The 265972-nt window shown below is 39.7% G+C and overlaps 3 protein-coding genes and 1 long non-coding RNA gene across 10 annotated transcripts; all 4 read left to right on the top strand.

Moving 5' to 3' along the window:
* Nucleotides 1-6953: 6953 nt before the first annotated feature.
* LOC109145349 lies at nt 6954-22372 on the top strand. Of its 2 annotated transcripts, none has more exons than XR_005601490.1 (3): nt 6954-7120; nt 20790-20865; nt 21500-22372. It is a non-coding gene; the product is annotated as an uncharacterized LOC109145349 (long non-coding RNA). The 2 variants fall into 2 exon arrangements; XR_002046674.3 differs by having other exon boundaries at nt 20787-20865.
* Nucleotides 22373-38995: 16623 nt separating this feature from the next.
* On the top strand, nt 38996-228705 carry NCOA2 (nuclear receptor coactivator 2). Of its 6 annotated transcripts, XM_039570539.1 has the most exons (25): nt 38996-39179; nt 48720-48799; nt 107619-107863; nt 136692-136789; nt 151990-152091; nt 152989-153161; nt 175775-175878; nt 180683-180860; nt 182247-182432; nt 183285-183386; nt 183483-183623; nt 186959-187106; nt 189245-190514; nt 198999-199209; nt 202325-202534; nt 204296-204511; nt 205144-205273; nt 208237-208402; nt 210269-210547; nt 211314-211391; nt 211906-212140; nt 212984-213161; nt 215426-215624; nt 221466-221558; nt 224566-224900. In XM_039570539.1, the coding sequence occupies exons 5-25, from the start codon at nt 152009-152011 to the stop codon at nt 224575-224577; spliced, it is 4392 nt and encodes a 1463-aa protein (XP_039426473.1). In that variant the 5' UTR covers nt 38996-39179; nt 48720-48799; nt 107619-107863; nt 136692-136789; nt 151990-152008; the 3' UTR covers nt 224578-224900. The 6 variants fall into 6 exon arrangements, with proteins under 6 accessions (XP_039426473.1, XP_039426461.1, XP_039426464.1 ...); XM_039570527.1 differs by lacking the exon at nt 136692-136789 and having other exon boundaries at nt 38997-39179; nt 224566-228705; XM_039570530.1 differs by lacking the exon at nt 136692-136789 and having other exon boundaries at nt 38997-39138.
* LOC120411747 lies at nt 56855-89132 on the top strand. The gene is given in 6 exon segments (XM_039569646.1): nt 56855-57039; nt 69862-70009; nt 88636-88708; nt 88711-88746; nt 88749-89068; nt 89070-89132. Coding segments are annotated over 6 exon segments (825 nt in total).
* Nucleotides 228706-231429: 2724 nt separating the features above from the next.
* Nucleotides 231430-242616, top strand: PRDM14 (PR/SET domain 14). Its single transcript, XM_039569639.1, has 9 exons — nt 231430-231558; nt 235088-235241; nt 235737-236165; nt 236470-236526; nt 236596-236753; nt 236927-237197; nt 238745-238947; nt 240230-240331; nt 242389-242616. Exons 1-9 carry the CDS (start codon nt 231430-231432, stop codon nt 242614-242616), a joined length of 1731 nt encoding a protein of 576 aa, XP_039425573.1.
* Nucleotides 242617-265972: the final 23356 nt, after the last annotated feature.

Below are 265972 nucleotides of genomic sequence, written 5' to 3'. Positions count from 1 at the left end.
CACTTGATCTCTTTCTATGTGTCCTGTCACTTTTATTTTAGGTTTCTGCAAATACTTCAGTTTTATCCAGCTCAAGGATGGCAAGTCTGTGATGTGAGTGCCAGAAATGACAACTCCTTTTCCTTCTTTTTGTATTTGAAACTTTTTGCAGAATCAGAGCAGCTAAAGTGTAGTTTTATAATTGAATAGTGTTTCAGTATTCATTCTTTGTCTGTATTTATCATGGTTAACATTAAGGGTCAGGCATTGTCGTTCAGCACAACACAGTTGTTACTTCTTCATGCCACACACAAGAGTGTTAGGCAATTTGATATACTGACTTAAAAAAAAAAAAACTTTAGTTAGTCAGGTTCAGCAGAAATTTATATTCCTGGATGGTTTTGCTTTGCATGTTGCAGTTCACTTTCACTGCCTTTCTCATTTAGGAAACTGGGCACCCAAGATCTCTGAATCTCTAGACTGTAGTTTTGCTGTATACCACTTGAAAAATGATGGTCTAGAGCTTTGTGTCTCCTTATATTGGTTTTATATGTTGAAGACTATATCTTGCATTGTAATCAACAGATAAAAATTCAGCCCATGGTAATAAGAATGTTGTAACAGGGTAAGAATTTCAACTCTTGAACTCCAGACTAGAAAGCAAGCCAAAACTTAACTCATGTTCTCACGCAGGTGATTCCTCCTCTTTGTTTCTTGATTAATCATTATCTTTGTTTTGTTTATGTAGACTGTAAGTTCTTGTGGCAAGGGTTGTCTTTCGTGCGTGTGTGTGCGTGCGCGTGTGTGTACCCAGGACAATAAGGTCTGGAGCCCCAGTCTGTGGAAGCTGTAATAAGCAATCACCTTGTTATTGTTTTCCTGGATATCATAATAAAGAGTATCGAATTAAAACTGTGCTTGAATAGTCTGTTACAAAAATGGAGGCATTTAAATTGCTTCTGGCCTTGCTTACAGTCCAGCAGCATCAGGGAGATACTGCTCAGAGGTAAATACAGTGTTTTGTTTGGGGATATTCACGTGAACCAGGGAACACAGAGACAGGAAATCTGCTTAGGCTGAAGAGCAGTGGCTTGTAACTCGCGCTGGAGCTGGAACTCGCATGAAATTATCAGGAGCTCAGGACTGAGTTTCTCGCCTTCTGTCAGCTTGAGAAACTGCATTGGCCCTCCCTCTTGGGAAGGTGGGGCTTGTTTACTGTAATGTTTGTGCAGCATTTCATATCCTTTGAGTAGCACTTTCCAGCTTGAGAGAGTAACCACGAACTTGGAGAACACCAAGAGCTGTGCTGGGCAGTGCCGGATGTGGCCTGGGAACTTGCTGTTCCAGTGTCTCCTCTCTCTTCAGCTGAACAACTTTTAAAGCCTTTGTAGACTTCAGCTTCCCTGATACAGAAGAGCAAAATTTCATCCAATCTGAATCAAAGCCTGCACACTGCTCTGTTGGTGATCTAGGAAATGTTGTGGGATCCAAGAACTGTACCCGACTTAGAGAAAGCTAGACTGCGTTTAGGAAACTTTTACTGTGAATGTTACTTTCCATTAGGTTTCATTTGATGCATTGTAGGGGCATGTCTACAGATCCCATGAGCTCTGTATTCAGTTCAAGATACATCAGATTGCTGCTTTTGAAGAACTGTTGAACTACTTAAATAATTCTTAAAAACTTGCCTTTGTAGCTTTTAAATCCTCAAATTAATTGAAAGACAATGTTAAGTGAAGATTAGTCTTTCATGAAGACACATCTTGTTCTTGACTTCATTGTTAGACATCATAGCTTAAACTGTGGTTTAAAAAGAAATAGTGTTAGAAAATCTATGGAAAACACATAATTTCAAGAACCAGAGCTACCTTGCCACTGTCTATACCTGTCAGGTGACAGGAAATCTACTGTAGGTGGTGAGGACAGGTAGATATTGATGGGTACATGTCATCTAAGATGATTGTAACAACTCCTACCTTCTCTTTCCCCCACTGCACCTCTCAATATCATCATCTCACTCTGGAGCCAGTTTTAGAGTGATCCAGCAGGTACGGATGGGAAGTGGAGCAGATGCAGTCTTAGGAGTCAAATCATGTGATGAGTTTGGTATGTGGACAAAACAGCCACTAGAGGCCACCAAAGTCTGTGACAGCTGCGTTTGACTCTGGGTGACTGGTAGCCAGCAAGAACATCTCCAAAGGTTCACTTTTTTGCTACATTTTCAGCAACAATTACTTTTTGTCTTTTAAGAAGCATTTCTGCTGTAACTCAGAGCATCGAATTAAATTAGACCTATCTCCTTGTAGTTTTGACATAGTAATAAAACCCGTGTTTTATTCTGCAGGGCTTGGAAGGTCTCCTTATTTGGCAAGAATCTACTTCCTCACTTCTGGTTGAGAGAACAGGATGTAGATGTCCAGTATTAAAGCTTTTCTCTTAGCCCAAAAGTGCGACACCTTCAATCAAAAGCAGCGTTGAGAGTGCAAAGCAAGCCTCAGACTGCATCTGCTGTCTGAGATCAGTTTTGTAGGCAAGTACACTGTGTTGTGGCAGATGCTGCTTGCTTTGCTTAAGCCTTGGGGTGGGAGAAAATACAGAAAACCTGCTCTATTTCCACCAATTTTTCGTGCTCTCAGAATGAAGTTATTTGTTAGAAAGGCCTATGAAATTGTTTCCTGCACTGAAATTTCAGCTTTTATCTGCCAGTAGGAGAACCTTGTTTGGTGGGAACATTGCTTTAGGATATCTCCCTTTAGATGCTACAGGAGTTGTATGAAAACTCAGCCTACAGTAGTTAAAACAACTTCTCAGAAAATACAAGTTATAAGTTGCAGCCTACAGATTTTTTTTTTTTTTTACAATAATAAGGAATTGTTTTCTTCTATTAGCACATTCCCCCTTTTATATAGAAAAAAGGTGTTTTGGTGTGACATTGAAAAACAGTGTAGTCCGCTAATTTTTGTAGTTTTGTAGTTTAGGGTAATTTTACCCTAGTGTGCCCAGAAAATAAAAACCATCCTGCATTGGCTCTAGCTGCTCTGGGTCCTGGTAGGATTGCTTTTGCTGCCAGAAAGCAGTGCAGGGAAATCTATCTCTGGAAAAATAATAAGGAATATGGCTGTCCTTCAGGAATGTCCTGGGACTTTGGTGGAGTCTGGGCAAAATATTTCTGAACATGTGGATTTGGGTAGTCCTGGTAAGAGATGGCAAACTATCTGCATCATGTTATGAACTGTGAATGTGCTTTGTTTTGTAATTCATTAAACTGCTGGTGATGGGTTGAGTGCCTGACTGGCCTAATCACTGGCTTGGCATTGCCACACTGCCCTCTGAGATGGACAGCATGTGATGCATCAATTCGTGTGGCCCTACATCCATGGAAATGCAGTTGAAAACAGGCCCAAAGATCTGCAATGCTTACACTGAGAAGGTACAACATCAAGCACTCTCCTCCTGCTCTGGCTCTGGCTATGGAGATGAATGGCTGCACTAAGACCTGCAGGACTGCAGCAGGAGCCAGGAGCTGAGATTGCGCTGGAAGCAGTTGATTCCCTCAGGACTTGAATACATACCCCCAGTTCCCCACCACCAAGCCTGTCCTGCTTCAAGAGCTTCAGAGATTTGAATGGAAACCTTTTAATTTATAGTGATAAACACAGCTCAGCAGCATGGGGGACATTAGGAGCCTTTGAGTAGAGAATAGAGTATGCCCCACCCTGGAGAGAACGATGTAAATCATTCTAATTCTTGGCACTGGTATTTAAATTTTGTTCATAGCATGCCATAAAAAAAAACGTTCAGATGTTGTAAACTGTCTGTGTTGTCAAGAAAACTCTCAGAAGCTTTCTGGAAGAAAAGTATTTAGAAGGTGGAGGAAATGGTGTATTTTCTAGAGGCAACAGGAATAGTGCCATAGTTCTCTTGACACTGCTTCTGCTCTCTCACTCTCCCCTCTTCCCCGTCTCTGCCCCACAAGTCAATGAAATCATGAGAATGAGCTGCAGTGAAGGCCAGAGAAATTATGATTAACCCTGGAGGTTCCTCTTACAGGGAAGCCCAGCAGACTTCTCGTCTCCACAGCTGTAAGGCTTCTCTGCAAAGAGCTGCTTCCCTGGACAAACCCGGAAGACCACGTGCTGCAGTGTCTGGCACTCATGGCCCTTTAGGGAAGGGATGCAAAACTGTGAGAAGTGTCCTCCTGTTTCATCTCCCCAGTTCTGACAGTTATTACTTTACAGGCTTCTGAAGCATCTGGTGCATCAAAACTGTAGGGGTTGTTTTCTTTTAATTTTTTATAGCCAGCAATAGAAGTATTCTACATGCATTTGTATAATCCCTCTTGAACCCATTTAAATACTTGGCATCCACAACACTCAATAAGTTACACAATTTAACTATGCCTTGTTTGGAAAAAATATTTCCTGTGGCTTGTGCTTTAAACCTGATGATTTCCTTGTGTGAGTCTCAAGTAGTGAATAATCATTCCCTCTTCATCTCTCTCATTTTATGCTTGATTTTATAGACCTCTCTTTTTCAAGCCGGAGGGTTCCCTGTCTATTTAGTATTTTCTTGGGCAGAAATTGTTCTGTACATGTGATTATCTGTGCTATCTTTTATGTACCTTTTCTAGTTCACCTAAATGCTTAATTTTTTACCTTATATGTTATATTTATTGAGAAGTAGATCCTAACAGTTCATTCACTTCTAGATTTGAATTTTTTCTATCTTGAACCACTCTTTTCCAACACAATTTCACATCATGGAATGGTTTGGGCTGGAAGAGACCTTAAAGATCCAACCCCCATGCCATGGGCAGGGACACTCTCTACTAGACCAGGCTGCTCAGAGCCCCATCTAGCCTGCTCTTGAACACCTCCAGAGATGGGGCATCCACAGCTTCTCTGGGCAGTCTGTTCCAGTGCCTCACCACCCTCACAGTAAAGAATTCCTTTCTAATCTAAACCTACTCTCTTTCAGTTTGAATCCATCCCCCCTTGTCCTGTCACTACATGCTCTTGTTAAAAGTCCCTCTCCAGCTTTCTTACAGGCTTCCTTCAGGTACTGGAAGGCCCCAGTTATGTCACCCCTAAGCTATCTGTTTTCCAGGCTGAACAAGCCCAGTTGTCTCACCCTTTCCTCATCAGAGGTTCCCTCTAATCACCTTGGTGGCCTCCTCTGGACTAACTGCAACAGGTTTATGTCCTGTCTGTGCTGAGGACCTCAGAGCTGGATGTGGCACTGCAGCTGGGGTCTTGCCAGAGCAGAGGAGCAGAATCCCCTCCCTTTCCCTGCTGGCCACACTGCTTTGGATGCAGCCCAGGACATTTTTGTTTTTCTGGGCTGCAAGTGCACATTGCTGGGTCACGTTCAGCCTCTCATCCACGAGTGCCTCCAAGCCCTTGTCAGCAGGAGTCCTCTTGATGTGTATTGAGACCATCTGTTGCCCCGACCCAGGTGCAGCACTTTGCACTGGGTCTTGTTAAACCTCATGAGACTCCCATGGGCTCACTTCTCCAGCTTGTCCAGGTCCCTCTGGATGGCATCCAATCTTAGCTGCAGGTGTTTACATGTCAGTTGAGTTCCATAACTATATTCCTAGAATGCTGGGATATTAATTGATTGGTGATACAATAGTTCCTCACAAGGAAAATAAGCAGTAACTCGCCAACACAGAACTGAAAGACCTTATTTTGAATGCCACCCGGTCTTCCTCAGCCACGCTTACTCTCTAGTGGTCTGTTGGTTTTGTTTGTAGTGTAGTTCCTGTGCAGTGGTTGTTCTGTGTTATTGCTCTTGTTGTTGCTATCAAAACATTTTTCAGATGATTTGGGAAAATACTCTTTGACGGTACCATTTATATGCAAGCAAAACTGGCTGTAATACCTTAGTTCTACAATACTTCAATAGCAAGCATTAGATGTTTCAAAGGTCTGGGAACATGAGGTCTTGAAAGAAGGCAGCATAACCAATTAACCCCTTTTGGCAGGAGCACTGCTGGCACACCTTCATTGCTGGGAGTAGCTTGGACTTCTTTGGATATCAGCTAGTTCTTAAAGGGTCATAACCTATCTACAATACATCATTTTTAGAAACAAAAATCTTCAAGGCAGAGCTACCTTATTATGCTGGGTTGTTTTGTCCTTTTCCCATTTTGCTACTTGCTCATCTTTGTCCATGGCAATTTCATAAAATCCAAAGTTGTTTTCTTCTAGTGAGGAACTATTTTTGGGGGCCCAAGCTGTATGGTTTGATCACCGAAATGTCAGCTGGCTAATACTTCCAAGAGCAGATTTAGATCTGAGAGCAACGATCTCAGTCTTTTTATGAGCCTTGGAATAGTGATTTTAAACTTACTACCTGCTTCTCCTTAAATAGTAGATCATATTTAGCTCACATAGATACTAGGACACTGACTTAAGGATCTGTGACCTACAAATGTACTTTATCTGCTGTGCCTTGCAGTGGCTGCTCGATAGGAAAATGGCCTTTGGTTCTGTATGGCCAGATTCATGGGGAAGGTTGTCAAAAATCACCAATAATTTCAAAAGCAGATTTTCCTACTCAAGACATACTGTAATGAAAACAAGATGTTGTGCTGTAATGCTTTAGATTTTCCATATTTTCAAGTGGGAGTCCTTTGACCTGGATATCTGAATGACACTGTGAGTTAAAATAGCACATCTGCTCTAGAATAGCTAGTGGCCCCAGGACTTGCATCTAAATGTGATAAAAGATGATCTGCGTATCAGACAGGGCAAACTGGAGAATAAGTGTGTTCTAATGTTACAGCAGGAGAACCAGAGCTGATAGTCCAAAGGCTCTTGTGACTCCATGGAGTGTGAATTACAGTTCAATCACTGGATGTGTGCATTGGAAATGTTGCCTTAATGTGTTGTTAAAATTCATCTGAGCCTAGAAGATATGTTGGGGTTTTTTGGTTGTGTTTTTTTTTAAAAGATGAACTAAAAAGAAGAACTGAAGAAGGCTGAAATTTGAGAGGCATTCTAACAACCAAGACCTAGAGACTGTGTGGTGCCAGTGTTCAGATGAACTTGCAAGTGCCTACAACAAAAAGAAGAACTGTATTCTGGAAGTCACATGCCTTCGAGGGAGCTGCTAACTCCAACACTCAGGCTCTGAGGTACAGTATAGCCATTTATTCTACTCCAAAAATGTCCCCAGAGGACTAAAAACTTTTTCAAGGCTTTTTCCCCCTGTTCTGGCACATGGTCCCTTTTCTGTGCCTGCAGCTATGAGCAGCACTTGTATCTGGGCCTGTAATTTGGTGCAGTTTGGGACTTCCAAATTCTCCAGTGCCCCTACAGTTCTTGGCAGCAGCAGAGTTGCTAAGCGGCCAGAACTTTTGATCTCCATTCAGCCTGCAAATGAACATTTCATCCAACACCTCGATACCTGTGTTCCCCAGAACAATCAGCCTCTTGATTGCCTCCTCCCTCCTCCCTCCCTCCCAAACCAGAGCACAGTGGAGTAGCTCCACAATGGATGACTGTACTTCCAGCAGTGTCTGGAGGACTATAAATAGCCTTAAATAAATGCACGTAAGGATCCAGCGTATTGTCTGAATGATCTAAAATTAGATTGCTCTAATGTTTGTGCATCAGTCTTCCTATGCTGCAGGAAAATGAATTTCTTTCCAAAGTATTTAAGCTTGAATTATGGTTCCTTAAGGATGGGGAAGGGTGGGGAGGCTGCTTGAGGGGAAACTCCACTAGGGATCGGTCTAATTTTCCTGTAAGAGACTGGCCACAGTCACTACGGAGGGGAAAAATAGCAGCTGCAATTCCTGGAAAGCACAGACATATGTAGATGCAGTTTGTTCCCAAAATATCACCTTTATGCTCCCTTTATTTTTTGCTTTCAAGGACATTCACACCTTGAATGCAGCAAACATTTTGAAAGAGAAGTGGAGTGGAAAAGTCCCAGAGAGCATATTTCTTTTTTTGCCTGGGATTAAATGACATTGTGTGTCCTATGTTCAAGGTATTTTAATTCTTGATCTCCAGCCATTTTTTGCAACACATAACAGTAGCTATGTATTTTAGATAAATTTGAACGTTTCCTGATATCAGCTGGAAATACCTGAGTTAGCTGTTACTCCTTTGAATAAGCATATTTGCTCATACTGTATAATGGAATAATGCTTTCTTATTCAAATATCTTGCTATTGAGTTAAGAGAACACAAATTTCAACAATTTCAGTCTTCTATTCCCATCTTCGCTCTCCAGTGGTTTTGGATAGGAATTTATTGCACAATGATATTTCATATACACCTTATATTATACTTGGCTTTTTAAATTAATTGTGATTTGCTAGCAATGAAAGCATAGAAAATAACTCATTGTTCTCTTGATTAAATTGCAGCTTGACTGGAAGTAGTCCTGGGGTTTTTTGGTTTTTTTTTCTGTAGGGACCTGTTTTTGCAAGGTTATTGTGCTAAGCTGCATAAGAAGGGTCCACTGCATTGAGACTAAATGAGAGGCATACTCTGTTGTGCTATCAAGCTGGAAACCAGGGCAAGGGAGGGGGCTCTGAGGCATTAGGGTGCCTTGGTACAGCTCTGTTGAGCAGCATTAACAACACATCTCTTGTCTACTTACATGCAGTAAGGGACTCTGTCATTACACTGTAGGTTGGACTCAAATGCCATTCAGGTGTGAATTAACAAGTAAATTTATGAGGTCTGTGGACTCTCTGAATGCTATATAGGATTCTGCACAGCCTGAGAAGATATTTAAGGGTGTGTATTAGTCCTGTGAAGGGATCCAGTAGTTTCACATCTTCAATTTTCAAGCTACTCTGTGGGTTTAACTATTCGTTATCTAGATGGCAACAATTCAGTCAGTGTTTGCATATGAAAAACTCGATTCCTTACAGCCTCTTTTGTAAGGAGCTGTAGATTTCTCCGTATCAGATCCCGGCTTTCTTTGCTGTTTTTATCAGCTTTTTGAGGCAGATGATTTTATTTTTAGCCTTTTAACACAGACACAAGGTGAAATTGTCTGTTCAGAGTGAACTCTGGGCAAGGTGTATTATTGTACTCATACTTTTGCATGCGTGAACGCGTATGTGACTGTGCATTGAGATGCAAATCCAGGCAAATAATCCTTTCTTCCCTGAATTTTCAGGCAAAGATCTGCAGTGCCGCTAAATTAGCAATAGTAAGTTTTAACCACACGAGGGAGTGATGCTTATCTGCACTGGGAACGCTGCAGTCCCTAGCAAGGCTTAGCACCTATTTACAAGATTAAAAGTCTGTATTTTCCGTTCTTAGCGCTGTTCTTTTGGTTTTTCTATGTCTCTTGGTGAAGTGTGTGATAAAAAGATTGTAAGGATAAAGGAAAGGATAAAGCAGAACACATTTGATTATGAACCTCCAGCTACTTTCACCTGAAAATGGCAGAGTGGTTTTGAGCAGAGTGAATCCACCGAACCGTGGGTACATAATGCCGAGCCTACAGCCTGCCTGAGACTGCGCTTCTGCCAGAGGATTTCTCTACCAGAACTGAAAACTGCAGCCACATCTCCTGATTCTCCAGAGCTATGCTTTCCTCTCTGATTCCATTCTGCTCCCTTGGAGGCAGCAATTGGGAATATAATTTTATTTCATTTTAGTTCGTAATTTACCCAACAGCAAATGAGTTCAGAAAGCAAATTACTGTCTTGCTCCTGCAGGCTGCTGGTGCATTTTTTCCTTCATTTTTTTGGGGGGGTTCCCCCTTCCCTGCCCCCCCCAAAATATTCCAGGTAATCTATTTAAGAGTTTGTCCTGGACACCAGCCACTTTATTAGGTGATTCCTGAGCTGGGATACAAGCACTTGCAGAGGGGAAGCCAACAGGGCTAGGAAGGAGGTATGGCTACCTCCACCAGCTACAGGCTAACGAACCTGATTGCACCTGATTGTGCAAGAGCAGTCATAAAACAAGGCAAAATGGGAGCAGCAGATTGGAAGTGGCTGGTTGTTCTGGGAGCCTGTTGGAGACAAACAGCTTGAAAGCGAAAAAGTGAGAGCAGTGTGGAAAGGAGAGGTGAGGAGCAAGGAGGATTGACAGCTGGTCAGGGAAGTGCTATGGATGAGATGTCTTGTGCTGTTCAGCTTGAGGTGCCGGGGTGAGAACCTGGTAGGGAGGGCTGATGTCCTGTTCTCCTGCAGGCGAGGGAGTGGCTCTCTGGAGGAGAAGAGTTCTAAGGTTTAAGGGTGTAAGTCAGCCTGAGACTGGGAAGCAGCCTCAAGTCACTGCTACGAATTCTCAGACTTGTAGGTATTTGTTGGCTGCTGTGTGCATGCACACTGTGGATACAGATCTGGGTTAGAAGACTGTCTGCTGCCTCCTTACCTAGCCACTTAGTTAAAAAAATCTCAGTGGTCTGTCATTAGTTAGTGACATGGCTTAACAGAAGACTCTTACCATCAATATACACTCATCCCAGCTCCATCTGGAGTCCATGTGAGCTTTCTTGATTTACCAAAAATTATAAGGCTAAAATAAAGTTTAAAGGTGGGTTATAAATGAAAGGCACTGCCATTCTTCTGTTTTATTTTTCTTTATATGCCATTTTGCATTTTGTTTCCATGCAATAGACCTCGCTTGGTGGGTTTTTTTATGTATCTTCCTTTTCATGGAAGACTGGAGAGCTGGTCTGTAATGCACAGACATCACACTCCTAATGGCAGCCTTGTCACTGTTCATGGGTTCTCTTCTCTGGCAAAAATGAGAAATGACATGTATTTTGTGGTAGCATAGCTGCAGCAGCCCCTGCTAGCCTGGTGCAGCCTCTGGACACCCAGCAGTGCCCTTTTCTTCTGGAGAATTTTATGGCTTTTTTTGGAGGGGGCAAAGGGAAGGGCCATGGTCAACTTGGTCAGGGGGAGTTATTTTCTAGGTTCTTAAAAGTGCATGTAGTAGTGCTCCACACTCTTTCCAAGCTTTCACAGGGGTTGTCAAACAAAACCACGAGGGTCTGTTAGTTTAAAACCCATTTTTCAGACAATAGCAACATATCCAAATTTGTTTTTTCTGAGCTTGTTGCGTTAAGGCAGTTTTTTCCTGCTATGAGATGAACACAACTGAACTTTACATTGTGTCCATGCCTAGAATATGAAATGATGAGGAACAAATGCACCTCTGGCAATGCTCTCAGGGTAAATGAGGCTGTAGATGGTCGATTAGGCTGGGGGATTCAGTAGAAGTTTAAGTATTTGCATATGATGGAATTGGCGGTTGTTAAAGGGTTTTATTACAGGGTTTGATCTAAGCTATTATAAGAGTCTGAGCCTGGAAACAGAAAATCATCCTTCCCACCAACAAAGCTCCATGCATTTTTGACAGCCAACATGACCAAAAATGCTGGAACTTCCCTATGGGTGTATCCCAAAGAAGAAATTTTTGTAATACAACCAGAAATGTGCTTTAGATCAGAAAGACTGGGTAGTTTTGATCTGCTTTTCTTTACATAGAAAAACTTGGCCTTAGTCAGGAAACCCTTTGTATAAAAGCTAGTTTTTTATCTATTTCTAGCTGTTTGGATGATTGTTTTTCTCTGTCTCATTTTTCAAGGATGCTTGGACACTTAAGAGATAGATGGCTAATTCAGTAACAGATACATAGAAACATTTAGGTTGAGAAAAACTTTTAAGATTGAGTCCAACATTAACCCAACACGGCCAAGGCCACCACTAAACCATGTCCCTAACTGCCTCATCTATACCCCCAGGGATGGTGCCTCAACCACTTCCCTGGACAGCCTGTTCCACTGCTTGACAAGCCTCCAGGCAAAGAAATTTTTTGTGATATCCAATCTAAACCTCCCTTGGCACAACTTTGAGGCATGCTTAGTTCATTGCCATTCTCCCGTCTACAACTTATTTGTAGCAAACTAAATTACCATGGTAGTTTGTGTGCCTCAAAGATCTTTCTGAAAACACAGATTCCTTCCAGCACCACTGGACCTCGGGCACTTCGATATTGTTGCAGGTGTGATAGTGTGGCTTTCATTCTTGTAGCAAAGGCAGTGGTGAGGAGAAAAAGAGAATAGGGGCACATCTGCTGTTACAGTCATCTTGGCTGTATGAATATGCTAGTTTTAAGAAAGTTAGAGGCAAGCTAGATCTCTCCTGGCTTTTTTTTCCTCTATAAAATACCGGTTTTGATTCACAAACACACTGCTAGAACGCTCCTGACAGCATCACTTGGAGAACATGGAAAGGAGTAATGCTTAGAAATGTTTTAGCAAATCAAGAAATGTTATGTAGGGGGAAATACTTTCTAGTGGAATAATCAGGAAGACAGCCAGAAGAAATCAGTGCTGAGATACAAGTGCTGATGAATTTGGTGTGGAAAACAAAACATTTTAGGTTCAAAGTTTTGATCTTCCTGGAAAGCAAACACAAAAGAAAAAAATCACACAAACGAAAACCCAGCCAAACAAAAATACACCAACAAAACCAAACCAACCAAAATTTTAAAAAATAAAACAAAAACCACACCCCAAAACAAAAAAATAGTGGCTGATGGGCAAGAGAGAGTTAGTTTGAGTGCTCAAATGACATCCTGGTTCACTTCTGGGGATGCTGAAGAAATATTAGCATGATGAGAACAGTGCTTCCATGGGGGAAGGAGGGATCTTTCAAGTTTGGCTTTGCCACTCTCATGAATTTAAGTGCTTCTGTTGTGCTTGGACATCCTGTTTCCTCTTGCTTTACTGAGATGACACGATGAAGGAATAAAGCCATTTTTCAAAATATTTCTCATGCTCCTAAAACGTAGCTGTGAAGTGCACAACCTTATTCCTGTTTGCAGTGCAAGATTTCCGGTATCACGTGGTCAGTCATTACTAATGAAAGATCACAAAAGTGAAGACAGTAACAAACCAATATTCACCAAAAAGCTTAGCAAAACAAAGTCATTGCATTTATAATTACGCTTTTCATTCCGGAGCTGCTCTGGGAGTTTTAGTATCAGGAGGGTTATTTCACTGATGACTGAATCACAGCATTTCTGCTTGAGAGAGCAGTATCAGTTTGACAACTCAGAGCTTTATTGCTCAACAGCTTTGAGCAGGAAGAGGAGCCGATAGTCATCTCGGAGGAGTCTGAGGACAGCTTCCAAAGCTGGAGCCTGGCCAGGAGTCTGGGCTAGGCTGTCTTGCTGAGGAGGCTGTGCCAAAGTCTTTCCCTTCACCCACAGTCATCCAGCACTTCACATTTTGGTCTTGTTCTGTAAATTCTGTCTGTTTTTTAAAAAACACTCTTCTTGAAAACCTTATTTTAAAATACCAGCGATCTAAAAATAGGACTTGTAATGCAAAAGCGGAGAATTTTTTTCCTCAGCCACTAGGTACTTCTGGATAGGCTCATTTTAGACATGTTGTTCAAGTGTCAGCTGGATGCTTTAATGCTGTGACTATCCTATCTCATCTCCAGTTGCTGTTCAAAAACAGGATGAACAGAGTTGCTCTCTGTTGCTCTCTAGTCCCAGGCAAGCAAAAGCTTATAGAAATTGTATGAATGCTAGACAGTTTTGCTTGTTTTCTTCTTGTTCCAATCTTCCATGTTCCCACTTTGTACATTTACACCAACGGAAGAGCCATCATTAAACTTCATAATGCCCCCATTGGCTTGGAGATTACACCTCTTCCGTCCTTGAGGAACCTATAGTACCTCAAAATACAGCTAGCCCAGAGCAGATCTGGGAATTTAACAAAGACCTATGTTTTATCACTGCATCAAACTTACTTCTTTCCCTTGGTTTTCTTTTTACTTTTCTTCATTTCCCTACTGGGTCCCTGTTTGGAAGATCTTAGATTTGATGGGTTGTATTACCTAGGATTCCAAGTGAATCAGCACAACTCTACTGCTTCAGATGATTTGGGTTTGTGTTTTGTTGCTTGGGTTTTTTTTTCTGTTTCCCGGTTTTCTGAGGTTTCCCAGGTGTTTAGTGCTTTAAATGCTGAAGAGTTTATTCTCTACAGGGTAGAAAAGCTACAAAAATGTAGCAGCTAAGAAAAAGGTCTTCAAATTCCTATGCCTGTCCTTATGTTGCTGTATTCTTTCTGGGAACCAAATCTGGCTTTTTAAATTTCCACCTCTTTGCTGCATCCTTCATCTCTGAAGAGACACCCTACTTAAGTAACTTTCCACTTTTAGCAAAACAGCCCAGTTTCCTGTGCAGTGCATCAGCCTCACTGAAGAGGTGATGTTAATATAACAGTGTTACAATGGTAAAGCATTATTCTCCATCTCTCTCTCTCTTTTCAGAATCCTTTTAGTTTGTGTTTATATTGTGCTTATGTTCCAGATTATGTTAAGAACATTCATAAAAGTAGACTTATATGACCTTTCAAACTCTAGTAAACTGAAAAAAAACCCCATTCACTTTTATTACATCAAGGAAAATCCGTGTTAAGGGGGGTTTTCGATTTTGGTAGTGAGAAAGATGAGTGCTTTGCATCTGTTGAGTATCTAAGTGTCAGCAAGGTGATGGAAAGGCAGCTCTCCACTGCACTGTAACTGACTCAAAGAATGACCCAGGGATAAAATTATTTAACTCCAGGTTTTCACACCTGGCAAAGCATTGGTTGGTATCAGTGATGCGTATTGCTCCCAGCTGCAGACCAATGCTCTCTGATGCAGAACAATGATATGTTATGTCTTAAAGATACAGGAAACAGGACTCACAGGCCACAGATTTCTGAAACTCACAGAGGACTTTTGAATGCCTTGATTTTTATCACTCTTCTTGATGCCAGCTGCTTTTGAGATGCCTGTTTGTTGTACTCACCATCAGGCCATCTTCTTAAATGTTCCTTTTAGGATTTCAGCTTGGCTTCACAGAAAAATACACTCAAAAACATTAATGATTTTTTGAAATGTCTGAATCTTTGAAAAGCATTTGGAGCTTATTAGCTGAAAAGCATTACAAGCAACTCTGAAAGTATTAGGAAGCAATACTGTGTAACACACAGGGCAATTGGCTAGGCCAGGCTCTGGATGTGCCATTCACTTGGTATATGCTGTCAATCACTTTTCTTTGTGAAGAATATTTTTCCACCTTCAAAGTATATGAATTGTATTTGAGACCAGTAACAGAACCACCTAAAGGAATTTAGAGACTTTGGACTTGCAAATTCTTGTCCACAGTCCAGGGATGGTTAAGCGGCACGTGCATTATGAGTGGATCAGGTTGTCTTTATTGTGCTGAAGATGAAGGTGTCAGATTTGTTGCACACAGATAGATCCATTTAGTGATATGATTCTCTTACCTGAATGCAGCTCTATCCCCAGAAAATCAACTTGCCCTAACAGAAAAGCTCTGTCCCTTGTGCTTTTTCTGTGCCATGGTGAGGTTTTTTTGGTCACATACTATGAAGTCACATAGTAGTTAGTGTGTCTGGCAGCTGTATTGCAAATAATGGGGGCTCTCCAAATCAGTACTCAGGCTCTGTAATTCAAGTCCTTGCCTTAAGATGACACCACTTAGCTGAAGAGGCCCCATGGCCACGTGAGGACTGATTTTCACAACAGGAATCCTTACCTTAGGTTACTGAGAAGAGCCCTAGTTCTTTACAGTCTTTTGCCATGCTCCCTTTGCAAAACGGAAATTTTTGAGTTATATCTTATATATATATATTTATATATAATTTCAAATTTTACGTATTTTTATATATATAAATGTAAAAACCAGTCAAATAGCAAAGAAAAAGCAAAATGAAACATCAAAATATAGGACAAAAGCCTATGAAAGGATCTGCATGCAGCTCAAATATGTGTGTATAAATGTATATACACATGCACACACAGCTTTCTGGTTACATCCCAGTCACAGCTACAATGTATCCAGGGTGTTTAGGCTATTGGTTTCTCTGTGGTGCTTTTTGCATCATATACAAATAATACTGTTTGAAATAGATAGCTTTTTTAAATCAGGAAAGAACTTGTTCAGAATGGCACAGAGAATTTATTGGAAATCTGCCTCACTTAATTGTTTGTGAAGCAGGTTTTTTTTTGTTTCTTTCTGAAAACCACCTGTCAGCATAAGAGCAGCATTTTTATGTCTGTGATTGTTTTATGTCAGTGTTTGTGTACTATAGACTTACTGTCTTCTAGTAGAAGTTTTCTCATAAACAACAATTACATATATCTATATTTATATAAAATGCATTTCAATTTTATTTTCCTTTTAACAAAATATTCTGTATTTCATGAGGTTAGGGATTGTTTTTGCCAAGAGACTGGTTTTTGCCACTTGTAAAAGTCATTACCCTACTGGCTTCAGTCAAGATGGCCAAGTGCAACACACAGAATTGCTGTTCTGTGGAAATGTGTTTATTTTTCCAAGAGGTGATTGTGGCTCCCAAAATAGCTTCTGTATGACTGTGTAGTAAATTTTAGATTTGCCAGTCTTGGCACTGTCCTTTCAAACAATTTATTTCCTCCTCCATATTCTTTCAATGGTATCTTTAATGAGTATATGTCTCAAGCAGTCACAAGGGCAATTTGTGACCATCTCATTTCCTGGTAAACATGCAGCCTTCAGTGAAATAAGCTCTTCTGCATTTTAAGTTGCGTGCAAACTTTCACTTGCATTTATTAGCACTTCCTCAGATCAGCCAGTGGATATTATAGCAGAAAGTAAAAAAGAAGAGTTTTATTCAATTCTTGGGTGAGAAGAGTAAGAGGAAATAAAAGCATAATGTTTATTTGTACTTCTCTTTTAGTATTAATGTTGCTAAAGTGGGTAGTGCAAATCAATCTTGATTGCTTTTATTCTAATAAGACCCTTGAATATTTGTCATGGTTTAACCCCAGCTGGCAACTAAGTCCCACACAGCCGTTCACTCCCTCCCCTCGGTGGGACCAGGGAAAGAACCAGAAGGGTAAAAGTGAGAAAACTCAGGGGTTGAGACAAAGAAATTTAGTGGGTAAAGCAAAAGCAACACACACAAGCAAAGTAAAACAAAGACTTGATTCACCATTTCCCACAGGCAGGCAGGTGTTCAGCCATCCCCAGGAAAGCAGGGCTCCATCACCCATAATGGTGACTTGGGAAGACAAACAATATTACTCTGAATGTCCCCACCTTACTCCTTCTTCCTCCCTCTTTGTATACTGAGCATGATGCCATATGGTCTGGAATATCCCTTTGGTCAGTTGTGGTCAGCTGTGCCAGCTCTGTCCCCTCCCAACTCCTTGGCACCCCCAGCCAGCTGCTCGCTGGTGGGGTGGGGTAAGGAGCAGAAAAGGCCTTGACTCTGTACAGCCCTGATAAGCAACAGCTAAAACATCTCTGTGTTATCAACAGTTTCCAGCACAAATCCGAAACACAGCCCTATACCAGCTACTATGAGGAAAATGGATTCTATCGCAGCCAAAACCAGCACAATCTTTTCAGCCAAAAAGACACTGACAGGTATAGAAAATTGGTAGAAGTTTTATCTGAAAACCAGGGAGAAATTTCAAAGCATTCATCAGTGATTGGGGGAAAAAACATATTACAGGGATGTTACAACATGAAGAGAGCATCAGAAATGCAAAAAAGGCAGAAGAAAGGAAAAGAAACACAGGAAGGTCTATCTGAGGAGACCAGCAATTAGAGGGCTGCTCCTCCTTGCAATTTGATTAGCAAATCTTGTCAATGACAATGATTAAGGCTGTGACTCCTGACAAATTTATTAAAAATGCATTGTATGGTATTTTCACTTCCTGCAGAACAGTCTCATTAAGCATTTCTCTCCATGGGACCCTTGTGTGGGCTCTGTTGCTAAACTTCCACAAGTTACAACATCCTTCATGCCTCATGGGACAGCAGCCAAGGTGCCTTCTGAAGAGGATGTATCCCTTTTCCTGCCAGGGGATGGAAAGGGACAATGAAAAATAGATTAAAAGAAGCAGTGACTGTCTTTGGGAAGGGTGGCCGGTGGTCTGGGACCACATTGCTGAGAGGAATGGGAGATCACAGCTGTTTGGAGAGGGGATGGTCCTCAGCAGAGTCCCCTCCACAGCTCTATTCATCAAGGCTTTACCAAGGACAAATGTTTGGGGCTGGAGAGCAAAGGGCTGTGGGGCAGGGGGAACTTTCTGCTCGTGAGCTCTCAGCACTTTTCAGCTCTGTAGGGAAGATCTGAACTGCTTGGATATAACTGCTTGGGATGGGGCAAGTGTGGTGCTGTCTTCTGCAAGGTCTGATTTTAGAAACAAGCTTTATCTCACACTCATCTTTGTCAGAAATAAACTAACAGGCCTGTTCTTATTCTCAAAAAATTACTTCTGGTCCCAAATGATTATTTTCTTCATTTTGGGAAAGAGATTTACAACTGAAATACCACAAAAATTGAGTTGTTGCTTTACTGATAAGGTGATGTTTACATTTACTTGTGGACTGCCTCTGTAACACCAGCTAAAGACAGATAGCAAATCTTACAGTCTACCTAAACCCAAATACTTTCCACCTTTCTTTCTTTTCGGCTTTAATGCTGTGTTGTCCTATATACTGAGTTACGATAATCAGTAATAGAAAAATCCTTTAAAAAAATACTGAAGGCCTGACTTATTTTTATATCAATAAAGCTTCTGTAATTTCTCAGCTGTCTTGTAGCTTCAGAGAAAACTCAGAGTATCAGCAGAGTAAATGTAGTGTGGGAGGGGTTCAGCTGAAGCATAAATTAACTGTATTTCATTTCTCCTTAATAAAGAATTTCAGTTTTTCCACAGCTAACTGTATAATCAATTTGATCCCCTGCTGGCTTGCTAACTTGCTGTTGGCTTTGCTTCAATAATATCAAGCCTGTAATGAGGGAAATGGGAGGCTCTAATCACACAGAGGAGAAATAAGCAGCTGCAATTGAACGTGTAGTTTAACTGTGCAGAATTTTGTTGCGGCTTTTATTGCTGAAGAGCTCCAATACATTTCCCCCCATGTCCGCCTTGCTGTGAAGACTAAAAAGCAGTGTACTCCTCCAGACTCATTAATCATATTTCACTGATTGGGTGACACTAAATACTTAAATCCTATTCAGTTTTCGGCAGCCTTGAGCTTACTCCTTCATCTCTGTAAAGTTTTAGCTGAAAGCTGTACTTGTGTAGCCAGGGTGCATTGCAGCTCTGCTTTGCTGTATTAGTAATGTCACATAATTCGTTCCATTCTGCTGTGAAATTGTTAGTCAAAGTATGCTTTAATTGTAACATTATTGTGCCACAAGTCTGGGAGTGCTTATGAAGAAAAAAAAGAGGATAAATACGGTATAATAACTGCGGAGTTTGTTTTTCCTGCCTTCACCATGCCTAGAAATTATACCCTGTGTTATGGGTTTGTTCAGTTACTCACTTGCAATTCCACATTTTTTTTCCAACACTTTGGGTATACAAGGCACAAGTTAAACATACAAGATAAACAAAGATTATCTTTAGTCACAGTATCGCCAGACAAAAGACTCTTCTGAGCTAGCAGTCTCCACGCCTACATTTCTATTTCTGCTCTTCATTCTAAATGCTCTACTTCTCATTGCAGATAATCTGCCTGGCAGAACTCTGCAAAAAGGAAAGTCTTTGTGTCAAATTAAACATTTTTTCTGTTTGTCTGGGCTTTTTTTTGTCTTTTTTGGTTTTGTTTTTTTTTGTTTGGATTGGTTTTTGTTTGTGGGGGAATGACTTCTGCTTCATATTTGAATTTTTTTTTTCCTGTCAGTGCATGGGGGGGAATAACTAGTGAGAAGAAGTGGGGGTTAAAGTTCAGTTTTAGTTTTCTGCGTCATTTGATCTCATTTTGACTTGTGGCCATGTGATCAGGCAGAATTCAGTGCAAGGAGAGGCAGAGTGGGGGAGGCTGAGCCAGTGTCAGAAAAGCTTAGAACAGAAGTAAAGATTGTTAACTAATATTTGGTTTTGCTTACTTTTTGCCTACCCTCCCCCCCCCCCAATCATTAATATAAAATTCAACTTCATAAACAATTTCTTGTTACTTCATATCTTGTTTTGGAACCCCCTATATGCAGAGCCCTGATGAAAAAAGCCTTTTTTTATTGGACAAGCATCACAAGTCAATATTGCTGCAAAGTTATCTGCCTGTTTTCTGTGTCATTAGGAAGTCCTTGATGTCGTTCCAGAATATGTGCACCGTTTATGATGAAAATTTAAAAACCAAAGTGATGTAAATGTAATTAGGAAAACAATCTTGGTTTGATTTATAAACAGGATGATGCTTACCATTGATTCTGCCAATGCAGGGCATATAACAGTTCATGAAATGGCCCTCTTTCTGAGAGAAAAGAGATCAGAAGCCATCTGTCACCTTTTTTCCAGCTTTGAATGGCTGTCACACTGTGTGTACATGCAGGCAGGTATGTGAACACGTGGGTGCCTGCTCAGGTATCAGGAAGCTGACAGGAGCTGCGATGGCTCGTTGCCTTTGCACTCTTTCAGTCTCAGAGGAGCACGCTGTTGCCCACAGTTCCAGAGCTCTGTTTTTTCTACTCCTGTGCTTGGGCAGAACTCATTATATACAGCCCAAAACCAGAGCACAGAAGAAATCCTGTGGGTCACAGCCTGGCAGGGTGGAGTCCTGAAGATGCTGTTTGGGGCTGAGCAGCAGCTGGAGGTGCCATGCAGGAGGCAGTCTGGTTGCAAATCAGGGATGAGCCAAGTTCATGTGCTTATTTCAAACATCATGGAAGACCACCAGAGGAAGAGGCTTTGAGGAGTGAGGGATCCTAGATAGGTGATGTGAGCATTCTCTGATACTGTTTTGTATGCTGGCTGGACTGAGCAGTTCCCCTTTTATGTTGTTTTCTAGTAGGAACCCAAGATTTATGCAGCAGAGGAGGCTTTCCATCTTGGCTCAAAAGACAGCGTTACATTGCCTTTTAATTCTGGTGAGTCACCATTTTCAAATCTGAGTGCATAAAATTAAGGATGAGAAGCATGTTGTTTTGGTTTTAGCCCTTCAGAAAGGAAAAAAAAATATTAATGTAGTTTTACGGTTCTCCCTCTGCATAAGGAAGAGTGGTTGTTATTACAACATGACCACTCCAAAGTTTCAGAGAATAAAAGCAGCACTAAGGAAGAAGTGCACACAAACCCTACTGGGGCTATAGTAGCTGCTGTTGTATTTATTAGAAACTAGGCCAGAAATTGCCCATCCTCAAAACATTTGCCAGTAGCAGCCATTACCTGAATCACTGACGGAGAGAGAACAGCTGAAAAGTCTTGAAACAGAGTCAGGGGCAACACAATTTAAAGGAAGCTTTGGCAGGATGAGGGAGTACCAAAGTCTAATGGTGGTGGTGCTCTTTGCTAAACAGCAAAGTTTACTTTACACTTTGAATGATTGAATGATTGGAGTGTCAGTTTTCAGAATGACACATTATTAAAGTGTTGGTCAGAATTCTTGTGAAAAATGCAGATAATGAGCCCCTGGTCCTCATGATGAATATTGTTCATGAAATAATTTAAGAATTATTGAGAGCACATACATCTGAAAAGAAGCTGCTTGTCTTCTCCTTTCAGATCTTGACTCTTTTGTTGTGACTGATGGAGATGTAATTTGGCAGAAGGCCTTTGCAAAATGAAGCCTTTCTCCGTGGGACTAGCAGAGAGAATGACAACCCATTTCTAATTTGCCACCATTCTTCTGCAAGAGACTTTGAATGGTTTCTGGCTGGAATGAATTGACTCAATCAAAAAATATACCCATTGCCAACCCCCTCCTTCATTTCCCTACATCATGTTTTATCCAATGTTTCCAAACTTCACCTCTTGCAACATTTGTGAAGGGGAAATTTCAAAACCTCTTAAGAGTTTAATGTTCTCCTTGCAACCTTAAAGACCTTTTCTCTCTTTCTACCCTTCATTTCAGTTTGTTTCAATCTATGCCAGCGTGCTGCATGTCTTCTGGGAGCGGAAACTGAGCCAGATTTAGCTAGCAGGAGTGTCTTTCTCTGCTCTATTAGATGAGAAATGCCACAGTAGCAGCCTGAATTTTGCATCCTCTTTGTGCTACTGCATCACGTTGTGGAACTGCCTCCAAATCGCTGTCTAGTGTCACCTGCAGGGCTGCCTGGGCACACCCGCTTCCGCCGCTCTGCCTTCCCTTCACTGGCTTTGCCTGTGCTCTCCCTATAATAATTTTCAAAGCTTGTTATTGTATTTTCTTACACTGTTTTCATTGCTCTGGTTTTTGTTTTGGTTTGGTTTTTTATACTATCTCCATTCTCATTAATGCCATCAGACCCTCTCATTTCAGCATTATGTGATGTGATTAGCATGTTGTTTACAGCATGCTCTGCCATTGTACTAATGAAGCTGCTAAATGAGATGAAACCAATTTATAAACCTTTTAAGCTCATAGAAAGCTAAATAAACTCACATTCTCACTGTTTACCTTTCTGGTTTTTAAAGATGTCTTTAAATGGCTTTCAAGCCACATAAGTCAGCTTGAAGTCACTCTTTATGGAAGATTAACAAGACACATCACCAACCGTCACACAAACCTGTGAAACAGGCCCTGCTGTTATTTCATGAGGACAACCAGGTTGGGGATTACAGGTGTTACTTCCATTTTCAAAGTATTTTAAATAAAATTGTATCATCAATATTTTTAAGCAATTGATATTTCTTTCAGGTGTATTCAGATCCTTGCTGCACCTTGCTTGGAACAATCATTTTCTCTTCTGATCTGCTGCCTTGCAATAAAAATCAAAGCATTTGAGCATTTCCTTTATGAGGTTACTCATTACATGTCTGGAAAAGGTATGTAGAGAGATGAATGTTCTCCAGAATACTCTCTAGTAATTTCTGACTTTTAATTTAGAGAATAGGCACCCATATGGCTACGGGTCCAGACGATGGGCTGTAAAAGACACTTGATGCAAGGAAAAGGGAAAATGAAGATTTTGAGTAGACCCAAATATAGAGCCTTCTATACTTTCTTTCTGGTCTTAACTTCCTCCAGAACATACTCAAATACCTTTGAACGGTTGTATCTTACTTTTTCTGGACAACAGTCTTGATTGTCGTGGATATCCTGTACACAGGTATGTTAAAAAGTTTTACCTGCAGCTTTCTGGCTGAAAAATAAAGAGCATGGTAAGAGTAGTAATAAAAATACAACATGTAGCACTTTATAGTTTTATAATGCTCTACAGAAATTAAAGCACCACTGCATCCTCTGTTATTAGTATTAACTGCACCAACTTATCATGGTAATATGGTCAGAGAGGAATTCGTCAGCATCACAGCACTGTGGTTAGGTTGTCACACTGAAAGGTATTGCTCATTCCTGGCTTTTAGCTTGGTACTTTCCCAAAACATTCAATACATCTGATATGGGTTTGCTTGTTAGTGATGCACTGGGAGGTTGTTTCTTCATCTCATAAATAAGCTGGAATTTTTTTCTTCACAGTTTTCTCAGATAGGATGCTGCATTTTAGTTTTTCTTTTGAGGAGGTGTGACTTACATGTTAATATTCATTGCTGGACATTCCACTGTATTCTGCCTCTGTCCAATATTTTCACAGGAGTCAGTCAAAATATTCATCAAACTTTGTGCGGTTATCTATTTCCTGTAGGTTTTTTCAGGCCACAGCTTTAACAAATTGCTAGTTATTCTGTGTGCCCCAGTTTCTGAGAAAACATCAGAGGGGACCTGATTTTCAGAAAGCATTGAGGACAGTAGAATGGACCACATTAAAGTTTCAATGACCCTGAAATTACCAACTGTTAAATCTTGACCATCATTGCATTCATTTCCCCAGATTGTACCCTATATTTTGCATATCATCTAGTATTAGAACTAACAAGTGTTTTCTCCTGCTGTATATTTGCTGAAAAAATGTATCTAATTGAAGAAATTTCAATGAATGTATCATTTCTGTGCTATTCTGGATTTATAATAATTATTTTGATGGTGTTAAGGCTATGTAAATACCAAAGTTAAATCCCTCTCTCAATTGATTTTATCTTGTCTATTTATGGTATAATTTAGTATTTTTCACTTTCTTTTTATAGGTTGCTTGGAGCTGGCATTATGATGGTCCCACTACGTTTCACCTTACTTTTACTTATTCATACCAATTTTCAATATTTTTTTCTCAGGATATCAAACTACTTTCAGGAATTTCATAAAGATACCTTTCCCTCCTATCCTATATTCTCCTTTCTGCAGAGTGACAGAGGTTTTTTTCCTTTTGAAATTTAATGCAGCTATAATTCTTTCTTTGACTTTCATCCTCATCTTCTAATGAAATTAAACATTCATGTAACACAACTTGTGCTCAGTAAAAACCAAAGATCTGTTTTGTGTCTCAAGTTATAGTATTTCAGTGAAAGGCTTGGAGAACTGTTCTTCATTTCTTAACGGAACTCTAAGCGAAACCATGTTAAAAGAGGATTTGCTTTTTTTACTCTCCATTATTTTGTTCATTTTGAAAGATGATATCTCAGTTTTTCCATGTGAAGTTTCTAAGTTCATTCTCCAGCTAACCTAAGAAAAATATGTTGTTTACTTTAAAGGATTTCAAAGTCTGGACAAGCTAAGATAGGGAGACTCAAATCCATTTGCATGACAATATTATACTACGGGTTGTATATTCTTTTCTTCTACAGAAATGGGATTATGGCACGAACATACAGGATTTCTTATCCATATAATTTGATGGCAGGAAATATTAAAATAAACTATAAACTCAATTTGCAGCTTGTCTTAGGGAGGAAATTGGGATATTACTTGGTAAAATACAGATTGCAGACTAGCAACTAAAAAACATGGATTTGCAGAAATAGAACGATTACATAATGTTCTCTGTCATTTTCTTTCAGTGACATTGAATATAATTACCTTACCATTTATCTCAGTAAATGTTAGGTTCCCAAACAAAGCCACATAAACAGAAATTTTTGTATCCCTTAAAAAAAAACCCTGAAGAGACTTCAACTAACCATATTGATGAAGCTTCTACATCCTAATTCATGCAATCAAATTAACTAAGGAATTAAGTCCAAAGAAAACGGTTATTACCTTGTGGGAGATTCACTTCTACAAACAGAATTAGTATACTTTATCTAATTTTTTACAACAATGAGGGCCTAAGTTTTAAAGGTGTCGAAAATCTAATTAGTTCGTAAGTGAATTAATTGCGTACGGAAGGTGTTCTGTGGAGATACAAGGAAACTGCAAGGTAAGCTTTGCTGCTGTGAGCTCCATCTCTGTGCATCAGGCCCGTTGGCATCAGACATGTTTTCCTTATGCTCATTTTAGGCTTGTTCATGTATGAGAAACCAAAATGGGTGCCTGTTGATACTGACTCCTGAGGCTGCTCATCTCTGGTGTGCTGCTCTCTGGTACCCAATGCCGTGTGGCTTCTGATGAAATGCATTGCCTACAGCAGGCAAGGGGGGTTGTCCTTTGTTATCATTGGATAGGGACTTTTTTTTTTTCCCCAGACTCCCCTCAGCCATCAAACTGGTGTCCAGTTTTCAAGAAAAGAAGTTTCACAAAAAAAAAAGAAGAGCAACATTTTCTTTCTTTTTAAAAAGCAAGAAAAAAGTAAGCCTCAGAATGTTTATTATTTTTGTGTTGTTTCTTCACATAACTATTGCTTTGAATTGACAGTAGTGCAATTTTTTTCTTCCTGGTGCCTGTGAGGAACTGCTGAGGTTGAGTACTGGCATTGGAGAGCTGGGGAATCACATTACACTTGCCAGCACCTACTGAGGCAGGTGCCCCAAGCTCCAGCCACCCCTGGGATCATGTCCTTCTCCCCTCGTGGCCTCCCCTATGGCTATGCTTGGTCAGGATGGAAAAGAAAGCAGGTTCTCTGTTAAAAAGGGATGTGCAGATTTTTTTAACAGTCTTAGTGAAAGGGGAAATAAAGACCAAGAGAAGATATGATAGAGGTAAGGATCTATTTAAAGGAGTGCAGCTGGGACAAGAGTACCCCACTAGAAACTGTCCAGGTGACAATCCAAGAGGTGTATATTCATGCCTCAGTCCTGGCTTGGACTAAAAAGGGCCCCTTGGCCCAAATGTTAAATAATATCTCATTATTTTGGCTAAGAAGTGCAAAGTAGTTGTTTCGTTTTCCAAAAGTTGAATGCTTGTTGCTTTTTTCACAAATAAAACCATGCTGGGATTGCTAGTTTTTGTCAGCTTTGAGAGTTTGGCTTCCATAGTAGTTTGTTCAGAAGTTTCACAAGGACCTGAAGTAATTACAAGTACCTTCAGTGCCTAAAGTCTTGCCTGACGTACAATACCTGAACACCTATTGCATCTGGAGCCCCAAACACACAGGGGTTTGGATGTGACAGTAGGGCTTGGTTACTGGTGTATAAAACACAGCAATTGACTGTCAAATAATACAGCTGATCCGTGCTTTTTAATAGAGTGAAAAATCTAGTATATTTAGAGAATTTTAAGCCTTCAGTTTGGAGCTGATACACTGCAAGCTGTTTGGCTTCCACTGCCTCGCTCGTTGGAGCATTTCCTCCTTAAAACAGGCAGCATGGAGCAGTATCAATCGGAAGGGCTTGCAATACAGTGCGATGACTGCTGCTGGCTGGAAAAAAGCACAGGGTATAGCCAAAGGGAGGCGGTCTGTGGTCTGCTTCTAGCGCTGTACGACTCAGTTTGCTCTGTGTAAGCGACGTCAGCGCTGCAGATCCGCCCCATTTCACGGGGCAGGGAAAGGGTAACTCACGGCATTCGTAGGAAAAAGAGCTGACGCAGGGGTTTGATGCAGATTTCTACCTACCTGTGTGTGAACCAGTTACACAAGAACTACAAAGTGTTCTTGTCCTCTTTTTATTTTTTTCCAGTAAGTGGCAGTTGCAGACACTATGATTTGAGTTAGGGTGAGGTTCCTTTCTGCTTGCATTCAGAATAATACTTGCATTTACAAAACACAGTATAGGGTTGAACCTTCCCATTGTGCCTTTTGGCAGCTTTTTTTCAAGAAAATCAAGCTATGTTTCAGTGTAGATTCTGTCTTTATTGCAATCTGTACAGGATTTTCTCATGTGTTTCTATCTGGATTATAGGTTGGTAGGTAAGTCTTAGAGAAACATAAGAAGTTTGAGATTGCTGCAGGTAGAAAGAGATATTTCCATACCTTGACTATTTAGGTACTTTTTTTTTAAAATAAACGTTTCTACCTGCTCTGAAGTAGCAATTTATTCATGATTTGGTTATAGATTATGGGATATCTAAAATGTATGCACATTTCCTTGTTTAAGAAACAACTTGATTTTCTGTTTCACTTTAATTTGCATTTCATTTCCAGAATTTCTTACTCCCTTCACCAAACTGGCATGGTGCACAAAAAGAAGAGAAATTGTCTCTTGAAAGTGGTCTTGTTTATTAGAATTTTATCCTCTCAGAAATTCATGTTTTTATATTCTTTTAACTTCTATTACTTAATCTTTTTGCTTTGACTTCAGCATGTTTACTTACAATAGCTATGAATAATTACAGCTGGTGATTTTATAGATGTCATTTTATGTATATAATGTGTATATAGGTACATTTCTAAATATAATGCATTATATCAGAAGTGATACATATAGGTTTTAAAAGCAACATATTTGAATGGTGGTGTTCAGATGAAATTCCAGATGTTTAAGTACTCTGCTTCTACAAAATAAACAGCATTAATTAGAAATTACTCTTCTTCATTCCATTGTTTGGGGTTTGCCAGCTCACTTGATTTTCTTGTTTTGAGTTGTGTGAATTAGGAAGGCTTACTAAACAAAGGCAAGCCTACTACTTCCTGCTTATGGTCTCCCTTATCTCCATGATTATAATTTATGTTTTCTAGTTTTTGACGGAAGAGTGAGAAAATATTAGGAAAATAAGCTCACGCAATGAGTAAATTGCAATTTATTACTACATAGCTGGAGAGGCTATCTGATGTTTAAACAGAAATATAATACCTGGCTTCTCTAACCAATGTATTTTCTTACTCCTCTTAAATTTGCAGGTACTCACAAACAATGTGTCAGTGGAGGGGATGCTAAGTAAGACACTGTGGAACTGAACACATTTTAAAGTAATCAGTCAAATAGAATTCCTGAATAATATCACAAGCAATTCATCCATAGAAAGGACACATAATCAATTTAATAGGAAGGTGTAATATTTTACTCAGTTTTTATGGGTAGATTACAAACTAAAAATTGTGTGTAAGAAAGCCAGTATGGAAAACCAAACCATGTGTATGAAAAGATTTTATATTTAGGAATATCAACACATTCAAAATTATACACAAGTTATACACAATTATACATTGTTTTCCTTGAATAGAGCTTGTTGTACATGTCACAGTCCAGGGTTCTTCCTCTATGATTGTTGTTCAAAGAAAATGAAAGATTTCATCAAAGTAGTAGGGGATGAGATTTAAGTAATTTCAAAAAAAAGCCTTTTTTTTGCTTGCAGACATGCTTTGCCTCAAAATTATAATTATTTAATGCATAGTAAATTGTTGGATTTTTTCAAATTTGTATCATTTTAACAGAAAAAAAAGAAATACATGGATCTACAACAATGAGTATGAAAAACAGTATTAAAAAAATATGTCAGTAGCAAATAAATTCAACTAAATGCATGCTTGGAAGGCATATTGTATTGTGCATGATTTTGTCTTGCAAGAACCAGCTAAAACTAGGCCCACCAGCTTCAAACAAACACATTTCAGTTTCAGACTCCAAATAGCTTAAATAGCCTCCTGATTAGCAAGGTGCTCAGGCACGTAAGTAGTCTCTGTGAGTATCCCCAGCAAAGCTAAATATATTTGCCAAATCACTTACCTAAGGGTGTCTCCTGAATTTTTTGAATCGTTGAATTGTTTACCCTGCTCTAGTTTCTACCAAGTGACTCAACAACAGTTTAGCAGCTGCTGGAGTAAGACACCTCTCTATCATACCAAACCCTGTACTTGGCCAGTTTTTCATTGTTCCCTTTAACTCTAGTCTCTAGGTGGAGGGTGAGGATGGGACTTGTAGGTTGGGTTTTTCTTTTTTTGTTGATTTTTGGGTTTTTTTTCCCCAGTCCATCCATTCCTTATCTGGTATTTAGCTTGCAATGTTTGGCCAGGGAAAATCTTTTTGCAATAAACTTGTCCAGTCCTTAGCAAAATGGGATCGTGTTCAAGAGGTAATCGCTGCTATAGCAGAAGTGTAGTGCCCTGTGTTTAAACCTATAGTTATGTGACCCGTTTAGAAAAGTACATAGCTATGAACAGAATACCTAAGCAAATGTGACCATCTCAGTTTCATAGACATAAGCAGCATCTTTCTCCATCCTCAAAGGGTTTTTTTCTACGTATCAGAATGTTTGTCTTAAGACTATAATGAGGTGTTACTGAGCCTTTTCTGTAGTTCTCTGATGGTTCTCTTAAATTCCAAATCCTGATTTGTAGAAATACAGACAGCACTGAAAATAATGCATATGCCATTGTGTTTGAAAAATTCAGGCAGATCTACTCACAAGCACTAGCAGTGCTGTTTGTTTATTATGCTTTGATTTAGAGTCTTGATTTTGCCAAAACGTACTTTGTGCTCTAAATAGCTATGTTAGATTTCTTACTTTGATTTTTGTTTAAGTAATGGCTGGGCAAGGTCTTCATCTGAAGTGGTGTGTGTCTTTACATCAATGCAATGTATATAACAATGTATTAAACTGCATTTTAAAATTTGGGGAATCCTAAAGTTAGGATGGTAGATCTGATCTCTGAACAATAGTGAACAATGCCATATTGTTGGAGGGGTGGGGGAGGTGTAAAATAATTATTGGGATGTTGGAAGTGACGTACAGCTTTCATGGCAAGTCATAGCAATGGCAAAGTCATGCTTCCAACATCAGTAAGGTCTCAAACTAAGCAGCATGCTCAGTATCAAAAATGCATTCCTTTGTCTGTACCAACAGGAGAAAGCCCACAGCGGCTTGAGTGAGCAGGGACCGGCAAAATGAGCCCTGTAAGGAGAGCGGGAAGGAACTGGATTTGCTCAGGATAGCAACAGACTGAAAAGAAACATTGCTACAGCTCTGCTTAAGAATAGCAAAAAGAGAGGAGAACAGAATATCTCCATGTCTATGGTAGATTTGAGGAGAAGACAAAGGGCTAAACTGAAGCAAAAGAAACCATGTTTAAGCACTAGAAAAATTTACGGTAAGAAGTTTAAAGCAATGCAGTTGCCTGGGAGGCTGAGATGTCTTCATTACAAGTCATTAAGAACAGGTTAGACCGATCCATTAGGAGTGAGACAGGTGTTGATCATGCTGTCTTAAAGGAGGGGGATGGACACAGATGGCCTCTTGACCTCTTTCAGCCTCATGATCTTGTTGTTACATTTTTTTTTTCTGGATTCAGGGTATATATTTAACCAATCCGGCTGTATTTAAACTAAGAGGGAATGTGATAGTTTTCTATAAAGAAATTAAATTCCTCTTAATACTTTGGTACTCTCTGATGGACACCTTTCTCTCAGCTCGGTCTGCCCTTCATAGGACTTTTTTTTCTATTTGGTAAGCATATGGCTGCGACTCAGCAGAGGAGAACACAAAGGACAATTTGTTTTGGAAGCCTGCATCTCTCAGCAAGCACAGTATTTAAAAGATTCTCATCGAGTGTACTTGAATTGTCTAACGCAGGATCTTTCTTAAGTGTAAGCATCAAAACGAGAAGGGGAAAGCTTAGGCTGTAACTTGCCTTCTGAGAGGGACAGTGCAGACAGGACTGCAAGGGTGGGGGAGGAGGAATAACTTTACATCGCTTCTCTTCGAAACCTTAGGGCTACAGTGCCTCTTGCAAAACCACTTGTTGATTTAAAGAGTGCAAGCAGAGCTATTGACTGAGCCCATTACCTTCTCTGTCAGGCTGGACTCACCAGACAATGGTAAGGCTGAGTTAGTTAAGTTGTCTGTAAGTACACACATGATTACAAATTGTACTTTTCCAAACCATTCGGTACATTTGCATCATCTTTCAAGCACCTAGTCAAGCGTGTTTTGTCTTACTGCAAATATGAGCGCTAAGTTAGTGTATCCATTTCTGAGTCCCTTTCCTCTTCAATTTTTTTTTATGAAACAGCTTTACTGTCTTAAATTTTTACACATTGCCATAATTATTACAAATGTATTTGAGAACTTTAAAGTGGAATGGCTTGCAGTGGGACAGCACAAGAAAAACATAAAAATTTAATACAGTTGTAGCCTCTGTCCTCTCAAAAGCCTTGGCTTTTGCTAACTTTACTACTTCCTGATGAACCATATTTAATGGATAACAGGCATGTGTAGTAAACCCAAAACTTCTGTCTACAAGAAACGGAGATGTGAGAATGTACTAATGTATGACTATAACTTCAGAAATGTAAACTACCTTTTGCTGATACAGAGCTGTCTCCTTTAGTATGCAAGGAGGCTGGAGCAGAGACTCATTTCAGTGAGGTGACAGTTTTGATGACCAGTGATCATTTAAGTTCAGCGCTGTTTTTACCTTTTCTTCCTGATACAAGAAAGGAGAAAGAAACCCACAGAATTTCTTGTTGTATTGTGAGCAATGTGTCATCTCGGCCTACATATGGAGGTTCGCGTGGCAATAGTATCTCCTCCTAAAGCAGGGAAGGCAGTTTAAGGAGACCACCAGAGTCTGCAAATCCAAGGAGCTGTTTGGGGAAAGAGGACAGATGTCCAAAACTGATTAGGGAAATCTTCAACTGCTCTGGTCATTCTTCACTCTCTGGTTCAGTCTTCAAGAATGACTGTTCCCCATTCCTGATGCCTCTGGTGAGTCAGAGGAAACTGATGTCAAGGAGCTTTCAGAGGCCATGCCATTAGGGTGAAATGGAGGTAGTCTCAGTGAATGGAAAACCTCTGCCCTACTACATAGCATAAAAAGCTCAGGGACGAGATTTTTTTTTCCTAATACTTGTTAGATTAAAATAATTCCATACAAAAATTTGTTATTCTAGGGTTTAGGGTTGGAAGTCAAACAAAAAACATGAGCTTGGGAAGCTCTAATAAAAATATAATTGTTTTAATGATAAAAATTAATTTAAAAAAATAATAAGAAAATAGAGCAAAAAGCTGATTGTCTGAATTTACAGAAGTATAATTTAAAACTCTTAACTCTATCTTAAAATGAAGCCAGACTCCTTAAATTTACTTGATACCTTCTGGACTTTATTTACTTCAGTTAAAAGTTTCTAAGATCAAGGTTCTGTGCTATCTGTAAATCAAAAAGCTATCTGTGGCCTCCAGTTTGGAAAGTCATTTAACTGGTTCTGTGACTAAATCACTGTCATCCTTCCATCTTAATTTCATTTCTTTCATAATGGCATTAGGAACTGCAACAGAGGGAGGCAGATTTTAACTCTGCTGCATGAAATGTGTTGCTTGTACAGACATGCTTAGATTTTGCCATTTAAAATCATGCTTCACTACCACTCTGATTTTTTTTTTTCCTATCTTCTGGACTCTAATTACATGAGCTGGTAAATTTACATGTGTACATAACTCTAGATTTACATAGTAAATGGCCAATGGTGAGCAGAAGTTGGTCAGACTCAGGGTGTAATCAGCTTAATAGTAAATTTAGAAAGTACTTTCAACAAAGAAGATGTAGAGTCACTTAGGGTTGCACGCTCATGATTTAGGAGGAAAGTTTTCCAATGTATATGGTCAACAATGAGAAGTAATTGTTAAATATGAATTAGTAAGTCTGCCTTAGACTCAATTTTCAGAGCACATCCCGAAGAGAGCAGCACAAAGGGGGCTTGATAATGTGTACATCTCCACTTGATAATGGTGGGATGGCTTTTAATAATGCCCCTCCTCAGCAACACTCTTCAATATGAAAATCTTGCGAAGGTACAAAAATTTGTGTATTCAAGTGCAGGAAATCAAGGGAAAAAGACAGTGTTGCACAATTCTAAACAAAAGGTAAGTTAACATATTCAACAGTGTAATTACAAGGGGAAGGCAACACTGCTCTTTAAACAGCAAAACCATATGAAGCTCTTCCAGCTCTATTTCTTGTAAGTAGCTCAATTCTGCCCCTTAATGTGTATGCTTGAGGGTTGTTTACCTTTTTGGTTAAAGGCAGAGTACAGGAGTGAGCTGGACTTTTTTAATCCTCAGTAGGAGGGATGGCAATGTCTTTTTTAATGGACTGCATGAATATGCTGAATATGTCACAGCATAACTATTGTTGAACACAGGCTGCAGGATGAGAATATGGGAGAGACTGGGAATAAAAGACTAGCAAAAACAAAGATAAAAGAGAAAATAAGGGCATAAGGGGGAAAAAAAAGGTGGTTAAGGGAAAAACAATTGGAGAAGTTGGGAGAGCAGTGAGAAATAAAGTAGAATAGCATAAAGAATTTTTTTCCACAAAAATATCACAGAGCTACAGGATTCCTGAGACTGGAAAGGAGATCACCCGGTCCTGCTCAAGCAGGCCCATTTTCAGCAGGCTGTCCAGGAGTACCCAGCAGGCACTCCCCCTTCTCTCAGGGTTGGAATTTGGTGTCCCCAGCTCAGCAGTCCCTTCACAGTGTTCAAGAAGAGCTTTAGAGGCAGGTTTTGCTTGTCTGATCCAGCACTTCATGTGGTCACAGTTATTATACATAGCTGAAGGAAAGTGACAGAAGTGAGTGGGCTGGGTAAACCAAGGTGCACGTCCAGCAAGGTAAAAATGCAAGGGTTTGGTATGACATTACAGTATGAGACAAATAAATACACTTCTGGTACCATCATAGCAATTGTCCTTTAGCTCTACAGGTGTATTTCCCTCAGCTGAACATTATTTTGTCTTAGCATGAACTGTTCACCAAAGTAGCATGAGTAAAATGAATCTTTTATTCTAGTATAAAAATATTTGAACAAATACTGATTAAAATTCTAATTCTTATACATTTAGAACATTCTTCAAAACAAGTAAAATTTATCTTGACTGGTTTTTTTGTATTAGAAATGGATTGACCTTTTCAAGATTATTCAATTAAAAAAATATAGCAGATTCTTGAATTAATAACCCATACGCATACAACAAGGTGTTTGATTAACCACTTTTTTTAGTTAGGATTTTGTTACTTGAGGTGCAAAAAAGACCATATTAATGTCTGAAGCTTTTATTGGAAAAAAATCTTATTTTCTAACCACATAAGCACTATATGCCTGGGATACGCTCTTCACTGCAAACTCTTGATGAGGCTGCTGCAGCACTGTATCAAATCATGATAAAGCCAAAGTGTCCTCGAAGAACCTGAGCCAGATCCTAGATGCTTTAAAGGAAGCCATGTAAGTCAATGTGTTATTTTGAAAGGGCAGATGGTGGTAAAGGGCTAATGGAAGGGGGATAATCTGCAATAGTTTGGAGATGTGAAGGGAGGGCAGAGGGTCACCGTTGTTGGAGGAATTGTAGAGTGTATGTGTCATGTCGGGGGGGGGGGGGTGGTTCTGGTGGTGTAGTGAGCAAAGGTGGTAGTGACTGGGGGAAGGTGGAAAAAGGCAATTGTCATGTCCATCTTCTAGGAGGGAGATCCAAGGAACTACAGGCCAGCCAGCCTGACCTCAGTCTGTGGGAAGATTAAGTAGTAAATCCTCCTGAACACCATCTCCAGGTGTTTGAAAGACAAGAAGGTGCCTGGGGACAGGTAGCAAGGGTTTACAGAGGGCAAATTCTGCCTGACCAATGTGACTGGTTTTTATAATGAGATAAGTGCATCTGTGGAGAAGTGGAGAGCAGCTGATGTTGTTTACCTTGACTTTAACAAAGCTTTAGACACAATCAACCACAGATCTCCTTTAACCACACTGGAGAGGTATGAACTAGGTTAAGGAGAAGATAAGGTGGAACATTGACTAGACCATTGGGCTCAAGGACTGTGATCAGCAGCAGCAGGTCCAGCTTGTGGCCAGTGCACTTCAAGGGTGGATGCTGCCACTGTTACTGTGTAACACGGTCAGTCAGTGACTTCAGCGATGAGATGAAACACAGATCACGGCTACATGGGAAATAGCAGTCAGTGCCCTGGATAACCTCAGCACACTGGAGAAATGGGCTGGCAGGAACCTCATGAGTGGTGGCACAGCATCCTGCATCTGGTACAGAATAACCATTGCTTTATGAGCTGGAGGCTAAAAGGATAGGAAAGGATTTTCAAAAAGAAATTTGGGAGCAACAAGTAAGTCAGCAGTGACCTTGCAACAAAGAAGCCAACAGCATCCTGGGCTAAAGTAACAAAAGAATAGCCAGCAGGTTGAGAAAAGTGGTTATTCCCATCTATGGAGTACTTGTGCGATCCCATCTGGAAAACTGAGTGCAGTTTTGAGCTACCCAGTGTGTGAAAGTCACAGATATAAGAAAGAAAATCCAGAGGAGGGCCACCACAATCGTGAGGGTGCTGGAGCACATAATGTATGAGACCGAGAAGGTCAGGCCATTAGTCTGAAGAAGAGAAGGCTGGTGTAAATTTTAATGTTCTCTTCAGCTTCTTAATGGACAGATGCAGAGAAATGGAGCCTTCTAGCAAGTCCACGGTAAAATTTTTGTTGTGAGAGGCAACAGGCATTAGCTGGAACAGACCAATTAGACATCATGGGAAAAGAAAAACTCACAAATGTGTTCAAACTGTGGAATGGGTTGTTCAAAGAGGCTGTGGAGACAGTAAAAATCATCTGATAATGACCTTGGAAAACCTGGCATAACTTTAAAATTGGCCCTAATTGGAGCTGAGACTTCAACCAGAAGACATCAACAGGTCACCTGAATCCTGAAGAAGGTTAAGATAGTGCAGTAGTTTTACATGGTTTTAAATTTCATTTTGGTGTTTTTGTGGGTTTGAGTTAGGTATATACTGTGTCAACAAAAATCTTACTGGTTTCATAAAGACAGTATTTAAATCCAGTTGGGAAGGTTAATGAATAGGCGGGGATTCAATTCCCCATAAAGGCGGGCAAAGTGATTCTACAGAGTAAATGCAGCTGCTCATGAAAAAGGCTTTGTGGACCAACAGCTGCATTACATGTAGCCCTGATGTCAGCAGGTGCACATAAACCTTTTGCATATAAGCTGCAGGTAGAGCTTTATGAGACAGCAGCCATTCCTGAATGGCCTACCAAGTTCATAATCTACCAACAATTTGTTCATAACCTTTCACCTTTTGGAAAAATAACTTCATTTATTTGAAAACCAGTTAGAAACACACCTGCAAATGCTAGTTTTACTCACCCTGTGTACCAATTTTTTCAGAAATACGTTACATAGAAAAAGTAAGTAAGAAAAGAATATTGAAAATATATGACTGTACTGACAAGGAAAACATGGCTGCATTCAGATTTTGAATTTTTTCCTGTTAATTTAGGGAAGAAAAAAAAGTTATGAGAGGAAATTCAACCAAACTTCACTGAAAACTCAAAATAATAAAATACTTCTCTTGATGCTAAAGTTCTCATCAGGAAAGGTTTGTAGATCACGGTGAATAATCAAATGAATGCATAAAGTGATGTTATGAACGAAATAGCAAGCAGAAGAATGAAGGGGAGGAAGGTTAATACAGGAGGATGACAGGAAGCTTGTATTACTCTTGTTTAGAATGGATGAAGCTTTTGCTGAAAAACTAAGCCCAGCTCTAGTCAGCACAATGCAGCAATGGTGACACTGGAGAAGGTTCAGAGATGAGCTGTAATGCTGAACAAAATCTGCACTGAAGTGTGTTTATCAAATCTATTTCCCATCTGGAAGATGGTCCCTTCCCTTTAAAGAATAGCAGTTAGGAATAACGTAATTACTGGTCTTTGCATACAATGATACTTGTAGCCAGGGCTTTGGGTTTTGGCCTTAGATGACAAAATGTATTTGCTTATGAGTTAGAAGCTTGTAACAGATTTCAGTGGATCTGAGCATATGTGTGTAGTTAAATCTCCTCTCCCACACAGTTTGACTAGGAAACTTGGCCACATAGGAGCCAGGGCTTTTTGTCAATGTTGAGACCATAAACTCTGTGTTATATGGGCTGTCTCTTATACTCTTACTGCAGCAAGTTAAAAGATCTTCCTTGCTTTTCCCAGTGGATTAAGGTATTAGTTTAACAAAGATCTTTGGTTATGTTAAAGAAGGTGTGACATTAGAAAACAAAAAATCAAGCTTTCATAAATAAGAAATGCTGGAATTAAAATTATCTGTGCAATTCTAAATTGGACTGTCTATGGTCATAAAATTAAAGACATACTTCCCCCCCCCCCCCCCCCCCCCCCAGTGAACACCCATTTCACTTTGCATGGGAGAACGATTGAATCACAACCATGAAGTAAATGAGATTATTGCCTATCTGTTAGTTTACTTGCCACAGAGATTTGCACAGATATGACAAATGAGGTCAGAGGAAAAGCTCTATCTCTCCAGGACTCTTTACCCCATTTTTTTTTTTTTTGCTGGGTGGTTTCTTTTTCATTTTTTTCCCCTCCAAATATAAGCTACTCTTACTTGTTATGTTATTTCAAGGTAATATTCTGTTCTGTCTGTTCTACAGACAGAATTAACCCTCAATCATTTTTTTGCCTGCCTGTGTATGGGCAGGGTGGAAGAACTTCCTGAAGACTAAGTAATTTCTCTGCCAAATACAACTGATAGGGAGGGACATTCAGAAAGGTTGTCCTCTCCAGCTTCTGCAACCCAGTGCTGGAGCCTTGTCTTCAGTACAAAAGTACTCCAGCTAAAACAGTGGCATTTAATGTGTATTGGATCTCTGGTTACTTTCACATCAAAGCTCTAACTGAGCATAAAAAAAGACAATCCCTCTATCCCCATCTCTAATGGGACTAAATTTAAATGGATCTCTGATGGCCATCCCTCCCATTTCTGAGTTCTCTCACTAGCAGAATAAAATGTTGCAAGTCTTCAGCTACTTGATTGCAAAGACTGTTTTCTTTACCATGGGGGAGGAGAGTGGGAAAGAGATTTCCTTTAATTTGTTTGGAGAAACAATTGAACTATTTTTGCCCAATGCAAGAAAACAGCTTAAAAAAAATTAATTCAGACAAGTACGGGAAATTGTATGCAGCACAGTGGGGCAAAATGTAACCATCTGAAAAACAAGGATTATGATCAAAAAAATATTGGGCGAGCCTAATTGCAAGCAGAGTTAGCTATACCACCAGGAACGATATATAATCTGCAGATAGCTATCGAAAAACTTGAGGCTGCACAATAATCTGCAGATAGCTATCGAAAAACTCCAGGTTAGAAAATGTCAAAAATAACGACTGTTGCAGTGTGGAAAGTATAACTCACCATTATCGATATGTGTGAAAATGTAAATCTTTTCTTGTAAGATAGAATTTCTGCGTCATGGATTGCTTCTTGAACTAAAGGGCAATGTTTAACAATCGCCCTCCAGTTCTTAACAAATTTTAACTCATGTATCCACTCCTTCAATCTAGAGAAAGCCTGCATCTCAATCCTCTTGCTCCCATGAGTGAGATACAGCTGACACGATTTTCAGCATGCGTGTCTTTTTTTTTTCTATTTTTTTTTTTTTTTCCGGAGGCAAAGAAAGGAAATAAGACTGTATCCCCCCGCCTCGCTTCCCTGTTTTCGTGAATATGGGCCACTGAAAGCCGTAAAAGGGCTGACTGCTCCGGTCCCGCCTGGGAGCGGGGTTCCTCCGAGGACGGATAGCAAAGGGCCACAGCCAAAGTCTCTCCCTCCGAGGGCGAAGGACTTTGTTTTACCCTTCCCCTTTCTCCCCGGTTCGGGTGCCGAGGAGGAGGCTCCCGGGAGCGCTGCGCAGGGCTGCGAGCGGGGCGGCTGCCATTGTCCCTGCGGGCGGGGCGCGGAGCAGCCCCGCGCTCCGCCGAGCGGCAGCGGCGAGGGGCGGTGGCGGCCCCCGGACCGCGCCGCGCTGCCGCCCGCCCGGCCCGGCCTCCCCCCGCCCGCGGCCCGGCCGCTGCCGCCGTGCCCGGGGGCAGGGGGGAGTGACTTGTGCCTCCCCCTGCCTCCTCCCCGTCCAGCCCTCCTCTGGGTAGAAGGGGAGGAGGAGGAGGAGGAGGAGGGCGAGCGGTGGGAGGGTCTCCATTGAAATAAACAAGCAGGCAGTTATTAAAAAGGAACATGGCGGCCGCAGCCCCAGCTTCAGCTTCATCTTACAAAGCGAAGGTCAGCGCTGGCGGCAGCGGCGGGAGACGGCACTGACCCCGGTAACGGCTCCCGCACGGCCCCGGCGCGGCGGGGGGTGTGCCCGAGCCCCCGCGCCCGCCCGGCCGCTCCGTGTAGCGCCGGGGGGACGCCCGGGGCCGCGCCGGTGCGCGGAGGGGCGGCGTTGGCGGGCGGCACCGCGGCCGCGGCCAGGCGGCTTCCCCCGCGCCGGCGGCGGGGGGAGCGAGGCGGGGGCTGCGGCCCCTCCGTGGGGAGCCGAGGGACCGCGGGGCCGCCCCTTGCCGGGGCGTCGTGCTCGCACCCCCGCGCCCGGCGGTGGGGGGTGGGCGCGCGGGGTACTTCTCCGGGACGTCCCCCTGTTTCGGCGAGGGAGGGGGGGATAGGGCACCCCACCCTGCCGGGCCGAGGGGGGGCCGCTTGCCTGCTCCCAGGCCAGGCGGAGGTCGGGTGCCGCCTCTCCGCGCCCCTGGCTGGGGGGAAAGTGCGAGGAACCGGGAAGGCGAGTGCTGATCTGGGGGTCAGGGACTGCCCTGGCCGGGCCGGGGAGGATGGGGCAGCAGAGTGTGATTTTGAAGGGATTGTTCAGGACGTTCCCCCTCACCCCCACCACGCAGCAATAGCGAAACTTGAGGGAGGGTCTCTCCCCGATGACAAAAGGGGTGATCTGGGGAGCAGAGCGGCGCACGCCGCCACCTCTTCCCCGGCTGACAACGGCTCGGTGCGCAGCGGCGCGGGCCGCTCCGCACTCCGTCCGCGGGGCCGAGCCGGCCGCCCCCCTTTCTGCGCCGGGCAGGGACCGCGGCGCCCGGCGCCCTCTCCCCTTCCCCCTGCGCAGGGCGCCTCGCCGCCGCTCCGCGCCCTCAGGGGACGCGAGGGGAAGGAGGGGGCGAAGCGGGCAACTTCTCTAACTTTCTGCGCGGGGGCTGTGCCTGCCCGTGCGCGCCGCGCAGCGCCGGGCCGGGCCGAGCCGAGCCGCGGGGGCGGGCGGCGGGGCGTCGCAGCTGCGTGCGAGCACAGCCCGGGGCGCCCGGCCGCCGCCTCCCCGCGGCCCGGGGAGGGGTGGGGGCCCGGCCGCCGCAGTGCCGTGTGTCTGCGTGTGTGCGCGGGGCGGGGAGCGGCGGCAGGAGGAGGGGAGAGAGGAGAGCAGTCGGCCGGGCGTGGGGGCCGGGGTCCCTGGGCGGGTGCCGCTCCGCTCCCTCCCGCTTCCCCGCAGCGGGCGGCGGCTGCAGGCGGGGCGCTCCGCGGCGAGCGGAGCCCCACGCGTGAGGCGCGGGGGAGGGGTGCGGAGGTGCCCGCCGCCTCCGCGGAGGGCGGGTGCGCGGCCCCTCCCCGCCTCCGCGGGGGGCGGTGTGTGCGCCGCCGCGGGCACCGCGCGGCTCGGAGGCTGCGGGGTGAGGTGTAACCGGAGCCGTGTCCCTCGCCTCCCTCTCTGCCCCTCGCTCCTTTGCAGCCGCTTGGGCCTGAGCGTTTCCCCCAGCTCGGGGACCGCGCGCTGCTCTTGCCGGAGGGGGGCATTCAGGCCGTATAGTTTGCTGGAGACCTGCCTGAGAGCCTGGCAGAAAAAGGTGGGGGGGAGGGAAATTAAAAAAAAAGGCAAGGAGGTTGCCGGTAGTCACCGGGAAGTCGTGATATCTCTATATCATGATTTATAATTAGTTTGAGTAAACCTGTATACTTCAGTCTGAAGTGTGTGTATGTGGGACACTGTATAAATACACTTGTAATTTAGTAGGGAGAGTCTCCTTGTGAAAGGAGAACAGCCTGCTTGTTCGATAATAATCAATTGTATTTATATTTCTTTCTTTTTCTCAAGAGTAGTAAGAAGCAGGAGAATAGGCTTTAGAACTCAACCCATGATGTTTAAGTATAATTTGAGCTAAGCATATAGTGCCTGGCTATGGCAGTTACAGTAGAGCTCTATTGCCACTGTAAATATGTAAGCATTTAAGACTGCCAGTCTTTGTACTTAAAGCATTTTTTCCGTTGTTGTTCTGCCATTGTGGCTGAAGGCAGTCATTTGGATTTTATCCCTTTGGGTTTTTTATGTACTGAACTATAAAAACAGCTCTAGTCAGTTAATTTCCTGGCTTCTTATAACCCAGTGGCAGTGTTGGGCCACCTGGTGGGCTCATCTCATGGGGGAATCCTCTGGCAGTGCCCAGAGGGAGGGAGCTGCTGGTCCCCTGGGTTGGATGCTCTCTGAGAAATTACCATGTTGTACATAATTTTTAATGTCATACTGAAACTGTTACTCCCCAAAGCAGGGATCTTGTTTGCTTGCACACGGCTTAGTGTGAATGGAAACTGGTTGTTTTGTTGCACTTGGTGTAGGTACTGTGCCTCTGACGTTTTTCCAGAACATTTGTTTGTTTACATTAGCAGTGGTGTCACAAATAGGATATAGCAGGCTTGCACATATTTGCGCGTACAGACACGTATGCAAGCGCTTATGGACACTCATGCATTTGTATCCCTTATTTTGGCATTTGTGGTAACAGCTCTTTGGGGACCGGACATAGAAATTGGCTCTGTTGTGCCATGCAAGATAAGGAAAGTTGTAAATTGCCCCCAAATGGTTAATCCCTAAGTTTGAGAAGTGCTGTGAGAAGCTTAATGTTCATAGGAAGTCTTCGTTATCTACAGACTTGAAGAAAATACTTTGCATTGGACTCAACCTTCAAAATTATTGAGAACAACTTTAAGAAAAAAGGTTAATCTTTCTAACATCATGCAATATTTTGAAGAATCACATTATTTTTAATATGCTTTTATCTCAGTGGGTGTTATGCAATAAATGCATGTGAAACGTGCTGCAACCACCTCATCTTTTTAGCCACTGTACTCTTTTATTTCACATAAAACCTGAAGATTTCTCAACTTTGTATTTTCTCAGGCTTGTGGTCTTTACTAGGGGGAGAATCTGTGTGTGATGTGGTTCTTCAGTGTCTCTACAATGTCTGAAGGCACTTCTTTACTAAGTGTGTAAATTCCTCATTGTGTGTCCTGGTGGTGTCAGTGCTAAATTTGAAACTCAAGACATTTGGGGAAGGAATACATTATTGCCATCAAGAATGGTACTTTTGGAATCAGTTTACATTCTTAAACTGGAATTGCGTTATTTGAGAGAGAAAATAAAGGTTATTTCTGGTGGAAACATTAGAAAATACAAGGGTTTTATTCACATATAGTGTAGTGTATTGCATTAAACTGAGACTCTGAAGTAAAAATTAATTACTTAAGAATAATGTTTATGTTTTTATAATAATTTAGGGTGTAGCTTGCTCATTAGAAGGCTGAAAGGCTCTGTTGAAAGAGCCATGTAAACCGTCTGTGTTGGCATTCTCAACTTTTCCCTCCGTCCTCCAAAAAACCAGTAAGAGCTAGCCCATCTGCAGGGATCCCAGATTTGCAGCAGGAAGAACAAAGTCAGTGAGCGAGCCAGCTGCTGCTACAATGCCCACTGTCTTCTGCTCCTTGCCTTTGTTGCTGATGTCACTGTCTCATTGGCAAAATCTGGGCTTCTGCGCTCAGCTGGAGTTTCTCTAGCACCTGACACCAGAATTGCAGAGGCTTAAGAGGTCTAAGCCTTGAGGATGCTGTCAGTTCATTTGGAAGAAAAAGACGGACCAGAGACTGCTACCAAATTTAAATAGAAACGTAACTGTCTTTGTCTGCCGAGCACTAATAGATTGTGCATTGGAGAAAGGGAACACTGAATTAAAACTGTTCTTGCCATGTTCAGTTCTTTGTACATTTGCTGTGGCTGGCCTCCCTAAATAATGCAGTTTGCATGCAAGTAGGTATATGTAACAAATTCCACGCATTTCTTCGGTATTCTTATAGGCATTAAAATGCTCAATATTCATTTATGTCCATGTTTGGCTTTAGAGGTCAGAGGTTAAATGTGTTGTTACAGTATATACTCTGCTGTGTGACACAGCATTTTAAACTAAGAACAGAGTAACATTGATAATTACTTTGTAGAAGGCATATAACAGCATCCATTCATCCACCCATTTGCTGCTGTTAGTTAACTTAGTTACAGACGGCTACTCTGGCAGGATCCCCTATTTTTATTTTTAAATGAGGTGAAGTTCACTGCACTACTTTATTTTTGTTAGTTGTTAAAACATTCTTATACTTCTGGCAGCAGATAATGACAAATTCTTCAGTGTAGTGCTGGGAGCAAGGGAGGCGGAGAGGGAGAAACAGGGAGGGAGAGGAGGGGAAAAAACCCTCCTGAGCATATGGAGACATCCAGAAAAAGATGTGCATCGTCAGCTGTGATTCCATTGTGTGCTTGCAGACAGGATCTGAGCTCTTCTTCTCTTGGGAATTTAAACCTTACAGAAGTATTCTTTGGCTTTTACCCGCCAGGATAATGGAGCTTAGATAACATACATTTCATGTATTTATTATAGATAATATTTTGATAATATTTTATGATTTCAGGGAATAAAATACAGCTGCCAGGACTCCTGCTCTGTGTTGGAATAGCATTTTAAACAGTAATATGTATTGGTGAAGTGGTAACTTTGAGTAGTAAGAATAATTTGTAATATTACATCAGTGGTTATGTATTACGAAGGCATCTTACCAGTTCTACAGTTAGTAGTTTGTCAGCAGTATTTACATTATGCAAACACTCCCTATTTTAATGATTCAGTAGCTTAGCCTTTTCAAAACATACCAAGTAGAAATCTGACATGAAAAATGACAGGTTGTATGGTTTAATCAATTTAGGATACAGAATTAGAAAAAAAAACAAAGACAAAAAACGCAGGGAATTTTTAAACAGTTTTAAGACAAAGCCATTTTGTCAGTGTTATGAGTCTTCAGAAACAGCATTTATATGATGGAAAAATGAGTGGAAGAAATTAATTTTCTTTCATTCAGTCCTGCATTTACCTATTACCTAGAACAGCCTTTCCTCTCCTGAGCATCTGGAATACTTTTGCTGATTTTTTTACAATTATTTTGAGTTGATGAATAGTTTGAAAAATAGATCTTGAATGTGGTAGATTTGCTGCACTGCATTTTGTAACTGTTTATGATTTTTCAATCTTTTTCTGTGGAAATTGCACGTTATTCAAATTAAGGACTAATGGAAATTTTCTTTAAGAGTTTTATGGATATATAATGGAAACAATTCCTATGGAAAATGTATCGTCATTGGAGTGCTTGACATCTTGAAGTTTGAAATTAGTTCATTAATTTAAATGTCTGAAGCTATACCGCAACATATTAACAATATGCACTTTTTTTTCCCTCTGCAGCTGCATCATTATGCTATTCCAAGTCTTGCATTTCCTTAAATGGCTTCCATAACAATCTCCCATTAATACAGTTACTGACAGATATTATTTTTCGTTTGCTCTCATTTTAGCCGTTACAACTGATAGTAAATCTCACTTTTTCTGTGAGTGTGTGTTCCCATTACTTAGATATTCAGAAACTTCTTTGGAATGTGCATTTGCTTTTTGCAGCTAAGATGCAATGCCCTCAGTAAATCCTATTTACATTTTTCTCTTTGTTTTTAAACTTCAAGAAGTTATTTGCTGTTTGAAAAGGAAAACTTGTATTTTGCTGGAATAGTCCACTACTAATGGATTAATGAAAGGGCAGAGAGTATAGGAGACAAATTAATTAAAATATCTACTGAATGTGTTGATTTATGCATAAATCTTAGACAGTATGGGTCACGTGAGCTTCTATGAGGGGACATAGTGAGAACATATATCTGCTGCAGTGTTGACTGAGAGTTGCTATTTTGATGCTTTTTTAGTGAGCTATGTAAGACATATTGTTGCTCCTGGGTGGGATTTATAGTGGGCATATCACAATTGGCTGCTTTATTGGCTGCCTCAGTGGAGAAGCCTGGGATTGAAGAATGGGCATGGAAAGTGAAAGAACATTTTGCTTGTTAGGTCAGAATTATTATGGAATTTTACTCTTACTCTGCCTATGCTGTAATTCATCTGTGTGTGAACAGATTTAGTTTTTCATTGCTGTCGGTATTGATCTCTAATGAGCCTGGCTCATGGATTTTGAAGAAAATCACTCCAATTAAAAGCAATGCAGTTTGTCACCTATTTGTACCCCATGGATTATGTAGGAGATACTAAACTGCATTTAAAAAGAAAACTTCTTGAGAATAGAGGAAAGTCTGCCTATGAATAAATTTGATAGTATATACTGACACTTCTATCACACATATTTTTATGTGCTTAAAAATTCATCATATGCCTGTGTGATGGAATTAGAAATTAATAAACAAAAACCCCAAAAACCTAAAGCAACCCAAACCCCAAGAAAACCCAAGGTCATAGGTTTTATTACTTGTTCCTCTGAGAGTTCAGGTATCTATCGTCTGAGCTACAATGGAGATTGCTTTTCTTCATTCTGCTTACACCATGCTTTGAGTTCGCAAAGTAGCTTTTCAGTCCTTACTCTTTACTCTTCCAAAATTATTGTCAGGACTTGCTGACCAACTACTTACATATTCTGAGAAATACATGTCATTACTGTTAACTAATTCCACTTGCTGTCCTCACTCAGATTTATACCTTGGTCTCCAGATACATGAGCAATACATGATTTTGTGGAGGAAGATCGAGTGTATACAAATAAATAAATTATTTATTTTAACAGTTTTCAATTATATTCTCTAGGAGAAAAGCTTTGTATTTTTCCAAAATTAAAATTTACAGCTAAAAATGCATTATTTTCTTTAAATGTGTCCGGAAGAGTTGTTGCCGTTATCTTGGGTGCAAAAAAAAAATCAACTTGTTGATACTTTACAGGCTATAAAATGTAGCTCTAACAGCATAAAGGATTTTTATTTTAATTGCTTGCCAATTTTTGTTGGCATTTGCAGTGCAAACATACTTCTGCTTGTTTTGCTGGATTTTTTAAAGCGTTACTTTGAAACAAAGATACTGAATTTTTCATGAGGCCTCAAAATATTTTCTTGCTACAGTTCTGTGTGAAGCTAGTGATAACTGCACAATGGTGAGATCATTGGTGGCTCCTTTTCTTCTTAGTTTAAGAATGATGGAACATGAAGACTGGATGTAGATGAGAAAAGCCTCACTAAGCTCACCAAGTTCATGCTCACTAAGCTCGCATGCTGTGGATGATCTCTTCCAAGTATGTCTGAAAGTGACAGTTTTCACTCCCTTTTAGCTTAACTGTAGTTTGTAGTGTTGATGTTGTGTGTTTTTGTTCACAACAAAGTTTTTATGGACCAAGGAGGTAAACACATCTTAGGTACCTGGAATAGAGACCAGAAAAGGAAGAAGTGACTGTGTACGAATGGAAAATAAAGATGTAAAGTGCTCTATAGTCACAGGACAGACAGTGTATTATTCTGTTCCATGTCAATTGCTTTTAGTTGGGTTTTTTTGACCTTTAAAACAGTTTTCTTTTACTCTTTGTGGCATGGAGGATTGGATGGTGGTGTTGGAAAATGGCAGGTGTGGCTGTGGTGTATTCCATTTTTATATCATAGCTAATGTTGATAATTTGTGTATTGTTCGAGGCAGAGACCTGCTCTTCATGTGGGCCTTTGCACACCACTGTTAACAGAGTTAGGCCACTGTGAGACCTGGCTTCATGCAGGATTAGTTTCCCTTGAGTTCTGAGGGTCATCCCAGGAAGCTCCTGAGTCTTGTGGGATTGGGTGTAAATTTGCATAGGCATGGATAGTAGTTGGCTTGCTTTTACTTCAGCCTCCAGAATGGGCTTGAGAAGGGAAGGCAGAGGACTAACAGATAATTTTGTTGTCCATAACTTCGTGTTAATCACCTTTTTTCTCCACTGACAGCCTAGTTTAGTTAGAGAAATATATCTGAAATATACTAGATAATACTTATCTATTCAGGTACATGAGCCTGTCACTAGCTGCTGTATAACTGAAGAGTTTTATTTTGGAAGAAAGATCTTGTTAGTCATGTTTTTGTGTTGAAGGTAGTGCTTCTACTGTGAAGCTATAATGCATTGTCTTTATTTTCAGACAGTGTTATTGTTAAACATTTTATGAATAGAACAAATGAAAATCAGCAAAGCTTGTCCTTTCTGGTGGGGCCCTGTGGACACTACTGTAATGGTCAGGAGCCACATTACTTGTAGAGACTTCTTGAGCTGCCGTTTTGGAGGCCACAGAGACCAGGAGGTGGGATGCAAAAGTAGGGAAAAACAGCAGGAAAATAAAAGTAAGCAGCCACATTAGTTGTCAAGAAACAAAATGGTAGTAGAGTACTCATTCACCGGTGCACAGCAGGTAAAAGACAGGAGCTGAGTGGGAAATGCTTCTGTTTGCACAGGCAGTGTCATGTTTACTGCTCCTCAGTGGAAAAGGTCTCCCCACTGTGGGCTGGGGCTGCAGCCCCCATCTGCTGGTGAGACAGTGACTTCTCTTTGGTGTCTCCCTGAACTGCCAAAAGATCTAGTAGCTTACTTAAAATTTTATTCCAAGACAAGATAATTTTTTCTGTCAATGAGGATCCACTCAAAGCCCTGAGTCTGTGATCCACAGATCTTGTGTGCTGTTTGGACATTCCTGAGGAAATAATGTAGTCTTATCTTCTGTGTATATATTTTATATAAGAATACTTCTTTGTTACTAGTGCCCTTGAATAGTCTATTACTGCAGTGGTATCCTGTCTGTGACTGAAAGAACTTAGGCAGAGTTTGTTTGAAGAAGGTTTCTGTAGGATGGCAGAAATGACAAGGAATGAAGTTGATTCTAAATTCCGTTTCTCTTGAGGCATAATTAGTGTGTGCTTTTTTTTTTTGCTGATGACTATTGTAGTGTATCTTCCGTTTTATTTGTGTTCTCGTTTGCTTTATGTTCTGACTTTTTGTTTGTCAGAATAAGAAAGCAGAAAACTCTTCTTTGGTAATTTGCTTGGATACATTTGACATAAAGTGCTATTTGACCTTCAAACAGAAATGCAGGTATATTTATGTGGGCAGTGGCATGCTCCTCCTGCCTTGAAGAAATTATTTTGCTGTGCAATGTATGGCTTCTGTTCTATGGGACCCTTCACTGCTTTATGGGACTTAATACTAGTGAAAGGCTTTCTGTTCACTGTTGCTTGTCACTTGGGTCAGGAGTATTGTAAATGGGGGCTGAGAGAAGAAACATGCTTCTGTACATGCAACTTATAATAATGGTAGAAAGAACACCAGTTTCTCCTTTTTAGAGATTTGAAACTAGTGTGCTATCAAATCAAGCAGTCAACCAAAAAAGGAACCGACCGCTTTCAGAGTTCTCGCAGATTCTTTAGTGAAAATAGAGGCTGCATACTGTGTAACTTAATGTAAACATTTTAGTTGCTATCACTGTGAATTTGCAGTAGGCAGCAGGTAGAAAGGAAGTTGTGTGCCTGGAGTGATTGTGCAACTGGAAGGGGGTTGTAGTTATGTCTGGAAAAGCAGATAATGCTCTGCAAAGTTTCTGTTTCCCTCCTTGTGTTATGCTTAAAACAGCAATGTGCTAAACATCATATTTTTGTTTTTCTATGCCCATCTCCAAAAAAAAAAAAAGACTAATATTTTTCTCTCAAATTTGTTCCTAGCATGCTTGAGATGTATCTGAGTAGTGAGGCCCCCTGCACACACAGCCCCTAGAAATCATTGTCTGCATCACTGAGTCTTGGTGAGTTGTCTATATCCTATTGTATTTAATTGGATTGTGTTACAGTTTTATCTTCATTGGGGGTTTTGATGTGAGATGTCTTAAATTGATTGTGTGGATACAGCAGAACAAGCCTTGGTTTTAAGTGCTGAGTGGAAATACTAACATTTTAGAAACTTTGAAAAGTAATGCCGACTGCTTATGGAAGCAGAGGGTCCTTGCTTTGGTGCCAGGACCAAGAATGGGACTTAGTGCTGAGAAAGAATGTCACATGTTGATCCCTTCAGCCTTTCTCATTAGGTTTGTTTGATATTTTATACTGTAACTAAGGAATTGACATTTTTCAGATGTGCTGATTATGGTCTGTCTTATGGTGAAGGTTGAATATGAAATAATACAAGCTTTTCCATCCAACTCTGTGCACTAATAAATTACTTAAATAGAGGCTTGAAATTGGTATAATGACACTGATGACTTAAACTGCTTGTTGCTCAAGAATTAGTGTCTGATGACTCCATCAGGCAGTGCTGTGCCTGTTTAACTCTGCTCTCAAGAAGCGATAATACCACTGAGAATTAGAGAAAGAGACCCCTGCGGATTGTTTAAATGCAGACTAATAATAGTTTGGTAGTGCAGTGAAAGAAATAAATGCTGTAGAATACAAATGCTGTGGTTTTATTTTAGGTATGTTTGATATATCAGTATATTCACTCGGTATAAATCTTTTACAACAAATACGCATTTGAGATTTTATGTGAGAACCTTTTCAGTGTACTCACGAATAAATGTTGTCTTTTAACATGTAGAGTGACTTATTAAGGTCAGAAATATGTATTTTTGAGGCTTGTACGCTAAATATAGAGGTGGGAAATGAGCCTGCTGAAAGGGTTTTTAGTTGTTCGAGGGATGACTGTTTATAAAATGCCAACCAAATATGGATAAAATTATGTATGTCCACATCAAGTATCATTTCCTCTTTTGATAATTATGTTCAGTAGTTTTTGCAAGCTAACATTTTTCTTTAAACTTTCCTAATTTTCTAGTATCAGGGAATGTAAGCAGGTTAAGCAGTTTTCCAGTGCTTTTCTGTCTTTTCCCTTTTCAGCTCAGATAAAACACTTTGTAGTTCATTCTAGTCAATGAAGTTTATGATACTGGTTAATAATTTGTTTTGTTTTATATTAACTTGAAAATGCTTAGCTACGGAGATGTTATTACTATTTTACACTTATTACTTACACCATATTAATTATTATTTATTTACACTACTTATCTGGACTGCATAATCATAATGTGCTTGTGCAGGTCTTCTCAATAATGATCTGCTCTTGTAATCATTTAAGCAAATTGTTAAAAAAAGATGCAAAGACTCTAAAATATTGTTTTCCTAGTGAATAGCACTCAGAATGAGTTAGGTGTGTGTAATAAAGAGAAAAATGTCACTGCTGGGATTCTCTATAGAGAACACAAAATTTTATTGTCAAGTTGATCATATGTTTGTTTTCAGTTGTCTCAGTTCTAATTTTTGATTAAAAAAACTAACATATTAGAGAAATATTAAAATAAAAAGCAATTTGCATATAATTTCTTGTGGTTTTTTCCTAATTAATTTATGTGGAGAAAAAAAACCCAACATGTCTTTTCCTTAATGTTGCTACATTCTGCACCAAAACTATAGATTTGGTTGATACAGTGGTAGAAAATAATCTGGTAACTTTACAGATGCTGACCAAAACACAGTTGCTGTGTTTAGGAAGTTCAAAACCTTTAATAAGAGCAAGTATGACATGAATATTTGTATATGAAGTCTATGGTGATGAGAGTGAGGAATAAACCACTGTAAAAAATGGGTGTCATGAAAGAATTTGTAGGGCAGGGATGAAGTAAAGAAGTAGTTTTCACTCAAAATATCCTTTTGCTTTAAAGTGTGTGGTTATCTCTGTGTTCCTGTTATAGACAGTTCAGCAAAAGTAGGTTCCATAAGCAAAGGAATAGTTTAAAGTTTTGGTTTCATTGAATTCCTATTGATTTTCGAATGTCCAGGGTTTCAGTCCTATGGTTTGACATACTTGCATGTTCACCTTCTCTGTTGCAAGATCAAAGAGCTGTAGTTGTTTCTTTTAACCAGTATACCCATCTGAAATTATACTAGTGTTGGAAGGATGTATCAGGTGGAGATTCATTTAAGAAGTACTGGCCTTGGCTTCTGACTAGTGTTGCCTGTGGAATTACAGGTGTTGGGTTTGACCGTATGTTGTGAGACTGTATCACCACTGTGACTGAAATCGTGCACATTCAGCTTGTCTACCACTGTATCAAGTCTTTTGGAAAGTGAAACTACTGCTTAAAACTTATCTGGTCTATTTTTCATACTAGTTGAGGTAGTGGGAAGCAGCTGCTGTGTGCTAACAAAAAAAGGGATGCAGTTAAAATGGTGATAAGTTTAGACTTACAAAAACTCAAACAGCTAAAATATCTACTTTAATTCCTAGTCTAAAGTTACCAGTCAGAAAAAAATTTTTTTTTAAAATCTCCCTCTCCTTTTTTCTTCAAGTGATCTGCTTCGTAAGGAATATTTCTCAGCAAAAAGAACATAGAGAAATCTCAGTTTTCTGTCACTCTTGATCTGGAGAGTCTGTTTCCATCTAACTGTAGTGATTTCACTGGCGTTTGTGTTGTAGTTAGTGTCAAGTGTGATAGAAAATATCTGTGTGTCTATTCATTCTGACTTATAGTGCTCGTTGTTTACAGCTGTAGTAGGTATCGAAAATTTTGACAAATGTCTCATTTTTGACTGTGTTCTCCTAATAAATGTGCGTGTAAAGGGAATGCTGTCAGAAAATAAAGTGCAATACTGAAAATAAAACTGCCTTATATCGAAACAAGTTTTAAGAGCCTTGGGTATTAATTTAAGGATGCAAACGAGGAACTTACAGTAGATTCCAAGTATCAAAAATGAATAAGGCAGAGCTCACTTCTATGAGCTTGCAAAGCAGGGCTGGAATGGTGCTTACCTAGAACACTGGAGTCAGTTCAGAGCACCCTCATTCCCACAGAAGCTGTGTTTCTGAAATAGGTGAAATAAAATACAGGTATGTGTAATCCTTAATGAATCTGGTCTTCTCTGTGAGGGATACTTAATCTGCATTGAATTGGTTTGTGATAAATAAAGGGAGTGTGTTTCCATTGCTGGACCTCAAAATTGGAGAGTTGTGTTTTGCATGAAGTGTGGTAAGATTATTCTGTGTTCAGTCACTCTGTTCAGCAGCAACATAAGTTAACATGAATTGCCTATGAAGATGCTTGTAAAAGTGGATGCTTGATTATAGTGAATTTAATGTAATCAGCGTTAAAATGATACTCCTAATCTGAGAGTGAAGTTCTGTGTGGGTGGTACAATGAGAACTGAAGTATTAGGAAATGAGCATCTATTGAGATTTATACAATTGCACCCTAAAGGCTTTTTTCTCCTAAAATTGGAACTGGGAGCTTATGAAAAACATTATTTTGTGGAAAAGTTGAAATTTACACAAATGTAATATATTGCATTTCTTTCCTTTAAAATTTATGAAAATTTAGAGTACTGTAGAGAAATCTTATGCTTGCAACTAGGAGAACTAGATTTGTTAGTAATGAAAGTACTTTTAAAGTACTTTTGTAGTTTTGAGGCCACAGCGTTCAAATTCATTGTAAAGCTGGATTAAACTATTCACATATATGTAAAACTCATTAACTACTGTAAACGGATTTAAATGGAGTGCTCTGTCAGTGAACTTTTTACTGCATTGATGGAACCAAACTTAATATATATCCAGGACTGTTGAAAATGCTCATTCAATTGATTGAAGCTTCCCTTTTGTATGTAGTTATATCCTGGAAGATTATTTTGAACAGTGCAGTTTCAGTGAGATAAATAAAAAATATTTAGGAAATGGGATCGCTAATTTGATTTTATTCACTTCTTAAATATTGGTTTTGACTTTGTAATGGACCTTGCTAAGATTTTTCATTTCTTACCTTGATAGGAACCTTTTTATATGGACAAAGTTATACTGTATTAGCATTAGCAGAAGAAATAGCTGTCATTATCATCTGTGGAAAATCAATGTATATCTTATATATAGATTGATGACATTGTATCACTAGTATTGGAGCCTAGGAATTCTAGAGAGGTCAAGAGCAGGACAACTGAGCACTTGCATCATCAGAGAAGATGAGATACATTTACTTGGGCAGATTTTCCTCTGGGCCTGCCTTTAGTCTCTGAATTGGGAAGAGTGAAATATTTACACGGCTTGGCTCTTGACAGTAAATAGCATTAATTAAATACAGGGCTTGAAAATGACACTGGTATTTCAGATGAAGGCCAGTAGATTTTGCCTTGGCTTCCTGGAAATTGAATTCCAGTTGTCTGTTTATTTGACAGCATTATAGTACAATACTTTGAGGTTCATGGATAGTTCTGTACATTAAAGTGGGTGAATTTTTCTAATACCACCATGTGGGGATGTTAGGCTCAGAAGACTTATGTGCTATCATGGTAAGCAAATTTGTAGATGATTATAATATAAAGTGTTGTACAATGTGTTTCTCTCTGATTAATTTGCTTTAATATTAACTGAACTGGCAAGAAATTACAGGTTTTCTTTTTAAAACAAACTTTGGATGTTGAAAAACTCAGATGCAAGGTCCTAGATAAGTCACAGAAGTTCAGTATTAGGAAAATGATTTAGAAATATTGGTGAGTATTACAGTATCACTGTGCAGGGTTCTAACTATTCAAGTATGTTACAGAAACCTCCTTTAGTCATCTCACCACAGCCAGAAAAGGGTACTGACACTCCTGTGTACACAATATTTGCCAGTGTGTAAATGCATTGCTAAAACTCTGTTTGTAACTGTGGCCATGATACATGAAGAATATACTCTGTTCTCCTATTCCAACATCTGTTTTTATGGTCCACATTCTTCCCTTTTTTTCATTTTCAGTACTTTCCTTCCTTCAGTAATCCCAAATCAATAAACTACAGTGTTCTCTATACACCAAACTCTGTATCTTTCAAAATGACAGCAATAGGCAAACTAGGAATATTTAAAATTAGAACTGAGAAAAGAATTAGTTTTATAGTAGATATTGCAATTTGGTTCTTCCTTGAGGGAAGCTGTAGTAGTGTCAGGAGGAATTAAAACATTTCCATTCACGCTTTTTTAGCATGTTTTTCTTCACTTATATTTGAATGTTCTCACTTAAACTTTAAAACATTATCCTTGCAAGTAACACATAGAATTGAAGATCCCTTTTTGCCTTGGATTCCTTTGTCCTTCAATCTCTAGGTACCTATTTTACTGCTTTAAGAGATGAGATATCCCTTACATTTCTTTCTTCAGGTTATGAGCTTGAAACTAGTGTGTGGTGACACAGTTTAATAGTATTTTAAAATGGGATATAACCATCAACATTTCTCTAGAAGTAGGTGGCCAACACATATGAAATTTCACTTGGGTTAATTTTTATGGCCTTTCAGTTTTCAGTTGTGGTTTTTTGCTTGGCTTCTCTTCACAGATCCTGGTTAACTGTGTTTTAATTGCTTAGTCCTGCTGAACAGACTCATGTAAAACTTTTTCTGTCTGGAACTACACTACGTAACTTCCAGAAGATATCCTGTGGTGGAATTGGGTTTATGTGCTGATGGTACATGAAGCTTGATGCATGACTACTAATATTTGAAATTTTCTTTGTCCCGGACTGTGATTTTAGTCTTTCCTTCCTCGTGAGCTTACTCTTTTGTCAATATCCAAGTTCTAGGCTCTTGATTTGCTGTATTGGGTTTGCCTGGCCAAGCTTTGGTAGCGGGTGGATTCTTTGAGAAGCTGCCAGAAGCTTCCTCCTTGTCCAGCAGAGCCAACCCCTGGCATCTCCACAGATGTGCCACTGGTCAAGGCTGGGCCAATTAGAAAAAGTGGTAACAGCTCTGAGACAACATATTGAAGAAGAAGAAGAAAAAAGTTCCTGCACAGCTGTAACTGCAGCCAGAGAAGAGCGGGGTGGGAATATGTGAGAGGAATGAGTGTGCAGACACCAAGGTCAGTGCAGAAGGAGGGGGAGGAGGTGCTCCAGGCACCAGAGCTGACATTCCTCTGCAGCCTGTGGTGCAGACCATGGTGAGGCAGCTGTGTCCCTGCAGCCCATGCAGGGCCATGGGGATACAGAGATCCACCTGCAACCTGTGGAGGAGCCCCACACCAGAGCAGGTGGGTGCCTGAGAGGAGGCTGTGACCCCGTGGGAGGCCCATGCTGGAGCAGGGTCCTGGTAGGACTTGTGACCCTGTGGAGGACCCACAGGGGAAGAGGCTGTCTTTGAAGAACTGTACCCCATGGAAGAGTGACCCACACTGCAGCAGTTTTGGGAGAGCTGTTGCCCATGGGATGGACTCAGACTACAGCAGTTTGTAGAGAACTATTGCTCCAGAGATGGACTCACTTTGGACAAGTCCATGGAGAACTGTTTCCCATGTGAGGGACCCCATGTTGGAGCAGGGAAAGGACTCCTCTCCCCCAGTAGTGCAGAGACATCGAGTGATGAACTGACTATAACCCCCATTCTCTCTCTTCCTGCACTGATGGGGGAGAAGGTAGAGCTGGGAAAGAAAGAAGGGTGGGAGGAAGGTGTTTTTGAGGTTTTCTTTTACTTCTCATTATCCTTCTCTGATTTTGTTAGCAATAAATTTAGTTAATATCTCTGATTCTAACCTGTTTTGCCCATGATGGTGTTTGGTGAGTCAACCTTCCCAGTCCTTATCTCAACTCATGAACATGTTGTTATACATTCTTTCCCCTGTCCATCTGCAGAGAGGAGTAAGAGAGAGGTCTTTGGTGGGTGTCTGGCATCCAACCATGGTCAACCCTCTACATCAACATTGAAATATTTGAGGAACCAATACTGGCGAGTCAAACTGTATAACACTATTGTTGCCACACTTAAAACATACTCAGTATAAATCTACAGAAGGCAAAAAAACCCCAAACCCAAACTACCCCAAACTAAGCCATCTTATATGAGATATCACCTGCTATTCCACCACTGTCACACCCCAACCACACCACTATCACTACTGTACACCACAGGCTATATGCCACAACCTAAATGGTTAAATAGATTTGTTATATTAATTTTCAACTTTAGGAGCTTAGTGCCAAATATGCTGTGTATATAGCACATATGTTTCACAATAGTATGTATTTATTTTTGAATATAGGCATGGAACCATGCATATGGTGCTCTGGTCCTGTTTTAGGTACTGTGGGCACTTAAAGGGGAAAAAAACCCCTAACAGCCTGCTGCTGCTGAACTTGATTCCAGTAACAGTAGTTATCAAAGTTGCCTCCCACTTACTCGTCCTCGTATTTGCTTCATCACTCAGTTTCTGAGCTATTTCCTTCCGCCCCCAGCTTCCAGGAGAATTGTTTTGCGGTTTTCTGATACAATCTCATAAAGCTTTGGGATAGTCCCATGTTTTGGGTCAGGACAGCTTGATCCGTGGTTGTGAGACTCTTACTAGTGAGTTAGACTTACTCGTGTGTGTGTATTTTGAGGGGAAATTGCTTCCTGGAAATTTATTTTTGGCTAGCTTAAAGCTGTTAATGAGTCGGCTTGAATTTCATAAGTAGCTTCATTGAGGAAGGGGGGAAAAGTCCCTGCTAATCAGAAATGCTTTAATGGCTCTCAGGAAATTCTGAAATGAAAAGTTTTGGATTTCAAGGCTAGAGTCACAGCAAGACTGAACAGTCAGTAAGCCACAGGGAGCCACCTGTGTGGCTGTCGGTACAGCTCTGAGCGGGAGCTACTGCGGGGTGCAAGGAGAGGGCTCTTGCAGGGCCATCGTCTCAGTGGCACAGCCTGTGCCCCGGGTAGAGGGACAGCTGACAGGTCAGATGGCTTCCTGGCCTCTGGTCTCACTCCCTGGCTGCTGCTGGGCCCAGGGTGGCCCTGCCTCTCCCCATTGTGCCAAGCTGGGGACAGGCAGGTTGCCAGTGTTTTACAGCTGTGGCTGAGTGTGTCACCCACTTCACCCAGGATGACTGCAAGATATGTGCCTGCAAATGCACCAGCAGACCTGGACATCAGGGATACACCCATCTTTGCCAAGCAGGGAGAGGCTGGAGCGTGGGATAGCTGCATGCCTCTGCCTTCTTCTGAACACTGGGATGTGGGTGCACAAGATGGAGGAGGGAATCGCACTGCTCCTGATTCAGAGCAGGGGTTTGCTTTTGGGTCTCCTGCCTCTTAGGAGATGGCTGCTGTCTCTGGGCTGCTCAGTGTTTCTGGGCAGAGCATTGCTGCTTGTGGAATAGCTCTGCTTTTTTATTGTTGTGTAAATACTTTGTCAGAGAACTGATTTTCCTACACTGGAGGCGAGCATCCTATCTGTTTCATGTGTCCTACAGTAAAGGACAGTAGTTTCTTCTCTTGCCTACTTTTATAGATGTAATTTATTTATCTGCTACTCCTAAGGTTGTCTTCTCAAACAAGGTACTGCAAAGGAAGCTAAAGTATACATTCACAGATATATTTAGCAATTATATCCCCTTGTGGATGTTCTTAATGCTTTGAATAGCTTACCCTACTTCGACATGAAGTAAGCTATCTGAAACAAGGGCATTTTTTTCCTGGTGAATTGACTATTTGTGCAACTTGTAATAGCTTTAAAATATGTGTTTTTCCTGTTCAGTGGCTGAAATGAAAAATTCATTATAGGCACAGCTCTGCTCCTCGTATCAGATGTGTCATTGTCCATAATTAAATGGATCCATTTGACTACAAAGATGTAATACAAATTAAAGTTTCACATGGTTGCCACTGCTTGTGCCATCATTTTTCCCCAAGTCTATTGCTAAGGTCAGTGTGAGGTATTTTATCATGTAAAACTGATGAATTTTTGAAAACCTGAAAAGATCAAAATGAGACCTATTTAGATATCTCAGAGCAATTGAGAAGTAAAAATGTGAACTATATAGAAAGTGTCTGGCAATGGTAGAATTGAACTCTTAAAAATTTAAACCCTTTAGGGAATACTTTGTGTTATGGTGGGAAGGGCCATATGCTGTAACTTTCTTGCTGATGACATGATTTGAAGGCTGTTGTTACTGTTCTGATTTTGTAGAAATACTGCTGTTTAAGCATAGTGGTAACTTCTTCATAAATGAGTTGTACTCCATTCTGTTACACTCATGTAAATAATTTTTGCTCAAGTTGTATTGGGGAAGCTGAGAAAGGACGACTCTGAACCTGCCCTTAGAATTTCCTCGGGGGTGTAGGGACTTTTTAAGAGACAAGATTCTGAGAAGGGAAATAAGGTTTCGTGCAGAAAGTTTGAGCTAACTGGCAGTGCAGGAAAGATGAAAATGTAAAATCCAATATTGGGTTAAACCTGTTTCTGCTAATATTTCACTTGCATTAGCTGAATGTAAGGACAATATTGTGTTTTATTGGTTTTCAACTGATTTTGCTTACTACTGGCAGGGAAGGAAGTCAGTAAAAGGGAATTGGTATTTTCTTACACAGACAATGTCTTGAGGAGCAGAATAGATTCATATAACATGGTTTGCTGTGAGGGTGCGTATCTGAAACAGCATGAGAATTTTTATTTCTTATTTTAATAATTAAAACTGTGTGAGTTTTTGTGTGTGTTTTTTTATGTTGTAATTTGTACTGGTAGTATTATCAGTTTTTAGTTCTGTCTCATTGATTTGTTTAGGATACCAAGTGACATCAACCGCACTTATGCCATGCCAGTGATGGGTTCTGTGGCTTTTGCTGTGCTAAGCTTCTGCTGTTGTGTTGAACAGGCAGTTAAAAATATTTATTTAGGCTGGCTTAGGGTCAGCTACAAAAATTGAACATCCTGTTGCCTTAGACAACTTATTTTTTTGGTTTTTTATCAACAAATAATTTACTTAAGGTGTCAGGTATGTTTTGTAGAATTTGGGGACTTGCAATATTTGCCTTGCATGCGATTGAAATTTCCCTGTAATTGTACCCATGGGAATGAACTTACATGGGTAACAACTGGGATGGAGCTGGACCTCGTGCTAGAGAGCCAGAGGCTTATTCTTCAGTGCCAGGTTTGCCAGAAGTGTACTAAAAAAGTCACTTGAACTTACGTTCCTCATTTTCTTAGCTGTAAAATGGGGTCAACCCGTGTTATTTTCGCCATATGCAAAATTCAGATTAATTGGCATTTGTGGATTGTGTTGAGAAAATTAATATATTTATGTATTTAATTTCATAAAATGTAAATCAAATACCTGCTTCTCTCTACTGGTGTGAATTAATACTGAAATTGTAAAAAAATGCTAGAGAGAACTTGCCTATTAAAACATTGCAGCAGTGGCCTTTTGCTATTTTATTAAACAAGAATTAACCTAGATTGTTTTGAGTTAGCAGTATTTTTGTCTGCTTTTGTTATGAGATAAAACATCAAGTATTGACTTAACTTCACATTTCACGGGAGAAGAATTAAAAATTATCCATGTGAAGGGTGACTATGGAGTTACTCTTTGAAATTCTAATTTAACACTTCAGTAATGGGTCAAGCCTGCTCTGAATCCGTTGTGGGATTATTTGATTTGCTGTCTGGTTAACCTCAAGGAAAATGGGATGTCTTTAAATTACTAGAGGTGCTAGCTATCACCTTATAATGGAACCAAAAGGTAAAATTTGTTGTTTTAAGTTAGGATTGTGACCTGATAACTAAGGCGTTGTATGAATGGGGCTTATTTTTAAGCTCTAACTTAGGCTGAAATTGTAGGGTGGTGATTTGGGGGATTTTTGTTGTTTTGTTTTTGTTGTTTTGTGGTTTGGTTTTTTGGGTTTTTTTTTTGTTTTGTTTGTTGTTGTTGTTGTTGTTTTTTTTTTTTTACTTACCATCAGCTTTCTAATTGGAGATTAATATAATTGAGAGATAAGGGGGAAATGTCTTCTTTAACAGGGGGGAGTTGGGGTTAGGGTTTTACTATTTGTTCTGTTTTCAGTGTTATTTACACATGGTGAAGTTTTTATTTTTTGTTTCTTCTATTTGTATAAATGTTTTGTGCCCCAATAGGAAGAATCTGTATTTTTTTCATAATAAAATTGATTATGAAATTAAATTCATGTGACTGGAACTGAAGGGAGTTCTGCTTTTTATAAGTAAATAAAGAAGCAGCTTGTATGTTTTGCAAGTTTATGCATGTAAAGTTTATCCTGCCAAAACATTTAAAATTAATTTGCAGATTACTGAAATACAAGTACTCAACTGTTTTATGCTGTGTCATACATGAAGGGAGTATTTGGCAGTTATTTAGTAACTTGAACTTGGGGGAGTAAAAGAAGGGGTATTTCAGTTAAAAATGAATTCACTCTAACATTTTGTTTTTCACAATTTTATATTGGAAATTTGATGTATATTGCTGTTACATTTTTTTCAGCCACACTTCACCTTTAAAAGTCATATAACAAAACTACTCATATCTCAGCAGATTACTTATTTCTCTGTCTTACAAGTTAAATTGAATTTTTAAAAAACATCTATAGTTTGTGATGTCATGGGATAAAAATTAAGACAATGAAAAGCTTAGCATAATGCATCATTTTTAATGATGAGGAGTATTGAATGGAGACAAGCTGTGCAGTGTACATTGCATATACTGAGAAAATTCACAAGACTTTTTGACATCAGTTTTGACATGAGTCGTGGGCTCAGCTCCAGCACTGCTCTGAGTGTTGCCTGTCCTACAGAACTTTCCATTGCCAATCTGCCACACACCACGTGCCTGTATTTCACTTAAGATTTCTGATTTGAGTAACTGGGTCTATACATAGTTTGAATTGCATATTTAACAATTTACTTACTGTTGCTTCTGAGAATTTTTTGTTCCTTTTTTTATTAATTCAGCTATATTTATTATAGTGTAGTTTGATATAGATCAGTTTGAAATAAATTTTAAATTGCATTTCAATGTCTTGTATCATGTTTCTGAAGTTGGTAATTGATATGGAGATTCAAGTCTTGACCAAGTCTGAGGATTTGCAATTTTGGCAGGAAACACTAGGTAGAAGAGCATGGTCATCAGTTTTGTACACGTGTAGGGGAAGGCAATTTTTTAGGATATGAAAGTTACATATGTAACTAACATAGTGCAATAAGGATTCTGAAGAGAGAGAAAGGCACACATTTATTTTACAGTATTTCGATCAAAGGTTTGTTTACAAAAGGAAAAAAAAAGAGCTGTCTACTGCATTAAAATGGATGTAATGAAGTGCTAGTTGCAGCAGAAGCAAGCAGGGCTGGGCTTGCAAGCCTCTATCTGAAGAATTGCTAGCATGCACAAGCTGGGCTGCTTTTCCGCTTCAAGCTGGATAGCTTTCTGGTGATAGGAGAGGTCCTACAGCCACCCATTTGCTGGTTACTAAAAATAGTGGTGCTGGAGCAAGAAGAGTCCAGCAGCACAGCATCAGAAAACCTCTGCAACCCTCCAAACACTAAGATTTAACAAGTAAATGGTTAAAACACAACACACCATCTCTCTGAGGTAGGCAGAGTTGCAGGCCAGCTCATCTTGTGAGTCTGGCTTGGGCAGCATTCCTCAGAGGTCACTCATTTGAGCTTTTGGGGAAGAGGGTGGCTTTGAGAAGCAGAGGCAAAAAAGCTTTTGTTAGGGAGTGTTTGATTTGCTTCTCTTGTGTTTTCTAGGGGGGGAAATATTAACCAAAGTGTCTTGGGGGAGTATGGGCAGTCAGTCAATGGCCAGACAGAAACTTCAAACACGAAGTATTACTGTGAAATAGAAATCCATAGATTGGGGCTGCTATGAACAGTGAAGAAGAGTGATTTTATTATTGGTAGATGAAGTCCATCTTGATTTGCCTTTCCCTTAACTGTGAAGTGACCCTTCAGAAGGTGAAAGGGAGCTCAAACTCTGATTAGCTGAGATTTGGAGATTTCCTGAATATAAGGTTACATGTTTTGCCAAATGATATGGCCACAAATCATCAGGCTTTCTCTAAAATTCCAGCTTGGCTTAAAGAAGAAAAAAAGAACACCATGTAATAACATAATTTACACAGGCTGCTTCATGTGACAATGTTTTGTTTTTTCTAGCTACTGTTTTCTCTCCATTTTATTTTTTAATAGTAGATCTGCAGTTGAGGCTGTATTTCAGATGTGCCTCTTCTTCAGTATTTATGTACAAAACACCATTAAGAATAAAAGAAATGCAGATTTTTTTTTTCCAAGCTTGCTTATAGCATGCACAGAGAAATGATAAATATGTTCAAAATTCAAATGGAAAACTTTTTCAGTATTGTAGGTATTATTTGTCATGAAAGAACTAGTCACTCAGCAAACCATTTGTGTAGGTAATTCATAAGACATTTTCTCTTTGTGATCACAGCATTTTCTGCAGTGGCAACAACTGCTTTCACGTGAAAACAGTAGTAAGAACATGTATTGATGTATTTTTAATTTCGTTTAATGTAATTGAACACCTGGAAGTAGACAGGACCATAATCATGTGAGCAGCCAGGTTTCCACAGAATCTCAATTTGCAAATGGCTACTACAGTTATTTAGTGTCTAATCCTTGTTCATGATCCTCAACTTAGTGGCCTGTGCACATTCTTAGGGTTGGTTTGACATCTGGCCAATATTCCTAACTGCTTACTATTAAGTACTTAGCATGCTTGCTCTGTGTGAAATTAATATATGTTAAGATTCACAATGGTCTTGTGAGGTAGGGGTTGTACAGGAAAGTCAATGGCAGAAATTAGGATAAGAGACTAAACTGTGTGTTTTCTAGATATTAATGAGAAAATCAGTAGGGTGATGGCTAGCAGCAAATAAGATAGTTTAATTTGTAAGCATTGATAACAGCTCAGTCAACTGGGTTTCATTTGTAGAAGCACGCTATCACAGAGCGAGAAGTTGGTAGCTGAGTAGTATCTGTGCAAACAAGCTCCATCCTAGTGAACTTTTTGCCTTCCAGATCTGTGGAAGTGTTTGTATTAGCCGGGTCTTTAAATACAGAATAAATGAACAAGAAAAATAACCCTCTGGCAAAAACTAAGATGAACACTTCATAAGGTGTTTAAGAAAAACAATCTTGATTTCCCTCTCTCCCCTCTGCCTTCTCTGGCTTCACAGTCTGCTTTCTGCTCATGTCCAGCTAAGATAATATAGTAAATGTCTGAGCTCTCGCAAGTAAGGCTGTCACATTGATGTTTAACTGACTTTGAAACACTGCAGCTGTAAAGGGGAAATGAATTCTGTTCTCTGTCAAAGCCTGTAAAAGAGTGTTTGTTTTAGCAGCTACTGAAGATGGAAGTGTTTATTCTAGGACTGCATTGGTTGTCAAAGCTGGACATATTTTCCTGTATTAATAATATTTGGAATTTTTCATTCGTTATCATTTCCTGTTTGTTCTCGAAAGGAGTTTTGAGATGCTGATCACCGTCCCCATCTTTTCAGCTCTTTGGAATCTTTTCAGCATTTGAATGGAAATCACGGAATTCCGTTAGGATGGGGGTGTATTTGTGCACAGGCATGTGTGATTATGTATTATATAAAACTTCTAAAGCCTTTGCAAATGACTGATACTTTTTGATCCCAAAAGGCAATAGCTTTTTGTACAAGAGACAGAGGGGCAACTCTTTTAGTTTGTCAGGTGATGGAAGACTGTACCTGATATGCATGAAACGCAACTTATTACTCATCTTGTTGTTTTTTCAGATGACTTCTGTCACAGGCTTTTGCTCCTGATACATAGCGTTCTCTTGATATGAAAAGACTGACCAGAATCTGGATACTTACTGTTACTGAAACATATGTTATGCTGTGTAATTTATTTCAAAAGTAGCTTTTTGCATGCACTTACCAAATCCTAGTCATTCAACACAAACTAACTCCTTCTGAAGTGTTTCTGATGCATTGTTGCTATAGCGAGGGGGGAAGAAGATGAGGTAATGGAGTTGGAGTATTTTTGGTTTGTTTGGCTGTTTAAGATAGATCATCTAGAGCTGATACTTAATTAAGTATAAGGGTTTGAAACTGGAAACAATAACCATGTTAAGTAAGCCTGTCACGATCTTGGCATCATTAGAAGAGAGAGCAAGCAGTGAGGGAAGCTGGATTTGTGCTGGTGTTGCTTCCAATGGTATGTAACTTACTAATTACCTTTGCTGTGAAACGGTTGGTAAAAAGCCAAAATACTGCTTCCCTAGTTCCCTAGGATCCTTGTTTTGAGAGGATTATACTTCCTGGTGTTTTTACAAGAATTACATGGATGCCAGAATGTTTCCCAAGCTTCTGTTTGATGATTGGTACAATGTAACAGGGAGGGCTTACCAAAAATTACTGAGGAAGTGAGTAGGAGAGAGATAAAAAGGTGTGAGAATAAATGAATCCGATAGTTGTGTGTTTATGCATCTTCCCTACATTTGTCATTTTTAGTCTGGTTTCTGAAGGAAGTGAAACTCATGTGATCATGACTGAGATAAAACATGTTTATGTGTGTTTGTGGGATAATGTGTGTGTGTTTGCCCTTTTCTTCCACTGCCCCAAAGGAGCTGTATATACTGTATATATACTTCTACCGAGTATAAGAAATTACATCATTGGGTATATGACTGTCATCCTGTTAGTGAAAGAAGGACCTTACCTGTTGACAGCCCTCATGTGGCATCAGAAAATCATTATGGGAGAGCAAAATTATGGATGGCTGAGGGCCACAAAGTCAGTCAAGTGCATGTTTGTCAAACTGAATTTCCATGCTCCTTACTCTCTGCTTGTCAGCTGGGGATTGAAACACCTTTTCATGCAGCAGAGGGATTATGAGGTTTAAGACTTTTTATATTAAAAATTAGAAGATAAGTTATATGAAGACACTGTCTTATGTGCTTCAAAATCTGTTGGAAAAAACATGTGCAATATTAATATAGTCTTCTGAAATGTATATGGGTATTTAAAATTTACAACTCTCTTTCTTTTTAGAAAAGTGTGAAAAACTCCATACACTGAGAAATCCAGTTAAAATATGCAAATTATAGATACTTTCATTGTACAGAATTAAAGCTACTACTGATAGTTGTAGTCTTATTTTTCATCTATGAATTAGCCATAATGTCATGTTTCAACATACTTTTTTTTTTTCTTTCTCCTTCTTAAGTCTCTTGATTTTCAAGATAGAGGCAGAAAGAAAATGTACAGTGTTCTCTGGCAGTGGATCAGTACAGGCCTTCATTTGTCCTTTTTCACATCTAAAATAATGATTTTGACTGTCAGTGCTGCAAGTTGTTTGTTTCAGCCTCAGATAATCAATCTGATTAAATATCTTGGTGGTATTTTATATTATACAGAAAGCATTTGAAGTGGCAGTAATATTTCACTGAGCTGCTGCTCATGTGGAAAGCTTCATTTTCATAATCTTGGTGATAAAAAATACTTACTGAAAAGAGTTAGGTGTATGTATATATCTTTTGGCACAAGTGATTGTAGACTTACACTACTATGAGAACTTTTCTTACGTGCTTAATTGCTATCTGGAGGAGTGAAAGCAGTGAGATTTATTCACTTAGTCTATACTAGGTGTTACTCAGTAAAATGATTGAGAGAAAAAAGTTATTTGAATGGTAACATTGTATAGGCAAGTGTCACAAACTCAAGCTGTTACTGGCCAGTTTTATATTAGTCAGATTTCTGTGTGGTAGAAGATGCCCTTGGTCAGGTCTGATACCCCTGTTGAGGCCATCTGTACTTCGACCAGTTTTAGCCTTGGCATCATTATTTCTGAATTTCAGTGGCTGGAAGACTTTGCTTCAATTTACCTTGTAAAATGACACCTAATAAAATTTTCTTACTGGCGTTTTCCTTAGAAAAGCCCATCACTTGGCAGCTTCCACCGGGACTCGCCAAGTCCAGTGGCTGCTGCAGTGTCTTTGAAAGCCAAGAGTCGTAGTTTTATCCCTTAAGTCTCACTGGTCTTCCTTTCTGACTTGAAAGTAAGTTTCAGAAAGACTAAAACTTTTCTACTTCATAACATCAAGGTAGAAATTAACTTTACAAAATAAAAAAATCCCAACAACTAAACTAAATAAACTTAGTTTCTAGTGAAAACTTTCTTCATACACCTTCCTTAGCATTTAAGTAAAATGTCACCATGTGCCTGGTATGTTAATAAATGCAGACCTGATTTAGCTTCCTGATTGCAGCAGAAAAAAATTCAGGCATACTTTCGAAGGAATGGTTATTTAAAAGTAACGTGTTTTTGTTGCAACATGATTATATATTTAACAGGAAGCTAGGTTGGAGTCTTTGCGACTAACTCTTATTACTACTGTCCCTTTGGTTTCCAGGATGATGACTATAATGCTATATAAAATCTTCAGACAGGTAGCATCATCTTGGACAACTTTCTTTTTTGTCCCGTGGTATTACTCTCAATCATTATTTTATAAAGAAACAAATTAAGATCAAAACATATATCAATATAATATTTTCATTTTCCTTCCAACTTCTTGTTAGTCAGTATGGACTACAAGAAGATGGTAATAGGACCACATCCTGAGGTTTTAGTGCTTCATGTGCTCAAGTACAAAGTGTAACTGGAACTTGTGTTTGATGTAGAGGAAAAGCATTGGCTTTTTGAATCAGCAAGACATACCAAAATAACTAACTCTTTGGGATGAAATCAAGCAGGGAATTAGTGGGAGGAATTTTTTTTCCCTCTTGCATATGTTTTTAAAATACTTTTCTTATTGACAAAGGTAAGTATATATTGAATAGCAAGCATTCCTTGACCCCATGTCATTTGCTGCTTAGGAACAGTATTTACCTACAATAACTATAAAGGCTTGCATGAGTAATAACTCATGCAATAATTCAGAACTCCAGATAACTCTTTCAAAAAGCCGTGTGTGGAAAAGAAATGATTTGAGAAGAGTTTCATTTGAGATTCACAAGCATTAAGCATGAATATTTTTCTGTGGACCACCAGCCCTGTTCAATTACTTTGGTAGCAATGCAGATGCAAGTATTTTATGATTGTTCCTTAAAATACTGGGAATGCTGCTGTCAGTGTGCTTTTTACCATCGTATATTACCATGATTTGACAGCTGACAAAACAAGCATGTGAAGGCTGACATTTGTGCCAGATGTCTTTCATTATATATTTTTATAGGCTTAATTTTTCATGTGTGCACTTTAGATTGGCAACTTCAATATATTTTGCAGATGAAGCTTAATTGTTTTTCTTTTGTGCACATTTATATTTTAGTAGATTAAAATTTTACCACAAAATGTCCTTGTAATTTAAATTGCTGTGCAGAAAGTAAAAGCTAACTGAAAATATGACCGAAAAAGGTTCAACCATTCTTTAGACTTTAGAAAAAAGAACAGAAAGCACCTTATTCTGGTAGAGAAGCTTTTGACCACCTGAAGAGCTTAACACTCTATTTTTCTTTTTATCGCCTTTTAGTGGCCCTTGAGAAACTCATGTGATACTGCTTTAAGGAGCAGAGTCCTGTTATCCATAATTGAGTGTGTAATTTAAATTTTTTCAGTGACTTAGCTAGATTCTGTTAATATGTGTTATTTTATGGCAGTTTATGAATCCTTGACAAACAGGTAAAGTACCTTCTGACACCTCATTTCCTAATCTGTCCTTAGAAGGAACTAAATGGAATGGAGTCCTTTGATGGTCCCATAGCTCATGCTATACACTCACAGCAGCTCTCAGCCCCTTTTCACAAGAATATCTTAGGAAATGGCAGTGGAGGGTAAGAAACATGATTTAATGCTTTAACAAGTGTTAGAAGTTAAGTAGGGTAGAGTTAAGTCTGATTTTTATTTTCCTTTTCTCAAAAATGGCAAGACATCGGATAAATGCTTGTTACGTATGAGGATAAGATTATGGTGTTGGGAATATTTTCACAGACTATGTTGATGAAAGGGAGATTCTGAAATAAAGAATAGTCCCTACTGTGGCATTTTCCTGTGGTGACAGGAACTCAAGTTGTAAAATTGCCAACTTGCCCAAACCAGATTAGAGTTTTAAATACCTGTAGTAAGCACCAGGGCTGTTCAGTGGGTTGTCTCAAGGTGATCCTCAGTCTCACTCAAAGGTTCATCCTGAATCTCATTCTAACAGGACTCTCTTGAGAATGTTCTTGCAAAGGAAATGGTTTTGGTAAGTTAGTTCTTTGATGACCTCTGCCTGTTAGAAAATGAATGCTGCTAACCTGAAGTTGAGCTGTCTGTAGTTGCAGTAGTGACCCCTTTTTCTCACTACCTTGTGGTGGCAAGATAAGTGGAAGGGAACAGAAAATGGATGCCATTGCTTTTGCCCTAATGCATTTATGATCCTCTTCCAAATGAGATTTGATTCTGGAGATAACAACATGGTGGGAAAGAGACGTGGTTACAGCAATAAGATGGTGAGGTTATCTACTAAAGTCGGCTGAAGATGATGGAACAAAATTTCATGGGTATTTTTAAAACAATATATGTAATTGTTGACTGATTTATTTATTTCCTTTTACATAATGTCCCACCCACACTTGTTTTATTCCACTGTACTTTACAAGACTGTGGTTGCATCTAATGTTGCTGTAATCCTGTCCTTGCTTCTCTCAACTTCGCCCTTAAGAGCTTTCAAATAATGGCTTGAAATGTTAACACTTCTCTTTTTGAAAAATATTTTTCCTCAGCTTTCCAAATGAGCACTGCTTTGAATTGTACTTATGATACTTTTCATTTTTCTGCATTTAAGAAACCAAAATGGAGTGCTGTCATCTTTGTTTCCCTTTGGTAACAGAAACTGTAAAAATGAATAGGACCTAATTTGTGCCAGCAAAACTGGTGATGTTATCTGCATACATTTGAACACCATTCAGAGTTCTGGTTTTATAAAAATCTCCTCTCATCTCCCTTTCCTAAATGCAGAATTTTTGTGCATTTTAATCTAACACAGTCATGGAGATAAATGAGAATTTTGAACTGCAGAAAGGCTTTAAAAACTTAAGATACTTGTTTATTCTACCCAAGTGACAAATGTTTTTTGGCAAAGAGACTGTTATGGCGTGTTAGTTCCATTGTAAATATATTAATTTGTATATTTGACTACAGATACTATGATGGATATTTTTATAACCATACTTTAAGGACATGTATTATTCGAAGATATTACAATCTCAAAGTACATAAATTTCTAGTGCACTGTTTATATCAGTAATAACAAGGAAATTCTAAATTAAGACTGACACTTATTTTTCATGTGCAAGTGTATTCTAAGGTTTCTGTTTCTGAATCTCCTAAACAGAGAGCTGAAGCTGTGATTTCAATACGCATGAATTTCTGTGTTTGTTTTAGTATGCCATTGTTTCAACATAATTATGTGAATTAAGTGTTTATATCCTCTCCGTATATCTCAGGATTTAGTCAATAGAAGAAGTTAAAAGTCCAGCCTCTTGTGATTCCAATAATCAAGTAAATAAATAAATTGTCATAAACTCTGGCAGAAGTGGAGAGATTGGGCTATTGCATCTAGTGGTGTTCTACAAATTAAATGAGTGTTTAGTGGTCTCCCAAGTGTAATACACAAATGGATGTTACTGAAATATGCACTGTTATTATCAGACCAGAGATTTAAGAGAAAAAACCCTTAGAGTAACAATTCTACTTTTCACATAAATGCCTTTTATTTCTCTCCTCTACATGCTGTTTTCCTGTCCTTTTTCTATCTACTGGTGTTACATCACTTGCACACTTGGTTTTTAAAGGCTCTTGTGAAAGTATCTATTACTTCCAGCTGAGTAAGTACTCAGTTGCACCTCATAAGCTTTCCAAGTCACGTCTTACAACAGTGACAACCCTGTTAGGAAAACAACTGAGTTTTTAAAGCCCCGTTCTTGTTCTCATGCACCATGCTAGCGATGCTCAGAGCTGATTGCGGGCCTATCGATGAATGATGGTGCAGTAATTTCAATTATTCTATCCAGCGGTGATGTAGATGTTGATCGGTTTTCAGATACTAATCCTGTTCCTTAATATAGCAGTTGGCCACATGTGCGAGCTCGTCCTGTTAAGGAATGGCCTTCGGGGAAAATGAGTCCTGAAACATTTGGGCATGGAGTTTATGCATTTCCTAGGAACTGTAAAGTTGAAGAAGAAATGGCGGACAATTTCAAAGGCCGTGACAAAGTACCACTGGCCTATGTCACTTTGTCAAAGCAAATAAAACAGCCTTTGTAAGAAAGAGTGTAAGACTTATTTCCTCAATTGCACTTGATGAAATCAGTCTTACACTTTTAAACAAAATTCTTGGGCTATTCAAGTGCTGTCAGTAGTGGAAAAAAAAGTTGAAAGTGATATGCGAGACCGTTTTTCTTCTAGCGCAAATTTGACTGTTCAACCTTAATGTCAACAACTTTTGTCACCAGGAATGTAATATAACCAATAGCAGAGTAAAATCTCAGCCTAGCTGCTTAGGGATGATTCCTTTCCTGTTGTAAATTAGTGGGAATTCTTGTGAAGGAGGCCTTCCACATCAGGAGTGCTTTGAAGAGTATGAGTGCAGGCATCAGCTGCCTTTCATTTGCCTGTCTTAACTGCACATTATGGCCATCTTTGCTCTGAAAAGTAGTGCATAAATAATTACTTGTCATCCCACAAAAAGCCCAACAGAGTTGTGATAGGAAAGCCATCTTTGAATGGTCCATATACAAAAGGACAAGCAGTCTTTCTGTGCATTTAGTTGTATTTGAAATTACTTTTTGCTGGGCTTTTTCTTCGAGCTGTTATTCTTCAGCTCTGTAATTTCAGCAGACTGCCATACAAAAAGTTCAAATCCTCATGGTAAACTACTAGTAGTCTTAAGTCCATTTTTAAACATGTGTTTTCTGCTGAATTATGGGTGCTTGGTTTAGTTACCTATCTTTAGCCAAACTTTTTTGTCTGATAGGGTCAATTTCATGATCTGTGGGGAAAGTATGTTAAATTTAAGATCCAAGGGTGCTTGTGAAGGACATGTATGTGTGTGTGTGTTCAAATATAGCATTAAGAATAAATCATCTGGGTTTTTTTTCCTTTGACCTTTTAAAACTACAAAGATGTGTTTCAGTGGGTTTCATCAGCACTGTAATGTGTGGAAGCTTTGTACTTTTTTGTTCTGCCTTGTTCTTAGCTTGCTTTTCATTGCATCTTTCATTTACTTTGGATCCTATGAAATATGAGAGTCAGATTTCTAATGTACAACATGTTGGAACAGGTTTTACTGCATCTCTGTTCTTTCCATTTGTGTGTTTGGGTACACACAGGTTTGAGAATTATCTACCTTTGCTTGCTCATTAGAACATTTAATTTCTTTGCAGGGTTGAAAAGAAGATTTACTTCTGTAGATCAATACAAATTTACCTGTTTTGAGCTTAACTTGTAGTTGTTACATGTTTTTGTACTTTTGGTAGATATGACCAGCTTATTTTAAATAACCTGTTGGTCAGAAATCAACAATATTGAGAGGGAAAGACCTCAGCCAAAACAGGTATATATTCCAGCTGTTGGGGTGGCTAACATTTTCTGCTTACTGTCAGAAGCACTTCAGAACTATATTATTTGTTTTCACATAAAAACTGGATTCATGTCTTGCACTTGCTTAAAATTCCTTTCCTCCCTCCTCCCCCACCCTTTTTTTTCTTTAAATTACTATTATTTTTGTATGTGCTTGTAGAAAACCTTAATGAGACTTCTAGATTTGAGAGCCCAGGGTACTATTCAACTTGGCTGTAGAACTGTGGATTTTAAGTTTTATGTGATAATAAGAGTTTTCTTTAAATATAAATTCTTGATATGATAGTGTTTGTTTCTGATGGCATTTTGAGCACATCTGCTATCATGAGGATATGCTTGAGCTTTTTTTGAAGCATAGTTGAAAGAATGAATTGTGATGGCACCTCTGATATACATGCAAGGTCTTTCTAGGCCCAGTTATAGTAATTTGTGATTTTTGCGTTCTGAGGGACTGCAAGGAGAAATGTTCTTAAAATTTCTTTGTATAGCTATTCTCTCATGATATTTGTACATGGTGTTTCATAAAATTTCTCATTAGCTATTTTAAGATAAGCCAGAAGAAAAAAAATCTGATAGTAGTCTGTATTTAAAGTTTGCTTTGTGGAGTTAGTTGTTTGGAGTACTCTTATATGTTTTATATTGTTGTTTTACAGAAGCAAACCAAAATCATGCCATCTTTTTAATAAGACTCCTAATTTTGACAGTTGGAGCAGTTGCTGAGGTTGTTGAGGTTTCTAATACCTCTATCATGCTATCTGGCTTTATGTGACCATTTAGTTATTTTGGCTTAGTCTTTTATGTATTTTTATTTTTTTTACTGCCAAGGTTCCTAAAAATTGAGGCAGTAATAGTTTGTTCCTTGGTACACTTTTGTGCTTTACTGGGACATAGAGAACTCCTCAGGGAATTTTACAAAACTTCTGTAATTGTAATTGTGCATCAATTTGTTCATTTAAGAAACCAGGAAGATACATGTTTGTTTCTGCAGCAGCATAAACTGAAGGATTGCAGCAGCCAGTCCCATGCTTAGTGCTCCAGGTTGTGCTGCTTGTGCAAAGGTATTGATCTTTAGTGTGTTTAGCAATCTTTGCTGGTTGCCCCTTTGTACATTTCAGGATTTGTCAGATATGGGATATGTTGCCCTGGAAGAGGGCTCATTTGACAGGAGGTTTCATGTTCTCCCATTTGGGGCTTTTCCAAATATTATGAAGGACAATTTAAGTTTTGCAGGAATGTTCAGGCAGTAATCTCAGTCTTAAGTTTTAACATCTGTTGTATTAGTTGTTTAACATGTAAGAGGAACCTGAATGTTTCAAGCTGTTTATTTGAAATCCTAGTTCACAAGGACATTTGTTTCAAGAACTGAAATTTGTTTCATTTGTGTGACAAGGAATAAAAATTAACATGCTACCATAAATACTTGTTTACTAATACCATAAATTAATGGAAGCACAGTGTATATTTAGAATAATACTACTTGGAATAACACCTAGGGGAAAAAGAAAATCTGTATCTTTTTTTACAAAAAGTTATGAATTCTAAAACTGAGGAAGTGCTGACATGCCTTTTCACTGTATCATAGAGTAGGGAAACCTTGTTCCGTTTTTTTATTGAATTCTGTACAAATCCTGTGATTACTTGACTTACTGGATTATCTTTTAAACCTTTTTGGCTGCATGGAAGAGAGGCACTGATGTGGCACTTGCTGTGATTGTAGGAAACCCAGAAGATGATGCTTTGGAGTGGTCAAGTGGAACCTGCTGTGTGTTCTGTAGATAACAAAATTTGAAAGCACAGACCTTTAACTCCCCACTTATATCTGGTGTTTGTATGGTGCGTGTGTTACCTAGGGAAGTTGAGCTGGCAGAGGCAGAGTACACAGAGCAGCATTCCACAGAACTTGTGACTTTGTACCCAGAAAGTGTTTAGCAACCTGTAGAGGTTGTAACAGCAAACATTTTAACTAACTTTGAAAAAGTTGCTATTACAGGAAGAAAATAATAATTTAACCTTAAATAAACACTTTCTGAAACTTAAGGGGAAAAAAAGTTTTATTCTTTGTGGTTTTGTTTCTGGGTGGACTGTGAACACGTGCAAAGGTTTTGCCTCTTCTTTAGTGTGAGTTCATCATAATGGATGATTGGTAGGATGATTTTATACATTATAAACAGCAAAAAAAGTTAGCTTAATATGTAGCTGAGTTAGGAAGAAAAATCAGATTTTGACAGTACAATATAAATCTGACTAATCAGTAAAAAATACAGTCTGAAGCACATACATATTTACTGCATGTCTAAGGTGTGTGTCTTGGCAAAGTGCATTGGCTTTTTATCATGTGGACAAACTAAAAGGTAAATACAGCAGGTATCAGGAAGACTAAAAGCTCTGTTCTGGAGCAATATATTATTGCCAGGATGTAGTAGTTATGAGGCCATAGGAACTTTAATGGCAATAATGATAGTGAAATTGTTAGCAATTTGAAATGCCTTACGTCCATCTGGAGGTGGGCGAGACTGTTGGAGCACCTTCCTTTTCTCCCCTGATGGCTCTGTGAGTATCTTTGCAATCAGGTTGTCTTTAACCACTGGTAGGTTTTGAATGTTGAACACTAGTGGAACGTGTTGTATTTTGGGTATTTTTGTTGCACTGTTTCTGAAGATGAACAGACCCTTTAACATGGGTTTATTTGTCAGCCATGCATAAAATTATGGTCCACTACATGCTCCAGAGTATACATAGAGCCATGCACATTGAAATGAGCATTGTGTCTACCTGAAAGGCTGGTGGGCCAGCTTAGCACAAAGATATGTGTTATCATACCTATTTAGGTGGGCAGAAATTGCTCCTGTGCTCAGGCTCAAGCTAAGGGCTGGCTCAAGCTAAGGAATAACTTCCTGCTTGCTTCCTGTGCTTGTGTGTCATGTGAAGGTAAGTGAAAGATAGTCCAGTTCTGACAAATCTCTAACTCGTTGGTGTGGAGTTTTAGGGCTATTTAAGGAATAAAGTAATGTTTCTGATTTGTTTGCCAAGGATAGTAAATTCTGCTGTAGAATTTCAGTGAGTTGTTTAAACTATGAATTTAAATACTGAATAGAATGGTGTTTCCTAAGCTGCTAGTTAAACAAAACGTTGTCAGAGTGATGTTGAAAAAACCTCTTTTAATTGGCTTAGAAAGCTAATTAATGAGAGGGCCTTCAGGTCTTGAAAAACTCGCGAGAGCTTATATTTGCTTTTCAGATTTAAAAGGGGTTATATAATTGATTAGTATGAGCAGCCTATGCCTTTCAGACTATAAATAAGGAACACAGTTCCAAAGACACCAATTTGCCAAAATAGCTTGGATATATTTAAAAACATTATTAAATAATAACTAGTTTTTACTTAGGTACTGTTTCTATAGAACCTCTAATAGTTACTGAATAGGTATGAAAGAAAAGGTTAACTATTTGACTTCTTAAACATAATTTTTTTCTTTTTTTTTTAACTCAAACAGAGCCAGGATATTCCAGAATTTTTTAGCAATGGAACAGTTCTCCTCCTTCAATATATTCAAGACCACCATGCATTTCTAATGAAGACTTACAGGGAAAATGCCCTAAATAGAACCATGTGCCAACCATGGCCTTTTGGAACACTGTTTAGAAACTGCTGCTTTTGAATATTTATTTCTAAGCCTATAGTATAATTCTTTTGGCCACTGCATGAACATGCATTTTAGTAGTGTTAGTACTGTAAAAATTTTAACATTGACTCTCATTATTTTCTTCTTAGATAAATCTCCTACTATTATAACATTTTTCCAACTTTTTAGTGTTTGGTCTGCTGTACTGGAAGATGTGTCAGTTTTTACACTTGAGTAACTGTACATGTGGAATCACTTAAAAATGAGAATAAATACATTTCCACATATGGACTTTTCATGAGCCCTGATTTTCAAAGCAGCAATTAAATACCTTTTTTTTTTTTTTTTTTTTTTAAAGAAAACATTTACCTAACATACAAGAGAGTAACATGTACCTTATTAAATAGGGTTATCTCCTGAGCTGGAAATTAGGTGTGCTAATTTTTTTTTTCCTCGATTCAGCGCTTATGACATGTGAGCCAGCCCAGCTTTTGTAACTGATTACTATGGATGTATCAACTTGAAGATTATCAAAGTACAATTGCAGAACTGCAGACACTAACTTGAAAAGGTTAATATGGTTAAATTTATTCTTGGGTTCAGGCTGAAAAGGTGTAGAATGAAGTCTGCGTTGCTTATGTACTGAAAGCTTTCAGGTTTTGGTTCATAGTTTCTTACATGTGATTCACTGAGAAGATTAGAAATACTTGAAAATAGCAGCATTTTTTCAGTCAAACTGTAGTGCTATTTCTGTGACATTAGTAAACTTCTCGAATCTAGTGGCTTTTGGCTTTGATTTTTAAAGGCAATGTCTTGTTATGTAATTATTTCATTGTGTTCATGTTTGAGTTGAAACCTGGTATGCTGGGTATGTGCCCAGATTGCCCATGGTAGCTGTTCATGCAGGATACCAGATGTGCACAGCTGCCCAGGGCTGGTGCCTGTGCTTTGCCCTCCAACAAAGGTACAGCAGCATCAGCTGTGCCCTTGTCACATATAACTGTACTCTCCTCTTTACCTGAAGCTTTTAATGGGAAGTTCTAGTTAAGCTCTTTGTATTTTACCATGATGTAAGTCATTAATTGTTTGCTTTGATTTTTGTTTCTTGATAACAAGGTCTGTGTAAGATAGCCATTAGTAGGTGCTTGGCATGAGAATGTCCATATGTAAATTTTGCTCTACAGACTCCCCTTTTCTAGGCACCCATCTTGTGATCTGCCTCGGCTCTATGTCTTTCCTGTGCCAAGGAAGTGCTAGGCAGCTGAAGTGCTTGAGGTTGAGTGTGTGCTGGAGGGTCCTATCTGTGACTGCACCTGAGTTTTTTATTTCATTATCAGCAAAGCAGGCAGGTCCTGTCTTGTTGGTGGCCTAGGGGCAGCCCTAAAGAAGCAGGGTAGTTAAAACCAAAGTATTTGGTCTTCGAAATGCCTCTTATATCACAGTTATTCAGAGGGCCTGTTTTCTAGCATTCCACCCCTCCTCATTTCTAAACTCTCAATGGAGACTTTGTGGGAAGTCTGTGAGGCTTTCTGAGAAGTCTGAAATACCTCTCTAAATGGATTCTTAGTGGAAAAGTTCATGAAATGCTGGTGTGACTCTGAGGTGCTGTCTCAGTACCAGAGTCCTGCTTTAAATTTGCTTCTGCCACATGTTGCGGCTGCCAGAGCCAGCTCCAGGAGACAGGTGACCTGTTGACTAAAAGAAACTTCATGCCATGAAGAACTACTCTGACCCACTTCATCCAATCTGTCTGGGCTAGTGGTTATTCTTCTCTCTGAAGCAAGAAAGGCTGAAGAGGCCCAGGTGTGGCCCGGCATTATTTGCTGTCACAGAACTGGCTAGACAAGGGGATAAGAGAATTCATGAGGGTTTCTCTAAGCAGGCACACCTCCTATGTCAAAATTACATCAGTTCTGTGAGGTTGTTAAAGATTACATACCTGGAGGATTACATACCTTGGAGTCAGGTCTTCATCCTTCATCTTTGAGTGAGTCAAAGTATGACTGTTTCTGTGATGTTAATGTTGATATGCTGGTACTTCTTGGTAAAGATGTTTTCTTCTTCTAAGAATGCTTGGTGTCTGATACAGGTCTGAAATCTTCCACCAGTGTAGTTTACCCTCCATGTCTGTGTAGTCTGTAGTATTAAAAAAGTGCTACTTTTTCCCCCTTAGTGGATTTCTCCTTTACTTTGGTATCTCTTCAAGAAATTTCCTTGTTAAAGATTATTTACTCTGGGAAGTCTTTCTTTAAAAACTGTAAACATTTCTTTGAACACTTTAATCACACCACACAGAACCACTGAGCTCTAGCCTGTAGATCATGTGAATATAGAGTTGGGAAGTTTTTCTTGGAGACTCTGGTGACTGTGTTCAGCAAAGCATGTTTCTTTTCAGGTGTCTTTGAGGCACATACAATCCCAAAGTTGGATGAATCTTTCATAGTTCAAACTGTAGCAGGGCATGAATGGCCAAATAGCGTTTGATGGGCTCATCATAAATGAAAAACTTACTTAGACTTTGGTTGTTGCATTGTGGAGTCTTCATGCTTGGAGATACTCAAGGCCCATTTGGACCATGTCCTGTGCAGCTTGCTGTAGCTGACCCTGCTCTGAGCACTGGGTTGGACTAGATGATCTCCAGAGGTCCCTTCTAAACTCAGCCATTCTGTGTTTCAGTGTCACTGTGTCTCCGGTGTAATTTCTCCAATTTGGGGAGGGGGGTGGGATGGCAGGGGTAACTGCAACTCCGTGCAAGTTGAAGCAACGAGAAGAACATTTCAGACAGTACTGGCCTCTCTTTGAGATTATCTCTCTGATTGTGTAACACCTGCAGCCCTGAACCTTCCTGAAATAGGATCAGTTGAAACCTGCAGCTGTGGATGAGGGCTGCGTCTGATTCCCACAGTATACCTCTCTTACTTCATTCAGTGTGAACAGCTCTGTGTCTGTCCTATGAACAGAAAAGATAGGACAGAAGTTGATAGACATGGGGAAATTAAAAGCACGACAATTGTCAACTGATTTGTTTTTTATCCCCCCAGTCCCAGAACTAGGGGCATTAAATAAAATTTGCAATGGTCCTTAAAATGAGGTGAAGCTATGTATGTGCTTCCATTTGAGGCAGAGGCATGTAGTGTGCATCCTGCTCTGGTGGTACCCTCATTTGTGAACTCTCTTGCAGCATAAACCTTTGTTCTGGGCTTCTTCTCTGTTCTGAAGCAGGAAGGGAGGGGGAGAAAAAAAAGGGATTCAGAGTTCAAGGTTCCCTAGACCAAAGCTTTCATACTGAAAAAAAGTACTTGGCATCTTGAGGAAGAAAAACATTTTGCCAGAAGAAATTTTCCTATGGCAATGAATTTAGAATATGTGAATGAGCGTAACTTAGTCATCTGGAAGTTGGTATTCAGTGGGAGGGAGGGTCCTGCTCTACTTATATTTGGTTGCTGTACTCATTTGCCTTTCTCAGCATGTTGTTTTTCTTAACAGTAAAGAAGATAAAGTTAATGAAGGAATGATATTACATAGGTGAAAAACTTAATCATGATGCATTTGCATGACATAGTAGAATATCCAAAGCAGATGACTGATGACGGTCAAGCTACCATTTCCCATCTTTTAAAGTCTTGAGTGTGTAACCTAATTTACATTCTCAATAATATGTGCAGGAGTGTTCTGGAGTTTAATAAGTAGGAAGCAATAAGGTTTTAAGTTTCAGTTGTAGCACTGATGTCTTAAAGTTTTCAACTGAACTACAAAATTGTCTTCAGCTGATCTACAAAATTGTCTGCCGTCAGTCTTTGGTATGCTGGATGGTTCACTTTGGGTTTTAAGTGTTTGGATGGGCAAGAAAAATCCTGGTCATGACTGATCATGCTGTATTTTCCCTCATCCAAGACTTAGGAAAATTGCTCTCTTTGTTACCACCTTGTAGAGTATCAGCTCCTATAGCTGTGTACTAATTCTGGCTTTTTTAGAACCACTCTGTCATGGTTGGAGGTAAGGGATCTTCTGACCTGCATGGTGTCTTTTGGAGGGTAAATTGAGACGATGCAGGAGGAAAGAGTTTTCTGCTGACCATTTAAAATTATTCTGACATTTCCATTGCTGCTTTGGTGGTGAAATGAGCCCAGCTTTATAACAGCTGGTTATGACTATAGTATGCTGCCAAAAATTTGCAGGAATGCAAGAGAGGAGAAAAATTTGGACTTTAACAGCATATACATCATCCAAAAGTGAACAGAATTTCATGGGACAAAATGAAAACAGTTATGTAGCCCATGGGGATTTCCTCTACTGAATATCAAAGGTATACTGTAAACCACTGAGGTGTAGGCACTTCTGCTTGAAAAGCTTTCAAGATCCTTTATGATGAAAGTAGTTAGGCAGTTGAACTGTAAGGGTTGCTAACAAGTCTCATTAGAAAGTACATAGCAGTGTTATTTGAAATGTCCCATTGACCTCAATAGGTCTTTGTTTTATTTCTTTTTTTTCATTGTTGCTGTTTGACATTGAGACTGTGTTGAAAAGACACTGTGATTTGATGTTTTTGGGTATGCCTGGCATTTTCATCTCAGTGGCCTGGCTCACACTGGGCCAAATTCAACTTCAACAAACAAATGTCCTAAACTAGAAACTGCATTCTTTTAAAAGCAAATATTGAAATTACAGTTTTTGCGTATCATGGTTTCTGAATCTTTTAGGCATAATAAACTTTTTGGTTGCTAGATGTTTTCATTTTAGTATGTGTGTATTATGTACTTAACTGTTGGACAAAGAATTATGATGATCTGTACTAGAAGATTATAGTTTTTTCCAAATCTACAGAAATCACTACCATGCAAACAGCAGTCTTGAGAATAATAGGAAACCCTTGCAGAGTGTCATCAGCTTCTCTAGTAAACCTTTTAAGACAGAGGCTTTAATTCTGAATAGGGTCCTAAAGAAAGACCAAAAAACTCGCTTAAAAAAGGAAAAAGAGGGAGTTTAAGAATATCTGAGTTACCTGCTCCTGATTTTCATTAAACTTCACAGCTATCTGGAATATTCCTCTCTCTTTTTCAATATTTATGGGCACGTCAGTCCAAAAACTGCAACTGGCAGGCATGTTGGAATTTGAAATGTGTTGCTTCCCTAGCATGCTGAAAATCGAAAGTTTTATTCAAATTGTAAAAGGCAAATATATTTGATAACTTTCATTACAAAGTTAATTTGTTTGGTGCGTGTAGATTTAATCAGGATGCAACTGGAACTCTCTTAATCTCATCTAGCAAGTCCCTTTAGACTAATTGTAGCTTGACTTTTGGAGTGGCTGTTTAGAGATCTAAGAATCAAACAGTTAATGAAAAGCAAGCTGAAGATGAGTGCTGCTGAAATCTGAGGAGCTCCATAGTTTTCATTTAGAAATATATTAAAAACTTAAAATTAATCAGGATTCCAAAAATTATACTTCAGTTCTCCTTCAGATATTTTTTTCCTTTATATTTCTCTGACGTTAAATAAGCAGATACACAAATGATTGTAATTTATCTCAGCAACTAAAAAAGAAGCTTTTCAGAACAAAAGGCACCTGAAGGTTGCAGATTTTACTGATACAATCATTCATGTAATGCCACTGGTACACAAAATATGGAAGGAGTTGCAGATAAAGGAAAATAGAGTTCTTTGCCAGGAATACCACCTTCATTGCTCTTTTTTAGCTGAACCGCACACAGGGCTCCCCAGTCATGCTGTAGAACAGCAAGTGGTTTTATTCCACCAGCCTGGCCAATACAATCAACATTTATGTGAACAAATTACAGATAACTGCAACAAGATTATCTCTACTACTTAACCTGTGAACTCTAGAAGCTCAGTGCACACATGTAGTCAAGAAATCAATGGCAGTGGTACAGCCAGCCTGGGTACATAAGGAGAGGTGTTAGTTGTCTGAACGAAGTTGGAAACAGAGGTTTGTTCGAGGGAAGATGATTTGTGGGGTTGCTGGAAGACATTTCTTGAATACCCCAGCTTATGTACTCTGGTCAGGTGAAGCAGGAATGATATTCTTCAGCAGCTGTGTGTGGGTTCTCACTCCGCTCCACCAACTTCCACAGTTTTTTTCAAAAATACTGTAGTTTTTCTGTGTTTTACATGAGAAGCCTAAGGGACTTCTTTTTGTTTGTATTGATATGTTCCTCATCTGTGCATATTGTTCTCATTATGTACTTTATGAAAAAAGCAATTATAGGGATAAGCTAAAGTAAAAATATATGCAGTAGTATTGTTTTAGTAAAACATACTAAGATAGAAAAAGATGTAACAATAAGAGGCATAGTCACAGGGTCAGTATAGCGAGGTCTTGGCTCCCATTGCAGCTGGGGCATAGCAAAATTACATACAAGAATTTAAGGAATTAAAAGTCATAAGATTGCTAGGAATTATAAGACTCAACTGTGTCTGAGTATAGTAGAATATTTTAGTGCTTTATTAAAATCAACAGTTAAACACAACTTGCCGAAAAAGATAAGAACCAGAAAAGTCATAACTCCAACCTAATAATACAGATTTTTTTGAGCAGCAGCATGATAGTAAAATAACTCTTGAATCTCTGCTCTTAATAAGAATCCATTGCTGGAGTTGCGTAGCAAAGAGAACCTCCTTTGAGACTTTTATTTAGCAGCTAAATCTTATGAAATTATGCATTACTTGATAGATGAATCAAATCAAAACAAAAAGAAGTAGAGAATTAGAATAAGCAGACTAAACTGAAATCATGAATTGGAATAAGCAGACTAAACTGAACATTTTTGTGTTGAGTTGAGCACAGGTGCTGTATGTGTAGGACTGTGTGCTTACTAGTTCAGCTGTCTTGTTGAAGCTAAGGTTAATAGCTTAAAAGTTGATTAACTTGCCATACCAGTCTCACCATACTTTTGTTTTTCCCAAACTAGATGAAAGGTTTCTTTAAGTGTGGTTACTGTAGTACTGCATTCCTGATGGTGCTGGTAGCTAGTGACACTCTTTGTTGTAGAAGTCAGGAAATGTGGGTTGAGTCTCTGGTTTCTGTGTGGCTGGAGTACGAAAATATTCTGTTCTAAATGGCAAGGTCTTGCTGGAACAACTTGGTATGTATCATTGCTAATACAGACTATGTGTCTGTAGGTTTTGCTTTTCAGATGAATTCACTTGCTTGCTGTAATGCTAATTCACTTCCACCCATGCCAAAATAATGCTAAAACTAAAACTGTTTTTTTGCAGCGAGACATCTCTGTATTTCTTAGTGTGGTTGGTATGGGCATCTTGCTTTTTTTTTCCCCCAAACCCAAACATAGGGTCTAGTTGTTTAAATGGGCTGACATTTAACAAAAATTAATTTCTTTGCACTAATTAAAACAACCCTTGTGTCATGCAGCCCTGTATTTCCATTTGAATTTTTAATTTAAATATAAAGAAATTATTCATAAATGTTTACATAATAGAATGTTTGCATAAAGTGCATTTAATGTACACCAAGCTCAAATGTGTGAGACTTTCTTGCCTGTTTGGCTTGTTTATCTAAGTTCTCCATGGAGTGTGGGTGGGGCAGAATTGGCACTGGAGACTTGAAAAAGATTTTATGAATTTGCAATTAATGTAACTGAAATATTAGAACCCTTGTGAGAAATTTCATTTTGACTTGTGTTTATTGAAAAGTGAGATAACTTTACTGAAGTCATGTTGACACAACTTCCTAAATCAAATACATCTGTAGTATGCTGGATGTTAGTGAAAGGTCCTAAGGTTACTCGTTTCATGTCTGAAGGAAAAATTTGCTGTGGAAATACAGCCCCTAGTATCTCTTGAAGCTGCTGCTTGGGTTGAGAGCATCATTTAGTCTCCTTCCTAACCCCTAGTCTCTTTGCTAAGTATTGCAACCATTGAAATCTTTATTATGTACTGACATGTTATATCTAGCTACATTAAGGACCAGCTCCTCAAATATGATCATAAGGGGTATAGTTCATATCTGTGGAGACAAGTTTAATCTGGTGTAGAACATGATAGTTGTTTGCATGAGAGATGTTGTAGTTTAATTCCTGGCTCCCCATGTTCACTCTTAAGTAATTGTTATACACTTCAATGTTCTTAGCCATGTCCTTTGGTGCAGAAATGTAAATAGAAAGATCAAACCCTATAGGTCTTCAAGATTTTGTGAAGAGATTGGTGTCATTAAGGTGTGTGTACAGACTGTTCTGTGGTGCATCTCTTGTGTGTTCCTCATTACTTCACAAGAAAGTCATCTAGTTTTAGCATGCTGAACATATTGAGAAAGCATGGTGATTTTAGTTTCCTCGAAGACTGAAATATAAAGAGAATGTGCCAAGGAGTTAAGCAGTGACATGCCTTTGTAATGTGCTTATTCTTTCTGGCTCTCCTGGATGGAGATAAGGAATTGTCCTACAAAGAAGTGAGAAGAGACCAGAAATGAGTATTTTGTTGTCCACTTTTGGGATAAGTGCCAAAACTTTGTTTTCTGCAGGTTTACTAGGCAACTGTGAAGTCTGAGGAATTACACAGTGGTTCTAAAATGACTTTTCAAATAAACTTTTAATATGAAAAAGATCTGGAATTTCTTTAGTATTGCCCATACTCCCTGCCTTCCACACCCCCTGCCCCAATTCTGCAGAATGATGAAAAAACCCCTAGGTTTTATAGTTCTCCCTGTTACATTATCTGCAGAGGGAGTGAAACTCCCAGTACACTCACTCAAATTTTTTCTTCTATGAAATACAGAACATTTTGCATATAACAGTAGTATTTTAAAGAGTTAAGTACAGCTATGTGCTGTTATTATTTGGCAAGAATGCTACAAATGTTGAAAGAGTGAATTCATCACAGATAAGAACTGAAAAAAAGAGGATGAGTTAGGATAGGAGTTGGGTTTTTGGAAGTAGATTGGAAAATTAATATTCCAATAATTGTCCTCTAAAATGGCAAGATACCTATCCTTCTAGCCTGTATTTGTTTATTGAGGTTTTAAGACTTCTAGTTATGTTTCATAGGATCATTAGAGAGTGCTCTCTAACATAACTGAGATTCAGTAGAGTAATGCTTTCTTCATTTCACTGCCTTAGAAACAATTTTTTGCCTCTATTTTGAGTACTGTTTTGATTTCCCATCTGCTTGAAACAGTTGACTTGCAAAGGCTGCAAGCAGAGATTGGCCATAAAGATACAGCAAAATTAAAAATACAGCAGAATGCTTCCCTTGTTTTCAGTTGACTTAAAGCATTTTTTAGCTACAACCGCAGTAACTGTATGTTGAAGAGCAGGAGGCTGTGAGGATGGACTATTTCAGCTGCAGTCAGGGATGGAAAAGAAATACTGTTTCAGGATCTTGACTTTGTTTTTTGGAGGCTGGTGGTGGTGTATTTGTTTGTTTTTAACTTTGTAGACCAGTATATTAAAAACCAAACCAAAATACCAGTGCCCCCTTTGTCCCAACCCCAAAACTCTGCTAGGCTTCAGATTATAACTTGGAGTTAGAAATAGGTGCCTTCTGCTAGATGAAGAGCTGCATATATAATATCTCTTAAGTTTTCTAGAATGACATTAAATTGGTGAAGGAATGCTGAATATTGTACCTTTTAAAGGTTTTATTTTACACTTTTTTGCATTACTTTTTAATTTTGTTTTATTGTTTTGCTTCATGAATAAGAATCATGATGTTACAGCCAATGTTAGGAAATTTGTCTGTTTTCTAATACTATCAAATCTGGGCATTCATCAGGTTAGAGCCAAGGTTTCATGATTTGGCAAGGCAAGAAAGATTCAGCAGTAAGAAAAACTGAGTACATTGTCTTTGGGAAAGCATTCAGGTCTCTGATAAGACTGGAATTCTGCTGTTGGTTACATCATTCATGGGAAGCCACATGCATACAATTGGTATCTGGCTTTAACTTGCATAAGAGAAGGCTAGTCTGTAGAAATAGTTTTTGTTTTGTTTTGTTACAGTACTGCTGTGTCTTTTCTGTTTATTTTTTGTGCCACGTTGAAGTAAAATTACAGGAGAATTTTTATATATAATGATTTTTCTAAAATGTAGTTAAGAACTGTCAGGACATTGTTTTCTATAGTCCGTTGAAAATTCTCCTCCTATTAATCCATAATCTATTTGGACTGCTTGTTGGATGATGAAAAAACCCAGAAAACTATAAAAGTATGCATTTGTTAAACTTTGTGTAGTGTGGTCATTGCATTTAGTTCTGGATTTAAACTCTGAAAGGCGGTAGTGTGGGTTGAGGGAGACTGAAATCTACATTATTTTGCAAGAGTTAAGGGGAAATAATTGAATAATTGTTCTGTAATTTCATTAGGACTTTAGCATGACATTTTAAATATATTATCAGTGATTTGGATCATTTCACACTTGGAAAACTTTGCCCTTATAAAGGAGATGGATAGAAGATGAGTTTAAAATAGGAGGCTTGGCGCATGCTTAACATCTTTAGAGGGCTTTGAATGTGAGGATTGTTTCCAATAAGATAGTTCTAGAAAAACCACAGCATTTTAATCTGTTCAAAGTTTCAGGCAGCAAGATTTCCCAGTTGTGTGATAACCTCAAATAAAACTGCACAACTGCAAAAAGCTGGAGAAATTGTGCAGAAAATAATCTGGAATTATTCTACATAGCTTTTTTTTAAAAATAGAAATACTAAATGAGTAACTCCTCCTTGCATTCGTCTCTGAAGTAGTCTGTACACTGTGGGTGCTCTTATATCCTGTGGTTCTGGGAGTTTTGCACCTGAAGCTTTAGTAAGAGGAGAATACAGGTTTCTGCTTACGTGGCACCCACTGTGCCTCTGCCCATAACCATTTATCCGCATGTTGCTGAAATGTCCAAGGAATAATGAGCTGCCTTTTCTTCTCAGTTAGAATTAAAGTCTTGCTTAGTCTGGAGAAAGGGAACTCATGGTGGTGCAGTGTGAGAAGGTTGTTGTTTGTCACTTAAACCTCTGTTTTCTGTGCATAATCTTACCCTTTTACATGGATTGCCTCTTGCCATTATCTGTGGTAGCTGCACAGCATAGATGATCCCTCATAAAAAATTAGGCCGTGTTATAATGTATGCAGCGTGCTGTGGGTGCAGTACCATTCACCAGCACTGCATTTGTGCTGGCTCCACTACAGAATTGTCATCATCAGTTTAGAACCAAAGCCAGTTACATTACCTTATGCTAAAGGTTTCATCGTAGAGATGATATCATAATGTCATAGAAATAATAAAGCTAGACCTTTATAGTTTAATTGATTCTGGAAGATGGTAGCCTGTGTCCAGTTAAAGGCAAAGCTTATATTGGGTTTAACTGGCGTGTATTCACTTAGCCCAATGTGTCACCACTGTTTTTTGTTACAATAAACCTTTAATCTGTTTATATTATTGCACCTTATAGGCATTAATGCTTACAAGCCTAGTGGGATATTTGCTAGGTGGTTATGCTAATAAACATGCTAATAAATTTATCCACTCAATTGATATTAGTGTTCAGTCTTGTCTAGTCCAGTCTTTAAAGGTGTGTTCCTGATGGATTTACCTAACTCAGTCTAATTAACATTGCTGGTTGATGGAGTTAAAGCCTAGGGGAAGCTTAAGCATTAACTTGTGAGGTTTAGCACTTTTTGAAGAACAATTGCTTTGTTTTCAAGTTTTAGCAAGGGGTTAGGTCAAAACCAGTAGGAGATTAAATATCACTCTTAATTTCCAGGCAAAGTAGTGCCTTAGCTGCGTGCTTCCAGAATTTCAGGCTTTCTGTGATTCAGTGCAGCTTCTCTTCTATGTGTAGTACAACACAAGAGAGAAAAGGTGTTATTCTTTCCCTATATATCAGAGGTTGGGAAAGACCTCTGAGATCATACAGCCCAACCCCTGACTGACCACCTTGTCCTTAAGTGCCACACTAAGCTGTTTCTTGAGCACCTTCATGGATGGTGATCCCACCACCAATGTTTAACAACCCTTTCCGTGAAGAAATTCTTCTTGATGTCCAACCTACCAAGATATCCTTCTCTTTGAAAGGATTGAGTAATTATTGAAACCTTAGAAGTTCAATGTTTAAGCTTGTTTTTGCATTAAAAGCAATTATTATTATTATGGTGTCTGCCTGTCTCAGGGTTTCATCTCTTGTTAGTTTTGATTTATTAGCCCTTTTCAGTAAATATTGACAAATATCTCAGAGGGAGGAGGAATAAATATCTTAAAGACATTTATAACAGCAGAAATTTAAGTCAAGAGGAGAGACATTATTAGTGGCTGAACTGAGGAAGAAAAGTTGTGAGACCCAGAGGAGTTGGCAAAGGTTAGGGTGATTTCATCCATGTTTCAGGCATGGGAAGAGCTTTACAAAGCCAACCAACCACATGGCACAAATCTGTAGGAAAGTAAGCTTTGTTAGTTATAGCGCATGTTGAATGACTCTTAAGCAGTAACATTTTACCAATAGCTTTTTCTTAGGTAATCTGTGTTAAACAAGGTGGCCATGGAAGTCAGCAATTCATTGTGTGCATGTTAACTAATAATTTTAGTTTAGATTTCAAAGGTGCATTCAAGATACATTGCATTGTCATAAGTAAAATCAAAGCTTAGTCTTGAGATGATGGACTAGAGCTGATTAGGAAGAGTTAATTCAGAACAAGCTTGGAAATTTGTTTATTTGTTAATGTTACTTTGTGGATTCCTAAAAGCTATTCTGTAGGATGCTTGAAACACCTCTTATTTGGGTGTAGCCCTTTATATAAGTAGTTTAAATTTTTTTGCTAATAAAACTTTTCAAGTAACTTATGTCAGATCAGAGAGGTTTTCTTTCTGGATACAGTAGTGGAAAAAATTCTTAGATGCAATTGCAGAAAAAAGATGCTTCAGCTCTCTGGGAAACCTCGGTCTGGCATCACAGTTACAGATGGCATATGAAGCTAAATCTTTTATATCTGTTGTTTTACAGAGAGACTTGATGTCATTATTTTCTTTTTTTGGGAACACATGGAAGAGGTTTCTTTGAGTCTTTATACCAATTAGGTAATTGATTATATCTTATCACGCTTTGCAGTATATGAAAATCAACTTGTATATGTGCATAAGGGTTGCATAATAGCATCAGCAGGCTTGTCACTTTTCTGATGGATGTAAAAGTGCTTATCAAAGGGCATTTTTTAATGAGGAAATTGTTTGCTTTTTCCCATAAGACTTCTGTTTCATATTTGTAATGTTATCTATTTGTTTAGATAATTGAGACGTGGAATTTTCTTTGCCTGCAATTGTGTTGTTTTTCCTATTAAATCAGAAACTCATTTATTGTGTGATGGGATGAAGCCTTTTTGGCAAATCTCAGAACTGTCTGGTACCTGTTTCTGACCTTGTCACTACCTTGGAAAGGTTTTAATTTAAAGCATTTCTTAATGTCAGTCAGAAATGCAAACGTGGTAAACCAATGTTTACTGCTTTTAGTTACAATTTTTTGGTGGGGTCACAACAACCCCATGCAGCCCCACAGTCTTGGTGCAGAGTGGCTGGAAAGCTACCTGATGGAAAAGGACCTGCAGGTGCTGATTGACAGCAGCTGAACATGATCCAGCTGCACCCAGGTAGCCAAGAAGGCCAGTGGCATCCTAGCTTCTATCAGCAATAGTGTGGCCAGCAGGACCAGGACAGTGATCGTCCTACTGTACTTGGCACTGGTGAGGCCACACCTCAAATCCTGCATTCAGTTTTGGGCCCCTCACTACAAGAAAGACACTGAGGTGCTGGAGCAAGTCTGGAGAAGGGCAATGGAGCTGGTGAAGGGTCTGGAGCACAAATGTTATGACGAGCGACTGAGGGAGCTGGAGTTGTTCAGCCTGGAGAAAAGAAGGCTCAAGGGAGCCTCCTACACTCTCTACAACTACCAGAAAGGAGAGTGTAGTGAGATGGGGGTAGGTGTTTTTTCCCAGGTAACAAGGGACAGGACAAGAGGAAATGGCCTCGAGCTGTGCCAGGGGAGGTTTAGATTGGATATTAAGAAAATTTTCTTCACTGAAAGGGTTGTCAGGCATTCCAACAGGCCACCCAGGGAAGTAAGTGGGGGAATCACCATCCCTGGAAATGTGCAAAAAACATGTGGCTGTGGTGCTTGGGGACATAGTTTAGTGGTGAATACAGCAGTGTTAGGTTAACAGCTGGACTGGATGATCTTCAAGGTCTTTTCCAACTGTAATTATTCTATGATTCTGTAATTTTATGATTTTGTTAAAAGTTTTAATAGCATTGTTAAATATATAAAACATCTTAGAACTACTATAATAAAATATCTTAAAATGGGTCTTTTACTGCTTTGAGATCATAGCTTCATTTTTCGTTATTTCTTATTTCTGCTTAACTAATGAAAGGGATCCATATGGCAGCTGTTGTTTATATATTCAGGACTCAGATTATTGCATTGTCTTGCCTTGCTGCTTTTTTCACTTTATTAGTAAGGAAAATAAAGTTGATGTTTTGAGGGGTTTTTTTTAATGTTATGTGGGTCAGAGACAGATTATGATACTAACTTAATAATGCTCTTTTAATGAATGGCAGATCTTTGTGCACCTGAGAAATAATGATGGAAAAGACTTAGGTGGGTAAAAGGAGTCAGTAAGCAGAGATGCAGGGTGCCAGCCATTCTAATACAAAGCACCTTCCTTCCTAAGTGATGTCATCAGCAAACTAAGCCAGCCACTTTTTAAATGGAATTGTGATCGTGTTCTGCAGTGAGTGTTGACATAATTTAGGGATTTAATGTGTCTTTGAAAACAAAATAATTTAGGAGAACTTCAGTGTTGTTGGCCTTTAATTTGGGTGAAGTGATGAGGTTGTCGTGTCATGCGTGCTGGTATGCAGATGGTAATTCTGTAGCTGTGCTAATTTGAGTACAGCTGTGATTAACTTCTGCTGCAAAACACTTGTAGTCCCCAGTTTTTTGCCACTTTCTGCTTCTCATTTGAAGTAGATTTCTTTTTCTTCGTGGTTGGAATCTTCCCATTTCCATTCAGTTCACTTTCCATTCCAATGAAATGAAGATGGTGGTGAGGGAAGTAAACCTACTTCCCCAGCAGGGAGCTAGATGAAAATTAGCCAAGACAAGTTAAGGAGTCTCTTGGGAAATCATTGTGGACATTTTAGACTGCTGTTTCCAGTATATTGACATCTGATCAAGGTTATAAATATATACCAAAGAAAAAAAGTATGTATACATTGATTAGGTTTTTTAGAAAAGCATTCACTTTGTTAGGAAAGTGAACAATATATATTTCCCACTTCACATGCAGATTTATGGTAGGAAAACTGAATCAGACCTAAGCCTATTGAGGTCATCTGACTTAGATGTTAGAAATGGTGTCATTAATTAGCTGTGATTTTTCAGACAATCCTGTGGGAAATAATTCTAAATGTTTATGACGGAGTGCAAGATGAAGATCTGCTCAAGTCACACTGTAGATGAGAGTGGTTGACCCTCCCAAGAGATGAAGAAGGGGAGAACAGGAGAATACCATGGGACAGTACAAGCTGAGGAATACATACTAAGTTTCCCTCTGATAGTACCTTTATTTTGGGCATTCTAAATATGGAGATGGCAACGTCCTTATGGAAGATGTTGTGCACCATACTTTGAAAAAAAAGGCACTGCATCGCACTGTTTGAAATAAAAAGGATGATTGAACACACAACCAAAAAAAAATATGCTGAAAGTTTCAAGGCATGATCAAGTCTGAACGAGTTAGGGGTGGACAAACATACCTCCCTAAAGCTAGGTACACATAAATTTGTGTATATTGGTCTATTTTACACTACGGAAAGTGTGGAATACACAAATGATAAGCCACATGATTTGAAAAAGAATTGCTTAAAAAAACTTCTCAATAAGAAACCAACACTGCAGATAAAAACTGATTGAAAACTATGAATATTATGAAGACAACTAAGGCACTTGGGAATGATGTGAAACAAATCAAGGCAGGGCAGGGGGAGAAGCTGGATCTAAATCAGAAGCTTGTGATAGTAGAAAGTAACAAAAGAAAAAGCAAAGCAACCCAAGGGGAAAACTGTAGCTTTGCAATTAACAACACAGAAAATGAAAAGTGTATTTCTCTTTTTTTTTTTTTTAAAAAATTAACACTCACTATGTTTTGAGCTCTTGAGCTGATGATGAAACACTTGCCTTTCCTGTTCTGGCTCAGCAGGATATGAAACAGCAAAGTAGTTGAACATACTGGGTTAGTTGGTCAACTTCTGTCCGTAACTTCATGGGTTTATCTGCAGAGTTATCTGTACTGATAATGTAGATTTTTCTTTTTTATGGAGCAACCCCACACTCACACCTAAACTTGTCACTTGTGGAAAATTTAGATATACTGAGAAGAAGTTTAATATTGTTTGAGGCAGGATGTTGCTTATTCTAATCTTAACAGACTGACTCCAGCCTTAGATAAAGTCTTGTAAAGGCTGACCGAAATCTTGATTAACCAGGAATTAAAACACAGCAATATAATTAAAACTAACCAATATAGTTTATTTGACAAGATCATATCTGATTTTTTGGGGGGGAGGAACAATTAGTAGTTTTCATGTTATATGCTAAGATACAATATGTTTCAGAAACAGAGCTCAGATGTACTTTATGTGACAAAGTGGAGGTTGCTGTCTAGTCTCTCCTCCCCAGCAGTAGCTGTGCAAGGGCAGTACAATGTTCCCTTATGAATTTTAAAAAATATTCTTCGTTTGTTATTTTGATCCAGAGCCACTAAAAAAAACCCCAGAAAACTGAAACAGGAACAGACCTGGGACCAAGGAATAGGAATCAGGACTTTATTCTCCTCAAACAAGCTCCCTAACTCTAGTTAAAAACCAAAAATTCACTATCACTTTTTGCCCATGTTTCTTCCAATCATTCTGCTCAGTGAAATACATACACAGAGAGAGCAATAGATCACAATAAATCTTCTGGTTTGCTAGTTGTTCTCTGTAATGGGATCAGGTGTTTGATTGCTACACACATAAATAGTGTGAGTGTGCTTCAAAGGGAACTCAAAATGAAAAGTGTAAAATGTTATCATGTGAAACCCTGAGTTCTCCTGAATGATAAATGTTTAGCTTTTTGAATTAGTTTATTTTTTTTTTAGTTCACAGACGTCTTGAATTGGGGCTGTGAAATTTAAACATTGCATTTGTATTCAAACTCGTGCTAGTAGTTCATGAATGAGCAGTTCAGTAACAAATATGATGCCAAAAAAGCAGAGTTGCATTAGCAGTATGTTTTTAATGTATTTCACATTTAGTTGAGAAATTTTTCATCAAATGACCTTTTTTCCTCCAAAATGAGTACTTCATTCTTTCACACTTATTTTGCTTAAATTATAGAATTGGCTCCCCTATGCCCCCATCCCAAAATCTGATTGATTAATATTTCAATAACATTTTGGCTGTAGTCTTTTATAGATACATAAAACATAGAAACCTATTTTTATATAAGATACATAAATATGTAGAAACATGCATATATATACAAAAAATAAAATCTAATGCATAAAAAGCTGTGGCCTGTAAAGCTGACAACCCACATAAAAAGGGCAAAAAGTTGGAGAAGGTAATATTTAATACCAAACTGTTAGTATAATATATGCTGACAGATCTCAAGATGAATATGAAATCTGATTTTCTGTTGCTTCCATCTTCACCAAGTTTTCGTGGTAGGTGTCTGCCTAAAGCTGAAGTAGGCAAGGATTGCAGTCAAAAAATAGTTTCCTGACCGAGGCAACTGTAAAGAACTGAATTCTGCGCTGGGCTCTGCCACCAGCTTCCCATGTGATGCTTGCATGTCATTCAGCTTTTTTTGGAGGTTGGCACCAAGTATTCATCTTGATTGCATGTGCTTAGCTTTGGTCTGATTTGCAAAAATGCTGAGTGCTCAGTCTTCTCAAGGAGAAACTGTACTTTGAATCAGGAGATTACGTGGTTTGAATATTTAAATGAATGTATTTCCTAAGTACTGTGGAAAATAAAGGCCTAAGTTTCCGTAATAATCACCTCCGTTTAGATACTGCCTGTTGCTCATGTTGAAAGCATAATGCTGATCCTGAACACAAATGATACTGTAAGTGAAGCAGGTCAGCTTACTTGTGAACTTCATAGAAAGTCCCTTTATGAAAATAATACTCGATACTGGACATTTCTGAATACTGCACCAAGTGGTGCGTGCAGTCATGCAATGGGCAACGGAAGTAAGACAAAACATTGAATACAGTGAATACTGTGGTGAAGTGGGCAGCACAATTGGAATTTGTGTGGTTAGATGCATTATAATTCATCCATGTGAGGAAACTGATTTCCTCAGGCAAACTCAGTTAGGTCCTAACTCAAGAACTTGATTTTCTATTCCTGTGCTGTAGTTGTTTGGGGGTTTTTGGGGTACACTAACATGGAAAAGAAAGTGAGCGAGATCAGAGCCCCTACTGTCATGTGAAACCTGGTTTTGATGGGGAGAAGTGATTTTGTGAGTGGTTTTTTGTACTTTTTCCTCTTTCAGTTTTACAACTTAACTCTGTTGAACACTGAAAAGGTTTACATGGATGGAAAGGCAGCAGTAGTGCCTCTTCAAGACACAAAGGTAATAGCAGAAAGAAGTAGCCCAAGGATCACTTACTTCCACTTGGTGTCTGCAGATGGTTTTATGGCTTTAGTCTCCTGCAAATACTCAGCTGCACTCATGCCAAATAAACTACTATCTTGTAACTGGTTATAAATGCCAAGGAATAAAATCTGAAGAAAGCTAATTTATGGTTGGAACTCCAAATCTTCCCTTGTAAATATTACATGTCTCATTTCATTCCCCTTTCAGTTCATTGCCTTCAGCCTTTCATCAACTCTTTGAGGTGAGGGAACCCAAAATGCATTGCCTTAGATCATAGGAGTCATTTGGGTTGGGAAAGACCTCAAAAAGGATGGAGTCCAACCATTAACCTAAACACTGGCTAGAATGAAGGGTTCTGGAATGTGATTAGGACCTGTAGGTATATTGCAAATACAAGTAAGTGCACAACTTGCTGATACTCAAATGTGTATGTAATAGAGATGTTTATTCTGTCTCTGTGGATGATTAGTGGTACATGTGGTATGAGTGCTCATGCTCTTTCTGGAGGTTTTTCTTTTTTCGTTTTTTAATATTTTTTTTTAAAGTTGTGTACTTTGAAAGAAAGCCTAGAAGCTCATAAAAGAAATTCCTGCTTTGTAATGAAATGAACATTTGAAAATGGCCACTGTAGGAAAGATTCATACAGCATCACAGACCTTTTGGTTTAAAGCCGATGTAGCTCTTCCTTCCCTCTCTAATAAACAACCACAAACTTCATTAGCTGCAGTAATTGTGCAAAACCAGAAGTAAGTTATCAGATCATCTCAAGTTTACGGGGTGTATGTAGCAGAAAGGAAACCAGTCTGGAGCAAATAGTGCAGAATTTTTTTAGAGCTTTGCCATGTGAAGAGAAGCTTTGTTCTTCCAGAAATGCAGAGATACACATAGTAAATGAAAATGTATTGAATATCCAAATATTAAAATGAGTAAAGCATAAGTATTAACCAGTATCACTTGGGGTTGGGTCTTTGTGGTGTTTTTCTTCTGTTGGTGGGTTTAGGGGACAGGGAGTTGGCTGAAGGGGGGTTTTTGTGGGAGTTTATTACTTGAGAAACAGCTTAGCTGTCTGTGTTTTCCACTCTGAGATGTGGGGTGAGTGTACTTTCCTTGAAATAAAAAAAAATCAGTTTCTTCTAATGATATAAAAGTCCAAACTTAGAAAACTAAGGGAATATGAGGGAGTAAGCAATTAAGTAACCTTGAAAGACATGCCTGGAAAAGGTCCCATTCTTTCAATGGCTATTAATTACTGTCATATATGGAGATAAGGTAATATAATTTTAATATTTAAATTTTACTGTTCCATTGTCAAATTCTGCTATTTCATTGTCATAACATTTTGTTTGACAAATAATTTTGCTGAGGACTTCAGCAATGGATAATTAACTACAGCTGTGGCAGAACTATGCAAATTTTTGAATGCATTATTGCTAGTGACAGGTAAAAGTATTCCAGGTAAACAGAAGGGGACAGTTGATTTGAGGTTTATTGATAAGTAGATACTTCTCTCTGTGTATTGAAAGCATGTTTGCAAGCAGTTGTTTGCTTTGTAATTTTAGGTATTGTTACGGGATTTGATTCTAAATATATTAACGGGTCTCGCTGGAAAATACTGTTGTTACATTTCAGCAGTCAAACAGTATCAGTATTTCCAAAATATGCTATTAGATGTAATTGTTTTCTTTCTGGGTCTCAGCCTTTCCCTTGATAATGCTTATTGCTTGTGACCATGAACATCCCACTACATCTTTGGAGATGATTTATATAGATCTCTAGGTGTGTTTATGTCCATATTTTAAAACAGAAGTAGATAGACTTTCAAGTGTCTCTTTGGCATTAGTGCATATGCTTCTTGGGAAAACTCTGTGTCAAACCACCTGACCTAATGTGTCGATATGGGTGTTGTTAACTGAGCTCTGTACAGCCACATTCTCCTGTTGTGCACCTATTTCTATTGCCTTTCCTACTTCAGCTCTTCTAGTTCTGAGTGATTTTAGCACATCTCTGAGTAAGAACTCAAACCCAAATTGCCACTTTTCTAAGTGAGAGATTCTGAGCAAGTTTGGGGTTTTTTTCCCCTCTTATGATATGTTTTAAAGACTGGTTTTAGAAAATCCACGCTGCTTCAACTCAGTCAGAATATAACCTTTTTTTGGTCCAGGTCCATTGCCAACTTTAAAATTAAAATGAAAGTGAACATTTCTAGTAAGTTTAAATATTTTGTGGTTTTTTTAATGTTATATTTAAATACATATGTAATGACTGTTTAGTTTTGTCTCCCCTTTTTTCCTGTTCCAAGGAAGCTCATATGGTCAGGTATTTAAAAATAACTCTCTGAAAAAAACTCCTAGAGTCATGTTTACTCACATAAAGCCCCAGCTGAGATGGGCCTGATGTTAAGCCATGGAAAGTGTTGAGTTCTGCTGCTTCTGCCTCTCCAAGGCCAGGCCTGCGGTGCTGTGTTGGTGATGCTCCATGCTCATGCCCATCCTCTGGCTCATCACAAGTTTTCCTGTGACAGACACAATTACTTGACTTTCTTATCTTGTTTGTGATGCTGTAGCTTTGAAATAACTTCTCTTTCCAGCTGGTCGATAGCTCTGCAGCAACTGCCTTCCCTGTACCATCACCCATAGCCTTCGCTGCCAGATCCCTGACTGCTCCTTTCCTGAAGAAAAGTTTTTTCTTAAGATTTCTAGCACACATGGACTATATTACTGACACATTTGATACTTAGTATACCTAAGTCAGGGCTTTAGTGATGATATCAGTATACTTTCTCATCTTCTGGGCAGCGACTAGTACAGTTGCTGCTAATTGTTGTGAAGCTGAGGTGAGTGGAAGCCCTTGCAGGGAACTTTGTAGGGCAATATTTGGAGGTACTTAAGCAGGATTCTCTTTTGGGTTTAGTTATGTGGTGGACTTGTATTTTCATACAGATTTCCTTTGTTTTCCATGAATCTGTTCTGACTAATCCTTTGGCCTGTATTTCATTAAAAGTGTTGACTGCAGAATGATGGTTTTGGTAATAGATGAAACAAAACTTTTCCTTTTTTCCTTTGCATGTGCATGTACAAAATAAGAAGTACAGGATGACCTTTTTTATTTGGTAATTGAGAAAGTGCTTGACTTTGTTAGGAAAGCCATAGTATTAAGAATACCAGTCACTAGTCTTTTTAAAATTACTGCCAGTATGGTGTACCAGTTCTTGCTCCCATTTATCCTCTTATTCGCTCCCCTTCCCATCCCCCACTACTCCCTCCCTATTTTTAGAGGCAACACAAGGCCGTTTTGCTTCAAGTTAGGAACAAAGATTAGGATAGAGTTTTAATGTTTTGCAGCAGATTTCTAAAATGTTAAATGAGCCATGTTTGAGCATCGTACTCCTAAAACAGTTCTAAATTGTTTCTGTGTTGTATTCATGAATGCTGCATTTGTTTACTTCTAAAATTTTTACTCCTTACCCCAAAACCATCAGCAAATTATGGCTGAAGTTTGAATTGTGGCAAACCTGTGTGTGAGGAGCACAGATTCCCTTCTCTGTATCAGAAATGGTGCTTTGTAACATTCCCTGTGCTCTTGTGAAAATGAAACTTAAGTTCAGAGTCTCTATGCTCCTGTGATCTGCAGACTGCATACTGAAGAGAGGAGTATTAAAGAAGGCTGTTTATGTGGTGGTGATAAAAATCACACGTACTTTCCGGTGACCTAAAGACCCTGCAGATTTTATTAAACTTGGAAGAACATCACATGCATGTGTGCATGTTTATCTGTCATGATAAATACATGTAGCTTGCATGGAAAGGTGTTGTTAAGACTACTAATGTTCACATACGTGTCAGATGCAAGATTACAAACTGAGTATGGAATGAGGACATTAGACTTCTAGCATGTGTGAAGCATATTGCAGGTTTCACAAGAATTTCTTGGTTTAATGGTAAAATGATTATTTACAGTACTTAATAATGTGGGAAACATTTGTGATAGCTTGCAGTTCTTTTTACCTTAAAGAATGCAATAGATAAAAATGCATTGCCAAAAAAATGGGACAATTCGAGCAAATGCTGTCGGTATAGACAGATATACAGGAATCTTAGCATAGCCAAGAATATTTCTGTTGAATAAAATAACGAATTAGTTATTTTAGTTTCACAGTCTGAGATGAAAAAGTTTTACGAGTGCTTCTATTCATAAACTTCTGCTATAAAAAATGTAAGAATGTGATGTTGGGTGTGTTCACTGAAAATTGAAGTTTAATATTTTTCCCTGGATATGATACAGTGTGCACCTGAATCGATGTGAGAAGTAGTTTTTAACCAGGCAGCACATTTTATTCAGTTCATCAAAGCTATCTAGCCATTCTGGTAGTTAAAAGCAAGTCAATCATTCCACCCTCCTAGTTTTCTTCTATCTTGAAAACCCCATCCTCCTGAAAAAAAAGTTTGTTTTACTATCTCCATTTGCCATCAGACCGTTCAGCTTAAGGCCTTGCCCGGTCTGTCCCCATGACAAATTCTGGATACTCTGCAATCTCTAGTGAGGCGTTGAAACTGTCACTTAATCATAGGTGCATGCGGTGGGGCATGGAGCAATGAGCTAGTAAAATTTACATATTTATGCAGTTTGCTTATCCACCGTTGTAGGAGACCTCATTTTATATCTTTATGCAAAGCTCATCTGGAAAAAAAAAAAAAAGAAAAAAGAAATCTAAAAAGAATTTAATTTGGCACTGCCATTAGGGTTTTTTTTTTCCTTTCTGTGTTGAACTGTCAGTTCAGGTTTTTGCTTCCTTTTATAAAGGGTTGCACTAACACTTGCTGGAAGACACCAAAGTTTCATCTTTTGTGAAGCTGATACTGAGAACGGGTCATAAAGAATTATGGAATCTACACATGGCTGAATGGATCTGGGCTTTTATAAAGCAGGTTTGACACCCAGCCAGTTTTGGTCTCCACAGACCTAATAAATGAAAGAGATTTTTCCACTGCCCTGTCACAGCAAACAAAAACGCAGCTTATTGAATTGGCTGTTCACTGCCAGTTATGGGAAAAAAATTGTCATTTTCTTGCCCTGTATAATAAAAGCAGTACTAATTAGTAGAAAGCACCTAACCAATCTTACATGCTTTTCATCTAGTATTGGAAGCTTTTAAAAATTCTCTTTTTTATATGTACGATTGTGATAAGAATTTCTGAGAATTTCAAATGTTGTTAAATTTCAGCAATCAAATTGCGTATTTTCAGCCACCTCTTAAGCAGACAGGAGCTGTTACAAGAGTCTCTTTCAGAGTTGCACTGTTGGTTTGCAAACTTTTTGACATCTATAAAAGAAAACAGTCCTTTTCTTCTTTTTAAATTCAGAATAAACCTCTAATTGGTTTATAGGGCCTCGGACTCAAGCTGATGGTACTCCTGTCTGTCTGGGATGCAGAAGGAAGACATGAGGGAAAGAGGGTGCCCCTTGCATCTGGTTAGCAGGCCCAGCTCTGTAATTGCCTGGAGATGGAAGAACCATTTGATGGTGGCTGTTAACACCTTCCAGCATAATATCCCCAACTCCTTCTCTGCCCATCCTCCTAGTGCAGCTCAAAAAGTTGGCACTCTGAAAGACCTAGCTCATGAACAGGAGGAATATAGATGGGAATGAGGATTTGGGGTGTATGGGAAGTGGGGTGAAAGAGGAAGTGGAAGGAATGTGAGGCAGGAAGCCCTGGTGTTACCAAAGAATGGTTTACTAAACCTTTTGCAGTCTGTCAATAGAAATGGGAATCTGACTGTCCTGCTGTCATGCAAGAGGAGAAATAGAGTTAGGCATGCCATCTGGGCACTTTTTAAAGGAAAAAAATAGTTTGCATCTAAAGGTGGTTGGTTTGCATGCTCAGATGCCCTGTGCATGTGCAGTGGTTCCAGCCACCAATGTGGTGCAAGAGCTGGGAGTCTGCAGGGCCGTGGACAGGCGTGTGCACCAGTGTTTCCACATGTTCCCTGCTGAAATGGCTACTCAGAAAACTGGAAAATTCAGTTGTCTCATTTGCAGTCATTAAGATAGCAGCAAAACTGGCCTGCCTGGTTACAAACCAGTCAGGTAGCAATCATAGTAATGGCCCTTAGCTTCCCAAACAGGGGCTGAAGGGAGGAGTAGTGCTCATGTGATTCAAGCAGTGGATGAGGTGGGTCAATAGTCTGTGAAACAGAGGAGGAAGGAACGTGGCATGGGGGTGTTCAGGGTGCTCTGAATAGGTGCAGTGAGCGTGACCAATCATCGTAGCAAAGCGTGAAGCTCTCTTTACCTCCTTTAATTTAAGTGTAGTCAGAATTTGTTTGCACCCTACCTTGCATGAGAACATTACTTTGACTTGGTGAAAGCTGGGGACTGCAGTTGCACTGAGCTGTAGGTATAGCAGCTTTTCCACTTGATCCTATTTGCACTTAATGAACACCTGGAACAATTAAAATATTCTCTCTCTTTTGAGAGATGCAACTTATTGCATTTGTATTCAGCAGGAACAAAAGCAGTTTCCTTATTTCAGGGATATCTGCAAAAAAATCCTGGAACAAAAGAAGAAAATGACTCACCAAATTTAGTCGTAACAGTGGAACTGGTTTGATTTTTAAAAGAATTGAGTAGCATTTTTGGGGCAGTATTTTTAGAAATTAGAAATGATATATATGTGTTATGTATGTTTTATATTTTTATATGTAATGTGTGTATATCTACATAAATGCATATGCACAGTATAATTTTTAGTAAATTGAGTAGATTTCTCTCATTTAAAATTTGTATTTAAATGCTGTACATTTTTCTGTGACTCAGAAATTCATAGGAGTAATATATAATAACTTTCTGTTTCCATGTTGTAACTGTCACTGGAGGGAAGTATTAAAACCATTTCACATTTGGGGATATTGTGATAGAGAAGCTGTTCCTTTCCGTGGGTTTCATAGTGAGTTAATGGTGACTTGGCTTAAAGGGGCAAAAAAACCCCATGCTTGGCAAGAAATTAAAAAAAAAGTCAAGTCAGGCAGCACAATTTGAACCAAAATACTTAAGTTGTGTTGAGTTTTCTTCCCTCTTTGCTGAAAAAGTTACAAAAACTTCTGTAACTGCTGCACTGTTCAGTTCAAAGTGTGGTAAGTGTGAGGTGTCCCTGGTATCCAGCCACACTGGCTGAAGGTGAGAGAAGTGCCACTGAAATCATAGATTAGGAGTGGGGCAGATTAATGCACTGAGAGCTTTCTTCAGTTCTTGTGCAAGGACCCGGGACAGACAAACTTTACTGCAAAGTGCTTCCCTAATTTTTTGAGGATGTTTTCCCATTACTAAATTTTCTCACTGGCTACTGCTATAACTTTGTGAAATTTAGGCATTTATAATTCTGGTGTATGATACAGTTTTGCCAGATCAGCTATAGAACAGTTATTGAAGCTATCAACCATGCATTACAGGTTGGAAACCGCTGTTTGGAGTATTCAGAGATTCTTCAACCAGAGTAGGAAAGAGACAGGAGATGGCAATAGTCATCAGGTTTCAGAGGGCTAGTCTAGCTTAATCAAATGTACTCACCTGGCAGTGAACATGCCTGATTCCTAGTCTTTGGGCTAGCAAGAGTTAATCTGTGCACAGGGGAGAAGCATCAACAAGTGACTGAGAAGGTTTGGCATGGCAGGATAAACTGAGCAGCATAGGATGAATGCAAGGAAAGGGACAGGAGCAAGGAACTTTTTAATAGTTAGCTGTTAGGTTGGCTCAGTGCTCTGGTGTGACACCACACTCTGAGCATTTCTTTTGAGAATAATGTGATGGTGGTTGGGGTGTTTTCCATGAGAGGAACGATTTGTGGGTTCAAATAAGAGATCTCAAAAGGAGATTATTAAGTTTTACAAATGTAGCCCAGGCAGTAAAGGAGAAATCAGCATATTAAATCAGAGTTGTCAAGCACTGAGGCACCAAACTCACATTTCCTTACACAGTATCTGTTAGAAAATATTCTCTGCTCCTTCTCATCATGGATTTGAGGCTCAAAACCTACAATTTCTGTAGCTAAGCACACTGTTGGAATAGCAAGGTATTGTAAAAAAGGACATTTTATTCAAAGAATTTAATAAATTAGGTGCAAACAGTATAATAGAGTTTAACAGAGTTTAACGTTCATTATTTTGTTAAGGAGCCTATGCATAACATGGATTTTTATATGTTTAGGAGCAATAATATTTCTCAGTTCTCCTATTTTTTATTCTCTGTTCTGTGGAGAACTTCCTTCTGTCTCTGGAAAATGTATGAATTATATAATGTAGTTTTGAATTTCTGAAAATTACCTTGGTGAAAACTAAACCGTAGTTTTATAGTAGTCATAAAGCCCTGTAGCAAAAATGGGGTTTTGCTCACAAAAATAAATGGTCACAGTGTATTTCTGCTCCAAGCCACAGTAATAAGAGAGAGATACCTTTAAAAGGTATGCTTTGGTACAGTACCAAAGCGAAATGTGTGCCAGGAGTCACCTTCACTGAGATATATCCTAAGAGCCACCTCAGTGGCCAGAGAATACTACAGGTGTATGTGCATTTATTCTAAGGACGTTTTGTTAGCTTTCTATGCAAGATATCCTTGTATCTGTTCTGTTACTCAGTTTTGCTTTTGTAACTCTGATTTACTTAAAAATAAGTTAAATGACACATTAGTATATAACTTCTGATATTCACAAATCTGAGACTCAGGTGTATTGTTTTGAAAACAACAGACTGTAAGTAGATTTATTTTAGTAGATAGCATATGAATTACATACTACTATATACTTCCTTATATTTGCTTTGTAGCTATTTTGGCGCTGTTGTTCATAGACTAAGGAAAACAAATTCTCTTGTAGAGTATGTGAAGTGAGGTGAGCTTAAATGTTGGTCTCAAAGAAGTGCCTATGACATAACCAAGCTTTTAGTCAGTCAGAACAGTGCTTGAGGTGCTGGAAATTGCTGCAGATCCCAAGAAAAAGTCTGAGGGGGCATGAGCTGATGTCCACAAAGCTATGACACATTGACTCTCTTGGCATTTGATGTTTCCCTCAATAATGGCTAAAGTATGGAAAAGTCATTTGACCTTAAGAGTATTTGACTGAAACTGAAATACCTTGAACTCGCAGTAGTGCTAGGGCTGGGGTTAACAGTAGAGGGTTGGTGTTGTGGGTGCTTATTGTGCTTGACTTGGTTTCCAAGTGCGCCAGTTTAAAACCCAGTGGGAAAATTAAAGCTACTCAAGCTGCCCCCTTTTCCCTGCTCCGTTCTGATAGTGGAGGAAACACTAGGAGAGACTGTAAAATGGAATCACAATTTACTGAAAAATTGCAATAACCACAGCAATGTTAATAAAATAATGTAATAAAGTGAGTATTTTACCCACAGAAGGGTATTTACCACTGGACAAACCAAAACACTTCCTGAAGACAGTGCCCAGTGTGGTTTCCCAGACAAAGGCAGGATGGCGACTGGCCCCACGCTGAGCCATGTGGTGTATGGGAAAACAAAGGCAGTGTGTCAGGGATGCTCCCGGCCTAACTTCCCCCCCCCAGCTGGAAAACAGTGGAAAAACAAGAGAAAACCTGGTGGGATGTGATAGGGCCTTGAAACAGGTTAGGGGAGGCTTCCTCTTGGCCTGACTGTGGGAGTGGGACTGGAGCGCTCGGTGGTTGTGGCCACATCTGGGGCTCCAGCTGGAGCTCCAGCAGCTGCTGTGCTCACCATGGCTGTGGCTTGGGGTCCACACGGCTCCAGTGGGCTCCATTTTCTTTTTTCTTGGAGCAGCGTCTTGGGCTTGCTGGCACTGTCTTTCAGCACCAAACCAGAAATGCTGTGGTTCAGAGGAAAGGGGAAGGGACAAGTGGCAGAAAGGGACAAGGTCCACCAAGCTGGCCCCGAAAGCTGCACACACCCTCCCTGGAGCCTGGCAAAAGATGGCTTCTGCTTCCAGCCTCAGCTTCCTCGTACTGGAACCATGCCCCTGCCATGACATGGGTGGTGGTATGGAATTAAACAGTGTTAGAAACTCCAGCCCTTTTTTCTCTAACCATGGCACCAAAGGCAAGGGCTTTGTTTCATATGATAGTTGCACACAAAACTAGGGGATGCAGTGCCACAGTAGTTGGAAGCTATATGTGCTGATGTCAGTATCAGTAACTCACTTTTTTTTTTAATAATATGCCCCAAGTCAATAAAATCAATGGAATACAGGTAGAAGTTTATTATTCCGTTTTAATCTACTTTTCAGTGTGAAGGCAAGCTGTGAGCAGCTGTGTGCAATGTAACAGCGGAGCAGTAACCTTAATGTTGGGAATCTGTTAATTTGCATAAGAACCATAATGTTTTATACTGAAGTCATTGTGTCATGTTATTTGAACAGATTGAAATGAAAGAGTAAACTACACTATACATGTTGATCAATGCATGAAGTAGTTTCTGTGTTGGTGCTAGTATGTAGGATTTTATAGTTATATAGGAGTATGGAATTCTTTGAGATATTTCTTGAAATTAAAAAGGAGTCATGATTTGGGGATTTTTGATGATTGAAAGTTCTAGTATTGTAGGAAATTATGTTCCTTATGATGACTTAAAGAACAGCTTCCCTAACAGACTTAATAGCAGAATTTGTTTTATTCATATAGAGAAGAATCCCTCACCAAATGATGCCAGTGTTGTTGATCATAGCAAACACACTGTTTGCATTGTAATGTGGCTTTTGTGATAATGGTATTATCAATAAAAAGCTTTTGTGATAATGGTATTATCAATAAAAAGCTGTTGAAGGTTTTCAGGGAATATTGTATTTCAAAAATGCTGGAAACTACTTAAAAAATAGAAAAAATGGAAACAATGAATTTATGGTCTTGGATGAGTCTTTGCTATTAGGGAAGGTATTTGATACACTTCAGCCAGCTGTCTTTAGTCCTTGTAGGAATACACTGTTCTAGAAGCTTAGTCTTCAGATGTTAAGTTCACTGCACTGAGCCTCACCTTTTTCTTGACGTGTATAACCAAGTGTTTATATATTCACAAATCTTATATAAATACATGCAATCCTAGAGCCTTTTCAAGCATATCCATTATCAGTGTTTTATGATTTGTTTTACATTAAAGCTCTCCTACTTGAAGTAGTGTTTTAGCCCATAAGTATTGATTTTGATGACAAAATAATTAGGTTAGCTTATGTTAAACAAACACATAGCTTTTTTGGAGGTCTGCTGGATTTCAGATGAGTTTTTAGGAACACAATATAGTAGTCCATAGGAACAAAATCCATTGCAGTTGCTTACAGTTGAGAGACAACTACCAGTGGCTGATACTTCTAATCACTTGGGCAATGCTGTATGAATTGCGATGCTTTCCTTTTTCTTCACTGAAAAAAGTCCTTTGCTGACAGCAAATGTGTTACACTCTGCCAAATGAAATAGTGCATGAAATTCTGCTCTCATTTTTTAAGCAAGAAGTTTTGTTTAGTTTCCATGATTGTACATTGAAGTACTGAAGTTTCATTCAACCTAATTATATTTTTCATCTGAATTGTAACTAGTGGTCAGATAATTATTCAGTCTTTAAAAAAAATACATATAGCTAATATAAATGCTTGATAGCCCGTTTCATTGCTAAATTGAATTCAAAATATAATAAAATTATTTATCAGAAATTTTGGAAAATGGAAGTGAACTTTTAATGCTCTTTTTGTTTTACACACTGATGTTGAAGCTTCTCAGTTTATTTTCATAAGAATTAACATAATTGTTCTAGGAGTGTGCATGTAGGTGCCATACTTCTTTTGCCATAGTTGTTAAGAGTTAGGTGCATCAAATGTCTCTAGACTAAATATGATCTCATAGGAATGGCTAGTCATTCCTCAGAAATAATTATTTCTTATTGAAAAATAAATGTCATAATGCATTTAATCCATGTCATAATTAGCATATGTCTGTGAGCATGTGAATGTTTTTATCTTTTCCTGGTCTCCTCTTCTGGACCTTATTTGTACAGAATATTTACAAGAGCCATCGGGAAATTGTTGCCCTGTTTGCTCTTAAGAGCTCAGTATAAAAATCTGTAAATTGGACTTTGCTCTAGAAGAATGTTATCTGTTTTGAGAGGTTTTCCTTTTTCTTTTATATATATTCTTTCCTTTGTATGTTACTTGACAGCATGCTGCATTTGTTTATCATACTGAAATAAATAACTAAGTAGCTAAATAGAGAAAAGGAAAGAAGAAGTTTCCTGGAATTTCATTTAAGAAGACTATTCCCACTCCAGGCAGTGGCATTTAGCAATAGTATTGTGTGAAGTTATCCCTCCCCTTTGTAACTGATACAGGGCTGCTCCTAATTTACTGCAAATGTAAAGTAAAATGGATTTGCTTAAATTATCTCTATTAGCTGTGTGTGACCTTCATCAGGAATGAAGCTAACCCATTTTTACTTCAGGTCTTCATGGCCTAGAAGTATTTTTTGAGCAGGTTTAGCTTTTCAGGCAGTCATTGGTACCTCTAGGATGAAAGCATCCAAAGAAATGCCGGCTGGACTATGTGCCGTCTGATGATGCTGTTTGTACATTGCTTGTAGGCATGCAACAGAAGTGGTCAAGGCTTGCATGGCATGGGGTTCACTCCAGCATTGTCCACCCACAGCTTCTCCTCCTCAGTTTGACCACTCAGGTGTTAAGATTTGCACAGTTCTTGTTTCAGTGAGCTGAATGAGTTAAGCTGTTAAGGGCTGAAAGTGCCAGGAGCTGCAGTAAGGAAGGCTGCCTGGTGCTTCCCAGTATAGGATGCTCCTTGGAGTTTTTTATAACTTTACAAAATGTTACCCTTTGGGGCTGAGCAGTTGCCTCCAGCTTAATTTCTTTTTGCTGCCAAAATAATTTAGCTATCTGTGAGCATGTGTGGAAAAAGCTGTTTCTCATTGTAGATTTTAAAAAAACACACAAACAAACCACACAGAGAAACCTAATCTTTTTTTGGAAATGCTCGGTGTCACTCCCTTTGAAACAGAGACTAGGAGTTAGAGTGTGGGAAGCGCTAGTGATGGGCACTGGGGAAGAAGAGCAGATTTCGAGTCATGGCTTTGTCAGCACTGCAAAATTCTCAGATTGAAACAAACTGTAACTTTTTTAAGAAATGACAGATCTTGCGTGGTGTCTTGGACATGTGAGAGCTGTGTGGCCTGGAACAGGAGGGAGAGGCTGGATTTGTAGCCTGGTGCCTGAGAGCCAGAAGCAAACCCATGGGACAATGAGATGTGTGGGACCCTAGTGTGGTCCTGGCCCCAAAATGCCCTAGACTGTGAACAGGGGAGGCAGACCCGGCAGGAGAGTGAGAGTTAATATTAGGGAATGAAGGAAGAAGGGGGAGTCAAGGGGACGGTGTGGCACTGCTAGCCAAGCCTGGAAGTGACTGAGCTGGGAGAGATGAAAACCCTTGGGGAGCAGAGTAAGGAGACACTTGGCAGGGGTGCTGAAGGGAGGAATGAAGAAGGACCAGGGCTTGAATCAACATGGGCCAGAGGATATGGCTTGAGGAAAACAGGCAGAGAAGTTTGTCCTGGAAGGTCCAGAGATCTTGAATATTAAGTAAACAGTCTTTGATTTCAGTAGAAGCTCCTTGAGAATGTTTTCAATCATCACCTATGGCTAATTTCCATGCAGAGAATCATTTCACATTTGCAACCAATTTACTATTACTTTCCCACAAAAGCTGCACGATACATCTAAAGATTTCAACCCAACTGCTGTTTTTTGTAGGTGTCAGCTTGGTAATGTCTGATGTCTGAATTTCTTATTTCTAGAAGTGGTGAATGCAAACATTTTTCTTGTGTGGCAGTGTCCAAGTCAAGGATTGCCAAAACTGAGCTTATCTTTGCAAATCTCTTTTGTTAGGCCCCTTGTGAGGAAGCTCCTCAATTTAATTGTATTGAATCACATGCTGATGTGCTGGTATTTTCCCCACAGGACCCCTGCTCCGTTCCATGCACAGGATGGACTTGCTCTGGGAATGAATCTGGTTGATGCATTGGAGAAGACTGTTCTCTGGAGTACCCCTGCCTCACTTCCAGCAGAAGTCAGGACGTACGTGGTGGACGAGGCAGGGGATTGCAGAAGGCAGGAGCCATTCTGGTGCTCTGTGCAGCTGCATGCTGCCCTGGCGAGCGGGACTCCCTTCCTGGCTGTGCTGCAGACTTCCTAGGTGATGCTAGGTAAGTTGCTCAATCCTAGCTTTTCTCATGTCTTTGCTAACTTTCTGTCTTGCTTTCTTATGGATGACTTGAGATCTTTGGATCTTACTTGGAAAAGTAGGGACCACTGGTAACTGGGGGTGAGGCAGTGGGGACTGAGGTTTGAAAGTGCTATATAAAGCACAATGTAATGCTAAGTGCTGTGAAAAAATTAGGTCTGAGTTATGCCAAACTGGAGACAAAGTTGTCTTCAGAACTGGAGAATCATTTTGACCTTAAAGCTGTCACTGCTTTAGTTAGGAAGCTAGGAATAACACAGTTATTCTAAGTTAGGAGTAACAGAGTAAGGGTAGGACTAACCATTATGTTGATGGAGCACTCAGCTGCACCATTGAATTCACAAAGAAATCACTTGTTCTGTCTTCCAAAAAAAGTTTGAGTAGTGTGCAGTAAATCAGGTATTGGACCATGCTCCAAATGCCAAGAGTTAAACAGATTATTGTTTTGATTAGTGGTAATTTTGTAATTTTTTGAACGGTGCAGAGGTGCTGTGGAAATGGTATGACATAACTGCGACGTATACCATGCCACAAAAGCGAACAACGGCAACATTTAGGTTTTCTGAAACTTAGCTTCTGGTATTTCCTCCTTTGAGTGCTTGCATCTAGAGATTAGTTTTAGTGTAGACATTTGTATCATGCAGATGATTTGGGGTGCAAGAAGCACAGCATTTTTTGGTGATGTCAGCTCGGATAATATATGTGCATAAAATCAAAATTACATGTAAATTCATCATTCATTGCAGGCACATGACTCTTGTGCCTGGTTATTGTATCAGATACTAAGTAGACGGTGTTTGTAATGCTCACTATCAGAATGGCTTGGAGTCAGAATTTCATCTGCATTTCCCCAGGCATGGGATTTGTATTTTCCCAGTGTGATGTCCATAGCTAGCTACAATGCTGCTGTAATCAGTAGATAACAGAGAATTTTGGCCAAGGCATGGTTAAGCTAAATATTGTTTCAACTTAGCTAACCTAAATGCAAAATATCTAACATTAGATCAGATTTTATGAATTAACCAAGTCTTCAGTGCCTAGAAACATAGTGAGTGTGTTTGCCAGATAAGCTGTTACTCCCTATTGCAGGGAAGAGAGCAAGAGAGAGAGTAAAAAACTATGAAGCTTTTATAATGGCTTAATATTATATTAAATACACAGAATAAGAATGTACATTCCCCTTCCAGCCTGCTCACAGGGGATCTACTACATACAGCTCTGTGAAAGGCTGCACTAATGCTTTAGGTGTTGAGCAATATTTTTAAGTGCTGCTTTCTAAGAAAACATGAGGTATTTTTGTTTGACTACTGCTATGCAGTGTGCAAGTCTTTCTTTAAATCTTTGAAAATAAACAAAAAAAGGTGGTGGGGGCAGCAGGGAAGCAGTCTGCATTTTATGAGCAGAAGTTAAAAATGAAATTATTTGCTTTACCTAGAGCATTGAGAATTATGTTGCAATTAGACTGATGCAATAGCACACATTATGAAAGGATCGCACCATTCGCAGAGCCCACTGGAGGAAAGCACGGGACTGGAACAGCAGGGGTGTTGTGGGCCTGCAGGGCAGGCACTGGCACAGCTACACGGGGAGATTATCAGCTAATGTGAGAGAGGAACGCCAAGGAAAATAAAAACTCTGCCGTTCCTGCGTATCCCATAAAACAGGGGCGGGAGGGGAGAGGAGGAGGCTGACTTGTTTTCATCAATGCGCCTACTTTTATTTCAGTGTCACAGCTAATCCGGTGTGGAAAATGTTTTCTGTTATGTCAAAGAAAGAGGGAATGGAAATGGCAGCTAATTATGAGCTAATATACTTCGATTGCTGCTAATAAGAGTGGAATTTTACTCAGCTCACTCTATTTCTACAATAGAAAAGTAAAATTTCCCTGAGTCAGCTGAAACATCTGTTGAACAAATTGGTTCAATTTCATGAGTCTGTTGCTAATTCTGAAAAGTAGATGGTGTTTTATAAGATCAGTAGAGTCAGGATTAGAGCCCATATTCTTTACTTTTTTTACTATTATTAAAGTAGGTCATGTTGAAATGTTTTGTTTTTATGAATACAGTAATACTGTGGTTCATGTTTCTAGTATTTCAAGATTTGCCTTTGGTTTAATGAGTTTTCTTCACTGTTTTTAATCAATATTACTAATAGTCTTTAAAGTTGTGGGTTTCCAGCTTTGTATCAAGTTCTCGGTGGTGAAGTAGTTGAGCAGTTTTTAGAAAAAATCCTCTTCTAGTGCATTTCTATTTCTTTATTTCTGCATTTTTTTTCTAGTCTGTTTTACTTATGAAGTTTAAATATTAATAGTATTTTAGTTGCTCCTACTGCTGTTTTCTCATTTGGACTAATTCTTTGTAGCTTTGCAGTTGTGGGAAAAGTATCGTAGGTGACAAAGCAGTTTATGACTTCTATATGGTAGATGCCTAAGAATGTCATAGAGTCAACAAGCTGATGTAATATGAATAATAAGAGAAGAAAAAAGGGGAAAATTAAATACAGTTTTTCCAAGATTTTGCTCCCATGAGTCAGAAATGTTTTAATTTAATCTCATACACATACATGCGTCTTAAGCAGTTTAAATTCTCATGTACATCTCCTAACACTACCATCACTGAAAGGAAATCACAAATGTAATGCAGATCATGTTAATTTCTGTGTGCTTTACTGTTAAATATTATAAAATCAATGCAAGTTCTTCCTATGTACTACCTATAAATGGCTGTAAGACTTTGACATATTTGAAGGGGAAAGCTGGACTTTGAATTTAGACAGTGAATATATACTTTCTTTGTGGTACATATATTACAGGGAAAATACAAGACTGGCATTAAGCATGTGCATTCAATGTGATTGTAAGCTATGACATTTTCAACTTCGTGGTCAGCGTGTCTATTCAGAGTAGCTTAGTGTATGAGGGATATGAATGGAAGTTGATAATACCTTCTAATGTTGCCTAAAAAGTAAAGGAAATGATCTGTTTATTACAGCTGGTTTTTAAGCTTTAATATTTGTTAAGTATGTAGTGATTTGTTTGTCTTCTTTAAAGTAGAAGATAATGGTGGTATAAATAGGAGGGACAGCAGCATGGGATGTCATTGCTTTTGAGGGATTGCTGGGCTGAGGAGGAGTGGAGATATATAGTCAAGTTTTCTGAGTGTGCGTGTGAGGACTGGCAGTGCAAAAAGCTGCCCCACTGCTGCTAAGATGTTGCAAACTCCCCATGTGTCGGTTTTGTCCTTGGTGCAGCTCACTGAAGCTGCAGTTGATGTTCATGAAATGAAGTGAGGGGAAAGTTTTGTGGCTGAAATCCTGTGCCAAGTCTTTTTGAAGTTGTATGCAGCAGCTGTGCTGTAGCTAAAGAAAGGCTTTCTTTGCCTCAACATCTGCATGGTCTTTAACAGCAGAATTGTTCCATTATGATGTGTCATTTAGCTAATCTGGGTTGCCTTCATTAAGTCCTTTTTTTCTTTTCCTTATTAGAAATGCTCACATTACTTTGGGAAATAAGTTTGAAAAGATCTGGACTTGAGCACTTCTATGTAGAAACAGTAGGCTTCAGTCAAAACAAAAGTCAGAAGATGAGTGGAGACTCTGTAGTTCAGTGAGTCTCTTTAATCTGGGCAGCTCTAGATGGATACCATGAATTGGATTTTTGTGTCCTCTCTTGTTTGGAGGTTAGGGGCTGAACGTGGGGCCAGTGTTTGTGGAGATGCCACAAATGTGGCATCATGGCAGTTAGTGTTGGTGTAAGGGCTTCCAGAAGTGTGGCTTGCACCCTCTGTGCTGAGGTGTCACTCCCTCTCCCTTGTGCCAGCGCCGCTGCAGCCACAGCTCTGGGCTGAGCTGGCTCAGGGAGCCAAACCAGAGGTCAGCTCGCTGCATTTTTGGTTGAGTCACTTGGCTGGCTCTTGACATCTTCGAACTTCCGTTGGACAAATGTCTCCGCTGAAGATGGCCTGGAAGAGAGGAATGGCAGGACCAGCCTCTTGTAGCTGTAAGTTGCTTTCAAAACCATGCCTTGAATGAGAAGGCAACCAAGGGAAGTGTTTTCAAGAAATGCCTGAGCTTGACTGTGTACTGTCTTTACTTTTAAAGTTGAGAGAAATCAATCAATCAGGTGTAATTGAATTTGAAATTTTAGCTTTAGTGTTTCCTCTAGTTGAAGGTTTTTGCACTAGGACTTTTAAACTGAATTTTTATTTAATCTTCTTACAGTGTGAGTCTAAGAGGTCTGTAATTGTTCACTCTGTTAGCCCTGTGAAGCTGGTGAGTTCTTAAAGCTAAAGGGTGGGGTCTAATTGTCTGAAATAAGAGAATGTGGTCTTGGAGAGCAAAACAAAGGTGGTGGAAATGCTGCCCTTTCTCTTTGTTAAGGATTTTGGCTATCTTGGCTGTAAATATCTTGGATTTATAGGGATACCTGACTCTCAAGCAGTATGTCCTGAACTAAATCTGAAGGAATACGCTGTAAATTAAGTGGGGGGTGTGTGGGTTTTTGGTAAGAATTATCACATTTTATCATCAGGAATTACTGGATATCCATTTGCTTTCCAGTTGAACAGTAGGATCAGTCTTCCTTCTGTAATCTTGTAGGAAAATGACTGTACTGGAAAAGCAAGAGTGCTGATTTACGTAATTGTGCTCATTGCAGAAGTTTGGTTTGTGAGTTCCAATTAACATAAATAAGAAAAATGAGAGAAAAAGGAGAGGAAACATGCTCCTGCCTATTAGGGTTGTTAAATAATATTTGCAAAATTATCTTCTCCTCAAATTGTGATTTTCTTCAATTTATGCCAGTAAGGCCATGGTTACTCCCCACACTCAGTGTGTCCATAAAATTAAACATATACTTGCCACAATGAAGAATGCACACTACACTGTGTAAAATAATAATGCTGCTATTACAAATTACTTGAAGTACTGCATATTGAATGGAAAAAGTTAGGTCTCCCTGCATGTGTAGTTCAGAATGCAGCCTGCCTGCCAGGGGAGTGTGACGCACCTGCCTCCTCATCTGAGAGTGACCATGACCACTCACCAGGGACTGAGCACAATGTAGTGATAGCTGGGCATTTCAGTCTCACGCATGAAAAACATGTGTCTCCTAATGCCTAAAGAGTACAGCTAGGTTCTAGGAATAGATATGCTTGTCAGCAGTAGTCCAAAATATGCATTTTATCTACACATTTAAAGATAATTAGCAAAATGAGATCATAAAGTCAGTAAAACTGAGCACATTTAATACATTCTGGTTCCAGTGACGTTACTGTGAGGTAAGGGCAAGCAGACCATGGCTTGTTTCAAAAACAGGAAGTGCCTACGTTTATATAAAATTGCATAGTTTCAGCTGTCATAAATGTGGTTTCAATGCAGTTACAGGAGTAAAGCCCAAAGTAGTTATAACCAGCTTACTTCCTCTTCCAGTCAAAGTGCAAATAGCCATATAATTAACAATCTGTGGCTCATTTCTCTAGCTGGGTTAAGTATTCTGTTTCGCCTGTTCAGTCACTGTATAAACACAGAGGGAGCTTGACTTGGTTAAGAACATTTTGAAACACAAATATCCCCAGTCATAACCAGATCTGCAGATTCACAGAAGAGGGTCTTCAGTTGCCCCTTGAGCTTGGCAGCAGCAATGAGACCTGTGAGTGTGGCTGGCACCCTGCCAGGCTCCTTGGAGAAGAGTGAGTCTTGCCAAGTTGGCGTCTTGCCATGGTAAACTGCATGGGGCAGCAAAACCTGCTGCAGAGCTGGTAGACAGTTCTTCTCTTTAGGGACTTCCCTTCTTACATTCCATTACAAATTGGCTTTATTCAAAGTCTTTTATCATTAATTTTTTGAGGACTGATTGCTCAGCTTTTTTGGACAGCTTTTTTCTGAGTTAATTCACCCGTCCTGCCTTTGACTCTACTCATGCACTTAGTGTGACAGAAAAGCATGAGAACAAAAGGATAAGAAAGAGTTCCTCTTCTGTTCCTGTACACTCTTGGGTCGGTTTAAATATGCTTTAGGTTGCCTGGGGAGCCTTTGAGGAGAGCCCTAACTTTTCATCCAGGCAAGGCTTGTCGCACTCTGTCTCTGCTGATATCATGCACTTGAACAGAAAATACCTACTGAATATTCCCTATATACTCTGCTTGCTGGAAAGGGCCATTGAGGAGCCTTTCCAGGGAAAGTTTGCTCACCCAGGAGGTTTTCTGTAGGGAAGCACTGCAGGAAATGGAGCTGCAACACTGGCTGCATATGATGACTGAGAGTGAACCTTTTCTTCATGTGGTAGGTGGCACTGCATTTTGCAAAGCCCTGTGAGAAAACTTTAGGCAAAGCTCAACAAAGACTTCTCTGTTCTAAACATAATATAGAACATTTCCCTTCCCTTTCCTAGCTTTCTTCTTCAACTATCAGATGAATAGTGGAATATCATAAATTCATAGTGACCACCTTTTGTCTTTTTTCCTTTAAAGGACTATTTCATCCTGTCCCAAGGTTTTCATTTCATCAGGAATAGCTGGCAAACTCATTTTGTTGTCACTGGAACAACCAGAAAAGCTACATCAATGACCAGAACCTTGACTCATGCTTGAATGGAGTTTTGAAAAGCAGTCTTAACAGCCTCTGTGTAACAAACAAGATACGTACACCAGTGATTCCAAAGGGAACAGAAATCAGGACAGAGTTCTGCTTTGAGCTCCCTAGTGTTTTAGCTATGATGTAGCTGGACAGACAAGGGAAGACCAAAGAAAGTGAGAAATCCTTTGAATTTTGTAGAAAATCCATGGTTGTTACATATATTGAAGTGTTTCTTTCATTCCAAGTAAAATTTGGAACCTTTGAGGAAACAACAGGTTCATAACATTTTTAACTGTATAAAGGATTTATTTTCTATTCTTATCTTCCAATGGTGTTAAGAACATACAGCTGCCACTCTGAAGAGGATGGTTGCACAGCTTCTGTGTCTGTAGGTAATAATTTATCATAACATCAATATAACATTACCTTCAGTCATTCAGAAAAGCCTTATCTTAGGTGCTTGCCAGAGTTACTCATGTGTTTCTTTGCTTAGCGTGACATGGCCGTATTTTCCTTCATGGCTTAGTTCCTACCCAGGCACAGGCGATGAAATTGCGCTGTGTTTTATCACTGACTGAAGGGATTGGACCGAGCTGTGTTGTAAAAGAGGACAGTAGGGCCAGTCAGTTTGTTGCAATGAATGGATTGCTCTTATTCGTGGAGGAGTATCGTCCAAACAGTGGTCTCTGGGCCAAGACCAGCCTACAGGAAATTTCCATCTGCTCTGCTTTTTACCAAAGGAGATGGAGAGCAGCTTTGCTGCAGCAAATGCTGCCCAGCAACTGGACTGTGTTGGAGGCTTGCCACAATCCAGTTTAGAGGGCTGGCTCTGAGGGACTGGAGGAGTCTCCCTTCTCCTGTGGTTTGGCTTTCTTTCCATGATAACATCTTGATAATATTTCTAGGATGGCTACTTGTGGCATGTGCAGGCTGGCCAGGTTGGTGACTACCCCAGGGACTAGGAAGTGAAGTCTCTGAGAATTAGCTGGTGGGAGGTTCTGCATCCAGCCACTGAAACAGAATTGCCAACTCCTTGTAGTAAGTGACCTCTTTTAATAGAAAACCACATCCTTTAAAACACTTCATTAAAAATGCCCTTATCAATTACAAGCTCCTATACCATATAAAAAGCACCTTATTTGCATATGAAGTAATTCAAATTCAAACTTCTAATTGCCATTTGAGAAGTCAAATACTAATTTTTGAGTGGATTTTGATATTACTGTTTTATATTGCCTTCTAGGAGAACTGCAAGATTATTTTGAGACTGTAACTATTAAACTCGAAAAGAATATGGGAAGATGGAAAGCTCTGTATATATATAAAACAATAATAATATTAATAAAATGTATAAAGTTGTATGTGTACTCTTCATTGTCATGCAGTGGTAGTCTATCAAATTTTTATTATTCTGAGATAATAAGAATATCCATTACATGAGAGCATGGAATACCTTTTTAATCTGTGCAGATCACCTAAAGCAAGTGCTTCTAACAATTTTCTCCACACTTGGTTGTGTGTTTTTGTCATCATAATGGTTAAATACTAAATGAAGATTTAGATTTTTATATGATTTATAATTTTTTAAACTTTTGTATTTTTTCAGATTCATTGTTTTAAGAATTTTCACACGTAGGAAATCATTAGGCTCTTGTACTAATGAAAATGGTTCAGGTGAAAATGAAAAAGTAGAAAAATCATGTGCAAATTGGGTGGTATCTTTAAGATCTCAATTTACTATCATTCACTCAGCTGATGGTAGAAGAAACTTGTTGCTTTTGTGTATGTGTATTTATACAAATAATCTGGATCGCTTAATTCCAATACAGTCAAACGGAAATATATGCATTGTTGTAAGGAGTTACTGCAATTGGCCTGGTCTCTAATTGTATAGCAGAATTGTTGTTCTTAAGTAAAACTGAAAGAAAAAATTCTGCACCACAGATCCCTCATGATACTGCTCTGTGGACCTACATAAAATCCTGGTACTTGTAAATTCCCGAGCCTCATCAGGTTCCTGTAAAGTTTCTGGCTCCAGCATGAAAGATCTCTTTGCTGGGAGCAGATTGTTTCTCCTTAGCAGGAATGGGGCCCACATGATTCAACTAACCTCATTACCAAGATTGGTGTTGAACTCTCCAAATTACCCCAGTAATATAAAGAGTAATATAAATTCATGCTCAGTTGCAAACTTTCTAAAATCACTTTTTGCATTGTAGGAAAATTAGAAAAGATGTACAAACTTACATAAAAACACTTGAGTGGCTTTCTAGCACTTCCATGCTACTGGATCACATTGGGGTTCGAGTCAGGTTTCCCAAATTCTCAACTTCACTTCAGTCTTTTTATCTCCTGATGAGTTGTTGCTCCAGTTGTTTGAGCTCTGCTCTAGATCAGACTTTTCTGCCAAGGTGAAAAATTTCCCTGTGTTGAGACATGTTGTAGATACGTTTGGGTACCTTCAGCCTTCCCCTTTGTGTTCTTAAGAGTCAGTTCTGTTGCCTTTGTTTCTTCTTTTATACTGGGCTTTTTCCACTGTTCATTTTGCTGCTGATAGCTGAGTGGAGTAGGTTTCCTGTAAAAGCATCCATCTTGCTTTCCCCTGGGCGAAAGACTATTCACTTGTTCCTGGCCTGGATCATAGGTGTTATCAGTCCTGTTAACAGATGTCTGAATGCTGTGTATATATGTGCACACAGTTTATTTATTTTTTGGTATTTATGTATTGAATATGTATAATAAACATCTCGTTGTATAGAATTTTGTCTAATATCTAATAGCTAATGCCTGGCATATGCCAGCATGTTTCCGAGTTAGATAAACCTCTTTCATTCCTTTAAAATATTGATTCCTGTTTTACTTTGGTTTTTATTTATTTCTCTATGAGAAATGAAATGTTATCTGTAACTTTTTCTGTTTTCCAAACATCTCGTTGACTTAAACTGATCAGTTTATGGAAGTAATATAAGACTTCATGTATAGCATTCTAAAGAGATGTGCTTGCACATCTAAGGTCTTGATCTTTGCTGTAAGAGCTGCTAAGTCCTATGGTCTTTGCTGTACCAAAGAGCTGAGATGGCAGACTGGTGTTGCCTTAAAATCTACATCTTGATTTATTTATTTGGGGTAATTTTTATTCTGTCTCTTAGTAAATGATTTGACTTCATAACTATTAGCATTTTGTATGTGAACATATTTTATTACCTGCTTGGAAGTGGCTTAATGCTGTTATTTGATTGACTATTCTCTGGTTTGTATTACTTCACTGATCGCAGTGGCAAGGGCTGGTTTATGTTCTCTTGTTACATTTACAAAAGGTTTAGCAACTAAGAGTCAAATGTGAAATGGAGCAATGTAACTATTCATGCAAGTGCTGACTTGTGTTTATATTCTTGAAGACTGAACACACTTGTATAAATGCTAGATTAAAAATAATTTATAACATCACAAATCTATCACAATTCATAGATTACAGTAAAATACATATCTGTGGAAAAGTATCTATTTGTGTCTCCTATTACAAGTTAAATGGGCCTTTGTGTCTGTTTTTCTTTAAAAGCTGTCTAGCAAAATGTACAAGATGGATTTAACTATTGCGGTATTACTTTTAAGTGATCCGTTAGTATAGCCAGCTGTTTAGTTGGGTCCTTCTAAGTAAGCTTTCTGTGAAATAGTAAGGAAGTCAAATAGCCTCCTTTATTTTTAGCCTCTTTTCCTATAGAAACAAGGCTTATGAGGTCACACTGTGCACATGTGTAGATGCACACACATCCCTTCAACACCCCTCATTATCTTTTGAACCTATTGCTGATTTTGATCACGTTTTTTGGCACAGTGTTGATCTCGAAATTCAGATCCCACAAGTTTTGTGAAAATAAGTAGCTGAGTATAGGTGGAACCACCTAAAGGTGCCCTGACAGAGGGAAAGGTTGCAGCATGAAATAATCTTATTAGTTGTCTGGGAATCCTAGCGATGGGAAAAGAGAGGCTTTAAACAAATGTCCCAGCTGTGGGAAAAGCTTCCTTCAAAGCTTTCACCTTTCTAGACACCAAAGTCAACCAACCAGGAGGTATAAATCTGTGGGAGATGAGGCTTAATTAATTCTGTTGTTCATGGATCTACTTGTTCCCTTGATATTTAATAATAATAATATCAGTAGCATAAATGCTTCCATGCAGTATATTTTTGCATATTTAATCTTTAAGGTAAATATATAGGGATATTCTTTTGACAGTCCTATTTTTCAGAAACATTTTTCAATTTCACTGTGAACATTAATTTAAATGTTTACAGAGCTCCTTCTCTCTGTATTAGTGCAAATCGAGCAGTTCTTTCCCCTTACTTTTAAAATGACAGATATTGTGAATGCTTTCCAGCTCTGTTTTGCATGTGGTTCTGGATTGCAACTAGCCAGAAATGCTGGAGAATTCATGGCTCTATGATTGTGCTCCAAGGGAGTTAACCGGGAAGAACGAGGTCGGTACAGTACGCTTACTGAATATGGAAATAATAATAATTATAAAGCTAACCAACAAGAAGTGTATTCTTAATAAAATGTGTGGGTTTTTTCAGTGTAATCATATGACTCTATAATACAAAAATTGCTTTGAGAGTAGGTCAAAGATTACGCATAGCAGAGACTTGTGTGATTGGTTATGAGCAAGCGAAAATAGGGTAAACTTTTGACCCGGCAGCAGCAAATGGAACTGCGTAAAGCACCTACAGATGGCAGGATTTAACGTATAGTCGGTCTCTCGCCCTTTCACAGCAATTATGATCATATTACAGCAGGCACTGAGGGGAAGGCGCTCTGCAACTCTAATACAGCGTGTCTTTGAAACTTTTGAATATGCAGTTGCGTTTTGTTTTTGTAGAGCCATCAATTAGCTTAGCAAGAAGAATTCCACTTTTGTTGCTCGTGTTTGAGTCAACGAGTTCCTGACCAGCGTGCCAAGTCCATTTGGAACAAAAAAATCATTTGAACAGTCTGAATAATTTCAATAATTCAGACTGCAGTAGATTTATTGCTAAGCTTGAAAGACTCAGTGAAAGTTTTTATGCTGTTGTGCTGCTGATGTGGGCTTGAAGGGATGAGGAGAATGTGGTTCCAGGGAGAGGTCTGGGAAACAACACTTCCAACCAGCTCCTTGGATCCTTGTGTAGATTCATGCATCTTCCTGGTTGAGTTTTAAGTTTGCAAAATTTAAACTTCAAAAAGACCAATCAATATTATTTGACAGTACTATAGCATAATTTAGTGGCTTTAGGTTTTGTTATGCCTATGAAATACATGGCAAATTAGAAGAAGTGAAAGTGTTGTGAATTAGAAACCAATGATTGCCCATTTCCTGTAAATTTTGTCAGTTACAAAATCAGAAGCCCAGTTGCACTTCTGGCCCAGAGTGATAGTTCTGAAGTCATCTGAGCATATTTTGTGTAATTCACTGCCTTTCAGATGTTTGTGTGTTTTGTGTATGTACGTGTGCAGACTTCTCCCACAATTGTTTTTTTTATCACGCTTGCCGTATCGGCATTTGGGAAAAGAGCGACTTATAGAAGGCATGCTTCCTTCTAGTTACGATCCAGCCACTATCTCCTTTTCCGTCTCTCTGTGGTGCCTTCTGGCCTGTAATCTGATGCGAGTGCCAGATGTGGGGAGGTGGAGCAGAAGCAATCCAAGCTTTTTAGACCATTTCACGGAGGGGGTTATTTTATTATATTTGTGGTTCACAAAAATTTTCCTTTGGTTTTTTAGAATGACTTCTACGGAGAGGAGAAATTGCAAGCATATGGTAGTAAGCTAAATAAGATGCTGGAAAATGCTCTTTGGAGGAAGGGAGAATTTTCAAATACTGATAAAGCGTGGTTGGTTGGGTTTGCTTTTTTTTCTTTTAAATCATGCTGAAGCTTGCACTGTACATAGACTGCTGGGTGTAATTCCATTTCTTTTTGGAGATGAATTGTGTTCATTTTAGCCATGCCTGTACCTGCAGCAAAGAGCTGCTGCTGCAAGCTTTAAGGCACTTAAACGGCTCGATGACTGCTACTACATGAGTTTGATCTGGTCACACAAGATTTCGAAACTTTTCCGGTTGTTAAAATACAGTGAAATGAAAACTACTCTCCTCAAATGTCAAACAGCACACACTCTCGTAGATTAATTCCTTCAACAGTTTTATAACCCCCCTCACACACAAAAAAACCCACCACCAAAACAAACTTTAAGTCAGTTAAAAATCCCACTTTTATAGATGAGCAGCTTTCAGATCACCTGGTTTGAGTTGCACTCAAAATTTGCCTGGACCTGTTATGTCCCAGCTCTTCAGAGGGGGCTCATGGCCACAGTGCTGCCCTGTGCTTCCTGTGGAGCTTGGGCTGGGGATGTTACAGTGGCCTCTGCCAGAGATAGTGGGTTGGCAGGGTTACCCCACAGACCTCATTAAAATGTAATTGAGTAACCTTAATCTAAAGGTAGTAGCATAATTTTTCATTGGAGGTGGTTGTCTGTTGTGTTCATGACTTTAATGAATTGGGGCTTCTTTGCATGACAGCTGTTCCACCTGAAAATAGGGGCAGTTATTGTCAGCTCTCTGCCTCGTAAGTACCAACTTCATAGAGGTATTCTGAATTTGTTGTACTTGCGAAATGCAAAAACCAAAAACAACTCTATAGAAAAAGATTATTCTTAATATATGAAGTAGAAAGGGAAATTAATTAAAGAGGTGGGTTTCATACTTGGGAAAGAAAGTGATTTTCAGAATATTCTGAATTTTTTCTAGTTATATTCTTACTATTTTTGAAGTATAAAAAGGTATTGAAACATTATTACTGAAATGTTATGTTATTATTGAAACATTACTGAAATATTACGGGATTATTACCACAGTTTCACTGATTAAAATAGAAATCTAATTGAAGGATGTGCAATTTTCACAGCTATTATGTAAATAACTAGTTTTGTATTCCAGTACCTGAAATATCCTCAACAATTATAGTTACCTGATGAATACCCTGTGTGCTGCTTTAAAATGTAAAACATATTAACACATCAACCAAACTGGGGGGTATATTAAACCTGTAACACCGTGACCTGTGCTTTATAATGCCTGCATATTCTTCTTTTAATTCTGATCATTATTTCTTGCCACAGTGTAAGACAGCTGCTCATATTTCCTAATCATTTCTGGAAATAAAATAGTTAAAATTACTCTTGTAGTATTGCTCAAAGCTGAGTACGAAGGTTTCCATTATGAGTGCCACAAAAAGTTCCTATCTACCCTTTGGTAAGTAGGTGAAACGCCTGTGTGCAATAAGGGTAAGCTTAGTTTCCTTTTAGTGTTATCTAAATAACTAATTTAGTTTTCCTTTGTATGTGCTCTGAAAGAGTAACTGACAAAAGCTGTCATTTCTTAGACCACACCTTGCATACAGATTCGAGTAAAGTGGTGGGCTTTTTCTGCCTCCAGAAGACAACTTTCCACACCTGGTGGAATCTTTCCTTGTTGTCCTATATTGAGGTACTGCTCACCTGTGTCAGTACTTACCTGGTTTAACCCGGGCTTGAAATTAGTGTGGCAGGAGGGCATCATCACAGCTGTACCAGTAATATTTAGGTTTCTGCAAGTGAGCTATTGTCACAAGAGTATTTTGGATATTGAGATACATTATTTTTAAGTTGTCAATAAACCATTGTATAATCATTACAAATAAAGTAATACATAGAATATAGTTATAGTATGTAGTATAACAGCTATTTTCATGCTGCTCACCAAGCTAAGTGCTGGCTGTGTAATTGTAGGATAAAAGCAATAATTTGCCCATACTGATCTAGCTAAAAGAACATTTTTTCTTGATACATTTAAGTTGCTAGTGGAAGTGTAGACAAGGTTCAGGTTTAGATTTTTTTCCCACAAAAAGTATTAAAATCAAGGTGAAATATTTGTTACAAGAAAATGTTGAATTTGATTCTCTTCATTTGTAAATGAGTGAGGAACTCCGCAGATCTCCATTCCCGAGGTGTGTGATCTCCTGAGAGAAATTTTCTCTTTCCTCACCTAAGCTGTGAGGATCACTGGCTTTGCACAATGTCTGTGACATAACAAATACCTTCAAAATCAAAGAAATAACTAGACACATTCATTTTCCATAAGACATGGGAGTTAGGTCGATACATGCCTTCAGCAGAAGAGACGGAGACAGGAACATGACATTTGTGCCTCTGTTGGCTCAGGGAATGACTTTGACCTCCTGACAGTCAATCCTGAGGAGCAGTGGGATCACTGGTAGGGTGCAGATTAGTGAAAGCTGATTGGCACCAAGCACCAACCCTTCCCATGTTTGTAGACGTGACCACTTACAGCTAATAAGCTTATAATAATTTCTGCTTAAGCACAGGTGGTGAAAGTAGCAGTGAAAAAAAGGTAAGGAGCTTAAATATGGAGCAGGTATGGGGCAAACTGTGATGAAACACGTGCAGTGTGTGGTAATTGTCCCTCGCCTTTTGCGTGGAGGCTTGTGTTTATCCCAGTCCTCCATGCTGATACTCCTGTTTACAGTAGGGTAAGAGAATCAGAGAATCATTACTTATCTCTCCGTTACATCAAATATTTTTGCAGTTGGGCATGAACATCAAGACTTCTGAGGGTTTCTTGTAAATCTTGTGCAGGAAATTATTCATGAGGGGCACATTTCATTGTCTGTTTGAAGGACTCCATGTGCACAGAGGAATTGAAGATTGTATTTTGTTTGGTCTTCTGAATGGTTTTGTATTTTGAAAGCTTAAAAAATTCTCTTCTCTAGACCAGATTGCTTTTCTGATTGGAAAATAGCACGTGCCTTCCTGCCTACTTTGCATTTGTTACCTAAATGGAGTAAATTCAGCTTGGAGAGGCTTGGGAAGAAGAGAAGGATTTAAAATGATTCCTCTTTAATTAATCCCAGGAAAATTCTGGCAAATCTGTCTTTTCTTAGTGCTTGCTGTATGTCTTTAAACTCCATTTCATTCTGATTGCATAGACAAATCAGGATGGGTTTTTTCGTCCCCACAATGATAGTTAGATTTGCCAGTAACTAAGTTTTGGGGTTACCTCATTTTAGTACATACAGAATAAGGAGTGTGGGTTTTTTTTGTGATTTCTTTTTTCTTCTTAAAACCTAATTTTCTGTAAAGGAAACATTTCAATGGTGGTGTTAGTTAAATCTGGCTTTGAAGTGCTGACCTTTTATGAAATAATGTTTTGCTACCAATTGTTATAAGCCAGTGGTGATAACAGTGGTGATAATTTTTTCCCCCTGTAAAATATAAATCTTTGGTATGTTTAAACATAATGTTATTAGAACAGAGTAAGCTCCCTCTGTGGCAGATCATAGTACCTTCTTTCTTTGGGGAAAAAGAAACAAACACAAGCAAAACAAAGAAACAACCCAAGGCTTATTTCGTTGTTATCTTTCTTGGCTAACACATAGGGACCTTGGGTCCTACTACTACTGCTGCGCTCCAGAGGGCAGCTGAACAGATAATTTATGTATGTTATATGCTTCTAAGTTATGCATGTTATATGCTTCTAAGTTCTCTGCAGTCTGCGACAACATAAGAACTCCATCGTGAAAAGTAAAAAACATTCCGAGCTTACTTCAAGAAAGCATTTGCACACAATCTTTACAGTTAAGGCCATGAATGGAGCCATGTATTTAATGTTAGGTAAGGCAGTTCAGAGAATTGCAAGACTTAAGTATTTAATCCAAAGCATTACTGCTGTGGTGTTAACTAACAAACTGTCTTCCTAGTGCTACATTCTCACAAACGTTCTCATGTTTATGTATCAGTTTGGAGTTGTTTTCTGTACAAAGCTTTTTGCATATTTATTTTTTATTTTAAAGTATTTTTCAGATGTTAAAGTTAATTATTAACATAAAGGGAAACACCATTTTTTTAGCAGATGAAAATAAAAAAAGAGTATTTCCTAGAATAGTTAATATGGTTAGTTCTGGTTTACATACCTTAAATCCTGGTAGTGCATCTCCTGGGAAAGTTGCTGGAAATAGAATCAGTGTTTTCTAAAATGTATTATTTTCTACTGTTCATGTCTCTATACAGTTTTTGTAGCAGTATACTAGAACTGCTACTGCTTTCTTCAGGTTCATTCTGATATCTGATATGGTGTCCAAGACAATCTCATTGTGGAAGAAGACAACTTTTATTTCATCCCTCTTTAGCAGATCCTGACAGCTGTGGCTGTGAATCCAGTGCCCTTTCCAGAATGCTTGCATAAGATTATTCTGGAGAATTCCTGTGCTGTCCTGCTACCACATACCTAGAGTTAGTAATTTTTTCTCCTTTCTCACCCAGGAATATGTTTAGATTTTCTGTATTTTTACAGAGATATCATCCATCATGCTTTCTCACAGGTTTAATTGAAGTTTAAGGCAGTATCTGACCGTTCTCGTAGTGACACTGTAAATTGCAACCTGAACCAAAAAGGCAGAATGCCTGGTACTACCCACTTAAATACACCTGGCTTACTAGATGACCTTGAATAGGTAATTTTATGTCTCTGTTCATCCTGAGATCTATAAACTTCCGATAATAAAACATATATCCACCTTTGCAAAAGCTCTTTGAAATCAATGAGTAAAAGGTATCCCATAAGGTCAAAATATGAATTATTTATTGCTACATGACATGCACAGCATGCAGACTGTAAGGTTATAGATATCTTGTCTGTTCCTTTTTCCCCTGAGAATAAAAGTCATAACTTCAGAGCCCTACCAGAAAAAGAAGTATTCACTGTATGAAATCTAATTTTATGTGTATGACTGTGTGATAACATTGAAACTTTGGCTTCCCCAAGGAATTGGTTTCAGTGTTAATACCCATCTTCCTCTGAGAGGTGCAAATGTAGTTTTCAAAATAATAAACATTTTTGAAATAAAGAATGAATATGAGACGACTAGAAAGAATAGTCAGGGGTGAGGCAAAGATTGGGCTTTGAAGTAAGCAAATTAGAGTTTCATGGCATCAAAATTGTGGTAAAGTTACTGCAGGGTAAGAGATTGCTTGACTTCCAAGTGATTGCTAGTGCTTGTAGCCATTTGTTTTCTAATTGACATCCCAGCAGTGAGCTTTAAAAGAAACTGATTTTTCTTTTAGTATGTTTCCTAGGATTTGTTTTAGGTCCTACTTGTCATCAAAAGAGTTGTCTGCTTACAGTTTACATTATTTTTTTTATTAATTTAGGTATGTGTTATATGTGTGTGTATACAGAGCTTATCTTGAATATATGTATAGGTAGAGATATAAAGCCTACAGAAAGCAAGAATAGGCTTGTTGCAAGAACAGGCCTTTACACTTCAATGTGATCATTCTTAACTGTACTTGGAAATCAGTAGGCAGCTAGCACAGGTTTTGTAGAACTGCTGCGCATGTTCTTGGTGACATATGCTACTTTAATAATTTGGTTTCTTTGTAACAGTTTTGGCCTCTGAAAGAGTGTAAGGAATGGTCTTCAGAGGAGCACACTTTAATTACCTAGAAATGAGATCCGTGACATTAGCATAAATCTCAAGTGCTTGGCCTTTAATTCAAGTCCAAATATTAGGTCAAATTTGTATCCAGCTAAATCCAAAAGAGCTTTTAACTATTTGGGATAGGCACAGACTTTCTAGTGCTGACAATAGAGGCAAGAGGGTTCTTGCACAGGTTTTAAGACTCCTCTTGGGGATAACAGACTCCTGGATATGTTGGTTCTCTACTGCACTTTTGGATGAAGGGCAGTTTTACAGCTGAAGTCATGTCCGGTTGGAAGGATTGGGCAAATGTTACTAGAAATCAGATTGTGATGGTGAAGGGAAGCAGTGCTATTTCCAAGTAGGAGCTATTTCAGAAAATTGTTCAAAGAAAAATTGCTTCCACATATCAATACATTTCATTTAGAAGACTGTACTTTCAGACGTTAGTAAAGTGTCTGGTTAAAAGGAGCCATCTGCTTGGAAGTATTTCCCTTTATGTTACCTTCCATATTGGTTCTCTTCCATTACACTTCAGGCATTGTTTTGCATGTTCTTTGTGTTTATCTGATACTTTCATCTAGCCCTCCTCACAGCTGTAGAATCTGAGGTCTTGGCTAGTCTGATTTTTCTTATCTACCCACCACTCGGACTCTTAAGAATGCTGAGGTACTGCAGGCTATATATTTATAAAAGTAATTTAATATATGTAAATCAAGTAATTTACATATAGCACAGATATTTAGTGAGTGTGACGTATTAGAGGTTGCAGGGATACTGTGTCATGGAAGCTTCCTAAGAACCTATACCCTAAATGGGTACTTTGTCACTTCTTTCTCCTTATCCTTCTCAGTAATCTCTGTTGCGAATACAAACGATAGTGTCAATGTTACGTAGGGGATACCCAGCTCAGTATTTCCTTTGCTGTTTTTCCCCCTTGCATTACAAAATATTTAAAGTCATAAAATAATATTGAGACCACAGGATTTTTTTTAAAACCACACTTCAGTAGAGAAGAACAGCACTGCAGACAGGAGCTGTAGTCTTATATTACCTGGTTTTCTAGAGCTGAGGTATTTTAATTGACCCTGTTACTTAATTTCCAACACATCATTCATTGCTTGCACTGGGGGCTCTCCATTGTTGCTCCTCTCAAAAAGTGTTCTCACATGAGCCCCTCAGTGCCAACTGTATATGCATTTATGTGGTATTGTACAACCAGTGTATTCAGAATTGCATTAAATCCAAAGTCTCCAAGCAGCGGGTAGTTTAAGAAATTGCATCTCTCTTGGCTGATAGGAACTTAAATTTGCCTTTCTTTATTGGTTTCTCAGCATTGTTTGTAAAATTTATTTTACTGTAGATATCTTTTCCTCTTGATCTGGAACAGCTTACATTTCTGGATGGTCATCATTGTATGTTGCACCCCCTCCCATGTAAAATTTAAAAAGTGGAAAATTTGGAGTTTTTTTTCCAAAAGCCTCTCAAGAAAAAAAAATCCTTCAGCAGCCCCCTAATACCTTAACTTTCTTTGAGAAGTAACTGTCAGCAAGCAAATGCAGTATCAAACATGCTTATCAAGAGAATCACACCAGTTGGAGAACAAAGCTCCCTTTAGTGTTCATTCATGGCCTCAGTTCACTTAAATTACATTGTATCCACTCCTGTCAGGCTCTTTTCTGGGAGTAAAGTGATTGTCCCTGAACCTTGGCTCTGCTGAGTTAAGTTAGAAGCATTTTCAAAGATATGAGTGGTTATCAGAGTGTCTGTGTAGCTATTGCAAAACAATAGCATCCAAACCCTACAACTCCCATAGCATCATGGAATCACAAAATAGTTTTGGTTGGAAGTGACCTTACAGATCATCCTGTTCCAACTCCCTTGCATGGACAGGAATACCTTGCACTAGAACAGGTTGCTCAGAGCCCCATCCAGCCTGTCCTTGGACACGTCCAGGGATGGGGCACCCACAACTTCTCTGAGCAGCTTGTTCCAGCATCTTGCCACTCTCATAGTAAAGAATTTCTCCCAATATCTAATCTGAACTTACCCTCTTTCAGGTTAAAGCCATTCCTTCTTGTCCTGTCACTACATGCCCTTGTAAAGAGTCCCTCCCTCAGGGGCTCTTTAGGCACTGGAAGGTTAAGGTTTCCTGGAAACGTCTCTTCTCCAGACTGAATTCTCTTAGTCTATCTTTACAGGAGAGGTGCTCCAGCCCTCTGATCATCTTTGTGGCCCTGTTCTGGACTCAATCCATAAGGTCCATGTCCTTCCTATGTTGGAGGCCACAGAGCTGGATGCAGCACTCCAGGTGGAGTGTCATGAGAGCAGAGTAGAAGGGGAGAATCACCTCCCTTGACCTGCTGGTCACATATGCCATAAAGAGAAAATCAACCTTCCCATGTCCAGGACCCTACATGGCTTTATCATTCAAAACTAGCACTGCAGTGTCATCTGCAAATGAGTTGATACAAATGCACATCACAGAACAAAGTCACAAGATGGTCTTGAAATACTTTTCAGCAAGTAAAGCTGGATTGCCTTTGGACAACCGTAGTGGTCATACACTTGGAGTTTAAGGTGGCCCTATTGGGGCATCCTACTTCTCAGGTGGAGGTGCAGTTTGGAAGCAGAGCACATCAGTTCTCTCACAGTTGCTTTGACTGTCTGTTGTATTGTGGTTGAATTTCTGACTTTTGAAGGCAAAATATGACTTTATGTCCAGATTATTTCAAATCATCTCTGTCTTTGCCATACTGCTGTTAAAACTGCCAGCAAAATGTTTTCGTTGAGCCCTTTTTGTCTTGATATGTTACATGCCCTGCCTATTTTCTCTTTAGTTGTGGGGAAGAAATTGCACAGCAGAAAGGACAGTTAATTTCAGCTTGGCTGATTTCTTCTCAAAAGGATATTTGCTTCACAAGACAAATGGCTTAAACAATATTATATATCGTTACATTATTAACTTGAAGCTTAGAAAATGTAGGTTCTTAAGAACCTGGGACAGGCAATTTGTAAAAATCTAAATTACTCATAATTCTCATATTAAAGGTTATTTGCTAATGGTTTTAAGAAATAGTCCTGTGAACTGTCAAGTACTGCTTTGTCAAGATGAGTCATGACAGCCATGCGTTTGAAAGATAAAGATGGGAATCTCTTTGCCAAAAGGAAAGCAATGAAATATCCATGTATTCTTCCAAATTTGACTTTTCTCCTCATTAACTGACCTTGTATCTTCTTGTGCTTCAGTGCAACATGCTCAGATGCAGTCTTTAACAAAATTAAATGCACTGTCCATATTGTTGATATTTTCACTAAATACTTTGGACATTGCTTTTGTGGAAAATTTAAAGTGTGTAAGCAGGGTATGGATCACTAATTTTACATTGAGGGAAGACCTGTAAGGCCTGCTATTTGCAGCTGATAGCAGTTGTAATGTGTCTGCTATCTATTTTCAAAGATTGTGTTCGACTTTTTCATACTGATGTACAATATGACATAAATAAATATGTGTAGGAGTCCTCAGGATGGGACAGGATTTGCTATATATTCTAAGTATTTCTGATTAAAATGTTGGGCAGTATTCTGCTTCTCAGCTTTTCCCTTCAGTCTTACATATGAACCTACTTGCAGTTGATTTTAGGGAAAACCTAGTATAAAGTAAAGTTGTAAACAGATTTCTGTTTTGGAATTCAGTGTGTTGGACTTTTTAAGAGTTAGCAGTAGACCCAAGTTCTGACATGTTTCCTCTTATCATAGACTTAAATATTCAGCGCTAACCACACTGGGGGATAGTTGAGATTGTGTAGCATTCCTGCTCAGAATTAAGTCTCTGTAAGAATTGTCTTGTTTCTACTGCAAATATTTACCTGCAAACCTAAATTTTATTGGTTTTTTACATAAACGAAATGAGTATTGTCTTACATGCTCTAGAGGTGTAATTTGTTATTACTGACACTTACATCAAACCTGTGCTTTTGTCAGATAAGTGAGCAAGTCTGGTTTCTGTTGAACACATAACTGTCATGTTAAATAATCCTTAATACCCTCCATTCATTGCTGTTGAATTATCACATTGTGAGTTTTTTTCTCTTTTATTCTCACAAGTGGGATTTGAAGTTTCTGAATTTACACAATACTAAAGTTAAATGCCAATTTTGTCACATCTACCTCATTATAAAAAAGAGCACAGACCAATTGTCCTGAAGTTGGTATTTATTTCATAGCAGAGTATTTAATATTTTATTGTAAGTCAAATTAATTTCAACTGCTCCTGCTTTTCCTTTCACTTTTTGTTTTATGTGATAGGCTGTAGTCTCTGGCTTTTGGTTTTCTCATCAGTGTCAGCTCTTGCAGTTCTCAGGAGTACTTGTGCTTGGGCTCAGTTAAGTTACATGGTTCTGTCTAGTACTGATAGAAATTACCGCTTGAAAACTATTAATAGAAAACCTAACTTTCTTCAGTTTCTCTTCTGTACCTCATCTCATCCACTGATATTTTGGATGTTTAATAATACCAAAATCTGGAGCATGACCTTTCTTTACTGTGTACCACATCCTGAGTGGTTAAGACAAGAGGTCAGTCCTCAATGTTGGCTGTTCATCATCACTGTTCACCACTCAGCATCACTAAGTTCTGTTTCAGGTGCTTGTAAGATTTGATGAGAGTGGATGATGCAACATTAAATTAGCTTACCATGTATTCTCAAATTTGTAAAGAGCAGCTGTCCCTGTGTTCCAGTTTCTCCCACGTGACATTAGTTGTAACTAGCATCTCCTTTCTTCATTGAGGTCTCTTGGAAGGATCTGAAAGCCCAGAATTTCAGGATCTGCAAGATACAGTCTCTGTGTGTTTCCTCCTTGCTTCTTTTGGGAAGTAGCTTTTCAAATGCAAGGCAATGTCTGCAAGCAACTAGCAGCTAGAAGACCGCTGAACGTTGATGAGACATGAGATTTTTGCGACTTCCTGGGAAATGTTCGTATTCTCTTAAAAAAGAGATCTAGGTGCCAAGACCTGAGTATTCATCACCAGGTATGGCAGAATAATTTGCCGTATCGTGAACTAAAAGATAGAGGTCCCACTTGCATTAAACACAGCAACTTTCTGTTTCAAGCGAAACACAGGCAATGTATCAGATCTTGCTGAGTTCACACAGTGTTGCTGTTATGGTCAGCTGGAGTGTTACACTGATCTGCCCTGTGTGGTTATCAGAAACCTTGAAATTTCACTAAATTATTTCATCTTTAATCCTCTACCTTGATTGATTCATATGATGTCATTTAGAAATATTTTATTTATAGGTAAGACTACATGAAAGAAAACCTACCTTGTTTTTGGATTAATTAGTATGGATTTGTTTTGCTGTTAATAATAAACATTTTCTTTTCTGACTTTTATCTAGTTTAAACTTTTGTCTAATTCAAATCTCAGGCATTGAATCTTGCCAGCAGTCAGTCTGCAGATTTTGGGAACCTTTTACTGTTAAAAGTACTTACTGTTAGAAGTACTTCTGTTTTGAGATGAGGTAAAATAAAGAGTTTGAGCTGATTTTAAAAATATATTCACTGGAAGGCACATTCTGTAGAGCATAAAGTAATTTCTTTTTAAAAAATCCCAGACTCTTCATAACTTAGCTACATTCTGTTAAAAAAGCATTGGTAGATGTTATTACATTTATGTAACTTATTGTGTTAATGCAACATTTTTTTTCTATGCCGTAGTATTTCCATTCTGGTTCTGCTTTTCTCTGCTTGCTCAACTTCCTGTGCTGAGTTCCTCTCATGTAGCGTCAGCACGGATGGAGGCACCTAATGGTCTTGAACTCTTCTCTCTGTGGGTTGAGGCCCATTTCCAGCAGAGAGCACCTCTCTGTGTGTAACCCATAGAGAGCACTGGCAAGCACCCTGCTTCAGAGGCTCTGAGCGGGGGAGAGCACCCTTTTTTAGTTTGCAGTGGGAGAAAGAACTGAGCCAGGAGTTGACCATTTCCAGATTGCACTGAAAGAGCCCCTTTTTCTTCTCTGGTATCCCTTCTTAATTAAAGGCAAAGGAGTGAAGCAGTAGAGATTAAAAAAAAAAAAAAATCCTCATCAACCATTACTCAAAAATTTCAATTAACCATAGTCATCAAACTTGTCTTAAAAAAAAAGAACACAATTGTCAGTGGACATGCCCATACAGAACTTAATTGCTATATATGGCACACACCTCAGTATTGAATTCTCCAGTTAAATATTGCAGAAACTTGCACACGGAATGCTCTGAGTGGACGGCTGGGTGCATGTTTATGAAGTTATGAGAGCCTTGATGAGCTGTTTTCAAGAAGCATGGACATTTCATGCTACAAAGAGAAGTCAGCAGTAATATCTAAGAGGTTGAGAGAGCAGGGAGTGTCTTTTCATTGCCTCGTATGGACAGAAATCAAAAGATTCTTAACACTGTCGGTGCATGTACTGCTAATACAGAGACTGACTGTGAGCAATCCCAGATGCAACAAATTCCAGTGGAAGTACATTTGATACAATTCCTGTGCCCTTCAAGAGGAGATGCAAAGGTCAGGAAAACTAGATTTATCTACAGTATCCTATTTATTTTTCCTCAGCTAGTGAAAGGAAGAACCTTAGTTTTCAAGTAGTGGTGAATTAGGAGTTCCTAAACTGATAAAACATCAATGTCATTGATATGTAAGTCAACAGGTTTTCAGTTTTGACTTGAAAACCCAATGTTTTTTGTTAGTGTTCAGATGGAGGAGTTTAAAAAACACCCCTAATATTTGAAAACTGTATGTTTGCTTCTACATTTATTGAAATGTAACACATGCAAATCACTGCACTGTCTTTGTTCTTGATCTCAGCAATAATATCCTTATTCTGAATCTTAGCCGTCAGTCCTAATTGTTTTTGGTTGTTCTCTATGCTGGTGCAGTGTCCTTCCAGTCTTTCTCACAAGGAGTGAGACTTAATGCTGTGCAGTCAGCTTTCCCAAAAGTCAGTCGCCTCTAGCCTTGAATAAAGCCTAGTGAGTCAGCTTTGGAATCTTACAAACACAGTTTGAAATGTCTTGCTATTTTGCAAATGAGGGCTGTGACTATAGCTGTCAATTTGGGTACTCCTTTGGCTACTCCAAACTGAGAGGATTGAGGGGATTGTGAGGATGGAATTTCATCCTCCTGGGTATGGTGTACAGAGTGAGAGAAAGGACTAAAAGTTATGGTTTGGAATTAAAAAGACTGAAGTGATGTTTAGAGATGGCTTTACCAGTCCTTGCCTCAGGTGTGGGTGTGTTAGAAGGGCAAAGAACACCAGATTGTTGTGGTATGTCCTGTCTCTGCCTGATTCACTCTTTCTTAACAAAAAATAAAGGAAGAAAAAGAAAACATAAGCTTAAGAAAACTCTGAAATGCGTGCACTGAAAGCAGTGTTCTGTTTATCAGTTTTAATTACTTGATCATGCTAGAATGTAATTTGTCAACATTTTAGTGAAAGTGCATCTTCCCCATGTCTACTGCAAAGTCACCTGTGGCTGGGCAAAGAAAATGAAGTATTTATGAGATACATTTCTTAGAGAAAACTTAGGTGAACCCCTCTGCTGTGAACCTCTTCTGCTGTGTCTTATCCTAACATGAAAAAATCTCTAATGTGAGAGTTAGTTTTGAAGGTCACCTGCTCATCCCTAAATTAAATGTATGGTTCCTGTGAAACTATTTAAAAGGTAGCAACAACTCTGTCATGTCATTGGAAGCATGTATTCACTCCCTGATAAAGCCAAAGAGCCTTTCCTTCTTTGCTGTTGCATGTTCCCTTGCTCCCATTTAGAGCAGTGTTTTTCTGTCAGGAATATTTTTTAATTCATTTCTTCTTCCCCTTTTTGTCTAAAAACAGTGTACACTGCAGCGGGATATTCCCACTTCTCCATTAGCTTTCTCTGTATACTGTTCTTCACTAAGCAATCTTTTTAACAACATCTGTGTACTTTCACTCCTTTTTCAGCCTATTTTATTGCTACAGTGACTCTTTTCTGTTACCTCATTTTATTTACACATAACTCTTCCCTTAACACTGTGATTATTGTGTTTGTGCTCACCATATTGTTTTGACTTTTCTCATTTTATGATTCCTGTAAATATTACCAGTATAGTTCTAGCTATGGTATCTGACTGGAATGCTCCCATTTTTAATGTTTTCCTTAGATTTGTACTTCACAAGTGAAGTGGTTTTTGTGTGTGCATTCTTGTGAAAGCTCATTTTCCTTCTGGTGACTGTTAATATATTTTCTTGCATATCAGAGATGTTCTCCATAATCTTCAGGTTTTGTCCTATTTCTATCATTTTCCAATTTAACCAGTATGCTTGATGCATTTTCTTTAGCTAAGGAATTTGTATGGAAAATGCAAATAAGATAAAAGAAAGTTAAGATTGCAAAGCAGTTCCTGTTCTGTTGGGCTAAAAGTTGTACGTAGCTCCAAATAATGTTCATTTTGCTTACCCTATGCAGTGTAGTGCTTTGAGATGGAAGGATATACTGAGAAAGGACTGGGAAAAATAAGCTACCTCAATTTACTATGAATATGTTTTTCTGCTGAACATAGTCTCCTTATGGAACCAGATTATTTCTTCCTGGACTGAGGATCTTTCTCACAGATTCCTTCTATAGCATGGAAGCAGGAAGAGTAGAAAACAGGATTCATGCTGCTGCAGAAGGGGCCTCGTTCCCATTTAATTTTCAGCTCCTCTGCTGCAGAAAGGTTGGGCCTCAGCTCCTAGCACTGATCACAGCGTTGGAGCAGGTTTCCCCAGAGCCTTGGGCAGGGCTGCTTTCCTGAGAAGAGCTGTCCTTAGGGAGAGGGGTAAACAGAAAGGGTGGTGGCGTAGCATTGGCAAAGATGGTAGGTACAGGATAGCCACTATTTCTTTACAGTTTCCATTTTATTTTCCTGGAAGTACAACCACAGACTCAAACACTGTTTTCTAGTTTCTGGAAAAAACATAAGTTTATGATCGTCTTAAGGAGAATGAAGTGGCATAATGGGAAAAGATGGAAATAGAAGGAATCACAGAGTACACTGAGTTGGAAGGACCCACAAGGATCATTGAGTCCACCTCCTGGCCCTGCACAGCACCATCCCTAAGAGTCACACCATGTGCCTGACAGCATTGTCCAAACACTTCTTGAGCTCTGTCAGTCTCAGTGCTGTGACCACTTCCCTGGGGAGCCTGTGCCCACCACCCTCAGGGTGAAGAACCTTTTTTCTAATACCTACCCTAAAGTAAAAGGAGATAAGTCTTATTTCTTGATCATATAAGAAAAGAGCAGCTACAAAACTGCAAAAGTTGTTCTGTGGGCTTGACATTTATTTTGCAGTGCTTAATCCACAGCTTTCTTAAATAGTTTGCAAATCCTAACAATTGAATGTCTGGGTGAGGCTACGGTGGTCTGTGCCCAGCTTTACTGCCCAGTGCTGTCAGAAGTGGACAGAGCTTGGGAGAGTAAATTGGGTATCTTTATGCTGTGTGCCAAGGTAATAGGGAAATGGTGTGCTAATGTAGAAGAGGAAAGGCTTGTTCTTTCAGTCTGTGAACTATTTCAGTGAAGGCAGGACAGAGCACTATGGCTGTATGTGTACTTTGCCTTTTACAAGCAGGAAAACTTCTGAATGGTGAGGTGCAAACCCACCTGAGGCTTGGCATTCAGGAGGGAACTCTGAAGCTAAAGCTTAAGAAGGTTTCCCCACTGGACAATATATTTAAAAAATGCTTAAGATACTTGTCATGATACTGCGTTAAAGCAAGATAAATGATGTCACTTAAAAAAAATATATATAGAAGCACTGACACTGGAGTTTGTAGTGTGGGTCATTTGTTATTTGTGCTTTTTGCATTTGCAGGAGAGTTGGGTGCTGGGAGGAGTTGAACCATAGGTTGTTGCTGAGAGAAGAGTATTTATTGCAGCAGTGCTAAAATTACAGGCAAAAAATTAAAGTACTCTAGGGGAAGAAGAATAATTCTAGCATGCCAGATACTCAGTATTAAGCATGCTTAATATTCAGTTTAGTCTCATATGACATGTTTATGACCAGTGTGTGTGCCCCAACAAAGACCCTGCCTAAAAATGTATTCACTAATTAGTTTTGGTGCAAGAAGTAGAGAGAGCCCATATATTCCTCTTCCCCATCGACAGCACATTTTCTTTTTCAACAGAGGAAGATGCAAAATGATTTCAAGTGTGCCAGGTTTGGGTTTCTTCAGGAGTCGTACACTTAAAATCAGCAGAAGGGAGGGAGGGGAGTTTCTCTGTTATCATCAAGCTCTGCTAATGTAGCCCGGGTGCCACGTGACTGCAGAAAAGGCTATTATCTCAATGAAAAGGAAACTGCTTTTTAGAGCAGCAACAGAACAGAAGCAGGAGGAATTTTCGAGTACTCCACCATGCTGGATTGTCAAAGGGGGATCTCTCTGATCAGCAGTTAGGGAAGGATTAGCGTGGCCAGTTTGTCAGCTGTCATTAGAAGCAGATGACAGAGATGATAAGCTGCTGTGTGCGCACGTCCTCACTCAGCATGTGCTTTGGTTTACATCAAGACATAACACTGCTTTGGGATAATGGAGAGCTGATATTTTTAAGGCTGTAAATTTACTGGTAATCGTCTCCCTTTTTTTTTTTTTTTTTTTTTTTTTTCCTTTTTTTGTTTTTCCTCTCCCATTTTTAATAAAAAGCCAGTGTGATGGATGAGGGATTTATCTACATCTTGATCTGAAGATGCAGAAAAACTAATGAGATCTGCCTTCATCTGTAAAGGCTGGAAGACGACAAGGTGTGTTTCTGAAGTGCTGTGACTTCATTGTTAGTGCTTTCTCTTTGCATGTATTTGTGTTCCTGTGTGCATCGCAGGTGTCTGGATGTTGGGGGTGCAGGAGGGCAAGGGGGTGTTGGTTTGGGGGAGTGGGAGGAACAGCTAATTTCTGTTTGAGTAAGAGAGTTTAAAGATAATATTTCTAAATAACAATTGCAAAGAAATAATGTAAATTTGAGTCTGCAGTTTCTGTTGTTCCCCCCCCCTTCCCCGTTTTAATGGCTACAGGTGTACTTGTGGTTGCCTGTGACAGTTTTATGGGTTTATGAGGCTAAATATATCTTAGTGCACAGGAAATATTTTTGTAAGCAAGTTTTCTGGCATCCAGAATAATACACAAACCCATCTATATTTTCCCACTGTCAAGAGGAGGTGGAGCCTGAGAGTGTCTTTTTCATTGCAGTAATTACTATTCAATATTCAGTAATTTATATGCACATGAAAAAGTACAAAGTATGTCAGAGTGAGACATTTTTGCAAAAAAGCTTTCTCTTTCTGACCAAGGGTTTGAGTAGACAAAACACACTGAAACATTGGTAGTTGTTATATAACTTTCTCTATTCTCTGATCTTAATAGTTTTCTTTACAAGTACATGATCATATAAACAGAGTGACATTCAGTTAATCTTCAGACCTCGTATTTATCTCATGGTTATGCATGATGATGTCATTAAATATCTTGGCAGTATTTACCTTTCTTTTAACCTTGGGAGGACAGCATTTAATATTGCAGATTAATTAACTGATAATATCCCCCTCAAAAAGGTTACTGGTAGTTACTTGTAGTAAAATGAAGACAGTATGCTGTCTCCCCAGCCTGGGAAATTATTGAAGGCTTGTTGACTTTATTTTCCTCTCATACACAGCATTAAGCCCAGTGTTTCTCCTTAAATCACAGCAGTAATACTAATCCTGGACCACAAAAAAAGAAGATAAAATTAAGCGTTTGGATTTGTACAGGAGTGCTGGTTGTCATTGCTTTAGAAATTTGCCTCCAAAGTTAAGGGCTGGGTTGAGAGGATGCATATGATCAGTCATTACTGCAGTGCACTGGCAGTTTGCTAAAAGTGTGTTTTCCTAGATTCATATTGAAAAAGTGGTCGTGACTATCCTGCTTAGTAATCAGTTTAATAATTAACTAAATACATACAGGAAATGCCTTAGTTTATTTTCTTTTGGACTTTGAAAAACTCATGCTACTTTGAGATAGGAGGGAGAAAGGAAAATATTAATTGTTTTTTAAATTAACATAGTTTGTGTTTGAAGAGACTTTATTTCATACTGTGAGGGCAGAGCCAGAAACATAAACAAGTTTGCACTATTTATTTGCTTGTTCTCTTTTGTCTTGGTTTGATTATTTTAATTGCAGCATAGTAACATTTTGGTACAGAGGCCTGGGGCAGGCGGTGCCGTTGAGTAGAGGCTTGAGAGCCTGTCACGTTCACGGCACCAAATGTCGAAGCCACAAGAACAATGAAACTTCCTCTCTGCGTCTTGTGTTTTCTTCCTTTATTTCATTACAGAAGATCTAACAAGATAGTGGGGGCTGAGTAGTGCTTACTGATATGTTGGCACCTATGTTTTGTAGAAAAAGAAATTTTTGCTTCTTGTACAGTCATTTTTATTTCCCTGATGCCTTTTAGGATGTATTAAGGGGGGGAAATTTGAACAGAATCAACCTTTTGTGTAGACTATGTTCTTCAGGTGGCTCTGTGTTCTCACAAAACTCAAGTTGGGGTGTTTTCTTTCATGAGCAATTTCTTACAGAATTATTGTATCTAGCACATATAAAACTGTCTTTGACCAGAGTAATTTTGTTTGCCCACTTCACCAAATTATGTATGCTTCTGTAGTCAACAGGGTTACACTGGTAATGTTCAGAAAGGTGTTGCTCTCTTCCTTCCCCCTCCTGCATTTTGTTGTCTTCTCTGTAAGGGAAATTTCTTGTGCCAGGAAGGAGGGAAGGTATGACTGCAAAATATACCATATTGTAAGAAAAAACTCCTTCTTGGAAAGTGTGAACTACAGGTGTACTTTGAAATGTTTCTTTTTACTCCAGAGTTCTTAGAACGACTTTTAATAATAAACATCATTACGAAGTCAACTCTCTGGTTAGATTTTATAGTGAAATTTTATTTATTTATTTATTTAGGCTAGTCATAGAAAAGAATGAGGGGAGGTGTGAAAACATTTTTTCTCAGAATCCACTTTATTAAGTGGAATAAGTTTGTTAGCACATTACTATATAATAGCCCCGTAATTGTAATAAGAAAGCTGAGTTAAGGACTGAGGACTGGATCTACAAGCCAAGCTGTTAGAGCTGAGTAAATGAGAAAGGTGTTTGTAAGTTGATAATCACTGTACTTGGGAGGAAATCCCGCGGAGTCATCTTACTGCCTGCATTCCTCCTTAGCTTCTCTTACTGCTTACATTCATCTGCGGCAGGCCTAGAAGGATGCCTGAAGTGGACTAAAAATTATTATTAGCAGGTAAAGCTTTGGTCTCTGGAGGTGAGGCGTAAGATGTGAAAGCCTGTGTCTTTCAGAAGTGGGCTGCTCTCAGTACCCAGGAGTCTGACACTGATCCCTGTGTAGTTTCCCTGATAGCTGAAGGTGTACAGTGGGGCCTTTTGGGAGGGCTGTCTGGGTTGTGAGTATACAGAACATAAGGAACAGTGCAGGAATTGGGCGAAAATTGTAAATGAAGATTCAAACCAGAAGTTTATGATAAATGCATTTCATTTGCAATGTGTGTTGTACCTGTATCTCCTCTTTGCTGTTTCCATTTAATTTTCTCCTGTGCATGCTGTCCCTAAACAAACTTCATCAGGATGTACTGCTGTGATTTTCCATTCCTGATAGCATAGGCTGTTGTGATTGAGCAACCCAAGATTCTCATGAAGAAACTTCTGTTAGAACTGCATGGAATAAAATTATTTTTGGTCCTTTTCCTGAAGTTTTTCCAGGTGTTCAGTCCAAGTAGTTATAAATGTGTGTTATTTTTTGCTTTGAGGCAGTGTATTGCAGACTTCTGGTAGCTCCTTCTATGAATGTAGTGGGTGTTCCTCTCTTTAGTAATTATATTCCATTACAATCCAAAATTAAAAATACTTGGAATAGACATTCTTTCTTAGCACTTGTGAGTCTTCTTTATCATAAACTGTTTAATTATTAACAAGAAATAATTCCAGTTTATTTTTACAGAGAGAATAAAATGGTTCATTATTAGCATTCGGCTTTAATAGTAGAGTAATCTTGTTTTCTTTGGGCTGCAGGCTACAAGCATAGATTTTCAGGCCCATGGAGTGATTTATGACCTACAAAAGGGAGAAATAACAGTTTGACATCTTCTAGTAGACTAGGAGGAAAATCGAAGCTTCAGTAAAGTCAGTGATAAAATTCTGATTTATTTCAGTTGAGTCATAGCGTCCCCATAGAACTGTTCCATTTTTTTACAGTGTCATTTCTGCTTTGGGGAGCTTATAGAGAACTGTTGTAAAGCTTGTAGGGTGTTGCCTGTAAGCATTGTGGAGGCCAAAGGTATATATGGATTTAAGACGGAATTAGGCACCATTGAAGATAGGTTCAGAGGGAGGAGGAGGCACAGCAACACAGCAGCTAAGCTTGTACCACTGATTGTCAGAGACAGAAAGCAGATAGGGGGAAGGAACATTCTACAGCTGCCCTGTACCTTCTTCCAAGATATCTGCTATTAGCTTCCATGACAGATTAGTCACTAACTAACTGTTTCTTTTGTTTGATTTATATAGCCATTTCTATGAATGTTTTATTTGGTCACAGCCTGTATTCATATATATGTGCGTGTGTATGTACACATAGACACAAATGACTACAAAGCTGGTGTTCATCAGATTTTATTTCTTGGCAGTTGACTAAGTAAAGCAACAACATTTTTATGAGTTTAATGCTTCTAAGTGCTTTGAAATGGCAATCAAACTTTCATCTTCTTCTGTTATTTCTGGTTGAAGAATTTTACTTAAGCAAATAAAATGAAGACCAACATGAAATTTGAAGTTATTAGTAACTGTTACTCATGTTCACAGATAAGTTTTTGAACTCATGGATGTATCAAGAGCATCAAGTTAATCATACTTTGTAAGCCACTCGTGTGTGGCTCTGGCATAATTTGGTAGCTTTAACTTTTGTGCTTAGTAACAATGTGCTTAGTTAGCACTCGCAATGGTTTTGCCAAGAGTTTAGCCTCCATCTAACAGATACCTGTTTTAAGTAAAAACTGTAATTCTGCGTGTTGGGAGGAGATACAAGTGTAATCTTTCATGCATGTAGCTGTATTCTCTCAAAAAGCGTGTATTAAATTGGTTGCTCTTCCAACTTTATTAAGAAAAAAGCTTCTTCTACTTCCCAACTCTTACGCTGCTGCTCCAGTATAAATGGATGATACTGGCATGCATACCAGTATCAGCAGGAAGCACCTGCTGAGGGAATCTACCTGTTCCTACAAATACGGGATAGGAATAGAGGCCAAACTCCATCTGGTCTCTCCCATAACATCCGGAACCACATCCTTGCCACTAGGCAGGCACCCTCTGGGACCAGCAAACCATCATAGACTGAGGAGGACACTGAGTTTTCCAGGACAGACACTCCAAATGCATTTCAGAGACAAAGAGGATGGGAAAGCCGTACTGGGCACTGTAGTGAAAGGATAATTTGGGTATACAATTTAAACAAGTGGTGCAGCACTCGAAACTTCTTGGGGGCACAGAGGACATCAAAGTGAAGTCCAATTCACTTCATAGCCACCTGTTAAAGTTACTGTGACTGTGGCCTTTTGTGGAGCTGAGTACTACCCTTTGTTTAACTTGAATATAGGTATGTTTGACTTCAGACTACTGTTAACTCGCAACTTTTAGGAACAAAGCAGCTTGAATTCTTGATTCTTAATTTGAAAGTTTATTATTATACACTGTTAAATGAAATTCATGCTTATGAGAGCATCTCAGTATTATAGAAGGAAGTGTGGAGCATTGTACATATGTGTGCAGTGGGTTATTCTTCCACCATGATAGCAGTATCAAAATGTGTAGAAATATTATAGATAATGTTTAGGTACACTTTCTGCAACTCAAGAGTTTTAATTCAGTGCTTGGCATTCAAAAGAATGGCCTGAAGTTTCAGTATGCTTCCTACTAATGGGTGGTTGGGTAGAAAAGAAAAGTAAACCCTCTTGGTGCTGCAGGTATGTGGAAATTGAAAACATGAGTTTAATTTTTGATGAGGCGCCAGAGAAGACACATAGAGTTGGGCTTACTCTTACTGAAAGCAATAATCTTACTGAACCTTTTGTTGCACTTCAGTATCTACTCTGGGACTGAAGGAACATTATTTTGATGGCCAGGTTAGAGATGTGAAAGGTGGCATGCAACATAAGCATCTCTTGCTAAAGCTCTAGTCAAGCCTGGGTTGCACATCACATTGCACCTGAGTGTGCAGACATGCTAAGCTGGTCCTAGTGACCAGGAGGACCAACACCTCTCTAGCTGTGTGAAGTCATTGAAACTCAGATTGATAAATGACAGAACTCAAATTCAAATATGATAGGTTTAATATCTGTGTGTGTAGGTCCTGTAACTCTACATGTTACTTACTGTATACATCTTATGAGGAAACATGCTGTGTTTCTGTTTGGCTTGCCCTCTACTTTTTACTTTTTACCTATACAGAACCATGTTTCCTGAGCTTTTTATAAACAGAATATGTTTTATCTAATGTAAACAGACTGGTGTTGGACAGGCAGTTGAGTGAAATCCTAGTGTAGGCCACATTACAGAGATGTGTAAATGCCCCTGTTCACGTGATTGGTCGTATTTTTCTCATCGCTAAGATAGGTGTCTTGAAAATCACACCAAACTGTATAAGCTTTATGGTGTTGTAAGTAATGTATACGTATGTGTCAGTTATATTTATGAGATTAGAAAACATTCCTGGATTTGAGTTTTTCCACAGTGCCTTATGCTTGTGAGAGTTATTCCATTCTTTCCCTCTCTCTAGTCTGATTTTCTCCTTGCTCTTTGGTGGTTTCTGGGGAGGAAAGTTGCTGTGGGAATGTAAGTGGACAAAACAGTTTTGAAACTGAGATTGGCAGAGAAGATTCAGTAGGAGTTAAAATATGCTTAACTCACTGTTCCAGAAGTATCATCAACTGGAAATGAAAGCTGTTTAAATACAAAGTTTCCTATAATATTATCCTTTTCTGTGTTGTTAGATTTGCTTCATTTATCAGCTATGCTATTCACAGAGTTCTATTTTAAATCACAGTAGATATGAAATACTAGGCTTCAAAATCAGTCACATAAGTTATTAATAATTGTGAACTATAAGAGAAAAATCTAGATTAAATAAACAACTTATGTGGGAATTTGGACTCCTTTTCCAGTGAAAATGCTTGCAGGCTTAATATTTTTTGCAGCCATAGTGTAATACTTATTAAATTCATCATAGAAGGCTAAATGGATTTAAAATAACTTCTGTTTTGTTTTGTTTTTTTTAACTTAGCTACCTACCTAATACAAACGAAAGGATGTAAGAGTGACTGGCATATATACATGTATATGTACATTCTGGCAATGTATTTTGTTTTTTTAATTTGGTGTTTAAAGGGAAGCTTTAGTGATATTAACCTACATTTTTTTTGTCCTTGAGTATTAAGAAGCACAAACAGTTCTTAATAACTAGAGAAATAGAATCCCAGACCTGAAATTACAACACAGAGTCTTGAAGGTTTTTTTCGGTAGTACCACCTGCCTCCTCTTTGATGATGTTTTGATGAAAACAGATCTTTTCCTCTTTAAAAGTAGAGATTAAGCAATCCTGTTGTGTATTAAGAAAAAAAAAAAGGTACTTCCTTATTCTGATATTTTTTTGCTGTTGTTTTATTAGAGCCTGGTTTTTCTATTCCTGGCCATATTAGAGGTGCTGACGTAGCCTAATCCATAAGCAGCTGAGTGAGTGGCTCTGTTAAGAGCCTTAGCCTATGGGAATACAGAAGGTAGGAGCCATCCTACAGTGCTGGGGTCAGTCTGGAGAGGTTTTGGCAAAGTCTCAAGCAGAACTGGGGGTTTCTTAAACCTGTGGGTTTGAGTAGCTGAGAAAAACCTCTTTCTCCTTCAGGATGTAGGTGGATTTTACAGAAAGTCATATTAAATCCCAGTCTGTAACACTCAACATTAATGTTAGCCATTTATTTGATTGTTACAGCATGTGTTAAAGAGCTGCTGCTGCCCATTTGCAGCCTAATGTGTTTATTAGACGATCTTCCCAGTGGCATCTTGAAGTGTCTGTCAGGTAAAAAATTCATGAGCATTATTGGCTTTCAGGCTGCAAATGGAATATGTTGTCTTCTTACTGTCTAATACACCACACTAAAGCCATTACACAGGAGTAAGGGGAAAGATTGAGGAAGGAGCCTTCAGCTTAAAAATGTGAGTAGTAGGTGTTGGAGCCAGTTTTCAGTTCTTTTATTCATGGGCTCAATGGCATTTCCAAGTAAATCATGTTTCTTTCCCTAGTTATAGTTCGTGGAGTTGAAGAATAAAGTAGAGTTTAGTAAATATTGCCATAAATCTTGTTTTAACATTACCTGTAATAGACTGTCTTTAAAACAGAAAAAACAGAAAAGATAGAAAGGGCTACAGGTGCATGTCAGATTTTAGTACACATCCTTTAAAGGTGATTAGAGTCTTTCAGCTTGCTGCTATCACCTTCCTTGTAGACACTCTGTTTCCTAATTTTGCTGTCTACTGTGTGGCTGTTGTAGGGTGCAGAAGTTTTAGACAGTTTCATCTATAGTAAAAGTGGTAGTGCTGTTTTGAGAAAAAAAGCATACCCTTACATAAATTAGTTTATGTTTTTAATGCGAGATTACTATTGCCAACCAAGGTATTGGGCATCTTGTTTATTTTGACAGATTGGCATTGTTTTGTTTGGGGTTCCAGGTAGGACAGGTATACGTCAGGTATACTGTAAGTTGGTTGTTGAACATGTGGCTTGCTTACACCAGGGATTCAGGACGAGTGTTTAATATATCTCTAACTTTCTTTTCTGTCACACTTCTTAGTAGTGGATCTTTTGCTTCTATCTAATTTTACCAGACAATGCAATCTTTTTTTCCTTCTTCCTTTATTTCCCTTGATTTTCACCTCTTGTTTTTTTATTCATTTTCAAACCCTTATTCCTGTCTCACTGGATCTGTCGAAATACCTACGCCAAGCAAGTTTGTGTGCGAAAAGGCTGAGCCTCTCCAAATGCAGTGCAGCGCGTGGGGCGGGCAGGCTCAGCTCACTGCCTGGGACCCTGACAGGTGCTACAACAATGGATGTGTTGGGAGTCAAAGCAACCCTTCCTCCTGAACTGCTGTGGCTGACCAGGGAAAGGTCGGCCTTAGGCTCCAGTAACCCACCCCCCCTCTGATCTAGTATCTTATCCTGCCTCTGACAGCGATTTCCTTTGGAGGCCTGGGAAAGTGGCTAGCAAGCATTGCCTTCTTCAAAAGGGTTGAAGATTGCAGTATGTATCAATATTAAATATTTTCCAATTCTGAAATGAAGCCAGTGCAAAAAGAGTTCATAAGCAGGAAAAAATGTGAAGAATCAGAACTGGCATGTGACTTCCAGCTTTCCTCTGGTTTCTACCAGAATTATTGTTACACAGAGTATATTTGTAATTTTGAAACTGAGATAGAAAGCTTTCTAGTCATGGCAACTTCACAGGAAAAAAGGATGAATTATAATGGCTGTATGTTTGAGTAAACAATTAACCACAGAATTATAAGCTGTTTTTTTCTCAAATTAGCTGTTAGAAAAAATTTTTTTCAAATTAGCTGTTAGAGAAAAAAAATTCACTGACTTGCAGTATTTTTGGTCAGTAAACAGTATTTTTTCTGTTTGTTACTCAATAAAACACTGACTTCGGTAAATCTCTTTGATCTGTATCAGTTATATGTACAGTAGTTTCATGTGTTGGTGGGCTGGAAGGGTGGTAGTATAGTATTGCTACCTGATTGTCCACGATATGGTACTTTACCTTTTGTTTGCTACTTTTCAGGTTGAAATAGCAGCTTTGAAGGTGTAATCCTCATTTATTCTTTAACTGCATTTGTTAGGCTTATAATAAATCTGACAGTTTAACAGGCCTTGTTTGGAAGATGGCCTGCTCTGATAAGAGATAAAATGCACATTATCTTCTTCTACATTGACTCTGGATTAACTGAATTCACTGATGCTGAGGATCAGTGTTGGAAGGCTTACTCTGCATGCCATTTTCCTTCGTGGCATTTGAGGAGTTGAAGAGATGTAAAAATTCACACAAGTGATTTGTGCTAGATATTTTCCTGTCTCCTGCTTCATGGTGCCTCTGTTTTTTTTTCCCATTTGGAAGATGGATGTTTACTATTGCTTTATAATTAGGTGAAGTCTCTCTGTGTACTCCAACTTTAGCAGTTGCTGATAGAGGATGTAAAGGAGGATGTGCCGTTACGACAAGAGCAGAGACTATTGTTTTATTACTGATAACAACAAAAACAAACAAAAAAAAGAAAAGAGAATTTAGGCATATTTCAGGTTCTTTTGTTTCAGTCACCCAACATCTGGTAGAAACTGGTTAGGTGTCAATGAATTTAATTACTAATATGTACTATCCTAGAGCTTTTTAATTTAACTTTTCAGTGTTTGTGATTTACAATTAACAATTGGAATAATTAGCCAGGTTTTTTTTGCAAGTATTTTGGATGATTTGGCCCGTGGTAATGAAATGGAAACAGAAGGAAAATGTACTTCGGATCTTAAATATAAATAGGGAAAATGTGTTAAGTTACCTGGGATGCCTTGTTGGTATGGGTCATCAGTAGGAGAGTAAAATTAGATATTTTTAGTAATAATAATTCTGATTCTCTAATTATCTCCTTCCTTGTAGGAAAATGTTACAGTGAGTGTATTTATCTTTCCATTGCTCTATTGCTCATTTACACCCAGTGGAACTGAAGCTTGAGTAGCATCTTAGCCAGCATTAGAAGTTCAGCTCTTAGTTATTGTTGTAGTTTTGGTGTTTTGTTGGGGTCGGACACATGGAAAAAAACATAACATGTATTGAGTAGAAAAATCTGATACCACCACTGAAGGCAAAATACCAGTTCCACAGCGGGATGTTTGTTTTTTGGAGTGCAGTACAGCTCTCAAACAACTTACACAATGAAAAAGGGAGTGCCTGGTCTTGCATGACAAGTCATTCTGCAAGACATGCATTCAAGTTTAACTTTGTAAGACAATTTCTTTTAAAATAAAATTGATTTAGTTCAGTATCTGACATATCATGATGCTGGTTTTTTCTTTATCAAGCATGTATCTTTCTCTCCTCAAAGCAGTGATTACTGCTGGTTTTGTTTTTGCTAATTCACAATTTGGTTAATCCTTTTTCTATACCTTGCTAAATAACCCTTAACATTTTCTTGATTTTTGTATTTTTGTGTGGTAGAGCTGATAGTACATTTCCACTACTTGTAACACATTGAATGGATCAAATGCTTTAATTTCTTTATCTTTCTTCTTTCTGAAAATTCCTGAAGAGATGTATAAAAAAGATCAGGAGCAGGATGAATGCTGCTTTCTAATCTAAGGTAGTTCCCTCAAGGGGAAGTTTACTGGAGTAAAACTTCAAGTCTCTGACTTGTCATTCTACTCATAGTGTCTTTAGTTTTGAATTGTCATGTTTCCTGGAAAAATTCTGACTTCAAATGTGGGATTTCTGTTTTCTGATCTGAGAAGTTATATGAATGGTTCAGGAACCTGGGAATATCTAGAAGTGCTTTAAAAATTCTTAAATTATCTTGTCAAAATATTGAATGATATGAATTATCATTCAATATGTTATATGTGTTATGAATATTTGTGTAGTATAAAACTGTTGGTAATAATTAATAACCAAGACATTTTGATACAGATAAATTAATATGTATGAAGTTAAGGCAGAAGCCAAAAAGCATTATATGCAATTTAGCTGCTTCAACCCACAGATGTTTATTTCTGTGTCTAAAATTTATCTATCAATTCAATCAAAATTCGTGACATTTTCTATTTCTTGCTTGGAAATTTCCTAGGGTCCTGCTCCTTGGTACTATGTGTGCTCACAGGTACTTTCTTCAGAAAAATGGGGTTTTAGTTTCTTGCTTGAGCCACATTAATTTTGTGGAGGTACCTAAACCCTCTAGAGTTCTTCATCTAGTGCTATGCATTGGTCTTGATTGTGAATTAGCTCATGGAAAAATACGCGAAACAGCTGCTTTCTTTTTAAAAGACATGAGGAAGCTGGGAGAGTGCTCACCTCTTTGACTCGTTGGAGTCATTGCTGAGAAATGGGAGATGGAGCTTTGCTACCCTCCTCAGCCTGAGGGAGTTAAACCTCAATCTCTGTGTCTTCAGACAGTGTTTGAACTACTTACTCGTGAGTTTAGTGGTATAGACCACACACCTAAAGACTCCTTCTGCACTGCATGAGTTAATCAGCCTTGCCCTCTTTGCTTCATAAACATTCAGTTTTGGCAGGCAGATGGCCTAGCACCCAGGAGGCTGCCCTGCATGGTGGGAAATACAGGCCTGGGAGCCCTCTCTGAAGAGGAAACTGTATCTCCACCACCCAGTTTCTAGCTGTTTTAGTTGATAGCTTACAGAAGAGTCTATTCACACCTTCTAAAAGCTGATTCCTCCTCATTTCTCCTAACTAAGGAATGGATTTTGGTTTCTGAATTCCAAAAGAATACCAGAACTTTTAACTAATCCAGTTAGTCCCTAAATCCCTAGGGAGACAGGGTTTGGAAGCATATCCTTTTGATTTTAGTACTGTGTGCTAGATACAGATGAGTGACTTTCATTTTAGCCTTTGGGATTTTTTAGATTGCTTCAATATCATCTGTCCAGCTCTCCACTTTCCGAGACACCTAACTCTGGATTTTACATCCTGCTCTGGAGCACAGTCACATACAACACAAAGAAATGGCCTATAAAAATCTTTGAGGTATAGAACATGCTTTTTAATTAAGACAGAAGGGAGAACAGAAAGCAAACATGGTAGTAGGTGGTAGATTTCCAGAAATAAATTATGATGAGTGAAAAAGAAATGGGTAACTTATTCTAAGAATAAACTGATAATGCTGCTGAGAAAAAGATGTAATAGCCTGTAAGTGCAAACAAAATAAAATGTGTACATACATTATTTGTTTCGAACTGTTTGCTGTGTTTAATAAGGAGCAAGACAGTGCTAGTTTTGTAATTACGATACTGCTTTTGTTCCCCTTAATACAGAAGGATAAAGTTTAGAGTTTATTGTTGGAGACGATGTGTCCTTCAAAGGCTGATACTGTGGACCTAGTGGGATTTCCACAGAATAGCATCACTGTGAATGCAAGAATTGATTTATGCATTGGTGGAGCTACAGGTGAAACTTTGGCTCCCACAAAAATAAAACTTCCATTTGAAGTAGGTCTGAGAGAGTAGATGGGAAAGCTGTCAGTAACAGCTTCTGTATGCTTTCTTGAGGAGGAAGGGGTTTTGGAGGGTGGTGCCCACCCTAAATGCTTACCTTCTTACTTCTTGGGAGGCAAGGGGAGTGAGAAGATGACAGTTGAAAGTTTGACAGGTATTTGTGAATTGTTATGCTTTTCTCAAGAAAAATAGTTAGCTGACTTACATTTCTCAGGTTTTACTTAGGAAGCATAGGAAATGAAGGGATTCCCCAGCTTAATTGTTCTTCTGAACTTTAGGTCACCATCTGAGTCTGGATCAGAGATCAGATCTTGGGAATGCACAGCTTTCATCATGCTGATGATTTTTTTCTCACCTTGGTCAGTGAAAAGTTTAGTCACTGAAACAGAGCTGCAAGGCCAGTTCCAGCTTTCCACTGACAAAGACATGTTCTCTTTAAATATTGTCAGTTTCCTTAATAGTATCTTACACCTTCCTTGGAGCTCTTACTTGTGATACTTGTGATACTTGTGAAATTGTATATTTTCAAGGAAGTGCTTAGCTCCTAATCTATGAGTGTATATGCTACTCCTGTACTCGGATAAATTAGGATGTGTATGTCTGCTGGGACTGGAGAAGACAGACAGTTGTTAAGGAGCAGCCGGTGTCACAGACCACACTGGAGACTGCCGTAGGTGTCTCATGCTCTGCAACGAGGTTGGCACTGGTGTGGCTCTGCCATTGCCCTGATGAGGTCACTGGGAGCTCTGCAGCAAGTACAGCATGGTGGAGGCTGTGATGGTACATCTTCTCCTTGTGTCTGCTCCGCCACAGAACCACAGCCTTCTTGCTGTGCTTACAGTGGGTTCTTCTCAAAATAATAGCAGCATGGATATATATGTAGATATGCATATGCATGTATAGACTCAGTAGAGAAAAAGGTATTTTTCAAACACAATCTGATACCATTCATGTCAAAGACCAGATGGAAGCGATATGTACAGGCATGATACAGTCTTTCTCATGGAACTTTACCCATATCTAGAAAAAGGAGAAGGACTCCACTCTCTGTGCAGACTGGTTAAAAAAATACTGAGATCAGCTCAGCTGGTCAGAGCATGGAGTTATTCACACCAAGGTTGTGGGTTCGATCCTGGTATGGGCCATTCACTTAAGAGTTGGACTCAGTGATCCGTGTGGGTCCTTTCCACCTCAGAATGTTCTGTGAAAAAAATATTTTTGGTAAAATGAAATTATTTTTATTTTTTATTTCGGGAAATGTTAGGTGGCGGTCACTTATGAATCTGAGATGGCTCCAACTCATCATTTGCTTGCTCAGGTTTCAGTGAGTAGCCTTTCTCAGCATTAACTGCTTGGACCTTAGTCTTTGGGCTGTTTCTGCCAATATCTGCAATAGCTTCACTCAGTTGGCTCATTGGGAAAACTTTGATTTCCAGTGTGAACATCTGATTACCAACCCATAGGCTGGCTTCTAGATCTTAAAAAATACCAAAAAGAAAAAGGGAAGGGGACTTTAACCCCCAGCAGTTCCCTTACTAGGTTCAGTGCATGGCTGACCAGGCCAGCAGAGGGAAGGGAACTGGTGGAACAGAAATGAAGGGCTTGAAGGAGGTGGTGAACTCCCTTGTTTCCACTTTATGCCAAAGTGAAGTAGTCATACAATTACAGACTCCAGACCTTATTTTAGTAGGGTATGAATCACCTCCTGGATACACTCACCTCCTTCATGGCCCTCATTTCTGCTAATCCCAAACAATACAGGAGCTCTCTGAAATGTCTAGCAATACCTCTCTGCTATCATCCTCACAAAACTGGCAGCAAGTAGGCAGATGGTGAGCTGGGACTGCCCCATCTTGCATGAAGTTTTGATAATTTACATTATCTCCTTATGTCCTTCGGTGATTTCTGCCTCCAGAATATTGGTACTTGAGGAATATGTAATCTGGAGCAGGCAATTTTTGTGTTCAGGCTTCTACAGGGCGCAGGGAAACCAACAGCCAGGAGCAGGGCAGGATTTCCATAGGCTGTCTATTGCACAAATTATAAGCTTGTGTTGTTTTACTACGTTAGCTTGACAAGTTATTCTCCTTATGAGGTATATTATATGTACAAAATATTTATCAGTTCCTCAGTGATTTCTAGTGCTGACAAATGTTCTGTTTCTACAACTTTGTACATGTACTTTTGCAGGGATTATTTTCTGATTTTTAACTAAGGCTGCATGTGATACCTTTTCACGTAGCTGGGACACATGTTTTATTTTATGTATTTCAGTTCTGTTGTATTTTCCTTGTTGTGTGGCACTATGGCTTTTCCTTTGTCCTTCCTCATTCGATCTTGCAAATTTGCCGTGAAAATTCAGCAATCCAGGCACAAAATGTACTTATCTGTTCTTACATAACTGGTAACAATCAAAGAGATGATAACGCTTTACTTGCACACCACAAATCTTCTTCCGAAGGAGTTCTGTGTAGCATTTTGTGGGGTCATAAACACGGTGTTTGTATTGGTGCCTTTCAAACAAACTCTATTTCAAATGATAGATTTGCCAAGTAAAATCTGAGTTGAGCATGGAATGAGAAATTTGGAAAATGAACAGAGAACTCAAACTTTTCCATCATAACCCTTTCTTGCACTTTCTTCCTTTTAGTTGCTGATATGTGTTCAAGATGAGTGGAATGGGAGAAAATACCTCTGACCCATCCAGAGCAGAGTCAAGAAAGCGCAAGGATCCCGATCAGGTTGGACCCAGGTTAGACCATTTACTTCTGGAAATACTAAGAGAGAATGAGTTAAAAAAATGTTACATGTGCATCTGTTTTTCAGTTAGAAGATGACAAATAACATTCTTGCAAAGAGAAGTCAGTGCCAAACTACTTTATTACAGTAATTCTGTGTTGTTGAGGGTTTGGGATGGGGATGAGAACTATTCTCTTTTATTATTATTTGTTTGTTTATTTTGAATCCAGTGTTGTACCAAAATGCAGAATTTTGGTGACAATTTAGGAGAAATGTAAAAATCTTTTTTGGCTATTCACTGCAAAAAGTCTTCAGTCACTCATTTTGGCAATCTGACTTTTTTTTTTACCACCTCTGTTGTACATTATAATCTAGGTCTTGAAAAATAATTTCCAGCTTTACAGCAGTTATGTTACCAACACAAATACATTTTAAAGCATAACCACTCATTCATCATCTTTTCTTAAGACTGTCATAAATTCAAAAGGAGGCAGGGAGTATGGATTACTCAGTTTAACTATTTAAGCTGTTTTATTTTCTCATACACAATCACTATACAATACTCTTTGGATTCTCAATGCCATGTGGGAGGGATAGTTGTAAATATTCAAATCCCACCCCACCCCACCAAAATAATCTTGTGTTTTCAATTTCTAATCCCAAGCTTCTTCTGAAACAAAAACATGACTGCTGGGAAAAAAAAAATGTAATATCTTTTATAATGCTCCTTTCCTTGTTCCAGAGGAAACCTTTCTGCTTGAAAAACTTGTAAATTATATTTTGGTAGTGAGAGAGGGCAGTTCTCTGTTTTTGTTAAACTGCTGTCAAACCTTTTGAAATAATCTTTGAGCTGGCCAGAAGGCAAGTAAACTGACATTAAAGACAGCATTTTTATTAATTCCTCTTTCAGCCCTAAAAGAAGCACTGAGAAACGCAATCGTGAGCAAGAGAATAAATACATAGAAGAACTTGCAGAGCTGATTTTTGCTAATTTTAATGATATTGACAACTTTAACTTTAAACCTGACAAATGTGCAATCTTGAAAGAAACTGTGAAGCAAATTCGTCAGATAAAAGAACAAGGTAAGAAGACTAATGAATTGACTTGGAATATTTTGTGTTGATTGTTATTTTATTTTTGGCTAACCTGATAGTCTCTTCAACTTTTCTTTCACAAAATTCTCATGTTTTTCATTAATCAGTAATGAAAAATGCTGTAAAGTCATGTGAATAGAGTGTGGTAGGTATCATACTCAGTATTTTTAAAATAAGCTTCACTGAAAATTGCTTAGAGAGAGAGAAAATCGATCAGTGTGATGTGTGCATCTAATGGAACTGAAATTACTTGCGCTTTCAGAAAAGTTAAACTAGCAGATGGCTTTGGGAAAAAAACCACATACTCTTACATGGATGATGAATCCATGCAAAAGAGAAATAATCCAGGAGAGTGGGGTATGTAAGTGTTCTGCATACCCGTTTTGCTTTCTTTTGTTGGTATGAATAGATATTGTGGACTAAATTATCTGCGTCCTTTAAATGATGACATCATATCCTCAACTACAATAGATTTGAAACTATTCTAATCTCCAGATAGGGTCCTGTTATAAATGTAAACCACAGAACGTGACAGTTTTCTTCCTGTTCTTTGTCTAGAAGATTAGTTTTGTATTTCTTTTCTTTTGATATATTTCCTATTCAAAGAGAAAACACAAATCTTTCAGAAACTTTAAATTTTTGGATGTGGGATTGTGGCACAGGTCTGTCTAGGCTGGCACACTGCAGGTGTTTGGGGCAGATTCAAATTCTTAAAGTAGGTGCATATAATTTTTCTTTCAACATAGAAGATTTATATGTCTTTGTAAGCTGTGTTTACAGTGATTCCTTTGATTTTCAAATACTTTAAGCATCTTTCACTTTTTCACTATTCTGTGATATCTATGGGAAAATAATTCTTCCTTTTCCATACTGTGTGTGTAAAATTATGAAAGTGGAGATTGCATGTTTCATAATTCAGATACGTATTTATTTCTAAAACAAGTGTATAAGTAAATCTACAGTTTTAGACATTGGTCTATTCAAAGCTAAATGGGAAGTGGAAAGAGTCAGATTGTGTCAGCTGCCTCCAAAGTGGCTCTAACTGATTAATCTTAGGGAGCGTTTCTATTTCTCAGCTTGTTCTCTTCTTGTTAGGTTGCTATGATTTTTAAAGTGGATATTCTAGTGATGGTGCCATGGCCCATATTAGAAGTATACTTGTTTACCTGACACAGTGTCCATCATTGTTTTGCACCTTGCTGGCTTTTGAGATACTCTTTTTCCCTTATTGTCTTCATCCTTTTCTCAAAATGGTTTTAAGGTTTGGTTCTGTTTTTGTTTTTTTTTTGCTGTCACCAAGCAACACATACTCCTTATCTTCATCTGAGAAAAGGAAAAGGACAAAAAACTTGTGTTTTCCTGGGAAGTGGGTGCACAAAGTAAAATCTGCTAGTCCACTTTGGTAATTCTGTCAGCAGTTCTAGAAAATCTAGTCTGAAAATCTGGCTCTAACTCATGGTAACTTTGTCAAATCCAGGTTTTTATTGTTCAGGACCATTATCACAAAAATATTTTTCATATTGTTATAAAATAATCACCCTCACCAGACCAAGTTATGTGTCATCATGGGCCAGAATTGTGCCAAAGATGAATGTGCAGTTAGTTTTTTAAAGGCATAAAGTCTTATTGCAAAAACAACTGAATATACACTTCTAAAGACAGACTAAACTGCTGTGAGCACTGTTTATTTCAACAAGTAGAAGTAGTTTGCAACCCTTGAGCAATAAAGACACTAAATTGCTCTTTTTGATGTTGATTTGTTGCACAAGGTTCTTCAGTTGAGGACAATTAGATGTTCTGGTAACTGGGTGTTCACATAAAATTCACAGCTGGTACAGACTGACTTTAAGCCTCTGTAAGGGACACTGCAAAACACTGAGACCTTCAAGGTGGTCATTAACAGCATCTCAGGGTCTAGACATACGATCAGAATATTTGCAGTTATTTCTTTGAACTGATTAAAGGTTTGATACCTATTTACACATAGAAGATACTTCTGTTTGTTGTGATAGCAAATTTAAAAGGCTTTTCCTTTTAAGAAAAATTCAAATGACTGCATACTCTGAAATGCAATATTGTTTTGGAACAGGCATTTCCATTAACAAATATATCTCCCATATAGTAAATGTCCAAATTGCACAAACAGTACAGTATACCTGTACTTCTGTTGAGTGCCACAAAAACCCTGACATAAACAATGCAAACAGGTTGAAGACCTAATGAAGCTATTACTATTGCTCTCTCATGTTTTATATGTAGTTTATCACCTCACATTGGGAATCCTGCACTTAAACATGCTCGTTATTTAAATGCATTAACTTTTAGGTCGTTCCAAATCTTTCTGATTGCTTTTCCACTGTCAAGACCTGTTAGAACACCTTGACAACAGTCAAAAACTTGCATTATCTATTGCTAAAACAACAGTCATTAAAATAACGCTATACTTGCATGAAGTGCCATGAGATTCAGGTTAAAAATAAGATTTTATTACAGTTGTTCTGTTTATTTTTAGTATTATGCAGAATACTTGTAGGAGAAAACTTAATGAACATCCTGAAACTCTTCAGTGATTCTACACTGACATGGTCAAATTAAGATGGCTCAGTGGTCACACAGTGGGTTGGCTCGGCATTTCTTCCAAGGCTGATGAGATTAAATCAGTGAGAACTTAATTTACAGTTTTATTATTTAGAAGTTTTAGTAAAGAGGTTTTTTCTTTGAAATAAATACTAAAATTTTGAATTGCACATGAAGGTCTAATTACTTACAAAAGCACAGTCAATTATAATGATCTTGTAAAGCCACTGAAAGCAACAAGTGTTATAGCTGCTACTGAGATTTGTCAAGGAAACTTTTTTGTAGGTTCTAGGAATGAGAACAAGGAAGGCTGAAATGCAGATTGGCATTTGTTTCCCATGTCAAGCTAGCTGGGCTGGTAGCTGAAAAAAGTAGTAGATCTGTTGCTTTAATAATACTATATAATTTAGTATAATGTTATCCTGATCTATTTTATATGCAAATATATACTTGGAATAGTTTATCTGTTATCTTTATATCATTTCTCACAGTATATACTTCAAAGATTCCTAAGTTGTGGTATGTTAGAGATTCAGTTTATTACAATTTGAAGGCAAGTTATAAATGTATGTGTAAAACTGAATTCATTAAAAGAATTAAAGACATTTGGAAGATGTAACCATTGCATGCAGTTTTAATCTGGGTTTTGAAATGGTTTTAGTACTTGGGAAAGTGATGACAAGTTACTTTACAAAAGCTTAATTTTCTACTGAGGATTTTTATCATATTATCTTACAATGATTGAGTAGAGATTTTGTGAATGTCCAGAAGAGATGAAAAATTGTGATTTTAGCATGAAGTTGTATTCATGTAAATCTTAAGTGGATGTTCCTACTGAGGATTCGGGACTTGTGTTTCAAGCATTTTGAAAACATTCATTCAGTTTTTTATTTATAACATAAAAGTAATTTGGAATGGTGGTGTTACCTGGTCATTGAAGTGTAAGCTCTCCTGCTGTTTGCAGTCCATGTTAAGTTTCTTGGAAAGAGTAGTGGTCGTATATGTGGCAGATGTGTTCATAATGTACACAGATGTGTACAAGCAAGTCAGTTCTGAGTTGCATGTGCTTAATTTAAAAGGCTTGTGTTAGGCAAGTGTAAAGACCATTGGGAATAAATGTTCCTTTATATGCCAGACAGCCAAGGAGCTATAAAGCCATTTGATGGTACTTAAGAAATATGCTCAATAAAACAGTGTCTGATTGATTTTAGGATCCTATCTTATTTTAAGAAGCAACTTCAGCACTTAAGACATTAATTTCTGTCGTATAAGTACTGCTGAAAATGTTTTCTCATATCTGAAGACAACAAAATTCTGGCAGCAAATAAAGAAATCTGAATTTTCTTCTTCCTTAGTTGAAAATCAATTGAACTGTTTCACATCAATCCCATTTGATTTTATTCCAACAGTAGTCCTTTTCCTTCACTCTTGTCACCAGTCTGACTCCCCTCATTATGGTAGTGGGTTTTTTCTCCTTATTTTTTTGATTGCTTTGTCTCTCTTTTGCTGGGTTTTATTTCAGGGTTGTGTGGGGGGTTTTTGTTTTTTTGGGTTTTTTTCTTCTTCTTTAGAGTATAAAGCAGGTTATAAAAATTAAACCCTTGCCCTTAGTTTGCAGCTCTTTTTATCTATCATGTTGGCCCCAGTCTCAGCAGACAAATAACTTGTCTTTTAAAGCAGAGAGTATTTGTCACATTTCACTGTTTGAACAACTCCTCCTTCAGCCTTTGAAACTTCCTTTTCTTCATTATCTAGTTGTGCTTTTAGCATCCTGTCTGAATATCAGCAATGCAGTAGGTACAGAGGATACTGAAGATCACCTTAAGCTTCTTCAGCAGTTTGTCCAGCTAAGTCTCTTCTGACCTCTTTGGTTGGAGTGCTGAGGAATGTGTCCTGACATAAGTACAAGACATGGATTTGGTTTTTTTTCAAGTCTCCTGAGTTCCTTTTATTAAACTCCAGGTCTCCATCTCTTATTTCTCTCCTTCTATTCTCCAAGGCTTTCTGTTTTCTGTAGCCTTTTTTTAAGATGGCGTCCACCGGTCCTACTTAGGTTCACATGCAGTTGGATATAATCTACTGTGGTAAAGTATCCTCCAAGTAAAAAAATATTTTATATCACTTCAATTTTCCTGCAGAGTCCAGTTTTCATGTGTTACCAGTTTGTGAAGAGGTTTTGTGTTCTGTAGATCAGCTTTTCAGTGGTTCAGGAGGGGATATTGGGGTGGCAATTGTCAGTCTAGCTGTTAAGGTACACTTCTGAGTTCACAGATCTTGTTTTTGGAATAGCCTTAAAAGACAGACCTTGGACAGAATAAATCACCATGTAGTGTTGGGAGAGGGAGAAGTGCTTGATGAAGAGAGACATGCATGGAAACCTGTATGAACTTTAAAAGAAGGCTTGTTGTTAATCATATTTATCTTCTTTTTCTGGTTTCACATTCGATAGCAAAACCAGTTTTTGCTTCCCTGTAGCAGTACTATGTAATCACAGGGGCACTCCAGCAGATAGTCTATTGTTGCCTCCAGCACCAGTATGCAAGTAAAATCACTTGCTAAAAGAAAACAGCATGGTCTTAACACTGTAATGAGGTGTTGCTTTGGCTGCTGCTACTTTGAATTTATCAGATCTGAATTTAGATTCATATTTCACAAGGTATTTAAGCAACTGCCTAACTTTAAGCAGATGAGTAATCCCTGTTAAGTCAGTGGAACTACTTAAAGGTTTAATGTTATGTGCATAAATATCCTGAAAAATCGGGATATTAAGGCAAGAGAGCATATGCAGACTTGTTTTTTGTTTGTTGGTTTTTGTTTTGCAAATATTTTACTGGGTCAATTTTGCTGTAATTATATTTTAATATTAATAATATTTGAGATGGGATATTCAAATTTTATGCCAAATTTTGATTTTTTTTCTTTCTGACGGAATTATACATGGGTATCACTGTTTGTATATACTGTATTTTCAGTCTGATAGGATTTTAAGACTGAATTAAGTGTCACAGGAATTTGTGCTTGAAGTCAAGGAATTTATGCAGAGCATTTACCAAAAAAATAAAAATCTATTACTGAATTTGCTTTGCTGTCTCCCCTACCTACAGCTGAGAGTGATGTACTGAAAGTGTCTTTGATCTTCCTCTGTACATTGTAAAGTTTTCTGGCTAAATACTCAGTTTATGTTGACTTTACTCCTTGCATGACTCCAGAGAACTACTGAGTCACTGAAGAATTTAAACTGATTTTAGGTAATACTGCAGACCAGCAGTTTCTTTTCTGGGTCTGATGTAAAGTAGTCATTGGCCAGCAGACCCATCAAGTGGGAAACTTTCTGGGGGTTTCTTATTTTACTGGAGTTGTGTGTCATGCAGAATACTTGACTTAGACCTTATCTACACGTTAGTTAAGGCATTTTAACTAGACTATTATTTTCCTGTGGACACAGTGTTATAATGTAATTATTATTACTTAGTAAATAAATAGCTGAGAACACTTTGTGATACACTTGTCCACACTGGGATTGAACTATTAAGAGAGTGGGATTGTTCAGCATGGAGTAGAGAAGGCTCTGAAGAGACCTTATTGCAGCCTTTCAATACAGAAAGGGGACTTAAAGGAAAGAAGAGAGAGACTTCTTACTGAAGCCTGTAGTGCCAGAACAAGAGGCAGTGGTTTAAGCTGAAAGAGGACAGATTTAGATTGGATATAAGGAGAAGTTTTTTATTGTGAATGCAATGAAGTACTGGGGCAGGTTGCCCAGAGAAGCTGTGGATACACCACCCCTAGAAGTGTTTAAAGCTGGATGGGATGGGCCTTTGAGCAACCTGGTCTAGTGAAAGATGTCCTGGAGGGGTTTTCAGCCACTGGGAGCTGGCAGAAGGGGGTTCTACCCCTCGCGTGCCGACACAAAGACGCCTGGAGGTCAACGCTGAAACCCCAATGGAAGGTGGCACTCAGTGCCCAACACACAGTGAAAAAGGGGCAGAGCTCCTCACCCAAAAGGGGCTGTATCTTTCTGTTGGTGTTTTGCAGGCACGCAGGCGAAGGCAAAGAAGTAAAGAGAGGGGACTCTCCGTAACTATTCCACACAGGTTTATTCCTCTGACATGACACAGATGAAGAGGCCAATTGGTGGGAGGGTCCAGGGATCTCATACTGGGTACGGAATAGGTGGGGAAAGGGATCTCAGCCAATGGGATAGAGACAAGCAGGTGGGATTGACAGGAAGGGAACCAATGGGAACAACACATAGGAGGGACTCAGGGAAGGATCCAATGGGGCGTCGAGGAACAAGGAACTTTCTAGAACTAATAGATATTAAAGAAAGAAAATGAATATACATAACTTCATATGTAAAACAAGGCGACAAAATATTAACCAATCTGGGGAAAATATGCAAAAGACAAAACAAGGGAATCATGGGTTCTCACCATGACTGCAAGTTACATGCTAAACTCGGGTTGCTGACCACCACAGCTGTTTGTCTGAGGTCTCTTCAGGACAAAGAGTAGCTGCAGCGTCTTGCACTGCTACAATGTCCCTGCCCATGGCAGGAGGGGTGGACTAAGTGGTCTTTAAAGCTCTCTTCCAACCCAAGCTAGTCAGTGATTCTACGATTCCCTTGCTTCAAGAAAACAGATAGTAATAATCATCAAGTGTGCAGGCTGCAAACTAACCTGTGAAAAATAAGTCAGCTGTTGAAAAGCCCTGGTTTCACCATCCCTGCCCTCCTCCTGATCATGAGTTTCCATGACCTCCCTTACTGTGACAGTAGCATTTGTGCAGCTGTGTGATGAGCCTGAGCAGTGCTTTTGAGTTGGCCTGTTGGAGAGAGGATCTGTCTCTCCATGGGTCTTTGGTGGGGCCCCACTCCCGCTCAGGTCCAAGTGTGCCGGCAAAGACAGATCCTCTCCCACAAGACAGCTATCTTGGCATTGTTGGGCGTTACAGGGTGTCACATGAGGGCTTAACAAGACATTCCTCTTAACCATGGGATTCAACTTAATCAGTGATGGATACTTCCATGCCAGAGATAAGTTGCTTGAAGTTTTAGACAGAAAAACTAAGCTTTGACTTCAAGTTATAGGTCAAAGTTAAAGAGAAATTAAATGTTACTCTTAGCTGTTGAGGTACTGGTCTTTTTCAGGTAGAAATAGTCATTACTGGCAGATGCTACAGGAAAACTTTCTTGTTTGTTTTTGCATCCTACTTATATTTGCTCTTCTTTGATCTTTGTTTTCTTTCATAACTTCTAAATGACCAAGAGAAAAAAAAATTCAAGCTAGCAGAGTGTGGCTGTTTATATTGTATAGCTGCAAAGATGATTGCAATGTCAGAGGTTGTGATCAGTAACATCAGTGCTGGGGAATGCTATAAAGGACTGAGCTGCTTCTCCTATATTTAACCTTCTTTGGGGGGTATGTGTCAAGTGTTCCTTCTTTGTTCTTTACAGGAATATCTTCATTAAAGTTTTTGTTTAGTTACTTTAATATGTAATGGTCTATGTACTTCTGGGATGGTAGTAAAAATGTCTTGCATAAGAGACATGGAGACATCTCTTCCTGAAATTTTGGGTTTTAGAGGCTGCCTCTTTGGTAAGGGTATTGTTCTCAGACTGCATTTAAATTGTCACTGGGTGCTTTAAACTTCAAAACTTCACAGGTTTATTCAGGGTTTCTTTTGCAGTTTATCATGTAATCTCTTATGAACTGTAAATATCATAAATTCCTTTAGCATTTTATTTGAGGGGAAAATAAAATACAGAAATATAGACTGACATCCATCCCTTCACAGTATGAACTAAGCTTTTGAGTCTAGTGTTTCTCACCGGCTGTTCTGTTTTTAGAGGTGTCTGGTCAGAAACAAAGGCTGAGTTTAGGCGCTAAAAAAAAATGCTGAGCTTAGGTGTTAAAGAACAAATTGGGGCCTTCTGACTTGAGTCTTAATGATAGTGTTTGTAGTCCCTTGTTGCTGGATGGTTGCAGTGTAAAAGGTGCTGACTGTAGAACACCAGATCTTTCTGTGTGCTTTAGATTAGTGAATGCAATGTCTTAATCTCAGCAGCACATAAAGCAAGTAAATGAAGGAGACTTCATGTTACCTTGGCTCTCTGTCTGCAGCTTAATTTATGGAATAGCAAATTAATTCACTGTGAATAGTGATGATACTTCAGTCAAAAAAGGATCATCTATTTTAAGGAATCTAGCTTTTGTTACTCAGCTTTTATGTTTTATTTTTAAAGACTGCAGCTTGAAAAGCAATAATATAATATTTACTCACAATAGGGTGCAATGCCTTTCATACCACGTTTGAATCCTGGAAACCTGTGAATTCACAGCGCACTGAAGAAGCATTGATCAAAGGCTGCTCTGTGTTCAAACTAGAACCACAATAATTGCATCTCTTCTAAGTCATGCATTTTGTTATTGCTGTAAAAGATTCTGTGTATGGACAGTTAGTTAGAAATAGGGGTCCTTGAATGTGGAATCACCAAGGATATGAAAAACAATAAGTCAGCTATTACTCTTTCAGCTTTCCGTTTCTTTTATGAAAACCCACAGTGGGCAACTGGGGGAAAATCACAGACTGAAGACTGAAGGATGACATAGCAAGTGATCAGTTGCTTGCTCTGTCGTGAACACTGTTGAGCTAATAGTGAATGCCCTCAGACAAACAACTAGAGAGTCAATACATACATGCCTTCTCTTTCATCATTACAGGGTGTTGGCACATCTCTGTGTATTTCACAAGACAAGGGGTACTCTTAATACATTTGCTACACACTTAAACACACTCATACTCTCTTTCCCTTCTTTAACTTGCAAAAGATCAGAGCAAATGTCAGAAAGAGGAGACAGAGAAGTCCATAAATTTAAGTTCTGCTAAAGTGGATAACTCCATAAACCATAAATCCATAAAGTAGGTACTCCATAATTGGAGATGCTTCAGATATCCCCATGTTATCTGAATAAGTATCCTCATGCCCCTTCGGATGAAGCAGCCATGTTGTATCTCCCTTCACTGAGGCCCAAGTCACCTCAGAGCAGAAATGTGTGTCCCTGCACCTTGCTTTGCTCACTGGCACAAAACAAAATGGAGCTCCATGGTGTACCTGCCACAGAGGACTACAGCACACAAAGGCAGGATACAGCCTAACAGCTGGAATTTGTGACCAACTCATATGGAAGGTGCAGATTGTTAATGGAAAGTTGACTGAAATCTGGAGCAGCTTAATGAAGAAATTGGTAGGTTCTGTCAGCCCTCCCAAAGAAGTCTGAATGTTCTTCAGAATATTCAGCAGAAGTTCTTGTCATGATGCAGGAGTTGGTGAAACATTTGGGGATGTGTAACAGAGAGCTGGCTAGACAGTTAGAACGGTTCCTTGTCATCTTGAGATGTGTGATCATGAAGAGCACTAGCCTTATACTGGTACTTTTTCTCCTGAGGCACAATTTCCTAGAAAGACTTGGAGCAACCTGCAATTCCCATGATTCTTCTGATGGAGATGTCATCCAGAGACAAATTAGGTGTGCGCCTATATTCAACACTGAAGAGGAAGTGTGTTTAAATATAACATTTAATCTACTTGGAAATGAAAAAAAAAAAAAAAAAGAAGAGGAAGAGATATCAAGGTTGTAATGTCTAAATATAGGCTGGAAAATTTAGAGGGACCCTCATTTAGGTTTTTCTTGGTTTGTTTGTCTTGATGTTTGGTGGAAAAATATCAAGGTATTTTGTGCCAATAACATAAAATTCTTCCTGTCTTGCTTCTTTTGTATAAGACCTTTCACCATCTTGAGTTGAAGGAAATATTTGAATGGTTGGGGGAGGGGGGGGTTTCTATCTTTAGTTGTTTCTTTATATCCTCATTGACTTTTCTGAATGCAATGCTCCCTGTTACTAATTGTCAAAAGTGGAGTTTTATGTGGAATGGTTTTTCTTTGTATTTTCAAATTTTCCCGCATTTTTTGTAGGGTTTTCTTTTTAAGCCTGTACTGTTTTCTCTTCTTTTCAGTAATTGTCCTGGGTTTTGTTTTTCACATCTTCCCACTCATGCTGTCTCTTGCCTTTGGTGTGGCTTTAGCCATAATTTTAGGACCAACAACACCATACCTGTGACAGTTTTATTCCATTCACTATCATCCCTCTGATATGGTTTTTACTCTTTGTTGCTGCAGTAAGAAATCATCACATAGTTTAGGGAATGTGACAAAAGTTGCTAATGAGCCGTTGAGTGTTGCACTGATGAAAATCAAGGATTACTGTGATTACTGTTGAGCTTGAAAGTTGAGCCACCATCTGTCTATCTGCAAGAGGTGCTGATTTTATGTGAACATTGTAGTATGGATTGTCAGGCCATTGTAGTTAATGTTCAAAATATAATTTAGTGTTTGCAGTTCGCAGATAAATATATAAAAATATAAATATGCCCAGTAAGCTTTTTTCCCCTTACTTTTTAATCAATGATACAGGCAGAGAAGCCAGTCTGTAAAACCTTTACTAAATATAAATGAGGGAGGATATTGGCTTTCTCGGGGTTATTGTGAATTATGGTGCAAGAATACTCTTCCTTTCCCTGAGCTATGTGATGGTCATGGGCATTGCCATTCTTTCTTTCTTTGAAGCTCAGACAAGGAGCATATATCCTTTATCTCAAGGGCTTGAGTGCTTTCCAGAGGAAGGGGTATGGTTTCTTCTGTTGTTTTTTGTGGGGATTTTTGTTGGGTTAGTTGGTTGGTTTATTTAATAAGGACTTTGGCCCAGGTCTGCAAATAGCTTAGAATTTTGAAACCTAGCTCGAAGCCCAGTATCCTTAAGTGTTTAGGCTGATGAGAGCGTGCAATACTGTGGAAATAACAGCTGTTATGTAGAAGGTCTCACCTGTTGGTGCTCTAATGGGTAAAATGTAAAATGAGGAGCAGGCAGCCATGTTCCTTTTTGCAAGCAAATAAGTAAATTGCAGACTGGAGGGAAACGTTCTGCATTATTGCTTCTGATGTAATGCGCAGGCTTGGCTGCAGACCTGCGTTACCGGCCTTCGTGCCAAGGAGGGACACGGCTGGAGGCAGACCATAATCTTCAACATTTCCTGGTCAAAGCCACATTTGTTCATCATATTCAGGGTGACGATTGCCCAACGGGGGCCACTCACTCCCACCCTGTGCCGTGTCAGGAGTTTGGGGCTGGGAAGAGCAGCAAGACTACAGAGCTGGCTGGGCAGCACCCACTGGCACAACATGGAGCATCCTTTCCACTGAGCTCTTAGCTGCCCATGGTTAGGGGAACTGTTAAAACAGCTCAAAGTTTCTTCTCAGAAGAGAACTGATAAAACTTACTGAGAAAATAGAGAAAATAATACCATTAGTGTTTAATAATTTTTCTGTTTATGGATTATACTGATATGTTTCAGACTGGGTGCTGATCCCCGCTTCATGAATCTGAATTAGAGAAGCAGAGATGGTAGCGCCTAATTAATTAAGTTTTAAGTATGGTTCAGTCTATTGAAGGGAGCCCATTTGTACCTATCAGTGCTATTAGCAGACATTTTAAAATGTCTGCTAATTAGTATGTGACAGAACAAATTAATGCAATTGAGGTTAAAAGTGACTTTGTCTGGATGTAAATCTTAGCAACGAGATAAGCCAAGATTTTCTAGGGTAATGAAAAAAGATCTCTTAATTTTAGAGACTATTTTAAACAATGCATGTTAATAATCATTACCTTTCTTCTCACAGCCATGCTGTATTCATAATGTACTTGAAGTAACATAGCCACTGTTGAAATATATGAAATTAATCTTAAACACAATTTCATAAAGGACTTGGATTAAAAAATCCCTTTAAATAACTAACGTGCAGAAATAAACAGTTTCTTTTAAGATGGTTTTGTTTTTCCATCTGCTTTCTTTGCAGTAATAGGAAAGTTTCTCTTTCTAAATTGCCTTGAAAATTTGGCTGAAGTCTGTGATGGTGGGTTAGACAATTAAGAAGAGGGGCCCAAGCTTCTATTTCTGAACACTGGGCTGTTATAGAAGAAAACTTTACTTGTCCTTAATGATTTAGAGCTTTTTTGCAAAAGATTTATCTACCATAATCTGGACTATTAGAAGCAGTAGGAGCCCTGTAATCCATGTTGACATGGACACGTTTAATTAAACCTGTTTCTGTTCTTCCTTAGCTGTCTTCAATTATTTGTGCTCCATTTTGGCCTACGCTTTATTATGGAAACTGCTTTTCATGGGCTTATAGGGAGTCCGTGATCCATCATATTTCTTTTTTGTGGACCACATTTAGGTCTCTTGAAAACTTATGCAGTTGTCAATGGCAGTTTATAAAAGCAAAAAGATCTTTGCCTGTTGTTGTGGATGATCTGGTGTGTCAGAAAGATTTATTATCAGCATCCTAAAATAAGACAGATATTTTGTAATCATGGCGATGTGGCATTCGAAGAAAGGGAGTCAGTCATCTGTTTCCTTTTAACAGCTGGTTGAGTACAGAAAAGTAAGGCTTCAAGAAACAGAGTCTGGCTAGATTAATATTCCTTTCTAGTGTGTTATTTTGGCCTAAGTTTTGGAAACCTATAAGCTTAATTAGCTTGGCAACTGCATTACAGATTCTAGTCTAAAGAGTGCTAACCCTTATATCTTTATTTTCAAAATCTTGCCTGTGTTTTTACATGTCAAAGAACCAATTGGAGGGCTGTTAACATTTATAAAAGCAATATATTATTTCTGAGACCATGGTGGAGCCCTGTTTTGAATGAAATTATCAGATTCTGCCATGTTTCTTGTCTTTGAAAACATTAGCTCAGCCAAAATATTAAAGAACATTGGGCTCCTACCATTTAGATATTCACATTAATACTGTTTTGAGAGATGAATTATCAAAATAAGATGAGGTTACTCATTAGGTAAATATCTAACACTTATAAAATTGCAAATGCCAAAAAATACAGTAAAATTTTCTGTCCTAATTCAGTACATACCAAAAAAAATAATTACTTTGTTAAACTGAGTGATGCCAAATATTTGTATCTAATATTTCAGTGCAGAGGTCAGTTAGCTTGGCTCTTTCTTTTGAAATGCAGCCATATTAATGTAACAGATTTTAAGTCAATGGTGATGGATATGTGGTGTTTGTTATCATGCACAGTTGAGTAGTTTACGTGAGTGTTTTGAAATCATCTAAATAGCAACAGATGCAAAATCGTTTCCTGGATGTGTTTGTGTATACAGCCACAGATACATATATTTGAATCTGCTTATCTGATTCTAGCACAGAATAATAAGTGACTGATTAAATTGAGGGTATTTTGGGGTAAGGCACTGATAGCCAATGTACTTAATCTAACACATGTACTCCTTTATTGTTGGAGTACTGTATTTTAGGCCTGTATTAAATACTGTAAATTACACTATAATCAATCAGATATTTGTTATTATACTGGTTACTAGACATTCTTAGGAAATGTAAATGCAAAACCAGAGCTCCAAACCCCTGTATTTAAAAACGCATTTTAAAACCAGTGAAAATTATAAATTCTCAGCATCATCCTGGATTTAGGCCTTTTGATAAGGAAATTCCCTGGACAGGGCACCTTTGATGATTTATTTACTTTGATGATTTATTTATTTAGATATTTCTCTAATCGGTCAGTATAGACTGGAAAGATAATGTTGGTGGTCTTTTTGGGGAAAAGAGACAGAATAACTTTAAAACATAGGAATCTATAAATGTACATTTAATTTTTCTGTTTGCGAGTTAAGTGCAACCTTTCATTTCATATAAAAACATGTGTTGAACATACTCAAATATTTCAGTAAACTAAGACCTGTCTAAAAATTTCCCCAGAGTGAAACTATACCTAGTTATATTCTTTTCCACCTTTTTGAAAATATAGTGGAAAGGGTTAATATTGCAGCATGTCCGGGGATTCCATAGGTGATGGTCATGAAGGAAGCTTAATTCCATGTTCCAGAGATGAAAAACAACTTTCCACTCACAATGTGGTAGTTTCACACATCACCACAAGTTGTAAATGAGGCATGGGGTGAGAAATAGTTTCTGGATTCAGGGTTCCATTTAGTCTTAGTTTAGATTTCACTTAAAGGGTAGTATAGCAGTTGTCTGTCTGTGTCTTTACTGATAAATAAAAGTACTAGAAATAATATCACCAAAGAAATTATTTTGATTGCTGTGTTGTGTCATATTTTTATGGTGTGCTGGGGTTGGATCAAGCCATTGAAGATCTGGGGTCCTGGATTTGAGTCTTCACTTGAGTCTTCACTTGAGCAGCAGCAGCAAGAAGGTTGTAATTCTGGGTTTTACTTCAGTCCCCAGTTCTTAACTTACCAGAGGCTAGTGACCTTCTGAGGTGATATCAAGTAAGAATAATCTCTTGCCCACTGCATTAAGTAGAAAAATCCGCGGATGGTAGGTACAAAGTTCTGTAAATAATGCTGTTTCTGTAAATAACATCACTTTTATAACAGCTGTCACTGTTATATCCAAGAGTTAGCAATCTTCAGAGAAGTTATTTAAGTGTGTTTATGGATGGGATTCTGCCTCAGTGCTCTGAGTGGTGCCACATGCCAGGAATGCAGCACTGCGATACCCCAGCTTATGGGGCTTGGAGACAACTGGATCCTGGGGCCAGAGCAGGAAGGAGTGGGCACTGCAACTGCTGCCCCTGTCTTCTTCCTCACTTTCAGGAAGCAGACCATTGAGTTTTGTAGTAATGAGAAGGAAAAGAAGTCATAGGTGTTGATGACAGCAAAGACAGCAAAATGAGAGGGAGAAAGAAACCAAGGAAAAGGTAGTAAAATGCTTATTGAAATATTTAGCAAAAAATGCATACAGAGATAATAGGCACCTTTCTCTCCAGCAGTTAAATATTATTCTTGGTAAGTTGAATTTCATTATTTTTGTCCTTGTTCCAGTTTAACTGAGCTGGGGGCAATTATTTCTCAGGCAGTACTTCTTACACAAGGTGTATTGAGTGACAAAAATGCTGACTTGTACAAGAAAAGAAGGATGGCAAAATGTCAAAGTTATTAAGAGACAAAACTAGTATTAATTTTAGGTATTATTACTTCCATTTGTTGCTATTCCTAAATCCATCCTGGGTTTTCAGTGCTCGTTTTCTTTTCACTGTCCATGAAAATTTTATATGCTGGCTACTGTTACTGACTTTTCTAAGAGCAGGACTTCACTCAAAGCTTGAAAAGCTCCATGAATGTTTACCTCTATTTGAAGGTTTTGTGAGAATGTGAAGCTTTCCATAGAGTTAGTGCCTTAGTGATGCTTTTTTACCATGGGAAGGGTGCCTCAGTGATGCTTTTTTACCATGGGAAGGTGGGGCAGGTATGTATACGATAGGAGAGCAGCTGCACCAGTTAGAGCAGCTTGCACTGGAAAAAAGACATCGCAGTGTTGTAAGTGCTGCGACTCCTGAGCGAGTAATTTCGCTTACAGCTTTTCAAGGGTTTTTAGCTTAAGCCCTAGGGTCATTTTCATGTAAGTGTGCTTCCACCAGCAATAGTAAATGTGAAGCTAAACCATGTGGGTGTGATGAGCAGAGCAGAACATGGGGAGATGAGTTGGGCAGGCGAGCATGCAGTGGGAGTGCAGCCCTTTTCAAGCAAAGGGGGAGCAGGGCTGACAGGAGGGCTGGGTCAGGGAGGTGGGCAAAGCTGTGCTCGCAGTGAATAAACGTGCTGAGAAAAAGTGCAGCTGTGCTTTTTTAATATGCACTGCAGGAGATTTCAGCAGCCTGATGATATATCATGCATTAATGTTGAAAAGATAAACACATTTGGAGAGCACAGGAAGGCCTTGTGTTTTTATGCTAGCAGAATGCTTCCTAATGAATAAGAACGTGCTGCTGGCTTCACAGAGCCATATGGCAGCTTTTCTAATTTTAGTTCGGTGCAGATGCATAATTCTCCCTTGTTTTACCTCCTAAAACCTTCCTGAGATGTTGCATAGTTTTTCCTGTAAGACTTGATCTATAGTTTCTGGGGGAAGATATGGATTCAAGAATCTAAGAGCTGCTTTGCTCTGGACAGATGTGTGCTGTGTGATGAAAGAGCAACCTCACTATATAATCACTTCCCTAAAATAGTAGCTAACTTTATTCACAAGGATGGGATAAGCTGGTCTTAAAATTGATTGCTGAAATAGTTGCTGTTTCTTAGGCACTGGTGTTTTGAAAAATTGCTTGCTTTCAGGGAATAAAAACAACTTGTATTGAGGCAATGGGAACTGGGTGAGAACGTGCAGGGGGATATCAAGTTTCATGTGAGCCATGGATCGTAGTGCTTTGAATTACACAGCTACAAGGCAGAGCTGCTTTCCCTGTGGTTAACCAAGCATCAAAATAACTTGCACGTTCTTCACTGCTTTACTTCATCAGGTGTAGTGATCCAAAACTACTCACATTACCGAATACAATTTTTTGGTTTTTTCTCTTCTGTGTTTTATTCAAGTTGATAAATTTGAAGGCATTTTCTGTATGGCCCTATTCATGTTAAAAACCTCCTGTCCCATTACCACAGTCAATGTAATTACTTAGCAGTAGTTACACACAGATGTTATTACATCCAATATTTGAAATGTTATTTAATCTAATACTCAAAACTGTAAGGTTAGCTAAAATATAGCCTTTGCTAAGTATACTTTCTGCTCTATGTTAGCATTAGTTTTTAATAGTGTATCTACCCTTATCTTTGGACAGTTAGATACTTCTGCTGTTTTCTTGGTTGTTTAGATGTTATTTTTGCACAGCAATTCAGAAGGATCATGCAGGGCAAACAGAAATATGAATGAGGCAAGACAAAAGTAGTTGGCTAATACATACAAAAAATGGAGAAGATAAGTTGTTTTCAAGGCAGTTCCAGTGTAAAATTAAATTGCATGTTTAAACTTTGTATAGCATTTACATTCACTTTCAAGTGATGTTGCTGCTACTGTTACAAGGATCTTGATTTGTATGGGGTTTTTTAAGGTGCAGAGTTGAGCTTTCTAGTGTCACTTATTACAAATATCTTTGTTTATATTTTTTAATCTATTGTACAAATAAGGGTATGTGATTTGAGGTAAGTGTGGCATTTCAATAGCAATTCCAGAAAATTACAAAGAGCGGGGAGTATATATCTGGGAAACTGTTTTAAACAGTATTGGATAATTAACTTGAATTTACCTGTTACAGGGGGTTATTTTGCTTGACTTTTTTCTTTGGTGGTTTTTAGAGCATGGGTTCTTCCCTGTCCAGGGAACCCAGATCCTTCACCAGCATCTATTTTTTGCTCTTTTTGTTCTGTGAAGACCCTTAAATGTTGCTCCATTGAAAAATGAGCTAAATCTGCATTGATGCCAATTTTCTCTTTTGAATTATGCTGCTTCTTTTTGAAATTCCTGCAGAGGCTAATTTTTACCCTTTTAATTCAAAAATGCATTTTGTTTTTGCAGAGAGCACAAAGGGGAAAATATTTCTGTAGCAGATTTCCTTAAGGAAGTTGGAGCAGAACACAGACAAAGAGAGCTTTTTTAGTGGTTCAGCTGGTCCTGCCTGCCCACCTGTAGGAAAGTAATGTTTGAAACACAACCAAGAGAAGGTGATGCCCATCAATAACACTTCAGAGTCTGCTGTCAGAAATGCAGGGAGGACTGACATAGCTTGAATTGGGAGACTGGAAAACCAAGAAGGCTTGCTAAGTTAAAATGTAGCAGGAGACTTCCAGCTATTGCTTTTGGCTTCTCTTTCTCTGACTTACGAATTTCTGTTAAACTAATGTGATTTCACAACGGTTTGCTTTCCGAATCTGGAATAAGCTTTGAATAAAGCTTGAGGCTTCCCACTCATAAGTTTGTCAGAAAATATTTTTGAGGGCTTTTTTTCCTTCTTTATTCTGTATGTTACATGTAGAAAAGTAAATACAGTTTATGATCACTAGGAAGATGTCCAATTGAAAATATTAATATGTATTTTAGTATAATACTGCTTATGCAATTGTAAACATACCCCCAGTTTAAAGTCTAAATTACACACATCACTAAAATACTACATCATTGGATATATATATTCTTTGTAGTATCTCTCTCAGGGGTACTTGTATTTTATTTAAATTTTTTTCTCTCTCTAGGCTAAACTCTTAATTGAGCGGAGCTAATAATTATTTCATGTGCATGAAGTTTATACCACTGTAATTCAGATAAAATATGCTGGATCTCAGGTAGCCATATTCATAAGGATGGGACCAGTTTCTAATTTAATACTCCTTCTCCAGTGCAGAATTCCCTGTATGGAGATGAAGGCATGGGAAGTCCCTTTCCATCCTGCTCACTTCCTCTGGCAGCAAAGGGCTGTATTTCTCTTTCCACACTCTTTCTCTGCTGCCCTTTGGCCACTATGCCTGTAGGACACCTGGTAACACTTGCTGACATTTAACAGGGGCGTCGCTGTTCTAGGAGGGGGCATCACTGGGACGTGTGAGGTCAGGGAACCAGCTCCCACTCCCCATGTGGCTGCAGTGGAAAAATCTAGTGGCTGTGGTTAGTCACAGGGTAATACCAACGATTCTCATGGAGCTGGAAAAACAGGGTTCTGAGAGGCTTTGCAAGGTTGGGCCTTTACAGCTATTTTCCTAAGCCCTGACATTCAAAAATGATTGATCTAGTGTAGAAATTATAAACTCTCTGTGCTTTAAATTTCTTTGTAGGGCCCCCAGTGAACTTGAAAAAGATTGGAGTAAAAGTAAAAAAGGGAAAGTAAACTTTACAGTTTTGCACCACTACTTAACACCAGAAGCTGAAACTGTTAAGAAAAATCAAGAACACTGACTTGTGATAATGCATAAGTGTTGTCAGAATTAGAAATTCGTGTATCAATGATTGGTTTTTTTCCAGCCTTCCTGCAACAAATTTTTGTTGTCAATTGGCCCCACGTGCAATATCGCTGAGGGAAAGATTTGCATTTCAAGACATTCCCCATGACTGACTGTCAAGACGACACTGCTGACAGGATTTGCACTTACTGTTCTTTGTATGTGCTGATAGAGTCTACACAAGGGGCTTTCTAGATCAATCAAAAATGGATAATTCATTGCATAGCTGAACATTATTAGTAGCTGCAGTTTATAACAATGACGTAAATTACAGCTGGTCCTACTCAGAACCTGAGGCCTTGGTTTCCTATACAATGCCAATTGAATTTAAGTGTGGCATGTGGCCTGGATGCGTAACCTCTTCTAAGCTCTCCAGCTACTTGAATTCTTACACAATTAAGTTACAGATCCAATTATGAAGTCCATAATTTTGGAGCACTTGTTATTTATAATGCTTTTCAGAGTGCCTAGCCAAATGTCGTGAGTAGTGTAGTGTACATTGTCACCATCTTTGGGAAAAGCAGGTAGGTAACGTTTGAGTATAAATAGCATTTTCATATTTTCTCCATTCATTGCGCTTTTTCCATGAGAAAGCACTGAGTTTATTGATCCCACAAAGATGTTGGGCCCTCTGAGGAAAAGCGTGTCAAAGGGAAAAGAAAATGAAGAAGTCAAATGATTGTGAGGGACAGCTGGTGATGAAACAGAAGCAGTCAGGGATCAAACAGTCAAAATGGAGAAACAGGGGAGCAGAGAGGAAACCAGCTGCTTTCAGGAACTGGATGTGAGGTTTGAGAGATCCTTAGTCTGACCTGGTATTGCAGTTTCTGTGTTGATTACTATTATAGTAATTAAAAATGTCTTCTTTTTCCTTTGTATAAAACCTCATCAGTGTGCATAAAAGAAAACAGTTGTTTTTATAGATGTTATGGGTGGTTTGTATAAACTCCATGGTTATAAGAGTGAAAAAAATCATCAGCAAATACTTCGTATTATGTGAAAAGTAACCAGGAAAAGTAGTCTTTAAACTGGTGACATGAGGAAACTGTAATTAATGTGCTTGCACACCATTGTTGGATCATATCTGCAGCCCCTCCATTTCTGGCTCATAGAGAATAATCCCATGTTCTCCCATAATCAAGACGGTATCAATGGCTGAAGCAGTGGTAGAATGAGAGCAGGAAGCTGGTATCCCTGTCCATTATAATATTTTGCAGTGTGAAAACAGAGATCACTTTATGCTACCAGGAACAGATGGGAAACAGATATCATCACTGGCTTTATTAAAAGCTCAACTCTATTTTTAGAATTCTTCTAGAATTTTTAGAACATGTTTTCAGTTTTGTATCATCATATGGTGCCAACTCTGCTGTGTTGTAGCATGGGAAGGATTGTTCAATTGTTTTTCTGTTACACCTAATTTCTGCTTTTTGCTGAAACAAGAAGGGTAAGGAAAAAAATAAAATCCCACCCCTAATCTAAACCAGAAATACTAATTTAACATCCTGGTGAGTTTAAGTGGCAGAGGAAACATTAGTAGTTATTTCTAGTGAATTTATTTCTATCAGATTATGCTAATCAGAATGATTTAAAATTACTCCATTAGTTGCAACAATCCATCTTCAGAGCGATTTTGTGTTAAGTCATTATTCACAATGTTGTTATATAGTGTATAACACCTAAGAAGACAGCTAAAATTTTTGTGGCTCTTTTCATGAAAGCAAGAAACCATATAAATCTAGGATGAGACAGGCCGAGTGAGCAAAGCCTTATTGCCAGCGGGTGATTGCTGATAGGAGAACACCCAGGGCTTCACAAATGCAGTTCCTTTACTCTATGTCTGAGCAGCATGTATTCACACTGACCTTAAAACCTACGCCAAGGAAAGTTCAGAAGAACTTCACCTGCACTATTGCAGATCTACAGACAGTGGAAAATACTGCACATTTGGATACATTTCAATTTGTATGAACGATGCTTTAATTTCCACTAAAGGTGATTTTCCAAAGGCCCTTTGCTCCATCCGCACATGGTACTTTCAGTAATTCCTACAATGGATGTTCTTCTGCTTTATTGTTGTAGAAGGCATAAATTCTTGTTATCATTATTTCAGTGTGCTTTCATGTTTATTAAAACAATCTATTGCATCATACTAAAAATAAGAAATTTCTAATTATTTTTAATATTCTAGGTTGCAGGATGGCCCTAGCTTTTACATAACTGCTGCGTGAAAAATAATAAAAGAATGTTTTGAGTATAGAACTAACAACACAAAGTAACTTGTTTCATTAATTTGCAATGTACAATATGCATTAGAATGTGTATTTTACATAGTATTTTTATTACTTTTATTAATTCATCTTTAAACAAGAATATCATTCTTGGAATAGAAAAACTAATGCAGTTCATTACTTGATAGGAATTATAAACCCACTAGGTTTGAAAGTTCTGTGAATATGCCTTACATTTGGAGTTGGGTATAATCTGTGACGCTGTATACAACATATTATAACATGTTGTAACATATGGCATTATGTTCCAGAAACCTGAAATCATTATTTTCTTGCCTGTAATTTTCAAATACAGCACTTGAACTTTTATGCAGTTCTAATAACACATTGGTAAATAAGGTGGTATGAAAATTACGTGATAGTAAGAACGTGGGTGGAGGCATGGGAACAGAACTGAGACCGCTGTTTCTCGGTACTGAAACTGTAGATTGTGGACTTATGTTTTTCCTTCTAAATATAGCAGTCATGGAAAAGCTCTGCAGGTGTAAGCTTTCCATGCTCTTTTAGATCAGTCTTCTACTACACCTTGATCCTGGTTTTTGCTCACTGCGCCTTTATAACAAGCCCTTGTCTTTGCCCACTGTTAGGCTCTATAGTTTAGTAAAACGTCTAGCAGAGAAACATCAGAAATTATTTTATTTGTGTCATAAGACCTGAAAACTGAGAAGCAAATAGCTATGAGATGCAATAGCTATGCATCTGTTGAATCATTATGGGAGACTGTCTAATCTCACTTTCAGAACTGCTGCACTGTAAGCGTTTCACAGTTCTTCTCAGTACTCTGTGGCCTCTTGGTGTATCAGTGAAAGATCAGTCTGCTGTCGCTTAACACATCGTTTTCTCTCTTGCAGAAAAAGCAGCAGCAGCTAATGAAGATGAAGTGCAAAAAGCAGATGTATCGTCCACAGGTCAGAGTGTCATCGACAAGGATGCACTTGGACCAATGATGCTTGAGGTAAAGAGCACAAAATCCCTTTATTTAGGGCTGTTCTGCTCCTCCTAGGGCAAATGAAATGAACAGGTGTAGGCAGAGGTTGCCGTAAAGGAATGTTCAAGAGAGACAAGCCCTCCTGGCTACTTGGAATTATGTCATTAAAGAGCAGGCAGCATATTTATTTCTCTTGCATTCAGTGATGAAACTCTCTTTAACTTGAAGTAGGGAGAGGCAGAGAGAATTATGCTTCTTCTTAACACAGACAACTTGAGGAGCTTCAGCTGGTAGTAAGTCTTGGGTGTCTGCTTGTTTTTTGTTGTTATGTCTGTTGTTATTTGTTCTGAACCACAACAGCTGTGGAAGACCTGTTGCACCTAAACATTGACTTATATATACTGTAATATACAAGTGAATAATATTCCTCTAAAATTGCATGTCATTGCTATACTGCTTTAATATTTTATCATTTCAGCTCTTGAAGCAGGACTCTTCCCTCTAGAATATGAAAGTAATCTAAGAGAGATTTTCAAGATGTGTATTTCAGTTTGTTCAGTTAAGATTTCTGTCTGATTTTAGCTGTTATTTTGATACCCCAAAAGGCAGTATGATTCAAGCCTAGCTTCCAAATGTGTTAGCAGTAATGTTGGGTAGGTGTGTTATCAGGGATCCTTATGTCATGTGCTGCTGTCCTTTGGCACTACTGCTTTATCTGCTTAAGCTCACTTGCAAACTGTTTATTCCTGTTCTGGCTGTGGACTTTATCCATAAGGAAGAATAAATGTTACATTAGATAACATAGAACACAAACTCTGAATCAATCTAAAGGAACCAGCTTTGGCAGAAGCATAATTATTCTGTTATTTCTGAATGCATGTTTAACAGTTTTAAGTATTTGCATTATTTTTCATAATTGGTCGAATGAGGGCATAGTTTTCTATACTGCGTATGAAATAAAGGCTCCAAATTCACACTGCAAAACATCAAATTAGACAGGTTGGAGACATTGTTCTCTGAAAAGTGGGGGTAACAAATTAATTGATTAAATTTAATATTTATTATACATACTCACTGAATTGAATGTTGTTGTTTTTGCTATCAAGCAAGGTTATGCATTCATCTCTTACACTGGTATGTTAAAATTTATCTTTAATTTCCTATTAATTGTAAGGACCTGTTTTAATCACAGGGAAAATAAGAACAAGATGATATTTTTCCTAGCTTATCCTGTTTGATTGGCTGTTGCAGCAAACATGACATGTAAAATCACCCATCTATTCTGGTGTTGCATTTAATTTAGTTTAGTTTTCCTTTGCATTTTAACAATGAAACATTGTGGAACTTAATTAATGAACCGTGGTCCTTTTGCACCAGGAAACTTAAAAAGGACTGAAAGTGGTTATGTATTTGCTGTGGAAAGGCTACAGGTACTTCCTTTGTGTCTTTATCGCCTTAAGGAAATGCAATTAAGTTATTTCATCTTTACAGAACCCCTTTATACAATCTCTTAAAAAAACCTACCCTTTTTCATTGCCAAATAAGAATAAAAATGGCAATGCTGATGAACAGTTTATTGGTTGATTTGGTTTAGAAATGTAATTGTATGTTTTTATTAAAGAATAAAACTAAAGAATCCTCAAAATAATGAGTGTTTCCTGCTGAAGAAAGTGAGTAAAATTCATCAGGCAGCTGCCTCTGAGGAATATTTTAACATATTTCTTGCTTAAAGCGTAAAGTAGATAGGCAGAAAGTGTGGAAAAATAGTCAAGAGGGAGATGACAACATGTCAAAGAACACAAATGTATTTTCTGTTCCAATATATAATCTAAAATATCTGTTTTCTTGATTTCTCGTCCATCATATTGTCCCTTATTTGTTCATCCATTTTCCCAATAGCTCTGAAGAAAAGTTTTTGATTATGGTGGCTTACATCTGGGGACAGAATTAAGAAATTATTGCAAAAGTGGAAGCTTCTAAAATATTCAAGTGTCTTGGTGCACTAACTTCCTCAAAAGCCTGCTGCTGCTCACCTGCAGGATTATTTTCTTAATAGAATAGAAAGAAATGGGAGACTGAATACAGGGCCTTTATTACTCTAAGTCCAGATGGGCACATCTGTGATCAACTCAAGGAACAGCTGTGAGGGAACAGCACAGAGAGCACTTCTTTGCCAAAGAAGTTGCCACTCTAGGAAACAGTAGGGAAAACTGAAGATTATTGTGGGATGCCAGTAACTCTCATAATCTCTTGCTTGCCATCTCCACCTTTGAAAATTTTCTCCTTAGGACTCCAATAAACATCTGTGATGGCTTTGGTTTTGCAACTCTTATGAATTGATGTATGGACAGCTGCCAAGCAGGATGGTTCAGCCAAACCCACATCCTTCTGCCAGCTCTAAATACCATGGCTTCTATGGTTGGCCAGCTGGGGAGTGATGTGGCTAGCATCGCTTTTTTCTTTACTTAGTTTTCAGACAGCTCAGCTTTCTGGTCCAGCTGTTCATAGCCTCACACAGTACAGGTTGCTGTTGTGATGTAGGAAGTACTAAATTAAACAGGCCATGCTTACACTGGCTTCAAGTAGTGGTGAAATGCAGCCTAAGACACTAATCCATAGCAGAGATGCTGATAGAAAGTTATACTAGAGCCTTGGTTTATTAATTAATTTGTAAATCTTTTTAGTTAAAATAAATACTACTCAGCAGGAAAAGGTAATGAAAGTTAAGAAAGTATATAAAAAGTAGGGATCTCACAAAGAAAGTAAATCAACAGGAGGAACCAAGAATTATCAGAAACAACAAGAAGGCAAAAAACAACACCAGAGATTAGAATTTGTGACAACAGGAGAAAAAAGACCTAGTTTATCTTAATTTAGAGGCAGTCAGGAAAAGTATACACTTATATATTTATTTGTGTATTTTATTATGTTGTAATTTAAAATTGGAACAAAGAAAGTGTTTGTCAGCCATTGGCTCAGCTGCTCTGCTTGCATTGTGCTTTCACTGACCTTCCCCTGGAGCAGAATCATTATCTAACTTATCAAATTTAGTTTGGGAAGAGCTTCTGGAGCTTATGTGTTCCTACCTCCCACTGCAAGGTGGTCTGAGTAGAGCAGGTGGCCCAGATCTGAGTCCAGCCAAGGTTTGAATATCTCTGGAGAAGGGGGGTTTGCAGCTCTTCCCATATCTGACCACCTTCACGGTGGAATTTTTTTCCTTGAATCTGCTTGAAGTTTCCTGACTTGCAACCTGTGTCTGTTGCATCTCATCCTTCCCTTGTAAACCTCTAACCTAGAGCCCGGCTCTGTCTTCTCTTTAGCCTCCTGCTGGGTGGCTGAAGGCAGAAGTAAAATCCATCGTTAGCCTTCTCTTTTATTGTCTGGATTTGCTAACTGCTCAGTACTGTGCAATATTTTAAACATCTCTTTGTAACCAGTGGACTTGAGAACTGCCTTTTAAGACCAACACATGAGTTATACAGTATACAAGTTGGGTCATATCAAAAATGCCTTGTGCTTGCTGTGGCAGCTCCTCCTTGTTAGACTGTTTTGCGGTGAGCTGTGTTCAGATTTAGTATGGATCCACTTGGTTCTGACCCACAATGAATTGTGTGTGGCCTGGTTTTCTGATTTATTTCTGTCCCTGGAGATACAATAACAACTCTTCTAGTGATTTCCTGCCAGTCCTTAGAGAGGTGTATAAATCAGGCAAAGCTGCAGAAGTCTGTGTAGGTTGTTAATTGAATGCTTAGACCATAAGCTTTTGTTCTTTTAAGTTAAACTGTATCCCCCCCCTTTATCTGCTCATATGACATAAAGTTAGAGGGATGAATTCTGATACATTTCTACTATCTGCAGTCATGCTTGCATCTTAAGAAAAATAAAGTTTGCATGAGAATTGCTTACCAATACTCACAATTTTACTTCATCATCATTAGGTAGAAGTGATATGTGGCTTAGGCTTCAGATAACACAGGGCAGATATCTTGGAAAGAATGCGGCAGCTAGGTTGTCACTGTCACAAGAGATAAGAAAGGAAACCAATCAGCAGAAAATACTAATGTAGACACTTCCTCACAGAAACTTTAAGTCCTTTGGAAAACCATGAAGCTGAGTTGAAGAGGTGAAAATCTGATTCTTGTTCCCTGGATGATGGGTAGATTGAATTAAACTGGTGTCAAATTATAAAAAAATGAAAGCAGTCCTAGGAGCAGAGGCTAAAGCTCCCTCATCTCACTGCTCACTGCCTGCTCTCAGCTCCCTTTGCCCTTCTCTGCTTTTAATGACTCATGTTCCCAGCTGCATGGGACCTCACCTCTATGAAGATGCACTGCTGGGGATGGGGAGAGAGTCATTCCTTCTGCCAGTGTTTTCCTTGCCTTGTGCCAGCATGTCCTGTGGTGTTTTCCTGGGATCAATCTTCCTGTACTGCATAGAGGAGTGAACAGGCTGTGAGTTTAGCAGAACCATCTTGTGGTCCAAGTTTCTTACCTCATACACAGGCAGACAGATAGAGAACAACATCTTCCATTATTTCTGTTTGTTTGTGTGGGGTGGGGGGTTTGGTTTGTTTCCATGTGTGAGTTTCATTGTTTTGCAAGGTGTGCACCTTTCTTTGCTTTTACACTAGTTTCATATAACGAAGATTAGATGCTCAATCTGAAATGTGTCCTTTGCTATTACAGACAATTATATAAGGACTGGGGTGAATGCAGAAAGATTCAGATTCTTCTGAACTGAGTATTTATTTTCTCTGTATTTTGTTAATCTGATTGTTTGGTATTGTGGCTCTCTCACTTTCTCTCTCTGGTTTTCTGTTTTTCCCCCTTAGGCCCTAGATGGGTTCTTCTTTGTAGTGAACCCAGAAGGTAATGTTGTGTTTGTTTCTGAGAATGTGACGCAGTACCTGAGGTACAACCAAGAAGAGCTGATGAACACAAGCATATATAGCATCCTGCATGTAGGGGACCACAATGAATTTGTCAAAATCCTGCTGCCAAAATCCTTAGGTATATAACTTTTCCTTGCATCATACCATTACTTATTTAACTTTGGTTTTATAAGTCGGCATTTCAGTAACTTAAGTTAATGTCCTGACACTACTTACAGTTTCATCATATACATTATTTATTTTTAATGTATATATAGACTATGAATGATTAATATTATACTCAAAAGCATCCTCCACTCTTTTCAACTTCTTCTTTGTTAAAATTGCTCTTAGTAACTCATGTTAGCTGATATTTTTTAATGGATCTTCGGAGTGAAACACTAAAAGACAGCATTAGCAATGTGAACTCTCTGTTAGTTCTCTGTCTAGGCTGCTCGTTCCAAGAATGGCCGGGGAAAGGAGGAATATAAAAGAATAATCAGAAACCTCCTTACACTAGAATTTTTATTTTAATGTTTTTATGCTCAGCAGTATTTACTCTTGACTTTCAAAACCTGTTTTTGTTAGTTGCAGCCATTTTTGGATTCATATTAATATTAGTTTTAATGTCATTGAGTTTTGGAGGAGATGAAAAGAAAGTCAATACTGGGTGCCTCATTTACTCACAGCATTTAAAAAGTATTCAATTCACTTTAGCATTTTATTACTGTACTTACATACTCTGAAGAAGCAAAAATGTAAATGGCTAAAGTCAATATATTACTGCATTTATTGCATTTTATGACTGAAGAGGGCAAGTGAAGAGTATTTTAAATATGACCCTGCCATTTCCTAATGTGGTGTAACATTAATTTGCTCTGACTGATGTCTAGTACCTGTATTTGTGCATCTCAGGATTTTGTTTCTTTTTTTACTTGTCTTAAGCACTGTGTTAAGCTTTAGTTTTATCCATCACTCCACACAGGTAATTTCAACCCTTCAGTCTTTCCCATTGTAGCTGAGACTGTGTGTTTCAATATTCCCTATTGTATTGCTTCCTGTTTTTATAAATGCATATTAGTTTCGTTTCTTTCCCTTTCTAATCTGGACAGATATTTTTATACAATGCAGCCATGCCTTTTAGTAGTACCTTTTACTGGAAAGATCCTACATGCTGCCTTAATTTTTCCAGTCTCATAAATCAACTTGATCTACCCAGTGAGCTTTTGCTGTACTGTATAACTTTGACATGCACCAATATTTAGCCTTTTATTCTGCTTTTCTACTATGTCATTTTAAGTCACTTGAAAAAACAAATTAGCAGCGCTCTTAAAATCTGTTAAGTTTATAAATGACCTTGTTATGTGCTGGTTTGGGCTTTAATATTAAAATTAGATTGTTATTGTTGTTAAATGAGCTTGTTTCCCAACCAGTTTGTAAAGCATCTTGATTAATTTCCTGTGGATAAGCAGCAGAAATGCCTGGTACCAGATTTATCTCACTATCTGATTTTGCTTTTGCTCAGTGAATGGGGGATCTTGGTCTGGTGACACTCCTAGGCGTAATAGCCATACCTTTAATTGTCGGATGCTGGTAAAACCTCTTGCTGATTCTGAAGAAGGCCATGATAACCAGGAAGCACATCAGAAATATGAAACTATGCAGTGCTTTGCTGTTTCTCAACCAAATTCCTTCAAGGAGGACGGTGAAGGTAATTATCATTTCCAGTTTTTGTTAGTGCACTTTCAGTGCAGTCGATAAAGTGACCTCTAATTCCTGAAAATTGGAAAAATTCTTAGTTTTTTTTTCCTTTTTTGATTTAACTGTAGAAATGTACTTTTGTCTTGGCTATGAGTGTATACACTTGCATGCACCTATTTGTTAAACCAGCTGAGAGAACTGAGAGAAATTCTGTTTACCTCAAAGAGAGATACCCTAGTTTTATATTGCTGCAATTGTAAGAAAAATGTAGCTGACTGGGAAGAAAGTTTCAAAGGGCAGTTTTTTGAATTCTTAGAATTTGAAGACAATCGTGGTTCACCATTTCCTTTACCATTTACTACTTCAGCAGGTAAATTTCCTCAGATTGTTTTGTAAGTATTCAGGTAAGTAAAAATGGTTATCGTGAAGGTGCGTTCTCAGGAACAGCAAGCGTTTGGGGCAAGTTTAAGAAATTTGGCTTAGAAGGTATGGAATGGTGAGTGTTGAAGAAATGTGCTCTTTGTGCATGCAGTACATTCTTTTTTATTACTTAACCTCATAAGTGGTTGAGCTACTACAGGTATATTCATAAACATGTGCCAGTACTTAACGGGTTGTGGTAAACTCCTTGTTAATTTTTCTTCTGGAAGAAAAAAACCCCACCTTTCCTGTTTTATTTAATGTTTTAGGAAGTAATGAAGATACAAACCCACTGAGCTTTGTCTATGCGTTTATTGGTACAAAATTTATTTTTGGGTCCAAATAAATTTAAAGAACTTTTAAAAAATCTTTCTGAAGTCTTTGTGGAAACAAAAGTCTTCCCCTTCTATAAAAATTAAATGAAGCAACATTTTTCTCTAAGATTTGCAGTCTTGCTTGATTTGTGTTGCAAGAAGAGCTCCAATGAAGGAAAGACCACTTCTTCCTTCGTCAGAGAGCTTTACTACACGCCAGGATCTTCAAGGTATTGTAAAATAGGGGTAAAAGTTTTTAATTTTATTTCCTTTTCCTCAATGGGGGAATTGCTATAACAAATGTTTTCTAATGTATCAAATATCAGGCAAAATAACTTCACTGGACACAAGTACCATGCGAGCAGCTATGAAACCCGGCTGGGAGGATTTGGTCAGAAGATGCATTCAGAGGTTCCATTCACAGCACGAGGGAGAAATATCTTTTGCCAAGAGGCATCACCAGGAAGGTTAGGTTTCATACTTTTAGCACTTTCTATATTTAACCTGTTTGCCATTTGTATCTCTTGCTTGTGTTCTCTTTGTTATGCTTTCATGGAACAGTCAACAGCTACTGACAGTCCCTTTCTCAAGCTGTTTTATCTAACACACTGATGGCTCTCTAGGCAGGTCTTCAGCTTTCTCACTGCTTGTTTTAGCCTTCTTGTTACAACTGTGCCATCCTGGAGTACGTTTTAAATCTTCAAAATGTCAAAATTATTTTGGAAAGAAAGACCCTTGCATGTTGTCCACCAAAATGTTCACTGGGCATTATTCTTCAGAACCTCAACTCACACATTCCAGTTCGTTGCCTGTATTCCCTTTCTCTACAAAAATGGATTTTTACCGTCACATTTCCTGTGAGAAACACTGAGTGTAAATTCCCAAAGCTGCACCACTCATACTGTTTGGAAATCTACATTGTTGCACTGTATCTAGCTGATAAGTGTTATAGGATATACCACAAGCACGTCTACTCAGTCAAGATTATGGTAGGTAAGAAGCAGGAAAGTACTGCACTTTGGAATGGTCCCCATGAGGTTTCTGTGGTAGTGACTGTGTGGGGATTTTTCATAAAACCCTTACACTTCTAATTCTAGTAATACAGACCCAAATTAATAAAGTGAATAACCCTATCTAGTCCATGGGAAAGTAATTTTAAAACCAATTGGGAATAGCTGGAACATTTCCAGTACAGAAGCATCATTCTTTGGGTTCATGTTTAAAGAACAGGGTTTACAGCTGGCTTGTAACAAATAGTTACCATGGTCATTAAGCAACAGGCATGTCATCTTAGATACTAAATTGTAACTGGAATATCAAATTATTCTACCAAATGCACAAAAAAAAGAGCTTTAGTCATGAGGCATTAGTTAAATACTCTTTAATACGTTCTGCTTTCATGAAATCTTCAGGTGGTGTTTTAGAAATGTTGGATCACAGAAATGCTGTGTTATTTTAGTTAGCAGTTTTTGGGGTATATCCAGTAGAAGTGCTAAAAGTTTCACAGCCTTGTGCTGTGATTTCTGACAGAACTGAAGAAGGCAGTATGCAATTAAAGTTACACTGGGGGTTTAGAGAGCAGTTGCAGGTAAGGACCCATCTGTGCCAGAGGTGTTTTAGGGGTATCTCTTATGGCGTCCCAGCACTTGTTATTTCAGTCTTCTTCAAGTTATTCCTGACCAAATTAGCAGCTACTACACTGAGTGCCAAGGTTTGAATGAGTCCTCCCTTAAGCTATCTATGAAGTGGTGAAAATATATTTGCTTCAGGGTTTGCACTGTATCATTTTTCAGCTGTGGCTTAGGATCGTTGTGTTAATTGTAGAATTAGTCTAAATGAGAGGGCTCTTCTTGTCAAAGTGAAAAGAGTGAGTTACAAGAGGAGGAAAAACCTCTGGAGTGGTTTTCCTACAAATGATGCAGCAATGAGGAAGAATAATGGCTGAAATGTTGCCCTCCCCTGCCCTGCAGGATGGAGAAGAAAAACAAGTCATATCTTGGGCTGTAGCATCTTTGTGCTTGACTGAGGAACCCTTTGCAGTTTTCAAGTTATTGTGGTTTGAGAATAGAAGCAAAGAAAGTAATGATCTCCTATGTGTAATCCAGCATTATGCTGTGAAAAAATGCAGCATCAGCTTGATAAACAATAAAAAGCAAGCTTTAAAATTATCTGTCAGTATAAAATGCAGAATATATGGTAAGTTTTTATTGGCCGCAGTCAGAAAAATAGCATTTCCTCAAGAGGAGTACGGAAACATTCTTGTTTGCTTAAAGAATTAGTTTGGAAAATGATTTAAGTAGAGGTTTCACTTGTATCCTGTTGGCATTGAGTACTGGAATTTCCTGATGTGGTATATGCTAAAGTTAAGAGCTTTGGACCTTCTGGTGCCCAAAGGTTAAACTGAAACAATGACATACCTAACAGTGAAATTCTGTTTTGTATTGTTTCACTGTTGTAGGTTTTTGTTTCTTGTTACATTTTTACTCTGAAAAACCCCTTCTGGTTGTTTAAATTGTGCTTCCTGTTTTCTCACTGCCTAGATAATACTTTGAAACCTTGCAGAACAATATATAACAGTGGGGGACAGGGAAGGAAAGCAATCGTAACCAGTCTTGCAAGGCTGGAAATGTGGTAGCTCTGTAGACCAGACAAATAAAGGCCACACTTGGAAAACCATGTCATTTCATTACAACAGGAAATATTAAAAGACAAGCAATGAAATGAAGATCACATGATACTATTAACTTAAAAAAAAAAAAAAAAGAGAGAGAAAGAACCCCACAGAAAATATATATGTAGGAAAAAATAGGAAATTAAATGTATTTGTAGTGCTTCATTACTATTTTTTCCCTAAATGATTATATGAAAATTTTTGAAGTATTTTACTTCTCTCAAATCTGCAATTCTTATGTGATTGCTTTTGGACTAGAAATTGTAAGCGACCACAGTCGTTTCATTGATGGCAGAGAGTGAACAGTAGAATAAATGTTTGGGTGATTTGCTTTTCCATAACATGTTTTAATTTTTTTGTTAAAGAAGTTTCACAGGAGTCTGTGGAAGTTAGAGAACTGAATTTGTTGAAGTTCACATTTACATTAAAAACTTAAAGGGCTGCAGAATATGTACAGTGAAGTAAACCCCAAACCTGAAATGCCGTCAACACTGGGAAAAGGTAGCACAGCCCCAATTTTGGTTTCCGTAATTTTATTTGTAATTTTTTTGAGCTATATGTATTTTATATTTGTTCTTTTAAAAAGAATAATTTCTCTTTCCAGTTTTTATTTCTAATTGTTCTTATGTAAAAGTTTTATGCATTTTTTAACTTAAAGAATTAGTGTTGCAAGACAATTTAAACAGGCAATAAGGAGGAAAAGATACAGTCTAATGGAAACAGATGATCTAAGAACGAAGGACATTTTTATTAATACATCATGATGTAGATGGTACAATGAAAAAATATTTGAGGAACAAAAGGAATTAGATACATATTTGATGAAAAGTGAAATGGACATCAAGAACTTCCTGTCTGCTCCTGAAATACGTTCTGTTTCATAGTATCTTCCTGTTATTGCTGTCACTCCTTACAAATTTTCATTTGATCGCCCTACAGTTTGCAGGATCCTTTATTTTATATGCATCATGTCTATTTATTTTCAAAATGTTCTTTTTGTTTGTTTTGTTTAATTAGCACCATATCTGTGGTACTGATGCTGATGGATTTAGAACATCAGATGCTGAGCAGCTGAGCTACCTGTACTGCAGTTTCTCCTTAGTTTAACTGTGTTGTTCTGCTTGCCTGCAGTGCTGAGGCAGGGACTGGCCTTCAGTCCTGTTTATCGCTTTTCCCTGTCGGATGGCACCATCGTTTCTGCCCAAACGAAGAGCAAGCTCATCCGTTCTCAGACGACCAGTGAACCTCAGCTTGTAATCTCCTTGCATATGCTTCACAGGTAATCCTGGCCACATTCTTTCACCCACACTCTGCTAAGAGATGTGGAAAGTACAAGGTTGCCAAAGCAAATAGATTGTTTAAGGCTGATAGGTTTCAGTTGACCCAGAACTGATATCATGGAAACAAAATAAGATTTTGAAATCAATGCTTGCAGCAGGAAAAGACTGTAAGATTATTTCAGGATTTATAAATGGCATGCTGTATTTTCAAAGTCATGTTCAGTATTTTAATTTCCCTTATTTTGCATAGTAGATACAAGAAACTTTCCAGCTGTAATTAAATCTAGAAAATTTAGAGGGATTAAATTCTTGTAGTTCACATTCTGTTATTGGTCCTGGTTCTTCTTAAAAGAACATGTTAAGATTACTAGGACTGCACTTTAGACAAACTGTTATTTAATTCTTTGATTCCCTTTGTGCCTTGTCTTTTTGGTGCTTGGCTTAGTGGCTTTCTCATGGCCAATCCTGAGAAGTGCTATTACTAAATGCCCTTAGTTAAGAGTTTTTTTTAGAAAGCACGGCCAATAATATGCTAAAGTCAAGTTTAAGTAATCACTGACATCAGAACTTCAGCGTACAATTTTTATTAAGTCATTGCATGTCCTGGTGTATTTGTATCAGATTTTGCTTCAGGTTTTATGGGCTGACTGTAATTACAACACTATTTTCCTTTAATCCTCTGTATCATTTTTCTTGAGAAGAAGAAACCAGTGCTAAACATAATTATAACTGAAACCCTTTTATAGAAATTGTAGATTTGCAAATTGATCTGACCAAAAGCTGTCTCAAATTTTTCTTTGCATTGCTGAAGATACCTAATATTTCATTAAATGCCAAATTTTAAAAAGCAAGCACTATTAATTTTAAAATGGTACTTGTATATTTTGTTGCACTTTTTTCAGCAGAGTGCTGGTACTACTATATTTGTAATAAGGTTTTAAAAATACCCCTTTTTTATAGTTAATGTTTTTCACCTTTGCCCTCATGCCTAAGATAACAAACACAGAATAAAGACTCGCTACTCTATATTCTTGAATTATTTCACTTCTCATGCTTTAGCAATGTGAAGGTTTAACTGCACTTATTTATACTGTGCAAATAGGACTGGTTTTTGTCTCATGGAAAATGCATATTAGGAATGTTCCATTTGTATTTGGCTTTGGAAGTCCAGAGTTGATTTGATTTTTGTCAGAATCTCTTTTTTTTTTTTTTGCTTCCTAACCTACTTGACTCTGTCTCTTCTGTAGCTTTTAGCATTTGGGAATATGTCTGATTTTCCTAATTTAAGTTTTAGCACAGAGTAAAAAGTGTATTACATCTTCCCATAAACTAATTTAAATCTACTGGGGGAAAGAAACGTGACCTTCAGGTGCTCTCACAAGAGCTTTTTCTGTGTGTCGCTCTCTCTTCTGTTTCTTCTATCTTGCAGCCTACGTCTCTAAAATACAGGTTTCAGCTCCTGTGTGTGTGGTTTGTTGTTTTTCTTCTCCCCTCTTCCTGAAGGCCTATGCAGGACTGGATTGCTAACAGACTGTTCTCATTCTGAAGCAGTATCCAGTAGTTCCCTTGGCTCACATGCTGCTTTGGAGCAGTATTGAAATACTCTGGCAGTGTAAAAATGTGACTTTTTCAACTTTCTTTTCACTAGGAACTTGGTGGGCAAGTAGCCCACTCCAGCCTTGTGGTGGGGCTAACTCACAGAAATTCAAAACTCCAGCAAACAGCTGTCCACAGCTGTCTTGTAAAACATGTATTTGTTGGGTTGTATGTTTCAGATGAGATTTCTGTCAGTTCTAGAAGTTAGCTTGCCAAATTGTGGAGGAGAGATACATTAAAGGGAGTCTGAAATTGTAACCTATCAGCATTTCTAATGACTGTCATTTAAGTGAGGTTTTAATTTTGTTTTTCCTCTCTTCCACTGTTTTGTAATGATGTACTGAAAAACCATACTGTTAATGTTCAGCCATGTTGAGAGTCACATATCACTTTTGTCAAATTGTTGATTTGTTTTTGATTGTAGGGGTTTTGTGTTATTTTAAAGTGAGGTTTGGGGTTTTGCTTCTTTTTCCGTAATGTAATTGCAAGTTGGCCAGTGTCATTTAGCTAACAGACTGTTTTTCTTCCCCTTGCCACATAGAGAGCAGAATGTCTGTGGAATGAATCAGGATTTGACTGGACAAGGAATGGGGAAGATATTGAACCCAATTAGTTCCAGCAGCCCTGCCCATCAGGCCATGTGCAGTGGGAACCCAGGTCAGGATATGACCATCAGTAGCAATATAAATTTTGCCATAAATGGCCCAAAGGAACAAGTGGGCATGCCAGCAGGCAGGTTTGGTGGTTCAGGGGGAATGAACCATGTGTCAAGCATACAAGCATCCACTCCTCAGGGTAGTAACTATGCACTAAAAATGAATAGCCCCTCACAAAGCAGCCCTGGCATGAACCCAGGGCAGCCAAACTCTATGCTTTCCCCAAGGCATCGCGTGAGCCCTGGAGTGGCAGGAAGTCCTCGCATCCCACCCAGTCAGTTCTCCCCTGCAGGAAGCTTACATTCACCTGTGGGAGTCTGCAGCAGCACAGGAAATAGCCATAACTACACCAACAGTTCCCTGAATGCACTTCAGGCCCTCAGCGAGGGCCACGGCGTTTCTCTAGGATCGTCGTTGGCTTCACCTGACCTAAAAATGGGAAATTTACAAAATTCCCCTGTGAATATGAATCCTCCCCAGCTAAGCAAGATGGGAAGCCTGGACTCTAAAGACTGCTTTGGAATATATGGGGAGCAATCAGAAGGTACAACTGGACAAGCAGAGAGCAGCTGCCATTCAGGAGAACAGAAAGACAACAGCGATAGCAACATGCCACCGGTTGTCAGTGGCGAGAGACCTGATGGACAAAATAAACTGCACGACGGAAAAAGCCAGACAAAGCTCTTACAATTGCTGACCACCAAATCAGATCAGATGGAGCCTTCACCTTTGTCCAGTACCATGGGAGACATTAGCAAGGACTCCGCGGGAGGGTTGCCTGGGTCTGGTTCAGCACATGGAACCTCGCTCAAGGAGAAGCATAAAATTTTGCACAGACTATTGCAGGACAGTAGTTCTCCTGTAGATTTGGCCAAGCTCACAGCAGAGGCCACAGGCAAAGAACTGAACCAGGAGTCCAGTAGCACAGCTCCTGGTTCAGAGGTGACTGTTAAACAGGAGCCAGCGAGTCCTAAGAAGAATAACAATGCACTACTTCGCTACTTGCTAGATAAAGATGATACTAAAGATATTGGTTTACCAGACATACCCCCAAAACTGGAGCGGTTGGACAGTAAGACAGACCCTTCCGGTAGCACAAAGTTAATAGCTATGAGGACGGAAAAAGAAGAGATAAGCTTTGAGCCTAATGAACAGGTAAGCTGATTTTTGCATTATGTGTGAATGAGTTGTTCCAGGCCTGCATTCCTGCCATCTGACTTCCTCTAAGAGTGGTATCTTGGCAGTTCAGGACAGTGTTACCTGTATTTTGAAATCCAGTCTTCGCTCAGTTTTCCAGTTGGTGTCACTAAGTTGTGATCATCACACTGTGTGAAAGCACAGACTCTGCCTGGGAAGAGATGGATAATGCAGGGTACCTTTCCCAGATGGTAGCCAGGCGAAGACAAAATACTCGTGACTCTTGGTTAGTGCTGCCTAATTGACAGCTTTTCCCACAGGCTGATGTTGAACTGCTGTTATGCTTGCTAAATGAGTCCTTGACGTAGCCCAGCATAGCAGCTACCCTCCTTCCGTGGAAAACAGGTTCATGCCCAAGAACAGAAGTTGTTTGAAAGGACTGATAACAACTTTGCATTACTGGTCTTTGTGCTATGCTTGACCTGCAAATTAAAATCAAAGCAAATATACTTCTGTGCCAGTTTGGAGGATTTACTGGGGTTTTTTTGTCATCTTAAAAATTCTTTATATTCTGCTGCAAGTTTCTGCGGATGATTAATGGTTCAGTGCAGGGATCATGTCTCCTTGTGCAAGGTTATCTACATTGAATTTTACATGCAGGATTTCTTTGCTTTCTGTGCAAGATTGCTTGTTGCTCTGCTGCCCAACACACTAATAAATTGTGTATTGTTGGGGCTTATGCTAAAAAGTGTTATGTCACTGGCTTTCATGCAGAATTCACTTTCCAAAAGCACCAGGTCCACATTACCCAGAGTGCTCCAGTTTTCAGAGCTTTGCAAGAAAAAAGGACACAGCAAAAGCAATCTGATACTTCAGTATTACTGTTTATATTATTTATAAAATGGGTAATTACAGTATCAATTTTAGTATTTTCTGGGAAGGTTATAACTAGCTGGAGTTAATCATCCTTGGATTTGTCTTACACCATCAGATCTCCCAGCTGGTCATTAACCCCTAGGCAGCCCTGTGTGTATGAAGCCTTAGTTTGTAAATCATGATCAGACCATATACCATGCAAACGTTCACGTCTCACAGCCATATCCTTAATTTTAAAAATTTTGTATATTTTTTAATGTGCAGACTAGGCTTTAGCTTGTTTATTTTTTTTTATCCATTCTATTTTTTTATTGTGTGTGTATAAAGACATTCTTTTTTATATTTTCTGTATTGTATTGTGAGGCTGAGCAGGGATAGACAACATTTTCTTAGCCCTAAGTCACAACATTGGATTTTTTTTTTTTATTTGCCCTTTTGGCAATTTATAACTAGTAGACAGTTCTTTCAACAGTGGTTATAACCACAAAACATAGAGGCCAAACATGCCATTCCAGAGTAGATGCAGCACTGTTAAAATCTCAGTTATCCAGGCAACTCCTAAGGTTACTTTGCTGCTTTTGTTTCAACAGAATTTGACAACTATTGCCATTATGTAAGAGCAATTGTGGTTTTTCAATCCTTCCCATGCTTTAGGAGAAACATAGCCAGATTGTACTAATTTCTCCTCACTGAAATTTGCACTGATTTATCCTCAAGCTTGGATGTTGGTTTAGTTTTCAAAAGAAGCCTCTATTTTGTAGTGTCTGTAAAGGTAGGATTTAGATTCTGTGTGAGAGCTTATGGTTCATTAGGCTAGAAAAACACAGATATCAAGAAATTCACAGCTAAACTGGCAAGAATGGACTACTTGTAAAATGTCTGATAGATTTCAATTCCTAGTTCAGATCCTACACATTGAAGTCAGTACTAGATGGAAAGCAGAGATCTTAAATCCTCCAGTATTAGGTACTAGACAAGAATGTAAAATTTGATAATAACCAAAAAATTGATGCCCTTCATCCGTAGATCAAAATCAGGGCCTTCAGAAGGTTTATTCCCCAAGAATTAAATTTCTAAAAGAATTAAAATTTCCTCTTTCATGATCTCTATGGAGTACACAAGAAACAGCTTAGCTTATGAACCAGTTCTCAGAGAGCAGGTTTTGTCCTCTCTAGAAGTTTGTTGTCTAATCCAAGGTAGCTGTATGAACTCCTTTTATTGCTGACGGAAACACAGGAAAATGCTCCAGGATTTTTTTTTATCTTATACTAATGTGTGTCTAAAACAGATGAGGTAAGCCTCTCTTTACTGATATTCCCATTGACAAGTGGTAGCACAGGTGAACAGTTTGAACTAGCTGCTTTACTTTCTCATGACTAAAGATAGGCAAGTTATGTCTCACCCTAAATGTAAACATGAGACTAACTGTAAAACCAACTTTCAAGAAAGAGACTTTAGTGTCTACAAGCATTGCCAACCTCAAGCAGTTGAAAATCAGGTCTCCTGAATTATGAACTTCTTAAAGTGAATAGTCTATTCACTTTTTATTTTTGGGTTTTATGTTTCTGAGGTTGGGGAGGGATTTGAAGGGGTTGAAGTGTGGGCTACGAATGTATTGCCTTTTCTTAACATTTGAAGACAGAGTTTGTCTCCGAGGAGAGAGTGAAATGGAGGTACAGAAAGGTCCAGGAGCTGGGTTTGTTCAGAAAACCACAAAGCAGTGCAGGAGTCATGATAAAGTGGTAAGGGCTTCCTCAGCACCAAGGTATGGAGAAGCCAGTCCTGTCACTGTGGTGGAAGACTGCTGGATAATGACAGAAGGGCTTTTGTTGCTCCTGTTGGTTGTAAATAGAGCTTTAAAACCCACTTAAAATGCAGTGAAACCTGGAGCTGAATAAACAGAAGTCCAGCATGGAATAGGAGAGGAAATGGTGGGGAATATAGAATAATGTAGGCCAGGCCTTTAAACAAATAACCACTTTACCCCAATTATAAAATCACTAAAAATATTTAGCATCAAAACTCTTCAGCTTTGGAAGATGGTCTCCCACAGGAAGTGCTCATTGCCTAAATTTAGATCAAAGCTGGAACTATTTAGTACAAGACTAGAACAGAGATTCTTGAGCTAAATTCTTCCATCCTCCTGCATCCTTCCCCCTCCTTCTTCCTCCCATATGTAAAAATTAGCCATGTGCTTGTGTTACCTATTTTGCAGGTTTATTTAAAACTTCTCCTCCCTGAGGAATGTTGTATTTTTAAGTAATTAGTCACTGGAGTGTGCAGTTTCTCTGGAAACTGCAGCAGAGCAGCAGTGGGATGGCCTCTACAAGGGAGATCAGTGTGTTGGGAGGCAACAGAGCCATTGCATTTTCTCCTTTTACTTTTGGTGTGACTTTCTGAGCAGGAAATGCTTTGAAGTGCACCACTGTACTAAAAATAGCAGTCTTCTAGGTAGTGTGTTTAAACATACTCTTCTGCAGAGAGCAGCAACTGACAGGAAGCCTTTCTCAAATGGCAGAGAATATTTCCAGCATGGCCGTACCTTTTTCCTTTCCCTGGTGGGATGATGGTTATCAAGCTTTATTAGGCTGATTGCTATTCCGTTGTAGCAGCTGTAGGGAAGAGGATAAAAGACAGACTTGTTGGGGGCACTAAGCGGGGTTTTTCCTACAGCACCAACCGTAGTAGGGCTGTTGCTGTCAACCACCACAAGTTCTCATATGGTTCACCACTGTTAGAAAGAGAAGAGATTATCCCTCAGCAGTAAGCTGGCCTTCTCCCATTCTCCCTGACAGTCCACTGCCAGGAGCAGCCCCTGTAGTGATCAGGAGATGGTCAGATGTGGCAAGGACGGGCTGACAGCTTGGAGGGGAAGGAGAGTGAAAGTACGGGGGAACATTAGAGAAACATAATGAACAATGTTAGATATTGCCTTGCTAAAGTAGCTTGTTCTCTGAGAAATCACTTGGGGGAGTGTGGAATAAAATCCTGATCTCCACAAGTGTACGCTCCTCTTTTTTGTTCAGTACACCATAAAGACAGCCTGTTTGACAGGGACTTTGCAATGTAACAGTCTGCACAAGTGCTGTTCCAGAAATCATCTTAAGCATGTACATTTTTGTCCTAAAACTCAGAAACTGCTCTGGTGTTCCTCACGTACTTCATCAACGCTGCTGTGCTCATGCTTTGTGTGGAAACCAGTATCTTCCCTATACTAGCATATTTTCTCTACACATGCCACTCATCTTTAAAAAACCTATTTCTGGTTTAATAGTCCAGAATCCATTAAGTTCATGAGGAACATTGATTTCTTCTTGAAATTCTATCAAAATCTTAGAATGGGGATTCCATTTTCTGAATGTCTTTCAATTAGAGCTCTGTTTTCAAATGTTAGTCATAGAGTAGCTTGATAATTTAATAGGATTTCTAGCCAATTTTATGTTTATTGCAGTTACCAGGGAGAAAAATACCATATTGGTTCCACTTCTAATTTCCTTTTCCCTTCTTTTCATAAACCTTTAATTTACTGCCAGTTTGGAGCAAGGATTTGGTTTTGTTTACCTCTTACAGTCAAATGCTTTGCCCTTACTTCTGAGGTGGAAGATGAGCTAACTTCAAATTTATGTAAGTCAGGTGTAGTTTCAAGTTGTGCCCCCACCAAAAGACATCCTGTTGTAATTCCATAGAATACAGGGTCACAGTGCAAGCCATGGGCAGGAAGGAGATTTCCGGAGACCTGAGTATCTTATCCAGTCCTTTACAATCCGTGGAAGCTAGACTTTGACACAGCAACTTTTGTAAACCAAACTTCATGTTGAGGTGCAGCTGCCTTTCAGTACAGCTGCAAAAATTCTGTAAGCACTTAACTTTAATCTGTATTTCTCTATATGACAGTATAAAATAAGTACTTTTTCAAATGCAAAAATATTAATGAGAATTGTCTTATACTTTCTGGCACTTAGTGTCCAAGTTCTACAGAGATTGTCATAATTGCATTACTTAGACATAGTGAAAATACCCACACAAGAACTTTCTTGTGATGCGTAGCACTTTATCAGGTGCTTTTTTTTTAATTCATGACAAATAATTTTTTTACAGGGAGATTAGGGTGTGCCTTCTATTTACATAAAATTCAACTTAGACCATTAACAAAATCAATATAGAAGATAACTAATAGAAAAATCCCATGAACCTAACCACGCAAATACTTTAATGCTAGTTTCTCTACATATGGTGCCATTTGAGGGTTAGTCTGGAAAGACTTATGCTAACGCCATGGGTTGGTGTTAATTCCAAATCTCTTGGAGCTTTTGTAGCAGTTGAGAACCCTTATAAAATATTTTATATTGATTATTAAGCAAAAAAAAAGAAGAAAGTTATGTATTTGTGTTGTTGTAATACATCTGTTGGATTTGCCCTTTCTTTACCGCTTCCTGAGATGAATTAAGACCACCAGTTTTCTGCCACATTTGGATCAATATGTTCTTCATTAGTGTTTTTTTAGGTCTGGTTTTGAGTTTTGTTTTTTGGTTTTTTTTTTTTTTTACATCTACTGTTTGAACAAAGAATTGCAGTAGCCAGAATGCTAAAAGAAAAGATGACACAAAATCCCGCATAAAACCAACCAAAAAAACCTCCCTGCAAAATATAAAACTTCCTTTGCTGTTGTCTCAGATACGTGTAATGAAGGCCATATGTCTTAATTCCCCCAAAGAGTACTGAATCATCGTTCTATAATTTATGATGCTCTATATCAGTCTCTTCTCCTGGCTCTTGCGGTCTTGTACCAGATCTCCCATCGCTCAAACTGCAGCTCCTATAAACATCACTCATGGCTGTCTCTTAGAGCGCCTTTTTGAATCTGCTTATCACCTGTCCGTGTAATGATTTAGGCTTCATATAATCACATTTGATTTCTCCTGGCTCAGCCTTTTCTGCTGATGTGCTGAGTCCACCCAGCTGCTTGTAGTTGCCTGGAAGGCAGTGAGTCATCAGTGGGATTTCTCAAGAACAGGTAATCTTGGACCAGCCGACCTATTTTCCTTCAGCAAGAGGGTAGCGGGGTTGCTGGCATAAGAGAAACAGTGTGTCCCTGTGTTTAGATTTGAGCAAGGCTCTGTGGCCCTTATGGCAAGTTAGAGGTGCATGGTTAAGATGAAACTGCTGTAAGTGGTTAGGAAGGTGTTTGGAAATCCCTCCACACACAGCAGTTATTGAAGGATTCGCTGTCAAAATGGAGATGCTGCAGGACTCGTGCAGCATCTAGAGCTGCTGTTTTAGTTAACCTAAATGACCTGATGTGACAATAGGGCTTGGTAAAGCTGTGTGTGACACTTGAATGTCTGCAAACACACTGGAGGACAGAATTCAAATTCAGTTGCAGTGAAGAGATACAGAGACAAAATGCTAGAACATTCAAGGTGAATAAAGTTATTATCATTAGTCAAGAATAATGTCTCAGATTTTTTTTTTTTTTTAAGGAGGGGACTGACTAGATAGGACTTTTTCAGAGCTCTTCTAGAGATCATAGTGACTATAAGATGAGTGGGAGTCAGTGCTGTCATGGAATTAAGAGAATGACACACTTTTCTGGAATAGGCCATCAGAGTGTACTATGTGTAGAGTAAATTGTCTGCTTTAGTCAGCAGCTGTAAGGCATTATTTTAAGTCCTGTCTTGGACAGGGCTTCAGCAAAAGTGTGGATCAACTGAAAGCAATCCACAGGAACAACAAGAGTAATAAGACGCCTAGAAAACAGGTTATTTGCTGAAGAAAATTCACAAGTTGAGATTGTTTATTAATTGCAGCTTAAAACACAAATGGGCACATGTTTTCAAATACAGAAAAAGTTAGAGAAAGAAAGGAGAACACAGTGTGTTCTCCAGATTCAAAATATGATTGGAAGGAAGGGTCTAAATCCTAGTGTGAGAGATTTTGCATTGAGACTAAGAAAATAAAACAAAAGTAGTGAGGATGGCAGAGTGCTGGAACCAATTCTCCAGGGAAGCTATGGATTTTCTGTCTCTGGATGTCTTTAACAAACAACTGTATGAACTTCCATAGGGAATGGCATACACTGATTTTGCCTTGAGGCTTTAAATTTCTTCCAGTCCTCTGATTCTCTGCTTTCCTACCATTTTGCCAATAACACCAGCCTCTAGATCACCCACATGCTACCTTTTAATGGAGTAAACTCCCTCCTCTTTTGCACCATATACTACAATTTGTAAGACTAGGAGATGATGTAGAAGGAATAAAAAATAATACCATGTTTATTTGCAGTCAGTCACCCAAAAAAGGCACATAGCAGTGTAACCTCGGGGCATTTTAGCTACCTTTGAATAAAATAACTGGACTTCCCAGGAGCAGCTTAGATGTGGCAGGAGGAGTTCTGTACAGACTAATGGGCAGTGCTTCCCAGCTAGCCTGTGAGAGCCCCAGCAGGTAGTTTAAAGCCATCTCAGGTATTTCTACAGTCTTCTGTGATCTGTGGTGTAAGCTTGCTCTCAGTAAGAAGTTCATGATGTGGGAAAGGACAAAAAAAAACCCAGGAAGAATTGTATTTCAGTTCTGCACGTTTGTGGTGTTATTTCTCAGTTCCCCATCCTTCATGAGTGGCTGCTTACTCTGCTTCTCCTCTCTCATTGCATATTTCCTAATGAAGACACTGATTTTGAGTAGATACTTGTTATAAATACTGTTATGATATAATTACTGTTCAAGGTGGTAGTAACTGAAACTGGACGCCCTGTTCTTAGTTATTACCCAAGTTTTACCCTAATCAAAAGTTTAGGATTGGACATTAGTTGCAATGATTTCCACATTTGAGTCAGAAAATTATTTTAATTCTGAGTTTTTAGACAGAGAAGCTGACAAAAGAGAATGCCAGTGAGAATCAATGTATTTAAGAAAAACAAGCAGGTCAGTAATTATGTTAGTATAAGATGAACTTAATTTTTCTCCCATCTTTGTTTCATTATAATTTTCTACTGAATTTGAATGTAAATTCATATGTAGATTTCTCTTTTCATACTCCAGAGAAGTTATTTTCAATTATTTGGGAAGTTGGGAGCAAAATAAATTCCCAATCCTATGTATATATCTTGCCAGTTAACTTACATAGAGTTATTCAGTGTTCAGGTTTTGAATATAACGAAGAAAAGACATATGGGGAATTATTTTAGCCATAAAGTAACTTTCCGATTGTATGCTTTTAATCAAGTCATAAAGAGACTAGAAACATAACTGTGCTGAAAGAAATATTGGCTATACCTACATAAGCCCCCATCTTCAGCACTCCTGGATTTCCTATTACCCCTGCTGTCAGCACCCGTCACAGAGTGCACAGGGAAGCATCTCCCTGTTGCCCAAGGTATGGAATCATATGTCCTGATGTGGGGCTTTTGAAGGGGTGCCAGTGCCCAAAAGCACGGCAGACTAGCCCTGAGAAGCCTGCACAGTCCCCTTCCAACAGGTTTGTGAGCTTCCTCCACGGCAGGCGTGCTGCCAGACACATCCAAGGCCGGTGCGGGGTGATGGTGGGGGCTGCCTGGCTTGGCACGAGCAGGACGCCAACAGCGGGCGAGCAGCGATGTGTATTGTGGGTTTGTGTGTTCTTTGTTGCAGCCAGGCAGTGAATTGGATAACTTGGAAGAGATTCTGGATGACCTGCAGAACAGCCAGTTACCACAGCTTTTCCCAGATAGCCGCCCAGGCGTGCCAGCGGGCTCGGTCGACAAGCAAGCCATCATCAATGACCTCATGCAGCTCACCAGTGACAGCAGCCCCGGCACGGCAGTGGCCACCCAGAAACCAGCAATGAGGATTTCACAGAGCAGTGAGTGCACCCCGCGTTCCACACGCGCCTACCGAGCTTGGGAGCCCCCCAGAGCAGGGGTCGGCCAGGGAGGAACTGGGCAGCTCCCCGTCCTGGCCTGGGGTTGTGTGGTGACAGAGCGCCATCTGCGGTCGTCCCAGTTCCAAACACACGAGGAGTTGTGTCTTAACTCGCACACCCTGGAAGTCTGTGTCCTCTGAGACGTTTTAAGGGGTACCCTCAAACCAAACATCCCCTTCTGTGGTTATAAGTGATGCTTCTGTAGTGAGGGTTTTGGCATGGAGAGCACGTGCATTTTTTTGTCATGCAGATCGTTCCTTTCTGGCAGCTCTTGCAGTGGAAGGTGCAAGAGAGGCTTTTCTAAGCATGAAGGAGAGTCTTCTTCTAAAACCACAAGATTAATAGAAGGACAGAAGATTAAGAATGCCCAAGTTTAATTTGAGATTGTGGCTTTTTGTTGAGTCACTTCCAGCTGACAGCTTTCCTTAACCTTATTAATCAGCTTACAAATCAGCACTGAAATGTTGGTTTACCATCATAGCATAATGGAAAGCAAGCAAGACAAGAGTCTTTATCAAGTGCTAATGTTGAATAAAATGGCATAAAAAAAACACAGCTTCATTTTTTGTGCCTGTTGGCTAGGATGGCCGCATCTATTTGCTTCCTTAGATGTACTCTAGGTTTTTTTCTTGTAGGGTTTAGTTAATATTTTTAGCCATTCTGATAATATTAAACTAACACTGAGCCACTTTCAAATTCACTCAAATTACTTAGAAATATTTAGATAAATATTAGTATTCTATCAATAAATATTAATGTTTAAATTCATATTAAAGCCACTTCAGATTCCTAAATTATCACTTGTTATCCATGTTGCTCAGAGAAAGATGCTTGTGTTTAATGTACTCACTTTTGTGAGTACAGAGGTACTAACAGCAGCAGCACAAAAGTCAGAAGGAAATCTCTGTGCATGTGAAGTCTTTAGCATATTTTTCCTGAATCAAGGTCTGTTTGTTCCTTCCAGTGTAGCCTTTTAGCTTTCGAGGGTTAGCCTAGCTTTAAATCTGCTTTCAAAGCTACTGGCAGTACAGTAACAGTATGATTGTAAATGAGAGTGGCTTGGTGGTTAGCAGCAGTTCTGTAAAAGCAGCATCCTGTTTCCCATCTAAATTAAAACCCTGAAACTTTTTCCCCCATCTCAGTCTTGTGTCTGTGCCTGATTCCCCTAGGAACTTCTGCCTTGTTTTCCATAGAAGAGCATTCAGAAAACAGGTTCACAGAAATAGTGAAGGGCCTCTCGTATGCTCACAGAAAAGCAATGTAGAATGAATGCCAAATCATATGCAATTCCAAAAGAGATTTGGGGGTTTTTACTGGTTTTTTTCTGAAGAAATAACCATCTTTACTGTTACAGGTTTTACATGAAGATACTTAAAATATTTTTTTCTGTTGAAAAATAAAAACGCTGCTAGATCTGCCAGGTTGCTAGAGTCTGTTACCTGAAGGATAGGGAGCCTCCTTCAGTCCCATCCTGATGAAGAGTAGAATATATGATCTAAGCACCAGTAGAATATATGATCTAAGTGTTGTTATTTTGTGCTGCATTTGCAGAATTCCTTTTTGTAATATTAGTGGGTGCTGGCAAAGCTGCACATACAGTAACTCACTTATCTATGTGATTTTTCAAACTTCTGGAGCAAACTGTTCAACTGTCACTGAAGTTCAATTTTGCTTCAATCCTTAGACTTTGTGATGCCCCTAATCTTGAGAAAGTAATTCTTGCTTCGTATGTAAGTTTTGTTTGCTTAGTTGAACAGTCAGACAAGACAAAATTTTGATCTCATGGTTAGGAATTAGGTGTATGTGATGTGATATCTTTTCTGTACACACATATGAGCAAATTCACCTGGCAGAGAACTTATATTAAAAAAAAAAAATACAATAAGTTCCTTTAACCTGGTTTTATACAATAAAAATGACCTCTGTTATGAGATACTTCTGTACATTTTAACAAACTTACTAAACCTCAGCTAAGTTTTCAGATTCAAAAGTAGCACTATTTCAGTCTAAAATAAGAAAGTAGTTACTTAACTTCTCAGTAATGTGGTGAACACAAAAATGCAGAAGTCACTTTAAGGATGCTGCTGTATCACAGCTGCTCCTAGGGGAAGCTATCAGAAAGTATTGCAAATAATACTTTCACAAAAATGTTTAATTTACTTGCATTTATTTTATGGGTATGATTGGAACTTGAATCAAAGCTACAAGGTCAGTGTTTGATTCGTGTTTGAGAACCAGTTGAGCACACAGAGGATGCTTTCACGCATTTTGGAACATTGCCCAAAGACCAGCTGAGCCAGATACTTGCCAGTCACAGTCTGAAACTCACTTTTCTGAGGCAGTCTGCAGTTTTATTTGCAGGGGCTGATTTTAAAAAGCACAACCCAGAAGAAAGTAGTTACATAAAGGTGGCAGTAACCATCAAGGATGGTTCTATTTTACCAGAATATTATGGTTGCACGGCTCTGTTTCTGGACTGGTTTTTTGTTGTTGCTGAATCATGGAAGTATTTATTTTTATTAATGACAAAAAATGTAAAAAAACCCCAAAATATTAAGCGGGTCATGTTGAAATGGGGCTGTGGGATCCAATATAGAGTCAGTCTGTCCTTATTTTGAAAACTTCTTCAGGGGCACAGATTATGCTGGAAAACTCTCAAAATTGAGATAATTCTAACAATCTGCAGGATGACATCTGCATGCACCTAGTCCTACTAGGTGTAAGATTCATTGGCAGTAGTGTGTACATCACATAGTGGTGTATTTTGCTTTAGTGGCTCTTCTGTCAGTTAAATTGCGTCATTTAAAGTTTTTTTAAGTATGCATCGTACCTGGTTTGTGTTTAGTGTCAGAATGTTCCATTTTGAAATTTACATTTAAATGTCAAGAAGGGATGTTTCTCAGACAGATATGGAGTGGGTAAATTATGCAACATTAAACAGCTGAGCCCAAGATCTTCAATTGTGTCTGGGTTCTTTTTTTCTTTTTTTTTTTTTTTACCTAGTGAAGTTTCCATTCTTGTAACTTTGTTTTTTTTCTTTGCTCCTCCTGTCTAGCTTTTAATAACCCACGAGCAGGGCAACTTGGCAGGTTATTACCAAACCAGAATTTACCACTTGACATAGCACTGCAGAACCCAACAGGTGCAGGAACTTTCCCACCCATAAGAACGAGTAGCCCCTACTCAGTGATACCTCAGCCGGGACTGATGGGCAGGAATGAAGGGATGATAGGAAGTCAAGGAACTTTAGGCAACAGTAGCACAGGTAAGATGATTTTCCTTTTTATTAAAAATATACTTGTGTAACAGGCTATAGCATGTGCAGCTTAACACTGGGGTTAATACCAGTGCAGATTATTGCTTTCTATAAAGTCTGGAAGAAATCATGTTTTGTGGGAAGTTATGTATTGGCATATTTATTTTGAATTTCTGTGTATTTTTAGTCCTGCCTTGTGTGCACTGCTTTTTACCTACCTGTGGAGATGTGTCTTTCAAAACAAAATCATGGGCAGTACTGATGCCCTTATGATGTTGGCTCAATTATCCTTTATTTATTACCCTTAGTTCCTTTTTGGGAACCATCAGATGTTGCAATTAACAACATGTTAACCTAATAATGAACAAACATATAGCGTGTTTGACAAGAAAAGTCTGATGGACGTATTTCAACTAGTGCATAGCCTGAGATTGTGCAAGTATGTGACAACCACTGTAAGAGCTCTGAGTCAGGCATAAAACCACGCATTTTAAGTCCTCTCAGCTGGCTATTTGGTGTCAAGTTTTTAGCTTTAGTTTGCATCACTGTTAAAAAAGACATGCAGCCAGACACTGAAATACTTTATTTAAGTAGTTTAGAGGTCAACTTGTGTTCTTTCAAGTGTCCTATTACTTTCATGTTCTGTATACGTATTAGAGGATTTTATTAATCTTAAGTGTACAAGTTAGAGAGTATTATTGTGTCCCTGCCTTGTTCTAGCAGAGCACATCTGTCAGCTGATAGAATATGTACATAAATGGACCAAACCTGAGGATGTAACACTAAAGCAAATTTTGTACAGCAGCTGAAACAAAGACCCTTTTCAGAGGGTTTTTCTCTGGTTATATGTTACCAAATAATTGAACTGATAAGTAACAATTGTTTGTGTGGCTTTTAGTATTCATTTAGGGATGTTGCAAAATGCAACTAAAAAGACTAATCTGAACCAGTAGTCCTACCTTAAAGCAGTGTTTTACCTACTCTCTTGACTGAGTAAAATTGAAATGTATAAATACTATGAATGCCATCTTTGGGGGTTGGAGTTTTTTGTGTTGGGTTTTGGTTGAGGTTTTCTGGCTACTGTCAGAGTGTAGTATTCTATATATTCCAAGTGTAAATAAAGTGTATCAGTTGTTTACAGTAGATGTGGGAGGACTTCCCCTAAAATAACGGTAATGAACTTCAGCATCTATCGGAAAGTTCCTGTGAGTAATTTCCCTGCACTGTACATTGGTCTGAGATTATCTGGGTGAGCCTTGAAGCTAAGATGGCTCTAGGTTCCAAATGAAAGAAGTCACCAAAAGACATTTGCAGAACATAAATTGATACTCAGTCCTTCTAATTTGTAAGCGTGTTTAATGTTAACATGTTGTTACTCAAGTCCCCATTCTCACTTAGCATTGGAAAGTAAAGCACTGACCCACACATCAGCAAACGTGATTCATTTCCTGAGGAAGGAAGTTAAGGCTATCCACACACCCTCAGCACCTGTTGCAGACTACATGTGGGAACACTTACTCTGAGCAACATTTCGGAAATGATAAAAGGATCTTCCTCCTGTAAGATGTATCACAGTCTCCAGTCCCTTGACTAAGCAGCATAAGGCATCGCTCTGTAGCTTTGCACATCTGGATGGGAAGTTGTGGTACAGTGTGCTTTGAGTGAAACTACTGCATTTTCATTGCTGAAAATGCAGCTCCTCAGGCAGCAGTAGTGCTAAGGCTGTTCTGATCATGTGCTGGTACCTAAGTGTGTTTGGCTTTTGTGCAGGAATGATGGGTGGCAATGCCCCTCGGCCTGCCATGGCGTCCGGGGACTGGGGCAGCCAGGCTCCCGCTGTGAGGGTGACCTGTGCGCCCACGGCTGGTGCCATGAACAGGCCAGTGCAGGCAGGCATGATCCGCAACCCCACGGCCAGCATCCCCTTGAGACCCAGCAACCAGCCTGGCCCAAGGCAGATGCTTCCATCTCAGGTCATGAATATGGGTAAGTCACATCTGGAGCTGTTCCTTTCGGCACACGCTGGATTGTTAAAGATGAAGCAGGAGGAAAAAAAAAAGAAAAAAAATCCTACTTCAATTATAGATTTGATGAGAACCATATTTCACCGTGAAATTTTCCTGCAGATGTGGGAAAGAAGGTGTCTAAAATACTACATTTTAACACATGTATTAAGATGGACAGTTCCTGTTACCCTCTAGCTCCATGGTTGTGTGGCCAAAGAGGATATGAAGTTGCCTTGGTTCACTAAAGACTGTGGAGTTTTTTTAGTGGACATGCTGTGGACAGGATAATTGTTCCTGGTCACTTTTAAAGCAAGTACATTATAATACTGACTCTATGTACTGTCTTTTTCTGATGCTTGTCTTTTTAATTTTTGCATCTATGATGTTGTATCTGCTATTTTGTAATTTTGAACCACTTTCAGAGTACTCATGTTTTCTCAAATTTTAAAAGCAAATTTTAACAAAAGAGTAATGATGCTTTTAAGTGTAATGTTGCTGAGGTCTTAATGCTTTTGTTTGCTTTCACCATAACATAGATAACTCAATTGAAAGAATTAACTTGACAGTAGCTTCTCTTCAGGAAAGTTATATGGTTATTTTTTTCTTGATTAGGGCCATCTGAATTGGAGATGAACATAGGAGGACCTCAGTATAGCCAACAACAGGCACCTCCAAATCAGACTGCACCATGGCCAGACAGCATCTTGCCTATAGAGCAGGCAACTTTTGGTAGTCAGAACAGGTGAGTCTTGGTGTCACATCAGAACACAGAGAGATTTTGCAGGCCTATATTTTACACACCTTGTGGGAACAAAGTTCTACATAAAACATTCACCAAATGTACATCAATTTAATTTTTGTTTTATTTTGTGCTCTGAAATGTATGTGTGTTCCAATAATATTTATAAATGCTGTCTTTGCCATGTAATGTGTTGAATTAATTGAAAGTTCTGTATCACAGTGAATGCTGCCAGCACTTCGGGTATAGTTGCACCGTTTTTCACCTCTGGAGCATTAACGTGGGCATGATTCTGTCTGATTTCACTGTTCTTATTGTTAACAACTACACTCAACACTAAATGTGGAAAAGTGCCAGTAGTACTAGCCATGACTATGTAGTCATAATATCTGTCCCCTCCTGCAGTGGGGTAGCATTTTAAGTGATGTAGGACATGGTTAATTATGTTTTGTTTGGGGTTTTTTAATTCACCTAAATTCTGTAAAAGATGAGGAAGGAAAGATGAAGTGAAAGGAAGGCTGCCTCTTCCCTGAAGCTAGCTCCTCCTCAGGTAATCAGAACTGCAGTTTGGTCACAACTCATTAACTCACATGTAATGTATTTATAACTTCATTCATCATTAAGACTTTTAAATGATGGCAATGTAATAAGAAGTTTACACTTCTTAAAAAAGAGCCATGTCTTCTCCAAAAGGTTTGCAGCTTACTTTAGAGAAACTGTGTATATATGGAATGTCTAAGGATGCAAAATGGACAAGCAAGTGCAAAATGTTGAAATATTTCTAATTATGAAAGTAGTAAATCAGGGGATCACTGAAAAGAAAATGAAGTAGATACATTTGGGAAAAAAGTATGTTTAAAATATGTTAATCTTCTGACTACATTCTCTTAGTTTTCATTAGGATGTCCAAAAATAGTATCCATAAATACATGTGACATTTTCTTTGTTATATTCCATGCTTTTCAAGATGTTTCCTGGTGTTTCCCTCAGTTAGCTTATCCATATGCAAAATGCACTGTATGTATAACTGAATTATTCATTTTAAAAATTACACCTTAAAAAAAAATACAGTGTCATTCTGGTCAGCAAGCCAGGCAGTTGATTCTTCCTTTTTTTTTACCTTTGCATTTCTCATAATTTCCTTATAGCTGAAGATTGTGGAAAAAATTCCCATTGCATCTGAAAGTAACAATATTTTGATCATTTACACCCCAACCAGAAACAATTGAATGGTTAATGCTGCCATTTCTTGCTTTATTAATCTCCAAGATTGGTGTTTTTATAATCTGATTGTTGCCATGTATTAAATGAGTAAAAATAATTCTTAAATTAAAAATTAAAATTGTCCCTGGGGTATATAAAAGAAATGGAGAAATTGTAAGTAATTGTTGTTGTTGTTGCTTAATACATAGAATTTGACAAACATTTTGGGGTTTTTATCATGTGTGTTCACACTCATTTGCAATTTCAGGGAGGGTTTTTTTGCTAGCCTCATCAATTGTTTTTCCTTATAATAGATCCCTTCTTATAAGTTATCTTTAGAGTTTGTAAGCCATTTGAATCAAAGGGGGGTTTTTTTGTCTTCCCTTTTGATGATTCATAATTCCACCTATGAGAGTTAAAGAAATCTCTCTATGAGTTTGATTAATACTTTGCAATGTTTTAAAGGTATGTCATATATCCTTTTTTTTTGTTTACTATCTGGGATCCAGTTAAAAAGAATACATTTTTATTAGTTTTCCTGCCTGCCATCCTTTGAGTTTTTTCAGTGTATAGCCTGATGATGCAGCTCTCCTGCTTAGCTTTGACACAGAGATTAGACTTCCATGGCAACCATATATCTCATTATGGAAACTAAATACACAAACATGTTTCTTTGTTTTTTCTAAACAGACATGTAAAAAGGGTTCCCATATAGTGTTTTTCCTCCCTCCATGGGTGACAGCTTTTATTGTCTCTGAGTAATTATCTGGGATGAGAGTCTTCCATGATGTGTGTACTGTAGCTGCTCTGCCTGCAGAATGCTTTGCTCTTTATATTTTCTGTTGCAGTTTTGTGGTAGCGTGAGTGAAGCAGGGCAGGTGTGTGAACTGCAAAACAAAAACGTGTCATTTGGCTGCAGATAAGGTGTTATTTCAGATTTAGTTTGTTTCTCAGGAAGTTTTGTCCTTTGGGTTTATAATAAACCTTTATTCTGCCTTTGTAACTGCGAGTGTGCTTTGCATACAAATTCAGGGGTGAGGTAAGCAGGATTTATAGAGCCATCACATGCAGCCTGACAGTAGCCAAATTCTTGCTGATGTCCTTCCAAGGCACATAACCAAGTGTATAAACTGGTACCCAAATGTGCATTTGGGGTGAACCGATGCAGTGTTTTGCTGCAAACAAAAAGGGGAATGTCCTTTTCTCCCTGGTCCCTCATGCTTCTGCCCAGCTCTTCCAGATGTTCAGTTTGTGCAAGCTCAGTCAATCCATGGACCCCCTCTGTGACTTCTTCAGCTTGTTTAGCCTGATAGAAAACCAACTAAGGGGAGAGTCTGTGGAAAAAAATACTTGTGAAATGAATACTACTTGTGGTAGTATACTTAATCTGACATCAGAAATTCCAAGTTAGTTTTTAAAAAGCAATTATTTAGCCTTCTGTCTTCAGTGACGATATTCTATACTGACTTCTCTGTTCCTCTGTGTACCCTGTAATATGCAATCAGCGCTCAGGCTACCTTCTGGTGGGCTTTCTTGCTTGTCAGATATACCATGCTTGTAGGGTCTTGGCAGGCATTAATCACACTATTTAGTTACTTCTTTGGGTAGCATAACTTTCATCCAGAGTAACTTTCTAAGCAGAATTGGCCACGATTAAAATAATTTCTGTCTCCACTTGTTAGTTCAATTTGAGTACTAATCCTCTGATACTATTTCACATTTTCTGGCAGCTGTTTACCAATGCTGTGTTCATGTTTTCACAGGCAACCGTTTGGCAGCTCACCAGATGATCTCTTGTGTAATCATCCTTCATCAGAGTCACCAAGTGATGAGGGTGCTCTCCTGGATCAGCTTTACATGGCATTAAGGAATTTTGATGGTTTAGAAGAAATTGACAGGGCTCTAGGAATACCAGAACTAGTGAGCCAGGTATACTGGACATGGTATTTTGCATGTATTAGATATTACTTTTATAAGATATGTTGTCAAGGTGGGGTTGAAAAAGGGGATTATAAAACACCTCTTGCAAGCTAGGATGGTGGAAGTCCGTTTAATGGCTCAGCGTCACCTGAAAACCTTCCCTCAGCCCCTGCTTTAGTCTTCCTTCCTCTCCCCTGCCAGCCTCATCTAGATCTCCTTCTTCTGACCTGCTGTATGCAACTAAACTGACCAAAACAAAACAATGGTGGTCAGAGGAACAAGTGTAGGGGGAGAAAGGTAAGATCATGGCCAGCAACAGTGTATAGGAAAGAGGAAAATAAGAACATGAAGACCTAGGAGCAGAGGAGCAGGATCAAGAGTTTAGTGTGATGGGGGTAATAAGCTTTTGTATTAGCAAACCTGAGATGTGTAAATTCACCCATGGTTTTTTCCTCAGTTGATTAATGTGTGTTAAGGGATGAGTTTTATCTGAGGCAGCTGATGTCATTCCAAGCACATAAACTGTAATTTTTTTTTTCTAAATTATGAGCATGCTTCCTAAACTTTGTTCTATGCTTTTTCATCCCCACAGTAATTTTTGTTGACTTCCATGTGATTCTTGCCCATTTCAGTCTTATGTGGTACAAATAAAATGTGGTAAAAATAGAAGTATTTTGCATGAAAGTTAGTTCCTGACGTTTCTGGCATCAGAATTTTTTTTCCAAAATCAGTGTATGTCTGTATAATGACTTAATATTCTCAGAGGAGCCTGCAGTACCCAGTTCATTCCCCAGCACTCATCAGCACCCTGAGCTGATGAACTTCTGAACTAGCTCTGCATTTTAGATATGAAATAGGACCAATGAAATTCTGCTTTGAACATGAGAAAGCTATCTCCAAGCCTATTTGGTACAACACAGAACTCAGTGAGGTGTAGAGCTGGAGACACAATTTATTGCTGAACTTCAGTTTTGCAGTATGGAACTGTCATGCAGTATTATACAGGTTTTGGAATGCCACCACCAAAAATTATGAATAATGGTTTATTTCAAACTAAGCAGTAAATATGTTTCTATTTAATTAATAATTCAGTGGAAACAGTTAAAGGATCTTGCAGATAAGAGAACTGCTTCATTTTAAAACATGTTTTTTAAAATAGCCTTTGAACATTTTACAGCAGCTTAAAGACTTTCATGAGGGCACTGAAATTTAGATTAACTTCATTTTCAAGGTCAGTGTGGAATAAGCTATAAAATTATTCTGGCTAGAGCAAATATTACGGGAGTATCTAGAATGGAATTTAGAATTGTGTTAGCTTATTTATGCTAATGGATAATCAGTTAGTGCAAAAGTGCCCTGAAAGAATTAGGCACTCTGTTCACATTAGCTTCTGTAATAGTTTCAGGCATCTTTATTTGAAGTCATGCTTTTGTTTAAAGATACTGATAAAAATCTACTTATTCATTTGTAATACCTTTGAATTTATCTCAGATTCAAGGGCAAAAATATGCTGGCATCACTTCATTTACAGATTTTGATCTAGCATTTGTTGTTTCAGGTTTTTATTAATTAGAAGAGTAATACAATGTCTGTGTAAAGAACACAAGCAAGATTGTGGGGTTTTGTTTAAAAAAAAAACAACAAAAGAAAAGGGAGAGGAGGAATTTGTCTCCATGAATGTATTTTGATACTTAAATACACAATTCTGCTTATTTTTAAGTTTTATATTGAGGTAAAGAAAGCTTATGTAATTTTCTGTTTCAAAACATTCACATCCTAGAAGGTTGTTTTCGCAGGCTGTCCCTATTAGTCCCGTATAATCCTCTGGAAAGCCGTGTCCCGCCAACTGTTCCTATTGTTGGTGTATTTCCGCAGAGCCAAGCTGTCGACCCCGAGACCTTCCCCAGCCAGGAGTCCAGCATGCTGATGGAGCAGAAGGCTCCGGTGTTCTCGCAGCAGTACGCGGCGCAGGCGCAGATGGCGCAGGGCAGCTACGCGCCCATGCAGGACCCCGGCTTCCACGGCATGGGGCAGCGCCCGGGGTACACCGCCCTGCGCATGCAGCCGCGGCCCGGCCTGCGGCCCGCCGGCATCGTGCAGAACCAGCCCAACCAGCTGCGGCTCCAGCTGCAGCACCGGCTCCAGGCGCAGCAGGTACAGCCCCCTCCGTGCCCGGCTCCGTGCTGGCACAGGCGCCTCTCCTGGGCGGCACCTGCGGTCAGCTTGCGCCAAATACACCGGGTCTTGTTTCAGTGCACTCCTAAGCTAAAAACAGGAGCCACAATAACTTGACAAGATAGTGCCTTGCACATTCTCTTTTTTGATCTTCCGTTTTGGCATCTCTACATTATTCTTTGTGCTTTTTGCTGTATCTTTTTCTATTTGTTGTGTCTTGACTTTTCCACCAATCTAACTGCTTTTATTGCTGCCTGTTACCTACATCCTTTTTTTTCCCCTTGGCCTTGGTCTACTTTTGAGAATTGTTTTAAGTTGTTTCATTTTTAAATATATGGGTTCATAGTACTATCAGTGAGATATCAATGCTTTTTCTGTTTAAGGAGGAAAGATAATTTCTGCCTTAAAACATCAGGGTGAGGTCTACTTTGGAGTAAACCTCAACAGTCCAGTCCTAAACTGAAAAAGAACAGGAGCTATGAAGGAAGCATGTTTGTTGTAAACAGCGTAGTACCTGTGTTGTTATTTGCATGGCGTATTATCCCTTTAAGAAACAGCATTCTGTGAATGGTAGTAGGATTTGAGGAGGAAAATTAGTCACTGCTTGAATATGTAGAACTAGGTCTACAGTCCAGCTGACCAGGGAAGTAGATCTATATAACTCTGTATGTAACACTTTTTTTTCTCTTTCCCTTTAAAAACTTTTGGGTTTTGGTGTTGGGGTGGTTTGTTTTTTTCTCTTTAGAATCGGCAGCCACTGATAAATCAGATCAGCAGCGTCTCCAATATGAATCTGTCTTTGAGAACTGGAGTGCCAACACAGGTGAGAGAAATAATACCTTTAAAACAAAAAAAGTCACTTTCTTTTTTGCTTGCTTCCCTCAATATAATGCAGTAGTAATGCTATGTGGCAAGCACAGTTTCGACACAAATAACGCAATCTGCATGATAGGGAGTATTTTGCTATTTTATATCTGAGAGTCATTCCCATTTTTACATGAGATGGATGGTTGTTTAATAAAGATTTTATATAACTGCATTTTTAACTATGCTTCTAATTTCCTAAAGATGTGTGTTTTTAATGAGCTGCTCTATTTGCAGTTACAAATCACTGCAACCTTAAACACTGGTATTATTTCAGTTAGTGACTCTCGCGCTGTTGCAAGTCTTTCCCAGCAGAATTATTAGCAAGATTATTTTCTCCTTCTTTATATTTCTGTTAGTTGTGTGATGAGGGGGAAAAAAGCTGGAATCTCCCAGATTGCTCTAGTGGAGATGCCTCCAAGGCTGGGTTGCCTTGAAGGGTTATTGATGGGTGGCAGTGGTTTTTCCCACAGGGCCCCATCAACGCGCAGATGCTGGCGCAGAGGCAGCGGGAGATCCTGAGCCAGCACCTGCGGCAGCGGCAGATGCAGCAGCAGCAGCAGGTGCAGCAGCGGACGCTGATGATGCGAGGGCAAGGCTTGAGCATGACCCCCAGCATGGTGGCCACCGGTGGCATCCCAGCAACCATGAGCAACCCGCGCATCCCGCAGGCAAATGCACAGCAGTTTCCATTTCCTCCAAACTACGGTACTGGTTCCACCCCCCTCAGTGCATTTTGTCAGTCCTGACTCCCCCGTGTTCCCCCCTGTGCTGGGTCCAAGCCCCTGGTCCACAGGCTCTTGCCTGGCTCCCTGGGAAGAGTGGAAACCATGGTGGTTTGGACCCCTTGGAGGTTCCACTTTCCTAGCCCTAGTACCAGTTATTCTCCAAGCATCGCTCGCTCTTTGAGCAGTAGCAGAAGTGCAGTGTGTTTGTTTATATATAGATATATGCAGATAAATGTGTGTATGCACACACAAACACATATATGTGTATGTATTTGCTTGATGGACTCTGAATTTTGAGTGAACTAAACAAAAAACTCTTTAATTTAAATAATATATATCAGTTTTAGATAAGGCATTCAATTCCCTACCCCTAACCCAAAGTGTAATATGATAATTAATACCATTTCCTTTCTTTGTTTTACAAAGCCACAAACCACGTTGTTCTGGGCAGTTACCTCCATACAGTTATTGTTATACAGTTTCTTTATTTATACCTACTGTATAAGTTATATTATAATTATATTAAATAATATGTTATGTGAAAGTTCTGCTGATATAAGAAATTATGCCCATCCATTTCTAAATTTGGTATCTACTCTTACTGATCTATTATCCTTTACACCAGTTTCTAATAGTAATAATGTTTCATAATAGTGCTTTCCCTCCATGTATTTGTAACTGCTTTATGAAAATGAAGAGACACAAAGTTAAAGGTTCCAGATAATATAAGTAGGACTGTGTAAGGACAAGTCAGCAGGTATGAGCTCTTGGTTTGTTTTAACTCTGAATGTACAGTGGGTAAATTTCTTGTTCTTTTCTTCAGGTATTAGTCAGCAGCCCGATCCAGGCTTCACAGGGGCCACCACGCCTCAGAGTCCACTGATGTCACCAAGGCTGGCTCACACTCAAAGCCCCATGATTCAGCAGTCTCAGGCTAATCCTGCCTATCAGTCCTCTACGGAGATGAATGGGTGGGCACAAGGGAATATGGGTGGTAACAGGTAAATCCAGAAGAAAACCAAAATGAACACATAGAATAATGGGGTCATTTATGGTCTACACTTACTTATGGGCTTGTTTTATGTAATTGTTCGTGTGTTTAGTTGTTGTTAACTATCTATCCTAAAAGAGATTTCTTTTCAATTTGGCTTGACGAATTGGTTTAAATTCTGTCTTCATACAAGGCGAAGTGAGTGCATAGCTAAAAGACCTGCATCCATACAATGCATTGCTTTGTCTGTGGTAACTGATCAAACACTGTGTGCCCTTAAGAAGCACCTGTGCTGCGCAGTGAACTCCAGCCCCTAATGTTTGTGTGGATGCATTTCTTCTGCATATGATTTTCATGTTATGCTCCCACACTGCTTTCCACATGGCTGGATCAGCTGAGCCAGAGCCTATGCATTCCCTACTGCTCTGGAATTGCAATGACTGGATTATCACCTCCCACTTTAAATGCTGGAGTGTAACCAGGTTCAGCCCATTAGTGCTTGCACATGCTGGGGGTCAGCATATAGCTGTCATTCCCTGACAGCATTGTAGCAATACCTCACGCATGCAGTCACCTTTTCAGCTGAGGCCCCTGCCCCTGTGGGTGTAGCTCTAATAATCAGTCTGTCCAAATCAAATGGGTTGGGTGTTGAACACTATCAGTAGGCAGCAGTGAGCTTCCAGATGACAGTGATCTGAGCTTTTCCTTGGAAGATGGGAGGAGCTATCAGGTACAGCCTGTATCACTTGGCACGGGGGTGCACACAGCTGTCTCTAGCACAAGTGCTTTTGTCATCCTGAAGTTCTCAGGCTGAGTGTCCTAGCACAGCAACAAATCTTTTTCCTGCTAGTTGACAAAGATTTAATAAACCCAGAACACCAGTATTTTATTGATGAGGCTCATCCAAGTAAAGTGCCCCTAAAGCAGCTGATTTATCTCTTATCCTCATCCTTGTCCATGCCTCATCCTCACTGTCTTCCTGAAGCATCTGCAGGGGGCATAGCTGTTGCTGTCATGGCTTCTGCCAAAAATGGCAGCAGGGGCAGCTCCATAAGTCCAATGGTTTGGCTTTGCTGAACTGCAGCTCTACAGCAGAGACATGTCAAATGTGCTTACACAAGCCACTGAGTATTCACAATGATCTGTAGTGTACTGTTTCAGCCATCCAGATAACAACTTCAAATTGGGGTGAGGTGGCCTGAAAAGACATGGAATTGGAAGGAAGAGAATGGTGGGATTTTCTGGGTTTGGTCCTGTGCCCAGAATGCCGTTGCACTCCACCAAGTCTGAGTGCACAGCAAGAGCCTAACAGGGTACCCAAGTGCAAGGTTGAGCGTTAACCCTGAAAGATTTCCTCAGCTGTGGGAGCAGTGTTTCACAGGGAAGGGAAAGTCAGCCACTGATACAGACACAGCAGCTTTTCCAGTATTTCAGTCTAATGCAGATCCTCTAAACAGACACATTGTCAGTAATAATTCCTTCAGTGGCTGTTGAGTTATGCTCCAAGACTACAAAAGACTGATGTGTAAACAGTGGAGTGCATTTTAGGAAATGTAAAGAAGTCTCTCATATGGCTTTCAACATAATGGGAAGGAAGATACTGTCCAGAAAGCACTTGGACTAAATAAAATCTGGGATGAGGTTTTCCACCTGAGTTACTCCTCTTTAAGTTGATCAGAAGTGCCCTTATAGGAACATGTAGGGTAATTGTCTTAGACTTTATGTTGTTTCTTACAGTGCCACATTTTCAAAACCTGATGCTAAGACCTAGTAAATAAATTTCTGCACAATTGCATGTCTATATTTGTGAGCCCGCTTGCCATAATTGTATGTGCAAATCTGGTATTCATATATGCAAATAGCCTATTTTGCAAAAAAGAAAGGTTATTACGCCATCTACGATTTCAGCTCAGCAGTCCTGTGCTGTGCTAACACTGGAGGTTAAAGGTGTTTTCCTCTCCCTCCAGGCATTACTTTAAAATACATACAAAGCTCCTTTAGACAGCTAATTGGCTGTTCTTGCACATGCATAACAGATTTGTACTCTGCCATAGTTTCACACGCAAAGGCATGCATTTTTGTGCACAGACATGGGACCTTAAATTTTGAAAATCTACTCCTTAGACATTAATGTAGCTGAAAACTGGTTTTTCCTTTGAAGTTGGAATAAATGACAGTATATACTAATTCTAGCTTAAGATATATTAAAAAAAGTTTCTTAGTGGCTTCAGCATTCTAAGTCTGACACATTGCTTTTTCCATTCCTTGCTGTAGCATGTTTTCACAACAGTCCCCACCACATTTTGGGCAGCAAGCAAGCACCAGCATGTACAACAATAACATGAACATCAATGTATCCATGGCAACCAACACAAGTGGTATGAACAACATGAACCAGATGACAGGGCAGATCAGCATGACCTCAGCGACCTCTGTGCCTACATCAGGGTTGTCCTCCATGGGTCCTGAGCAGGTGAGAATCTAAGGATGTGAGATGACAGCTAGAGGGTTTGCTTTTACTTCCAGTAGTTTTTCAGGTCCACTGCATTATGTTTCTCTTACTAGTTTTCTTGAGAAATGATGATGTTAAAAGGGCTTTGGTTTTAGCTCTGCACTCGAATAGCCAAGGTGACCAGTGAGGTAGAGAGCACTGTGGCTGTCTCCTGGACTTCCATGGGAAGCACGTGCTGATGGTAGCTCCTGTTCTGAGTAGTTAAGTCTCCGTAGCGCAGTTGCAGTTGCTGATTTTCCCAGCAGTGGAGGCTAGAACTGGATGGCAGGCAGCTGCTTCCTAGAGAGAAGAGCAAAAGCTGCCAGCATGGGCAGGGTTTGGAAGATGCTTCAACTGCCACAGGGTCTGTAGTCCCAGACAATAAATATTCAATCAGCTATCAGAACTATCCATGTGGCAACTTTACAAGCACAAAATGCACATTTTTTGTAATGTGGTGCATATAAAATAGGTTGCTGAATCAATAGGTAAGTAACCTGTTCTTTTCTGCTGAGAGGATGTTTGCACAGTCTTTCTTACTTGATACTGCTGCTTAGGATATCTGAAATAAGGAAAAATAACATTTCTGTTTGTCGACCTGCAATTAAACTATCACAGTACATGCATAAGTGACAAACAAATCCTCTTCATTAACAGGCTCATGTATTTGTTTCAAAGCTGACTTTCAGGTTGTTTGAAATACAGCTAGTTCAAAAACACAGGCTTGAAATTATGGACTTTTTCTAGAAATATTGGCTGGAAAGTACCTCTTGTGTCTTCAGGTAACATCTCCTCCTATGGACATCTCTTGCTAAAACTTTTTCCTGATACCATAATGTTCCAGTTTAAAGCCGGTTATGTTAATGGCTTGTTAATGTGTGACCTTTTTGCAGCCTAAATTTGATAACAAGAGAATTTGCTTTTCCAATATTGTCCTTTACCTTAAATAGCTCTTTTCTTTTCCTATATTTTAAAAAGATTCTATCAACATGAATTTTTTTTGTTAGTTTGAGATTGTTAGATTTTTTAGTTTTGGGTTTTGTGGTGTTTTTCTTGTAAGCCAAACAAGCCATGGTTTTTCAGTCTCTTAGGCTTTAAATTCCCCTTCCTTTCCTGCAGCTGTTCTAGTTTGAATCAGTATTTCCTAAGCACCAGAGCCATGTGCATAACATTACTTCTTCCCCATTTCTCTTGGAATACTCTGACAGATATAGCTGCAGATCACATTTGTCTTTTACAGCTGCTACATACTGGTGAACCAAAGTAATTTTGATACTCCCAAATCTGTCACCTTCTCTGATGTTCCCACTTGCTAAGCCCAATTATGGAAGACTTTTTTTATTATTAGTTCCCAAGTGAATAGAGTTGCACAAATTTAATGTAGTAAAACAATAGTAAAGCCAAAAAAGAAAAGAGAGGGGATTTAAAGGTGATGACCCAATCTGATTTCTCAGCATACCCATGCTACATATTTTTTTCTCAGGAACCTGAATTTACAAACTGCGTTGTAGAAAGAGATCTGGTTTTATTTCAAAGATTTCCATGCAGGCTACTGTTTCCCCTGGCACAGCTGTCACACTGCTTTTCCTTCCTGTTAGACTACAAGATCTTGTTTCAAGATAGCATTTATCTAACTTCCAGTAAGCTGAATAGGCTGAAGTTCTTTATCTATCTCAACATTTGGGTTTCAGCCCAGTAGATTTTTGGACCTACTTTAAACTCCGTTGTAACCTCCTCCTGGCAATATGAACAGAGTAATCAGAGACAGCGATTTAACAGTCATTGCACCAAAGCTGTGTAAAGTCAAGTTCTGCTTGTAATTTCTCTTCCAGACCATGGGTTGTCTTGGTTCTTTTGGTGACAATGTCACACTGAAAGCCTTGTGATGACCCCCCAAATTCTCCTCAACACATTCTACATAGATGAAACCTGCATTCTTTGTTCCCAAAAGGGTTGCCTCCCACCTGTCTCCATCAAATTGCATTTCTTAGATTGAATGTGTTTAAGCAAAGTCAGTGGCTCATTCTGTAACAGTAACCTGTTTTCCTCCGGATCTACCACCCCGGCCCTGTGTCATCTGCAAGCAAATGTTTTATGCTTGGTCTAGGCCAGAGGTGGCCAGCTGACAGCTGAGGGGCCATTTCTGGGCCACAAGACAGCACTTTTTAGTCCTCAGGAACGTGCTGTACTACTTTACATTTTCTTTCTTGAGAAACATGAATAGCTAAAAATGTATACTTGAATACTAAAATTGACACTTCTTTTTCCTATTTTCAGGGCATAGTGTTTTACTGTTTGACATTTTTATTTAGCAAGTGACCTAGACTCTGCTGAACTTTTTCTTGTAACTGGTGGTTTTCAAAATGACTGTATTTTCTGTAATTCTGCTGACTGTTGCCATTTCATTCATTCTTTGGGGTTTTCTTACACTGTCACCTACACTTCTGTTTACTTATTCAGTGTCACTTTTTGTTCCATAATACATAATTTGAACTTCACATGCTTGTCTCTTTCTAACCGCAGTGAGAGTAACAGTGATTACACTGCAAATGTGTTCTAGCTTTTGAAAAAAACCTCAACATTATTATTATTGGGTGGTTTTGGAAGTAAGGTGCCTGGACTTATTTACCTGGTGAGAAGCAGGTATATTACCCCTGGTACCAAACAGGTATTGTTGGCTCTCTCCTCTCTCGTTGTGGCACTGTGCTGTATCATACGGATATATCCAGAGCTCAGAAATACTGAGTTTGGTATTTATCTGATCATACTTCTGTTGTCTCCAACTTCTCTTTTTTACCACCTGGGCTCCAAGCATCACCAAGCAAAAAGATTATTTCCAAAATGGGCTTAGTAATTATTATATACTTAGAGGCTCTTTTATATATTTGAGGAATGAGATCTTGTCTCATTGTCATCTTCTCATAATTACATTAAATCTCTTCAGGCTGCTCTTACTAGTGTTTCTTCTAGGAGGCAGCTACCAGGAATGCTGAAATGCTAGCTGCCAGGTCTGCAGGTTCCTCCTGTCCGAAACAGCTTCCCCAGGCATTGAGAAAGTAAACCTTGCTGGTGTTGCACCATTCAGAGATCCTACTGTGCCCTTGTCCTCATCTTCTTGTTTGCACAGTGAGCTATTGCCATGGTTTTTGCCTGTTATTTATTTTGCATCGTGGATCCATGCTATTTACTGAGCTATCAAAGAAGCAATTTGAAACCTATGCAAGAAAAGAGGCTTTTCACTATATGAAATAACCCCCTATTTAGAAGTCCACTCAGAGGAGTTGCTCATTAATCTGCACAGGGCAGTACTCCCCAGGCCAAAATTATCATGGCATCTAAGAAGAGTTATCTTGAAATGTTATTTTGATTTCATTCAGCATACCAGATTAAAGGAGCTCTGGAGTGGTAGGAAACTTTTCTTGTTAGACACCTTGTATATAACTTTGCTTTACTAGCAGAAGACTATTGATTATGCTTAATTGCAAAGGAATTGTAAAACATATTTGTTCCTTTTTAGTCAGACTTAATATCTGATAATACCACTTTACCTTTCTTCAGAAAATTATAAAAACATGTCTATTTCTTTGTCCTTCTCCATACTTTTCTAATTGAATTTTTTTTGCAGTCAGAAAAGTTAATGTGGGGTGTTTTAAGGTCTTCTGAAGCAAATGTATTCATATGACAAAATACTAGGGGTTTTTTAATGGGTGTTTTTTGAGTTTGGGTTGGGGTTTTTTTGTATCTGATACCATGTCAGGATTCTTGCATCATCACTGGCAAAGAGATTCTGTAATAGAAACTTCATTGATGCCTTTGCTATCCTTTTCTGGTGGCCTGGAGCCACCTTCCTTTTCTGTATCTGTCCTAAGTGCCTTGAGGCAAATCATGCAGTCATCTTTTCGTTCCAAAACTGCTGTTGATTCAGGATACAATTTTTTTTATTTCTGCTTTTCATTTTTGCCTCCTTTTGTCTACTGAACAATCAGAAAAGGTATTTGTGTTTGCACATTCTGATGAATGTTGATTAATAGCAGAAAGCACTTTTTAAACATGGAATCACCAAATGCACGTAGATAGAGCTGCAAAGCTGTTTTCTTTCTTTCTGAATAAAATAACATGGTTCTCTTTCCTTCTGATTTAAATTTTCACATTCAGGTTTAAAAATCTGTCCACTTTAAGAAACAGAAAGCATCACTAGGAGGCTTGCAGCACTTAATCAATTTCTTTGGAGTTAAAATTCCTATGGCACAAATATTTTAAGTTTTTTATCTTTCCCATTGAATTGTAGTCTTGTCTCTGGCAGCATCTGAAAACAATCTTTAGGTGGTTGTATATGATTGCATTTTTCAAAATCAGTGAGTGGCAACAGATATAACAGGCAGGAGGACCTGAAATGAGAAGGCTTGGTGTGGTAAATTCAAGATGGTCTTCCTGGACAAGAGAAGGCTGAGACAGGATCTGTCCAATATATATGAAAGTATCTGGAGGGAGGATGTAAAAAGGATGGAGTTGGGCTCTTCTTGCAGGCTCTACTCAGTGGTGCCAAGCATTAGGACAAGAGGCAACGGGCAGAAACTGATGCACAGGAAGTTCCACCTGCATATGAGGAAGAACTTCTTTACTGTGCGGGTGACTGCAGTGGGACAGGTTGCCCAGGGAGGTTGTGGAGTCTCCCTCCCTGGAGATACTCAGGAAGCCCCTAGACACAACCCCTAGAGCAGTGTGCTCTGGGATGACTCTGCTTGAGCATGGAGGTTGGAGCAGCTGACCCACTGGGGTCACTTCCACCCTTATCCATTCTGTGATTTTGTGATTCCCCCCATGCTGCAGCAGGTTGCTGTAGCTGAAGTGGGTTACTCCACAGGGAGAATTTATTCTCTTTGGAAACACACGTCTCCTAAAGGACTGGTAACACAGAAAACATCTTTTTCCTTCCTGAGAGATCTGGAGGGCTATATCTTCACTATTATCACATCATCTACTCTGAGGGAAATAACAGAGAGAATCAAATCAACAAAGACTCCCTAGAAAGAGGTTTCTTTCCCTGTAAAACTTCTAGGGAAAGGTGTTTCTTATAATATTTCAGAACCTTGCTGAAGGGCTCTGTTTTGTATTTTATGCCAGTTCCTACATGGTGAGATTAATCCTTTGACTGAGAAAGCAATGCTGTAAATTTGGCTAGCTACTCTTTTCACATAACTAAGCTTGACAGACCTTTTGGTTGTGCAGAAATGCTCAGCTTCAATACTTTCCTGTGACTGTGTTCAGAAAATTGTGGAGACCATCCCTTTGGGAAAGCATGCCACTGCATGTTTTCCCATTTAATGCTACCTTTCTCCCATAGCTTACAAAAAGAAAAGTATTGTTAAAATTAAGTCAGTAGTTGGTATAATTTAGTCTACATGTTATCTCATCAGGCTTTGAAAAAATTTTGTGGTGCTTTGCAAGCAGCAAAGCCATGTGTTACTGAGGTTAGGAAAGTAGTTACTTGTTTCTGCTTTCAGAACTTTGATAGCAGAGATGTCCTCTTCAGATAACATTGACCTAATTTATGGAGCCTGCTTTGTAAAACATGCATAAGGGTCCTAGTATCAGGAATTAAATCTTTGTTGTTACTTGTGAAGCAGAATAATATGAGTCAAACACATGCTGTGCAAGAGGAGTGCCTGGCTCTACAGTCACTTCCCTGACTGTAGCATCGTCTTAGGAGTGGGTGTTGGTGCATGCAAGTAGTGTAATGGTCTGTAACACTTCTTTTTAATTCCCAGCCCTCCTCCCAAAGTGTTTTTTGATTCATTCTCCTTAATATCTTGTTACCAATAGGTTAATGATCCTGCTATGAGGGGAGGAGGCAATCTCTTTCCAAACCAGCTGCCTGGAATGGATATGATAAAGCAGGACGGAGATGCAGCACGGGTAAGAAATGGGGTACGGGTGCAGCAGGACTATGAATATGCTGTGGCTGGAGCGGATACGGTATCTTTTTACTTACAACGTTACAAGTGCCCTGAATAATAGTAATTAACGTGAGGGAGGCGCACTCTGTGGACACAGAGAAGGAAGGAGGGAGGGACAGACGGACGGACGGACGGACGGACAGACCGCGGGCGGCCGAGCGGCGCGGGGGAGGCGCCATCTAGCGGCGGCCGCCGCCTCTGCCCCCGCGGCCTCCTGGGCCAGGGCGCGGTGACGTTCCCTGCTGTCCAAGAAGAGGAGTTTGAGTAGCAGGGGAAATTAGGAACATCTGTCTGAAAAGTTAGTAACATGAATGAAAACGAAGAATGTGAAAGTACTGAGGTAGAAGTAGCCATGCATGTATTTTATTGTATCCTTGTCTTTTTTGTATTCATATGTATTTAAAACCTCCCGGATGCCAATTCTTCTCACACCTTCATTGTTCACATAAATATACAAATGTCTGTTTCCAAGAGTGAGGGATCTGTCCATAAAGAGTCTCTTCTGCAACCATTTCATGGTCACTTTGATTAATGAAAGGATGCAGTGTGTTCTGCTCTAGCAGAAGTTGTTATATACCAAGGTGTTATTACAGAATCATAATAGTTTGGGTTGGAAGGGACCTTAAAGATATCTAGTTCTAACCCCCTGCCATGGATGGGGACAGCCCCTACCATTAGACCAGGTTGCTCAAAGCCCCATCCAACACTGAACATTTCCAGGGATGAGGCATCCACAATTTGTTTGGGCAACCTGTTCCAGTGCCTCATCACATTCACAGTAATGAATTTCTTCTTATACCTAATCTTAACCTACTCTCTTTCAGTGTAAAGCCATTGCCCCCTCTCCTGTCACTATGTGCCATTGTAAAAAGTCCCTCTCCAGCTCTCTTGTGGGCCTTTTTAGGTACTGGCAGGCTGCTAGAAGGTCTCCTACTTAGTGCATTCTCTAACCAGTTAAATTTCATGTGCTAAGAGAAGCCTGACTGTCAGAGAAGAAAATACCAAGTACTGCTGAGGAAAGAAAGGGGAAAAGGATGTTGAGACAGAAGCAGACTAAAGGAGGAGGTAGATTTTAAAAATTAGTTGAAGAGAGAAGGAAAAGAGAGTGAATGTGACAGAAAGGGTACAAGAGATGGTGGCCATAAGTCAGGGTGCAGGTGAAAAGAAATAAGTGGCATGACTTTGGGCAGGGAATCTCTGGGGTGTAAAATTAAAATAATGGAGTCAGTGCCGTGACAATGAGAGGGACAGTAGCAATGCATGAGAGAAGCTTTGTCTCACTTGAAGAAAAGCAACTTCTTAAAACCTCTCAAATTATTTGGAAAGGTACTTCCAAATTATTTTGGACTAAAATTTTGTAATTTTACGTTTATTTTACCAATATACCTGTGACTGCCAATGCAAATGCAGTTTATATACACTGTAAATACCTTTCACTGAACTTTGAACTGTAATAGAGGTTAAACAACTGCTTTTGTCATGCAACTGAGCCATAAACTACTGCTACATAACTTTTTTTTTAAGAAAGTTTAAGCCGTGTAATTAATGTGCAACTGTTGCAGTACATAATTTTTTTCAAGTTGCTGGTATAGTGGGAGTGTTTATTTAGTATCTCTCTGGAGATACTGTTTGCTAAATGTCCACCCTGAAAATAAGGACATCTTTGGATTTTCACTTTTGTTTCCCCTTTATCTTCAAAAAACCACTAACGGGGTCCCTGAACTGCCTCTCAACATGTTAGAAAGAGGAGTCAAAGTTTGGTTTGTCCGTATTAGTCAGGGCATGAGCGATATGAGTGTGGTGTCTCTGTGCTATGATGAAGGAAGGAGGAGCCACGATCAGGGCTCAGTGCTGCCCATGGCTGGTCACCCCCTGAGGGGTCCAGCTGCACCAGCTAAACTGGGAATAGAGGATGTACAAAACATAGGGCCTTGCTTTCCTGACACTGACTTTATTTGTCAATAAACCTACATTTCTGTGCCTTGTGTGAAGGCAGAGGAGGGTGTGGTAAGGTCCAAAGCACGGTGTAGACAGCTTCCAGAAGGCAGCCTAGCAGCTTGCACGTGGACTGGAGAGAAGACTGCCTGCCTTCCCACCCACCAGCCCTGTCCCTGGGCAAACAGGGCCTTCCTTATGCGTGGCAGGAAGCTGTGAGCAAAGAGCTGCTCCACAGCCAGAGCCACAGGATATGAGTGAAAAGAAACCCCAGGGGAGTAGGAAAATGGGTTTGGCTGGATTGACTCTCTGACCTGACTGACCACAGCACCCCATGGGAGCAGGCATTTACAAGGAGAGAAGACAGGCACAGATTGCAGCCACTGGAAGGAGTAGTCTTAAAACAACTGTGAAAACCACATCCTGATGGTTTTTTGAATAAGAAAGAAGATAATCAACTCAGTTGAAACCAGTTTGTACTATATTTGTGTAAAGACGTTGCAAGGGTATTAAGTATGAGGTAAAAAACATCTCTAGGGATCGATAGCTGAAGATGGTTTTACTTCTTTATTCCCTTTTTCATTATGAGTCTTGGAAGGGAAAGTGAGCCAGGGCAGTTTTTTCCTTTGATGGTGATGCAGCAGTAAGAGAGGTTTTTGCACATATTGTGAGAATGAGACTTCTCTTAAACCCTATTGCCATGCCTTCAGCTGGAGTTTACAAAAGATGGATGATCCTGAGTTGCTATAATATCCAGGATAATTGGAATGAATTAAGGACCTAAGAATGCAGTGAAATTAAACCCCCACTGATACCAAAGGAACTAAATTGCTGGTCAGTTGTATCAGTGTACACAAAGAATAGTTCAGCTTTATAAATTCCAATGAAATTTCAGGTGTAAAGCATTACAGGAATGCACAGTTGACAGCAGATGTTGCACTCCAACGTCCCAGATCTCATTGACCTATCTATCTTCACTATCCCAGCAGGAAGAATTCATTGGTTTTTTCCCCATTTCTCTTCTTTTGCAGAAATATTGCTGACCCTGAGGGTGGTTTGGTTGCTCCTTTCTTCAGCTGACTGGGCTTAGGGCCCCAAATCCTTACCAATTTGAAGAGCTGCGTCTGTTTGTCGTGTCCCAGAGAAGCTGCCAGCCCCGGCGGCTGCCTGCTGCCGACAGGACTCAGCCCTGCCTTCCTGAGGGGAGCCGGGTGGTCGTTGCCGAAGAGCAGCCTCTTCTTTGACAGTCTGAAGCTAGCGTACAGACATTGCTCAGTCTGTTCACTGCATTCACCTTAGTGCAACTTAGATCTCTCCTGCAAAGTAAATGTTGACAGGCAATTTTCATAAACCATGTCAGATTGAATGTATTTAAATGTATGTATTTAAGGAAAAACAACCATGCTCTTGTTCTGTTTCTGTTTAGTTCTAGACCTTGGGGTTTTTTTGCTTTGTTTTCCCTGGCTTACTCAGTCTGGTGCAAAGGATTCAGTTCTGTCTGAAAACTGGTGTTTTAGACTAAGGCCTGCATTTTGGGGCAGAGAGGAGGCCTGGAGGAGGGCATAGAAGCAACGTCTGGTACATATAGAGACCTCCAACAAGCACGTTCCACTGACAGCAAGTCAGAGAAGATCAACTGATGCAGAAAACTATACAGACCAATTTTGAATGGGGTTAAAGTTGTAAAACAGATGAAAATTACCCTGCGAGAGGGCTGTTTATAAGGGGTGATTTGGTTGGGTTTTGTGGTAGTGTTTATGATGCAAGTCATGAATCCAAACATACAAGTTGGTTACATTCTCATTTAATTAAATTCCTAACAATCAGCAAATCTGTTTTTTTTAACTTGGCTCTCCTGACCTCTGTCATCTTCTTCTTTCTAATAGAATTAAAAACCAGGTTACTCCGTTATTTCCTTAGGTGTGTTTCCAGCAATCTGCACAGCCAGTTACTGGATGCCAAACAGCAAAGTTCGATGGTAATGCATGTACTGATTATGGTAGTGGCAGAATGGGTGCATAATATCAAAGATACCTGCTGTAAAGCATGATAATTTCTGGTTCCCATCCCCTTAGCTGGGAAGATAACAATTCCTGTAATACCTATAGCAGATATCACTACAGACTTCACCACTATCGTGTTTCTCATTATTTTAAAGCAGTGTGGACTACGAGGACGTTTTGTAAGGTACATAAAATCCAGTTTATATGTAAACAAGCAATAATTTAAGTTGAAAACTTAAGTGTTTTACTTGTATAATTTTTGTGAGATATACATGTTGTGAAGTTGATTCCAAATGAGGTACTTCAGTATTAAATTAGATATCTTCTTAGCCGTGTGTGTCTCCTGGAAGAGTGTTTTGTAAAGGATCACAATGCCTTGATTAGACCTAATTTGTAGGCTTGAGACTTCTCATTTTCTAAGCCTTGTGATTCTGCTCATAATATCATTTAACTAACCTATATTATATGCAGCCACTGTAGGAACCAGTTCTTGATTTTTGTATGTTTATATCTTTTCGTAACAAATCTTAGAAAAACTGTTACTAAGCAGGCCACTGTTAAGGCATGTTGGTTTTTTTCCTTGCCCACTGTGGTTTGAATAATCTTTTACTATACTGACATCAGTTTCTGAGGACTTGGAATATTAAGAAATTGATGAGTTTGACCTTTGTTTTCTTTCTGCTGACTCCTAATTGTTTAGGAATGGTACTCCCTAATTTAGTGCTCCCAGTGAGACTCTCCAAACCGCGCTCCCCCTCCATCTTTCCCTGTGGAGTGCTGGAGAGGGGAATTGGAGGCACAAAAGGTAAAGATCATGGGTTGAGATAAGAACAATTTAATGGAAACAGCAATGAGATAAAAAACAGTGACAGCTACAATACTAGTGACAGAGGGTACAAGAAAGAGACAAACGATTCTCACGGAAACCCACGACGTGCCCGACGCTCCCTCCGCAACTGCGCTGATCCAGAAGAGAGCCCTTCTCCTGGGAAGAGACTCCCTTCCCCCGCCCCAGCAATGATGTGAGGTGGTATAGAATAACCTCTGGGTCCTAGCCATGCCCTCTCCTGGCTACTGCAAAAGTTAACCCTATCCTGGCCGGAACCAGGACACTAATCCACAAACTTTCTAACCTGAACGCAATTTTTTTGGTGTAATGTAAAATGCAATGCATTTTATAATATCTAATCAGCCCTGCCTTTTGGGATTGAAAGGTTTGTCGTGTTGTCATTTAATTTGTTTTGGTATTCAGGTGGGAGTTTGAATGAAATAGCAGCCATTCTATGTTAAGGCTGAGGAAAATATGGTAAAGGCTGTTTCTGTGTTCATCCCTTAAGAGGACAGTGCCACCATTCTAGAGAAGCAACAATTTTTCAGCTGTCACCACTCTGTTGCCAAACTCAAACAGAATATTTAGTCAGCTGAGTCATTCTTTCACCTGCTGATGGGAAAAAATAACCATCAGCCCTGACCTCCACAGCCTCATTACTACAACATTAGTGTTGAACTTGCATTATATATCTGACAAAAAATTGCTTATATAAGAAATGTATAAATTTGAAGGAATTAATTTCATGCACCACAAAGTGTAAATGAGTTTTAAAATAATTTTTTGCTATTCCATTCTTTTTTGGTTCTTAACTGTAACCTCTGAAGATAGATTATTCTTTTTCACAGTGGAAAAAAATAGTTTAAATTTGTCCCATTTCACAACAGACCTGCAAACCCATATCTGTAGTGATTATGAGACTTCATCATCCATTGACATTTTGAAAGAAAGGAGATTGTACCTATCACTTTGGCTCCGTTTGGGTTCATTGTGACTTTTGTCGTCTTCTAAGTAATGAAAGAGAAAAGTGAGTGAAGGAATCTTCTGATCATATTGATCACTATAGAAACAAAAAAGCCAAATCAATTCCCTTCATTATCAGTATTTTTCATCCTGTATACAGTAAATTTGTCGGAGAAAGTACTTGGATTTTGTTTAAGAGAACAATTAATCAGTGTTCTATTTACATTCTTAAATGTGAAAGGCGCATAATGTGAAAAATAAGCATATATACACGGTCGCACGACCTGTTTAAGTGTTCATGTAATGTGGTGAGTTTAAAAAGTGAAGTGAGCTGTTTTGCTACAAGGAGTTAATTTGTACTCAATCCTTAAAATATTGTCCCACACCAGTATCCCTTTGGGCCTGTATTAATTAAAAGCAATGTTTTTGCAGTTTATACAATACATTTTTTAATCTTTGTTTAAAAGCGGAATTCATATGGGCTTAACAGAAGAAATGGGTGGCACAGCTCCACTTGCAGAACCCAAAGATACACAATCAGTTTTGAAATGCAACTTAAGCCATTAATTGTTGGTGTGAATTTAAAAGTTTTCTAGTATTTGTATGGTAGTATGCTGCCTAAGAGCAAAAGCATTCTCTGCACAAAAGAAAATTTACTGTAGTGGCTTTGATTTTAATTAGAATTTTCTCCCTGGTGTTTCTTTGTAGACTAAAACAAAATCTTTTAAGTTTCTTACTACAGGTAAAAGCTATGTGCAAGAACCTCAAAATGCTAAAATCTAGCATAATGCCTTAGATCTGTTTTTAAGTCTTGTATATTCCTACATAGCTGTCTGATGTATTATATTTGTATAGTGAATTGTGTACAATTTTGGAATAAGTGCATCATCACTTAATCTTTATGTTGTTCAATAGAGATGATGGACACATTTCTTCAAACATTTACTGTCATTTAATTTTTTTCCCTTTATGTCATTTGTGGGTTTTATTTGTACAGTTCATCATGAAGTTGCATCTGAGATGTGTGTATATGAAAAGATTATACAAGGGTAAAATTAAGCAATATATAAACTATGGTTCTTCAGGAGAAAGCTTACAGTGTTTCAGGTTGTGATTTATTTTCAAAACGGAGTTGACTCTGAACATCACTTTGTTCACCTGCATTGATGTTTGTATTTCTAGTGTTAGCAGTTTATGCAAAGGTAGATATATTCAGAGAAATTTTAAATACATTTATGCAAGTTAATATTGCTTTGCTGATGCTATTTGCTTATTTGATGTTAAATAATGCTATTGTAAATAAAGAATTCTGTTGTTATTGCATCATTTAATAAATTTTAATGCCTTCGGGTTTTACATGGCTTTAGAGATTTCAACATGTTTCTGTTGTGTCTTCATTTGTTCATAGAAGGGTATAAGATGTAGCACTAAAGCACTCCAGGGTAGATGGATTGCTGGGTTTTAAAAAGGCAGCAGGCTTTGGTGATGAATTTATATTCCAGCTAGGTGTTACTTGCAAGGCCTTTCATCTTTTTAGTGCTATATTAACTGAAAATGTTTATCTCATGGCTTAATATGAGAACAGTTCATTATGAACAGTCAGGATGAAATGGGTGTCTTTCATGGCAGTGTCAGCAGAAGCAGACCTCAAATGTGGAGATGAGTAGAGTTATGGCTTGTTCTCCTTGCTATGCCAAATGGTGGATTTAAGACAGTTGAAAAGGTTTGATTGGTCATTTGGAAAAAAAAAATAAAAAGAGCTACAAGAATGCTTGTAGCATTCAAGAATGTACAATGTACAAGAATGATGTTGTCTCCGGGAAATGGATGAGGCAGAAAAACTATTTATATTAAAAGTTTTCAGAAATTAAAGTTATTTTATTTAAAGTTATTTTTCAAATACTAGTAACATTTTGCCATTCCCACCAAAACAAGGCTTCTCCTGCAGTTCTCTTGTCTTCAGCAAAATGTTGGCGATACGAAGAAACTAATGCCACATTAAGGAAACCAAGGAAGGAAGTTTCTTCCCAATGTAGAGTCAGAAGCAAGTAGAGAAAACATCCATGTAGTAAAAGGCAAAATGTTTCCAATGGGAACCTTGCCTTTATACACTCTTGTAGTTAATTAATATTGGAAAGAAGATACAACAGTTTTAGGTAAGACTCCTGGCATCAAAATATGATGAGCTAATGATGACGTCTGATGTAACTGGCTTTATGAAAGAGAAGTGCTGCCTTTTACTTTCTAGATCAGGCTTTGTTGACAGAGACCAGTGCATGTGACATGTGGACACGTTCTTCTAACCTGATGTCATGACCAAAGAAAAACTTACTGCCTTTTGAAGGTCCTTCTCATGGTAACTGGTACGTTGAGTCTTGCAGACCAGACTTTTCACAGGGGTGCCTGGAGCTCATGAATTATTCCCCAGCTTGTTGCTCACCACTTGTGGTTCTCCATGTGTCGTTTCAGCATAACAGGAGGGCTCTGTGTCCCGTATGCTTGGGCTCAGGCTATGGCAAGGGCAGAGCAGCCAGTGGTGTCTGCCCTCTGCCTTGGTTCTTGGACTATGAAGTGTGGAGATAGACATGCCAAGTACAGCCTGAGTGGGCCTCTTGACTGAACTCACACCCTGTCTCCTGGAACAGTCATCACAGTGAAACCTTCCTGATGGATTAGTTCTTATCCTGAAGAAAGCAGAACTCAGAGCTGCCTTGAGTGATTCTGTTGGCCTTGTGCACGTAGTGGATATAAATGGCTTGTGTCATCTCACCTTCAGGAAATCCCTGCTGGCACTTCAGCTGAATTCTAGCTTTTAATACAGGTCAGTCCAGAATCACACTAAGAGTTCCTACTCTTTAGTCAGCTAAAAGAGGGAAGAATGATCACAAATAGATGAAGTCCTTAGGAGATGTAGGCCAGGAAATGTCCAAGTTGGAATTACAGTGTGAGTGAACCTGTATGAACAGTGGTCCTTCAGAGCTGGGCATTGATCTCTTTGCCACTTCAGGACAGGTTCTTGGGACATCTCTCAGCTGAAGAAGAGTTAAAGACTCAGGTTATGTGATGGACCCCATTAACCCTTCTCTGTCTTAGGTTCCAGTCTGAGCCTCCTTCGTTACTGCTGCTAATGACTCCAGCCTCAGGCAGCATGGTGGGCTTAAGCCAGATATTGTGACCAGGAGGGAACCCTTGTATATCTAGTTTCTTCTGTTCAGTCTCTCTTTCTGGATACTTACTTTGGGGATGAAAAAACATACTTGACTGCATTACAGGGTTTAAGGAGCATCTTGGAGTCCCGAGGCTGTAATTCCCCAGTTTCACTGAGTTGTATTTTCCAGTTGGTATGAAGAGGCCACGAAAAAAAAACCAGAATCCCAAACCAGAAGTTTGAGAGACCCTCAGGAGAAAAAAACAAAAAAAGTTAAGATGAAGTAGAGGATCTTAAATGACAGAGAAACATTTGATGGTGGCTGAAACAGAACATTCTGCATAAAAGGGTGAAATTTGACAATAGTACATTTGAGTATGACCAGAACGTGAAATGCCCAAGGGACAACTGTGTGCGTGCTCATATTTGGTGCATCCAGCTGCACCAGCCAGCAAGTAAAGGACCTGAAAGCTGGTGTGAGGGCTGGGACTGTGGGCAGGGCTACTGGGCAGGCAGAAGGGCTGTGCCCATAGCAAGGCCACCCATGAACCAGTGTGTGCTTGTGAACCTACAGGGGGGGGGCAGGATGTGCTTTCATCAGAACATAGAGCTCTACCAGTTAGAAAAGAGGAGGAAACTTAGCTGTGTTTATCTCACGTGGGTACCACGAGTGGGTGCTGTTGAGGGCAACGCCTTGTTCATGGCAGTCTGTGTGACTGAACATACCAGTCCTCTCTGTGTGTGCATCCTGTGTCTGTGTGTCTGGCATTTGTGCTCAGCTTCGCTACTGGGTGAGCCTGCAAACCATGGCTGCTGTCATTAGACAAATGCTACTATCTTGTGCACAAGGGAGGGTGAGCAGGAAAACCCAGTCAGCCAGTGTGATTGTCAGGAGCACAAGAGGCCAGTGTGCCCAAGGATGCTCAGATAACCCCCTGCTCCAATGGGATGAATGCTTTGTTACTCCTCCACCCCTGAGAAGCTGGAATCCTGTGGATCATTAAAAGATTCTGGCTTTAAGAACAGCAGCAGTTTGGGCACAGGGGACAGGCCAAGTGACAGTTTGAATGCCATCCGATTGGTATTTCCTCCACCTCCCTTGAAGTAAGGCACTAAAGGCAGAAACACTCCATGACGAAAGGGGGATTCTGTGCAAGGGAAGGAGCTGAGAGAGCATTCAGACCCTCCTTCCACCACACAGCCAGAGGTAAAGCTCACACAGCAGAAGGAACTTTGCTTTGACTATTTCAGTTCATACTGTATATGCTCTAAACTACTCAACTGCCACTCATTTAAGAATAAAGAAGGTAGCAAAGATTGGGGAAACCGAGACACTCGTCCAGTCCCATACAGCTGCTGGGGAGGCGAAGCTGCTCCAACAACTGTGATGTGCCCAGGAACTTCTCTCAAGGAGATGTTCCTGAGAAAGAGGAGAAAATGTGGGGAAACTCTCCTGTTGCTTGAAAAATGTCTCTCCCATCCAAGTTTCAGACTATACTTTATCACTTCATTCTACTACTACTCAGGATGCTGGAAGGTCCCACAGTCATCCTGACTGGAGTAATTTATTCAGCTCCCTGCAAACTGTTGGCGAAGTGTCTTTGAGAGACAAGAACAACAGATATTCCTGCCCTTGCTTGTGTCCACTCAGTGGCCCACCCCAAAGGGAAGAGAATTGCACCTCTATGGCAGGATTGGTTTGATCCAAATTTTGGTTTCCCCACCTTTTTCTTATACATGTATTTTTCATTAATTGTCTATTCTCAGTGTATTTAGAACAAGTTGAGAGCAATTAATTACTTTTGCGAAGTCACAGAGCTAACAGTAACATCATTAAAATGCTGCTGCATCTAAAGATAACTAGTACAAGAAAAGGAAAGTTGAATCACCTTGTTTCCCCCCTTTTTTAATAGTTGACCAGCAGAATCAGTTGCTCTTCTGCTACCTATCCTCTTCTATAGCCATAGCAATAAACTGTTTCTGTTCTGACCTCATCTAAATTCTGTGATTCTGTGAAATTGCAGTTGAGGTTATTTTCATGACAGCATCTGGTGCCACTGCTGGGATTCCCATGTCCGTGCTGCAGCTGGGTATCAGTGTAGGTGCTGGGGCACAGGGAGCTCACAGTGGGAAGATGAGCATCAGGGTGTGCTGTGGCACTGTGGTCTTTGGGGGATCACGAGAATGCTCATAGGTGCAAATTGTGTTTTCAGGAATGTGTAGGAGGCAGACTGCTTTAAACCTGGAGTAAGGGAGATGCAGAATGGGCATAAAATTGATGAAGAACTCATGATCAAACTGAGAGGCGACTGAATGCTATGCAAGCAGCCTGCAGGGATGTCCCTTGGTGCTTGTCTTTAATATGCATCCCCACATCACTGCAAAGAAGGAATACACCCTAAAATCCTGCAGTGGGGAAGGGAGCCTAATAGACTTCTCTGATTACTTTGTAATAAGACATAAAATCAGGGAAGGGGGGCCCTCTAAGCTGGGGCTGTCCACAGGGCTGATTGGACTGCAGGGGGTGCATCGGCACGGCTGCAATTCTGCTTCCCCCACGTCTCTCCCCGAGGTCATGACTTTATTAATGCACTAAATGCCTTTAATCTTTTAGAAGATGTTAAAGCATCTAAAGATTTAGCTGCAGTATAGTGGCAAGGGTGCCTCAAGCCTTTCTCCTCTCCTGGATTCTGTGTCATCAGGCTTCTAGAAAAAGGAAACTTTTTGTTCCTGGTCGTGTCTACAATTTAATTAATGATGAGAATTTTAAAATTTCATGTTGTACTTACTTGACTTCATTTCTCCTGAACCTCTAATGTGAGCATCTCTCCTCCCCTAGTCCCTCTCCCTCGTCCTTTGCTGTGATACCTGGACACAGCATAGTCAAAAGATTCCAGATTATCTGGCAACACTTAAATTCTAACTGTAGCTCAAACTTTTCTGTACAATCAGAGTTCAAAGTCTTGTTCCTGTAAATCAGATTAGTGCTAGTACTACTTTTATGCTACTGATGCATCAATAAAGTCGTGTTGAAATGCCTTTTCCAAAAGCATTGCAGCATCAATTCTGTTTTACCAGTAACAGAGGTTTGGCACAAAGAAGAGAAAATTAAAAAAAAAAAATTAAAACCAAAAAAGACAACTGAAAAATCAGGCCATTTAAGCTAAGGGACTATCTCAAGCAAGTTGTAGAAGGCTGGATTCCTACCTTCTCCTTAAGACCTGTGCATATTAGCTTCCGTGGTGTATCCAGTACTTTTGTCTGACAGAGGCTGGGATGGAGAATGAGGTTGTAGGTAGACAAACTAGCCCAATACATGTAATGCAAACTACAGAAATGTTTCTGCTCAGCTTTGGGGACAGAGATGTGTTGGACTGGCTATGGGAGGGATTTTGGCAGCTGAGAGAGCCTGGATCAGCTCTGTGTCTCTCTCCAGCTGGGTTGTGTGCTTGTGTTTGCTGTCTTAGTGTTTATATCCTAAGTGAAAAAATAAAGGGAGGTTGCAAATCAAAGCTTGTGGTAAGCAGGAGTTGCAGTGCCTGAGGGAGTGTGGGCTGAACGTCCTCATTCCCCCAGGCAGCCGGTGATTCCTTCTCAAACTCTGTTTCAGAGCACTTCACTCAGGCCAGATAAGAAATCAGGATTGAACAGATGGCTTCACCTCTGGTCAAGTGCAGGCAGTGACTGTGTCTGGAGCCAAGGGTTCTCTCTCTGGGGCTGCTTCAAGTGCTTCCTAATGCACCCCTTCTTTGGGATGAAAACAATATTTTAGAGAGGATCACATGGAGCTATGTTAATTAATTTTTATAGCTTACCAAATATAATCACTGAAATGGCATCTAAAACTCCAGGAGCTAAGCCTGGCTGTGTTCCCCACTCCAGCTGTGTCTGTGTGCAGTTTTGCTTGTGCTATGCTGTGCCCCAGGAAGCCTTTGCTGCCTTTCTCTGTGAGAGAGCCATGGGTTCAAGTCCCCAGGCTCTACAGTGCAGCAGAGCCCATCCTGTCCCCTCCCTCCATGCCTGCAGGTGTGGTGTCACCCAGGCTGGAGTGAGCTACTCAGGAGGGAGCTCTGCAGTAACACACCCTATATGGGGTTATTTCTGGGCTGAGGATTTCTCCATCTCCCTGCACCAGCAGGGATGACACTCTGCAAAGTGAACACCTGGGCCCCTAGGATCCTGCAGTCCCTTCCAAGTCCCCTTTTCATTGCAATTGTGTCAGGTAGCCACCTGGAAGGAAGGCAGGAGAAACCCTATAAAAACCCAGGATGAAACCACAGACACGGGAATCACCTAGCACCTCTGCAAGAGGCAAGGGCCAGGTGTCTTCCTCTGGTCCCATCCTGGGCAGGTGCTGGCATAGGCCGATCATGGAGCCATGAAAACCCCAGCAGGAGCCCAGTGTTCTGCTAAGCACCTAACAGGAAGCCCCAGGCTAGAGTAAAAAGCACTTCAGCAGTGTCCGTGGAACCTGCAGGGACTGAGAGTGCGCTGCTCCTGTGTGCTCAGGCCAGTGGAGTTTCAGAGGTGTTTTCTGCCTTTCCATATTCAAACCACACACCTGCAACCCCCGAAAACACTGTGTGGGAGCCCTGCGTCCTGCTCCGCAGAACCCTCACCTCCGGCAGCAGGCGGTCATCCGTGGGGAGCAGCGCTCCCGCACCCCGGCCTCCTGCTCTGGGGAGAGGCAGAGTCCACCAGCCTGCGGCCGGGGCCCTGGGCCGGGGCTTGGAGAGGCGGCGGGCAGAGCCGGCGGTAGGGAAGGTGGGTCCGGGAGGCTGGACCACCCCCCTCCCCTCCCCTGCACCGACGTGAGGAGGGGCGGCCCGGCCGCTCCGTGAGTAGCCGTGGCTCCGCCCCGGGGTAGGGGTGCTGGTCGGGGCAGCACCCCAGTCCGCCCCCGGGGCTGTGTGACCCCCAGGGCGGGGGCCGCCGCCCGTGCCCACCCTCCCCGCCCCGCTCCTCGGGCCGATATAGCCGCGGGGGTAGGCTGGGGCTGGCCCGCTCGCCCCGACGGCGGAGGGCAGAGAGCGGCGGCTCCCGCGCCCCCGCCCCGCAGCGGGACCCTGCGGCGGCAGCACCCAGGTGTCTGCCCCCCCCGCTTCCCGGCAGATCCCTCTTTTCCTTCCCCGCCCGGCTCTTCCCGACATGGCTCTGTCCCTGGCTGGCGAGTCGGTCCCCGGAGACGGCGGAGACTCGCTCGGGATGAGCCCCGCCGGCCTCGCCTCCTACTTCCCCTCTTTCCTCCCTCCCTCCCAGTACTTCGAGACGGCACCCGACTTCTTCCAGCCCCTGAAATCCCTGGGCGGGCTGGTTTCCTCCTCCCCGCCTCTGCCTCCCTTCACCTTCAGCAGGGTCCCCGCTTTCCTGAGCCAGCCACCCCCCTGCCCCCCGAGCCCTTCCCCAGCCTCCCCTTGCCTGTCTACACCAGGCTGCCGGCCCCCTTCCCTCCCAGTGAGGGCTCGGCTCTCGGGACGGGGGCCCCGGGGTTGCTCTCGCCGCCCTACCCGAGCCCCCCGCGCAGGGCTGCCCGCAGTCCGGGCGCAGACGGGGCGGCGGGGCAGAGCTACAGGTACCACTTCACCGAAGAGGAGCTCAACGCTGTGCTGTACGGGGCCCTCCGGAGCAGTCAGCCGACCGGGAACCTCCACGCCATCTCGGGGCTCCGGGTGTCCCCCGCCAGCTCGGGTAAGGGGGTATTCGACGGCGGCGAGAGGGGCGCACAGGGTGACATCGGACGGCAGGTCGCTTCTGCGCTCCCACACAATCAGGTGTGCGGGAGGGTTCGGGGACAGTCCCAAGGGATGCAGGCAGCCAGGCTCAAGGACCATCGCAGGGGGCACGTCGGACTTTATTTCCCTGTGATTTTCTTGCGTTACGAGCCCACACCTGGGAAAAGCCAGGGGTGATTCAGTCTGCGGCCTCTGTCGGGGAGGTAGGACCTGCTCCTGGGGGCCGGTGCCGTGCTGAAAGAGGGATTCCTCTTCTGCAGGGGCTGCGGACTCCTCCGCCCCGCCGCTCGACCGCGACTCGCTGCAGCTACCCGAAGGTAAGGCCCGGGACCGTCCGCGCTGCGCCCGCCCGCGCCGCGCCGCGCTCAGCCCCCTGTCACCCGCAGGGCTCGCGGTGCTGCGGGTGGCCTACGGGGACGTGTCTCAGCTCGGAGTCTTCTGTACGGACCCCATCCCGAAAGGAGTCCGCTTCGGCCCTTTCCAAGGCAAAGTGGTCAACACGAGCGAGATCAAGACTTACGACGACAACTCGCTGATGTGGGAGGTAGCCGAGGCACCGTCGGGCTCACCCCGCAGCCCCAACGCGGGGCCGGGGCGAGGCTTTCAGCCTCCCCTCTATCGTAGCCTGCAAGAGGGGCCCGGCCCAGTGTGGGTGGTGGGAGCGGGACGTGTGCGGAAGGGTCGGTCAAACCTGATCCTGTTTTCTCTGCTCTCCAGATCTTTGAATACGGTGGCCTGAGCCACTTCATAGACGGGAAGGGCGCCGCTGGCAACTGGATGTCCCTGGTGAACTGCGCCAGGTTCCCCGAGGAGCAGAATTTGACGGCTATCCAGTGCCAGGGACAAATCTTCTACGAAAGCTGCAAGGAAATCTTCCCGAAGCAGGAGCTGCTGGTGTGGTACGGTGATTGCTACGTGCAGTTCCTGGGCATCCCCATCAGCTTGAAGGGCATGGTGGAGGGGAAGAAACCCCCGCAGCGTTCCGAAGGTGAGCCTTCCAGCAACCCCTTGGGTGACACTACCCCTTATTCCGACGGACGTGTGCCTGGCCGGGATTAGATTCACACGAGGTAAAGAAACACAGGCATCACTTTTTTCCAGCTGTTTTATTTTAAGGCTTCCCAGACCCTGCGATGAGGCGGTGGTGGGTGACCGGTTCTGCCGCGGGGGCGGCGGCCCGGCAGCCCCGGTCCCTCGGGTCTGTCTGCCCTCCCGGGGAGCCGATCCCCGGCCGCCCCTTCCTGCAGCATCCAGCACCCCGAAGCAGAAGCTTCCCCTCGGCGCCGGGGAGTCCGGGGGGTGCACCGAGGGCTGCCGGCAGCGCGGAGCAAGAGGCTCCCCTTTCTTCCGCCGGCAGTCCGCTCCCAGCGGTTCCTCGGAGAGTTTAAAGTGTTGTTTGTTCTGACGATTGCAAAACATCTGGTGGTCCTGGGCTGAGCTTGCCTCGGCCCCACAGCGCCGTTGTTCAGGGTCCCGTTTTGGGACGAGATGGGCTTTTCGGGGTTATTCCAGCTTTGATCCTGTTCCATCTTACGATTGCACACCTGACTTTCGTGTAATTAACGCTCTCAGTAAATGAGGCAGGCTGAAGTCGTTCCGATCCCGTAACGCCAATATTGCTTGCAAAAGAAAGCCAAATGCACTTACGCCAGGGTGAGGGGAGGGGAAGGATAGTTCTACTTGTAATGTACAGGAAGTATGATGTTCTCATAAGCAAAACATGTGTGGAGAAAACAGAATTGTGCCAATACGGGAAGAGCTGGAGCAGGGAAGGGATGGGTCAGCTGGGTGCAGCAGAAAGGGAGAGAAGCAAACTGGCATGAAAATTTGGCATGGAAAATTTTGTGCCTGCTGTATTGAAGTGTCTAATTCGGACAGATGCTAAATGGTTCATTTCATCTTAAGGTTTAAGCTAAAGCTACTTTTATTAAAGACAGAAAAAGATGTGTAAACGTCTGAAAAATTTCCAGTGTTTTTCCTAAATTCAGCGGTTAAAAATGAATTGAAATACACACACCAAAAAAAAAGCCAAATAAACTTGTTATTTTGTTCGATAGTTATTTGAAAACGATAGAAAAGGTGTGCAATTTTTTTTTTTTTTTTTTTGGGGGGGGGATGGTAGGTAAAATTTACGGACAATTCTTGACAAGAAATATCTTGCAATGGTTCCATATGGGCAGAAGTTTTTATGTGGGACTCTGAGTTGTTTTTTCATATGTTTTCTTGCTATTTATGGAGATACAAGGATGAAATCCTGTTTTTGCTGAAGTTAGTAGCTAAAATGAATAATTTTAGCAGACCGTAGGCTCTAGTTTGTTCCCCTCCGTTAAAAAGGCAAGGGGAGCACTGCGAACGTTCAGGAGTCACGGCATGTATTTTGTTAATGATATTGCCAGCATCCATTTACAGTTGTTGCCCTCTTGGAGACTTAAAATTCCCCGTAGGGGTCCTAGCTCTGACAAGGATGCAGATTTGAAGTGAATCCCTTCTGCCGTGGTGTAACAGAGAGGTGGCACTTTCCCTTCTGCTGTACAGAAGCCGGGGAGAGCTTCAAGTGTGAGCGCTGCGGCAAAGTTTTTGCCTACAAGTACTACCGGGACAAACACCTCAAGTACACCCGCTGCGTGGACCAGGGGGACCGCAAATTTCCTTGTCACCTTTGTGACCGATCCTTTGAAAAAAGAGACAGGCTGAGGATCCACATTCTCCACGTTCACGAAAAGCACAGACCTCACAAGGTGAGCCTGCTCCCGGGTCTCTCCTCAGTCACTGGCTCTTCTGGGGGGACTTAATAAGTCTTTTTTTTGGTCCAGATAAGATGCTGACAATGTTCCTCCTCCTCCAGTTTCCCCAGCAGTTTCCTGGTGGGACTGCTCTGCCTTTACAGGAAGAGCTTGTCATGTTCAACAAAGCTTGGTTGAAGAAATTTAATGGATTTAGCTTAGGAAAATAAACCCCACAGTCTCAGTGAGAGTTTAAAAAGAAACAAAATTTCTCCTGGGCTTTTTGGGTGTTTGCATGTGAATGTTGCTCTTTTTCTTACACAGTGTGGGGGGGTTAACTTGTGTTTAGAGGTGCTTGGCTCGGCAGGATGAGGAGAGAGATGTCTCACGTCTGTTTCTCACACCCCACCCCTCGGTCTGAGAACTGACCACAGCTGTGTCTGTGACTGTTGAACCAAACAGGGCTTAAAAGTTTTACATTCAATGTGAAGCAGACTTTCAACTGTTGAAAGCAAATCTTTGAGATACTTTACTCATCTCCACCAAACACCTTGCTTCTAGCACCAGTTTTCTCTAGCAGCACTGGGAATGGAAAATCAGACTGTTTCTAAAAGCTTGGGAAGGGCAAGTCCTACTGCTTGAACTTGCACAGTTAAATCTGTCCTCAAAATTCTCCAAATACCTGTTTTATACATCATCCTACAATGTGATTTTTTTCAGGAAAGTATTTTATAACTAAAATGGCATTATTGCACTGTCAGAATATCTGCATGGAATTAGTAACAGATAAAATATTCCATTAAATATGAGGTATTAAATACCATGTAATCCCTTTCTTTTTCATTTTCCCTTGCCTTGGTCGATTTAAGGTTATTTTATTCTTTAGGAAGTTTGTCTTTTAGGAATGAAAAATAACTGGAGTTTGATTTATATTTTTTTATTAAATGATTTTGCAAAAATTTTCATATTTTTATTGCTGAAGATCAATATTTTCCTGAAGAAAATAATTTTTATTGAAACAATTTTAACACAAATTATTTGAGATTTTGCATGATTTTCATGTGTGTATGTATGCATATGCACCTAAATTTGTTCTTAATACAAGACCAAACTTCCAGGTATTTCAAATTATTGCAGCTTAAAATTACTATTGTGTTTACACATGAATACATAAATATATGTGCATATATAGATATATGTAAAAAATGTGCACATCATCCACATACTTAATTTTTTTTTTTTTAACTATTCCATTACATGCTTCCTTTTAACTTTATTCCTTTTTTCCTCCCCCCAGTGCTCTGTGTGTGGGAAGAGCTTTTCTCAGTCCTCCAGCCTGAACAAACACATGAGGGTTCACTCTGGGGAGCGCCCCTACAAATGTGTCTACTGCAACAAGGTAAGGCAAAGCCTCCCTCCGTCCTCTGCTGCTCTTTCTTTTTTCTTTCAAGAAAATGCTTTGTATTTGAGTGGTAACCAGATAAGTGGGTGTCTGTTCTGGGCAGTTGTGAGGTAAAGTGACAGGGCTGGATGAGACTGAAGAAACAGGATCTGGTCTCCATCTGACATGGAATTTGTGGCTCGTCCCAGCTCAGTGATCTGCTGCAGAAATAAGGTCTAGAAAAGCTTGAGAGCATTTCAAATACCATCCAAGGCATGCAGCTAGATCCAGTATTCTACTTTTTCATCAGACAGGTAATTTTTGGTGTTAGTGACACTGCTTCTGGATGGCAATAAACAGATCTGGTCTATAAACTGAACCTGCACAATATAAATTTGTGCAGGCTTACCTTGTAATATCAGGGCTGTTGATGGGCAGCTGGGCATGGAGGTTTCACTTAAAAAGAACACAAACAGAACCATGCAGCCCCGATCAAAGATGTCCTCTGCTGTTACTGCCCATCACAGCAGGGACGATTCAGGTGAGCTCTCCCTGTGGAAGTGCTGATGGCTCTCCCAGCAGACAGCATGTGGATGCACAGGCTGCTGCTGGGTGAGTATTGGTAGGGCTTCAGGTGCCATGGATTGTCCATGCAATGCAGAAGTCCCACAAGCAGTGGTAACCTGCTCCTGATTTTGTAGAGCTAGAAGTTTGTTTGTGACTGGCTGGACTAACACAAAGCTGAAGTGTTATGCTGTGAAGAATCCTAGAGGAAGCTCCTTTTGGCTATTATATTTTTTTGTCTCCCCATGATCCCGAACACACTTGTAGGCAGAGTTTAGGGTGAAATATCATCCTTAATCTTCTGATCACAAAAGGAGGTGGCAGAGCTTTATAGGTTGCTCTGTAAAGAGATCTCTAGGGACAGTTGACCAGCCCCCAGCCATTTCTGGTTGGACTGCTGTGGATTGGATCAGATTAAACTATTAGTCCTCAGGCTGCTGGATGCAGCTATCCTGGGACATAGCCATCATTTCTGAGGCTGGAAAACCAGGGTCTGTTTTAATGAATCCTCACCTGCTCCTCCTGTGCAATTATGATACTTCTTTTCCTCTTCTGCGTCTTAACAGTGGCTTTGCTTTTCCAGCTCCTTTGCTGGAAAGCAGTGGTCACTTATTTCGGCAACATTGTGAGATTAAAGGAACAGTGTTGGGTCAACATCACTATTCTCTCCCTAAAACATATTTTGGCCCTTGATATACATTTCCAAGGGCTTATGTATAGGACTCTGTGATCTTTTTGTGCTCTAAGGTTGCAAGTGAAAAGGCATCTGAGATGTAGTGCTGTTTGCTGTGAAAACTTACTACAGAGTATTTATTTTTTGTGGTCTGCAAATAGCAAAGGGCCTGAAATTGTCTCTCTTTGGATAAGAAAAAATGGGGGAAGCATGGGCAACTTCACAACATTCCTGTTGAAATTTTGATGTGAGGGTTTTATCCCCAAATGTAGGAGAAGTCTTTATGACTTTGCTACTCAAGTGTGCGTGTTAGTGGTGGGGGAACAGGCTGGAAAGTCTGCCTGCAGAAAGAGCAGAGTATGATGGAGCAGGGAAAATGAGCCTGTAAAAGGTGTATGTGGACTGAATGGATGAATTTTAGCAGCTGAATCCCAAGACAGTCAAAGGGTTTATCTTTGAAAATAAGAACTGAAAGGAAAGCCTGCATTTTGTTTCCCAAACATAACGGAGCTGCAAAGCTAATTAGGGCAGTATTGACTTCTTACCTCTGACATACAGAAATTTACTGGCGTCTTTGGTCAGAAATCTTTCTCTGAGCTTCATCTGTCTCCATGGAGTCAGCCACATCCGTACAGCAATAGCTGTTGCCTTCTGATTCCTCGTTGCTGGGAGTTTTCATTCTTTTTTCCAGTCACCTGAGGATGTGAGCTATTTCAGGACTTAATGTTGAGGGCAATGTGCTTCGATGGGGTCTGGGTTAGCTGAAGGCGGGGATGACACATGTGAAAGCAAATTACTTGCAACTGCATCTCCTTTCCGATGATCCCTGCCCTTCCAGGCGTTCACAGCGTCCAGCATCCTGCGCACTCACATCCGCCAGCACTCGGGGGAGAAGCCCTTCAAGTGCAAGCACTGCGGCAAAGCCTTCGCCTCGCACGCGGCCCACGACAGCCACGTGCGGCGCACACACAGCAAGGACAAGGGCTGCACATGCTCTGTGTGTGGCCAGCACTTCCCTGAGCAGGAGGATTACAACTTCCACATGAAGATTCATGCTGCTCATTAGCCAGGAGCCCTGCGGATGTGTCCTGGAGCAGCTCGTGTGTGTGTCGGTCTGTGTGTGGCTGTGTGCACAGCGCAGGAGGTGACGCCTGCACTGGCTCCTGGGGTAGGTCTGGTCTCTGGACCCAGGGCATATGACTCAGCGTAGGGAGCAGAGTACACCCTAATGCCACTCTCCCTCTCCTCCCATACTCTAATCTCTAAAGGCAGGAGGGAATTCTACCTCCCAAAACCACTTTGTGCACAGGTATCACTGTGAGGAGCGTTTCTGCGTCTCTAATGCACCACGTCTGTGGACCGCCTTGTGCAGTCTGTATCAAAGCTTGTGTGAGGGAAGTTTTTATCAGGTGCATTTCTCAAAGCTGTTTTAACCTGTTTGTGTTGTTTGGACACATGACCACAGGTATGTGGTCTACTCACCCCTACCCTGTCTTTTAATGATGTTCTATTTAAATGTGAACTTCCTCAGAGAAACTGACTACTGGACCAACAGAGAGGTATTTGAAATCCTTCATTCAGCTGCTGGGACACTGGGAGCTCCAGGACTGTGAGACCAATTCTTCCAGAGGGTGCTGGATGCTGGTTAGCCCAGAGGGAGAGAAGTGGGGTGTGGTAAGAGAGATGCAGGCCTGATGTTTCAGCTAGCAGAGATGTTGGCTCTGTCTTCTCAAGAGTTTGGAGGACCAAACATAGTGATATTCCTAAGCATTAGTGCTGTTGGGTGGATAATGAGCAGTCAAGTGGCCTCACAGAAGTGTTTCATTGTGGACTCAGAACAGGCCAGGAGCAGGCACAATCCTAGCATGAGGCTCTTCTTTCTGAATTTCACTGAACCTGCCTGGTCCTGGCCAGGTGATTCTTTGCAGTGAGCCCTGATATGAAGGGTGGCGGGCTCCTCTACTTCCTCCTGGCTTTAAGTTGGATGACTGTTATAATGGCACTCCCTTCCCTTGTTCAAAATATAAGATTTAAAGTATCAAAATGGGGATATCAGGACTTCTCAGCGCCTACAACTCTGCACATGACATTCCTTCCCCAGACTGCAGGAAAGGCTTTGCTTCCATGGGAGGACTGGAAGGTGTAATCCTCCATGTCTCACTGGCCATACAAGCAAGTCTGGAATGATTTGTGCAGGTTTATGTACTTTCAAAATAGTTAAGAATTCTTGAGAAAGTGGCATTCCATATCAGTGTGAAATCTTAACTAGGAGGCTTATCAAAAAGCCTGTGCTGGAGAACTGCTGAGTATAGGGAGTGCTGTAATTGGTATAGAAGTTTTAATCAGTGCTGAGTAACCACCACGGCTGGCAGGAGGCTGTGCATGTGAGAAGGCTCACTGTGTCAGTGGGACTGTGTGTTGCATCCAGGAGGAGTAATGGAAGTCCTTTCTGGAGCTAGTTGATGAACATAGGCAGTTTGATATTACTGGGATGATAAAATTCTCTTTCAAGTATCCTAAATCAGCTAGGATTAACAAGAATGTTGCACAGAAAATATAAGAAAGTAAAGTTTTTATTTTGTGCCAACTTTAACAGTCTCTTTAAATATGGCATAGAAATAAGAAAAAAAATGTTACTTGTACATTTAATTATATTGTGCTGATACTGTATCCTTAAATATATTGATTTGCACTAATTTTTATAAGGTTCTTTGTACATTAAGTTGCTCTGTTCTCATTGTTTTCATGATAAAAATATTTTTTAAATATTTATTAAACCACTTACTGGTAAGCAAAATATTGAGGCCCACACTAGGCAGTATCTCAAACAAGCAAGTCCATTTGGATTGTATATTTATACATGTAGGTTTTAGGGTAGAATGAAAATCATGTTCTGATTATTGTCTTTTGCTTATTTTAATACCAAATATTACTATAATACAGCAGGCTAAATTTTGTACATATTGAGGGCTGAATCCCTGACCCCATAATAGGTAAAATTCACTCCTGAGCAGAAAATTATCGCAGTACTTATGTGTACAAACCATGCTGAAGAACAGGTAGGGGAACTGAACCTTTCTTCCAGCTGCCTGCTGTTAGGAGATCCTTTTCCTCAAGCATACAAAATCCTGGCAAACAGAAACAAGAATTATGTATGTGAAGGCTTTGTTAGTTCAGTCCCTAAAAATCAGGATTTGGTGAAATAAACTACCTACTAATGACGAAAAACGTTATGACTAGGGATGCCTTTTGAAGTACTGTGAAATGCCTGGTTAGCTTCCCTTTTTTGTTCTGAATGAAGATTTTTTATTTAAATGGTGCCTCTGTAGTGTTCTTGTGTGCATTTTCTTCTTGAAGAAACCTCAAATGTCTTGTGCTAAAATATTTGCACCTTTCTACACTATTTGATGTCTTGCCTGTAAAAGAGTATGTGAAGGGCTGTACTTGTACTTGTGATTGAAGGTACCGGCTGTCTTGCACATTAAAATGTATATGTAAATTTTGATGCTGATTATTGTGCGGAAAACCACGCTATGAAAAGCCAGTGTCCATAAAGGAGACAGAGGGGTTCTGAACTTTATTCGAAGAAAGGGAGGAGGGAGAGTCCACTGGGGTTTCAGAGGACGCAGCCTCCTTTTATCTTAAACTCCCAGCCACATGTTGCCCTCTTCCTTTCCCCATTGGCTGAGGTACAGCTTTCCTGAACCGCCTTGAACATGTCATTTTCCCTCAAAGTTCAGGGGTTCTGCAACAGACTTTGCACGGACTCATTCTTCTATTACCATGAAGTTCAGGAGTGCAAGCTGTAGTCAAACTGGGTTCTGTAACAAACTTGAAGCTTGAGGTTGGTAAGACCCATCTCAAAGATGTAAACACCAATTTGTCCTAAAGACCCTCACCCATCAAATTGTTTGTAAAGACATTAGCACCCATCTTTCCTATTATTAATAATTTTAATTAATAATAATTATTATTAATATTATTTAAATTACATTCATGCAAAGAATGAAAATAAATTCTTGGAGCCTACAGTGTACACTAATGGGCTATGGCTTGTTTTCCTGCCAGATGCACAGAGTTGTGTATTTGCAGTACTAGCAATGGATGAAGGGTGTTTTCTGCATCATTTGTAAGCCATTACAGAGTCAAACTGTCGCTTATTGGGAATTCTAGTCCTTGTCCTGCTGGGCAGCAGCTGACTGTGCTGGAAGTCAAAGACACCCAGTGTCTTGATGGATTGGGTCTTAAGTGCCCCAACAGTTCATGAAAGCTGAGGCCATTCAGTTCTGGATTGAGTTCACTCCCACTTGCAAGCAAGATGATGGATCTGGATTGAGCACTAAAAAAAGGAATTAAAGTACCTTGTAGCATTTAACTACCCCATAGAGTCATCCTCTCCCCTTTGAATAGCGAGCCCCAGCTGTGCTGAGGCTGGGGACACTGAGGATGGCACTTGGCTCTGCGCGCTTCACAGCAGGGTGGGGAGAAATGGACCAGGAGGGGGGTCAAGCTGAGCCGCCTGCCAGACCACGGCAGATTTTAGTTTCCTCAAAGTAAAATGCAGTGATTGTCAGAGAAAATGGATTGCTGTTCTTGACAGATAGGGGTTATGAGAGGTTAGGGTATGCTCCTGTAGTGTACCTGTAACCTGTGTGTGTCCAGTGAGCTGAGGTTTTCCTCCCCGAGGATTTGCACATTTACTTGTGCCTTTTGTGGCTGTGCTCTCAGCAGCCGAGAGAATGTGCAGCTCCAGGCACCTCAGCCAGCAGCCGAGGAGTTTTTGGATATTTATACACACAGCTAAGAAGGGGGGAGAGGGAGGGAGTATGTGTGCATGCTGCACTTTTTTATCTGGCAGGTTCCCAGAATACCTGCACGGCACAGAAGGACATGTGCATGAAGGAGGCTGCACTGCAAGTTCAGCAGAAAGGAGAATATTTGTGATCAAGAGTAAAGGCTCAGTCCTTGTGCTGGGCAGGCTCAGGTGACAGGTCCACCCTGAGCATGGTGCTCCATGCTCCTGCAGCCATTTCTGAGCTGAGGCAGCAGAAAGCAGGACATCCCTGCAGTTCTCAGGGGACTGGGCTGTGGCTTTGCATGCTGTACTAAATCCAATTCTTCCATTTCTTGGCATCTTCAAATATAGGACGAAAGTGTTATTTTCCATGACTGTAACCACAGTAATACACTGTGTGTGATAGGTACCCGTGTTTCTCACTCAGTTTGGCTTAAACTGGCTGTGGGGTGATGTCCATGTCTGGGGTCACATTGTCGCTGCATTCGTTAAGGCAAAGGATGTGTGTGCACCCTGGCTCTTCTTTCCCTTAACCAGGATTAAAAATGGTCCTGCCAAGGGGAGCAGCAAGACAAGTCCCTGGGACTAATCAGTCCTGTAAGACACTAGATGATTTTAAGTGTTCTGCATTGACTCTTGTCAGAGCTTTTTAAATGTTAATAGAAAGTGATCTAAATAGAAACCAGAGTACAAGGGCAATCAAGTGTTTTGTTGGAGCAGAGGGGTGCAGAGAGAGACTGTGAGGCTAACTCCTGAAATGCTCCTCCTGGGTGAATGACAATGGGAGGACAAAAAAACGGGTGGTCCCAGAGCTCAGGCTTGCAAGTGTGAGAGAACAAAAGGCCTGCCCACCGACATCTGCTGCCTCTAACACCTCCTGCATATCCCTGTTTTTCAAACACCTGGTCCCCAAGCCCTGCTGTCTCAGCCTCTCTCCTGCTGCTCACCCTGGAGAACAGGGAGGTGGTTGACCACTGAAGGAAGGTGAAAAGCAGAAAGGAGCTTCATGAATTGAAGATAATGCCACAAACAATTGGTGGTTAGTGCCAAACCATCCATTAAACAAGAGAGATCATTCACCAGAGGAGCTCTGACTGGCTGACCCCTTCTTAAGAAAGCCATTCCTTGGGTCTCCACTTTCCTACAGGCCTTCACAGCAAGTGCTGGTGCTTGTTTCACCCCTACAATCACCATCACCCTCATTTCCCTTTCTCTCCTGACACACGTGCCCTTGCACTTTCTCCCTTCTGTCTCTCCTTAACTCACTTAGTGCAGGGCCTTGGGCACGTGAGGGGTGTGAGGCTCTTTGTTCTCTTCTTTCATTCTTTTTTAACCTTAGGTGAAACACATCCAGACTTTCAGTCTGTGTTTTTATGGTGTTTGACTCAAGCTTTAAAGAGACTTCATCTCCACCAGTGAACGCTTTTTCTGAAAAGCCAATCCCCTCGAAGGTTCCTGGGTTTGGGTGTTGAAAACTGAGGCTATGCAGCAGCACCAGAGGAGAGCAACAGCACCTCTGCCTCTCCTACAAGGGGGACTTGAGTGACTCTATTCCGTCTCTGTCCCCAGCCAGCCACTCTGCAGCAGCTCTTGCTGTAGGGGCTGTCCTAAAACCCCAGCTTATCTCCACTGAAGCAGCGGCAAACCAGACAAACTCACAGGACTAATCTTTGTCACAGGACTAACCTCTAGCTGGCCCAGCACTTCAGTAGTGTAGGGAGCACGTTTGAATGCCTTAGTGTGAGAATGCCACACAGGCCTGCAAACTGTAGTGGTATCAGTCTGCAAAGGAGCAGTGAGAAAATGCAATCCTCCCACTTTGGCTGCAGGGACTTGAGCAGAGCCAGTAGGAGATACCTTAGTCATGAATAGAAATGCAGGGGCAGAGAAAACATCCACTGGGAATGAAGGAAGGGGAAAAAGATGATTACTTAGATTACACTGGCCGAAGAGTGCAATTCACAGATAGTCCGTGAAGTGCAATCAAGCTGTGAGGCCCATGCTTCCTAGAGAGTAAGGGTAAGAAGGGTACGTCCATCCTCTAATCTAGGTGGGGTCAGTGGCATTCCCTCTGGAGCTGCAGAGGGTCAGTGCAGCGATGGTGGGGGTGTTGTGGAAAGTCACTTCCCAGAGAAGTTTTGCTTTCCCACAAGTGACCCCACTGCAGTGGCCAGGGCAGGTCCACAGCAGCAGTGCTGACGGTCAGCTGAGAGATTACCTGTACTGATTCTTGCTGGAACCCAAAGTGCAGGGAGTGTTCCTCTGCCTGTTCTGAAAGACCCATCCTCCCTGGAAAACACTGTTTTTAACCTTCGTCCACAGAGAAAGCTGTCAAGGCTTTGGGATGAATTAGAATCTACAAGGGTGTGAGTTAGGTAGTAGTATAATATATAGTTTGTTACAGAGTGAAAAATTTAGAGTTTTAGGTTTATTAGTATAGTAAGTAGATGAAGGCAAGATGGAGGACCCCTGTGGTTTTTCAGGGCTCTTCCTTCTTCTTCACCTACTCCATTTTCTGCAGTGTTGGTAGCACAGAATGATTGGTTAGAAAATGCCGCAGTGTAGGCCACGAGAATGGATAGTTCATTAGGCATTGGTAGAAAAGTAAAAATAGATACACATTTAACAGCCATTGGATGATTTACCTTTGAAAGGCCTTGAGTTTTCCTGCATTTGCCTTTTGTATCTGTTCTGCTTCATGCTATGTTGCCAGCATGTAAGTTACTGATAAGATATAATAAACAACCTGAAGACTGAGAAGATCCAAAAGTCCCGTTCGTCTCTTATTCCTGGCAAGGACTTTCTTCTCCATCCAGGGAGGACATGTGGGGGTCGAAAATCCTCACAATTCTCTAATAGCTGTCAAGGTGGAGGGAAAGACTACTCTGCCACAAGCTTGGAGCTCTTAGCTGAGCGGGAGCATAAACACCCCATTAAAGGTTTCATTCAATAGCAATCTTTACTAAAGTAAATGGACAACAGCAGCCCCCCTGCCCCCAGTCCCTAATGCAAGAGCTATTATGGAGCAGGAAGGCAGCACACAGGAATGTGTATTTCTGTCGTATCAGTTTCACCAATAGACTGCTTTAATGAAAAGTGGATTTGGTTTTCAATTTTATTTTTTTTGTCAGGGATGTGAAAACCCCAATAAAACAACCAAAGGGGAATCTGCTCTTTTTCTTGAGCCTCCCTCCAGCCTGATGTATGGCTGTTTCCCACTGATGTACCCATCAGTAAGCAGAGAGTGGGAACATGGGCTGGCAGCATCCTGCTCCTGCTGCTACTGGGGATGGGCAAGCCAGAAGCCAGAAGCGCTGGAGGATGCTGGAGAGCTTTGGGGCTTTCCCTTCTGTAAGCCATGTTCAGTGCTGGGAGAGAGACAGTCCCACCCCTGGAGGACAGGATTTTACTTTTCTGTTGTGCCTGGAGCTGCCTTCTTGAAAGCTTCTTTCCTTCTGCTGTCAGCCAAGGAAGGCGTCACACCGCGGCTCTGAAGGCAGTGGGGCCCAGACAGGCCCCTGCTGGGGGTCTTTGCTCCACACACCGTAACAAGGCTGAGTCAGAAGTTTACTAGTCAGAATGAGTTTTTCTCTCTCTCAACTTTGGTGGACCTCCAGTCAAGAGTGATATGAAACCTTGTATGGATATCATTATATTTATCACAGTAGGCTTCTATTTAACCCACACCTCTTCTTCTAAGGCTTCTTTCTCTCAGTTTCAGAGCTAGAGGAATCACACACACAGTCAATGTAATACACACAAAACAAAATTCAGCATGAAAAAACATGGCATCAAAATGGAAAATTCCTGGATAAAAGACATTTGGTTATTTGTTCAAGCACCTAGGTTCTTTGCTCATCCCCCCCAGGCCCCTTCCCAAGGGTGTCCTCAGCGTTATGTTTTGGAGATTTGAGAAACAAGGGATGGAGAGGCAGCCTTTCAGGCAGAGTGGTTTTTTGAGTTTCTTTCCATCAGAGAGTTCAGATGCCACATCAGCAGACAGGGAGGCAACCTGAGAGAAAACCAGTCTGATCTTACCTCCTCATGGGGAAAGTCTCTGAATTTAGGGCTTTTAAGTTCCTTTTCTGTTTCCATGCTGATGTGACACCGTTATCACAGTGTTAATAAAGTTTGTTTCTCTTTGTCGGATTTTTTCAACTGGTTAGAGTGACTGGCCAGACCTATTCAGATGGTCTGTCTATCCCAGTTTAGCTGCTGATAGTTTTGTAAGTGTAAGACATGAGCAGTAGGACCTGGCATGACAAAAACATTCTTCTTTTATGGCTTTCATTGATTTTGTCTCCTGGGAGCTGTTTTGCCCAGGATGTTGCTATGACAAAAAAGTTCTATGAGGGGGCTAAAGGAGAACAGTTGTTCCTCTGAATAAGAGAAAACAATTTAATTTTGCAGAATTAAGAAGAGAAGGAAAACCAAAGGGACTCTCAGCATTTAAAACCTCCCCCAAAATCTGTGCAGCTTTTTGGTCTGTGATGCTTTTTAAAACTATATCTTTCTGGTAGATGGATCAATTATTTTTCTAGCAGTCATGAGGAAATAAAAACTATTATAAAATCTTTAAAATTTTATCGTTGCATTTTCTTCAATCTACCTCTTTGGGAATCATCCTCCCAGCAGCAAAATTTCATTAGGTGAGAACAATGGCAAGTTCCCTATAATGTACAGTGATGGTCAAAGATGATGCATATTCTGTGCCTTTAATCACTGTCATAGAAGAACCCCCACCTGTTTCTGTAATACTTATGACACAAAGTATTAAACTTGTATGATAATAATAAGTCACACTAGATGGGTTAAAATCACAATGAAGTATTCTGCATTATGAGGTTCTGTTTTATATAACTGTATGGTTGTACTGATAACCCCCTGCTCTACACGGTGTAGATATTTTCCAAGTGTATTTAACATTCTTAACAGAATATTACTGACTTTTTGATTCTATTTGTGTGTACATATACACACATATGTATGTGCATTTGTGTACATATAGGTATGCTCATAGATGTGTATAATGTCTGTTAAAACTTGGAAAGTCAAGCAATACTGAATATTCAAGTAAAATGAATATAGATTTAATGTCCACTCTCAGTTTCATCACTGATTTGGATGGCATTCATGTTGCAAAAGATAATGAATTTGCTGAGGAGATGCTTTTCACGAAATGCTATGACATTCAGACTAGGTACTTGACACTATCAATTTTTTTCCCCAGCCCTGAACTGAGGATGAGCAGAAAACTTTACAGCAACGGCAGATGGCAGTCACTCTTGTCCTACTGCTGCTGACAGCTGCAGTTCCCTTGGGCCCAGTGGGATAAATGGTTCATACCCTTCCCAGTCTTTATGTCGCGTTAATATTTGGCATCCCTTGCACATTCGTTTTTTGCATTCCCTAAACCCTTCTGTAATAGGAAAGAGCTAATGGTGCCCAGCTGAAGTGACAAGTCCTTTGAAGCAGCTTTGGTGGTAATACCTTTTAGCATCTGCTTTTGTGGGAGCTGCTCTACTATGTTACTATATTGGTATTGATCTGTGCTGTGTAGGTCAGTATTTGTCAAGCTTTCAAAGACGTATTATCAAAGATTTCTACATGAGAGAGTAATTAAAGGTCAACCTCATAAATAGTTATAGCACCCAAGGCCAAAGGGGAGTTTTTACAGTCATTAGAAACTCACCAGAAGTTTAACCAGCTGTAGTTTAACCGGAGGTGCCTTGGCTTCAGCTTGGTTGTGTGGGGGCCCTGTGAGAGCCCGGGCACTGTGGTGGGCTCAGCAGGCCATTGATGGGAACAGGACAACAGTTCTGCCTCTGCTCAACCCTTCTGCATGTACAGTCCCACAAGACCATTTGCCCATCTCTTCTTGCTTTTGGGCAGATCCCTGCCCCAGCCAGCAGCTCAGTGGACAGAGCGGCATTATGTGCTGCTGTACATACCGCAGTGCCCGGGGGGCTGTAAGAAAGAGCTTGTAACCCACTCTTATAACTATTCCCGTGGGAGGGAGGCACGCAGCAGCCCCCTGCCCATCACTCCCCTGCCCATCACCCCACCTGCCAGCGGACATTTAAAACTTACTTTCCTTCAGCATCAGGCTCTCTTTTCACTGCTCGTGTCACTTGCAGGGTGTGGAGTAGAAGAAAATTAAGCAATTACACCGTTTAGTGGGTTAGTGCGTAGCCCCAGAAGGAGGACAAATATTTTACAAATTCAACCCATCTTTCCTTTGATAAACATGACATTTAAAGGTGTCAATGCTCGAAGCAGTCAGCTTCAGAGTGGTAAGGAGGTCTTTTAGTACTATTCATCACCTTAAAGACTCTGCTCTTCACACTCAGTTTCATGAGTTTGGATATTTTATATAAATCTGCAACAAAGTAACAGGTTCATTTTTTCTTCCTAAACAGCTATAACACTATTGCAGGCTTTCACCTGTTTCCATTCACTTAGATAGAAACATATCAAGAAGTTTATTGGGTTTTTTATACGCTTCTCTTTAAAGATTCTATCACAGTCAAATACTTAATTTCCCAAAAGAAATAGCCTGTATGTGCAGTCTATTTGTTAATTCATTTTGTATTTTATGCAGTTGCTGGTAAAATACTCAATGAACTTATAATTGCAAATGAGAACCAGTCAGATACTGCGTTTTGTGACCAGCCATCTAAATCAGGGCAAAATATTTTGGAATCAGTTTGAAGAATTAGAATCTCAGTGGGACTTGACTTGCTGAAGTGTGGAATGAAAACTCACGATTTTTCTAACACTTTCGTGTGTATCAGGAAAACACACAGGCTTTGTTGGCCACCTTTTTCAAATCTCTAATGTGCATTTGCAATGGAAGCATCTCCAGGTAAATGACTTTTCTAATATTTAAACATCATGTTCTTTGGAAGCGTCACTTGGGGAGGGAGTGGCATTCTTTCACAATCGATTAATATGTTTAATAGGAAAATGCTGACTTTCTGAACTGCAGCTTGAGAGCAGGAAGGCAGACATCAGACAGTCAGGACACATTGATGGTGGTGGGCACTTGGTTTTCACATAGAAACAGAGGCTTGATGCTCAGCTTCCCCCAGGGCCACTAGACCATGTGTCTGTGAGACAAATTATTGTGCATGACAATAAAAAAAAAAACCTGTTAGGAGACTTGTCCTGCTGATTGATGGGAGACGATGGTAAAATCAGATTTACCAATGAATGTCACTTCAGAATTAACAAAGCTGATAGGAATGTAGCCATCAGGAACGTTAATTTCTCTAGGAATGAGTTTGCTCCCCTCCTCCTGGGGGCTTATTGCCTGCACTAATAGGGCCTTGGGTCTTTTCCTGATAGATGCCTGAATGTCAGGCAGCAGATTTTAGGATAATCATGACAATGATTCTGATAATGGCCGGCTCTGTAGCCTAAAGCTGGCAATGGGAAGTGTGAAAGCATCTTGGCCCAGGCAGGCGCAGCACTTTCCTCCCTTCCTGCTGTGAGATTATCTCCACCCTCAGGAGTTTAACCTCCTATGAGGAACAACCTTCTTTGTCTTGCTCTGTTCTGACACTGGAATTGTCATGTAGGGGTATTTTAAAACGTCCTTATTGATTTCACTACAATGGCTCCTTTGCAATACAATGACCCCAGTCCTGGAGTTTCTGGCCTGGCTGAGCTGGCCTAGGCTGCACCACTGTCTCCCGCTGTGTAGAGCAGGCTCTGGTCCACGTTGGTCTCTTACAAGTGTCTTTCTTGCTGACTTCTGAGTGCCACCGTCTCCAAGGCACTCTTACAGCCGTCAGGACAAGGTGGAAGCCTGCAAGAGGGAAGAATTGGAGTTATTTTGGTGACCTTCTGTTACTCAGTGATTTCTCTACTGAAAGAGGGCTTTCTCAAGACACTTAAAGTGGGACCAGGGCTGATTGTCCCTGACAGAAAGTTGGGAAAACTAGAGTAGTTATATTTTAATGTCCCAGTGTGATGCCAATTCACACTTTTTGTCCTTAGTTCTTCATAGGCTTGTGTAAAGACAGATGAGGGTAGCAGTTCTTATTTTCCAAAGCGGGGGGCGGGGAGAAAAAGGAGCCACAGATGAGTTAAATTATTTTCTTTGCACTGCAGAGTTAATGGTCTCTTAACTGTCCATGTTAACGGACCTCCAAAATAATTTCTATACAGAAGTGAGATACAAACATATACTTCCCACTGCCAGCTTTGCTTCCTTCTCCCATCGTGACACGTTCTCCAAGGGAAACAGCCTCAGGGCATGGCCTCAGAGGGAGCTGCAGCAGCACGTGTCATCTCCACAGTCTGCTGGGGACCAGCCTCTGCTCTGTGTGTTCTTCAGCACGTTGCTCCTCGCAGTGTATGGAGGGTGTGTGGGGAAAGAGCAATAGCGGAGCAATGTCACCAGTGCAAGTGAGCTATTCTAAATCTCAGTGTCTTAATCAGCAGATTAACACAGTTGTAACCACTGTTCACTATTTCTTCATTGACTCAGTCCGAAGCAACAAAGGTTTCCTCTTACACGTTTTGGTGTTTTAGTGTTTCACAGGTCCTTGTCTTTGTCCTGCTGCTTATACCTTCTTAATCCCAAAAGCCTTTTGGCTTTCCATGGGCAGAGCTGGCATTTACATGCCTGATGATGCCCTTTGCTGGAACACTGTGTATGTTCCTCTGTAACCATGTTCAGAAACCTATCTAATAATCTGCCTAACTAATATATCTCCCTCAAATGGGATTCATCAGTGTAGGACATCTAACCCACTGCAGCTGGTGCTCTAGTAGCTGTTCTGAATATCCCAGTCAGGTTGCTTTCAGTTGTGTGTCTGCCTCTCTTTAATGAACTTATTTTTAATAGGATTTTAAGTATACTTGGAATTTCCTTCTCCTGCATTGCTGAATTTTCTTTTGCACAGACTTTCCTCTTGGAGATGAAGCCCTTTTGTTATTTTAAATAGTCAACGAATTCACACAACTTTGTAGCTACTTAAACTTTCAAGATTACAATTAGCACATATATGGGAAAGGATCCAAGACAGACAAAATTTTTAGAAGAAAGTCAGATGTATAGATTGCTTGATTAAAACCCTACTGTCTGCTGTGTCACTTATGATGCTTAGAATTTGCTCCTTTATTAGCACGTTCTTTAAAAAAGAAAAAACCCCAAAACAACACCAAGCCCTAATCTTTATGTCAAAATTCTTATTGTCTGTTGTACTTCTTATTTTCCCAATAATTTTCAGGAGTTGCTCTGAAACTCTCAAGGCCCTGATGGAGAGATAGTTGAACTTCCAGTGCAAAACCACTTTTTTGAGTAAAAAATGTTCTCTCCACCTCAGCCACAGAAAGCAGGATGTACCATATTGCAAAATTTAGCTCTGTGTAAACATACGTGTGTGTGTGTATTTAGAAAGGCATGTTGAAGCTAAGACAGTCAAAATGTATAAGCCATAATGAGAATGTTACATATTTCCAGGTTTACAGTTCACCAGAGCTGCACAAAATACACAAGATTTCGCAGTACTTGAGCTAATAGTCTAAACTTGCAATAACAGAGCAATAAATGACGTGCCTGAAGTGAAACCTGAAGTGAAATGAGCCATCACACTTTCCTTCATGTTTTGCTGTACACAGGATTTACTTTGTTAAATAGGTACATTGATAGCTTTTAATAAATAGTTTGATATATGTGAATTGACAGCACTAAAGGTGATGGGAACACATTAATTTTCAGTCATTTTATATTTCTAATGAAGTATAAATTAAAGTCTAATAAAACTGTGATACCAGTGCCTTTTAAGCTGTTGTAGCCAGACTTCAGACTGCCATTCTGAATTTTATTAATTTTCATCAGTTTAACTGACCATTTCAGTCCCTGATTTTTTTTCTATCAGCAAGTCAAGGAAACTGTCTTTCTAGGTCCAACATTTGTCAGACAGTGGAGATTTCTTTTGGATAAAAACACAACTTTTAGGGTTAAACCTTAGAACTGGTTCTTCATGACACAACTTCCCAATGTCTGTGAAATTTGCCTTGGAATTTTCATGGATCAGCATGGAACTGAGAAACCATCATCTCCACATCTGAAAAATACTTCTTTTGAAGAAGTATAGCACTCCAGGTATGGCACTTCAGCAATTTTGCTTCTTCTGGTCACGGTATCTTTTATCTAAGGAATAGGATGAATACTTCCAGGCTCCAGAGGATCAGCTGGTTTCTCACTGATATAGGAAATCCCAACAGAAAAAAAAAATAAGCAGCTTTTCGAGTAATTCCCATGGGGGAATCCCAGGAGGAGAGAGCTGGAGCTTTTTGTGGTCTTTTTAAAATTCACTTCATGGTTTTGAGGCTGAGGGTTTTGTTTTGCATTGGTAGTGGGTTTTCTAGACCACAGATGTCCTTGGCCACTGCTCATCAATAAAGTGTTACAAAGCCCCTGCTGTACTTTGCCACAATGTCCGTAAGCCAGGAAAAAAAAAGAAAAGAAAAAAGGAACCCAAAGAGATAGAAAAAGCATTTCCTCATATGAAGGCTTCTTACTAGAAATTGATTTCTTGATTTTTTAAATGCCTTTTAACATAAATATACTCCCATTACACCTCAGGTTTCAAAAAGTAAGAACGTATATGAGTGACATCTGTAAGTATATGGGCATGGAACACATGTGCCCTTTTCAGTGATTCTATTGAACATATCTCATCCTAAGAAGTATGACCTTGAGATGTTTTTGTTTCAGTAAACTCAGCCTGGTTAGAAATCTTCCATTAATGTCCCAGAATGAAAGCTATAGCTCAGGCTCCTGGGATAAATTTCACTGTCCTTTCTACACTGCAGTCTATTTGTTAAAATATATGCTGAGTGAGACATATCCAACCTGAAAGATATGATTTTTTTGGGGGGTGATACCATGCTCATCAGATCTTTCCTTCCTGCTGCAATTTTTTTAAAAATCTCATTCCTTTTATGTATTTTAGAATAACATTTCCACATACCCGAGAGAAAGAATATAGGGAAAAATAAAAAAATACCTTTTTTTCCTTTCATTTATATATAATCAGGTGTTTTCCTAGTTTTCTTCACTTTGTTTTGTTTGTGTTTTTCCCTCCTAGGCACACCTGAAGAGTGCAAAACATTTTACCAAAACATGGAGCTCCCACATTTGATGAGCAGATTTACTCCCTTTAAGCTATGAATGCTTTGGCAGGTAACTAACTACCTGATATGAAAATGCAAAATTTGAGGAGGAACTTTATATTATAAATTATAATTATAATATATTATAATTATAATCTATAATTATATTTTAATTATATAATTATTTAATGATGTAATTAAATTATAACATTATATTTATAGTTTTTATAGGTCCAAGCAGATTTTGACTAGCCTGTTGTTGCAGGCCCCAAGGAACACAAGGAAAGAACATTTTTCAGCAGTTACTATTGAAACGGTGATATGGATTGGATATGGATATTGGATATGGATATGGATAAATAGTTTGTGATAATAGTATTGTGAAAACAAATGTAATTTTACTCAATATCTTCTAAGTAATTACTGCTGGTATTACTTAGATTGTTGGGCAGTCTAGGGGTGCTAGCAGAGTCAGCTCTGGGCTGTGGTTTGTACCACGCACACAATGGGTTGCCCTTGGAGCCTTCTCCTGGGCTATTCCTTCCCCAGTACACTAGATGGACATACTCCACATGACCTAAGGAAGGCTTTTCTACCAAATCTGGCAGGTCTGGTTGCATTGCAGGGAAATGCATACCAGATCAGATAACGCCATTCGTGGTGTCAAGAGCATTTGCCCAGACAATGTTTAGGAAGACCCTCACCCTATAGTCCTTGGGGACACGGATCCCTGAGGGCATGGATCCCGTAAGACACAACATGTCCCGATGTCAGAAGTGGAGGTCACCAAGCTGGTGTCAGTTATCTGGACAAAACCAGCATCCCTGCAAGTTGGTGTCTGCACAGAAGAGAGAAACAGCCTCTCACTGAGTGACTCTGAGGAAGGAATGCCAGGCTCTCTTTTTATGCCTCACCAAACCCGTGTTTCCTCTTGCTGTAGCCAGTTGTGCTCAGCCTCACAGCGCTGGGTGATGTATGTAAGGGCTTGGCGGCAGGAGCTGATTGTTCTCTCAATGCTGTCTGCCACCAGGATTGCTGTCTGTGTCCTGTGATGGTTATCTGGATCGCGTGTTTATGAGCGGGGTGAGGGGCAACTGAAACAACGGGAGAACAGGTAATGCAAAACAAGGACAAGCAAAAGGTGCCAGTTGCTACCTGAGTATTTGTGAACACGCGGCTGGGTTTTTTAGGGATCTTACCAGAGCAAGGTAAATGTCAAGGAGGTAATGGAGGGTAGGAAACAGGAGGAAGAAGGGGAGGAGAGGAGAGGGGAGGAGAGGGGAGGAGAGGAGAGGAGAGGAGAGGAGAGGAGAGGAGAGGAGAGGAGAGGAGAGGAGAGGAGAGGAGAGGAGAGGAGAGGAGAGGAGAGGAGAGGAGAGGAGAGGAGAGGAGAGGAGAGGAGAGGAGAGGAGAGGAGAGGAGAGGAGAGGAGAGGAGAGGAGAGGAGAGGAGAGGAGAGGAGAGGAGAGGAGAGGAGAGGAGAGGAGAGGAGAGGAGAGGAGAGGAGAGGAGAGGAGAAAATGTTTCAGGGAACAGAAAGGAATTGGGTTGGTGGGAATAATCGGGTGAGGTGGATTGGAGTCTCAATAGGTGTTGAGCCATAGCTGCCTGAATTTCTCAACTGGCCCTGAGAAACCTAAGCCAAAAGTGTCTGGAGACCTGTGCACTTCTCTATAAGCTGTGAGTGCCAAGACCCCTGCAGTCACATTGCTTCTCAACACCCCTTGGTGAGAGGGAGCAATGGATGTTCATTAATCCTGAGTGACCTGTTCCAGCATGGATGCACTGACTGCTGCAGCCAGCCTCGTGCTTCTGTCCCACGCAGGCAGTCCCTGGTGCCAAGAGCCTGTGCTGACTTTGTATGATCAGTTTACGTGCACTTTCCTTTCTTCACATGTTTGACTTCATTTTGAAGACCAAGCAAATCTACTTAGCATGGTTTAATGAATGAAAGGATTACTGGAAGCTGCTTAAATGCTTATCTTGACCAGTGAAGTATGCCTGCCCCTGTCCTGTGCCAGCCCTGGGAGAGCAGCTGGGTTGGGTAGTGCATCCAGCCTGGCAGACCCTTGGGATCTTCTGCTGGCAGTAGCTGGGCATGAGATTCCCTTGCAAAGCTCAGTTGCCAGTAACAAAACTGGCTTAAAATCTTCCCGCTTGGACTCACGTGTTCGTGAAACTTACCAGCTTGGAGGAAGTGTTCTTAGTTTGGGCTAATGTGGAATTCTACTTACACCTTAATTCTGCCACAGTGTAAGTACCTCACACCTTCTCTAGCTGTACAGAACCCCCTGCTAGTGAAGCCAGATTATGTTGCTCACCTCCTCCTCAGAGTTCCTAAACTCTGTTAGGATTTATCAGCACGCTGCTCTCTTCTGGCTTGCAGATGGGAAGCTGAGGCATAGTGAGGCGGTACAGCCTCTTTCATGCAGATGCATCTTCCTGACTCCTGGTGTTTAGCCATTAAGGCTAGGATTTTAAACTCCTCATAAGTTTCTTCTAGGGCAATGTGACTCCAGATTCTAACAAATGAGCAGTCCCATATCTCATATATCAACTGCTGACCTCAGCTACAGCTTGATTGCTCCTAATACCCCAAGAGAAGCTAGGAATCAAGGATTTGTAGGATGGCTTTGGAGGGCTGTTAATGCAAGGAGAAACACCAATTCTGCTTCTTCAGTAAAGGCCATCATCAGTAAAGATGAAATCTTCATGACTTACCTGGCACTCCCAGCATGATGCTGGACTCAAAACCCACAAGCACACATGCAGAAGGATTTTACATGGGTATGATAGGAGGAGTTGCTCAAAACCAGATCTACCTGCAGTGTACATATGGTTTTCATGGGACAAAAACTTCATATACAGCTTTGCTTCACTATAACCCTTGCATAATTACTACCCTGCCTTAATTGAGCACAGACACATGAAAAATGTGATTTCATACCTTTAGGAAACTACAGGTTTGAAGCCATTGTACCCAAATACTAGTGGCTCATGTAAACCTAGGAAATGCAGACATGAAGGAATTTAAAAAATTTTTCTTAAATTCTGCTTTAGGAAATTTACCCTTATAGTGAGGAGCCATGTATTTATATTTGAAAGTTCAGAGAAATAGTAACAGTCCAGGAATGAAAGTGCTTTTGTAGAGTTTTCTACTGAGTAGCAGGAAAAGTGTCTAATTCCTTATCAGTCACGTGGCCAAATGTGATAAAAGCCCACTTCTACCCATGTTTTGTTTTCCAAACGCTCCACAACTGGATTTGCCTGGAAGCAGCCTCTCTAATGGAAAGGATCCCTAAGAAAGAAATGTCACTCCCCATCAGAGATAGTGTACACAAAGGCAGGCACTGAAAGGCTCAGGAGACACTCCTGAGCTATGGAGCTGAACAATTGATCCTCGACATAGCACTATTAAGAGTCCTTGATACCCACTACCTCAAGAAAATGTATTGTACAGAGAATTGTGGTTTGTTGTCAGTGGCCTGTGGAAAGCATAATGGAGGTACTTGTTACTATGGATTGTTTAGAAAGGCAGACATTAATGAGAACAAAGGAGCTGCTTATGTGATCAGAAAATGAAAACCCAGTGAAAACAAGAATAACAATGGCATTTAATGAGAAGCCCTTGGGTCCTCCCACACATCCTACCTGTGCAGCTCCCCTCTTGCAGACATTCCTAGCACAATACAGTGCTTTAAATGTTTGTTATTCAGATATGTTTGGTCTGGAAGTTGTGTGTTTCTATTTGGAGAATAAATGGTGGATAGTAAGCATTCAGCATCAATCTCAGGTACTGATTCTTATCCTGAATGCAAACCAGTTGTGCCCTGCTGGGAATGTGCTGAGCTGTACCCTTTACTGTGTTTGCTATTGCCAGGACTATCTACTACAGGTGAAAGAATATTAGAGACGTCTTCTTGTCATACTTTTTTCCTACTTTTTCTTGTACTTCTTTGCTCTCAAAACCAATGTGTGATTTTGGATAGTCCTGTGTACAGACAGGAATTGGACTCAGTGATCATTGTGGGTCCCTTCCAACTCAGGATATCCTATGATTCTGTAATTTCCTCCCCCCGTCCCCTGTCCCCCAATAGCTGAAGAAAGCTAGACCAACCCAAATAACATAGACAAGAGCAGTACTTTTCATAATAATGGGTACTGTAATGTGAAATCTCTGCTGAACAGACTTTTGGTGACCATTGAATCCCATTTTCACTGTCAATGCTGCTGCAAGAAAAAAAAAAGTCACAACAGCTATGGACTGTGCAAGTGAGGTCTAACATACACTTGTAATGAAAATATGTGAAATGGTGGCAATGGTCAATCACCGAGTGGGAAAGTGGCAGCCTGAGAAACAGAGTTGCATGACAGTTCCTGGCTGTTCCAGTCATGCTGAATTCTCTGCTAGCACATTCAGATCATCCTGGGGAAGAAAAAAAAAGCCTGACTTCCTTTTGCCAAGCCTTTGTAAGTGTTTAGACCTCCAGCACCAGTATAGTGACAGAGTTTGGGACAGAGGAGCTGAGAAACACAGAAGTGCCATCACCTCCCAGCTCTGTTTCAGCCACCCATAGTTACACTTGCACTGGCTTATCTATGTGCTGTTTTGACAGTGCTGGCAGTTCTGAGATAATCCTTCAGCATTGAAATATATCCACAAGCATCCTTAACATACAGTGAAAGGCACTGCTGGCTCTCCCTGCTTCTGGACAGGTTGAGGGAGGGCTGTACAGGAGAGAGCATGGGTCTGCCATGTCCTCCCAGTGCCATTAGCATTTTGTGCAGGAAATTGTAACTCCAAGACAGGGGGTACCATTTTCCACAAGAAACAGCTAAATATTTGGTAGAAGGCAGCTCAGCACAGAGGTGCCACCAATAGCCCTCCATCAGTTTAAGTTTCACTGCTGATGTGGTTCAGGTAAGACAGGTGGTGACAAAACGCATTGCTGAGCGAACATGTTCTTGGTGGGTAGTTTTAACTTTGCAGCTATGAAGAAGTAAAGAACAAACTGTACATGGCTCTGTGTCTTCAGATAAAATTGCTATCCTTAGTTTGCCCTTCCACAGTTCAGCATCAGTGCATTATTGATTGGAATTAGGAAGTTAATAAGGTTTGGGCTAATTAATCAGATGGGTAGGGACTGGAACTGCACTGCAAGGCTTAATCAAGTCATCAAAGCTCTCAAGCCGTGAAGAAGGTAATTAAAGGAAAAGAATGCCTGTTATATAGTAACAGGAATCTAGGGGAGAATGAGAGGAAGATAGAGAAGCTCCATTTCCTTTTGCACACTTTTCTGATATAAATCAGACCAAATGACCCAGGTACAGAGCTCAGCTTCCTATCAGCAAATTAAGTTGGATGAATTTATAAATCATGTCAGAGAGGAATTTACTCCAGCTAGTCTAATTGCCAAGAAATCTATGTTTGCTTGCAGAAGCTGGGGCTTTTTACAATATCAAGGCCTAACTCACAATATCTTACTGCCTGGAACTGTTACCCCAAGGCTGCTGGATGTGAAACGAAGCAACATGACTTATAAACCTATTTTTACCAAAAAAAAAAGGCTGTTAAGGCAAAATTGATTATTATAAAAGTGTTATTTCGTGGCCTATTGAGCGTTTACTACAGAAGGCCAAATCTCAAACTTTCTTTATGGAATTACTTTGCTGAAAGGAATCTAAGCACCACAGAAAACCTTGGTGGTTTCATTAAAAAGCAGATTTTAGAGCCTTTCTGGTTGTATTTTGCAGCCCATGTCACATTAACAATAATTCAGACGTTTGGTTTTTACTTAAAAGGCCATAAAGGAAATAACTACTAATGGCCTAAAAATAGCACATTTATACTCACTGATGGGTCTAATGTTTTGTGACAACTCACCACAGTGAGATGAAGTAGCAGGTCGCTAACATCCAGTGACAATTTATGTGTTATTTTACTGGAAATTTCAGAAAAAAATTTCAGTAACTTATGGTTAGTTTCATTCTCTTTTCAAAACTAAAATACTCACATTTAAAAGCTTTTATTATAAAAAGAAATAAAATAATATTTTGAAGGAAAATTCAGACAAGTATTTAAAGAAACTGGCACTAAAGAAATGAGTGTACTAAAGGAATAGATGAATTTTCAGGAGCTGACATTCTCATCCTATGTACTTACTTGAAGGGACTTTGATTTACAAGTGCCTAGCAAAAAAAAAAGACCAACACAACAAAAAAAAACAAGACAAAATCCACACAAACATTGCAGTAAAACATTTATAACACAGAAAAATAATGAAGATTAGTGAGCTAGAAAGTATGTATAGACTAACTATGCTTCAATAATAAAGTAGTGGCCTTTAAATATGTATTTGGAATAGAACAGTTTAAGAAATTAAGTTCTGTTTGTGTAGCTCTCTACATATACATGTTTAATAATTAGGGCCTGACATGTGGGATTCAGATGTTAGGTTTTTTGTCTATTTTATTTTCAGCTTTGGAGAGAGATGAAATCAGACTGAACCTGCTTCTGCAGTAGGGGATTAAATCCATATGTTTAAATGATACTGATTTATAAGTTCAGCCTGCAGCGAGTATTCTGTGCATTAAGGAAAAGTGTTCAGGAGAATTTGCCTATGTTTTTAGATGGAACTGAAAGGGAAAAATGCTAGAGCTGCAGTGCATGTGTCAAGTTTTGGATTTAAGTTCTGTGTTTTGATGAGCAGTTGACACTCATGAGCACAGGCTTGCCCATTAAAAAGAAAGGAAGCTCTCTGCTCATGCCAAAACCTGTCATGTGTCCCATAGCCAAGTTTGGTGGTGCCTTGTGCAATCATTCATTAATGAACCATGACTTCAAGATATCATCAAACAGTGCACGGTGTCTCACATCCAGATTTTTAACCTGGACTAAACAGTATTTGCTTTGATGGGCTTTATCAGGATGATATTGAAACATGTCTTTCTAATACTTGTTGCCTTTAAAATAAAACGAGCCTGTTAATGCAAATCACTGATATTAGGAGGAAAACCCAGTTATCTTTAATGTCTGTCTGTAGAGAGGATACTCCCTTTAAAGACCTCCTGTTCTATACATGGACACTTACATGCATTTTTAATCCTATTTGACTCGGAAAACCACAGTAAGAACCACAGAGTAACAGTGATTTTAAAAAGATACATACTGGAAAATATGACTAAAGATGAAGACATATTTACCCACATTGCTGACTAATACTTTGGAGAAAGTCTGCAGAACATGGCATCAGCTCTGCTGTTCAATGTTTTGTAAAAAGGCTGTAAGAAAAGTATAAAGTCTACTGGCTAACATTTTGGTGGAAATATAGGAAATATATTAATGTCTTTTTCATATGAAATGCTACATATTTCATGAAGCATCCTTGATACACTTCAAAGGCATGAAAAAAAAAGGGAAGAAAAGCCTATATTTTATAAATTCAAACAAATATGATGTCCAGAAATAATTAAGGTTTCCTTCACATATAAGCAAAACAAGGACATAAGATAATTTTCATCTTTCTTGGGAACTAATAAATTAAGTACTGGTTCAGATCTACGGTAAAAGAAATTGTATCTCTGAAGGATCATTTCTCCATGTTCAGTGAAAATACGAAAACAGACACAGAAAACTACTACTTCCGATACTTCTTCAAGTTTCCTGCCACCTGCATTTTAAGGATTTCATGAGGTGAGTTTGCATTCAGCTTTTTTGTTAACACAGTCCTTGAAGGAGTATTTCTAGTGTGAGTTTATCAACTTGTTTTTGGAGCAACTTTTACTACTGCCCCAAAAAACTCCACCACAGCAATAAACGTAATTATACTCTGTGGGAAAGGTTCTTCTTTTTACTGCTTTTAAAACTTGCTCCTTAACAATTTCATTTTAAAATAAGCAGAATAATATACTTGAGACCACACGTGCTACAAGGAGATAATCCCAACGTTTATGTGACTGACTTTAAATTTAACCAAATTTCACTTCATCAAATTTTACATCACCAAGGGACCGAGTGTGCCCATATCTATGTCTCCACAGCAACAAAGTAGCTGTTTTATCAGCTGTAAATGAGGGGTTAATTGACAGCCCAGGTTTCCACCAGCACTGGGAAATAAAACGTGGCAATTGCAAGCAGGGCAATTCATTTGCCAGGGCCCTCCTGGCTTATGAAGCCATAACTTTGGCAGTTCACACTCAGGATTCATTCATCAGGACTCTGATGGGTTTGGTAGCATAACCACTCACCTTTCCTGCTTGGATGTCAGGTTCCCAAGGACTTGACATCTACTGCTGGCTCATCTTTCATGGATCACTGGACAGCTGTCACCTGGTGCCACCATGAGTTATATTCTAGACAGCAGTAATACAGAACTGAAGACCTCAACAAGCATTAGCAGTCTCTGAACAATTCAGTTATTTCACCAGTTGGTGAGTAACCCTAATGTACATTATCTTCACCCAAACAACCTCTCAGGTAGGGCCAAACCCTCCTTGC

The sequence above is a fragment of the Corvus cornix genome, chromosome 2 (genome assembly GCF_000738735.6).
Source record: "Corvus cornix cornix isolate S_Up_H32 chromosome 2, ASM73873v5, whole genome shotgun sequence".
Lineage (NCBI taxonomy): Eukaryota > Metazoa > Chordata > Aves > Passeriformes > Corvidae > Corvus > Corvus cornix.
Note: the sequence above shows the minus strand (reverse complement) of the source record. Positions and strands in the feature narration are given on the sequence as shown.

Bases quoted from the DNA above. Each gene is read 5' to 3' on its own strand.
- NCOA2 (XM_039570527.1), top strand. From the start codon at position 152,009: ATGAGTGGAATGGGAGAAAATACCTCTGACCCATCCAGAGCAGAGTCA. The intron at 183,387-183,482 runs GTATTGTAAAAT...ATCAAATATCAG, and splicing joins TACACGCCAGGATCTTCAAG to GCAAAATAACTTCACTGGAC. The intron at 183,624-186,958 runs GTTAGGTTTCAT...GCTTGCCTGCAG, and splicing joins CAAGAGGCATCACCAGGAAG to TGCTGAGGCAGGGACTGGCC.
- PRDM14 (XM_039569639.1), top strand. From the start codon at position 231,430: ATGCTTTGTTACTCCTCCACCCCTGAGAAGCTGGAATCCTGTGGATCA. The intron at 236,527-236,595 runs GTAAGGCCCGGG...TGTCACCCGCAG, and splicing joins CTCGCTGCAGCTACCCGAAG to GGCTCGCGGTGCTGCGGGTG. The intron at 240,332-242,388 runs GTAAGGCAAAGC...CTGCCCTTCCAG, and splicing joins AATGTGTCTACTGCAACAAG to GCGTTCACAGCGTCCAGCAT.